Source organism: Heptranchias perlo, chromosome 15 (assembly GCF_035084215.1).
Source record: "Heptranchias perlo isolate sHepPer1 chromosome 15, sHepPer1.hap1, whole genome shotgun sequence".
NCBI classification, from domain to species: Eukaryota; Metazoa; Chordata; class Chondrichthyes; order Hexanchiformes; family Hexanchidae; genus Heptranchias; species Heptranchias perlo.
In genome coordinates, this window is record NC_090339.1 from 51851845 (window position 1) to 52140202 (window position 288358).

At 44.5% G+C, this 288358-nt stretch overlaps 2 protein-coding genes across 3 annotated transcripts; both read left to right on the forward strand.

Moving 5' to 3' along the window:
- The first annotated feature begins 2687 nt into the window (after window positions 1-2687).
- LOC137332813 (arrestin-C-like) lies at window positions 2688-43150 on the forward strand. The gene is made up of 8 exons (XM_067996746.1): window positions 2688-2831; window positions 4156-4246; window positions 13374-13446; window positions 14715-14852; window positions 16020-16103; window positions 17369-17392; window positions 17520-17572; window positions 42891-43150. Exons 1-8 carry the CDS (start codon window positions 2688-2690, stop codon window positions 43148-43150), a joined length of 867 nt encoding a protein of 288 aa, XP_067852847.1.
- Window positions 43151-45143: 1993 nt separating this feature from the next.
- Window positions 45144-159437, forward strand: LOC137333097 (phosphatidylinositol 3,4,5-trisphosphate 5-phosphatase 2-like). 2 transcript variants are annotated; one of them, XM_067997224.1, is made up of 29 exons: window positions 45144-45261; window positions 62254-62432; window positions 86475-86538; window positions 103708-103852; window positions 104698-104824; window positions 107186-107317; window positions 107535-107619; window positions 112330-112422; window positions 113746-113865; window positions 114966-115080; window positions 117441-117547; window positions 125349-125451; window positions 126311-126507; window positions 127903-128020; window positions 128887-128983; window positions 130882-131020; window positions 132163-132262; window positions 134373-134461; window positions 136435-136516; window positions 138824-138913; window positions 140070-140183; window positions 143578-143666; window positions 146449-146536; window positions 148386-148541; window positions 149126-149207; window positions 151378-151524; window positions 153537-154314; window positions 155864-155979; window positions 156918-159437. In XM_067997224.1, the coding sequence occupies exons 2-29, from the start codon at window positions 62290-62292 to the stop codon at window positions 157009-157011; spliced, it is 3810 nt and encodes a 1269-aa protein (XP_067853325.1). In that variant the 5' UTR covers window positions 45144-45261; window positions 62254-62289; the 3' UTR covers window positions 157012-159437. The 2 variants fall into 2 exon arrangements, with proteins under 2 accessions (XP_067853325.1, XP_067853326.1); XM_067997225.1 differs by having other exon boundaries at window positions 153537-154302.
- The last annotated feature ends 128921 nt before the right edge of the window (window positions 159438-288358 follow it).

Here is a 288358-nt window from a genome sequence, read left to right on the forward strand (position 1 = left end):
AAGTCAATGGAAAAATGCAGAAAACCACGCCACCCGGAGGCCACCCTCTGACACGACATGAGCCTTTCTTTCCGAAAGGACATTTCCTTTGGAGCTCTCCTGGTCCTCCTGGCCCCACAAAGGAAAAAAAACACTTACCCTTTACAGCCTTTTCTGGGGCTGATCCTCTTCAGGCCTGAGCCGGCCTGGTGGGAAAGCAGCAGCAGAATCCCCTTCTCTGGCCTGAGTTAAAATTGCAGTCCGGCCCCGATAATGTAATCGGGATCTGACATGTATATGTAAAGAAGGACCCCGTCGACTTTGGGTGGGTCCCCTTGCTGCCTGATCAGAAGAGTAAGTTAAAATCGCAAACGGCGAGATCTGGCAGTTCTAAGGTGGGTAAGTAACGTGAGTCATTTTAACGGTCCACGGACCCAGTTGGGCGGACAGGGTTAAAATCGCCGCTGAGGTTAATTTTTAAGCTTTATAAGTGCATACACCTCTCTTTACTTTTCAACTCCCTTCCAGATCAGACATCTTGGAGGGTGAGGCATTCTGACATGCTCCTTCTTCAGTGATTTTCAAACTTTTCAGTGTGAAGGATCCCCTCGAATTATTGCCACATTTCTGGAGATCCCTCGACCTGATGTCCAATAGATAGTGTCAGCAACCCAAAGGAAGATAGTGCTGTCATTGTAGAAAACATGTTGTACCAGTGTTCAGCAACAGAAATAATGGCCCCAATATTTATGGAGAGTCGGAGAGGGAACGGGGGAGCAGGTGTAGCGGCCAGGAAGCTGCGTCAGAATAATAGGTGAAGAAAGAAAGAAGGAACTTGCTTTTATATAGAACGTTCCAGGGATTCGGGATACTTTACCATTAACGGATTATTTTCACAGTGCAGTCATTATTGTTATATAGGCAAAGTAAGTCAACAAATACAGGAAAAAAATCATAAATCTGATGACTCATGGGCCCCTGTGATCCCTTCAAAGGCAATCCAGGGCCCTTGGAACCCAGTTTGAAAATCTAAGCCCTAGGAACATATGAACAGGTGTAGGCCATTCAGCCCCTCGAGCCCTGTTCCGCCATTCAATTAGATCATGGCAAATCTGTACCTCAACTCCACTTACCTGCCTTGGTTCGCTTGGGGAGTCTAGGATTCGAGGACATAGCCTAAAAATTAGAGCCAGGACTTTCAGGAATTAAGTTAGGAAACACTTCTACACGCAAAGGGTGGTAGAAGTTTGGAACTCTCTTCTGCAAACGACAGTTGATGCTAGTTCAATTGTTAATTTTAAATCTGAGGTTGATAGATTTTTGTTAACCAAAGGTATTAAAGGAATATGGGGCTAAGGTGAGGATATGGAGATAGGTCACAGATCAGCCATGATCTCACTGAATGACAGAACAGGCTGAAGGACAGAACAGGCTGAAGGGGCTAACTGGTCTACTCCTGATCCCATCTTCCTATGTTCCCAATAGCCTTGGCTAGCAAAAATCTAACAATCTCAAGTTTTGAAATTTTCAATTGACCTAGCCTCAACAGCTTTTTGGGGAAGATTTCCAGCATCCTTTGTGTGGTGAAATGCTTCCTGATATCACCGCTGAACGGCCTAGCTCTAGTTTTTAGGTTATGCCCCCTTGTTCTGGACTATCCCACAGAGGAAATAGTTTCTCTCTATCCACCCTATCAAATCCTTTAATCATCTTAAATGCCTCAATTAGATCACTCCTTAATCTTCTATTCTCAAGGGAATACAAGGCTAGTCCAAGCAACCTCTCCTCATAATTTAACCCTTTTAGCACCGGTATTATGATAATGACCAAATAATCTGTTTTTAGGTGTGGGTTGAGGGATAAATATTGGCCAGGACTCTCCTGCTTTTCTTCAAAGTAGTGTCATGGGATCTTATACATCCACCTGAGAGGGCAGATAGGGTCTTGGTTTAATGTCTTATCTGAAAGACAGCACCTCCAACAGTGCAGCACTCCCTCAGTACTGCACTGGAGCGTCAGCCTAGATTTTGTGCTCAAGTCTTTGGAGTGGGGCTTGAACCATGACCTTCTAACTTAGAGGCAAGAGTTCTATCCACTGAGCAACGGCTGACAAAGACATCTGCCACTACGTAGCACAGCTGATGTCGGGGATCCCATGGAATGGGGGAATTAGAACTCCCTGAGTACCTGTTGGTACCCCAGTGCCTCTATCAGTACTAGGTCTGACCATTGTGCTTTGTAACTTGAATAGTTGCAAGCCTCAGGCAGGCTCACTTGCAGACTCAAAATTAATCCAATAGTCCCCACTATTATTGTAATTCTGCCATTCGCTGCCTCCCCCCACCTCACTCTGAAATGGGGAAATTTGTTGCTAGTCCACAAATTCTCAACAATATCAACCTATGTGACCAGGAGTGCCATTGCTCCCTGGTTGATACGAATAGCCATTATATATATTGTAGAATAACATGTCTTAAAACCTACCTCTTTGACCAAGCTTTTGGCCTCCGGATCTAATATCTCTTTATGTGGTTCAGAGACTAATTGTACATGATAATGCTCCTGTGAAGCACCTTGAGATGTTTACTAGTATAACTCCCCTATAAACATAAAATATTCTTAATTCACTAGTTTAAGAAATTCTCTAATTTCATGTTTACGTGATTTTGACGTGTGCATTCCGATATGGACGTGAAGATTTGGACGTCATGGGCCTTAGTTTCCGAAAGGACATTTACTCTGAAGCAATCCAGGTCTATCCACCAGTTCCGGACAACAAAAGGGCACTGACTCAGCTGCAGGAGAGACTGGCCAAAAAATTGGGAGAGAACTGCTACCCTTTCTTCTTTGAGGTAGGGTTGTAATGGTACAAGATGGTCCCTGTTGCTATCAGAGCCAAGGGAAACATCATCTGTGAAAAGAAACTAGCCAGGCTTGAAGAATGGTGTTGTAAGTGTGGATAGACTTTGGGCATTCTGTTTAACAAGCTTTGGGAATCAAGGAGATTAAATAGGCGGCATAGAGTTCATGAGAGGGTAGATTACGCAAGGTCTGTGGAAGGAGCAGACTTCTCAAGCAGCAGATCCCTTCTGGAGTCCATGTATTTCTATGTTCTTACCTCAACTTTGACCTTAAAGCAAACTCTAACCTTTGTTGTTTTATAGGGCTTGATGGCCGGCACAGACACGATGGGCCGAAGGGCCTCTAACTGTGCTGTATAACTCTATGACTCTATGACTCTATATAAGTTTACAGATGTTGATTATGGTTTCAAAATATTTTTATAGTAAAACCATAAAGTTACAAACATCTTTGAACTGAAAGGAATCTGTAACTCTGAAACAGCTGTGATTCTGAAGTATCAATATATATAAACCATTTAAAGCAATGCTATTTCTGTAGAATAACATGTTTTTCAATACAACGAATGTCTAAGTTTAGCAAACAAATTAAAATACAATGTAACAAGCTCTGTACTGAAGTTCAGTCCTGTACATTACTGTGTGAATTTAGGAGGAGTTAACATAGGAAAAGATGAGCAAGAACATTTGGCTCTTTGAGTTCATTATTCCACATTCGATCATATCACAGAGTCTACATCATCCATTTAATCTCCTGGAAAGACTGTATAAATACTCCCTGATTCCAACTGTTATCAAACAAAATCCAGAATATTCACCTGTTTTCATATCTCTACTATTTAACCCTGGCCCACTGTCCTCCATACAAATATTCACGCCTCGCCACAGCATTACAGCAATTATTGTGTCCCATAGAGTATTTGACAGTTTATACCCTATAACCTATTTTAAGCAGCTCATTTTTGAAGGAGTTAATTGCCTCAGCTTCACCTTGCTACGTATCTTTCACTCTGTGAGGGCAAAGTTCCTTGTAACTCTTAGTCTTACTTACGGCCTGTTAATAATCTAAGTAAAATAAGCTGCTTATTACAACATTATCTCTGCCTCTCGGCATTTTAATCTTCTTTTCTCAGATCAAAACAAGTTTAGCTCTGCAAATCTCCCCTTATGGTGCCTCATATGATGTTTTTAAAAAAAATGGTCTTGGTGTCACAAAATGGTGTCAAATAAAATGAGCTATCTATTATCCCAAGAACTGTATTGTTAAGGTTGTATTGTAATTTATTTTGCATTGAAATAATTAACATCGTCACAGATTCCTCCAAACCTGCTCTGTTCAGTCACCCTGCAGCCAGGACCAGAAGACCATGGAAAGGTAAACATGCCTCTTGCGTCACATCACGTCGGTAGATAGATTGCACAGAAGAAGAATTTCCCCCATTGACGATGAAGAAACATGGTGGGGAAGTGGGAGTGGGATGAAGAATGGTATCGATCTTCAACCTCCGCCTGGGACAGGCACGAAGTTCGTGGACTGACCGCACCTCCTGCATCAATGCCAGCATCCGGACGCCCTGAACCATTATCGCTCCAGGCCTCCTTTGACTGCAGGCACCAAACGGACGCTCCGTCGCATCTCGCCGGTCGTGAGAGGGAGGCAAATCGGCCGGATCTCACACTGAGCCGGCTTGCAGGTGGGGTCAGAGGGGTGGGGGGGGGGGGAGACAATCCTGGGCCGAGGCTCCTTCTGGGCCCATAAAAAAAAAATCTAAATTGAAAGTTTCCTGAGTCGTCTTTTGAGCAGCCTCCAGCCGTACCTTTAGGCCGCATGTGACCTTGTGCAAATGAGTGGAGTGTGCGCGGTCCCTAATGGGACCCTCCCCCTCCCCCGGTCGGATTTTTAACCTCTTCCAGGTGAGAAATGGACGGCCAGCAGTTGGAAACTATCCCCCAGTGTCCCCATAAACTAGCTAGACTGGGGAGAAGTGCTCAGTGCAGAAACCATTTTAAAACCGCTCAATGAACAGATTCACCAACAGAGAGCTCCAGTACGTCTCCACAAGAGTCCCAGCTTCTCCACTCGAAATGAGGGAAATTCCTTTCAATTGTCACAATTCTCTGCCACACAAGTGGAAGAATTTGGAGCTAAAGTTATGCCAAGCCTGTGCCCCACAATATTCTCAGTCTAACTACATATTCAGGACTGTTTTTGAGTGGGTCAGTTTTCTTTGAGGGGTCCGTGTCAGATGTTTCAAGTTGTTGATCAGCTTTTGCTAGTTTTCTCGTTTGGAATACATGAAAACTGTGCACAAATGACAAACATTCCCAACATCACTACAGTGCTGTCAATGGGCAAGAGCCATAAACAAAACAAATAACAACAATTGTAATCATAACAACAGTGAGAAACCAATGTTTTTTTTCCTTTTTCCCAATCCAGTTTTCTCCCTCCCTCTCCTGATGATGTGTATTCCTGCTGGGTTACAGTTGTAAGAGCACGGACAAGTCATCAAGTACCTTGTCCGAGTCACCTATGACCTCTGACACCGAGGACTAACTTTCCAGCCTATTCCTGCTGGGCCTCCAGTGGACCTGGGGCATATGGGACCAGAGATGCGCTTAAGGACATCTGCCCCCTTTTTCCGAAGGGCAGTCCCAGTGACGTAAAATGTGTCCATATGTTGGTGAGAGAATGCAAATCACATGAAAATTAGAGAGACATGGCCTCCACCAGCAAAGACCGTAGGAATCTTCCACCTGAGTATAATCCTTTACAGTGAACAGGTCACCAGTTATTCACCAAGAGCAACACCGCCACCTGCTGGTAGTTAAAAATAACAATTCTGTGGCTTATGGGTAACAGAAAAATTGGACCATGCCCCTTTAAAGGGAGTGAACATTAATTCTCTTTTTTTGTTCAGCTGCTGATCTGCCTGCATTGAACTAAAAGTATGTTTGCAATATATATAATACCCAGCAGGGTGTTTTTTGCTGAGATGCCAATAAATGAACTCATTCTGTCTCCCGTTTTGCAAAGTACACCTCGTCATAGAGGAGGTGGGCAGGGACCATATTAACACTGTACTCTGGTGACATTAAAGGTTCCTGCCACAAACAAGGAGCCTATTGGTGGCAAGTATTTAAAATAATTATTTTTGAAAGCAATCGTGCTTGTCTGTCAGAGACATGATCCTCTGCCACCAGCCCTCTTCCCCGAAGCTTCTTTAGAATTCTGTCCAAGTACAAAAATACACCAAACATTATTTTAAATGTGCTCACCGTTATTTGTTAAATGGTGTAAAGCACTGCGGTACAGAATAATCAAAACTGCTGGTGGGAACACAACACATCTTGCATATGATTGCACAATCCCTCAGAAATAACCCTATTCCACACGATACACCATGTATATTGATATCTGTAAACTGGAATAAGGGAGCTTAGGGCATCTGATAATAATTCCAGAATCACAGAAATCTCTGAGTAAAATTCTTTTTTAAAAATAGTCCAAGATAAACATTTACTTTCCATTTTAGTAGCAAGGACAATAGCAAAATCCTCACACGGGTCAAGGTAAAATAAACAAAGGGACATTAAGGTAGATCTTGACGTTGTGGAATAGTGTAAAATGGGTGATGGCAAGTCGCCAGCCTCTCTTACATCTCTCCCGATTTCCACTGAAGTCAGTGGAATTAAAAAAAATCTGCTGCATTCTATTTTCTCCCGTTAGCTGCCTCTGTCTTTAAGGGAGGCAGTACCAATGCAGGCCATCATCCAATATTCAAGGGTTTTCTGCCCTTGATCTGCCCACTACCTTACCTCTGAACAATGTATAACTGGCATATCAGCCCAAGTTAGTGTCATTTCCAGTTCCTCACATTGTCAGGCTCAGGAACCCTCCAAGAATATGCAAAAAGAAAACAGAGACAGAAATAAAAATATCTTTCACCGTTTCATTTTTTTAAATACAGAAACAAAGTATGAAAATAATCCCTTTTAATCCAATCAGTGAAATGGAGGGCAGTGCTGGATGATCCTTTGCTAAATAGTAATCCCTCTGATATTTGCAGACTTTCCCTAGTCGTACAAAGCCAATCCAGGCTGCTGTGAATGCCGTTTAATCTTAAATACATTCAAGCCCTGATGAAAAATGTTACATGAAATGTGAATGTTGTGTGTAAAACAAGGCATTCTGTGTAATGTGCTGTCACTCGATATAGAGACTACATGGCCAGTACATATTGGATACAAGGCTTATTGAGTGGGCAGACTGCTCCCAATGCCACACAATCAGTGCAGATGAGGATGTTTATGATGTTGGGGCTACTCCTTAAAAGGCAATTAGCAACCATGGAGCACCGAAACAGAAAAACAGTCTTTGGAGTTCAGAATAAATTAAATTTAAAAATTCAATGACCAAATTAACAGTAGCAGATTAACAGATTAGTTAATTTGATCTGATGTTAAAAGATGTTATAACACTGAAGAAGTAATATTGTAATATTGAAAAACAAGTACATCAGTGTGTAAAGTCTAGACACGGTTCTTCAGCCCCGTCTAGCTCGTTGTTTGAGTTTAGACTTTTAGGGGGCGATTTTAACTTGGAGCCGGTTTCAGGCGGGCGGGGTGAGCCTGCGATATAAACAGTATTATACAGAGTCGGTGTGATTGTGTGAGCTAAATGTGATTCCTTTACAGATGTTTTATCACGGTGAACCTATTGAAGTCACTGTCTGCATTGTAAGGTGGTGAAGAAGATTAAGTTATCATATGATGCAATCTCCCTATTTGCACAATTGTGTTTGTTTTCGTGTCATGGGAATATTGAGTGAGCAGCAGATTCCCAGGCTGATATTCCACCTCCCCATCCCATGGGTACTGAGATCAATTCTAGTGCTCCAATGGGAAACATAGGAAACATAGGAACAGGAGTAGGCCATTCAGCCCCTCGTGCCTGCTCCGCCATTTGATAAGATCATGGCTGATCTGTGATCTAACTCCATATACCTGCCTTTGGCCCATATCTCTTAATACCTTTGGTTGCCAAAAAGCTATCTATCTCAGATTTAAATTTAGCAATTGAGCTAGTATCAATTGCCGTTTGCGGAAGAGAGTTCCAAACTTCTACAACCCTTTGTGTGTAGAAATGTTTTCTAATCTCGCGCCTGAAAGGTCTGGCTCTAATTTTTAGACTGTGCCCCCTACTCCTAAAATCCCCAACCAGCGGAAATAGTTTCTCTCTATCCACCCTATCTGTTCCCCTTAATATCTTATAAACTTCAATCAGATCACCCCTTAACCTTCGAAACTCTCGAGAATACAACCCCAATTTGTGTAATCTCTCCTCGTAACTTAACCCTTGAAGTCCTGGTATCATTCTAATAAACCTACGCTGCACTCCCTCCAAGGCCAATATGTCCTTCCGAAGGTGCGGTGCCCAGAACTGCTCACAGTACTCCAGGTACGGTCTAACCAGGGTTTTGTATAGCTGCAGCATAACTTCTGCCCCCTTGTACTCTAGTCCTCGAGATATAAAGGCCGACATTCCATTTGCCTTCTTGATTATTGTCTGCACCTGTTCATGACACTTCAATGATCTATGTACATGAACCCTTAAGTCCCTTTGGACATCCACTGTTTTTAACTTTTTACCATTTAGAAAGTACGCTGTTCTATCCTTTTTTGATCCAAAGTGGATGACCTCACATTTGTCTGCATTGAATTCCATTTGCCACAATTTTGCCCATTCACCTAATCTATCAATATCCCTTTGTAATTTTATGTTTCATCTACACTGCTTACAATGCCACCAATCTTTGTGTCATCGGCAAACTTAGATATGAGACTTTCTATGCCTTCATCTAAGTCGTTAATAAATATTGTGAATAATTGAGGCCCCAAGACAGATCCCTGCGGGACTCCACTAGTCACATCCTGCCAATGTGAGTACTTCCCCATTATCCCTACTCTCTGTCGCCTTTCGCTCAGCCAACTTCCTAACCAAGTCCGTACTTTACCCTCGATTCCATGGGCTTCTATCTTAGCTAACAGTCTCTTATGTGGGACCTTATCAAATGCCTTCTGGAAGTCCATATAAATAACATCCATTGACATTCCCCTGTCCACTACTTTAGTCACCTGTTCAAAAAAGTCAATCAAGTTTGTCAGGCACGACCTACCTTTCACAAATCCATGCTGGCTCTCTCTGATTAACTGAAAATTCTCAAGGTGTTCAGTCACCCTATCCTTAATTATAGACTCCAGCATTTTCCCCACAACAGATGTTAGGCTAACTGGTCTATAATTCCCTGGTTTCCCTCTCTCTCCTTTCTTAAAAAGCGGAGTGACATGTGCAATTTTCCAATCAAGAGGGACAGTTCCTGAATCTAGAGAACTTTTAAAGATTATCGTTAGGGCATCTGCAATGTGCTCACCTACTTCCTTTAAAACCCTGGGATGGAAACCATCTGGTCCTGGGGATTTGTCACTCATTCGTGCTATTATTTTCTTCATTACTGTTGCTTTACCTATGTTAATTTTATCGAGTCCCTGTCCCCGATTCAATATTAGTTTTCTTGGGATTTCCGGCATGCTATCCTCTTTCTCCACTGTAAATACTGACGCAAAGTAATTGTTCAACATGTCCGCCATTTCCTCATTGTCAATGACAATATCCCCACTTTCAGTTTTTAAGGGGCCAACATTGCTCCTGACCACCCTCTTTTCCCTAATATAACTATAAAAGTTCTTCGTATTGGTTTTGATATCCCTTGCGAGTTTCTTTTCATACTCTCTTTTTGTAGCTCTTACTATCTGTTTTGTGACCCTTTGTTGATCTTTGTATCTTTCCCATTCACCAGGATCTGTGCCATTTTTTGCCTTTTTGTATGCCCTTTCCTTATGTCTTATACTGTCCCTTACCTCTTTAGTTGTCCATGGTTATTTTTGTTGGCAAGTAGAGTTCTTGCCCCTCAGGGGTATAAACCGATTCTGTATCATGTTAAATGTTTCTTTAAACATTTCCCACTGATCATCAGTCATTTTACCTGTTAACAGATTTGCCCAGTTCACTGTGGACAGTCTCTGTCTCATCCCTTTGAAGTCAGCCTTGCCCAAGTCTAGAATCTTAGTAGCTGACTCACTTTTCTCCCTTTCAAACACTACATTGAACTCGATCATGTTATGATCACTATTGGATAGATGTTCATGCACAGTTAAGCCGTTAACTAAATCTGGTTCATTACTCATTACTAAATCTAGTATGGCTTGCCCCCTTGTTGCCTCTAGGACATACTGCTGCAGAAAACTATCCCGAACACACTCAAGAAATTCACTACCTTTCTGACAGTTGCTGGTCTGCTTTTCCCAATCTATGTGAAGGTTAAAGTCCCCCATTAAGACCACTATGCCTTTCTGACATGCTTGTCTAATCTCTGCATTTATACAATCTAGAACTTCAGAGCTGCTGCCAGGGCTCCTATATACAACTCCCACTATAGTCTGAGATCCTTTCCTATTTCTCAATAAGGTCTCTGTTGGCTGCTTACCTCTCATTATATCCTCCTTTAACATTGAAGTGATTTCATCTCTAATCATTAAGGCTACTCCTCCCTCTCTTCCATTTTCCCTATCTCTCCTGTAGACCTTATAACCCGGTATAATTAGTTCCCAATCCTGACCATCCTGCAGCCAAGTCTCAGTAATAGCTATCATGTCGTACCCTCCAATTTGAATTTGAACCTGTAGTTCATTTAATTTATTCCTTATACTCCGTGCATTTGTATATAGACCTCTTAGTTGGGCCACACACCCTAGCCTGACCTTCAGCTTTGATGCTGGGTTAATCGCTTTACGCCTTCTAGTTTTTATTTTATCTGTCGTGCCTAAAGTACACTTTCTTTCTGCTGCTCTACGCTTTTCCCTTTCACTTGTTCTTGAACAACTGTTTGTACTATTTGTATTGTAGATTTCACCTGGGTCTTCCCCTCTCTTGCTGCTCTCAACTTTATTCCCTTCTGACTCCCCGCTCAGGTTCCCATCCCCCTGCCACTCTAGTTTAAACCCTCCCCAACAGCACTAGCAAACACCCCCGCGAGGACATTGGTCCCGGTCCTGCTCGGGTGTAACCCGTTCCCGCTTGTACAGGTCCCACCATCCCCAGAACCGGTCCCAATGTCCCAGGAATCGAAATCCCTCCCTCCTACACCATCCCTGCAGCCACGCATTCATCCTGTCTATTCTCCTGTTCCAATACTCACTAGCTCGTGGCACTGGTAGTAATCCTGAGATCACTACCTTTGAAGTCCTGCTTTTTAATTTATCTCCTAACTCCTTAAATTCACCTTGCAGGACCTCATCCCTTTTTTTTTACCTATGTCGTTGGTACCAATATGGACCACGACTACTGGCTGTTCACCCTCCCCCTCCAGAATGCCCTGCAGCCGCTCCGTGACATCCTTGACCCCAGCACCAGGGAGGCAACATACCATCCTGGAGTCACGTTTGCAGCCGCAGAAACGCCTAGCTGTTCCCCTTACAATTGAATCCCCTATCACTATAGCCCTGCCACTCTTCTTCCTCCCCTCCTGTGCAGCAGAGCCACCCGTGGTGCCCCGAACTTGGCTCTTGCTGCTTTCCCCTGATAAGCCATCTCCCCCAACAGTATCTAAAGCAGAATATCTGTTTGAGAGGGAGATGGGCCCAGGGGACTCCTGCTCTACCTGCCTAGTCCTTTTACTCTACCTGGCGGTCACCCATTTCCTTTCTGCCTGCGTAATCTTTACCTGTGGTGTGACCACCTCACTGAACATGCTATCCACGATAGTCTCAGCATCGCGGATGCTCCACAGTGAATCCATCCGCAGCTCCAGCTCCGAAATGCGGTTAGCCAGTAGCTGCAGCTGGACACACTTCCTGCACACATGGTCGCCAGGGACACTGGTAGTGTCCATGACTTCCCACATAGTGCAGGAGGAGCATATCACGGAGCTGTGCTGCCATGACTTGCCTTAGACTCTCAGACTCTCCTCCCGCTCTAGGTCTCTCCTTTTATGCTGTGCTCACCTCTCAGACTCTCCTGCCTCACCTGTGACGTCACACAGTAGTTTTCTCTTGTTGCAGGTCTGCTGCTGCTTTTATTCCACAATCTCAGTCTTCTACGCTCAGGTCCACTGCCGCTCTGTGGAAAAAGTTCGGAAAAGCAAGGCAAAGCAGCACCTCCTTCCCCCACTTCACCGAACTCTCACACTTACCAAACTCTCAGCAGTTCACACTGTGTTGTCCGCACACCGTGCTGTCGCACTGACAGGCCCCTGTATTTCTACAGTTTGTGACTCAGATGAGTCAGGCCTGCCCACCTACCGTTGACCTGAGACAGACGAGCGATGGAACCTGCTGCCCTCGTGCTCTGTATCACTCAGATCCACAATGGGCCGCTAATGAGTTGAGCCATTGGGAAGCATCTTCCTTTAAACTGATTCACAGTTCACTGATCCGGGTTTGCTCTGGTCTGCCCGCCTGGTCTGAGAGAGAAAATGGAAATAGCTCAGTTCAGATATTTTCTTCACGAGAACAAGAACATAACACGGTAACTAAAGTGTTGAGAATCAGAGGGTACAATGGTGTTCCCCATTCCCCATTTGGCAACACATATAGCTGCTGTAATGCCACAGACACAGATGAGATATTTACTGAGCCAAAACAACCACTGTCACCCTTGAACACAAGACAGTCAAATATCCCTGCGGAGGTTGACAGTTTTAATCCCTGGATTCTCTGTTCCTCACTGTATTTATTTAGCAGGGGTCAGTAAATAAGCCCCTTAACTGTACTCTTAGCTGGAACATTCAATATTTTATATACTTTAACAGTCCCTTCTTAACCATTTTGTCCCTAAATGTGAGCTTAAAGTTTTTTTTAGTCTTTCCTGCTGATCATCCTAGATACATTTAAAATTATTCACATTGCTCTTTTGCACTCATTTCTACAATGCTTGCACACCTCTCTTGTAATGTGGTGATGAGAACTGTGTACAGTCCCCAGTGAGTGGCCTCTGGCTAATGCATCAAATAACCTCAGTAGGCTTGTATTCCACTATGCTGGCTGTATATCCCAGCACTTGTAAGCTGTTTTAATTGCCTCACCACAATGTCTAGACGTTGTCAGTGATAAGTCCGCTATTACTCCCAGACCCCTTCCTGACTCACCTTGTGCTAATTTTATTCCATCCATTTTGCACTTGTGTTGTACACTATTTTGTTCAACGAGCGACCTTTTGCACTTGTCAGTAAATTACACTCTGTGCTGTAAAACGTTCTTCCAGTCAGTTTAGGGGAATTAGAATATTAGCAGAATCCTACACGTGAAACATTGAGCTAATAAAAGGAGGGGGGTGTGCCACCAGCACATCTGCGGAGGAAGTGTGGTTTTCAACATTTGATTAGTTGTTCCACATCAGAAATGGCATTACTGGCACTGTGCTGTGAGTGTTACCTGTCAGCTACTGTGAATTACATTGTCCTTTTATCCAATCAGTTAATCAGGTCACAGATGTAGTCCTCTATCAACTTGACAAATATGCAAAGACAGTCTGTTCGGAAGAACCAAAGTAAGTTGCGGCTGCAATAGGAAATATATCACTTCAGTGCTGTGTGTGAGCGTGTTTGGATGGGTATGTGTATTTATATATATATGTGTGTCTTTGTACACTGTGGTGTGAGTGAGGCATTGGTGTTGCAGTTAGCTGCCGCAATGTGTGAGATTCCAGTGGTGGTGTGGCACCGACTTGTTTTGCGACTCGCTGCACCACACTGGGCTTTCCCAGTCTTCCTCTGCATTGCTGCGTGGGGAGAGAAGGGCACCAAGTGGAATGCAAATGTTTCCCTGCAGGAAAAGAGTGAGAAGGAGAGTTGTGCTCAGCTGGACTGACACACCATCTAGTAAACGGGGTTTCTGACGCACTTCTGGTGGAGTTATGATGGCGGGAGGGGAGCAGCTCCCAGGAATTTCTCTTTGGGAGATTAAAATAAGAAATTCCTTTTATCTTTTTGAAATAGAGGCCGCTCGAATTTGTCTACCACAAAAGCCTTCATTCATTTGAAGGGTATTATCTTAACATTTTTATCAATGCAACAATCAGGATTTTATGTCTAATTCTTTGAGTTCTGTCATTTGAAAAAAACAAGAGTGGAAAAATACATTTATCAAGAGACTAATAAATTTGATTGTCCAATCTCATTTCTCCAAATGACAGAAGGGCAGATATTGAGTGGCTCCCATCCTTGGCATGTGCTGAAGAGGGGTAGATGTTTTATGTGCATCGGTACAAGTAGCATCATGTTACTTGGTGAATATGTTTGGAACTCTGCGTGTGTGAATGTGTGTGTACACGTGTGTGTACACGTGTGCATGTGTATATTAAGCACCAGCTCTATTTTCCCTGCTGTAAGTCTGATTGTCTGAGTGTCTGTGTACACTTCATATCCCGAAACAATGACTCATGAATTTCAATTGTACCATCATGGGAAAGCACCATGGAAAATAAGTACTCCTTCACAAAGAGAAATGGAGGGAAAATCAGGGGGTCACTTTAGGTTACGTTGTTGTACCTCTCAGCGGCCAGTTATTGAATTGCATTGGCAGCTGACCACTTGCCTGTCCTCTCAGCTGGAGAATGGTGCATGACACATTGGAGAAAATAATAAACAACTTTAAAAAATAAACACTGGAAATCACACTACTGGTGGAATATGAATGTTGGCGTTCCGACTAGTGGACTGAATGTACATCAAGAATATTCCATCCTTCCCCATCCAACTAGACCTGTTTAAAATTGTAAATAGTTTCGATTTGACTGTGTAAATTTTCTGATTCTAGTGACACTGTGGCTGCCAACTCTACCTTCGCTAAAGTTTACAGCCTGACACCTACTTTGGCAAACAGCCGACAGAAACGTTGCCTGGCCTTGGACGGCAAACTCAAACATGAGGACACAATCCTGGCCTCTAGTACCATGTAAGTGCCACGTCTGACAGTTTACCTCTGTTCTACACTCCACAACAAACCACACTACCTCACACAAGAAAGTGGTACAGAAAATTAATGAAGTTTTACAAGTGAAGTGGTAATCTAATCCAGAACAAGTCATGCCGATCAACAGCAGATGGAGATATTTTCTAATGAATTTCAGCAGAAGAAATATATATTTTTTTCATTCACTCATCATGTACAACCTTTTAATAACAATGAAACCTTGCATTAAAATCCTGCCTAGGTCTCTCACATCTCATCCATGCCCATTCTCCTCATCTCAACCCTGCTGTCTCACCTCTACCTCAAGCCTGTCCAGTCTCCCTTATCTCACCCCTACCCAGTGTCTACCCCCATCCATGCCTAATATCTGACCCACCACAATCCTGCCTAGACTCACCTCTATCTCAACCCACCCGCTATCTCCCTCCATCTTAAACTTGCCCTGTTCTTCTGCCCTTCCAAACCCTTGACCTGGGCCTTCACCATCTTAGTCCGACCCAGTCTGTCCTCTCCTCTACTGAAACATTGCCTCATCTCCTCTTACTTGTCTGGATTAAAGTGTGCTATATCTGATGGGATATTGGAAAATGTGATCACACTTTCAAGTAATAATTTTCAATACATCATTAGAAAATTAGGAGCAGGAGTAGGCCATAAGGCCGCTCGAGTCTGCTTCGCCATTCGATAAGATTGTGGCTGATCTTCGACCTCAACTCCACTTTCCCGCCTGATCCCCATATCCCTTCATTCCCCTAGAGTCCAAAAATCTATCTATCTCTGCCTTGAATATACTCAACGACTCAGCATCCACAGCCCTCTAGGGTAGAGAATTCCAAAGATTTACAACCCTCTGAGTGCAGAAATTCCTCCTCATCTCAGTCTTAAATGCCCTTATCCTGAGACTATGCCCCCTAGTTCTGGACTCTCCAGTCCAGGAAAACAACCTCTCAGCATCTATCCTGTCAAGCCCCCTCAGAATCTTACATGTTTCAATGAGATCGAAGGTAGACAGTGACAACAAGTTAGACTGATAGATATTAAACACACAAACATCCTGTATACTGCCTCATTCTGTCCATTCTGTGTTACGTTCCCTTTTCTCCACCACAATCACTTCTCACTTGTGCTTTTGTTTCTGTATGTCTATAGGCTCAGACCAGAGCTGGATAAAGAGGTCCTCGGAATTCTTGTGTCCTACCTGCTAAAAGTGAAGATGATAATCTCCCGGGGAGGGTAGGTAACCTTATTTCAATCAGTATTACCACCTCTTGCCAAGTACAAACCCAGATGGGAGGGACAGGATAGGGATGGGCAGGGGATTTGTATCGTGGCTTTAGTTCTCATGTTTGCTTTGCTGACGATTAAAATTCATTGAAACCCTTAACAGCTACATCAAAGATAGAAGTGGAACAAAATTTCTAGTTTAAAAATCAGGCTATTTTTAATCTGGATTACATTTTCGATATTTCTGGACACAACCTTGAAAGCAGATTGCTGGCAACCCTGATTTTAATAACTACTGCCATCTGATACACAGTATAGATATCCCTTCTAAATTTCGGGGGGAGAAATGGCACTGGGAGTTTTGCCAATTCATCAGAATGGTTTCACAAGCCTCAGAGATGTTCGAGTCGAAACCTTTTTAGTTTGCATTTTTTTCCTCTCTCCAGTTTCAACCACACCTCTTCTCCTGAAGGTACAGACTCATGTTTGGGTACAGCTCCACACCCTTGCTCAAGTAGCCCAGACAGTGAATGCCCGTGATCCATTCAGCCATAGGGGCACTAAGCCAATCCCCATATTGTCCTCATCCTGTCATCCGCGCATCCAAACTTCCCAGCAGTGGTCACTGAGTAGTGATCAGATTTCCCCCTCCATCGCCCAATTGTAGCACTCTTTACCACTGTCCCAGCTGAGATAAGCCATCTCGGCATAGACTAGGCATAGAACCTGAGGCCTTCTTGGTCTCATTGGATGGACTCTTACTGGATTATTGCTTTTCCCAATGAGGACCCAGTAAGGAATTCAGGAGAAACTTCTTTACTTAGAGTGTGGTGAGAATGTGGAATTTGCTACCACATGGAGTGGTTGAGGCGAATAGTATTTAAGGTGATGCTGGATAAGTACATGAGGGAGAAAGGAATGTAAGGATATATTGATAGGGTGAAATGAAGTAAATAGAGTTGGAGGAGGCTCGCATGGAGCATAAACACGGCCCCTTATTTGCATATGCAAAGAGCCCAATGCCTGCTTCAGGTGTGCGTAAAGGACAATCTCTTGTTTGTCCTTATCCAATATGGTGGGTGGTGCACTTCTGACCGGAAATGTACACACGCTTCCTGCCCGCCATATTGGGGCTTTACTAGTCCGAGTAATGCCTGAAAAACAGGGTGCTGCCTGGACTAATTTCTAGGCCCATGTATGTCATGCATTTTAATTATCAGTTTTGTGGTATTTGTGTTCTTACTTCTTCTTCTGTTTTGATTTCCTTTCCTCAGGATCTTGGGAGACCTCACTTCGAGGTAATTGAGAACACTGATCGCCAAATATCAAAGATTTACTAATTCTGAACATTGCTTTCATGGATTATGTTGCAGTCATGAAACATTCTGATTATTATAATAATGCCTTTGGTGTGATACATTTCAGTGAGATGGCTGTGGAGATTCCCTTTTTTCTGATGCACCCCAAATCCTCTGAGGGTAAGTACTGTTTAGGTAGTATTACTTTCAACTGAGCAGGTCCTATTTCTCATTGCAAAGCAAGTTCCAATTCCAGTTTTAGGGCAAATCCTGGTTCTGGTACTGATCCTAATATTAATTCTAGATCTGATCATAGGCCTAGTCCTATCGAAAAGGTACAAAGGTAGAATCTAAAATATAAATTAATTAAAACTGGTCGAACATCCAAGTATATCTGAACTGAGTATATTTGAATTTGGAAATGTATTTGAAATTCCAGTGGAAAGCACCAAGAGAAATGTGTTTTTGCGTTTTTGATAACAAAATTTGCAGAATGACTTGTTAGGATAAAGACATCAGTCATTAATATGCTCTCAAAACAGTCCCAGGTACTTATAAATCTTCAGACTGTTATGAATAAATAGGAAAGGTTGCAGAACTGAACCCAAAGGTATTTATTTGCTGGCCATAAATGCCCAGTTCGATTAATTGGACATTTGGTGCCCTTCACTTTGTATTATTTAGCCAATTTCTTATCCATTTTACTCCTTACTCCTTCGTCCCTGGAGCTTTCACTGTAGCTACAAATCTTCTGTAAAACTCTGGTTTTGCCAAGTTCAAGACCAAGCAGGGTTCAAGACTGTGTGCAGCAATGGCTGGGATTGTGGCTTGAGTTCTGATATTTCACTGACTTAATGCTGACACATTGTAAGACACAGATTTATGGAGGTAAAACACAGATATTTTGGCAATTTCTGCAGGCAATAAACCACTTGTAAAATAAATCATTGATAAATATCATAAATCACTGATGAATATCATATAAACGTGTTAAGTATTCATTCACTACTTTCACTAACAGTATTTCCTATCCTGAGGTTTTCACTTTACATTTACATGATTGATGTCTTTATCTGAAGGCGACTAGGAGAGATAGAAATAACAGCAAAACAGATAGTACAAGCTACAAAAAGGGAGTATGAAACAAAACTTCCAAGGGATAACAAAATCAACACAAACATTTTTTACAATTATATTAGGAAAAAGAGGGTGGTCAAGAGCAATGTGGGCCCCTCAATTCAGGAACCATTCCCTTAGATGGAAAATTGCACATGTCACTCTGCTATTTAAGAAAGATGAGAAAGGGAAACAAAGGAATTATAGACCAATTAGCCTAACATCTGTTGTCAGGAAATTACTAGAGTCTATAATTAAGGATAGAGTGACCGAACACCTTGAAAATTTTCAGCTGATCAGAGAGAGCCAGCATGGATTTGTAAAGGGCAGGTCATGCCTGATGAACCTGATTGAATTTTTTGAAGTGGTGAGTAAAGTAGTGGACAGGGAAATGTCCACGGATGTTATTAACATGGACTTCCAGAAGGCATTCAATAAAATCCCTCATAAGAGACTGTTAGCTAAAGTTGAAGCTCATGGAATTGAGGGAAAATTATTGACCTGGTTAGGAAATTAGCTGAGCAGCAGGAGACAGAGCAGGGATAATAAGCAGGTACTCAAATTGGCAGGATGTGACTAGTGGTGTCCCACAGGGATGTGTTGGGGCCTCAACTATTCACTGTATTTATTAACAACTTAGAGGACGAGATAGAGAGCCACATATCCAAGTTTGCCGAAGACACAAAGATAGGCAGCATTGTAAGCAGTGTAGATGGAAGCATAAAATTACAGAGATACTAATAGATTAAGTGAATGGGAGAAAACTGTGGCAAATGGATTTCAATGAAGGCAAGTGTGAGGTCATCCACATTGGATTTAAAAAGGATAGATCAGAGTACTTTCTAAATGGTGAAAAGTTCAAAACAGTGGAGGTCCAAAGATATTTAGGGGTCCATGTACATAGATCATTAAAATGTCATGGACAGGTACAGAAAATAATCAAAAAGGCTAATGGAATGCTGGCCTTTAAATTCAGAGGATTAGAATACAAGGGGGTAGAAGTTATGCTACAGCTTCACAAAGCCCTGATTAGACCACACCAGGTGTACTGTGTTCAGTTCTGGGCACTGCAGCTTAGGAAGGATATATTGGCCTTGGAAAGAGTGCAGCGTGGATTTTCTAGAATAATACCTGGGCTCAAAGGTTAAATTACAAGGAGAGATTACACAAACTAGGGTTGTATTCCCTGGAATTTAGAAGATTAAGGGGTGATTTGATCAAAGTTTTCAAGATATTAAGGGGAACTGATAATGTAGATAGAGAGAAACTATTTCCGCTGGTTGGGGAGTCTAGGACTAGGGGACATAGCCTAAAAATTAGAACCAAGACTTTCAGGAGTGAAGTTAGGAAACACTTCTACACGCAAAGGGTGGTAGAAGTTTGGAACTCTCTTCTGCAAATGATAGTTGATGCTAGTTCAATTGTTAATTTTAAATCTGAGATTGATAGATTTTTGTTAACCAAAGCTACTAAGGGATATGGGGTTAAGGCGGGTATATGGAGTTAGGTCACAGATCAGCCATGATCTCATTGAAAGGTGGAACATGTTCGAGGGGCTAAATGGCCTACTCCTGTTCCTATGTTCCTATATTTCTGGACAGACACCTTAAAAATCAAACTGTTCAATCTAAAAGGGGAAGGTTGGCACCCTATCAAATACTTTCTGAAAGTCCAGACAGGCAACATCCACCACATTACTTTCATTACCTCTCGTTCCTGGACAGGATATAAGAAAATGCTTGTCATCTGATGGGTGTTCCTTTTCTCATCTCTGGCTTACAACCTCTCTCTAAGGCTGATTTTAACCCTAACTGCCCGGCAGAAACTGGGCAGGTGGGCAGTTAAGAATGCCCAGGTTACTTACCTGCCCTGGAGATGACAGAAGTGATGGTTTGTGATTGTATCCTGCTCAATAGAGCAGGCGGTGAGGACACCCGCCCAAAGACAGCGAGGTCCTTTTTCACATATGCACGTCGGGATCTGATGATATCATCGAGACATGGTTGCAATTTTAACTCAATGGCCTGAGAGCGAAGTTGCAGTGAGTTTCCCATTAGGCCAACCCTATCAGGGAAGTCGATCAGGACCAGAAGAGGCACAAAAAGAATTTTGTAAAAAAATGTTTTACTTTGTGGAGCCAGGAGCAGCCAGAGTGCTCCTCGAGGCCCCACATGGAAAGCTTAGGCCTCTGCTTCTGTGGACTCGCCCCACCCTTTCTGTTGCCAATCCCATGACCCCCGTAAGATGTACCCCGACAACTTGTCCTCGGCACGTGAACTCCAGGCTGCGCGATTTTCCACCACTTTGCGCCGACCTCCCACCCAGTGAGTTTCTCACCCACCCCACTACTCAACCGGCCCAGAAAACTGGCCCAGAGTTACAATCAAACCATCTGTCGAAATGTTCCTTGTCTCTTTCTATTTTGTCAGTACTACTTGAACTTTGAACTTTCACAATCCTATACACTTTCCCTCCTTCCTACATCCCAGACCATTTCCTAATCAGTTTATTCTTTCCCAAAACTACAGAGCTTGTTACGTTCCTCAGTCTTCCCTCCCTCCTACAAACTATAGGCTTTTAAAACTCCAGCTTGGCATCACCTAACCACTACATCTCGATTCATTTTATTTACCCCTTTTATAATTCTTTTTAATCTTGGTGGTGTCTTGATTATGGGCCTTAATCCTTAACCTAGATTTCTCAGTTATTGTATTACATCTGTAAAGAATTCCAATAATTTTGTAATCATGGACTGATCTGCAGTGAAGGGTCTATTTTGGATTTTAGTCAGTCTTCTGGACTCTCAGAAACCTAATAATGGGCCTACGCACAATGCTGAGGAGATCAATTCAGGCCAGAGAGAATAAGAATGTATCTCCTCTCTTTTTTGAAGGTAGTGGGAAGTGGGTCTATGGGTGGCATCAGCCTAGACAGTGAGCGTCAGCCAGTGACTCAACCACGAAGGGCATCACAGTTGAAACTGATTCCGTCTTCACCTTAACATCTGCATATCTGCACATTACCACAGGATTTGCTGGATAATGATCAAAAGCAAATATTGCTCCCCTCCCTGGTCCAGGAAACTGAGGTCAATTGCAATGATCCAGCTCCTTGATGCAGTCGCAGTAATGGTCCAGCAGAATCAACCCACTGGAAATACATTACAGGGTACTCATTATTGTTACTGACTGATGTCTCTGCCTCAGAAATTTTTGGTGTTGAGTGCACGGAGGTGCAAATTTGTACTAATTTATGACAATTATGAAGTGCCTGTAGGCAAAAAGGAACGTGCCTTTTCCCTACATTACAATGTTCGTGACTCCGAGAATTGCAGACACATACACACAATGTCGGGTTAACCATTAACACTTTTATTTGTCTAAATTGAGTTAGATAAATACAATTTTAGCATAAGATGCACAGCGTAAATACCTTAAGGGTTCCCGTTTATGCTACCCAGACTCAAGTGCTGGTCAGGCTTACCTTGCCCTGGGTGCCTCAACTTGGTGGCCCAACCAAGGACTCGTTCTTGACTGTAGTGCCCAGATCTCTCACTACCCTCATATTTATGTCCTGAATTATTGTGGCTGCAACATGGTGATCAATTGTGTGCTAATTTCACTTGATCAGTTTGGTCAGCGGGCCTCATGACCCATCTTCTCGTTAACAGTCAGCCTAGCAACAGTTTCCTAATTTAATATAGTGGCCATTCCATGTGTCAATTCAACACAGTGGCCATCTTATAAATACATTACTGGGTACTCATTATTGTTACTGACTGATGACTCTGCCTCAGGAATTTTTGGTGTTGAGTGCACAAAGGTGCAAATTTGTTCCTAATTTATGACATTTATGAAGTGCCTATCGTTTATTAGCCCACCAATCTCTGCTTTTTCATTTCTTTCACTGCTTCTATTAAATACAGTCAATGCCAGGTAAGTCTGCAATATGTAAGGAGAGTTGTTATTATGGGATATATAGAGGAGTGCTATACCCATTAACGTACAGCTATTGTGTCGTGAATCTGCTCCAGCATTGTCGACGGTAAGTCGGAGGATGTACTGTTTTATAAGAAAAGGAAGATTCTATACACAATATAAATAAGAGTGTTGATATGTGTCCCTTTAAAAAAAAAGAAAGACTTGCATTTATGACCTCAGGACATCCCAATAACCTGTGGGGACAGAGAGTGAGAACACAGATATGGGCATGGCCAATACGTGCCAACCTAGAAATCTTAAAATTTGGAAATAGAATCAGAGAATCATATATCACAGAAGGAGGCCATTCAGCCCAATGAAGTACTTTTGATGTGTAGTCACTGTTGTAATGTAGGAAAGACGGCAGCCAATTTGCCTAAAGCAAGCTCCTACAAACAGCAATGGGATAATGACCAGATAATCTATTCTTTAGTGATGTTGGTTGAGGGATAAATATTGGCCAGGACACCGGGGAGAACTCTCCTGCTTTTCTTCGAATAATGTCATGGGATCTTTTATGTCCTCCTGAGAGGGGCATCGGTTTAACGTCTCATCCGAAAGACGGCACCTCCGACAGTGCAGCGCTCTCTCAGTTCTGCCCTGAAGTGTCAGCCTGGAGTATATGCTTAAGTTATGATGCTACAAATTATAATGCTACAACATGTAATTGCTCTGCGTTTTTGAAATGAAATAGTGATTCAGTTAGATGCCGGGTTGAATGTAAAAATCCTGGATTTGTTTGACTGACAGGTTAATTAACAAGCTGGAGAAATTGTGGAACCATCATGTTCTTGGAAAGAAGGGACTGAAATGTATAACATTTTAAATTGTTTGCATCTGTATTAAGATAGCCAAATGCAGGAGGTAGAAATTGTAAATTATCCCAGAACAATAGAAATTTACAGCACTGAAGGAGGACCTGCGGCCCATCGTGTCTGTGCTAGCCAAAACTAATCCGCTGCCCCACCTCTCCCAATAGTCCTTTTTCTTCCTCTGCTTCAAATATTTATCAAATTTTCCCTGAAAAAATGCAACAGTCTCTGCCTCAACCATTCCCTGTGGAAAAGCATTCCTTGCTCCAGCAAGCCTCTGTGTAAAGAAATTTTCTGCTAATCCTTTATAAATCACTGTTGAGGCCTCAGCTGGAAGGAGGGTGGTTGGATTTAATAGCAGCGTTCAACATTATGAGGCGTTTTGAGAGAGTAAATAAGGAGAAACTATTTCTACTGGCGGAAGGGTTGGAAACCAAATTTAAGATAATTGACAAAAGAACCACAGGAGAAATGAGGAGAATTTTGTTTACATAGCAAGTTGTTCTGATTTGGAATGCATTGCCTGAATGGGTGATAGAAGCAGATTCAATACTAACTTTCAAAGGGAATTGGATATATACTTGAAAAGGAAATATTTGCAGGGTTATGGGGAAAGTGCAAGGGAGTGGGATGAATTGGATAGTTCTTTCAGGCACAATGGGCTGAATGGCCTCCTTCTGTGCTGTATGATTCTATTTCCAGATTTTTAGATTTCTAGGTTGGCACGTATTGGCCATGTCCATATCTGTGTTCTCTCTCTCTGTCCCCGCAGGTTAATCGGCACTCCATACATTGCCTGGTCTGATTTGCTCCATTGCCTGTATAATTATGCTAAATCCTGTGTACGTTATACCCAGGGTTGCCAACTCCAGTTGGACATATTCCTGGAGGTTACATCACATGACCGCCCGCCTCCAACCGCCCCGCCTGGTCACAGAGCTTCTTTCCCCATCTCCAATATTTTTACAACAAATAAACAAAAGTGTTGAAAGAAAATGAAAAAAAACACAATTTTTTTTAATGCCCCCGAGATTTTTCTCCCAGTCTGCTCGCAGCAGTGCCCAGGAGATTAATCTTCAATTCCAGGAGACTCCTGGACAATCCTGGAGAGTTGGCGACACTAGTTATACCACAGACCCTTCTCTCTGTAGCTACTTCATTCCAGTATATTTTTGGTAGTTTTGGCTCTGTGCTTTCATGCCGGCCTGGTTTCTATTTTGTTCCACAACTCCCATCTTTTACTTAGTAGGATAATGAGCACGTGCCAAACCCACATCTGCGCCATCATAATAGTGAATGCTTTTGATTTAATATTTAAAAGATTGTGGATTTGAAGCACATGTCCCTTCAACTGAGTGCACAAGGGGGAAAATATTGATAAATGTGGCTGCGGTTTCTGAGCCTGGTCCTGTACTGGCTCAGTGTAATTCCATCACCACATTGTGAAGCTGCTCTCATGATGAACTCAGCTCACCCAGGCTATGTACAGCTCAGCTCCTGCATACAGTTTGCTTTTATTTGAAACAGATTATCTGTAAGGGTGAAAAGATCTGCTGCAGCCAGACCCACTCTTCACCATGTGGCTTTCTGCTCCTGACTAATTTTCTTGCTCTCTTGGTTGGTCTTGTTTGAATTTCACAGGTTTGATGCTTTGCAAACGTTTGTTCTTTGTTCTGCTCCCTCACTGAAGGCTGTTCAATTCGTATCCGCCATTTCAGAGGGCACTGCTGAGAACAACCCATTCCAAAGCTCCAGGCCCCTGAAATTCAAATAGGAGAATCGGGCAGAGCAAGAACGTACGTGCAAAAATAAAATGTCCACTTCAACACCGCACATTTGTAGTTTAGATTTACAAATTCATTATTTTTTTAAATGCAGATTTTCAACAGGATGCCCGTCCATTTTGCTCTCTCAGTTTTGTGGTATTTGCTGGTTCGTGAACAGTAACTTTGAAAAACTTTGACGGATTTGATTGCTCGTTTTCTGCTGGTTACTCATTCGTCATTGGTACTTTTTGCTATTTTTGATTTGTTTACATTTAATCCATTGGGTATTTGATTGGCAACTTAATGAATAAATGTTAAAATTATCTTCAATTCCTGAATTTAATGAATAAAGTGCGAGGTAGTGCATTTTGGTAGGAAGAATAAGAAGGCCAAATACTGCTTGGATAATAAGAGTCTATACGGGATAGAGGAGCAAAGGGATCTTGGGGTACAGGTACACAAATCACTAAAAGTAGCATCGCAGGTTAATAAGGTCATTAAAAAGGCAAATCAAGCACGAGGGTTCATTTCTAGAGGGATAGAATTGGAAAGCAAAGAAGTTATGTTAAACTTGTATAGAACCTTGGTTAGACCTTACTTGGGGTATTGTACATAGTTCTGGTCTCCATATTATATGTATAAGTATATAGATGCATTAGAGAGGGTGCAAAAAAGATTCACAAGGATGATACCAGAACTGAGAGGATATCCTTATCGGGAAAGGCTGAACAGGCGGGACTGTTTTGTCTAGAAAAGAGAAGGGTGACCTGAGAGAAGTCTTTAAGATGATGATAGGGTTTGATAGGGTAGACGTAGAGAAAATGATTCCACTTGTGGGGGAGCCCAAAACTAGAGGTCATAAACATAAAATAGTCGCTAATAAATCCAATAGGGAATTTAGGAGAAACTTCTATACCCAAAGTGTGGTAAGAATGTGGAAAACCGCTACCATAAGGATTAGTTGAGGCAAATAGCATCGATGCATTTAAGGAGAAGCTAGATAAGCATATGAGGGGGAATGGAATAGTAGGTATTGGGAATATATATATGGTCTTAGGGAGCCCCTGCTCCACTACTCACTTCCCAATTCCAAAAGATTCGAGATGACCCCAATTGGTTAAGGTGGCCCGCACTTTATTATGAAGAACAGTTTAATACACTCAGTATTTAAGCAGTTGTTTACAGAATGGAAACTGGAGATATATTAACCGCTTCCACTCTGGGTAGAACTCGCGCCTTGGCTTCTCGCCTCTCGCGGTCCTCACAACCCCACCCTCTTGGATCCTGCTGATCCTGCCTTCTGCAGACTTCTTTCCTTCTTCTGACATGGGCTTGGGGCTCCTGCCAGCACGTCCACCTTAACAAACTTAGTCTGCCGTTCCTGAGGGATCCTCTACGCTGAGCCTTTGTTTGAGTTGTGTCTTATACACTGTTAGCAGGATGCTGTGATGAGCGGACTAAACATCCTCAGAATAGTTGATGATGCCAGACATAGTCCATCAGCTTGACAAATGAGATCCTGACTGGTTGGCACCTGACCTGACATCATCGACTTGCTGAGACAATGGCAAGACATTTAACCTCATCAAGAGGAGATGGCTACTGATGTTAATGACATGGGACAATGGCAAGGTACTTAATCTCACCAAGAGGAGATGGGCTCTTACCTCTCTGGGGGGGGGGGGAGGCAGCCCGTCCGTTCCCAGTCATCTCAAACAAAGAGTGAGCTGTGGGCCTACAACACACACCTTCCCAGCTAATCACCTTAATGTACTGAGTGTCTGTGGCTATCCCCAGTAAAAGTCCCTGATGTGGACTTATAATTTGTACAATATGTGTGGTCACATACTAAATGTATTTCATGATACATACATTGCGTAAAAACAATTCTTTGATATTTGTTACACTTTTAGCACACACTTGCATAATCTAACAAAGGGTATCCTGATAGGGTTAGATGAAGTAAGGAGGAAGGAGGCTCGTGTGGAGCATAAATGCCGGCATAGACCAGTTGGAGAGGACAAAAACTGCAGTTCATGCTGATCCCCATGAGGTGGCCACAGACTCTCACATTTGTGATGTTCCCTCAAGTGGAATATCACAGTGAAGCTCTTCACAAGAACATCTTCCTGGAAATGAAATACTTTGAAGATTAGTTATCATGAAGTTTTTTTTGTGTATCAGCTGATAATACTAACCAAATAATTAACCAATAAAGAATTTAAAGAAGTTCAGATTAGCCAGGGCTGCATACTGACTGGCTCTGTGTTAGAGAAGTTTATACATCAAAATTTATTACAAATGTTTTGTACCTGTTTGAGGATTTCTCTTTTTTTTAGTTTAAGATGACTAGCGGTTCCTTAGTGGATTGCTTCCATACCTACTCCAGACAAATATCCAGTGATGGTATCTGGCTTTATTTCCCAAATAAAATACTTAATAAGCTGGACTCCAGGACAAGATAAGGGTAAAAAGTTTGTGGTCTGATAATTGACTCTTTTCCCCGCCTCAATCTCCTCTTTCTCAATAGCAACCTTTTGTGCCCTTCTTTATTTTATCAATGTTATGATGGTCATTGCTCCTTCAAACTTTCTGCTTTTATTTGTCCTAAGTTCCAAATATACAATCCTACTCATTCTCGTCCCTGAATCTTCACTGCTGTGAAATCCAGACTCATTGGGCAGCATTTTAGCACCCGCCAGCGGGTGCGTTCCTGGCAGGGGGGCCCCGAAAATCAGGAAATCCCGGAGCGGGACCGGAGCCCGCCTCGAACCCGTGCACTTCCGGGTTCCCCGCTGACGCGCCGGCGTGCGCGCGCAGACAATTAAAGCCAGCGGGACGCCACTTGAAAGTATTGATTTGGCTTGTTCAGGTCATTAACTGACCTGATTAAGGGATTATGTGAGGAGGGGTGGGATTTTACAAACAACTGGGACTCTTTCCCACACTGGGGGAAACACTCCAAGTTGAAATGGACCTGTTGCAGCCATCAGCCTGTGGCAGCTGCAAAGGTCCATTTGACAGGTGGGGGGGAGACCCTCACTCATTGCAGGAGGCCACTCTGTCACTTGGGACAAAGTTTGGCCTCCACCACCCTCCTCCTGACAATCAAAGTCACCAACTTGCACACTTACCCCGGTGTCCAGACACATGTACCTACCTTGCGGACCCCCTCAGATGTACATCTTCTGGATGGGGGCCGCCGTAGCTGCAGTCATGACCTCCTCGGAGGGCGAACAGCATCACCAGCCTCGCCATCCACGCCGTCCACCTCTGACATGTGGAGCTCCACAGCAGAGTGCTGTGACACATCCACCTGCACAGCAGGAGAGAGGGCTACCGCAGAGAGAGATGCGTCGCAGAGGGCACTACCCTCGCCACAGGGTCCACAGACCGAGGCTCAGCTTCCTGGACCTCTCTGAGCAGCAGTGCACACGGAGGCTCAGAGTCACTCGACATGTAGTCGTGGACATCTGCAGCCTCCTTCATGCCAAGCTGCTCCTGGCTGGCCCGAGCACCATCTTCTTACCTGTCGCTGTCAAAGTCACCACTGCTCTCAACAACTTCTCCGCATCCTTCCAGGGTGCAACCGGGGACATCGCCGACGTCTCTCAGTCGTCTGCACAAAAGAGCCCTGCAAATACACCTATACCCACTCGCAGTGACACAATGGGTGGCATCAGTTGTGGGTCTTCATAGTGATCCTCAGGAAAGGGCATTATTGTACAGACCAGACAAGATTCGCGAAGACGTGGCAGTAGTGGTGCCAATATAATATGTGATGTGAGTTGGTCAGAAATTCAATATAAGTAACAACCATGACAAACCCTCAAACACCCTTGTGCATCCCCTTCATGTTCACGACACGTTTGCCTTACGCTGCCTACTGCACATATGTGATGCATGCCCTGTGGCTGCAGCACAGGTAGTGGCAGGTTGAGTGAGGCTGGCCGTGAAAGAGATGCACGAGAGGGTGAGTACGAGATAGAGCCATGAGATTGTATGAGGATTGGGTTGAATGGTAGTGGCGGGATGAGTACTGGTGAGGTGAGTCGGTGCAGGTACGATGAGGATGAGGTTTGAGTGGGTATGAGGGGTGATGTGACAGAGTAGTGTTGGCTGTGCAGAAGGAGATGTGGGGTGGGGGTGGTGATGTGGCAGACGGAGTGTAGGGGAAAGAGTAAGTGTACTCACTTTGGCTGACCTACTGAGGTCATTGGAGTGCCTCCTGCACTGTATGCAGGTGGGCGATATGTTGGTGGTGCTGGTGACCTCCTCTGCCACCTCGAGCCAGGCCTTCCTGGTGGCAGAGGCAGGCCGCTTCCTCCTGCCCACCGGGAGGAAGATCTCTGTCCTCCCCCTCCTCCTCACCCCATGTATTGATACCTGGAGGCATCATTAAACTGGGAGCAGCCTTCCCCCTGGGCTGCTCCATGCTGTGATTTTTTCTGTTTGTTGCAGCATCTGTCAATGGAGGACTGCCCCTTTAAATAGAGCTCCTCCAGCTGACAGATCTTACTGCGCATGCGCAGCCCGCCCGACGCGCAGATCAGCAGTGGGGAACCCGGAGGAGCAGGTAAGTGGATCCAATTAGTGGATTGTATGCTACAATCGCGCGGGAAACTGACTAATTTCACCGGGCGCGTTACCCATGCGCCCGATAGCCCCCCTGCCGAGAACCCGCAGCCCTGGTAACATCGGGCCCATTGACATGGAAATGAAAATCGGGCGGGGTGTATAATGGCCGAACCATCAGCTACTGCCTGTTTTGTGCTCGTGCCAACATTGAATTTTGCCCCATTCTTTCCCACAAGTCCAATCCTGTGGAATTCCTTGCCTCCCTCACCCTCCCCTTTCTTTCCTTTTTTATTTTTGCTCTCAGGATGTGGGCAGCGCCACATTTTTTTGCCCAGTGGGGGGGTTCTTCTTCTTAACTAACGATTGTACAACTGAGTGGCTTGCTGGGCCATTTCAGAGGACATTAAGACTCAACCTCATAATGTGGACCACAGTTGCATGTAGGCCTGGCACCAGGTAAGGCCCCAAACGCATTAGTGAACCTGTTGGGCCTTTATGACAATCTGGCAGGTTTCCTAGTCATTTTTTTCTGGTGCTAGCCCAATCAGGAGTGGTTTAAAATGTATGTCATGGGGGCCGTAATTTGCATTTAGTAATGTGGTTACTGCAGGAGTCCAATGGGAGCCTCACCCATCACCAAAGCCAGTTAAAATCACAGATCAGCAGGAACGGAGCGGGAAATGGAGACGCTCCATTTTAACTGTCTCCCCCCCCCCCCAACCCCTCCCCCACCGTTTCTTTTCTCATCGACCGTGAAAGGTTAAAATTCCCCCTGAAGTGTCACTCACAATAGGAGGAGTCACGTTCACTCATTTGGGTCATTCAGATGGAAAGTGAATTGCCCATTGTGGAACAGAGACATACAAGCCAGGAAAACCTCAGGTTCAATCTCCTGGCCCATCTGAGTTAGCTGATCTCAGCCATGGAGCCAGTGGATGTGCTACAAATTACCTCGAACCCCTGGGTGAGGAAGGGGAAAAGATCCGGCAGGGTTCCCACTCCTGATCACCACCCCAGTAATCGCTGTGAGAAAGCGTATGTGTTTGGATATTGAATGAGGACAAGATTGTGTTTGGCTGCAATGCTGCCACGATTAACTAGTCTGTCCAAGTTTACGTTTGAAAATGGAGACGTGGACAAGTTACCGGAGCCAGTGATCAGTTTGTGGGGAACTATATCCCAGCACCAATTGGAAGCTTCAAGATAAAGAGAGGAGGAAAATTGTGTGCCGATTTTGATCCACGTTATTCTGAAATACAGAGCTCCGCGTATCTTTAAATGGCTTTGCAGTCGTCTTGTTCCTAAGAGCTACAAGTGTCATATTTCCTCAACATTAACAACCTGGAAATGGTGGGTTCGGTCCCCGATGGTAAGAAGCGATATGATATGGGTAATTTGAATATGAATGTGGCTCCACTTATCAGCGCTCCACAAACAGTAAACAATCGTGACCCTGTACTTTAATGCAATAAAAATCTTTTACAAACAACTGAGTCACTGGCAGTGCTATTAGCAATTATGAAATGGAGCTCATAATGAGTAAATTGGAGAAAAAGAGAGGATTCCTGATACATAATACAGGAAATAAAAGGAGTAGAGCACCCTTACACAGTAAGCTCGATAGAATATGCGGTGTAATGGACTAGAGCCAGTGGCCATTAGTGTTAATGTTTTTCAGCTTGATCCACTTCCCTTCACACATTTGAACGATATTCTGCCTCATGGGCTCCTGGACCCTTCCCCTCTGGTTATACAGAGAGTGAGTTAGCTGAAACCAGACCTTGCATTAACACGCTTGATTTGCCTGCTTTTATGCAACATTAGAAACCACTCAGGCTTGTCTGCTGTGATTAAAATCCCCCATGTGCTTAAAAAAAATCTCAAATTCAGATATAAATAAACAACGTCAAGAAAAGGATTCATAATAATTAGCAACGGAGCAGAAACTGGTTAAACGCAACGCACGATTTTATACCCGTCACTGGCACCGACAGAGGTGGTGATTTTACGCACTGCCACGCTAAAAAAAAAATCTTTCATTCAGTAAAATAGTGAACTGATTTCAATCTAAAACCAGATGTAGTGGACATGTTACTGGAGTATTAATCCAGAGGCCTGGACTAGTAATCCAGAGAACGTGAGTACAAATCCCACCAAGGCAGTTTCGAGAATTTGTAAAAGTGACAATGAAGCTATCGGATTGTATTAAAACCCCGACTCATTCCCTAATGTCCTGGCCTGGCCTACATGTAACTCCAGTCCTACACCAACCTGGTTGACTCTTAATTGCCCTCTGAAGTCACCTAGCAATCTGCTACCAGTGGTTTCAGAAGAAGGCTCACCACCACCTTCTCAGGGCAACCAGGAATGGGTAATAAATACCGGCCTCGCCTGTGGTGCCCACATCCTGGGAATGAGTAATATACAAAAGTAGAGAAGCTGGGGGAGAGCAGCCCTGAGGATAAATGCATCTTGACAGTGGTCTCCATTGATCTGGGTTGGATACAGTCAGTGTCAGTTTATACAGTGTACGACATACGATGTTGCTGTTGTTGGGCACCTTCCAAGTTGATAGGAGGCAGGATTTTAAATGAACGTTACAGAAGAGCCCATTTTCCTCTCTGGACACCCAATAGGATACCAGAGTTGCACTGTGCCTGTGAGGAGAAAGATGCCCACAAGTTTCTTGACCCAGGCCATTTGTAGAGCCTTTGACAGGGCCTGGCACGGGGATCATTTGTGGGGGAGAAACAGGAGTCTAGCCTCAGGCCTAAGAGGACTATAGCTGTGTTCATGGCCACTGGCAATGGGGCCACCTGACTGCTCTTGGAGTGGGGGAAATATTTGAAATGACGCTTGCTTTTCTTCAGACTGCCACCAGGATCACCATGGACCCTCTGGTCCGTGGAAAGTCCAAGCAGAAGCCCAACTGCCAGGTTTTATTGGGTGCCCATTTACGCTCGCCGACTCTGATTGGACATATTCCTGGAAGTTTCATCACATGACCTCCTAACTCCAACTGGCCCCACCCCATACTTACGCCATTGGTCACCTGACACATCCTTCCTCACGGTGCCCCGCCTTCCCATGGCCAATTGGAAAGCAAACAGACTCTTCATTACCTGATTGGATGAATCTTCACTGTCAGTCAAACAGTCTGTTTTTCCCCTGTCTCCAATATTTTTAGAACTAATAAGCACTTTTGTTTATTAGTTATAAAAATATAATAGATATGGAAGGAAAATAGGCTGTTTGACTGACTGCCGAGTCATCCGATCGGGTAATGTTGTGTCATTTTGGGGTAAGCCAGGAAATTCTGAGGCCACCTTGTGTGGATGAGGACCAGACCCAATGGGTCTCTACCCCCATTTCCTCTTCACTGCACCTTAAAACTGAGCGTTCGCCAGGCACAAGAAAGAGGAAAATCTCTCTTATGGAATTCTGCGCTAACCCTTGTGTACAACAGGATTTTATGGGGGAAATTTGAAGGGTTTGACAGAACTTTACATCAATATGAGGCTAATGTATACATGCCGTCTATTTAACTGGCAGATAAAGAATTTATCTTTTATTTCCCTCACCGCAAATTGTATTCACACATGGACTTACTATTGGTAATTCGAGACATGCTTCTCACAGTATCAGAGGTGTAGCTAGAAATACTAATTATCTCAGATGAGGTAGCAACTCCAAAATCACCACCAAACCTCCTGCTATGATTGTTGAATGCATGGAGTTTTTTTAAATGAGCAGCCAATGCGAAGCTGAGTTATGAGTTGCACCTGTACCTATAATCACTCTGTGCACAGAGGCCTAGAGATGAACAAGCTGTTAAGAGGGTCGTTTACAAGCTCTTTCTGTTCATTAACCACAGATTCTATTGGCTGGTAAAATGTTCACAAGCAATACTGAAAAATAGCCTGTTGTAACACAGGTTTTGTACTGATCCAGTGCAAGAATCATAGAATGATACAGCACAGAAGGAGGCCATTTGGCCCATTGTGCCTGTGCCAGTTCTTTGAAAGAGCTATCCAATTAGTCCCACTCCCCTGCTTTTCCCCCATAGCCCTGAAAATTTTCCCCCAAAATGATGTAATGCAACAATGATGTAAAATTAGAATACAAGAACTTAAGAATTAGGAGCAGGAGTAGGCCATACGGCCCCTTGAGCCTGCTCCACCATTTAATTCGCCAGACAGGAGGGTTCCCTCCCAGTCGGGGAACACTTCAGCAGTCATGGACATTCATCCACCAACATTCGGGTAAGCATACTCCAAGGCGGCCTTCGAGACACACGACAACGCAAAATCGTCGAGCAGAAATTGATAGCCAAATTCCGCACCCATGAGGATGGCCTCAACCGGGATCTTGGGTTCATGTCACACTACACGTAACCCCACCAGCGAACAAATGTTATCTGTTTTTAATATAACGGGTCAGTTGCTGTCTTTTCTATGTTTCTACCTCTCTATCTCTGTTTTTTTTTTGTTTGTTGTTTTTTTTTGGTGATTTGTATATTCTGAGACCTTGCAGGTAACACCTGTCTGTCTGCACACTGATTGCCTTGGCAACGGGCAGTTGAAAAAACTGTCTGTACTCACCAAGCATTGTTCTGTGAATTATAAATGCGATTTCATTTTGAGGATTTCATTTCGTTCACCTGAGGAAGGAGGAAGCCTCCGAAAGCTTGTGAATTTAAAATAAAATTGCTGGACTATAACTTGGTGTTGTAAAATTGTTTACAATTGTCAACCCCAGTCCATCACCGGCATCTCCACACCATTTAATAAGATCATGGCTGATCTTCAACCTCAAGTCCACTTTCCCACCTGATCCCCATATCCCTTGATTCTGAAATTGATACAGAATCTGCATTATAACAACAGGGATCTCAATGACTTCAGTTTAACAGAAGTGGTGTGAGACAGCTTTGAGGTGATAGTCTCACACACAACTTCAGTTTCACACCAGCTGCAGTGTAACTGGAGCAAAGCAAACTATTTCAATGTTACAGTTAAAGTTTATAAAGTTCCCCGGAACCCCAACGAACTGCTTTGAAGTATTTTTTTGCTGCAAGCTAAGAGCCGACTGTCCTGTCAGCTCTAGACTAGTATTACAAATGTCACCAGCTTTTGGACACCTCAAAATCTATGTGAGGATACGCGCTCGAAGTTCCTGTTGCCCTGACTGGAGTGAGATGTGGTGCGGAGTCAGCAGTCTAACTACGTGCTTCTGGCTTTAAAGCAGCTACTGGAGTTAAACCAGTCCTTGCAGTGATACTGAGACGCATGGATATTTCATAGCTGTTAACAGCGGTACATTGTGCTCCGAGGCAACAAAGTGGGAAGCACTTAAAACAGTACCAAGGGGGTCCATAATTAGCAATGCAAGAGGAAGGGAAAAAGACTAACTGCTGAGATAATTACTGTTGAGAAGGAGCATATGATGACAAGGGAGGAGAATGTATACACTCTAAATGCTTTAATGATGGATCAAGCAGAGATTGCCCTTTACGGAATGAGTCAACATTTTTACAAAGTGTGGTATGGAGTGGGAAAACTGCTTACATATCAATTGGAACAAGAGGAATCAGCAGCATTACACGAGGGATATATACAGGTATGGACAGTCCATCCACAGGAGATTATCAATGTGTTTATCAAATTCCCCTTAAAGACTTGTATAAATCTGAAGAGACAGAGAGAAATGAGACTCAAGAATTTTCTTGGCTAAGGTCAACTTAACAGATTTTCGCGTCTCAGGTATCAATCCTGGACCAATCTTCCAGAAATAATTAGAATGATATCTATATTATTCAGCATAGACCAGTTGGGCCGAATGGCCGCTGTAGACTCGATATAACTCAATGTAAAAAATACAAACACTGCTCCCCATGGCCCTCTGCTTAAAACAACTGCCCAGTGCAGAAATGAGCCAGAGATTTAAGAGAACAGGATCAATATCCAGGCTGCGTTGAGTTAGCTGCACTTAGCGCAGTTAGCAATAGGATTAGTGCTATTGTCCTCAGTGTCCCTAGACTAGGGACAGGAGAAATCAGCCAGTATTCTGCTGATCATTCTTCGATGACTCGTATTGGAAAGTCTGCCAATGTGGACATTGAGCAAGGACATGATGGGGCTTGAGTGTGATGACCACTGTAGTTGAATAGCCTGTCAATACTCACTGTACAGATGCACATGTGAAGAATTGGGTGAGATACTGGAATGCTGTCCATCCCTGTGGAATCATTCTCCAGTACCTTAAGATAATCCCTTCCTTATCCTTTTCAATAACAGATTCGAAAAGCTAGAGACAATAATATGTTTGACAATTAACTTAATTTCTTATTGTTTCAAAACATTCATCTTAAGAGTTCATACAGCGTAATAGACGCAGCCCCATGTCCAAATCTTATGTGTAACAAACTTAGTGAGAATCGTGGGCGTTGCTTATCCAAACCTGTTCACATTACCTCACCTTGAAGGTAGTCAAAATTCCTAAAGAGCTTTGCTTTGTATCTGTCTTACACTTTTTGCCGGGTTCAACTTTACTGGGTGTTTTATGACCCTTAGATCATTGAACAGATTGTTGGACAATGATGGGGGGCCTTAGGTCCTGTTACATTGTACCTTTGCTCCTTATCTTTGCTCTTTCCGAATTATAGGCTTTTTGTACAAGCCTTTGACATTTTATCTCTTGCAACCTCAATAGTAGAAGGAACCTATCAGGAACCTACTGCAGTAATTTCCTTCTTTCAGACTCCCACTGCTGTAATAAAGCCTATCTTTTAAAAGCCTATGTGTTATAACCTAACAACCACTTCGGGCTCGATTTTCGCAATCGGGTGCGTTCCTGGCGGGGGGACTACGAAAATCGGGGATTCCCGGGGCGGGTCCGGAGCCCGGCTCCAACCCGCCCCATTTCCGGGCTCCCCACTGACGCGCTGACGTGCGCGCACAGCCCCCGCATGTGGGACTCCCGCAGGCAATTAAAGCCGGCAGGGTGCCACTTAAGGTATTTATTTTGGTATTTCAGGACGTTTACAGACCTGGTTAACATAACATTTTAGCAGGGATGGGATTTTGCAACTGACTGGGACTGTTTCCCGTACTGGGGGAAACACTCCCAGTTCAAATGGACGTGTTGCAGCCATCAGCCTGTGGCAGCTGCAAAGGTCCATTTGACAGGTGTGGGGGTGGGGGGGAGACCCTCACTCATTGCAGGAGGCCACTCTGTCACTTTGGACAAAGTTTGGCCTCCACCACCCTCCTCCTAACAATCAAATTCACCAACTTGCACACTTACCCCGGGGTCCAGAGACATGTACCTACCTTGCGGACCCCCTTAGATGTACCTCTTCCGGATGGGGGCCGCCGTAGCTGCAGTCATGACCTCCTCGGAGGGTGAACAGCATCACCAGCCTCGCCGGCCACGCCGTCCACCTCTGACACATGGAGCTCCACAACACAGTGCTGTGACAGCAGGAGGGAGGGCAACCGCAGAGAGAGATGCGTCGCAGAGGGCACTACCCTCGCCACAGGGTCCACAGACCGAGGCTCAGCTTCCTGGACCTCTCTAAGCAGCAGTGCACACGGAGGCTCAGAGTCACTCGACATGTAGCCGTGGACATCTGCAGCCTCCTTCATGCCGAGCTGCTCCCGGCTGGCCCGAGCATCATCTTCTTACCTGTCGCTGTCAAAGTCACCACTGCCCTCAACAACTTCTCCTCCGCATCCTTCCAGGGTGCCACCAGGGACATCGCTGACGTCTCTCAGTCGTCTGCACAAAAGAGCCCTGCAAATACACCTACACCCACTCTGCAGTGACACAATGGGTGGCATCAGGTGTGGGTCTTCATTGTGATTCTCAGGAAAGGGCATTATTGCACAAACCAGACAAGATTCGCAAAGATGTGGCAGTAGTGGTGCCAATATAATATGTAATGTGAGTTGATCAGAAATTCAATATAAGTAAAAACCATGACAAACCCTCAAACACCCTTGTGCATCCCCTTCATGCTCACGACATGTTTGCCTTACACTTCCTACTGCACATATGTGATGCATGCCCTGTGGCTGCAGCACAAGTAGTGGCAGGTTGAGTGAGGCTGACCGTGAAAGAGATGCATGAGAGGGTGAGTATGAGATAGAGCCATGAGATTGTATGAGGATTGGGTTGAGTGGTAGTGGCGGAATGAGTACTGGCGAGGTGAGTAAGTGCAGGTACGATGAGGATGAGGTTTGAATGGGTGTGAGGAGTGATGTGACAAAGTAGTGTTGTAGTGTTGGCTGTGCAGAAGGAGATGTGGGGTGGGGGCGGTGATGTGGCAGACGGAGTGTAGGGGGAATGAGTAAAAGTACTCACTTTGGCTGAACTGCTTCGGTCATTGGAGCGCCTCCTGCACTGTATGCAGGTGGGTGATATGTTGGTGGTGCAGGTGATCTCCTCTGCCACCTCGAGCCAGGTCTTCTTGGAGGCAGAGGCAGGCCGCTTCCTCCCGCCCGCTGGGGGGAAGATCTCTGTCCTCCCCCTCCTCCTCACCCCATCCAATAAGAGCTGGAGTGAGGCATCATTAAACCTGGGAGCAGCCTTCCCCCTGGCCTGCTCCATGCTGTAACTTTTCCTATTTCTTGCAGCATCAGTCAGTGGAGGACTGCCCCTTTAAATAGAGCTCCTCCAGCTGACAGACCTTACTGCGCATGCGCAGCCCGCCTGATGCGCAGCTCAGCAGTGGGGAACCCGGAAGAACAGGTAAGTGGATCCAATCAGCCTGCGATTGCGCGCGGGGCAGACTGATTTCACCGGGCGCGTTACTCACGCGCCCAATCGCCCCCCCGCCGCGAACCCGCCACCCTGGTAATATCGGGCCCTTCAGCTCCATATTATATCATTAATGCCAACTAACTTATTTATTTAATAATCTATATGTGTCTATTCTTATAGAGAACAATGTCTTTGGCCCTGAAATTCATCTTTCTCAATGTTATCAGTGTCATTGAGGGGAAAAGATAGGATTTGCGAGCTCACAGTTTAAACCAACTCTGTCTACATTACTGTTCTGCCTTTGTTCTGCATTAGAATAATGTCAAAACATATCTATATTCTTACAACCTTCAGTAGAGAAGGGGGCAAACTGCAGGAGAAAAAAATATCCACAACAAAAACAATTTTTAAAAATACCAAATCTGCACTGCACCTGGTGAGGACAATTGCACATCTAAATTACAAACATCTTGAACAGACTTGAAGCTTAATCTTTTTCTGACAACCATTTGTCTGCTTTCCCGTTTTCCACAAGAATTTCCCTGTTCTGCATCAGAATTGGTAAACCAGCTGGAAAGTATCATTTATCGTTCTATAAGACTGCTAAGTGTTGACAGTGTAAGTATTGCCAAGGCTTTCTTCTCCCAGCTTGAGTGGGTACTTTCAAGCCTAATATATGGTTGGATAGGCTGTTAATAGTGAAAATTGGTGAGTAGTAACCCTGGTGGTTTACACCAGTGTCGTGCCCACCATTCCCCTCCAACACTGACCCCGCTGGAGTCTGCAGAGTAACTGGAGCCTCATTTACATGGGGCTGGTAAGTCTCGCACTACCACAGGCACATCTCCAGCACCCCACCAGCCTTATGCAGCCTGGAAATCTGGTGCCAGCCCATCATTTAGACCCCCTCAGAGACCCCATTGTGACCCTCACCAGCCCCTTTTTTGCAAGGGGGCCAATCTGTTTTTTTTAATAACCTACCTGTTTCCCCTTGGTGGGGCCCACTTGCACTGATCAGGAGTCCTCATCTCTCTCAGAGTACCAGCCTCCAGTAATATGCAGAGTCCCTACTGAGCTGGGGAGGCAGGAAATCGCCAGCGCAGGGAGCCACTGCCCCATCTCTGCCCCAGGGACAATCCCCCTGGTATCATTAGCCTTGTAAAGGGGCAGGTGGAGGTTGTGCTCCTACAAAGCCGATCAGGAAATCCTGGAATTGGTAGTGACCTGGCATAATTAGGTGTCAGCCCTGGCACCATGGTAGCACTCGTTCCTCTGAGTCAGAAGGTCATACGTTCAAATCCCAGTCCAGAGACTTGAGCACATAATCTAGGCTGATACTGCAGTGCAGTACTGAGGGAGTGCTGCACTGTCAGAGGTGTCGTCTTTGGATGAATCTTTAAACCGAGGCCCTGTCTGCCATCTCATGTTATCCCTCGACCAACACTTAAAACAGATGATCTGGTCATTATTTAATTGCTGTTTGTGGGAATAAATGATCTTCTGTTTATTCAGTCTGTAGTAGAAATCACACTGGCTCATTCCCCTACGCTTCAGAAGGATTAACAATAGGATTCAAACTGATTGTTTGTTATTTTATGGAGTATTTTGGGGGAAGTTTCCCCTTGTTTTACTACTTTTTAATCCAATTTACTTCATCTGCCTACCCTGACTCCTGCAGCAAGTGCACATCCACCAATGGCTTCTCTTGCCGACCATCAAATGGGCCCCAGGTATGATTCTCTCTCCTGATTATTCCTTTCCCTGCCAGGCGATGCTTGAAGCCTCTGCTTGGAGCCCACCCACCCTTCATTTGTTGCAGCCCAGACGAAAATTACTTTTAAAAAAACTGTGAGTTTTTGAATTTTGTTCAATGACTTTTATCTATATGTTTGCTAATTTAAAAAAGTCTTCCTGTTTGGTTTGTTTCCCACCCTGCACCATTTCCATGTCACAAAGGGTAGAGGGGCTGACCTGCTCCTGAGGTTTTGGCCATACTACCACTTGGAGGTGACTGACAGCAGCTCGTGCAGATGACGCACCCTTTGATTATCATCCCCATCTCTGAGGGCAGCACCTCTTGCACTTGACCTTGACAACTTGGCTGAGTTTGGGGCCACGCAATACAAAAAGAAAAGAAAGACTTGCATTTATATAGCACCTTTCACGACCTCAGGACATCCCAAAACATTTTACAACCAGTGAAGTACTTTTGAAGTGTAGTCACTGCTGTAATGTAGCAAACGGGCTAGCACAGCAAGAACCCACAAACAGCAATGTGATAATTACCTGATAATTTGTTTTTTAGGTGTGGGTTAAGGGATAAATGTCAGGACAGAACTCTCCTGCTTGTTTTCATAATAATGCCATGGGTTCTTTTACATCCACCTGAGAGGGCAGACAGGGCCTCAGTTTAACATCTCATCTGAAAGGACAGCACCTCCAACAGTGCAGTACTCCCTCAGTACTCCACTGGAGCATCAGCCTCAAGTTTATGTGTTCACGTCCCACAACCTTCTGCATCAGAGGCAAAGAGTGCTACCAACTGAGCCAAGGCTATCACAAATACAGGCAAACATTGTGGGGATTATTTGTCAATGTCAGGAAATGTTTGCATTTTTTCTATCCTGTCTTAACACCAAACACTTGCACATCAAGTATAGCATAGCCAGCTGTAGAGTAAAGCACCTTGTGTTCTGCACAGACAACAGGTCTGTTTGAACAGCGAGGGTTCATTGCACCAATGTGACATTATTAATTACCATAGCAGCCATTGCTGTGGTCTTTCTGAGTGAGATTACCAATTTAGTACCAATTAACAGTGCTTTATGGGGAGTTTTGTGCAGTGGGCCCACTTCCACTTGGGGTTGAAACCTAGGATTTTTACATCCGATAGGAGATTTTCATGCCATCAGTCTGGGCCAGGTCCTGGAGTTGAAAGGCCACCATGTTAACTCACAGTGCCAGGCAGTCCCAGATTGAAAACTACTAGTTACTGTTACCCCCGCCTGGATTATTAAGAGTGGGAGAAACAGCTATTTTGGTTATTTGGAGGATGGCGGCTATTGCCATAAAAACATCCTGAGTTTGTTATTGACAACCAGATGATGTGTGGTATTTCTAACAACTCATGACACGTTCTAAAGGCCCCGATTTTAACTAGGGGCCAGTTTTCGGCAGGTGAGTTTTCATATTAGTTCAAAAATCACCGCTTCCCGAAAAAAGGAGGCCCGGGACATTTTAACTCCTGGGCCTCATTTAAATGCCACTGAACGACTTCCCACCCTATCCGGGGAGTATTGTGCTGTGGGCCCACACCCACTAGGGGTTCCCACGGGGGGATGGTGGGATCGTGGCTGTTGACGCCTAAGATTTGCTCGTGAGGCCCAGAGGAGCTCCTTCTGGCCCCACAAAAAAAATGTTAAAAAAAAAACAATTTTAAATTTACCTTTTCAGGTCTCTCCTAGCGTCCAATCCAGTTTCCAGCTGCTGTAAAGTGTGAGTGTGTAGACTGTGGGTGAAAACAAGATTGGGATGTGATGCCCTCACTGCTGAATAGCCTGCTGACATTCACTGTCAAGGTTCATAGGTGAATAATGGCCATTTGAGCAAGGAAGTGGAGGGCTGCTGGCATTCATGGAACCAAACTGGAGCATGAGTGGGCACCTTTAGGGAAGGGGAGAGGTAGAATAAGAGTAGAGAATTGACAAAAACATCCAAGTCTAGTTTAAAGTTTGGCTCAGCTCCATATTTCCACTTAATTATAATAAAAGCTATTTAAGTAATTTGGGCCCAAACCTGGAAAATCCTGTGTTTTCTTTGTGGACACGCTGAACTCCTCAGGCTTGGACTCATCATGACTAGTTAATGAGATATGGAAATAAATGTGATGACTCTTTAATTAGATTGGCGAAGTGCATTTAGGAAATGAGTTGAGGTAACTCCTTTACATTAATCCTCTTTGCTGCTGTATAAATAGGTGGGCAGTCTATGTTAGTTTAAAAATAAAGATTCTTTTGGTACATTTTTAAATCACTCGACCAGTTACCAAATTTTCTTTTTGCTCATAAAAGCTGAAGGATGTCAGTGTTGAGAAATAGAACACTTTCCTTTTCTGGCAGCACCTGTCAGCATTTTACTCTACTTACTTCAACTCCCACACACTCCTCGACTACTTGCCTTCCCCTTATTTACTCAATCTGCCTCCAGGAGAAATTTGTGCACAATGCCCGTCAGAGGCATGCCACCAGAGTGGGTATGCCCACCGTTAGAGCCCACACGCCATATAAGGAAAAGGTGATGGAGCTTGCATGGTGGCACTCTCTGGTCTTGGCGTGGGTGATGGAGAGGTCCACGACATACTGCCAGCTTTCTGACTGAACACCAACACTGCTGCTCTGGCATCCCTGTGAAGGTCCACACAGACACAAGTTTTCATCACCTTCTCTGTCTCCTTAACCTGAGCTTCTACCCACCTTTGCTGCAGATCCACCACAGCAATGGGAGACACAGGAGGAGGAAGATGTTGATGGTAATGAGGAGGAGGAGGAAGAACAGAAACTTTACCTCCTGGTCAATTACGGTAATGACGAGAAGGATGATGATGAAGAAGGAGATGATCACGGACTGAAGCCCACCCATGATTTCCTGCACAGACCTCCTGATCCCTCTTCATCTGTCCCAACCGCTTCCAACTCAACCCCTATAATCACTTTGTTCTTCACTCCCTTACACCAGCTGAGATAACAGTGGGACATGGGAGGCAACATCAGGCTGCCCAGAAACAACCTCCAGAGACGCGACCAAACATCTGCCAAGTCCTCCATCATCTCCATCTCTCGGTGCACGTGGCGCAGTGGAATGGCCTCTCCCCCACCCCCCCGCCCCACACCCCCACCCTGTGTACACATGCTGATGCTTCCTCAGGTTTGAGAGCTGTGCAAGCTCCTTCTCACGGGCGTTACGTTTGTACAGTCTCTCCCCCGTGTGCTTGCACCATTGCCGGCAGCACTCAGATGAGGCGACCAAGCCTTTGCCACAGATATCGCAGGCGAATGGTTGCTCAGAAGGGACGCGCGTGCCAGTGCGTGACCAAAGCCGCACAATGATGGAAGTTCTCCCCACAGGCGGACGCAGATGTACAGCTGCTCCGCCGCGTGTGCCCACCGGGTTCACCGACTGGGAGAGGGTATTTCCTAGAGACCATGCCGGCGAAAGGGCTGATCCCGAGAGCACGTGCGGGGACACACTCGATAGGTCAGCCGAAGCTATTCCTGTAGGTGGTGCACTGGAGTTCCCCCGCCCTGTGATTCTGAACTCCAGCATGGCAATCCCAGTCCTGCCAAACTGCAGGAACCTCATGCCAGTTTTACCAACTCCCAGGACCATCCCCTCAGTGCTACTAAAACCCAGGATCTTCCCAGTTCTACTAAAACCCAGGAATAACCACCATTGTTACTAAGCCCCAATCCTAACCCCTACTAAACACCAGGTACCTTAACTGGTCTATCTTGCATACAATCTAGTTGTGTATCCTCAACTTTAAAAATGTTACAGGATAAAAATTAAATATACAGATATAGGAATATATATCAAATAATTGTCACTCATTATAATTTTTTTTAATAGAATTTGATCCTCAATGCGCCGGTAAAAAGCTCAGAATACCACGTATTAAAAACAGAACTTGGCTTATTCAGTCCTTGTAAATTAGTGGCCCTGAGTCTATGGGCTTACCTGGTGCAAAAAACCCTACAGTTATAAAATAACATATTCTCCAACTCACCAGGAGCAACGCCACTCGAGATCTGTTAGTAATATTTTAAAAGTCTTGCGTCTTGTGTGTACTTCTTGTTGGTCACACTTCCTGAGTCATGATTTTGTTTGTCATGCTTTTCCATTACTTCTAACTGTAAAGTAGATCCACTGTATACTCACTCTTCTGCTTACCTTTCAGTCCTCCTAACACTAGATGGAGGAGCTGCTCTTCCAAACTCCATCTTACAGGTCCGTTCCTCTAGATAAGTGTTAGTTCAATATTATGTTTATCTTTAACTTCTCTGAGCACATTTTCCTGCAACTAAACTTTAAAAAAAAAATGATTAAACTTTTATTATTTTCTGTCGCCACCAGTTAACTTTGATTTGTTTAACTGGCCGCTGCCTTAGCCACTTGGGCTTCACCACTACCTTGCCCACCATCCCCTAGGGGCTTGTCGTGGGGCCTAGCAACTTAGGCTGCTGGCCTCCCCTCCCTTCCTAGCTGCTTCGTTGACTCTAGCCCACGCCGTTCCCTGTGCTTCACTTCCCTGCTCATTCCTTTCTCACCAGGATCCTCCCCTATATTATATCCCAGGAATACCCCTTACTGTTGCCTAACCTCAGGAGCCCTCTCTTGTGCTATTAAACTTCAGGACCCCAATACCAGGACCACCTGCTATGTATATATAAATATTGTGTATCTATTTTATATATAGTAAAAATCAACATATATTTTATATATACCCATAATTATGTGAAGCTGAGCAGTGCAGATTTAATATTCTTAATTACAGATTACATAACAGGCAACTCAATCTGGGATATGAGGCAGCTTGTGTCTTTCCTCTTTCAAAACACACGTCTGCTTTTATTGGTTTTCTCACAGCGAGGAGGCGATTGCTGATCACTGTCACTGAGGAGTCCCGCCACTGGGGGGCCTGTGCGACACACAGGGCTGTCAGTGAACTGCACGAATTGGAGGCATGCAGAAGGATTCTTGAGTGAAGCTACGGCTCCGACAGACAGACAGGCTTCTCAGAAGCTGAAAGTACAGTGGGATTGTCCAGAGCTTAAGCTCCAAGCAACAGGTCAAAAGGGGTAAGTCTTACGGTTTCATAGAAAAGAGATGGCTCAATAGCGGCATTCTGTAAAATTCTTGTCACATATATTTACTTTTAGAAAAGGGACACGATAGCATAGAAAGTACTATTTATATCCAAACTAGACTTAATGAGGAACACTTCACCAGAACGTTTAACATCTGACGGGTGTGAGATCCACTCTTGCTTTTATATTGGAATGAACTTTTAGAAAAAAAAGATTCTCTGTTTTAAGTAGGTAACATTATAGAGAAACGTCAGACATGCTGCGCTCTCAAAGTAACTGAACTTACCTCCCCCAACCCTCATGTTAGTCAATAAAAACTGTTCATTGTGTGGCAGGTATGCTGCGACTGTTGTGTGAAATACTGTGTTGCAGGTTATGTGTTTTTGGGGAATGATTGTCAGGTTTCTTCACTTTTGTCCCTCATCGTCTTCGCAGAGTGTTCGCTTCAAATCGAGAATGGTTTGACAGGCAGTGGTCAACCTCTGCTGCCCCACCCAAATGGCTATTTGTTGAAAGTGGGATGTACGTGCATTTATGGATTTTCTTTATTACAGTTTGATGATAATACTCGTTTTTAAATTGGCATTATTTTCGTTTCTTTTTAAATGTTGCACCTTTGTAATTCAGATGTTTTTTTTTGATTGGGCTTTGTTTTTGCTTGAATTGGGAGAAGAGGACTTTTTTTTAATGATGATGACTTGTATAAGTGATGTGATGATCGGTTTTAATGCGATTTATGCAATAGTGCAATTCGTTTACAACCCAACAAAAAGCGACTGGGGGCAGAGCTTGACTTTTGAGCGATAGTGTAAAACGGGTGATAGTGAGTCTTCATTAACTTCAATGGAAATGAAAATCAGGAGAGACGTAGAACGGGCTGCCGACTCGCTGTCACGCATCTTTTGCTATCGCACAAAAGTCGAGAGGTTCCCCATTGGGTTTCGCCGATGGTTCCATGAGTTTATCAAGTATGGAACTGAGCTATGCAAACCAGAAAGTTCCACATTCCCGCAACCCCCCCTCTCCCCCGTAGTCTATGCTGAGTTAGTTAGTTGATCTCACTCAGGGCAGTGAGCGGAATACTATAATTGGCCTAGGGCCCCTTGAAGCGGAAGCAAAAAAAAATCTAGCAAGATTCTCGCTTTGATTGTTATCCAGTGACCCCTGCTGAGAATGCACATATATGGAAGTCGGCTGTGATGACCTCTGCAGTCCAGTAACTCTGCGATACTCACTATCTTGAATCAGACATGATGAATGGCTACTTGGATATGTGGACAATACACACACACAACCCTAGCCAGCATCAGTAGGTGCCTTCAGGAGAGGAGAGAATTGCAGAGGGAAAAGTGACTGTACTTCTTAAATCATTTAATAAGGATTATATCATAATTACAATGTCTTTTATTTAATATCTGTAAGATAAAATTTGTAAAGATGAAAGATGTGAATTTGACGTACAGAAATGATATGATGTAACGAATATGTCCTTGTTGGAAGCATTCTGGGATTGGAGAAACAAACCAAAAGAATAGTAGAGATAACAAGAAAAAAATACAAATACAGGGAATCTGAAGTAAAAACAGAAAATGCTGACACAGCAGGTTGATGGATATCTGAATTAATGATTAGGTGTGACCCTCTTACAGACTGGATAAAAAAAACGATGCATGGCAACTTTAAACCAGTGTCTCCAAACCATTGCAGCTTACTCCCTCTCCTGAAGACACCGACCCGGAAATTCATGGGGGACAAAGCAGAGCGCAGCCTGCCCATGCTGGTAGCCTTAGACCCCATCTTAAATCCCGGGGATGGGGTCATTGCCATGGTCATGTTGAGCCTCTGGCGTTGCCAAAGGCACATCAACAGCATCTGCCATGATCTGCATGCTTCAGCCACACCACCTGACGTCCACTGAGGCCTAAGAGAATAGTGCTTATTGTTTTCACTCTTCAGTTCCAAGAGGAGCCATTTACTTTCCAGACAAGATAATTGATCCTTTTGAGATCAATAATCTAAGTCAAATAAAGATGCAGGGCCTTCAAAAGGCGAGTTCTGCTGAGGCCTTTCAAGGGTGGAATTCCCAGGAACTCTCCCCCGCAGCTCCCCCCCCCCCCCACCCCGGCCCGAGATGCCCCCTTGATTTGGTGGAGGATGGATGGGTGGAAGATTCGCTCACAGGCCCCCTAAGGGAATTTAAAGGGCCAGGGCATACAAATGAAATCCCGGTAGAATCAGTTTCCACCCCAAGCTCTGGGCCTCCTCAATGGAAGTCAACTATCTCTACAGTCCTAGGAATTCCAGGGTCAATGACTCTTGCTAGTATACAGTTTCACAAATGACTCGAAGTTGCATTCCATTACTGTCCTAAGTGGCCCTTCTTCATTTGTGAGCCAAGGAAGTGAATATTCCCACACTGACCGCTTTTGACACATGCTACATGTGGACAGTGAGTGGGAACCATGGCTGGGGTTTCTTCCTCCCTAGCCCAGGGCACTGAGGCTAATTGTAGTCCTCCTGCTGAGATCAGCTAACTCAGCACAGGTCAAGGATTGAGTCTAGGATCCTCTTAGACCTTAGGGCTCAGTTCCAGTGCTTTATTTTTTAACCCAGCGCCACTTTTCAATCATCAACATCCCATGACTTACCAAATCCTGCTTGCAGGTGTTAATACATGAACACAGACTGCAACGGTAGCATTTTAACCCTTCTGCCAACAACCAGAAATTTATACAAGTTGAAAACGGCAAACGTGACAGCAAAATGACGGCTCTGGTTGTTATGCTTTCCAAATTCCAAAATGGCTGTCGTGCATTCCACATTCATAGAATCATAGAATCATAGAAGTTTACAACATGGAAACAGGCCCTACGGCCCAACATGTCCATGTCGCCCAGTTTATACCACTAAGCTAGTCCCAATTGCCTGCACTTGGCCCATATCCCTCTATACCCATCTTACCCATGTAACTGTCCAAATGCTTTTTAAAAGACAAAATTGTACCCGCCTCTACTACTGCCTCTGGCAGCTCGTTCCAGACACTCACCACCCTTTGAGTGAAAAAATTGCCCCTCTGGACCCTTTTGTATCTCTTCCCCTCTCACCTTAAATCTATGCCCCCTCGTTATAGACTCCCCTACCTTTGGGAAAAGATTTTGACTATCTACCTTATCTATGCCCCTCATTATTTTATAGACTTCTATAAGATCATCCCTAAACCTCCTACTCTCCAGGGAAAAAAGTCTCAGCCTATCCAACCTCTCCCTATAAGTCAAACCATCAAGTCCCGGTAGCATCCTAGTAAATCTTTTCTGCACTCTTTCTAGTTTAATAATATCCTTTCTATAATAGGGTGACCAGAACTGTACACAGTACTCCAAGTGTGGCCTTACTAATGTCTTGTACAACTTCAACAAGACATCCCAACTCCTGTATTCAATGTTCTGACCAATGAAACCAAGCATGCCGAATGCCTTCTTCACCATCCTATCCACCTGTGACTCCACTTTCAAGGAGCTATGAACCTGTACTCCGAGATCTCTTTGTTCTATAACTCTCCCCAACGCCCTACCATTAACGGAGTAGGTCCTGGCCCGATTCGATCTGCCAAAATGCATCACCTCACATTTATCTAAATTAAACTCCATCTGCCATTCATCGGCCCACTGGCCCAATTTATCAAGATCCCGTTGTAATCCTAGATAAACTTCTTCACTGTCCACAATGCCACCAATCTTGGTGTCATCTGCAACTTACTAACCATGCCTCCTAAATTCTCATCCAAATCATTAATATAAATAACAAATAACAGCGGACCCAGCACCGATCCCTGAGGCACACCGCTGGTCACAGGCCTCCAGTTTGAAAAACAACCCTCTACAACCACCCTCTGTCTTCTGCCGTCAATCCAATTTTATATCCAATTGGCTACCTCACCTTGGGTCCCGTGAGATTTAACCTTATGTAACAACCTACCATGTGGTACCTTGTCAAAGGCTTTGCTGAAGTCCATGTAGACCACGTCTACTGCACAGCCCTCATCTATCTTCTTGGTTACCCCTTCAAAAAACTCAATCAAATTCGTGAGACATGATTTTCCTCTCACAAAACCATGCTGATTGTTCCTAATCAGTCCCTGCCTCTCCAAATGCCTGTCGATCCTTTCTCTCAGAATACCCTCTAACAACTTACCCACTACAGATGTCAGGCTCACCGGTCTGTAGTTCCCAGGCTTTTCCCTGCTGCCCTTCTTAAACAAAGGCACAACATTTGCTACCCTCCAATCTTCAGGCACCTCACCTGTAGCTGTCGATGATTCAAATATCTCTGCTAGGGGACCCGCAATTTCCTCCCTAACCTCCCATAACGTCCTGGGATACATTTCATCAGGTCCCGGAGATTTATCTACCTTGATGCGCGTTAAGACTTCCAGCACCTCCCTCTCTGTAATATGATTTCAAGACATCACTATTTATTTCCCCAAGTTCCCTAACATCCATGCCTTTCTCAACCGTAAATACCGATGCGAAATATTCATTTAGGATCTCACCCATCTCTTGTGGTTCCGCACATAGATGACCTTGTTGATCCTTAAGAGGCCCTACTCTCTCCCTAGTTACTCTTTTGCCCTTATTTCGAGCGTGGTATTGTGAACTGCAGGTGCGACTCAATTCATGTCATGAACTGATTGGCCGGTGTTTTCCACTTCACTCCCCAGCCCGCAATTTTCTGTGCATTAAAATGAACGGATAGAATGCCACGGACTGGCCAGCACAAAAGCAGAAAACCCGACCTATTCAGTGTTTGCGATCCACTCACAACAGCTGGTTTTTACCAATGTGGCAAAATATTGTCACTTCACCACTCTAAACCTTTCTCGGTGTGCTTTCACTTGCTGATACAGTGGAGGGCAAAACACACGGAAAAATGGAAAAGGACTACAGGAAAACTACCAGGGGATGCAAGCACTATGGAAGACTGTGGAAACTCGATCAGTACCCGAGAGCATTGAAATGTGCAGAAAGGGAAATTAATGTATTGATTGTAGGCGAACTGTGGACTAACAGCACAAACCTCTACGTTTATATGGTACAACAATCTGCAGTAGTGCCACTTATGAACAGTGTAAATAGTATTCACGTGAACAGAATGTACCTACTGAAACAGTAGCAGCAACGCATGAGGCAGGAGAGTGAACGGGTTTGAGGTGGCCTTTACAGCAGATCATTTTCTGCCAGCATGAGATTACTGTGGGGAATGTGTGAGGTCATCCAGTTTGGATCCGAGAAAGACAAATCGGAATATTTTCTTAATGGTGAGAGACTAGGAGCTGCAGAAAAACAAAGGGATTTAGGTGTCCATGTGCACTAAACACTAAAAACTAGTGAACATGTAGAAAAAGGCATTGAAAAGGCTAATTGAATGTTGGTCTTTATCTCAATGGGATTGGAATTCAAAAGTGAGGAAGCGGTGCTTCATTTGTACAGAGCCTTAGTCAGATCCCATCTGGAGTACTGCGTACAGTTCTGGGCACCAAACCTCGGGAAAGATATATTGGCCTTGGAGGGGGTACAGCGCAGATTCACCAGAATGATACCAGGACTTAAAGGGTTAAATTAAGAGGGCAGGTTGCATAAACTTGGTTTGTATTCCTGACTTTAGAAGGTTGAGGGGCGATCTAATCGAGGTCTTTAAAATGATTAAAGGATTTGATAGGGTAAATAGAGATAAACTATTTCCTCTGGTGAAGGAATCTAGAATAAGAAGCATAATCTTAAAATTAGAGCCTAGCCATTTAGGAGTGACACCAGGGAGCATTTTTTCAAACAAAGGATAGTGGAAATCTGGAAAATGCTATCCCAAGAGGCTATGGATGCTGGTTCAATTGAAATTATCAAGACTGCGATTGATAGATTTATGTTAGGTAAGGGTGACAAGGGATGTGGAACAAAGGTGGGTAAATGGAGTTGAGGTACAGATCAGCCATAATCTAATTGAATGATGGAACAGGCTCGAGGGGCTGAATGGCCTACTCCTGTTTCGATGTACTGAATGTACACATCAATCACATGAACAAACAAAACGTCTGAGACAAGCCATTTGGTGGATAGATAAACTACTTACAAAAGGATCGATACATTGTGCGGTAGAATTTCCAATCTTCCGCCATAACTTCGGCAGAAGATCAACGAAAACCTGGAGAGAAGTGCTTTAAATAGCTGTGTCTGCAGGGTTTCCATCGATTGTGCTGAAAGGAGAGATCCTGGCAGTGGCTTTCTCTCCCTCTTTTCTGCCCCCACACCTCTTCAGAAGAGTCCAGAGGCTCACGGACAGCCTTGACTGCCAATGCTTTAAAAAAAAAATCGGGGAGCTTCTGCCCCCTTTAAAGTTGTCTTGTCCTCCTTCATGGGATAAAGTGGGTGTCGCACTGCAGCCCCTAAGCATTTCTTTGTCGGCAGTGATGATTCCACTGGGAGCCCACCCTCCGTGTCAAATTTGGCTCAACTGAGGAAAATTGATCGGGTTCACGGTGGAGACAGGGTGGTGGGCAGAGTGTTGGGGAGAGTGGTGGGGAGAATGTCGGGGGAAGTGTCGGGGGGGTGCCAGAGGGAATGGTCGGGGGAAGTGTCGGGGGGAGCGGGGGGGAGTGGCCGGGCGAGTGTCGGGGTAGAGTGGAGGGGTACTGACTGGGGGAGTGGCCAGAGGAGTGGTGGGGAGTGTGTGGCAGGAGGGACTGTGGGGGAAGTGGCGGGGGAAATGGTTGTGGGGGAGAATGATGGGGGGAGTGGTGGAAGAGTGGTGGGGGGAGTGGTGAGGGGAGTGGTGGGAGGAAGTTGTGGGGGGGTCCGTGGTGGGGGGAGTGGTGGGGGGAGTGGCAGGTGAAACTGGTCCAGAGGACGATCCATGCTTTGAAGTCTGCTGTTGAAAACAAAGTCCATTTTTGCTATTTACATATGTGTCCTATGATACATAAATTGTTATTAATATTTTAAATTAATTTAATCTTCCGCAAAGAACCAAGTCCTGACCCCGGCCCTGTCCTGCCTTAAGGATTGACCTAACCTTAGCAATAACCATTATTAACTGTAATTATTTGACGGTCAGACTCTGCTTGAGCAATCTGTTTCTTTTTAGTATCTTTTACAGTGGTACTTTTAGAAAGGTAATTTTTTGGCCCCCTCGCTTGGTATTGCCAAGATGGCTGTTTTACAATCGGACTCCCAGCGCCTAGGTTATCCTATCGTGCCTTTAGTATATGACTATAATCACACACATTTGTTTTCAGGGCATGTTTCATACCATCGCAAAAAATGACTGGAAAATACTGCAGGCAAGCTCCCAAGCAAATTCCCTCAAAGTCTTAGGCGGCATTTAGAAGAGACAGATTGTTTAAACAGGTCTTGTTTAAATGGATTGGATAGCAGACTGCTTAGAGGACATCCCCCCAAATATGAAGCTGATCTAACAATAGGCAAAAATCATACCCCTAATTTTCGTCCCTTCAAAAGTGTCGACTTATGCTGGGGTTTCATTGCTCTAGGTCTGGGCACCCTCCAACCATTGACAAAATGGCCATTCTACATGTATGATTCCAGACAGTGCACGTGGGCAAGCTATTTGACTGTAGGGAATATCACAATCAAGCCCAATCCTACCATTCTTGACAACCACACATTTGTATTTTCAAACAGGTAACGAGGTAGCGATGAGGAGAGGGCACCCTCCCTATCCAGCAGTACTGAGGCCAATTATAGCACTCCTACTAGCCTCCAGGCTGAGACCAGATAGCTCATCGTAGTCCAGGGGATTAAACTAGGGACCTTTCTGTTCTGTATGACTTGGTTGCACACTGGGCAGTGCAATTATCAACTGAATAATCAGGAGAGCACGTTTTGGATTTTAATGCAGAATTGTCGCTGTCTTTAGAGGACTGAGGTCTATTTACTGTGTGTGTTCACAAGCAGTCTGTATTACAGGGTACCCGTGCCCACATGAACAGGTCACCATGTTTAAAAAAGAGCTGGGTGAATTTCAGGTTCGGCCTGAATGTTATGATGATAAATACAGATTGGGATGATCGAATTAAGTGACTGTGAAACATGGTTGCAGGGCTTTTGGGACCATGAAATCTCATGTCAATAAAAGCAGTCAGTCAGGGATGAATCATGTGGGATGTTGAGGTCTGAAGGATGTTCTGAAGTTTTGCCGGATGTACCTTTGGAACAGCAGGCTGACAGATGCAGAAACTTTCCTCTGGAGATTGAATGGTTGGGGTGGAGTCCATGAAAGAGTGAATTGTATATGGTCTGTGGAACAAATGAGCTAGATGGGATGTATATATCTTTCTTGTTCCGTGCTTTCTCGTGCTACTCACACGATACAATGATAATGGAGTTATTGACTAATCGTGGCGATCAATCTCTATCAGTTAGTCTACAACAGACCCAGAAATGATACGAGGAAAACTCACAGCGGTGGAAAGCTTTGGGAACCATAAGTCCAAAATCACCTGTTCCTCCCAAAATTGCTACACTTACTATATCTTTTGTCACAAATTACTCATATAGTGTAACATAAGAACATAAGAAATAGAAGCACAGTAGGTCATATGGCCCCTCGAGCCTGCTCCGCCATTCAATAAGATCATGGCTGATCTTCAACCTCAACTCCACTTTCCTGCCCGATCCCCATATCCCTTGATTCCCTTGGTGTCTAAACATCTGTCGATCTCAGTCTTGAATATACTCAATGACTGAGCATCCATAGACCTCTAGGGGTAGAGAATTCCAAAGATTTACAACCTCTGAGTAAAAAAAATTTTCCTCATCTCAGTCCTAAATGACTGACCCCTTATCCTGAGACTATGCCCCCTAGTTCTAGACTCTCCAGCCAGGGGAAACAGCCTCTCAGCATCTATCCTGTCAAGCTTGCTAAAAATGTTATATGTTTCAATGAGATCACCTCTCATTCTTCTAAATTCCAGAGACTATAGGCCCATTCTATTCAATCTCTCCTCAAAGGTCAACCCTTTCATCCTAGGAATCAATCTAGTGAACCTTCGTTGCGCCTCTTCTAAGCCAATTATATCCTTCCTTAGGTAAGGAGACCAAAATTGTATACAGTACCCCAGGTGTGGTCCCATCAGAGCCCTACATAATTGCAACAAGACCTCCTTACTCTTATATTCCAACCCCCTTGCAATAAAGCCTAACATTCCATTTGCCTTCCTAATTGCTGAACCTGAATGTTAACTTTCTGTGATTCGTATACAAGGATACCCAAATCCCTCTGAATAGCAACATTTGTTAGTCCCTCACCTTTTAAAAATTATTCTGCTTTTATATTCTTCCTACTAAAGTGGATAATTTCACATTTCCCCACATTATACTCCACCTGCCACGTTCTTGCCCATTCATTTAACCTGTCTATATCCCTTTGTACCCTCTTTGCATCCTCCTCTCAGCTTACTATCCCACCCAGCTTGTATCGTTAGCAAACTTGGATATATTTACATTCGGTCCCCTCATCTAAATCATTACTATGGATTGTAAACAGCTGAGGCCCAAGCACTGATCCTTGCGGTACCCCACTAGTTACAACCTGCCATCCGAAAATGACCCATTTATTCCTACTCTCTGTTTTCTGTCCGTTAACCAATCCTCAATCTTTGCTAATATATTACCCGCAATCCCATGAGCCTTAATCTTGTGTAATGACCTCTTGTGTAGCACCTCATTGAATGCTTTTTGAAAATCCAAATGTACTACATCCACTGGTTCCCTCTTATCTACTCTGCTAGTTACACCCTCAAAAAACTGTAATAGTTTTATCAAACATGAATTCCCTTTCATAAAACCATGTTGACTCTGCCTAATCATATTATGATTTTCTGTTGCTATGTCCTAAATAATAGATTCTAGCATTTTCCCTACTACTGATGTCAGACTAGCAGGCCTATAGTTCCCCGTTTTCTCTCTCCCTCCTTTCTCTACCAGCGGGGTAATATTTGCTACCTTCCAATCCACGGGAACCATTCTAGAATCTAGGGAATTCTGGAAGATCAAAACCAATGAATGCACTATCTCTGCAGCCATCTATTTTAAAACCCTAGGATGTAGGCCATCAGGTCCAGGGATTTGTTGGCTTTTAGTCCCATTAATTTCTCCAATACTTTTTCTTTACTAATCTTAATTACTTTAAGTTCCTCACTCTCATTAGACACTTGGTTCCCCATTATTTCTGGTATGTTTTTTTGTGTCTTCTATTGCGAAGACAGATACAAACGTCTCTGCCATTTCCTTATTCCCCATTATAATTTCTCCTGTCTCTGCCTCTAAGAGACCCACATTTACTTTCGCTAATCTCTTCCTTTTATATACTTGTAGAAGCTCTTACAATCTGTTTTTTATATTTCTTGCTCGTTTACTCTCATTTTCAATTTTCTCCCTCTTTATCAATTTCATGGTCTCCTTTGCTGATTTCTAATCCCAATCCTCAGGCTTACTACTCTTTTTGGCAACATTAGAAGCCTCTTCTTTTAATCTAATACCACCCTTAACTTCTCTAGTTAGCCACAATTGGATCAATTTTCCTGTGGAGTTTTTCTTCCTCAAGGGAATGTATATTTGTTGAGAATTATGAATTATTTCTTTAAATGTTTGCCATTGCTACCGTCACATCTTTTAATCTAATTTCTCAATCTACCTTGGCCAACTTACCCCTCATACCTACATAATTGGCTTTGTTTAAATTTAAGACCCACAAACTGAGGCAAAAGGAGTTTCTTAAACCAAAACAGGAAGTATATAAATACATAGAAGTTACAACACGGAAACAGAGCATTCAACGCAACCAGTCTAAGCTGGCACTTACCCTCCACATGAGCAAATAGTCCTAATCACATTTACCTGCCCTGCTTCCATATCTCCTCATCCTTTTTCTTCATGCACCTATTCAACATAATCTTAAATGTTGCCAAAGTTTCTGCTTCAGCGACTAACCTTGGCAATAAATTCCACAGCCTCCTAACTCTTTGTGTAAAAAGGCTTCCCTTGCTCTTTGTTCTAAATCTCTTATATTTAACCTTGTATCTATGACCTCTTGTTCTGGACCCCTTAACTACTGGAAACAATCCGCTTCTATTTTCCCTGTCCTTTTATAATTTTAAACAATAAGTAAATAAAGAAGGAGGTGAACAAACAACACAATGGCTGCAGAGCAAGGCCTGCTCAACTAACAAGCACATCTCACAGTTGTGCAACATTGCAAGCAGGCAATTACCACCAGCACATATCCAACAGTTTTGCAGTAAGATCTGTTGTGACAGTTGTGCATTGCTATTTTCACCAGTAATACATATAAGCATGTAGAAATATTCACTTTTTACGAAAGAAACTAAATTTGAGTTGTGCTGCTGTCTGTGGAAAGGAAAGGAAATGGTTTCATCAACATCACTGTGTCGTGTCGTTTTTTTTCCACTGTGCAAGGCATGACGCCTTTTTATGTCTTTTCTTTGCCAGACTGGGTTTGTTTTTGACAGTTTTAGGTGAATGTTCCACAAGATTGCAAAATACATAAAAATGAAGAAGATCGTTTGGCTCACCTAAATTCATCCATCCAGAAAGATGCAACCGAACTCCCCACTGCAGCATCCCATTGGTTGTTAAACTATTCCAGGGTTTTTCCTTCCACATTCTATCTGGAAATCCATTCTAGGTTTTGATCACTCTTTGCGTGAAGTAGAACTTCCTAATTTAAGTTGTAAATTTGCTTTTCTAGTTTCAACCTGTGCTCCTGTTCTACTCTATCAATTTAGTTTGAAGTAGTTTTCCAGATTTATCTTTTCCATGCCATTTACTATCTTAGATACCTCTGTAAGTTCATCCCCCCGATACCTCCTTTACAGGCTGAATAGCCCAGGTCTCCCCATTCTTTTCTCATAACTCAGACCTCTAACACTAGGAATCAGCCTTGCAGCTTTTCTCTGAACTGCATCCAGCACTTGAATGTTTGCCCTGTGTTTCAATGACCAGAACTAGACATAGTACTCAAGATGTAGTCTGACCAGAGCATTATACAGTTTGAGCATGAATTCCTCTGACTTGTAGTCCACTATTTTGGCTGCCCTTTAATTTCAGGGACCTGGGTTCTAACCCAGATCAGACTGATGGGAAGGGGACCATTCGGCCCATCGTACCTGTGCAGGCACTTTGAAAGAGCTATCCAATTAGTTCCACTCACCTGCTCTTTCCCCATAGCCCTGCAAATTTTTCCTTTTCAAGTATTTATCCATTCCCTTTTGAAAGTTACTATTGAATCTGCTTCCACCATCTTTTCAGGCAGTGCATTCCAGATCAGAACAACTCGCTGCATAAAAACAATTCTCCTCATCTCCCCTTTGGCTCTTTTGCCGATCACCTTAAATCCGTGTCCTCTGGTTACTGACCCTCCTGCTAGTGGAAACAATTTCTCTTTATTTACTGTATCAAAACTGTTCATCATCTTGAACACCTCTATCAAATCTCTGTTCTAAGGAGAACAACCCCAGCTTCTCCTATCTCTCCATATAACTGAAGTCCCTCATCCCTGGTACCATTCTAGTAAATCTCTTCTGCACCCTCTCTAAGGCCTTGACATCCTTCCTAAAGTGTGGTACCCGGAATTGAACACAATACTCCAGCTGAGGCCTAACCAGTGGTTTAGGAAGGTTTAGCATAACTTCCTTGCTTTTATACTCTATGCCTCTAATAATAAAGCCCAGGATCCCGTATGCCCTTTTAATAGTCTTCTCAACTTGTCCTACCACCTTCAAAGATTTGTGTACGTACACCCCTCTGTTCCTGCACCCCCTTTAAAATTGTAACATTTAGTTTATATTGCCTCTCCTCATTCTTCCTACCAAAATCAATCACTTCATACGTTAAATTTCATCTGCCATGTGTCCGCCCATTTTACCAGTCTGTCTATGTCCTCCTGAAGTCTGTTACTATCCTCCACATTGTTTACTACATTTCTGAGTTTTGTGTCATCTGCAAACTTTGAAATTATACCTTGTATATCCTTGTCCAGGTCATTAATATATATCAAAAAGAGCAATGGTCCTAATACTGACCCCTGGGGAACACCACTCTAAACTTCCCTCCAGTCTGAAAAATCGTTCACCACTACTCTCTGATTTCTGCCCCCTTGCCAATTTTATATCCACGCTGCCACTGTCCCTTTAATCCCATCGGCTTCAATTTTGCTAACAAGTCTATTATGTGGTACTTTATCAAATGCCTTTTGAAAGTCCATACACACAATGTCAACCACACTACCCTTATCAACCCATTCTGATACTTCATCAAAGAACTCAATCAAGTTAGTCAAACATGATTTTGCTTTAGCAAATCTGTGCTGACTTTCATTTATTAGCCCATGTCTTTCCAAATGCCAAATAATTTTGTCCTGGATTATTGTCTCTAAAAGTTTTCCCACCATCGACATGAGGCTGACTGGCCTATAATTGCCGGGTTTATCCCTCTCCCCTTTTTTGAACAAGGTTGTACATTTGCAATCCTCCAGTCCTCTGGCACCATCTCCATATCCCCATATCATGCCTGGTATCATTCGAGTAAATCTCTTCTGCACCCTCTCCAAGGCCATGACATCTTTCCTAAAGTGTGGTGCCCAGAATTAGACACACTACTCCAGCTGAGGTTTAACCAGTGATTTGTAAAGATTCAGAATAACTTCCCTGCTTTTGTACTTAATGCCTCTATTTATAAAGCCCAGGATCCCCTATGCTTTTTTGAACAGCCTTCTGAACTTATCCTGTCACCTTCAAAGATTTGTGTACGTAAGACCCCAGATCTCTCTGGTCCTGCTTCCCCTTTAAAATTGTACTATTTAATTTATATTGCCTCTCCTTGTTCTTCCTACCACAATGTATTTGCCACATGTCTGCCCATTTCACCAGTCTGTCCTTTAAAAAAGTTGAGTAGCCCATGTGAAGGCCCAAGGTGCATAGTGTAGGACACCAACATGTTGAGAATAGTAGGAGAAAAGACAAGTTGATCGAGAAATTGGACTTTCGGCCAAAACGGGCGGCAAGACAGTGAAGCGATTGCATTGCACGTTTTGGCCAATTGAAATTGGCCCTCAGGACTTATTCGTATGAAACATGCGTGATGTGGATGTCAGTCGGATGTTCTGATCGGGGCCTGACCAGTTCTGGCCGGCTCCGACGCTGAGCCAGACCCGCAGGTAGGTGCAGGGAAAGAGGCGAAGCAACAGTGGTCCACACACCTGCTCCTCCTGGCTCCACAGATATGTAACTCATTGAAAGTTTTATAGCTGTTTTTTGAGCAGCCTCCAGAGGTCCCTTTTAAGGATCGCTGGTGAAGCCGCTCAAGACCCAGAACAACTGAGCAGAGCACTCGGTGCAATCTCTGCCCATTTGTAGATGAATTTCAAGCAGGGTCTTTACAACTGAGGCCCTGTACACCTAAAAGTCACCGGCTTTCAATTTGGCAGCTGGCGCACTTCCAGGGGAGATCGGGTGTGAGAGATCATGGCCTGAAATTCGTTCCTCTATCAATCATTTTTTGCCCCTAAAGTGGATGAAATGATGTTGAATTTCTCTCCGATGAATCAGGAAGTGATGATCAAGTGACAACAAGCTTTAAAAGCCAACAAATTGTAGAGGAAGGTAAGACTGAGGGAGCTAAGGGGCTTCACGGTTTTGAGTTAAAGTAGAAGATAGTGCTGTGTGTCTTGATTTCTAAACGTGAAACAGTAAGCTCATGTAGGATGGCAGGTACAATGAAAAAGTGAGTAATATTTTTGTCATTTGTAAAAGGTAAATGGATAGGTAAATCGCATTGAACTGCCTCAATCTCTCACTCACAAACAGTATCATTGTGAAAATTGTGGTTCTTCTTCACTCGTAGTGAAATGTTCGCCAAATACTCTTTCATGAAGATGCCGCTGCTTTAATAAAAATTGATTGTTGCTGCTTTGTGATATTTTTATTTCCTTGCTTATATGGTGACACCCAGAAGCCGACCGGAATTTGTGCTGGTGCAGGCCTTGTGCAGCATCACACAATGCTCCCTCTCTCGGACTGGGGCGCCCACCCATTCACAGGTGGTGTCCCCACCCAGATGTGTCCAGCGGTGTGCCTCAGGGATCGGTGCTGGGTCCGCTGTTATTTGTTATTTATATTAATGATTTGGATGAGAATTTAGGAGGCATGGTTAGTACGTTTGCAGATGACACCAAGATTGGTGGCATTGTGGACAGTGAAGAAGGTTATCTAGGATTGCAACGGGATCTTGATAAATTGGGCCAGTGGGCCGATGAATGGCAGATGGAGTTTAATTTAGATAAATGTGAGGTGATGCATTTTGGTAGATCGAATCGGGCCAGGACCTACTCCGTTAATGGTAGGGCGTTGGGGAGAGTTATAGAACAAAGAGATCTGGGAGTACAGATTCATAGCTCCTTGAAAGTGGAGTCACAGGTGGATAGGGTAGTGAAGAAGGCATTCAGCATGCTTGGTTTCATTGGTCAGAACATTGAATGCAGGAGTTGGGATGTCTTGTTGAAGTTGTACAGGGCATTGGTGAGGCCACACTTGGAGTACTGTGTACAGTTCTGGTCACCCTATTATAGAAAGGATATTATTAAACTAGAAAGAGTGCAGAAAAGATTTACTAGGATGCTACCGGGACTTGATGGTTTGACTTACAGGGAGAGGTTAGACAGACTGGGACTTTTTTCCCTGGAGAGCAGGAGGTTAAGGGGTGATCTTATCGAAGTCTATAAAATAATGAGGGGCATAGATAAGGTCGATAGTCAAAATCTTTTCCCAAAGGTAGGGGAGTCTATAACGAGGGGGCATAGATTTAAGGTGAGAGGGGAGAGATACAAAAGGGTCCAGAGGGGCAATTTTTTCACTCAAAGGGTGGTGAGTGTCTGGAACGAGCTGCCAGAGGCAGTAGTAGAGGCGGGTACAATTTTGTCTTTTAAAAAGCATTTGGACAGTTACATGGGTAAGATGGGTATAGAGGGATATGGGCCAAGTGCAGGCAATTGGGACTAGCTTAGTGGTATAAACTGGGCGACATGGACATGTTGGGCCGAAGGGCCTGTTTCCATGTTGTAACTTCTATGATTCTATGATTCTATGAAGAACAGGCCATGCAAATGAGTAGAGCCTGTAAAGTTTCACTGGGGTTGGCGATTAAAATTTCATTGGAGTTGGGTGGCACACTGCCCGACTTACAGTGGGGTGGGAGTGGGAGAGGAAAATCGGGCCCCAAGTGTTTGTAAACAAATGAAAAAAAGTCTGCTGAACACTTTTTCGTGAGGTGGTCCCTCTTTCAATAAGCACAATTTGTTATCTACAGGCAGGGGACAGAACACCCAACAAGTATCTGAAGTCAAATGGAATTCAAAGGAAAGATGATTTAAGCCAGCAAGAAAGAAAGAACTTGCATTTATATAGCACTTTTCATGACCCAAAGCGCATTTACAGCCAAGGAAGTACATTTGAAGTGTAGTCACTGTTGTAATGTAGGAAATGCAGCAGCCAATTTGCACACAGCAAGGTCCCACAAACAGCAATATGGTAGTGACTAGATAATCAGTCTTAGTGGCGTTGGTTGAGGGACAAATATTGGCCAGGACACCAGATAGAACTCCCCTGCTCTTCTTCAAAATAGTGTTATGGCATCTTTCATGTCCAACTGAGAAGGCAGACGGGGCCTCGATTTAACGTCTCATCCAAAAGACGGCACCTCCGACAGTACAGCACTCCCTCGGTATTGCACTGGAGTGTCAGCCTAGATCTCGTGCTCAAGTCTCTGAAGTGGGACTTGAACCTACAGAGGCGAGAGTGCTACCAACTGACCATGGCTGACATGGTGACACTGCACTGGTGTAAATGTTTCTGACACCTTCATCGATTTGTTCCTATTAACGTTTTTCTTTTCCTTACAGGGTTTCATTGATCAGTCTGCATTGGGAGTGGTCAGAATGGCCGCGGCAAGTCCGCTATGGTATCATTTGAACATCAGCCGAGCCCAAGCAGAGGAGCTGTTAGCCAATGCCGGAATGGATGGGAGTTTTTTGGTGAGGGGCAGCGAGTCAGTGGTCGGAGCATATGCGCTTTGCCTACTGTAAGTATCTAATAATGAGTACATTACACATAAGGACCAAGGGTTACATAGGAGACCTCAGACGCAAATATTTTGATACCTTGGGAGCTATTTTGGGGTTTCCTGTTGCTGTTAAAGTTTCTGATGAAGCAGAAAATATTCATAATTGTGGTGAGAGTGGGGCTTGTCAATTCTGACAAATCTTCTTTTGTAGTCTTCAATTTGTAAATATGAGAACAACAAAAGAAAATAGGAAATGCAGGTGGAACATTTTTTACTGAAAGTGTGGTAAGTATGTGGAACAGATTAACGGCACTGGTGGTGGAACAAGAGACCTTTGTGGCTTTCAAGAAGGAACAAAACAGGTTCTTGTCAACAAATGGGTTAATAGAAAAGTACCAAGGGAATACTGTGGATAGGTGGGCTGAAGGTCTCCTGTCTGAATCTGTTTCTTTGGTTACTATGTAGAAATTAGGACTTTTTTTCCACTGGAGCTGAGAAAGTTGAGGGGTGACCTGATAGAAGGTCTTCAAGATTGTGAAGGGTTATGATATGGTACGTTGTGATAGATTGTCTCCATTTTTCAGCAAGACGGGTAACAACAGGGCACAAAGTTAAAATAATCATAAACGGAATTTAAGGTGCGATTAAATAAAATGTCTTTACACAGAGGGTGGTTAGATTGTAGAATTCTCTGCCACAAATCGTTCTTCAAACAAAGCCCATAAATTATTTTTTAAAAGGAATTAAATAGTTGCTCGAATAAGAGGAATATTAAAGGGTATGGGAAGCGAGTTGGAGGGTGGGATTAGACAAGGTGAATTGGATTCTCCTCCAGTGTCCCACCACCGCACCACCTCATTTCCCTTGTTGGTAGTGGTGGGATAATGCCCTTAGCTCACCGTGCACGAGCAATGAGCCATGAGCATAGAAAATGAGCAGGGTCAGAGCATCGGGCAGAAGTCCTGCCTCGACCCTTCTCCCTGAACAATCGCACCCTCGGGGAAAATACCAGAGAAAGAGACTGAAGCTTCTCCTGATAACTGTAATCCTCCAACCCTGGTAATATCCTAATGAGTCTAACAGCACCTTTTCCATTGTTTTTATTCCTACAATGGAGTGCCAAATCAGCACACAATATTCCAACTGTGAGCAAACTAAGGACTTCTACAAGATCACCATTACCATTTTGCTTTTGTATTCTATGCTTCTAGATATAAAACCAAGTATTTTGTTTGCCTCTTTTTATAGGGCGGAACTTTCAAATTAGGCAGGGGACGTAAAATGGGCAATAGCAGATCGACTGCTCGTTATACACCCGCCGATTTTCCCTTCCATTAAAGTCCATAGAGCAACATTGACAGAGGCCCTAAATTAGGTCATTTGCCCTGAGCAGATGAGAGTTAGGAGCCAGCCTGGAGGGAGACAAGGCCTCTACAAGCCCCCTCCCTCCACGGGGGAACCCTAGAGCTATCACTACCACTCTCTGGGGCCTTTCCCATGGCGGCCCTGGGAAGTGACAGTAACGAAGCTGGGAAACTCACTGGGGATCTGGGCTCTGCACCGCTCCCCCATCCCCCACTGCCATTTGCATGCGGGAAAGGAGAAGCCAATGGCAGTCCCAGCAGGAACAGGGAAAGAGAAACAGCGGTTGGGCAGTGATGGGGCAGTAGGCCTCTCCGCCCGCATGTTCCTTCATTCTTCGCTGCTATCCTGCCCAGTTTTGGGTAGAATGGCAGAGGAGAATTCCAGCCATTGTGTACAAGCCGTGCAGTACCTGATGTATGTCAATGATCCATTGTTGGCTCCCGTGACATCTATTTAAATGAAATGTTTGGTGACACTGAAAATGCATTTATCTAGCACCTTTCTGTCAATATCTGTATTTAAATATATGAATATGTCAGTAGGTGTGAATCAACTGTCCTGGAACCATTAAGTTCCGGTTATTGTGAAGTGCAATGTCCAGTTTTTAAAAAAATATTTATAGTCGAGGTAAAATTTCTATTGAGTTCCATTTCATGTATGTTTGTGTGTGTTTCATTAAAAATGTCAATATGAATTCAAAATGCTATTCTTTAACTCTTAAACTACCAACAGAGGCAGGAGAGCTATAGTTTCCACACATAAGCCATTTTTTCAGCTCATGCATTGTGATGCAGAAAGAGTGCTGCTATTACTATAACAAAAGTGCTCTAAATGTTACTGTAATATTAACCCTAAAATGTAAAGAAACACTCAAAACATCAGTTTAACGATAAAAGTGTGAATGCTTCACTTCTCCTCACCCTGTCTGCCCTTCCCTAATCTCGTTTCTCATTTCCCACTCCCCATTCCCTCTTCACCATCGGTAGCCACTCCTTCAATTAGCTTGTCCTTAACCTTCAGAACTCTTGGTCTGAATATCTTCAACTTGTCACCTCCCCTCTTGCCTATGTAAGGTCTTACCTTCTTACTTTTGTATTGCATGCCTCTAGATACAAACCCAAGGGTTCTATTTGCCTTTGTTATGATCTTATCTATGTGCACTGTCATCTTTATTGACCTGCATATCTGCACACTTGAAATCCCTCTAGTCCCTCTGCTCATCTACTCCATTTAGCATCTTATCATTTAAGGAGTATTTCCTTGCCCTATTCTTACTTCCAATGAACAGCATCTGCCCAGGCTGTCCTGTCTACAATCCTCACCACAATTTGCTGTACCCTCCTGCCCTCCCGACTGACTGTCAGCTGCAATTTTGATTATTCTTCCTTCAATTGCTAGGTCCTGACCCTTTGTGTATAAAGGAAATAAGGGTCACACCAGCACAGAACCCTGGGGATCACCACTCAGTACATCTTTCCAGCCTGACAACCTTCCTTGAACCCCAATCCTTAGCTCTCTGCCCTCCAACAAATTTCTCTATCCACCTGGCCACATTCTCTTTAATTCAATGTGTCATTATCTTTGCCACAGGTCTCTGTTGTGGTACTTTATCAAATTATTTTTGAAGAGCCATATAAACCACACCAACTGCATTTCTGTTATCTATCCTTTGTGTTATTTCTTCAAAGGATTTTCAAAGGTTGGTCAAGAATGACCTGCATTTTAGAACTCCACGCTAACTGATTAACTTATGTTTCACCAACCCTGGCTGGTTTCTTCCATCCCTAGCCCAGAGCATTGAGGTCAATTGTAGTGCCAGCTGAGATCAGCTTACTCTGTACGATGCAAAGATTAGATGTAGCTCAGTCCTGGACTGTGTGGTTTAGTTTCACACTGAGTGATGCCTGTACCAAATGGGCTTTTGGGAACCTTAGCTGAAAGAGATTAATATTCACTTGGTTTGATGTTAAAACCTTCTCTGAAAAGGTGCCAGCAAAGGCTGGATTGTTAGAAACAGATTTTTTTTTGTGCAAACCCATTCAAATAAATCAAGGTTTTCTAGTTTCTCAAATTCAGTGAGGCGTGGGGGGGGGGAGTTTTTTTTAAATGCAAGAACCAGTAACTGCCACTGGAGAAATGTGAATTTCAATGAGCCCACTGAAAAATGTTCTTTGGGAAATTGATAACTGAAACTCCACTGTATAACCAGCGCTGTAGTCATGTTTGCCTTGCAGGGCTCTTGTCAGTGGAGGAGGTATTGTGACCTAGTTTTAAACACTTGCTGGCATTTAACATTGACTGTTTTTGGTGTCTAATACTTCCTGTATATAACAAAGATTGTCAGCTCTGATAACACTTTGCATTTCCTCACACATTCATGAGCAACAGCTCCCCATTTGTTGATCACTTCCTTCTCGTGACCATTTTGATTATTCTACGAGCGAGCACACTTTATTCCCCAAAAAACAGTAATCATTTCAACCTTAACACATCCCAAAGTGCTTCATAACCAATGTATTGCTTTTGAGTTGCAATCCACTCTGTTGTGTGGACAAACAAAGCAGCCAATTTGTGCACAGTAAGGTTCCATAGACAGCAAATATATGGATGACATTGAAGTGAGGTACGCATAATCAGCCCATACATTGGGAGAACTCTTTACTCTTCTTAGAATAGTCTTCGGATATTTTAAATCCATAAGACAGGGCTTCAGTTTAACACATCATCTGAAAGACAGCATCTCCAACAATTCTCAGTACTCAGTAAAGGGTAAGTCATGACTAAAGAACCTAATTGAATTTTTTGAGGCAGTAACTAAAGTAATAGGCAGGGGAATATCTATGGATGTAGTTTATATGGACTTCCAGAAGGCATTCGATAAGGTTCCACATAAGAGACTGTTAGCTAAAATTAAAGCTCATGGAATTGAAGGCAAATTATTGTCCCGGTTAGGAGATTGGTTAAGCGGTAGAAAATATTGGGCTCAATTTCAAAATGAAATTGCAGGCGCGTTGAGGGCAGGGGGCTGCGAAAATGGCAAAAATTCTGAACGGGTTCGAAAGCTGCTCCAACCCGCCAACTTCCGGGGTTGCCACAGACCCACCTGTGTGTACGCTACATGAATCTGGAAGTCCCGCCGGCAATTAAAGCCTGTGGAATGATAGTTAAAGAACCAAATGTACCTCATTGATGCACTTAAGGTACTTTATTTCTGACGTAGTAGGTAGTTAAAATGATTTTAAACTTACCTGGGTGGCTTTCCCATGGCTTCCGATTCACGCCTGGTGAAACGCCTGGAGAGAGTTCCACACTTCTACCACCCTTTGCATGAAGAAGTGTTTCCTAACTTCTCTCCTGAATGGCCTGGCTCTGATTTTAAAGTTATGCCCCCCTTGTCCTAGACTCCCCCACCAGCACAAAAGGTTCCTCCATGTTGAACACCAATTGGAGGAAGCACTGAGGGTAGCAAGGGCACAAAATGTACTCAGGGTGGGGGACTTCAATGTCCATCACCAAGAGTGGCTCGGTAGCACCACTACTGACCGAGCTGGCCGAGTCCTGAAGGACATAGCTGCTAGACTGGGCCTGCGGCAGGTGGTGAGCGAACCAACACGAGGGAAAAACTTACTTGACCTCGTCCTCACCAATCTAACTGTCGCAAATGCATCTGTCCATGACAGTATTGGTAGGAGTGACCACCGCACAGTCCTCGTGGAGATGAAATCCCGTCTTCGCACTGAGGACACCATCCAACGTGTTGTGTGGCACTACCACCGTGCTAAATGGGATAGATTCAGAACAGATCTAGCAGCTCAAAACTGGGCATCCATGAGGCGCTGTGGGCCATCAGCAGCAGCAGAATTGTATTCCAGCACAATCTGTAACCTCGTGGCCCGGCATATTCCTCACTCTACCATTACCAACAAGCCAGGGGACCAACCCTGGTTCAATGAGGAGTGTAGAAGAGCATGCCAGGAGCAGCACCAGGCGTACCTAAAAATGAGGTGCCAACCTGGTGAAGCTACAACTCAGGACTACATGCATGCTAAACAGCGGAAGCAACATGCTATAGACAGAGCTAAGCGATTCCACAACCAACGGATCAGATCAAAGCTCTGCAGTCCTGCCACATCCAGTCGTAAATGGTGGTGGACAATTAAACAACTAACGGGAGGAGGAGGCTCTGCAAACATCCCCATTCTCAATGATGGCGGAGTCCAGCACGTGAGTGCAAAAGACAAGGCTGAAGCGTTTGCAACCATCTTCAGCCAGAAGTGCCGAGTGGATAATCCATCTCAGCCTCCTCCCGATATCCCCACCATCACGGAAGCCAGTCTTCGGCCAATTCGATTCACTCCACGTGATATCAAGAAACGGCTGAGTGCACTGGATACAGCAAAGGCTATGGGCCCCGACAACATCCCAGCTGTAGTGCTGAAGACTTGTGCTCCAGAACTAGCTGCGCCTCTAGCCAAGCTGTTCCAGTACAGCTACAACACTGGCATCCACCCGACAATGTGGAAAATTGCCCAGGTATGTCCTGTCCACAAAAAGCAGGACAAATCCAATCCGGCCAATTACCGCCCCATCAGTCTACTCTCAATCATCAGCAAAGTGATGGAAGGTGTCGTCGACAGTGCTATCAAGCGGCACTTACTCACCAATAACCTGCTCACCGATGCTCAGTTTGGGTTCCGCCAGGACCACTCGGCTCCAGACCTCATTACAGCCTTGGTCCAAACATGGACAAAAGAGCTGAATTCCAGAGGTGAGGTGAGAGTGACTGCCCTTGACATCAAGGCAGCATTTGACCGAGTGTGGCACCAAGGAGTCCTAGTAAAATTGAAGTCAATGGGAATCAGGGGGAAAACTCTCCAGTGTCTGGATTCATACCTAACACAAAGGAAGATGGTAGTGGTTGTTGGAGGCCAATCATCTCAGCCCCAGGGCATTGCTGCACGAGTTCCTCAGGGCAGTGTCCTAGGCCCAACCATCTTCAGCTGCTTCATCAATGACCTTCCCTCCATCATAAGGTCAGAAATGGGGATGTTCGCTGATGACTGCACAGTGTTCAGTTCCATTCGCAACCCCTCAGATAATGAAGCAGTCCGAGCCCGCATGCAGCAAGACCTGGACAACATCCAGGCTTGGGCTGATAAGTGGCAAGTAACATTCGCGCCAGATAAGTGCCAGGCAATGACCATCTCCAACAAGAGAGAGTCTAACCACCTCCCCTTGACATTCAACGGCATTACCATCGCCGAATCCCCCACCATCAACATCCTGGGGGTCACCATTGACCAGAAACTTAACTGGACCAGCCATATAAATACTGTGGCTACGAGAGCAGGTCAGAGGCTGGGTATTCTGCGGCGAGTGACTCACCTCCTGACTCCCCAAAGCCTTTCCACCGTCTACAAGGCACAAGTCAGGAGTGTGATGGAATACTCTCCACTTGCCTGGATGAGTGCAGCTCCAACAACACTCAAGAAGCTCGACACCATCCAAGATAAAGCAGCCCGCTTGATTGGCACCCCATCCACCACCCTAAACATTCACTCCCTTCACCACCGGCGCACTGTGGCTGCAGAGTGCACCATCCACAGGATGCACTGCAGCAACTCGCCAAGGCTTCTTCGACAGCACCTCCCAAACCCTCGACCTCTACCACCTAGAAGGACAAGGGCAGCAGGTACATGGGAACAACACCACCTGCACGTTCCCCTCCAAGTCACACACCATCCCGACTTGGAAATATATCGCCGTTCCTTCATTGTCGCTGGGTCAAAATCCTGGAACTCCCTTCCTAACAGCACTGTGGGAGAACCGTCACCACACGGACTGCAGCGGTTCAAGAAGGCGGCTCACCACCACCTTCTCAAGGGCAATTAGGGATGGGCAATAAATGCCGGCCTTGCCAGCGACGCCCACATCCCGTGAGCGAATAAAAAAAAAAAAAATCTACCTATCAATTCCTTTCAAAATCCTAAAAACCTCAATCAATTTACCCCTTAACCTTCTATATTCCAGGGAATACAAGCCTAGTTTATGTAATCTCGTCATAATTCAGATCAGGCAAAAATAAACAAAATAAATTAAATAAAAAAACCATTGAACAAAGTTAAAAAAACAAAACAAACCTACCTTTCCACCCTGCTCCGATGTCCGATGTCTCCCTCTTCGATGTCACCCTCTCCTCCTGATGTCTCCCTCTCCGATGTCCCTCTCAGCCCCCTATGTCTCCCTCTCCAATCTTCCCCTGTCCCCCTCAGATGTCTCCCCCGATCTCCCCCTCTCCCCCCCCAATGTCCCCCCCCTGATCTCCCCTTCTCCACCCGATCGTCCCCTCTCTCCCCCCGATCTTCCCCTCTCCCCCCACCCCCGATCTTCAGCGCCCTCCACTCTATTCCAGCGCCGGATGACGTCTCGCTCTCTCTCTTTCTCTCCCCCCGCCCCCCCACCCACCTTGGTGTTGCAGCTCCTGTCAGTAGCCAGCCTGTTAATCAGGCTGGCTGCCTGGCGCGAAACCCAGAATCAACTTTAATCACCATCGATTACATCGCGATCGCGTCGGTAAAGGTAAGTTTTTTTATTCGGGTTTGCCACACGCACCATCTCCCCCTGCTGCCAACCCACTACCATTTCAAAATTGAGCCCATTGAGTAGGGATAATGGGTATGTACTCGAATTGGAAGGAAGTGACAAGTGGTGTCCCACAAGGATGCTGGGGCCTCAATTATTGACTGTATTTATTAACGACATAGATAACACAATAGAGAGCCATATAGCCAAGTTTGCCGATGATTGGTGGCATAGTAAGTAGTGTAGACAGGAGCACAACATTACAAAGAGACATTGATAGATTAAGTGAGTGAGCAAAACCATGGTAAATGTGAGGTCATCCATTTTGGACCAAAAAAGGATAGATCCGAGTATTTTTTAAATGGTGAAAAGCTCGAAAAAGTGGAGGCCCAAAGAGATTTAGGGGTTCATTTACACAGATCACTAAAATGTAGCCGTCAGGTACAAAAAATAATCAAAAAAGCTAATGGAATGTTAGCCTTTATATCTAGAGGGCTAGAATATAAAAGGGAGGAAGTTTTGCTACAGCTATACAAAGCCCTAGTTAGACCACATCTGGAGTACTATGTACAGTTCTGGGCACCGCACCTTAGAAGACTCAACAGAATGTTACCAGGGCTCCAAGGTTTAAATTATGAAGAGAGATTACATAAACTAGGCTGGTATTCCCTGGAATATAAAAGGTTAAGGGGTAATTTGATTGAGGTTTTTAGGATTTTGAAAGGAATTGATAGGGTAGATAGAGAGAAACTTTCTATGCTGGTGGGGGAGTCTAGGACAAGGAGACATAACATTAAAATCAGAGCCAGGCCATTCAGGAGAGATGTTAGGAAACACTTCTTCATGCAAAGGGTGGTAGAAGTGTGGAACTCTCTCCCACAAAAAGCAGCAGATGCTAGCTCAATTAATAATCTTAAATCTGAGATCGATAGATTTTTGCTAACCAAAGGTGTTAAGGGATATGGAGTCAAAGCGGGTAAATGCAGATAGGGTACAGATCAGCCATGATATCATTGAATGGCAGAACAGGCTTGAGGGGCTGAATGGCCTACTCCTGTCCCTATGTTCCTATGTACTCCTTACCTATATGCTCAATTCTCAACAGTCTCTGAGAGGTGAAAGTGCTGTCATCTAAACTATGCAGGTACTTTACAGTACTAAGGAAATCAAATGAATGTTAGTGTTTTACCCACACTTGGATGGAAAGGATGTGGTCAATTTAAAACGTGTCGAATGTTGCTTCCACTTAACTGTTTCCATGCTGGCTCCCCGAGTTAATATTTCTTTGCACATAGTTTCCATTACTCATGCTATTTGCTAATACTGTCATAAAGTGGTTTACTTTGTAATCATTTTAGATGTGAATTGAAAAAAAAATCTAACAATAGAAACTAAACCACCCTTTTTAGCCACAAACAGTTACAAATGGATTTTAATGCTCAGGTCAATTGATGGGTCATTTGGGCAGCATTGCTGGGAGTTGAGCCATACAGACCAGAGAGGTCGTAGGCTCAATTTCCAGTTTGTTAGAAGAACATAAAAGATTAGTGCGGTGATGTTGACATGTATTGCTTACATAAATTGCGATTAAGCCGCCTAGATCAGAAAAAGGCAAACGAAAAGGCCAAATTGTAACTCAGATCTCTAAGGTGAATGTCACTCCACCTTGAAGCTGAGGCTAGTCAAAAAAATGTGTACGAGACTGAGAACAGTTTTCTAACAGTTTTCTCCTAAGCATTCTCAGCTCATTCAACCCATTGACCACCCCCCTCCCCCACTTCTTGATTGGAGCATGTACTAATTCTCTCCCCTCTCCTTTTTCTCTCTATTTTTTCTAACCTTACTAAAATGCCTGCTTGTCTTTATCTGGTCTTCAGTTCTGAGGAGGGCTATACCTACCTCCAATATATCAAAATCTGTCCTTTTTCTTTACAGATTCTGACTAACCTGCTATGTATTTCCAGCATTTTCTATTTTTATTTCAAGTTTTGTACAAACTGAAGCCTGAATTTTTACTCCCCACTATATTGAGTTAGTATAGCTTAGATCTAACAATCACTCTCAATTACAGTAATAACTCAATCGAGAACACCTAGGATGCCCACTACATCTTCTATCAATTTGAAAAGTGGAAAATATTAACAGTGCGACACCACTTTGTACAGGCTAATCTACTGTCCGCATCTACTTACAAATAAAATGATTTATGACAGCAGAAACATAGGCAAAATACTCTTAGTAATTTGCAATCCGTACTTGTTTAAAAAGTTCATTGTTCATCGAGCTTTACTCGGCAAACTCTTGAAAGGTCATCGGGGTAGATTTTCCTGGGTCTGGACCTGGGCAAATTGGATCCTATAGCTGGCTTAATGGCAGTTTCTGTAAATAGTGCAGGTCTCCATTGGCTCACAGGTGATCTTTTGCATCATCTAATAGTTTTCTATTAAGCAGTTTGCAGCTCATTCAACCCATTAACTCCTTCTCCTTGAGTAGAGTACATCTTGATACTCTACACTCCCCGTCTACCCAACTTTTACTTTATTTTCATGCAAACCATGCCAAAATGCAGCAAATGCAGGAAAATCGGGTGGGGAGGATCGCATGCCTGTAAGGGAGCATGCCCGACTTTCTGTCCATTTAAATTAACAGATGGAAAATGGAGTGGGCTCCCTTATGGACTTGTGGTCCTCACTGCTTCATTTTCCTGTGCCATGATCTTATCAAATGGCGGAGCAGGCACGAGGGGCTGAATGGCCTACTCCTGTTCCTATGTTCCTCTGTTTCCTATCACCTCTCATTTTTCTAAACCCCAGAGAGTATAGGCCCATTCTACTTAATTTCTCCTCATAAGACAACCCTCTCATCCCAGGAATCAATCTAGTGAACCTTCGCTGCACCGCCTCCAAGGAAAGAATATCCTTCCTTAGATAAGGAGACCAAAACTGTATGCAGTACTCCAGGTGTGGTCTCACCAAAGCCCTGTACAATTGTAGCAAGACTTCCTTACTGTTGTCTTCCAACCCTCTTGCAATAAAGGTCAACATGCCATTTGCCTTCCTAATTGCTTGCTGTAACTGCATGCTAACTTCTATGTTTCTTGTACGTGGGCACCCGGATCTCTCTGAACACCAACATTTAATAGTTTCTCACCATTTAAAAAATATTCTGTTTTTCTATTCTTCCTACCAAAGTGGATAACCTCATATTTCCCCAGATTATACTCCGTTATTTGTTTATTATTCGACCATGCGTGAGTCTGATCCTGTCCTCACCTGATGCTCAGTGAGAGCCCCAATTAACTCTCCCCTCCCAAGCCTACAGGTGCTGAGTTCAGTTGTCGCACCACAACTGCCCCCCTGGTGGCGGAGATCGTCTTACTGAGGACAGATAGAGATCAAAGCTGGGGCCTTCCTCGCCTGCACTGCTCAGTTCCACCGCAGGAAGTTCAATTAAAAGAGGTCATACCAGCTGGGCTGAGAAATTTATACATTTAAAAATAAACAGTCAATGATTTGAAAATAAAGATTTGCATTTAAATAACACTTATTTGCATATGCAAATATGGGCCTCACACCTGTTTTGAGGCCCCCTTTCCAAAATTCGTTACTGACTGACTGCAGCATGGTCAGTTTTCTCCTTAAAGGGACCGCTGGAGGCTGCCTCTGGAAAGGTAAGTTTTAATTTTTTTGGCACTTACCTTGCTGTGCAATTCCTGCTCCTCCCGGCTCCACATTAAATTAGTGGACTGCTGCCGGCCACAGCTTGTCCCCTCCCTCCTGAGTGCCTTTCTCCCCACCCTAGACTCTGAATATGATTTAAGCACCAGCTGCCATGCAAACTTCCAGTTGCAGCCTAAAAGCTCCTTAATAAAATGATAAACCCCTTTAAAGGGAGAACTTTTCACAAAGAGGCATTTGACAAAAGGGTGGGTAATTGTGATTAGACCTACTTGCTCACGTGGAGGGTAAACGCCAACACGAATGGCCTGATTCCGGGTTGTAACTTCTATGTATTTATTGTGAAATTTGGTGTATAAATGGTATTTTTGTAAATGCTTTCTGCTCTTTCAAGATAAGAGTGCAATTTTTTTTTTAACTGGCGAAAGCAGTGTAAAGTAGGGGTGAGATGTATACACCAAAGCAATTTCTACATTGTATTTTACAGGCATATCTAGCCTCATTCCTAGCATGTATTTTGCAGAGTGCATTTGGTTCAAATTATAGCTGAGCCTATATTCTAAAACCACAATCATATTCTATTGGAAGAGAAGGAGGTGTAAAATATATCAAACTGATTTCTAACTGGATTAGAAGCACAAGATGAAATCAGTTCCTTGCACGCATGGTGTAGATCGCATTTAACCTTGTAGATGCTGTGATTTTTTTTAAAACTGGATTCGAAGCTGCAGTAAAAGAATGTGGCTCAGTGGGGCTCACTGAACTCGCAGAGCCCACAGCTGACATGTATGGGGGAATAAAGCAGACGATCCCGAAATCCCCGATCCCAAGATAGATGCTTAGACAACCCCATTCTTTATCAACGGAAGGTGTGATCAGCAACACAATGATATAATTTAATCTGCTGCTAGTAAACAATTATTTACAGAATCATAGTTTTAGCCAGAGTTTTTTCAGCACTGTTAAAATGTTTGTCCTATAGCAGCAATGATGGCTACAATAGTGCGAAGGTATTGCGGCCACTAACCTGATGACATGGCAGCTGATCTATTGGAATAGGCTGTCCTGAGAACTGAACCAGGCAGATCCTCCCTTAAAGCTTGCGTATGTTTTTTTCCCTCTGGATTCCGGGTTTGTAGCAAGGTAAGTTGCTAAACTGAAGCAGCTCATTTAGATATTTACTCCCAAGTACGGAGGCATTGAGAGCACAGGCTGAGCTATTATCCATACGTATGTTTAGAGGTAACCCCGCCGTCATGGGAGGCTTGGGGAGCAATGTTGATGCAAATGCTTTAAATAAATCCTGAGACTTTTCAACAATTAAATGAAGCAAAGAGGTAAAACCAAGTCCATCATTAGTGCCATTCGATAACTAGCTGACAGAAGGGTCAGGCCCCCTTCCGAGGGAAACCAAAAGTTTTTTGAGGGAGAGGGAACAAAAAGTGCTTTCTTGTTGGCTTGTGGTGATTATGAGATCTATGGTAGCAGCCACAATACTGCCAGGCTTTCCTAAAGTAATCCAACAGAGACATTTCTTTTCTTGTTCTTTCTAAATCTGCTGTCCTACATGCTCTTCCTGTTCATTGACTCTTCATTGAAATCACGATTCATCTCAAAGGCTCTTACTTGCTACACTGGTGACATTTTTTCCATTTTCCACCCAAGCCATTCCTTAAGACTCTCAGTGTGAGACTGCCATTTACCGAATTAGGGAGAATTTTGTGATGTAACCAAGAAGAACTGCATTGAGACTGCTCAAACTTATTTCACATATATGTAGGACCCTTCCAGCCAATAGACAGAGTACATTTTCAACTCATAAGTCTGGGTTGGATTTGAACCCAGGAGGCAGAGGTGAAAGGCAATCTCTAACTCTAACTCAGTTTGTCCCAGGACCTCAAAAGTTCTTATATCCTTATGTTTTTCCTTCCTCTTGCAATCTACAGGATTTTAAAACCCGAGCTTACTGTCATATGACCATTACTTTTTTATTCACTCATCATCTTTTCTACTCTTTTCAATCTTGTATTGTGCACCTTGGCTCTTTACCTAGGTTTCTCACCAAAAATAATGGGATTTATGTGGTAAAATGTCCTCTCACTGGAAAAGAATCCTCATTAGGCTTGCACAACGCTGTTGTGCGGTGGAACTCTTCCAGGCTTTCCCTTCCCCAGAAACAGTGAGGGTCCCTTTAAACCTAGGGTCCCAGTGAGGCCTCTTATGATTGACATGTTAATCAAATTTATCTGAGTAATTCATTTTATCAGCAGTAGCGAGCACTAATTTGAAGTTAACTAGCTTTAACTTCAATAATACATTAACTGTAGGCAAGGGGCAGCTTCCACATGTATACTGATGATAACCAGCTCTACCTCTCTGCCAGCACCTTGACTCCATGACCACCCATTTTTGTCCCTGCCGACCATGTGTGCGGGAAGTGTGTCCACCTGCAGCTACTGACCGATCGTATCTCGGAGCTGGAGCTGCGGGTGGACTCACTGTGGAGCATCCGCGATGCAGAGAAACTCGTGGATAGCACGATTAGCGAGTTGGTCACACCGCAGGTAAAGGGTATACAGGCAGGAAGTGAATGGGTGACCACCAGGAAGAGTAAGAGATGCAGGCAGGTAGTGCAGGGGTCCCCTGTGTCCATCCCCCTCTCAAACAGATATGCCACTTTGGATGCTGTTGGGGGGGATGACTTATCAGGGGAAGGCAGCAGCAGCCAACTTCCTGGCACCACGGGTAGCTCTGCTGCACAGGCTGGGAGGAAAAAGAGTGGCAGAGCTATAGTGATAGGGGACTCAATTGTAAGGGGAATAGACAGGCGTTTCTGCGGCCGCAACCGAGACTCCAGGATGGTGTGTTGCCTCCCTGGTGCAAGGATCAAGGATGTCTCGGAGCGGCTACAGAACATTTTGGAGGGGGAGGGCGAACAGCCAGCTGTCGTGGTGCACATAGGCACCAACGATATAGGTAAAAAAGGGGATGAGGTCCTAAAAGCAGAATATAGGGAGTTAGGAGGTAAATTAAAAAATAGGACCTCAAAGGTAGTAATCTCAGGATTGCTGCCAGTGCCACGTGCTAGTCAGAGTAGAAATAGGATATTTCAAATGAATACGTGGCTAGAGGAATGGTGCAAGGGGGAGGGATTCAAATTCCTGGGACACTGGAAACGGTTCTGGGGGAGGTGGGACCAGTACAAACCGGACGGTCTGCACCTGGGCAGGGCCGGGACCGCTGTCCTAGGAGGAGTGTTTGCTAGTGCTGTTGGGGAGGGTTTAAACTAAAGTGGCAGGGGGTTGGGAACCTGAGCAGGGAGAGAGAGGAAAGCGTAACAGGAAGGGACAGAAGGTATGGAGTAATAGGTAAAGTGTTAAAAAAGGAAAAAGCAGGAACTAAGCGTCACAAAACAGATTTGAAAGTTCTTTATCTGAATGCACGTAGCATTCGTAATAAAATGGACGAGTTAACGGCACAAATAACTACGTATGGGTATGATCTTGTGGCCATTACAGAAACATGGCTGCAGGGTGACAACGACTGGGAATTAAATATGCCAGGGTATTTAACAATCAGGAAGGACAGGCAGGAAGGAAGGGGAGGTGGGGTGGCTATGTTAATAAAGGAAGGAATCACTGTAATACAGAGAAATGATATTGGGACAAAGCATCAAGATAATGAAACAGTTTGGGTGGAGATAAGGAATAATAAGGGAAAAAAAACATTAGTGGGCGTAGTATATAGGCCTCCTAATAGTTGCAACTCTGCTGGAAGAAGTATTAATCAGGAGATAGTCGGGGCATGTAATAAGGGAACAGCCATAATTATGGGGGATTTTAATTATCATATTAACTGGACAAATCAAATTGGGCAGAGCAGCCTTGAGGACGAGTTCATTGAGTGCATCAGGGATGGATTTCTTGAGCAGTATGTAACTGATCCTACAAGGGGGCAGGCAACCTTGGACCTGGTCCTGTGTAATGAGTCAGGATTAATTAATAATGTCCTAGTTAAGGATCCCCTTGGAACGAGCGACCACAACATGGTTGAATTCCATATCCAATTAGAGGGTGAGAAGGTTGATTCTCAAACAAGCGTACTGAGCTTGAATAAAGGAGACTATGATGGTATGAGAGCGGAATTGATTAGAGTGGACTGGGAAAATAGATTAAAGGGTAAGACGGTACATGAGCAGTGGTGTTCATTTAGGGAGTTATTTTACAACTTTCAAAATAAATATATTCCACTGAGGAAAAAAGGGTGTAAAAGAAATGACAGCCACCCGTGGCTAAGTAAAGAAATCAAGGATAGTATCCGACTAAAAACAAGGACGTATAAGGTAGCCAAACTTAGTGGGAGGATAGAAGATTGGGAATTCTTCAAAAGACAGCAAAAAGTAACTAAAGGATTGATTAAGAAAGGGAAGTTAGATTATGAAAAGAAATTAGCAAAAAATATAAAAACAGATAGCAAGAGTTTCTATAGTTATATAAAAAGAAAAAGGGTGGCTAAGGCAAACATAGGTCCCTTAGAGGATGAGACTGGGAAATTAATGGTGGGAAACATGGAGATGGCAAAAATGCTGAACAAATATTTTGTTTCAGTCTTTACAGTAGAGGACACTAAGAATATCCCAACACTGGACAAACAGGGGACTCTCGGGGGGGAGGAGCTAAATACGATTAAAATCACTCAAGAGATGGTACTCAGTAAAATAATGGGACTCAAGGCGGATAAATCCCCTGGACCTGATGGCTTCCATCCTAGGGTCTTGAGGGAAGTGGCAGTAGGGATTGTGGATGCTTTGGTGATAGTTTTCCAAAATTCCCTGGACTCAGGAGAGGTCCCGGCAGATTGGAAAACTGCTAATGTAACACCGTTATTTAAAAAGGGTAGTAGGCAGAAGGCTGGAAATTATAGGCCAGTTAGCTTAACATCTGTGGTGGGTAAAATTTTGGAGTCTATTATTAAGGAGACAGTAACGGAACATTTAGATAAGCATAATTTAATAGGACAAAGTCAGCATGGCTTTATGAAGGGGAAGTCATGTCTGACAAATTTGCTTGAGTTCTTCGAGGATATAACGTATAGGGTGGATAAAGGGGAACCAGTGGACGTAGTGTATTTAGACTTCCAGAAGGCATTCGACAAGGTGCCACATAAAAGATTATTACTTAAGATAAAAAATCACGGGATTGGGGGTAATATTCTGGCATGGGTGGAGGATTGGTTATCAAATAGGAAGCAGAGAGTTGGGATAAATGGTTCATTTTCGGACTGGCAACCAGTAACCAGTGGTGTTCCACAGGGGTCGGTGCTGGGTCCCCAACTCTTTACAATCTATATTAACGATTTGGAGGAGGGGACCGAGTGCAACATATCAAAATTTGCAGATGATACAAAGATGGGAGGGAAAGTAGAGAGTGAGGAGGACATAAAAAACCTGCAAGGGGATATAGACAGGCTGGGTGAGTGGGCGGAGATTTGGCAGATGCAATATAATATTGGAAAATGTGAGGTTATGCACTTTGGCAGGAAAAATCAGAGAGCAAGTTATTTTCTTAATGGCGAGAGACTGGAAAGTACTGCAGTACAAAGGGATCTGGGGGTCCTAGTGCAAGAAAATCAAAAAGTTGGTATGCAGGTGCAGCAGGTGATCAAGAAAGCCAACGGAATGTTGGCTTTTATTGCTAGGGGGATAGAATATAAAAACAAGGAGGTATTGCTGCAGTTATATAAGGTATTGGTGAGACCGCACCTGGAATACTGCATACAGTTTTGGTGTCCATACTTTAGAAAAGACATACTTGCTCTCGAGGCAGTACAAAGAAGGTTCACTCGGTTAATCCCGGGGATGAGGGGGCGGACATATGAGGAGAGGTTGAGTAGATTGGGACTCTACTCATTGGAGTTCAGAAGAATGAGAGGCGATCTTATTGAAACATATAAGATTGTGAAGGGTCTTGATCGGGTGGATGCAGTAAGGATGTTCCCAAAGATGGGTGAAACTAGAACTAGGGGGCATAATCTTAGAATAAGGGGCTGCTCTTTCAAAACTGAGATGAGGAGAAACTTCTTCACTCAGAGGGTGGTAGGTCTGTGGAATTTGCTGCCCCAGGAAGCTGTGGAAGCTACATCATTAGATAAATTTAAAACAGAAATAGACAGTTTCCTAGAAGTAAAGGGAATTAGGGGTTATGGGGAGCGGGCAGGAAATTGGACATGAAGCTGAGTTCGGATCGGTCAATGCCCTGTGGGTGGCGGAGAGGGCCCAGGGGCTATGTGGCCGGGTCCTGCTCCGACTTCTTGTGTTCTTTAGATTTGTGGTTGGGATCAGATCAGCCATGATCTTATTGAATGGCGGAGCAGGCTCGAGGGGCCGATTGGCCTACTCCTGCTCCAATTTCTTATGTTCTTATGTTCTTATTACACTACAAAAATAGATTTAAAATGAGAAAGATAGCCAGTCACAGGGTGGTTGTGATTTGCAGCCTGAAACTTACAAACACTTTCCAATCTGCAAAGCTACCTGACTACACAACAATTTAACGTTGATTGACATGTTTACTTAGCGACAATTGGATTTTTTTTGGCTTTAGAGGGATGCAGTGAAAAATATGACAAGTTATAACAGACGCCTTAGGATTTGGAATTTTATTTTGTTTTCTGACACTCACCCAAGATTCTTCAATTGCATTCTGAAAATGATTATCCTGTTATTAATAGTAAGACAGGAACTGGATCATCCCAGGCACACAGCTGATCTTGGTCGGGTTGGATTGCTGCCAGCCTCAAAGACTGGACTAAACGACACGGCTCAGAAAAGTGCTGAATCAACTCTGACGTTTAGCATTTTTTTTTTGGTTTGTTGTGGAGACTTCCCCATACTACACACTGCCTCTGGAAGAGACGCAGCTGGGTTAACCAACTCTCAGGTCTCAGCCAGGCCAGCTGAGAGGTACTATAAGAATGTGGCAGCTGAATGAACTGCTGTCAGGTCTCTACTAGTTCAGCTGGGAGGGGTATCGTAAAATGGGTCGAGGAGATTTACTAGAATGGTACCAGGGATGAGGGGTTTCAGTTATCTGGGGAGACTAGAGAATTGTTTTCCTTCGAGCAGAGAAGGTTAAGGGGAGATTTAATAGAGGTGTTCAGAATTATGGAGGGATTTCCAGAGGCAGAAGGGTCGGTAACCAGATGACATAGATTTGAGATAATTGGCAAAAAAGCCAGCGGGGAGATGAGGAATTTTTTTTTTATTCAGCAAGTTGTTGCAATCCGGAATGCACTGCCTGTAAGGGTGGTGGAAGCAGATTCAGTAGTAACTTTCAAAAGGGAATTGGATAAAAATTTAAAAAGGAAAAATTTGCAGGGCTATGAGCAGTGGAGTGGGACTAATTGGTAGCTCTTTCAGAGAACTGGCACAGGCATGATGGGGTGAATGTGCTCAATGATTCTATGATTCTAGGAGATTGTCCTTCTCAACAGAAAGGTAGGGCGATTGGTATCAATGCTTTAGAGGGGTTTTTTTAGACCAACATAGCAATCGCTACAACTTGTTCCTAAAACTCCATTGCAAAGCCACCAACTTGGATGAGCAGCAAGTTCCAACTGCATCTGAAATTTTGCTGGGGACACTGTGAATTTTTAAAATCTGTCTTGGCAGTATTTTTGTGCCAATCTTGCCATCCACACTCCTGTTAGTGTCGGAAGGCAATAATTTTCAGGATGTAAAGCTGTTTTGACATTCAGAAATGCAAATTAGATAGACAATAACATGTTGGATACAGTGTATGAGTAATTCGAGACATGACACGTGGTAAGTGTAGCGTGCTTGGGAGGAAAACGGTGACTTTGGACCGATGGTTCAAAAAAGCTCTCCACCATTGGGGTTTTCCTCGTGTTATTTCTGGACCTGTTGATCTGATTAATTGATAGAGACTGATTGCTATGATTAGTCAACAACTCCATTATCGTTGTATCATGCGAGTACCAGGATGGTAGAAGAGGAACTAGATGGACCTTGGACTTTTTTCATCTGGCAATTCCTATGTTCTTAATGAAAGCGGCTCCACTGTTCCTGATCATGATGGACAGGACCGTTGGTTCTATACTTCATGGGTCAAGAATGTTTGTACATTTCACACACCTACCCTGCCATTCACTCATTGACTTCTCAAGGATCAATACAAAAATTACCAAACACAACTGGGTTACAATGTTCTCTTCTTCTGCTTATTCTTTTAATTTTTTTTCCTATTTTTCCTTTCTGTTTCTTTCTTCTCTCTTAATCTACTCTCTTTCTTTCCCTTTCTTCATTTCTCTTTCTGTATCTAATTTGACTCTGATTCACCCTATTTCCTTCTCCGTCATTCACGTTATTTATTTCTTTCTCGTTTTCTTTCATTGGTTAAGGAGATAGACCATTGGGCACAATGTTCATGAGGTACCAGATGTGAAATTGACATTGCTGTGCTGTTATAGTTTCAACGTTCCAGCAATTTGCAGCGCAATTATGATGCGATGTGACGATGAGGTGAAAAGTCCAATTAATGTCATTCACCACGAGATGCGCCAGTGCAGCAATTTCTGGCCTAATGTTAAGGTCAGAGGGCTGAAAAGTGCCTAGTGGAAAGATAAAGCAGTGTTCCTTGAGCTTCTTTGGAACAGTATAGAAGGGCAAAGACAGAGAGGTTAGAGTGGGAGTGGGACAGGGAATTGAAGTGGTAAGTGACAAAAAGCTCAGGGTCGCACTTACAGACAGAACAAAGGTGCTCGGCAAAGCGGTCATCTCATCTGCATTTGGTCTCTCAGTGTTGTACACATTGCACTGTAAGCAACAAAAACAGTATACTAGGTTGCAGGAAGTATACGTGAATTGCTGTTTCACCCAGAAGGGGTGTTTGGGGCCCTGGACAGTGGTATGGGAGGAATCAAATCAACCTTCTGTAACAGGCTCAGCAATCCGATAACTAAACCAGGCAGGTCTGCAGTACCCCAGAGCACTGTTGATGATTGACAAGCCAGCCTGGCTCACTAACGGAATCTGAGGTTGGGATTACCCACTTGTCTTCATGGATAGGGTGGTCCTTGTCGGATAAGCAGGGGGCAGCTTGCCAACGCTCTACGCTGGTAGTTGGTGCAGTCTTTACTGGTTAAACTCCAACAGAATCCTTGTGCACACTTGGGGGCCTGTATGCCTTGGTTTGGCAATCTGCTCCTAAGATCTGTAGACTTAGGGAAGTGGTCTTTGTCCCTAAGAGAAGAGACTATGCACTCCATATCAGGCAAACGGAACTCTACCCCATGTTTATTTCTCAGTAGCTTGGCTAAACATGATGGCAGGTTTCCACACAGCAAACTTCAGTGTGACCAAAAAAAAAACCTGACAGTCCCTTTAAGCAAATGCAGCAGTGAATGTGACAATGCTGCTCTGAAGGACTGAGCTCATTCACTAGTAAAATGTTCACGACTTCCACAGGAAACCCACAGTTACTGCAAACACTTGCAATTCCTCGCACTAATCTGCAAACTCGTTTTAAAGGCTTGTTGAAAGCCTTAAGTGTAACAAGATTGGAAATGTTACAGAAATTATTATAAACAATTCATATAGCAACGCATTCGCGGAAATCATCAGATAAAGGGAACTGATCAGTGCTCCCAGCTGTTTCCATTCTGGGCTTGAATCAGCTTGTTAACACATTGGTCCATAAGCTGCATAAACTCTGTAAATGGCTGCCAGTCTGGAATGCACAATTCCCCATTAATACATCGAGGCAGTGTGCGAAAGGGCAACTGAGATAATCTGATTTTTCTAACACAGCGACTCTTCCACAGGGCAGTTTCCCAATTTAAGCCATGCAACCACAGAGAGGAGATTGTGTGCTTTAGAAACCTATTTGTGACTAACAGTTGTGTGTGATTCTGAAAGACAACCTCTTATCATCCTTTGTTCCAGTTTGGACTTCAAACTAACAAGGGTCTATTTGGGAGTCCTACATCATGATTTCTTTGGTGAATCTCCGCTTCACCAGGGGATTGAACCAGCTTGTGGCTGTTGGAAAACCTCTGCGAATAGCCAGTCTCATGTGTAACCTTTTTGGTTACTGACGCGAGTTACAAGTTATGCGAATGATCAAAGTTTCAAGATGTTTATTATTTTGAAACAGGTGTAAAGTACTGGTGATCAAACACTCTTTTATACTAGAATCTAATGAAATCTACTGTGTTTGCTGTTGTTTCTGTTTAATTTTACTTAATAAACCTGATTCATAGTTTCTAGGTGTAAGGGCCCAGTGGGGAGCACAGAGGCTGCACAGCCCGTGCTTTTCTGTCCATTAATTTTAATTGACTGCATGACTGCAACTTCCTGCAGTAAACCCTCTGCAAGTGCTGCCCCCTGGTGGGAGCACAGAATTGCCCCTATATGATCAGCATTTAAGGCAACAAGACTTTACATAGACTTACATATAATTTACAGCACAGAAACCTGCCGTTCGGCCCAACTGGTCTATGTCGGTATTTATGCTCCACACGAGCCTCCGCCCACCCTACTTCATCTAACCCTACTAACACATCCTTCTATTCCTTTCTCCTTTATGTACTTATCTAGCTTCCCCTTAAATGCATCTATGCTATTCACCTCAACTGCTTCATGTAGTAGCAAGTTCCACACTCTAATCATTCTCTGAGTAAAGAGGCTTCTCCTGAATTCCTTATTGGATTTTTTGGTGACTATCCTGGCCCTATTTAGGTAATCTGTATTATTTCAAGTGTGCATATTGATGTCAAATGGGCACGCTACCTCCCATATTATTTTGCAGATAAAATCATGTTCTGGTGCCCAGAAAACGTTAACTTGCCTTTGCATTCAACACAAATTGAAATGCCCTGAAACATAACAAATATATTACAGAAATTGGAACTAGATTGCACGCTGGCTCTCGCAACTGTGGTGCATTGCGGAGAGACACAATTGGGAGAAAAGGCTGAAAATAAATTTTAAAAGAGGGCATCTCACCTTCAACTGAAAATAAAACAGAATGAAATGGAAACTGCCATGATGCGGACTGGTATTAAAGTGATACATTCTTAACCAAAAAGTGGTTTTCAAACTTTCTTTGTGAGGCAGGGACCTGTGTCTTTACTTTTGAAAGATTGTGTCTTTTACTCAAAATAACACTGTGCTATAATTTCAGGAAACAGTTATTATTTACAGTAAGAAACAGGAAATAATGTGCTAGCACATCAACAAATACATTAAAAAATATAACAAACTGACTGCAATTGGGATCTCCTAGCAGACCTGATAGCAGATAAGCTAAGGACAACAGAGTCATGGCTAATATTGAAGAGCTGGATGACTAACAATTTAATTAAACTCCTCTTACTTTAGTTAAACGGGTTCATTGACAACTCCAAGAGCAGTAGTATTGTGCATCACAGCTAGTTGTCATTCTGACCACTTCCTGAGTTCAGAGAGATCATGGTTGTTCCCTAACTAGAAACCCAATTTTGTAAAATGTAGTAATGACACATTTATTGAGATAAAGGAATTAGCTCTATTTGCCGTTACAAGTTTGAAATGACGAAAACTGCACTAGACAAAGATGCAGCATCTGTTGTTCTTTGAAATTCCTGTGACTGATTGGGCAGCAATTGGGTGAGATTTCTCAGCAAAGTTATGCCTGATGCCCCTTTAAAGTAATTGCAGTAACATTTGTAAAATATTTTAAGGAGAAATGACCAAGATGAAATAATAGCATAATTCAAAAACGGGCGCAACATATAGTTGGGAATGAGGATTTGAAGCTTAGGTATGGTCAGATGGTCCAAAGTCAACAATGGACTTTCTCTTGTGAATAGCCTCCTCAAAGCCAAAATTTGGTACCATTGGAGTCTGAGACTACACTGAAACAAAATGGGTCATCGACTAGCTTTATGTCTTAGACTTAATGTAATTGATGGAGACACTTGTATTATCAAAGTTATGGAAACCAGGCAATGCAGTATAATTTAACCCCAGTCTCAGTGAGGCACTACTTCCTGCACTGTGACCTTTTCAAATCCTCACACCAGTTATCTTTTTGGTCTCTTAATTCATGACAAATTTTGTGCAAGTTTTTGCTGTAAGTTCATGCCTATGAAGAAATGGGTTGAGAAAACCCCCAAATTCATTCATCTTAACCTTTATACAGAAGAGAAGGGGGAAGAGTGAAAGAAAGAGAGAGAAGCTACATGGAGAGAATGAGGAGGAGACAGAGATAGGAAATTTTGATCCATCAGAGTTGGAGTAAACCTCATATCCCAGAGATGAAAGGATGCACATTGCACCACCAGCCTCGTCCACATGATGATCTTCATCTGTAAAGTGAAGTCTCTTTTGACCACAGCTAATATGCTGAAAAGTAACATCTCTATCCTTTCCATACAGGTATCTAAGACAGGTTTATACATACCGAATCCTGCAAGATGAGGAAGGCTTTCTGGCTGTCCAGGTAAGCAGAATGCCCAAGCACGTTTAAAGTTACATACTTCTGCTTCCAATTATACTATATTTAGTCTTCAGCTCTTCTATTTTGTAATGTTCTGTGCAGGGAGGGGGAATTCAGAGCAGGCCTTTCCCTGTCACAACAACAACAACAACAACAACAGCAACAACAACAGCAGCAACAACAGCTTGCCTTTAACATAGCAAATCATCCCAAGGCATTTCAAAAGAGCGCTATCAGACAAAAGTTGACACTGAGCCACATAAGAAGATATTAGAAATAAAAACAGAAAATGCTGGAAACACTCAGCAGGTCAGGCAGCATCTGTGAAGAGAGAAGCAGAATTAATGTTTCAGTTCGATGACCTTTCATCAAAACTGGTCAGAGGCGGAGAGGTTTAGATAGGGAATTCCAGAGTTTAGGGCCTAAGCAGCCGAAGGCACAGCCGCCAATGGTGAAGCGATGAAAATCAGGAAAGTGCGAGATACCAGAATTGCAGTTACATTACCTAATAGGCCAGAATTGGAATTACATTACCAAATAACACCGGATATATTTGGGTTCCAACAAAGTTGTTTATTGCAAATAAGAATTGCAAATTATTTGAGCAATTGCAGCCCAGGGCACAGAGATGGTAGTGACCAGGAGATTCCATCATAATGGACAGTACTGCATGCTTTCAGCTTCCACTTCAATTATAGTTCAGTAAATATTTGCATTTTATACACAGCCATTACAAATCCACCCCATTGACCTTATGCCCAGAATTCACCAGTGAAAAATCTTGGAATTGTGTTTATCAGTGTTAAATTTCATCTGCAAATTATAGAGTCATAGTATCATATAGCACAAAAGGAGGCCATTCAACCCATCGTGCCTCTGCTGGCTCTTTGAAAAAGCTATCCAATTAGTCCCACTCCTCTGCTCTTTCCCCATAGCCCTGTATAGCCCTGTATAGTATATATCCAATTCCCTTTTGAAAGTTGTCTGCTAATGTTGAACACCACTTGGAGGAAGCACTGAGGATAGCAAGGGCACAGAATGTACTCTGGGTGGGGGACTTCAATGTCCATCACTAAGAGTGGCTCGGTAGCACCACTACTGATCGAGCTGGCCGAGTCTTGAAGGACATAGCTGTCAGACTGGGCCTGCGGCAGGTGGTGAGAGAACCAACACGAGGGAAAAACTTACTTGACCTCGTCCTCACCAATCTACCTGTCGCAAATGCATCTGTCCATGACAGTATTGGTAGGAGTGACCACCGCACAGTCCTCGTGGAGACGAAGTCCCGTCTTCGCACAGAGGACACCATCCAACGTGTTATGTGGCACTACCACCATGCTAAATGGGATAGATTCAGAACAGATCTAGCAGCTCAAAACTGGGCATCCATAAGGCGCTGTGGGCCATCAGCAGCAGCAGAATTGTATTCCTGCACAATCTGTAACCGCAAGGCCCGGCATATTCCTCACTCTACCATTACCAACAAGCCAGGGGACCAACCCTGGTTCAATGAGGAGTGTAGAAGGGCATGCCAGAAGCAACACCAGGCGTACCTAAAAATGAGGTGCCAACCTGGTGAAGCCAAAACTCAGGACTACATGCATGCTAAACAGTGGAAGCAACATGCTATAGACAGAGCTAAGCGATTCCACAACCAACGGATCAGATCAAAGCTCTGCAATCCTGTCACACCCAGTCGTGAATGGTGGTGGACAATTAAACAACTAAAAGGAGGAGGAGGCTCTGTAAACATCCCCATCCTCAATGATGGCGGAGTCCAGCACATGAGTGCAAAAGACAAGGCTGAAGCGTTTGCAACCATCTTCAGCCAGAAGTGCCGAGTGGACGATCCATCTCGGCCTCCTCCCGATATCCTCACCATCACAGAAGCCAGTCTTCATCCAATTTGATTCACTCCAAGTGATATCAAGAAGTGGCTGAGTGCACTGGATACAGCAAAGGCTACAGGCTCTGACAACATCCCAGCTGTAGTGCTGAAGACTTGTGCTCCAGAACTAGCCACGCCTCTAGCCAAGCTGTTCCAGTACAGCTGCAACACTGGCATCTACCCAACAATGTGGAAAATTGCCCAGGAAATTTGTCCAGAAAAAAATGTGGAAATTTGTCCTGTCCACAAAAAGCAGGACAAATCCAATCCGGCCAATTACCGCCCCATCAGTCTACTCTCAATCATCAGCAAAGTGATGGAAGGATTCGGCGACAGTGCAATCAAGTGGCACTTACTCTCCAATAACCTGCTCACCGATGCTCAGTTTGGGTTCCGCCAGGACCACTCAGCTGCAGACCTCATTACAGCCTTGGTCCAAACATGGACAAAAGAGCTGAATTCCAGAGGTGAGGTGAAAGTGACTGCCCTTGACATCAAGGCAGCATTTGACCAAGTGTGGCACCAAGGATCCCTAGTAAAATTGAAGTCAATGGGAATCAGGGGGAAAACTCTCCAGTGGCTGGAGTCATACCTAGCGCAAAGGAAGATGGTCGTGGTTGTTAGAGGCCAATCATCTCAGCCCCAGGACATTGCTGCAGGAGTTCCTCAGGGCAGTGTCCTGGGCCCAACCATCTTCAGCTGCTTCATCAATGACCTTCCCTCCATCATAAGGTCAGAAATGGGGGGATGTTCGCTGATGATTGCACAGTGTTCAGTTCCATTCGCAACCCCTCAGATAATGAAGCAGTCTGAGCCCGCATGCAGCAAGACCTGGACAACATCCAGGCTTGGGCTGATAAGTGGCAAGTAACATTCACGCCAGACAAGTGCCAGGCAATGACCATCTCCAAAAAGAGAGAGTCTAACCACCTCCCCTTGACATTCAACTGCATTACCATCGCCGAATCCCCCACCATCAACATCCTGGGAGTCACCATTGACCAGAAACTTAACTGGACCAGCCATATAAATACTGTGGCTACGAGAGCAGGTCAGAGGCTGGGTATTCTGCAGCGAGTGACTCACCTCCTGACTCCCCAAAGCCTTTCCACCATCTACAAGGCACAAGTCAGGAATGTGATGGAATACTCTCCACTTGCCTGGATAAGTGCAGCTCCAACAACACTCAAGAAGCTCGACACCATCCAGGACAAAGCAGCCCGCTTGATTGGCACCCCATCCAGCACCCTAAAATTCAGTCCCTTCACCACCGGCGCACTGTGGCTGCAGTGTGTACCATCCACAGGATGCACTGCAGCAACTCGCCAAGGCTTCTTCGACAGCACCTCCCAAACCCGCGACCTCTACCACCTAGAAGGACAAGAGCAGCAGGTACATGGGAACAACATCACCTGCACATTCCCCTCCAAGTCACACACCATCTCGACTTGGAAATATATCACTGTTCCTTCATCGTCGCTGGGTCAAAATCCTGGAACTCCCTACCCAACAGCACTGTGGGAGAACCTTCACCACACGGACTGCAGCGGTGCAAGAAGGCGTCTCACCACCATCTTCTCAAGGGCAATTAGGGATGGGCAATAAATGTCGGCCTTGCCAGCGACGCCCACATCCCATGAACGAATAAAAAAAAATAATGGATCTGAATTTTTTGCAGATCTTAAACTGCATCCTGTAACTCTATTGTTCTCCACCTTTTAGTGTCGTCGGTGTCCAGCTCATTTATGTAGATAAGAAACAACAGCAATCCACGCACTGATCCCTGTGACACTCCAGTTAACATTTTTCCCTAGTCTGACATTACACCTGTCATAATTATTTTGTCTGTCCTGGTTTGTTAACCAGGTTCCTATCCGGACCAATGTCCTACCCTGAGTTCCTTTGGTTTTTACATAAAAGATTTCCTCATGTGTAACTTTGTTCAGAGTTTTCTGATGACTATGTGCTATTCATATGGGGCAGGTGCAGGTGCTGCCCTCCTATCCCCCTCATTAACACTGTTGTAACAGGAACATCTCAACCAACATTAATAACATCACATACACATCAAAAAAAATCACACAATTCTGAAAAAAAAGTCAGTAAATTGAAAAGTAAAATGAATTATTTAATGTTTGAAATGTCTTCACATAGATCCGCCCTCCTGACCAGAGCTCGAGTTGAAAATTTCACCTGGGACTGTTGCTGCTAATCTCTAACCGCTGTGGACAAATTCTTTGTGTGGAGAGAAATACAACGGGGGTGAAATTTGTCTTGGGCAGAAGCGCAAAATGGGCAATAGTGACTAGGTGACCCGAGTTACACTCTGCCCGTTGTTTTTTCCAATGTAAGATGGGCTGTCGATTCGCTGTCACTTGTTTTTCGCTAGCACTCAATTTCAACCCCATTGCAAGAGTTGCTGTGTTCATTATGCTCTTGTGGAATTATAGTACCCATAGTGTACTGTCACAACTAGGTGTTACGGGTGACAATTAGTTGGATAGCCAGGCTTTGCCGACAATGCAGAAATGGGCAACCATTTTGATTTCTACCTTAATGCATGAAGAGACATTGAAGAGCCTGAGATTGTTTTTCTGGACGAGAGAAAGCTGAAGAGAGATATTCGTGTTTTCAAAATCCTTAAAATAGATAAATCAACCCCCGATGATATGTTTGAGATTGTCATAAGCTCTCGAACAGGGCATATGGGCTCAAGATTAGAAGGCAAAAGATGTAGGGATGGTTTCGATTTACCTACCCTACGTAGAGGGTGATGATTGTGTGCAATGGAGATGCAGGTGGGTGGAAAAATTTAAGGGAGAATTTGATATCTGAGCGAATGAGTGATTTAGATGGACTGTGGAGTCTTTTCTGTTCTTGTACCTTCCCGTGTTCCATATGGCATAATCAGTGGAAAAAATACACGACAGTGAGCAAAGCCTTCCTGGGCAATGCCACACAAGTTTTTTTTAAAGTCTGGTTCCGAGCCTTCCGAGTTGCTCTTCATATAAATTTGGTCACAGACTATAGACTATACTGCATTAGCGTGACAAGATGCAATGTTTATTCACATTCTTGAAGCCCTGGCTCAACTCACCAAAGTGCTGTTCATCGTGATAAAGCTGAGGCTGAACAAACCACCTCATGGTTTCATGATCTTGCCTATCTTGGCTAAGCAAGGAGTTTTTAATGTTCCTACATACAGTTTTAATAGAACCCATGTGACATCTATTCCACTTAAAAAGCCTCATTTAATGTTCACATCTAACTTTAACTCTTTGCAGGTCAAAACATTCACTGAGTGTCAAGTTTATCTAGCTATGGACAATGTTCAAACTAAATCAATGTCAAACATCCTAGGCCCTAAACAAATCCCCAATAGAGACCGTAAGCTCATGTTGGGTGTTCTAGCACCCAAAAATATTATTTTGAATAACAATTTTGAAGACTACAATGTACATGCAAGATAATGTTTTCTTCTCCTATTTTAAAGCCAAACTGGAAATTCCTCTCTCTCTCTCAGGCCTTTTTTTTTTTAGCTCAGCATAATGCCAGCAACCCCAAAACATGGCACCCCAACCCTTAGTTTGAAATTTAAGGTTTTCTTTTTACTAGAACTTTTTAAAATAAATAAATGCTTGGTCATCACAGCCTTCAATTTACTCCATTCAAGTGCCATTATGGCATTGTCTCCACTGCATTTCTGGATTGGGCCAGGTGCGAGATGGCATATGTAACACAGCTGTACTGAATGGGTTGGGGCCATATAACAAGTGACAGCCCAGTGGCACCATACAGTGAACAAATTAAACACGCTTCATTTATTCTGTGAAGCTCAGTTGACCTTAATTATGGTGATACCTGCCTCCAGAAAACATATGGGCAAGTATTGTATTTCTTTAGTTAGGGAGGGCTTTTACAACTTTAGTTTGATTCGAAACTCTATATTTTGCTCAAATTTATATGGTAATTCATATGATATGTGTGCATGTATATATATATATATATATAAAATGGTGAATGTTATGCTCATTGTGGTGAGGAAAGAAACACTTTTCCACATTTGTACTCTGTGTTGGCTTAAAGCACCCAGGTTAGGTGTGATAAAGACTAGATACAGAGTAAAACTTCTATACTGTGCAGTCAAGTATAGAATTAAATAGAATTTACAGCACAGAAACAGGCCATTCGGCCCAACTGGTCTATGTGGGTGTTAATGCTCCACACAAACCTCCTCCCACCCCTCTTCATCTAACCCTATCAGCATAACCTTCTATTCCTTCTCCCTCGTGTGTTTATCTAGCTTTCCCTTAATTGCATCTAAGTAGTCTCATGTTGAGTGCAGCATTGATTAGAAGCAGAATAATGTTCCCTCTACATCGTTCTACCAGGCACTCCCTGGCACAGCATGAGTTAGGTACTGAGTAATTCTCGTTGTACTCTATTTAATACATCTTGACTTCTACTTCAGAAGAGCACCACCTGCTAAATTAGATTTATGTTTCTATTTCCCCCATCAACCATACTTGTGGTTTTTCTGAATGAGACTGCCAATTTAATACCAGCGTGGGCGATTTTGTGCCTTTACACATGACTACTAGGAACTGCTTAGGACTTTTACAGCCAGTCGAGAGAGGACAGTTTCATCTCATCACCATAGGCCTGATTCAAACCCTGATCCCAGAAGTGTGAAATGATCGAGCTCTAGCTCCTTATCATCTGCCCTTTTCCCTTAAAAATATGTGCATTCATTTTAAATCAAGTCTTCATTTAATGTTTAATCCCCATTGTCTGCCTTTGTTGCAGACTTTTAAGAAAAATTGTTCTGTTTTTTCAGCAATAACAATGCAGCAATTTGAATGATGCATTTCCTCGAGAAGTATCAAGAGCTGTTCTTGTACAGCCGAGTGTTGATGTGCAAAATGGAAGGGCCTGAGCTAAACCCACAGTGCTCGATCTGCTTCCTCCAAGAGCAGACAGAAAACATCAACTGTTTGTTGACTTTAATTAAGATTTATAAAAATAAGTACTAATTTTTACTTAAAGGGGAGGGGAATACTCCTGAAACAATGGCGTCCACCAATGTAAAAGCTATATATAATTATAAAAGTATTTGTTGCTTCTTTAAGGAAAATTTCAAATTTCCTAGCCTAACGAAAACTGCCATTGCAGGTCTCCTTCTCTCCAGGGCCAATCCTGTAATATCACAGATTGGGAAGGGCTGACTCCATCCATTAGTTTTACTGGGATTGCAACCTCAAACTGGCTTTTGGAACTAATCTAAAACCTCAGAGTCCTGAAAAAAGCACTCTATCAACTATGTTTTCCAGGGTCGGGAGGCTTTGATTCAGTTTCCAGAAAGTCTGAAGTTGCAACCCCATTCAAATAAATGGAGCTGTTCCTGGTGGCTTTATGGAATGGACTCTCAGTTGATGTTGTGTTGGTGAACAACAATTTACACTTATATAACTATTGTGCATGTCGAAGAATGTTTCAGAGTTCCTAATGGGGCTCGTGCGGGTGGAATTTGATAGAATGGGGATGAGACAGTTGAAGAGATCAGTTTTAAGGACGCTTTTGAAAACAGGGAGAAAAATAGTGAGGCAAAGTGATTTAGGAAGAGATTTTGAAAGGACAGGGGTGCATAGAAACATAGGAACAGGAGTAGGTCATTTAGCCCCTCGAGCCTGTTCCACCATTCAAGGAGATCATGGCTGATCTGTGACCTAACTCCATATACCCGCCTTAGCCCCATATCCTTTAATACCTTTGGTTAACAAAAGTCTATCAATCTCAGATTTAACTGCCGTTTGCGGAAGAAAGTTCCAAACTTCTACCACCCTTTGCGTGTAGAAGTGTTTCCTAACTTCACTCCTGAAAGCCCTGGCTCTAATTTTTAGGCTATGCCCCCTAGTCCTAGACTCCCCAACCAGCGGAAATAGTTTCTCTCTATTTACCGTATCGGTTCCCCTTAATATCTTGAAAACTTCGATCAAATCACTCCTTAATCTTCTAAATTCCAGGAAATACAACCCTAGTTTGTGTAATCTCTCCTTGTAATTTAACCCTTGGACTCCAGGTATCATTCTAGAAATCTACTCTGCATTCCCTCCAAGGCCAATAAGGTGCGGTGCCCAGAACTGAAGACTGTACTCCAGGTGTGGTCTAACCAGGGCTTTGTATAGCTGTAGCATAAGTTCTACCCTCTTGTATTCTAGTCCTATAGGTATAAAGGCCAGTATTTCATTAGCCTTTTTGATTATTTTCTGTACCTGTCCATGACATTTTAATGATCTATGTACTTGGACCCCTAAGTGCAATGACCCAAAGATTGGTTTCTAATGGTGAAAAGGAGGGTGCAGAGAACAGGCACTTCCCAGAGTTTGAGGAATGGAGGGTAGTAATATTTCCCAGATAGGTCGGAAAGAGACCATGGAAGGATTTGAGAAGAAGGATGAGGATATTAAAATCAATTCACTGGGAAACGGAGCCAGGGGATCTCGTCAAATACGGGAATGATGAGCGTGCAGGACTTTGTTTGGCAGAGAACTCAGCCTGTTCTATTCTAGATTAGCTAACGTTTGTGAAAGATGGGAGTGGAGAGGCTGGTGTGGAGAACACTTCGGAAATCAATCCTTGAGGTGGAAATGGGATTGAGAGTTACAGGATAACTGCGGACAGAGATAATCAATTGCTGTGTGGAATAAGTGGATTCATGAACTTGACCATGAAATGCCATGAGGAGAGGCAGGGAGAAACTTGGTAGAACCTTTCCTTACAATATTAAATTGGTTATATGGATTTGATAGAGTGGATTGTACATGGTCAATGGAAGGGTTGGGCCTATCTGGTTTCATGCTTTCTTGTGTTAAGGAAAAGGCTCTTGTACAATTGTAACAAACATCTGTGGCTGCTTTTGGCTTTTAATAGATGGAGATTTCAATATAATATCATCCAGCCAGGAGATCATCTTGGCACTGCCATATTATTTTTTCCATAAAATACATCCTGTGGATGGATGCTGTTTATGAATAATGGAACGCATGTCAAGAATGCAATACTTTTTACCGATACATATTTTACCAATTATTGTTTTATTTTTAAAAAAAGAAATCACTAAGAACATTTGGGAAGGAAAAGACAAAAGGTCACTTCATGTGTAGGAGTGAAACTGCAGTTTTCTGGCTGAGCAGCGAGTCTGCAGGAAGACTGATTGATAGCTGGGACTCACAGGCCTCCCCATCACTCTAAAGAGCAGCAGAGAGACTAGTGATAGCCATCCACCTTCACTCCCCAAAGCCGAAGCTCCTCAAAGAAGTGGATCCACCATCAGACGTTGAGGGAAAGAAGGCGGTGGCAGGGTCGGAGGGAGAGGAGCTGGCAACAGCCGCTGAGTGTACAGACACGGTGCTGGGGCATGAAAGGACGGGCCCTTTCACTGTTCGCACGATTCGGGAGCCTTGATTTGCTTGTTTCGAGAGGCTAGTGAGGTCAGTGCACACAGGTCAACTTGAGGCTGCAGCAGGTTTTGAGAAAGAAATGGCTTTTTTGGAATGGGGAGTCCTTTACCCAGCATCCATAGCAGCAGAGAAACTGCTCTATCCCCGGGATAGAGCCGTGCAAGCACTCAATCCCAGAGATAGGGCTGGTTCTCTGCCACTATGGATGCTGGGTAAAGAGCTCCCCAGTCCACAAAAGCCGTTTCTTTCACACAACACGCTGCCACCTAGCGCTGACCTGCGTGTCCCGTGTTTTAAGTTGTAAAAGTGCTTGGTGCATTGAAGGCTGTCTGTAGTTTGTAATTTGCGAGTGTCCGTGGTTTCAGAGTGCCTCTTGTATATTTTACCATGAAAGTTATTTGGGTCGCTCAATAAGTGTCCATTTTGGAAGTGTCCATTTTTTGGGTGTGTCCATTTAGACAGATTTCACTGGAGTACCATAGGATGTTTTACATGCACTTAAATGACCAGAACAGGCAGATAGGGCCACAGTTTAATGCCTCCAAAATATAGCACCTCCATAATGCATTAGTGTCAACCTAGATTATGTGGTGAAGTCCTGAGAGATGCCTTGGTAGATGAGTTAGCTGTTGTTTTTCATTCCCTTCCACACAAGAGAATTCACTCAGCCTCCTTTGGATGCCAATCTCATCTTTCCACCCCTCCCCCCACCCCCCATCCCCATCAAAATTTGGGCCAGTTTCTGCGTGATGAATAGTGGCTGCAAACCTGGGAAATTTCCACTGATAACAGTGCATGCAGTGAGCTCTGTTGGTAATCATGGAACCAGAACAATTAGAACGGGGAAGGAGGAAGGAAAGCTCCTTTGCTTTGCTATTCTGCAAATATAAATGGCAGAGACAAGTTTAGGATTTACTTTTGTTTTTTCCTGGCCTCAAGTGCAGAATAGTTTTAGGTTGTATCATGCATGGCTGCACTCAAAAAGCAAATAACTAGCTCAAATAGTTTTGCACTGATCACAAGCGCAATATAAAAGCTAACTGATTGTGGTTTGGTATAATCTCAATCGTCTCCTGCTTTGCCTAGTTGAAACACGGCCTTTCATTCTATTTCTGAGTTGCAGCATTTTGTTTAAGTGGTATTTTTAGTCGAGCAAATTTGCATTTTGCTCAGTTATTTCAGTTTGAGTTGAGCAGTGTCTCAAAGTGCTGTGCCATTTCCTGGTGAGGAATATGTAACACAAGACAGCAACTATTCAGGAATAAGAGCAACTTATTTCAAGTAAACTGAACCTCAGTAATGAAGTCAACCTCTTAATTAAGGGATTATCCATAACTGCCACTATTTTCACGAGAACACAAATATCAGTTCAAAGGTGAAGGATTAAAACTCTATCTATTTTCCTTCAAAAACTATCATTTTTCTATTTTTAAAACTGTTTTTCCCTCTAATTTTCTCCCCTCCTCTTCTAAAATTGTTGACTTCTTGCTCCAAGGTACAGCTGCCCTCTGGTACTTCATGCAACTGGCCATTCTTCATGTGTGAGCTTGGACGGTCTACGTTAGCAGCATTTATTTTATTTTCAGGCTTCTTGCACATCCTCCCCTCTCTTCACTCCAGCATTGGCAGCTATGTCTTTAATTGCCCATGTCTCCCCAAACCTCTCCTCCTCTAAGACTCTCCTTAAAATCCATCGATTTGACCAAACCTTTGGTCACCTCTCGTAATCTCTCTCTTTGGCTCGGTGTTTCTTTTTCACCATTCCTGTATAAGTGTGAATTTAAAATAAAATTGCTGGACTATAACTTGGTGTTGTAAAATTGTTTACAATTGTCAACCCCAGTCCATCACCGGCATCTCCACATCATGTATAAGTGTGAGCACTTTAGAATGTAACCTTATACACTTATTTAAAGGCCTCTCCCCTCCCTCTGTAACCTACTCCAGACCTAGAACCACCCTCGCCCCAAAATCTCTGTTCTTCTGACTCTGGCCTCTTGTGCATCCCTGCCTCTTTTTACCCCACCAGTGGTGGCTGTGCCTTCAGCTGCATAGGCCCCATGCTCTAGAATTCCCTCCCTAAACTCCTCCACCTCTCTCTCTCCTTCTCTAAAATCTTCCTTAAAACCCATGTCATTTGACCAAGCTTTTGGTCACTGCTCCTAATATCTCCTTCTTTGGCTTGACGTCAATTTTTCTGATAACTCCTCTGTGAAGTGCTTTGGGAAGTTTTTCTACATTAAAGATTCTATATAAATGCTGTTGTTTTTTCTTCCTCTTTTTCATTTTTAAGTGAGTTCACTTCTCATCTTATCGGACCTGCCTTAGATCCCTTTTTTATTCTCATCTTCATCCTCCAAATAGCACACAAAGAGATTTGGAATACCCATTCTCAGGTTACAATTGTAGCAACTGGACCAGCCATATAAATACTGTGGCTACAAGAGCAGGTCAGAGGCTGGGTATTCTGCAGCGAGTGACTCACCTCCTGACTCCCCAAAGCCTTTCCAATATCTACAAGGCACAAGTCAGGAGTGTGATGGAATACTCTCCACTTGCCTGGATGAGTGCAGCTCCAACAACACTCAAGAAGCTCGACACCATCCAGGACAAAGCAGCCCGCTTGATTGGCACCCCATCCAGCACCCTAAAAAACATTCACTCCCTTCACCACTGGCGCACTGTGGCTGCAGTGTGTACCATGCACAGGATCCACTGCAGCAACTCGCCAAGGCTTCTTTGACAGCACCTCCTAAACCCGCGACCTCTACCACCTAGAAGGACAAGGGCAGCAGGCACATGGGAACAACACCACCTGCACGTTCCCCTCCAAGTCACACACCATCCCAACTTGGAAATATATCGCCGTTCCTTCATCGTCGCTGGGTCAAAATCCTGGAACTCCCCACCTAACAGCACTGTGGGAGAACCTTCACCACATGGACTGCAGCGGTTCAAGAAGGCGGCTCACCACCACCTTCTCAAGGGCAATTAGGGATGGGCAATAAATGCTGGCCTCGTCAGCGATGCCCACATCCCATGAACGAATATAAAAAAAAATTCTGGCAGCTGAGACCCTTGCAGGAAAAAACCTGACCAGAAAGTAGCACTGAAAATAAGACCTAGCACAAATACAAAGAGCAATCACGCTTTCAGGTATTCTCTTTGCAGAACAGAGGTTTCCCTTTAAGCAGTGACTTCCTGTCAGCCGAGAACCTGCCTGCTCCCAAGGTTCACAATGGGCACAACTCCATTGTTGTTAAGAATCATAGGAAGTTGCTCATGTGGTAACAGGCATGAAATTACAATACATGAACATTTTAAATAAAGCGCTTGCCTATTTTTGGTGAGAGCTCCGAAGGTCGGCCCAGAAATTTATGCACGGCACAGAATGGGCAGAGATCCAATGAAATTTTCCTGCTTTCCGTTCCATTCTGACGCCAATAGTGATTCCCCATATTATGTCATTGCATACCCCTACAAATTCTGTGTAACTAAAGTATAATAAAAACCTCTGGATAAAGGATAGGTGAGGATGTGAGTCTCTCTATTTTTTGCCCCATTCTCCCTGTGTTCCCCAGGTAGCACAGAGACTGGACAAGCAGACTGCCACATGCCCTTGTCAAGTCAGCAATCAGCAGGTGAATGAGGGTGGTCCTTTTCCACTATGGGATGCGTCTAATTTATGTCTCTCTACAGCAGTGGAGCTATGATGAATTCAGCGAAGTGGAGATATTGAATTTGAATGATGCCTATTATCTGTGCCACTGCACCATTTGTTAGATATTTCAGCCTAGAAGTCCAGACTTTCATGTCTGGAATTCAGCATTACTGAATTGTGTTCAAATACTAGACTGTTTATCATCTTACTTGAGGCGAGCCTTCTTCATGTCTCACGTGATTTGCTTGACACTTATTTTATGATCTCGGTAAGGTTTAGAATTGCTTTTTACAGTAACACCCCTTGTGACTCAACAAAGACCACAAGAGATTCAGTCAGCTCGACAAAATTTAGAGTAAAGTTCATCGTTGACAATGACCATATCCTGGCAGGTTCGTCATTCAGCGAGACCTCAAGTAGAATTGGATTGGACAGGTCCGCAAGCTTGGAATAGGCTAAAGCTGTGACTTTAGGAATGGTGGGGGGGGGCGGGTAGATTTTCGTGTATCCGCTTCCATCAGGCGATGGGTCAGGGAGGTCGTTGCGAGTCCATCACCTGGCTGATAGAATCGATACGAGATCTGACCAATTTTCATGCTCGGGCCTCATCAGAATAATCGCGGTGAACTTCCAGCTCTGGCTGAGCACTGAGAGGCAGCTCACCAATGGGGGAGGGGAATGAGAAATCCGGCAGCTCCTCAGCGGAGCCGAGCGGGAAGTGGAATGTTAAAGTGGAGGAGGCAATCCCAGCGGAGGGGATCATGGAGGGACTGGCAGTGGGTGGGAGGATTTTTGTGGGGCCAGGAGGAGCGTTCAGATCCACTGGATGGAGCATGCAGAGTTCCAACCCTTTGGAACACCAAAATTACCCCAGGGGCCTGACACACGGCATATTTAAGTAGGTTCACGCCTGTTTGGGCAGGAGCACCACTGACCTGCTTCCCGGCCCGCTCCAAAATCACGGTGGGCTGGACATGGGTGGGAACAGGACAGTAAGTGCCGTGCCACAATGTTCGACCCCCTACCACCCCCAATGTTCCCACCCAAAAATATGGACGAAAGTCGGGCCCAGTGAGTGAAGCAATCTGAAGGACTCACTACCTCACTATGAAAATAAAGAGGCTGCAAAAAGGCCATTAAGCTCATTCCATCATCCGTTTTCAGGAAAGAATCTGAGCTTTTTTTTATTCAATCCCAGCTCTGTTGCACGTTGTTGCCCAGTAGCTCCTGCCAGCCAGCACCCTGTGATAATGACTGTGGGCTAGAAATCCCTCTCATTTTCTAGCATGAAATTCTTGCAGTCTTGGTGGAACTTGGTTCTGCTGGATCTCCATGCCTTGCTGTTCCCCGATTCAAAATTCTGAAGGTGGACACTTCTTTTGCCCTTAAGTGCTGATGACAGTGGAAGAGTTGGGACTGGCAGGATAATGTCCGGCATCCTAAATTTGGGAATTACAACACATTTCAAATTTTTAAAAGTTTGTATACTTTTATTATTTATTGATAGTAATGTGACTGTTTACTGCCAGCAGCGTTCCAATTGGAGCATAATGAGAGGTGTAGAGGAAGTGAGGGACCTTGGAGTGCATGTCCACAGATCCCTGAAGGTAGCAGGACAGGTAGATAAGGTGGTTAAAAGGCATAGGGGATACTTTCCTTTATTAGCCGAGGCATAGAATATAAGAGAACTGTATAAAACATTGGTTAGGCCACAGCTTGACTACTGCATACAGTTCTGGTCACCACATTACAGGAAAGATGTAATTGCACGAGAGAGGTTGCAGAGGAGATTTCGAGGATGTTGCCAGGGCTGGAGAATTTTAGCTATGAGAAAAGATTGATGGGCTGTGGTTGTTTTCTTTGAAACAAAGGAGGCTGAGGGGAGATTTAATTGAGGTATATAAAATTATGATGGGACTAGATAGAGTGGTTAGGGAGGATCTATTTCCCTTAGCAGAGGGGTCAGTGACCAGGGGGCATAGATTTAAAGTAATTGGTGGAAGGATTAGAGGGGAGCTGAGGAGAATTTTTTTCACCCAGAGGGTGGTGGGGGTCTGGAACTCACTGCCTGAAAGGATGGTAGAGGCAGAAGTCCTCAACTCATTTAAAAAGTACTTGGATGTGCATTTGAATTGCCATAACCTACAGAGCTATGGACTAAGTGCTGGAAAGTGGGATTAAGCTGGCTAGCTCTTTCTCGGCTGGCACGGACATGATGGGCCGAATAACTTTCTACAGGCCAAGGACAGAGAGGTCAGAATGGGATGGAGAATTAATGATTCTATGATTCCTCAGGCCAAATGTTCCTTCAATACTATTATTCTTCTGCAAACACATCTGGACTAAATCACTTAATGTACCTTGCTTGCTTAGTCCTGAAGTCTATCAAATAAAGGTTTACGCAGCGAGTTGTAATGATCTGGAATGCACTGCCTGAAAGGGTGGTGGAAGCAGATTCAATAGCAACTTTCAAAAAGGAATTACATAAATACTTGAAGGGAAAAAAATTACTGGGCTATGGGGAAAGAGCAGGGGAATGGGACTAATTCGATAGTGCGTTCAAAGAGCTAGCACAGGCATGATGGGCCGAATGACCTCCTCCTGTGCTGTACCTACTATGATACTATGAAAGTGACAATGAGCTGGGGTCTTGCACCTGAGGGAATTCAGGAAACTGTCACATTAATCTGATAAACTTGGTTCAACTGTGGGTACCATCCTGTACCCAAATTTTCAGCTTGAAAAGGTACGAAAGACATATCCCAACCACCACGTTTCCAGTTCATCAGTTCTATCTTTTATCACTGCTCATGTGGAGGTGGTTCTTGATGGGCAGAGAGCTTCATGGGTCATTACAAATATCACATATAAGAATTACACTTCAGGTTCAGTACTATCAGCAGATTTCACAAATTTTCTTTTCTGGTTATTTTGTGCCCGAGGAGGGAGCTTGAATTAAAAGCTCTGTAAAAATAGTAACCCTAAGCTTCCAGTCGCTTGCCATTTTAATTCTCCATCCCACTCTGACCTCTCTGCCCTTGGCCTGTTCCAATGAAGCTCAATGGAAGCTCAAGGAACAGCACCTCATCTTTCATTTAGGCACTTTACAGCCTTCCGGCCTCAACACTGATCTCAATAACTTCAGATCATAACCACTGCCCCTATTTTCTCGGACAGCAAGTGCTGGTAATGGTTCTGCTGTTGCCATTTATACCTCCTCTGGACCCATCTTTTCTTTCTTTCTTGTCCCTTTGCCACCCCCATTTTGCCTTGCACCACCATTACTTTAGTCATTTAATCACCCCTGCCCTCCACCCTATCACAGACCTTCCCTTTTGTTCTTTCCTCCTCCCCCCTCCTTTTCCCTGACTCTGTTCTTTCTTAAAAGCTGTTCATCTCTTAACATCTTCCAGTTCTGACGAAAGGTCATCGACATGAACCGTTAACTCTATTTCTCTCTCGACAGAAGTTGCCTGACCTGCTGAACCTTTTCCAACATTTTATGTTTTTATTTCAGATTTCTAGCATCGCAGTATTTTGCTTTAGCCTCTGTAAAAATAATTTGAGCTGCCTTAATATCTGATGTTACTGCTTATCTGTTACTTTTTTTTAAAACGTGATCCGTAGTTTACAGCCTGTTAAAAATGCTTATTCTTTGTTTTCTGAAGTCACAAGAGGGCTGTGTCATATCCAGAAAGCTAAATACAGTAACACGGGTTTCTGCATGACCACAGTCAATTCTACATTGCCAGATATTTTGTGTGTAAATTTGTACTCTAGGTTGTAGGGAGCAAAAGCCTGCTTACGGGAATGGTCTTTGGAGTGCAGCAGGGGTGAAATCTCTAGGTGGAGCTTCAAAATGTATCAATGTCCTTGTAAAGTTAATGGGAACATTTCTGTCCTCCATTGCATGGTGTAATTCATGCTCATGAATGATGTCATCATGACACCTGGCTCTTCAATCTGCAAAAAGGCCATGATTACATCCAGCTTTCGATTTTCAAAGTGAAGGAATTTTATCCGACCGGATTGCTTGAAACCCGTTAGAAATTCCTGCAGAAAATAATGGAAGGTTTTGCAATATCGCTCTTTGATCTCTTTTTTCAGTAAACCAATACATTCAAGTATCCTTAGTGATGTGTTGTAATTGTGCCGTGTTACAGACTGAAAAGGGTGTTCCAGTGAAGCGATTCTCATGTCTCGCCGATCTGATGTTAAACTATCGGCAACCATATCAAGGGTTGGTGACACCACTGCAATATCCTGTGGAGAGAGAAAATGAAAAAGAGATCATAGATGACTTGTCAGGTAATGCTTTGATAAACTTCATTGACGAATGTGTCTGGATTGATTTGTTGATATGAGTGTTTGTCAGTAACATTGTTCCACTTATTTTGCATTCAGCCCAATATCAAGCACACTCAGGTCAGGTTTAATACAGGTAAGATGCAAAGTAAAGCTCCTTCTATACTGCCCAATCAAGCAGTCATTCCTGGGACAGGTATAGCATGGATTAGGTATAGGATAAAGCTACCTCTACACTGTATCATCAGACACAGGAGGGGGACTTGTAACTCCCTCCGCTGGGCGGAACAACAGTTAAGATCCAAGCAGTACAATTACCGCTCGTTCACCACCCTGCGGCCATTTTAATTTTAATTTTGTTCAAATCGAGGGTAAATCCCTTGAGAGACACAGTTTTGAAATCTCAAAGAAGCAACCACCAGACAGATTAATATGGACCAACACTTTGAAATTCCTGAAAGAAAGAATAGATGAATTTGAAAATTATTTTTAAAGAATTAATTTAGTTCTTGGAGCGGTGATCTTTTTATTATTTGATCCACTTGAGGAGTTAGGTGGAAGGCAAATATTTCATTATAATAAAGGACTGTTACTTGTGTGCTTGTTCATCTTTTTTGCAAAATAAATTCACTGGATATTTTTAACTTAAAATGAGGTAAACAGTACAGGGTTAAAAAGGCAAATCATTGTGTTTTTAGAGAGAGAATGGATATGGGGATTACGGTGAGAACGCAGGTAGATATGTTCAGGCTGTTAGAGGCTTAATGACCTTTATCTGTTTCTACGAATTCTTCTATTTACATATATCAGGATTCCCAGAGGTTATACAGCATTCTTCTTATTTGTAGATGGTGAGGATGAGAAACCGGCCTTGCCTCCTCGTCCATTCAATACTTCCATCACTTCTCCTTCAGAAGCAAGAAAAACCTTAACACAACAGCTACAGGAACGTTTACAAGAGGGATCCTTGAAAAGGTACTGTTGCAAGGCATATTGTTCTATGAGATTTTAAATAGCCACTCATTGATTGGGCCAGGGAGGGAGTAAATCAAGAAAAAGGAACGGAATTCCTAAAGTGTGTGCTGGACTCCATCCAAAGCAGTCTGTTCATATGCCTACAAGGGGAGAAGTGTTGCTAAATCTAGATATGAGTAACAAAATAAGGAACCCTTCACTCACCTGACGAAGGAGCAAAGCTCTGAAAGCTTGTGATTTCAAATTAAGCTGTTGGACTATAACCTGGTGTTGTACGACTCCTTACAAAATAAGTTAGGTAGACGAGTTAAATGTGGGTGAGTATCTCAAGAGCAGTGACCATAGTATGATACTATAGTACAACACAAGGGCACCAGATCAAAATAAGGTAGATTTAAGTAACATAGCTGAGGTGAGGTGGAAAGCAAAATTGGCACAGAGGACTGCAGATCAACAATGAAAAAAAAATGGCAAAGATGCAGAATAAATATGTACCACTAAAAATGGAGATCGCTTCAAGTTTCGGAAAGCTGTTGATAAATAAAGAGGTTAGAAACAAACTAAAATTGAAGAAGAGGGCATATGTGGCCTTTGGGAATGCTAAAGATAGTACAAGAAAATAAGGAAGGAGATTAAGAGAGGGATAAGGAAAGCAAAGAGGGAGCATGAGGAGAGAATCTCAAAAATATTAAAAAGAACAGTAAAGTATTCTACAGATATATTAGTAAAAAGAGAATTGTTAAATGTGAGCTGAGACACCTGAAAGGAGAGGATAGGGAGAAGGGGAAATTGATGGGAATAGATGACAAGTACTTTGCATCGATGTTTACAAAAGAGAAAGATATTGGGGAGGAGGCAAATCTCAAATTAGTTGGAAGTGAGATGAGGGATATAATAATAAATAAAAAGAAAGTATTAGAGAAGTTAGTTAAGCTAAAGGAGGACAAAGTGTTGGTACCTGATAAGATACATCCAAGGACCCTGAGATAAATGGGGAAAGAAATAGCAGAGGGCCGAGAAATTATATTTTAGAGTTCTAATGAGAGTGGGTGTGTGTCGGAGGATTGAAGAGTGGCCTATGTCGTACCAATTTTCAAAAAGCGAGACAGAGCTAATCCAGCTAATTACAGGCCGTTAGTTTAACATCTGTAGTGGAGAAAATTTTGCGATCTTTAATTAAAGATGAAATGATTAAATATCTAGATGAAGAGAGAATAATTAGAAGCAGCCAACATGGATTTCAGAAAGGACGACTATGCTTGTCAAACCTGATAGACTTCTTTGAGGAGGTGACAGATTTGGTGGATGGGGGAAATGCAGTGGATGTGGTATTCATGGACTTTCAGAAAGCCTTTGACAAGGTACGACGCAGGAGACTATTGGAGAAAATTAAGCAGTAAGGAATTAGGGAAAGATGGTAGATTGGAATAAAAGCTAGTTAGAAGGGAGGAAACAGAGGGGGTAATTTTAACTTTTATCTTCAGGAGAAAAATGGGTGATAGTGAATCTGCAGCCCATTTTACACATCTCCCGACTTTCTTATCCATTTTGATAGTGGAGCGAAGATAAGATGATGCACAAGAGGCCAGAGTCAGAGGACTGAAGGGGGTGGGAGTCTAGAGGAGATGCAGACATAACGGCGGAGGGGCCGTGGATGGATTTGAAGACAACGATGATGATTTAGAAATTCAAAGTGTGGGGGACAGGGAAACAATGTAGGTCAACAAGCAGGACTTAATACTGGACACTTTTGTACAAGTTGACACTTGTACAGAGGGAGAATGAGAAAGCAGCAAAGAGCACACGGGATTTCAGCAGCAGAGGGGCTGAGGTAGAAACAGAGGTGGACACTGTTTTGGAGGTGGAGGTAAGAAGTCTTGGTGATAGAAAGGATGTGGGGTTTGAAGCTCAGCCCTGGATTGAGCAGGATTTACAGAGTTTTACATGGTCCAGTTCAACTTGAACAAGTGATCAGAAAGGGGGACTGAGCTAGTAGGAAGGGAGGGGAGTATATGGTGAGAGAAGGCTTTGATCCTTCTGATATGTGTAGATGCCTTGGTTACTTCAAGTCCACGTAATTGGTAAATCTGGTCCTTGAAAAATCTGAACAAACCAAAAAAAAACTTACATTGATGCATTTATGTCATCAAAGTGTCTCGAACTGATTCACACACTGAAAAGCATTTGACGTGCAGTGTATCTGAACTTCTGATTGCAATTGCTTGAATAACTGATGTACTTTTGATTGTGACAATATTGAAAAGAATTATTAATCAATCTGAGCTTTGGAGAACATGTGAACCCTTTCTGGATTCTGAATACTGTGTGGTAATATAATCTCCTTATTTACAACCTATCCAGTGATTATGCTACTTTGGCGAATGACTACTTGAAAATGAGTCTGCAAAAGGATCTTGATGCTATTAGTTTGGGGACCACAACTCTGTTACATCTCAACAAGGCCATTGTGAGGTTGTGCAAAGACCTAGACAGGTATGGTTCAGTAGCAAGCCTGGGTGCTATATCTTTTAATATTAATGGAGTAATAAGCATCAAAACAGGATCCTATTGGATTGACGGGACATGTCCAAAAATAAAAACTTTTAAAATGTTCAAATGTCCTATCAATAGATTTAAAGAGCAGCAAATGCTGTAATCCTGAAATAAAGACAGAAATACACAGCAGTTCACTTTCTGCTCTCTTCAACAGGGAGACGGACCTGGTGGTCGCCAACCTGGAGGCGTTAATGCAGGTGTTTGGTGGCAATAACCTTTGCAGCCCACCCAAAAAAGAGGTGAGATATGAATTAAGCTCAAGAACATCCTACAGACCAGAATGATCTGAGATTCAGTTATAAACGTAATTTATCAATATGTGTCGTGTGAGGAGAGGATGAAGAAATTTTCCCATATTTATCAGATCGCTAGAATTTTCTCACTTCCTCTCCCGAAGGCAGTAACCCATGTTGACCTATGATTCCATGGGCACGAGCCACCCCCCCGTACATTCCCCAAATAACTATTGTTCACGTGTGAGTCCAGACACAGAGGTTGCCCAAAATCCCTGGAGTCAGAGTGGGTGCAAAGCCTGATTTACGTTGAGGGGCCAGGAATTTGGGATGGGACCCAATTCTCTGGGGATTCTACCCCTTTAAATTCTGGTAGTGGGGCTGTGGGCAGAGATTCTGCTCGCCAACCGCCCCCCACCTTCATCTAGACAGTGTAACTGCGGGAGGCCCCAGGCTTATCCAGGAAGCTTTACCTTCCACATGCTCTATGCTCCTCATGTGAGTACCACTGTGGCCCCAGTAATCAACCCAGAATCTCTCGAGAAAGGTAATCCAATTCTGGAAGGGGATTGATTACCATTTTTTGAGTGCTGTATTTTGAGTGGGTCCGGTTGGGCCTGAGGAAGTTTGACGCAAAAAGATGAGAACATGGGCACGGAATTTCCTCGGAGCTGCTCCCGCTCCACCGTCGTAACTTAACTTGGAAGTGCGGCAGAATCTCCGTTTCCGCGCGTGAACGGGGTTTCTCCTGCTCTTCCGGCGAAGTTACGGCAGTGGAACAGGAGCAGCTCCAAGGAATTTCCCAGCCATTGCCTCCACTGTGCCTTCCGCATTTGCCCTGCTGGAACTGTCTGTTAGTCTCCAGCAGGCAGTGTTCAAAGGTTAGTGGAGGGGTTCTTAGGACATGAAAAGTATGGCTCTGCACGTGCCCCATCAACAAATTTTAAAATTTTCAGGTAAAAAGTGAAAAAAAGATTGCATGCGTTTCTCCAGCCATCTTTTTCTCCTGCCACAGCAGATCCCCTGAATCATGGGGCTCAATTTTAGCCCCCAAGATCGGGTGATTGGGGGCGGGGAGGCAGACAAAATCGATGTTTTTGGGAGCGGGCAGACATTCCGGCTAGAACCCGTCCATTTTTGCATTAGACTCAGGAAAATCAGGCAAAAACCAAGAAATCCTGCCCCCACCTAAATCTGGCAGGGCGATACTTAGAGGGGCAATGTACCTCATTGAGATACTAAAGGTGCCTTGGGCTCAATTTTAAAACGGAGCTGGAAAGGAGGCGGGGGATCAAATTGAGGTCGGGAAACCCATTAATACGGGTTTCCTGGACATCCTTACGATTTTGACGTAAGGACGTCTTTTCTTTTTCGGTTTCCTATCCCTGGCTGACTGGCTGATCGACAGGCTGGTCTCAGTCGGACAGGAGACCAGCCAGGGAGAGGACGTCTTCAGGTAAGTCTGCAGTTAAGTCTTTGTTTGTATGGATGGGTGGGCAGGGGGGGATGGGCGGGCATGGGGGCATGGGGTGGCATTGATGGGCAAGGGCATGGGTGGGCAAGGGGCATGGGTGGGCACGGGTGGATATAGGTGGGCATGGTGGGCATAGGTGGGCATGGTGGTCGCGAGTCATGAGTGATGGGATCAGGGGTCAGTCACTGCGAGGATGTGAGGATCGGGGGTCATCTCGGGGGTCCGCGATCGTTGAGGGTTGGGTCGGGGGTCGGAGGATTGGAATGGGGGGGGGGAGGATCGGGGTCAAGGGATTGGGGTCGGGGGTCAGAGGGGGAGGATCAGGGTCGGGGGGAGGATCGGGGTTGGTGGATCGGGGTCGGGGGGTCTGCGATCGGGGGTCGGGTTGCCTGCGATCGGAGGTCAGGGGTTCACGACTGGGGGCGGAGGGGGTCCGTGATCGGGGGTCGGGGGTCGGGGGTCTGTGATCATTGAATGGTCGGTGCAGGTAGGCTTGTTGGGCCTGGGGGAAGCACTCCTGCTCCTCCAAGCCCACAAGCTGTGCCTTTCTAGGCACCTATCTATTAGTCTTGGGCTTTCTTGCCTCCTTTCATGAGGCGTAAAACAGAAGGACCGGGAATCCCGGCCCCCCGGGGTTGAAATCGGGAATTGGAGAAAAATGGAGGTCTGAAACCTCCTTAAAGGTTTTAAGGCCCGACAGACCACCTGGGAGCAGGTTGGTTGCCCGTCCCTCGTCCCGCCCTGCTGAAAACCGGAAATGGGCGGGTTGGAGGCGGGTTGGGGAAGGGTCTGAAATGGTGGCAATTTTCAATGCCCCCTGCCCTCAACCCACCCGTTTTTTTACTTTTAAAATTGAACCCCTTATATTTTTAGCACCCCATCCACCACCCTAAACATTCACTCCCTTCACCACCGGCGCACTGTGGCTGCAGTGTGTACCATCCACAGGATGCACTGCAGCAACTCGCCAAGGCTTCTTCGACAGCACCTCCCAAACCCATGACCTTTACCATCTAGAAGGACAAGGGCAGCAAGCACATGGGAACAACACCAGCTGCACATTCCCCTCCAAGTCACACACCATCCGGACTTGGAAATATATCGCCGTTCCTTCATTGTCGCTGGGTCAAAATCCTGGAACTCCCTTCCTAACAGCACCGTGGAAGAACTTTCACCACACGGACTGAAGCGGTTCAAGAAGGCAGCTCACCACCACCTTCTCAAGGGCAATTAAGGATGGGCAATAAATGCTGGCCTTGCCAGCGACGCCCACATCCCATGAACGAATAAAAAAAAAATTTGTGTATTGGACGCTTAAAATTATTTTAATCTTACCTGGTTGGCTTTCTCATCGCTTCTGATTAACGCCTGGTGAAAGCAGGTGGGAAGGGCCGGATCAATAAGAAATACACTAAATAAATTAAATAAAATGACATTTTGCATTGTAAAAAAAGTTAACAAACATATCTTAAAACCAATGCTACCTGGACCCCCCCTCCAACCTGATCTCCGATGTCTCCCCCCTCCCCGATCTCTGAAGCCACCTGGACCCCCCCCACCCCGATCTCCGGTGTCACGTGGATGCCCCCCCCCGCTCCGATCTCTGATGTCTCCCCACCACCTCCCCTGCCCCGATCTCCACGTCTCCCACCGCCCATCTCTCTCCCAATGGCCGATGAGATCTCCCTCTCTCTCTTTCTCCAACCCCCCCCCCCCCAACCCTCAGATGTGTAGCTACTCTCTGCCGGGCACGAAACCTGGAAGAGGCATTGATTGGCCTCATCGATCGCAACTTGCCTATATCCCTTCCAGGTTCGCACCCGAAAATCCCACCCCCACCCGCCGCTGTATTCCCGCCGGCATGACCATGCCCATGATAATGTCATGGGATGGGATGTGAGGGGGAGATTACTGCCTTGAAAGAGCTGTTATTCCTTGACTTTAATTTGTGGCAATCACTGAACCATGAACCCCAATGATTTTGTTGTGATCCCAGGCAACAAACCTGGCAATTCTGTTAAGTCAAAAGCAAGAAATCTTCGGGAGCTACGATTAGAAACTGTGCAACTAGATGTAGATAGTAATGTAATGGAACAAAGATTGCAGCAGCTTCGACAAGCCATGGGGAAGGAAAAACAGGAAAGGGAACAGTGTTGAGGGGGCTGACTTAATAACAGTTGGCATCTCTATTAACCCAAAGTTTGTTTACAGTCAGTTCCCTCACCCCTTCCAACCTGTCTCTCTGATCTTATCAACACTCAAAATTTAAATAAAATTTAAAAAAACAAAATGATAGAAAAAAAATTGAGATGTCAGACTGATCTTATTTCTAGCTGCTTAACTTTGAGAAGGGTTGCTAATTTTGAAACTACCTCTTTTTAGTTATAGTTTTTTTGTATCTGTTCTCAGGATGTGGGCAACACTGTATTTATTGAGCATCCCTAGCAGACCAAAAAAGGCCTTCTTCTAATAGTTTTTACAAATGAGTGGCCTGCTAAGCCACTTCGGAGAGCATTAAGAGTCATCCACAAACTACGGCAGCTGGAGTTCAATAGGTCATCCACTTTGGATCTAAGAATGACAAATCGGAATCATTTTTTCCTAAAGGCGAGAGGCTAGGAACCGTGGAGCGGGAAAGGGATTTGGGTGGCCACGTATACAGATCACTAAAAGCTAGCGTGCAGCTACAAAAAGTATACAAAAAGGCTAATGGAATGTTGGCCTTTATCTCAAGGTGAGGGTGGAATACAAAGGAGAGGAAGTTATGCCTCAGTTGTACAGAGCCTTGGTCATATACCATCTGGGGTATTCCATTCAGTTTTGGGCACCGCACTACAGGAAGGATTTATAGAAATCTGGAATTCTCTCTTCCAAAAGGCCATGGATGCTGGGTCAATTGAAATTGTCAAGACTGAGATCGACAGATTTATTAGTTGAGGTATCAAGGGATATGGATCAAAGGTGGGTAAATGGAGTTGAGGTACAGATCAGCCATGATCTAATTGAATGGTGGAACAGGCTTGAGGGGCTGAATGGCCTATTCCTGTTCTATGTTCCTATCCCTACCCTGAAGGGCATTAGTGAAGCAGTTGGGTTTTTACACCAATTCGGCAGCTTTCACCTCTGGGTTGCTATCCATTACACGGCCATACTGTGTGGTTTATTTAGTTAGAAGAGAACTGTTAGGAACTAATGTTTCATTTTAGTCCAAGCTTTGACAACTGATGTTTCTATTTTCACAGGAGCCCCTCAGTCCGAGCGGTTTTAGTGAGCTCGAAATCCTCGTCAACAAAATTAAAAATCTGGGCAATTTGCTGCCTAGTATGGAGGAAACGGTACAGTTTGTCTTTCTATTTTTGAGCTTGTTCATGTTGGGGCTGGTGAATAGTTGGTGGGTTAGTATACTAAACTTTCACCTCTGCTATCCAACCCAGGCTAATGGGATGAATGTCTCTTCTCCTGAGTTTGAGTAGTCGCAGTCCAGTTCCTGTTGATGCTCATAATATGACAACAACTTGCATGTATATATAGTGCCTTTAATGTAGAAAAATGTTGCAAAGGCCTTCAGAGAGGCATGAGGAAAGTAGATCCCTAGCCAAAGGAGAGATTAGGATGGGTGACCAAAAGCTCGGTCAAACATGTGAGTTTTAAAGGAGGAAAGGAAGGAGAGAGGGAGGTGGAGGGGCTTAGGTAAGGAATTCCAGACAGTACGACCTAGGTGGCTGAAGGCATGGTTGCCATTGATGGGACAAAAGGAATTCTAGAATGCAGTGGCATGGTGGCTAAAGGCTATGCCATTGATATTAGATCAGGGTGGTGGCGGGGGGGGGGGGGCGGGGGGGAATGCAGTCAGCCAGAGTCAGAAGGGCAGAGAATGCAAGTTGCCATATAGCGCTAGAGGAGGTTGTAAAGGTAAAGATGAGTGAGATCAATGAGTACAAAGGTTTTGAAATCTGGACATGGGGGCACAGTGAAGGTTGGCGGTGACAAGAATGGTGAACGAGTGTTAATGTGGGATAAGATGTGAACAGCCAAGTTTTGGACAAGTTGGTGTTTATAAAGGGTGAAGTTCGTGATGAGGGCATTCATGAGGTCAACCCTGGAGAATTTTTTTATTTGTTCTTGGGATATGGGCAACACTGGCAAGGCACTATTTATTGTCCATCTGTAGATACCCTGAGGGCATTAAGAGTCAACCATCTAGTGTGGGACTAGAGTCACATGTAGGCCAAACTGGGTAAGGTCAGCAAGTTCCCTTCCCTGAGGGTCATTTGTGAGTCAGATAATTTTTTACAACAAGACTCCTAGGTCTCTGGGATCATAGCCACTAGGCTACTGCACCCTGTCACTGATGGACTGTATGTAAACAAGGAATAGGAAGGAGTAAAAGATGGAACTGGAGTTATAATGTAGGGTTGGAGGATTGATTTCTGAAATGCTCTTCTTACAGGGCTGCCTGCCTCCACCGTTCACACATTTCAGTTAATCCAGAACCCTTCAAAATGTCCTCCCCTTAGACTTTTCTTCTTTAATGTTGTTAACAAAATAATACAGCTTATATCATCAATGATAAAATACAGAAAGGAAGGGATTACAGGGATGTATTCTGCTAATGGAGCGCAGGTGATCTTTATCCATTGTGTTTTTTTTGTTGACAGGTTTTGAGGGGATTGCAACACATGATGGTCACCCACAGGGTGGAACTACCTGCTCATTTAGCATCTTCTGAAAACAGCGGACAGAATTCATCTAAACCTATCCCAATCCAGAGCTTTGAGGTAAAAAAATAAAGCCTTTCTTTTTTTTTAAAAAAACACAAGTTTTCTTCATGGAAAGGGATTGATGGTGCTGGGAAATGAAACATTTTTGACCTGTCACTGCACCAAGCATGGATCAGATGTTTGGAAAAAGCCGACTTAAAATAAAAGCAGTTTAGAAGGTACAGGTTATTGTTCTCTGTCTCCCACGTTACGCAGTGTTGTTGGCTAATAGGTTAAGGGGTAGGCAGGCTGAGTCTCACCTTCCCCTAACACTACTCTGAACAAGTCTCTGCAAAAACACCCCAGTAATGGCTCGTGCCGACGTTGTCCCTTCCATGGGAAGAGGCACTATAGTCCCTTGCCACATCCCTACTGTAACATGACTGAAATCAGGAACTCAGCAGAGTATGGCATCATGGGCACATATGCTGTGTGCCTTTCAAATTCCCTATTTGTTCAGAGGACGATTTTTTTTCCCCCTTTTCTTCACCTCCTCCCTGAAGGCACGAAATCTTGGTGAGGTACAGTTCCACGAGTTCTGACAGCCCTCTGGTGCCGTGCCCAATTGACTATTTTTGATGTGTGAGCCCCAGACGATGTCTATCAGCAGTCTATCTGACCATGGGGATATCACACTAGAACATTATCCTGACACTCTCACTTGATGCCTATAAAAAACTTTCCAGCAGAGGTCACTGGATGCTGATCAAGACCGGGAACCCTGGCTGATTTTAACCCTTCCTAACCCAATGATGATGTGGAGATGCCGGTGATGGACTGGGGTTGACAATTGTAAACCTCCTGAACATTTACCTGAGGAAGGAGGAAGCCTCCGAAAGCTTGTAGATTTCAAATAAAAATTGTTGGACTATAACTTGGTGTTGTAAAATTGTTTACAATTGTTAACCCAATGATGTCACTGGTAATTGTAAACCTTTATTGCCATTCTGGCTGAGACCAGCTAATTCAGCACAATGCAGCAATCAAACCCGATCCTTCACAGTCTACGTGACCCAGAACCACATTTCTTATATTTTACAAACTCAGCCCATCGGGGCAAAGAAGGATATTTCTGAACATGCTGGTCGTAAAGATTCCAATTTTCTTTTTACCTTTAGGTAAGGTTTGGGAAGACTCAGAAATATTCACTGAGTGTTGATGTGGATGGAGGGAAGCTTCAAATCTCAAAGAAAGCCACCGGTTCACCTGAGGAATCCATCTCATATGATAAAAGTGAGGAGAGTTGGCCATAAATAAAAGCCAGCACATACCCTACTGCTCAGGCTAAGTTGTCGGACGTATATTTTGCACTTTTTATTTAGGATATTTACATATTAAAAAAATTGAAGAAAAAAGACTAAGGAACAAGATCATGAGATAACAATGAATTAGGAAGGCTTAATTTATCCAATCAGAGGAATCCTAACATTCCCCTGTGTAGAATCCAATTGTTTCTTAAATAATTCCAGGGTTTTTGTCACCACTACTCTATTCAGAAGTCTATTCCACACATTGATCATTCTGTGTGAAGAGGAATTTCCTGATATCTGCTCTGAATTTAGCTTTTACTAGTTTGAACCTGCGGCCTCTTGTTTACTTTAAAGTAATATTCTGGGTTAACTTTCTCTAAACCCTTAACAATCTTATATACCTCTACAAGATCATCTCTCAGACACCTCCTTTCTAGGCTGAAGTGACGAAATTCCTCCAGTCATCTCTTATAATTTAGACCTCTGCCTCGTGGCTCTTCTTTGCCCTGCCTCCAGTGCTTGTTTCTTGCCAACCAGAACTGGATGCAGTTTTCAAGGTGTGGTCTGACCAGGGCACGATAACATTTGAGGACTACTTTGACTTATGTCTACTGTTTGGCTATGTTGTTCAACATCCTTGGTTTTGTTCATTGATGCTCTGCATTGGTCAAATATGTTTCGCGTTGAGTCAACTAAGACTCCGAGGTCTCTTTAAGCTTCATCCTTCACTATTTCAATGCCATTTATGAGGCACGCATGTCATCTATTTCTCCTTATGAGTAGCATATCTGCCATTGTTCTGCCCACTCACATATCTTGTCCAACCCTTTCTGCAATTTTTGAACTGCCTCTTCTGATTCCACTGCTAATTTGGTATCATCTATAAACTTGACCATTTTACTATGACTTTCTAAATCCAGGTCATTAATGTAAATTAGAAACAGTCCCAACGCCGAACCCTGAGGCACCCCACTCATTGCTTCCCTCTGCTCTGACAAAATTCTTCTAATGAGTACTTGTTTCCTCTCCCTTCAGCCAGTTTCTTATGCATTCCCAACATTTACCCTGAATCCCCACAGCTTGAGTTTAATTAATAGCATTTTAAGTGGAACTTTATCAAAAGCCTTTTAGAAGTCAAGATACACCATGTCATAGGGATTTCCACTTGGGTTTTCACTCTTCAAAGAAATCGAGGAGGTTGGTCAGGCAGGATCCTCCCCTTCTGGATCCATGTTGACTGTGGTTTACTATTGTACAGGTTGTCTATAAGTTTACTCCTGATTATCAATTCCATTATTTTGCGTGGAATGGAAGTAAGATTAATGGATCTTCAGTTGCCTGTGACTGTTTTGTCACCTTTTTTGAATATGGGCATCATGTTAGCCACATATAAATATATACTTCCAAAAAAGTATTGAAAATAAAGAATTAGATAATTTTTCCAGAGGCATCAGGCTAGTCATCATCAATGCTCACAGTCAAAAGAAGAAAGAAAGAAAGTTTGCATTTATATAGCACCTTTTATGACCTCTGGACACTTTACAGCACTTCAAAGCACTTTACAGCCAATGAGACACTTTTGAAGTGAAATCACTGTTGAAATGTAAGAAATGTGGCAGCCAATTTGCACACAGCAAGGTCCCACAGACTTCAATGAGATAATGAACAGATAATCTGTTTTTTAGTGATTTTGGTTCAGGGATAAATGTTGGCTCATAACTTACCTGTACATTCCCCTGCTCTTCTTCTAAACGGGACCTCGGTTTAATGTCTCATCCAAAAGACAACACTTCCAACAGTGCAACACTCTCTCAGTGATGCACTGGAGCGTCAGCCTAGATTTTGTGCTCAAGTCTCTGGAGTGGGACTTGAACCCGAAGTGAGAGTGCCACCAGTAGAGCCAAGGCTGAGATGAAGGTAGGATGAAGCACCTCGATGTTTGTTCTGTAAGGCCTGGCCAGGGCAGATGTCTGGTAGATCCATGTCATCCTGGATGAAGTCGGAGGAAGGCAGTGGGAGTCAGTCCCTGTTTTCTGTGAGTCATTTCACAAGGGGAGTTTGGAAGGTTTTGGGGTGAGACAAAGAAAAAAAGAAAAAAGGGAGTAAAAAGGGAAAATTACTTCCCCATTTGTTGAGTCACTGGCCAAGGCAGGTCAGGGGATTTTCAGATCCTGTCAGAGGAGTTATGAAGAATAAGATCCTTTGAAGCTTTTCCTCAGCCTATAATTTTGACTGAGTTCAGAGCTGAGCTAGTTTGTGGGGAGGGAGTTGGTGGGAGGGGCAACACTTGCAAGTTGCTGGTAGACATGGTTTATTGACTTGTTTTAACACCTTGTTTTACAGTTTTGCAATTGGTTAAATATCAGAGCACACCAAACACACTACAGATTGTGTCAGACAAAGAAAATCAGAAAAATCAGCAGAGGGATTTCATTTTTGAAAATGCGCGGGTAAGTTATGAGCACTAGAGTTGTTAGAATCTCTCATGCACACCTGCGTACTTTAAAAATATATATTTTTTATAATTATTAAGGTGAAAGATGTCATCGCTGGAGAATTGAACACTTTTTCATTTCAGGCATCTTTTGTCTATGTGGTTGATTTGTGATGGCATTCAAACCGGTGATAAAAATTGTGATATAATTATTGAAGCTTTATCGATAACCAACAGTTACTACAGGCAAATAACAATATTATAGGAACATAACATACTGAAGTTTTCTGTCCCAGTAGCCCACAGTGTGTTATTATGTAAATATATGTACAGAGTGTTCTGCTGAATAACAGAAAGTACATTATTATATCATATTAGCAGATCTCTTGTGGGATTACTCATGGTGGCTTATAAATTGCAATGGGAGTGGTCCTGGGATGCAGGAGTGGTTGATTGGATTTGGCAAGGAGTTGGTGAGGGATGTGCTCAGAGATAGTGAAGTAAGTGAGTTTTGATCGTTTCTTTGGGAAATTTGGACCAGCAGCATTTCCATGGCAACTTCGGAAAACCCGAGGGTTCTGTGGCCTCAGCAGACACCTGTGACGTTCTGAAATAATTCTCACCCTTGCTTTCGGGTAATATATTTAGTGATGGTTTAAAAACCTGCAGTGGCACACTATTTCCCCCCCCCCCCCCCCCCACAAACAGACAAGGTCCCAATCAGAGGCAACACCAGGAGCTTAGCCAGAATACTTGAATTAAGTTGATCCTGAAAAATTCAATGGGGCCAATCCCTATGCCAGTGCCGTTGGGCAGGCAGAATTCCTGGCCCACTGCATTTCCAGCGGTGATTGTGACCCAGAGGAAAATTTGGGCTTGTGTCCATCCAACTCAGAACTCCCGATCAGATAGGTTGAAAAAATCCCTTGGATGTCAATCACATCGGATGTTTGAATTGGATGATCTGTCCCAAGCATTTTGATTAAGCTGCAATTGCTGGAAATTATCACTTTTCCAGCCGGCTATCAGGGACAATCACTTTGGACAGAATAGAGCTAGGGCTATGCATTTAATAGACATCAGCAATTTAATGGCATTGCCATCGCCAAGTCCCCCCACCATCAATATCCTGGGGTCACCATTGACCAGAAAATCAACAGGACCAACCACATAAATGCCTTGGCTACTGGAGCAGATAAGAAGATGGATATTCTGTGACGAGTAGCTCACCACCGACAAGACACAAGTCAGAAGTGTGACGGAATACTCTCCACTTGCCTGAATGAGATTAGCTGCAACATCACTCAAGAAGTTTGATACCATCCAGGACAATGCAGTCTGCTTGATCAGTGCTTCACCCATTAGCCTAAACATCCAACCCCTCTACCATCGGTGTACAGCGGTACTATCTACAGGATGTACTGCAGCAACTTGCCAAGGTTGCTTCGGCAGCACCTCCACCATCCAGAAGGACAAGGGCAGCGAGTGCATGGGAACACCATCACCTCCAAGTTCCCCTCCAAGTCACACACCATTCTGACTTGGACATATATCACCGTTCCTTCATTGTTGCTCGGTCAAAATCCTGGAACTACCCACCTAACAGTATTGTGGGAGCATCCTCACCACACAGACTGCAGCGGTTCAAGAAGAAAGTTCACCACATCCTGTGCTATGTGGGAACTCCAAAACACTTTGTGTGTCCTGGAAAACCACATGTGCAGGAAGTTCCGCCAACTGCTCGAGCTCAGAATTTCTGAGCTTGAGAGGCGACTGGCGTCACTACACTGCATACAGGAAGCTAAGAGTTTTGTGGATAGCATGTTCCTTGAGGTGGTCATCCTGCAGTACAGAGAGTTCAGGAGGAGAGGGAGTGGGTGACCACCAGGCAGACTAGGAGGAACAGGCAGGCAGTGCAGGAATCCCCTGGGAGCATGGGACTCATAAACTGGTATTCAGTGATTCAGTGTTGAATATCAGTGAGGGTAGTGACACCTCAGGGGAATGCAGTCAGGAGAAAGTCCATGGTACCGTGGGAGACTCAGCTGCACAGGGGGGCACAAGAAAGTGTAGAAATGCAGTTATTATAGGTGATTTGATTGTCAGGGGGATAGATACGTGCTTCTGCAACCGCTGACTTGAGTCCCGCATGGTGAGTTGCCTCCCTGGTGCCAGGCTAAAGGACATCACTGAATATTCTGCGAGGGGAAGGGGAACAGTCAGAAGTCCTGGTCCATGTGGGAACCAATGACATAGGAAGGAAAAGGGTTGAGGTCCTGCAGTCAGAGATTCAGGAGCTAGGGAGGAAGTTAAAAAGCAGGACCTCAAAGGTAGTAATCTCTGGATTACGCCCAGCGTCACGCGCTAATGAATATAGGAATAGGAGGATGAGACAGGTAAATGCGCGGCTGGATCAATGGATCAGGTGGGAGGGCTTCAGATTCCTGGGGCATTGGGATCAGTTCTGGGGCAGGAGGCACCTGTACAAGCCAGACGGGTTGCACCTCAACAGAGCTGGGACCAATGTCCTTGGAGGCAGGTTAACTAGTGCAGGGGGATGGGCACCAGGATGAAACATTAGAGAGGAGAAACAAGGTGCACAGAGGACTGGGAGAGAAAATAGCACTAGAGTAAAGAATAGTTCAGAAATAGGAGGGATCAAACAGGGAGCAAATACGAGGCAGTCTAAGATGGGTTTGGAGTGCATGTGTGTAAATGCATGTAGCATGGTAAATAAGGTTGTTGAGCTGCAGGCACAAGTCGCCACATGGGACTATGATATAATGGCAATAACAGGGACCTGGCTCAAAGAAGGGGAGGTTTGGGTACTTAATATTCCTGGCCACAAGTAATTCAGGAAAGATAGGGAAGGAAAAAAGTGTGTGGGGGGGGGGTGGAGCTGGCATTATTGATCAAAGAAACTATTACAGCACTGGAAATGGATGATGTAGTTGAGGGGTCAAAGACAGAATCTATTTGGTTAGAATTAAGGAACAATAGAGGAGTTATTATGCTACTGGGTGTATACTACAGGCCACCAAATAGTGCGTAGGAGATAGCGGAGCAGATTTGCAGGCAAATTGCAGGAAGATTCAAGAACTATAGAGTAGTGATAATCGGGGACTTTAATTATCCCAACATAGACTGGGATAGTAACAATGTTAAGGACAAAGAGGGGGAGGAGTTCCTGCAATGTGTACAGGAGAACTTTCTTGATCATTGTGTTTCCAACCCAATGAGGAAGGAAGCAGTGCAGGATCTAGTTCTGGGAAATGAAGTGGGGCAAGTGGAGCATGTTTCAGTGGCGGAGCATTTGGGGAACAGTGATCATAATATCATTAGATTCAGAATAGTTATGGAAAAGGACAAGGAAAAATTAAGCATAAAAATACTTAACTAGAGGAGGGCTAATTTCAGTGAGTTAAAAAGGAATCTTGCCCTGGTGGATTGAAATCAAAAATTGGTAGGCAAAACTATAATCAAACAATGGGAGGCCTTCAAGGAGGAGATACTTCAGGTACAGAGTAGACACATTCCCACGAGGGAAAGGGAAGGACATCCAAAGCTAGAGCTCCCTGGCTAGTGAAAAATATAGAGATTAAAATGAAATAGAAAAAGGAGGCTTATGACAAGTGTAAGGTTCATGATACAGTAGAGAACCAAACTAAATAGAGAAAGTACAGAGGAGATCTAAAAAAGGGAAAAGAGAGGCTAAGAGTGAGTATGAGAATAAACTAGTGGCTAACATAAAAGGGAACCCAAAAGTCTTTGCTAAACATATAAATAGTAGAAGGGTAGTCAAAGGAAGGGTGGGCCAATTAGGGACAAAAAAGATCATCTTGTGGAGGCAGAGGGTTTGGCTGAGGTATTAAATGAATACTTTGCATTGGTCTTCACTAGAGAAGAGGATGCTGCCATTGTAGCTGTAAAGGAGGAGGTAGGACCGATATTGGATAGGATAAAAATAGATAAAGAGAAGCTACGTAAAAGGTTGGCTGTGCTCAAAGTAGAAAAGTCACCCGGTCCAGATGGGATGCATCCTAGGTTACTGAAGGAAGTAAGGGTGGAAATTGCGGAGGCTCTGGCCACAATCTTCCAATCCTCCTCAGATATGGGGACAGTGCCGGAGGACTGGAGGATTGTAAATATTACACCCCTGTTCAAAAAAGGAGAGAGGAATAAATACAACAATTACAGGCCAGTCAGCCTAATGTCAGTGGTGGGAAACTTATAGAGACAACAATCCGGGACATAATTAAGTGGCACTTGGAAAAGTATGGGCTATTAAATGAAAGTCAGCATAGATTTGTTAAAGGAAAATCGTGTTTGACTAACTTGATTGGATTCTTTGATGAAGTAACATGTTAGACTAACTTGATTGAATTCTTTGATGAGGGTGGTGTGGTTGATGGTGTGTATATGGACTTTCAAAAGGCAATTGATAAAGTACCACATAATAGATCTGTAAGCAAAATTAATGCCCATGGGATTAAAGGGACAGTAGCAGTGTGGATACAAAATTGACTAAGAGACAGAAAGCAGAGAGCAGTGGTAAACAGTTGTTTTTTACACTGGAGGGAAGTATAGAGTGATGTTCCCCAGGGGTCAGTATTAGGACCATTGCTCTTTTTGATATATATTAATGATCTGGACTTGGGTATACAGGGCTTACTTTTCAAGTTTGCGGATGACACGAAATTTGGAAATGTGGTAAACAATGTGGAGGACAGTAACAGACTTCAGGAGGACATAGACAGACTGGTGAATGGCAGATTAAATTTGATGCAGAGAAGTGTAAAGTGATACATTTTGGTAGGAAGAATGAGGAGAGGCAATATAAACTAAATGGTACAATTTTAAAGGGAGTACAGGAACAGAGAGACCTGGGGCTGTATGTACACAAATCTTTGAAAGTGGCAAGACAAGTTGAGAAAGCTGTCAAAAAAGCATATGGAATCCTGGGCTTTATTAATAGAGGCATAGAGACAATAAGCAAGGAAATTATGCTAAACCTTTATAAAACACTGGTTAGGCTTCAGCTGGAGTACTGTGTTCAATTTTGGGCACCACACTTTAGGAAGGATGTCAAGGCCTTGAAGAGGGTGCAGAAGAGATTTGCTAGAATGGTACCAGGGATGAGGGACTTCAGTTATATGACGAGACTGGAGAACCAGGGGTTGTTCTCCTTAGAACATAGACAGTCAAGGGGAGATTTGATAGAGGTGTTCAAAATCATGAATGGTTTTGATAGAGTAAATAAGGAGAAACTGTTACCAGTGGCAAAAGGGTCAGTAACCAGAGGACACAGATTTAAGGTGATCGACAAAAGAGCCAGAGGCGACATGAGGCAACATTTTTTTTGCAGCAAGTTGATCTGGAATGCACTGCATGAAAGGGTGGTGGAAGCAGATTGAATAGTAACTTTCAAAAGTGAATTGGACAAATAAATAGTTGAAAGGAAAAAAAATTACAGGGTTATGGGGAAAGAGCAGGGGAATGGGACTGATTGGATAGCTATTTCAAAGAGCCGGCACAGGCACGATGGGCCGAATGGCCTCCTCTGTACCCACTATAATACCCGACTTGGTTCCTTAACGCCAGTAGGTAATGTTCTTCTGAAATTGGGGTTAAGCCACTTGTTGATGAGGAGTAGAATAAACTTTACCCTCCATCAGTCCATGTTTGATTCTGACATTAGTGCACTGCCAACACTGTTGCTCTGCATCTTGATAAACACAATAATTCACCAAAGAAATTAAAAAATTAATAAATCGAGTTACATCGAAACTACAGCACAGAAGCAGGCCATTCGGCCCAACTGGTCCATGCCTGTGTTTATGCTCCACATGAGCCTCCTCCCTCCCTATTTCATCCAACCCTATCAGGATACCCTTCTATTCCTTTCTTCATTATGTGCTGATCTAGCTTCCCCTTAAATGTATCTATGCTATTTGCCTCAACTACTCCTTGTGGTAGTGCGTTCCACATTCTTACCACTATTTGGGTAAATAAGTTACTCCTGAATTCCCTATTGGATCTATTAGCGACTATTTTATATTTATGACCTCTAGTTTTGGACTCCCCCACGAGTGGAAACATTTTCTCTAAGTCTACCCTATCAAACCCTATCATTATCTTTAAAGACCTCTGTCAGGTAACTCCTCAGCCTTCTCTTTTCCAGAGAAAAGAGTCCCAGCCTGTTCAGCCTTTCCTGATAAGGATATCCTCTCAGTTCTGGTATTATCCTTGTGAATCTTTTTGGTACTCTCTCCAAAGCCTCAATATCCTTACTATAATATGGAAACCAAAACTGTGCACAATACTCCAAGTATGGTCTAACCAAGATTCTATACAAGTTTAACATAACTCTTTTGCTTTGAAATTCTATCCCTCTAGAAATGAACCCCAGTGCTTGGTTTGCCTTTTTTGTGGCCTTATTAACCTGCGTCGCTATTTTTAGTGATTTGTGTATCTGCACCGCTAGATCCCTTTGCTCCTCTGTCCAGTTTAGACTCTTATTATCGGAGCAATATATGGCATCCTTATTCTTCCTAACAAAATGCAACACCTCACACTTATCTATATTGAAATTCATTTGCCAATTACACACCCATTCTGCAAGTTCTTTAATGTCCGCTTGCATTTTGATGCATTCTTCTTTTATATTAACTATATTCCCCAATTTAGTGTCATCCCCAAATTTTGAAATTGTACTTCTGATTCCCGAGTCCAAATCGTTAATGTAAATTGTGAACAACAGTGGTCCCAACACCGATCCCTGTGGAACATCACTTCCCACCTTTTGCTAGTCTGAGTAGCTACCCCTAACACCTACTCTCTGTTTTCCGTTTTGAAGTCAACTTGATATCCATTCTGCTACCTGTCCCCTGACTCCACATGCTCTCACCTTAGCCATGAGTCAACAATGCATAGGAACACAAAAAGATAAAAAATAGGAGCAGGAGTAGACCATACGGCCCCTCAAGCCTGCTCCGCCATTCAATCAGATCATGGCTGATCTTCAACTTCAACTCCGCTTTCCCACCCGATCCCCATATCCCTTGATTCCCTTAGAGTCCAAAAATCTATCAATCTCAGTCTTGAATATACTCAACGACTCAGCATCCACAGCCCTCTGGTGTAGAGAATTCCAAATATTCACGACCCTGAGTGAAGAAATTCCTCCTCATCTCAATCCTAAATGTCTGACCCCTTATCCTGAGACTATGTCCCCTAGTTCTAGATTGTCTAGCCAGGGGTAACATCCTCTCAGCATCTACCCTGTGAAGCCCTCTTAGAATCTTATATATTTCAAAGAGATCATCTCTCATTCTTCTAAACTCCAGAGAGTATAGGCCCATTCTACTCAATGCGGTACCTTATCAAAGGCCTTTTGAAAATCCAAATATATTACATCTATTACATTATCTTTGTCTATTCTTTCTGTTACTTCTTCAAAGAATTCAATGAGGTTGGTCAAGCATGACTTTCCCTTCCAAGATGTCTTTCTATTACATCTTTGTAATGCATTTATAATGTAATGTAAACTGATGTTTGGGAGTATTTTCAAAGCAACAAAGCACTTTCAGGATGTAAAAGACTCTGTAAACCACTTGAGCTTAGCTGTTGTGATTTAATCAATAATCTGAACCTCTTGAGTATGTTATAGTTATTATTATTTTCTACAGCAAGTCTGAAATAGACTTGTACATTATATGATGGTGTTAATCTCTGTTGCAGAACTTGTACATTATATTGAGACTGTCATTATTCTCTACATCAGGACTCATTAACGCTCCCTGATCTTTTCCCTACAGAAACGAGAAGCTTTCTGCCAGCTTCTTCAGCTTATGAAGAACATACACTCTCAGCAGGATGAACCAGATATGATATCCATCTTTATTGGAACCTGGAACGTAGGTAAATTATTAAAGGATTGTGCCTCAACTAGAAAAACATGATACTGGAAAATTATGCAGCATATGTAGTGGATGGCATATATTCTTGGGATCGGGTGCTTCTGGATTGGCTCCCAGGTCCAGTCCTAACCTGTGACCCTGAGTCATGATGCTCTGTCATGAAGGCAGCTCCTCCTTGTCAGTGAGATCACCTGAGTGCGCTGGAGGGAAGAGGACCTGAAATGGCAGTTCTCCCTTAGGGCAGGAAATTGTTCTTTTTAAAAGAAAGTAAGTATTTTCATCATTACATTGGCATAATACTTTGAACAGAAAGTAACTCCTCTTGTCTTTCCTTTCTCTTTGAATAATAATTCAATTAAAATCGTTGTTGGACAAATCCAAGCTGGCTACAACTTGGTGGCAATTTTCGTCTACTGGTATAAGTCAGTTCTAAATGGTTAAGAAATGGTTCTAATCACTGCAAGTTGGCAATGTGCTAATAGGGCTCAAGTTTCATAGTCATTTGTATAATTAATCACAGATTTAGCAACAGATTTGGACAGGTTTAAGGAGAACACTATCAGTGGGACTGGAAAATTGCATGCAAATGAAATCTAAAGGGATGAGGACAATTAAAGAAGAGTCGCAATCAGGTGACAAAAATTCTGAAAGCCTTTAGAAAGACAAAAATGTCATCCCAATCCATTTGCAGCCTTTTCCAAGGAAATACGGATTAAGAAGGGACAGGCAAAAATGAAGGGAATGGAAAGTCAAGGTGCCGACATGAGTCTGCAGGCAAGTGTTTAATAGTCAAGGGGAAATGTGTGAAAAATTAAGGAGAGAAAAATAATTAATGAAAGAACTTTTGAAATCGTTAACAGGCGCCGCTAGTCCTCCAAAAAGCATCGCTTCTTGGCTTATGTCAAAGGGTCTTGGACGCACAAGAGATGAAACGACAGCCACTATTCCTCATGATATCTATGTGATTGGGACCCAGGAGAACTCGTTGGGTGACAAGGAATGGGTGGATTTCCTGCGAGCTGGGATAAAAGATATAACAGAACTGGACTTCAAAGTGGTAGGAATTCAAAATCCTGGGAAACCATCACTGTGATAGCAAAAATGTGGCATTTATTGAATGAGAAGCTACGAGTAATAAAATATTCTACACTCTCACCTATTTACATTACAGGACAATAGATGGTGGCTGTGAAATCCAAGTGAATCACAATGGAATCATGAGATTATAAGATTACATTACTGGCTTTTCTTGGGAATTTTTTTTTAAAAAGAGGAGGGTATTCAAATTCAACTCAGTGTGATAGAATGGAAGTGCTGGACAGTTTCAACTGATTCATAGTGGTCAGGAACCCATACCACATAAACAGTTTACTAGTAGGCACTAAATTAACAATCTACATTCAGAGAGGCCAACACGATGACTAGAATAAGAAATAGTTGTGCCATGTTGACACAGTAAGATGTTGCGTCCGAGATGCATTGCTGGGAGACTAACATGCAATACCTAGCCTGGAAATGCTGAGACCCGATACAAAAATGGATAATGTTGTGTTCCTCAAATCTGACATTGCCCCACCTTGCTGAGGTCAAAATTCAACAAAAATGTAATTTTAAAATCAAATCAATACCAAATCTTCTGACTGGTGCACTCGTAGTTAGATGAAGGTACCTGTTTACAAGGAATACAAGTGAACACATGAATGAGAAGTGTTTGTGGTTTTTGTGCATTTGAGATTGCCTACAAATTGGTCTTTACTGCCTTACCATCCGATTGCTTGACCATTTGCCTTGGCGGATGATTTCTGGCCAATTAGACAGCAGTTTTTTTTTAGTTGCTGTCATTGTACAGTTGGAGCACGAGCAGGAGAAAAAAAAAATAAATGATTTTTTTTAAGATTAGAGACAATATAAAAATGGGTTAGAAGATGTAGCATAGAATTCATGAACAGAAAAGGGTCAAATTAAATTTAAACTGAAAAGGAAAGTAAAATGGGATAATAGGGTAAAGTGAAAAAAGGAGATAAAGGGGTCGATAGATGACTATTTAATTTTCACACTGGGAATTTCCTTGGGGTTTCTCCAGACTGGCTGCTGTGCCTTTGGTTGAAGATTGTCAGAATCCCTGGATGGGCTATGTAAATGGGGTTTCCGCCAACCTTCTGCCAATTAGGAGCATCCCCAAGAACATTCCTGATGATAGTGTATAATTGAGTTATATAGAGTTACTATTAGAGCAATAAAGGTATTCCTGGTGTTTGAATACCTGTAATATTGGTGATATTTTATTGTCACAGTATCTAAGCTGAAAACTTAGAAAACCAGTCAATGCAAAGAGGCAGGAATTTCTCTGGAGCTAAAGATTAAAGTGTGCAGGAGGCTACCTTGACTTCTCGCTGCACCTTGGATTTTCTGGCACATTGCTGTGCCACTCATTAATGTGTCTGTATTATAGGTTGCCACACAGTCATTGTGGAGTATTAAAATTGCAGTGTTGATTAAACCAGATCATGAGAATCGAGTCAGTCACGTCAACATCTCCAGTGTGAAAACTGGAATAGCGAATACATTCGGTAAGTAATTCTGATGTAGAAAATGCTCTGAGCTGGAATTAGGAGTAGTATCAGGAATTAGAATTAGAACCAGGTTCAAATATGGAAAGCTGTTCCGTGGCCCAGGACTGCTGACCCTCGCCTTGATGAGCACAAAAATTCAACAGAAATCCTTTTTCTCAAAATATATTTTAATGTTTAAAGTTAGATGGACGCACCTGCACGCAGCTGTTCTTCTGATCTCCCAATATAACGTTGGTGAAAGATCGGCAGAGAGCCCAAAGAAACAGCCTATTACACCATTTCACTGGTGTTTCTGCCAGTCTTCCGCTGAAGGCACGGCAAGAAATCAGAAGAAGTTCCAGGCGATGGAGGGTACATGATAAGGAGCAATGGAGTCTAATGGAGGTTGGAAGTCACAAAACAAAAGGAGAAGGCCAAAGCCATCAACTATGGGAGTTATCTTTCTTAACTAATACTCTTCAAAAGTCCCAGATTGTTTTCAATGAATCCAGATAAAACTCATTGGGGTAGAAATTAGTCTGGGTCCAGACACGCCCAAACGGAAAGGCCAGAGGCTGGCCCAAAATCGAGCCTTGAGCCTCATCTAAGTTTTCTGGGCGAGTTGTCGCGCCTCCACAGGCAGCTCGCTCTTCAGGTCTTCGGTAGCGAATCGGCAGCCAGTATTACACCGCATTGGATTTTCTTTTGGAAAAGGAAATCGGGCTGGTGTAAAACAGGCTGCTGATTCACTATTGCATGTTCAGCGCTTTTGAAGAAAACCAATTTCACCCCCTGTAGATTTGAACCTTTATATCTGTCTGGCCAAAACCTAGTATTTTTGTCTTATTGGTACATCTGTTTGTGGTTGTCTCTTTTCATTGCAGGAAATAAGGGTGCAGTTGGTGTTTCATTCCTATTTAATGGGACATCCCTGGGTTTTGTCAACTGTCACTTAACATCTGGTAGTGAAAAAGTCCTCAGGTACATGGATTCATTTATTTAAACAACTAATCAAAGTCAGACTATGTTTATACTGATGAAATATAAGGGGGGGATGTTAATTGGGGAGAAGAGATAATTGCATCACACCAGTCTGTGATTTTCTGTCCACTAAAATTAATGGATGGGGAAATCACAGGCAGGGGGTGCGCAATTTCCTGATATGTGCTGCTGACGTGTTGGGAACCACTGAAGTGGAAAATCTCTCCTATAATGATTGACTTCCAGCTGAGTTATATGTCTCAGTGCTAACTGAGTAGGTTGAATGCTGATCATATTGAAGGAGAACATATCCGAAGGCAAGATGGGCCTTGTTGGCAGCAGAGGAGCTGGTCCTCATTTATCCAATTTCTCAGATGGACTAGCCGCATAAACGGCATTCGTTTCCAGTACCAGCAGTGCATGTCTCAGACACCAGTGTGCGATATGGTGTGTACTGTAAATCTATTCTTTCCTGTTCGTGACCTCCACCCCTGCTCAGAATGAAATCTCTCCTAGATCAGTTGTAGCTCAGTTGACCTCCATGTTTAGGAGTTGCACAACACCAGGTTATAGTCCAACAGCTTTATTTGAAATCACAAGTTTTCGGAGCCTTGCTCCTTCGTCAGGTGAAGTGAAGAGATGCATATAGGCACAGCATATATAGTCAGAGAACAATGCCTGGTGATTACAGATAATCTTTCTAACTGCCCTATGCTGTGCCTATATGCATCTCTTCACTTCACCTGATGAAGGAGCAAGGCTCCGAAAGCTTGTGATTTCAAATAAAGCTGTTGGACTATAACCTGGTGTTGTGCAACTCCTTACATTTGTCCACCCCAGTCCATCACCGGCATCTCCACATCATGACCTCCATGTTGTTAGACAATAATTGGCCTTTACTATCAAATTGTTCAGTGTAGGTTTTCAATACAGGTAGGGTTACAAGCTGTGAAGAATGGAGAATGTTCCTCTGTTTTTTTTTCTTCTGATCAGTAAGAGGGGCACATGAACAGGCCCACATGTGAACCTTTGTCCAATTTTCCCTCCCTCCCTATGGGGAAGCACCTGATCTCTGCTTAGTGCTTTCTCCCTGCTGATATCAAACATTTAGTGGAGTGGGAAGAATGAATCCATGATGCAACCTGCATGATCACTCTGGCCCACTCCTCATGAATGTTAGGTCAGGTTTATTGTCAATGTAGCACAGTGCTGGGTAATCAGTATGGAGGAGAAATTCAACTCATGGCTGCCCGTTTGCTGGCTTAAAATTGGCATAAGACCTGCAAATTTCGCTTCGCGATGTGCCGCGCCCGAACTACACCAGAATTGCAAATGACACCATATTGGCTTGGACAGCTTTTAGGCTGGGAAATTCGACACGCACCCAACCTAGATGTGAAATCAGTGGAGCGATGGCTCTGCGTGCAGATCTGTGCCGGTCTGAGGCCCAAGCCAAATTCGACTTCAGGCCTTATTTAAATGCCACCAGTGAGCCGAGGGCGTCGAATTGGCACCCAGCTGCAGCCTGCTGATCGAGGCGAGTGGGAAATCGCCTGATTCCTACACTGAGCCGGCAAGTTGGGTCAAGGTGGTGAGGGGGGGATGGGAAGGACTACAAATAGGTCGCCAGTGGGCCAGGGTTATTTTGTGTGCCCAGGAGGAGTACTCCTGCTTCTCCTGCAGCCATAAAAGTAAAAACTGAAAATTTCCTACGCCATTTTTTGAGTGGAACAGTCACGTTACTGATTTTACATTTGTTTTAGGCACAAAAGTTGAATTTCTCTTCCTATGATTGTGAGACTTCATCCTGAGCAGCATTACCAGATGGAACCTGTAACTTTAAACTGAGCTGCCTACCCTTCCTTGGATGTAAACTTATACTGTTGGTTATGTTTTAGGCGAAACCAGAACTACTTGGACATACTCCGTTTGTCATCACTGGGTGATAAGCAGCTCAGTTCTTTTGACATTGCTCTGCGCTTCACTCATATTTTCTGGTTTGGAGACCTTAACTATCGACTAGATATGGATGTCCAGGTATGCCCCACTTTCTTTCTGCTTTATTGGAATCCTTGTTTTAGGAAAATAGGTTGTTGTAGGAACAGAAAAGGCCAATTCTCCCTTTTTGTTTTCTTACAATTCCACCTTCCTGGCTTCTCACCACATCCCTCAATCCTCTCTTCCTCCAGAAACATATTTACTTGTCTCTTGTGCCGATCCATACTAGTTGGGATAATGGCCTTCCCTGCCAAATTATTCAATGGACCCACCCAAATTTCCACAAGTCTGCACCGCCAGTTTAAGTACAACAGAGTGGATCATCCGCTTGTCCTAGCTCCAGGCTGGAAACCCTGCCCTAAATCTGATGAGATGGTCATTTGCATAGCCAGGGTGGGTAATTCAGGAACGTCTGTTCTGATATGCTGAGAAATATCGTGCGGTTCCAATGGCAGAGAGGAGGTGGTGAAGAAACATCTCCTGTTCTTTTGCTCCCAACGGAACAAGCAGGCCTGTCGTAAAGGATTGGGGCCTTCTTGCAGACTTCAATGGAACTCATGCTTGCTGTCAGCTGTCAGCTGGTGTGAGTTCTGACAGTAGTGGGGGGGGGGGGGGGGCAAGCAGAAGATCCACCCATGACCTCCCCCCCACAAAATGGTGGGATGTAAAACAGGGGCCGGAATCCTAGTGGAACCGGCTTCAGTCCCATTTTCTGTTGCCCGATCTGGAAATCTGCTGGAATTCTCCCTGGTCAGGCTGGGAATTTTGGGGCCCATATGTCTATTACAGACTGTGAAAAATAGTTGGTGCATGGCTGGATGAGACTTGGGGGGTGATTTTAAACCCCAAGAATGGGTGGGTTGGGGGCGGGTGGGAGTTGAAAACAGTTGTTTTTGGGTCGTGACCGCAACCCGATTTTATTTCCGGGTTTAATGCCGGCGCCGAAAAGTACAGGCTTCCCACTGGGAATGCAAAGTCCAACAATTTTGCGGTCACGACCCAAAAAAAAACTATTTTCAACTCCCACCCGCCCCCACCCATCCGTTCTTGGGGTTTAAAATCACCCCCTTGGTGAGAGATAAAATGGTGGTGGAGAGGGAGTGGGAATTAGGGATAAATGTTCTTTTGGGACACTCAACCCTATGAAGAGAAACTTAGAAATTAAATACTTTATCCTTCAGGATATTTTAAGTCATATCAACAAAAAGGAGTTTGAGCCAATGCTGAGTGTTGACCAACTGAACCTGGAGCAAGAGAAAAGAAAGGTGTTCCTGAAATTCTGTAAGTAAATCTCTGATGATTTAAATGTATTAACTCGCCACTTGTTATTTTAAAATATATAAAATACCGCCATGGCGTGAATGGCATTTGTGCCGTTTCTCCAGGTTTTCCACGGATCTTCCGCCAAAGTAACGTCGGACACTCAAGAACACCCCCCCCCCCCCCCTCCACAGAAATTATACCCCTATGTATCTTATTGACGGGCGGTGGTTTCATAGACAAATATGTTGTTGACCAGCAGTGGCCTTTTAAGGACGAGTTCATAGTGGCAGAGGGTGGTTTATGCACTACATAGTAAAATTCATTTTTTTCAGGGAGAAACCTAGATGAAGAACCAAAGCCATTAAAGTTGAAAAAAGTATGGAAAAATGTAGTAAATCAGGAAATTGTGGTTATGTGAAACTCAGCATAGGTTCTAAAAGCCTGTTGATTGTAGGAGGAAGGAAATACTGAGGGAATTGAGACGCTCTACAGTTTTGAGATGCTGGGAAGGAAGAGGTTAGAGCATGGACATTGTGGTTAGTTATTTTCAACACTGTGAGGATGTGGGGGGAAGCCAGCTATAGGATGCTTTATATGAAGCTAGGAAAGAGCCAAAAGGATATTGCAGAGGAGCATGTTAAGTATTGATAAAGTAGAGAGAGATGAGAAGAGTTGTGAGAGAGGCTGGAGATTTTCAGACAAGCTTCTTCTTGTATCCCATCCAGACATGTTAAACAGGTATTAGAAGAGTGCTCTCAGTTATGGGAAAAGTATTCAAGTGCAGAATGGATTTGGGCTTTATAGAGAGAGAGTCTAACCACCTCCCCTTGACATTCAATGGCATTACCATCGCCGAATCCCCCACCGTCAACATCCTGGGGGTCACCATTGACCAGAAACTTAACTGGACCAGCCATATAAATACTGCGGCTACAAGAGCAGGTCAGAGGCTGGGTATTCTGTGGCGAGTGACTCACCTCCTGACTCCCCAAAGCCTTTCCACCATCTACAAGACGCAAGTCAGGAGTGTGATGGAATACTCTCCACTTGCCTGGATGAGTGCAGCTCCAACAACACTCAAGAAGCTCGACACCATTCAGGACAAAGCAGCCTGCTTGATTGGCACCCCATCCACCACCCTAAACATTCACTCCCTTCACCACCGGCCCACTGTGGCTGCAGTGTGTACCATCCACAGGATGCACTGCAGCAACTTGCCAAGGCTTCTTCGACAGCATCTCCCAAACCCACGACCTCTACCACCTAGAAGGACAAGGGCAGCAGGTACATGGGAACAACACCACCTGCACGTTCCCCTCAAAGTCACACACCATCCCAACTTGGAAATACATCGCCGTTCCTTCATCGTCGCTGGATCAAAATCCTGGAACTCCCTTCCTAGCAGCACTGTGGGAGAACCTTCACCACACGGACTGCAGCGGTTCAAGAAGGTGGCTCACCACCACCTTCTCAAGGGCAATTAGTGATGGGCAATAAATGCCGGCCTTGCCAGCGACGCCCACATCCCATGAACGAATAAAAAGAGTTTTGGACAGAGTGATGGAGATTTCTCATTTATTAATCTCATATCTTCAGTGGGTGCAGCAACTTTACAAAGGGCACGTTTTACCAGTACAAATTTTGTTCATCTTCACGTGTGATATGCAACTTTTATATGAATTTAGGACACATGTTGATAATTATATAAACAGACACATTTGCATAACATATACTGTATGTTATTTTACCACGTATATCCCTCAATGCATTGTATACTTTGGACAATGATTATCTTGTACAGTAGAACAATGTTCCCTAATGTTGTTAAACTGGACACCATAATTACATAATGAAATAAAAGGAAAATTACTGCGGATGCTGGAAATCTGCAATAAAAACAGAAAAGGCTGGAAATTCTCAGTGGGTCAGGCAGCATGTGTGGGGAGAGGAAGGTAGGGTTAATTTTTCAGGTCTATGACCCTTCATCAGAATTATGGTAGGGTGAAGATTTCAGGTCCATGATGAAGGGTCATAGACCTGAAACATTAACCCTACCATAGTTACATATTGGACTAAGACTCTGCACTTGCGACATTGTGTTCTCATTCTTCTTTTCCACATCTGACAGATGAGGAAGAAATCACTTTCCCTCCTACCTATCGATATGAACGAAACACCAGAGACATCTACTCATGGCAGAAGCACAAAACCACTGGGGTAAGTGACATCAGGTTGTTTATTTTCCTAATATCCTCTCTTCCATTCTTCTTCCCTGCACAAACACGTCATTCACACAGTTAGTCAAAAAGTGTGAGAAAAAGACCAGCAGGGCAAATGGGCAATGTGGGGGCAGCTACCCAAATAAGAGTTCCATGCAGCATAAGAAATAAAACAAGTGAGTTCGAAGAACAAATTCAGCTTCATGGTTGTGATGTTGTGGCCATTACAGAGACCTGGCTACAAGCTGGGCATGATTGAGAGCTAAATAGTCCATGCTATTGGATCTTTAGAAAGGACAGGGAAATTGGGAAAGGAGGCAGAGTAGCAATATTGATAAAAGACACAATTACAGTGGTAAAAAGAAGGAATTTCAGTAAGGGTGATTAACTTGGGAAACATAGGAACATAGGAACAGGATTAGGCCATTCAGCCCCTCATGCCTGCTCCGCCATTTGATAAGATCATGGCTGATCTGTGATCTAACTCTTTATACCCGCCTTTGGCCCATATCCCGTCAGCAGTGGAACTACTATTAGGTAGAGTTAAGGAACAGGAAAGGATGCAAGACTCTGGTAGGAGTTGTCTACAGACCTCCTGATAGAAGTGATGTAGTCGGGGGTGTATAAATACAGAGATCATAGAAGCATGTAGCAAAAACCATGTGGTTCTAATGGGAGATTTTAATTTTCACATTCAGTGGGAGACGCAGAACAGCTTAAGTAGTAAAGGCAATGAATTTCTAGTATGTATTCGAGACAGTTTTCTGGAACAATATGGGAATAATTTTAACCTAAGCCACCGGTCAGGAAACTGACAGGATCGGGCGCAATGCTGGTTTTACACCCCACCCAATTTTACTCTCCACTGAAGTCAATGTTGTTTCAGAACTGACAAGAGAGCAGGCTGTATTAGATTTAGTGACAAGTAACGAACCAGAATTAATTAACAATCTGATGGTGAGAGCATCTTGCAAATAGTGACCATAATATAATTGAATTTGATATTAGGTTTGAGAGGGGAGAATGGAGAGTCTCAAACCAAGATTTTAAATTTAAGCAAGGCAAACTTTGAAGGGATAAGAAATGAATTGATTGCAGTAAACTGGGCTGAATTGTTAATGGATAAACCTACAGACAAACAGTGGGAAGTATTCAAAGAAGTATTTGGTATGATACAAAACCAGTACATACTCCTAACAGGCAAAGGCTCCACTTGTGTAATTAAGCAACCATGGTCAACAAATGAGGCAAGAGACCGCATTAAGCTAAAAGAAAAGTCTTACACAAATTAGAAATCCAGCAGTCTGTAAAGCAAGAAAGGTATACAAAGAAAGTAATGAGTAGTGCAAAAAGAGAATATAAAAAAAGCTTGCAAAGGATATCAAAGCTAACTTGTAAATATATTAAGAGAAAGAGAGTGGTAAAGGGGACAGTGGGCCTGTTAAAGATAGATGTAGACAAGACCATAATGGACAATATGGAAATGGCAGACTTGTTAAATGAGTACTTTGTATCTGTTTTCACAGTGGAGGAAGAGGACAAACAACCAGCAGTATAAGGGAACCTAAAAATAAGTCAAGGTTAGGAACTATATAGATTTAATATGAGTTTAAAAATAGTAATGGAGAAAATAATGGGACTTAAGGCAGAAAAGACTCCAGGACCTGATGGTTTCCACCCCAGAGCATTAAAGAAAATAGGTGAGATGCCTTAGTCCTAATTTTCCAAAGGTCCCTAGATTCAGGAATTATGCCTTTCAATTGGAAATTGCAAATGTCACTCCATTATTTAAGAAGGGAGGGAGAAACCAGATAACTACAGACCCATCAGTTGTTTTTTTTTTTATTCGTTCGCGGGATGTGGGCGTCGCTGGTGAGGCCAGCATTTATTGCCCATCCCTAATTGCCCTCGAGTTGTGGGGATCTCCAGGCTTATTGCTATTCATACCTTTGCTCTTTGTCTATATTATAGGTAAGAATAAATGTTCCTTCTTGGTGTGATAGGGTCCTGTGGAAATCCTACCCAGAGACATATAATCAATGCACTTCATATGGTGAGTATATCCATTTATTATTGGAGCAACAAGGCAAAGCTAGAAGGAAATTCCCACAGCTACTGGCCATTCCTGCAACTGCTGAACAAAGGCTTGTCACCTACTGAGTTTTGGAAAATGCACTGCATCGACTTTCCAAATTTGAGCAGTGCTGCTTCTCACAGTCTGAGTCCACCCAGCTCAGCTAATACTGAGAAAACCATTTGCCAACTTGACCACATCCAAGATTTAAAATGAACAAACTTTGTAATTAAACACAACTGCTGCTTGTCAGAACTTTTTGCAACTGGCACTGAGGTCAATTAAAGTGAGGCTTGTGAACTGTTTAAATAATTGTGGGTTTTTACCTAGCTTAACTATGCCTTTTTTAGCCCCTTGCTTGTTTTCTTGAGTATTAACAATGTTTCAAATAAATACTCATTTCCACTCATTTTCTCTGAATTTACCTGAGTTTTTTGGGGGTCCAATTTTCTCCCCGATTTTGGTGTAAAAGATAGAATCCGAGAAACTCCCAAAAGATTTCTAAATTGATAATTAAAACAACTTTAATTATACTTTGCATTTAATAACAAGCATTCGAGTCATGGGCTTAAACGAACTAGGAGATCCAATGTTACCATTTTAAAGTGGAGAAACCTAACAATGAGGTAGTATTCACCATATGAAGAGGTACAGTTTGTAAATACCAGTAAATAGGATTTGATTCAGAGCTTGTGCATAACTATTAGATGAAGGAACTGGGATCACTGGAGTTAAATCTTCAAGATGTGAAATACATGGGGATTAATCAGCTCCAAATAAATAGGGGCTAGAAGATTGCTGTCAGCTGACACCATTCAGAATTGGAATACTAGGGGGGAGTTTTAACCCACCCAGCTGGGCAGGAACGGGACGCATGAGGGGTAAAAATCGGGCGGGTGTACTTACCAGCCCATTGCCACTTATTTTGTGCCTGACTCCATTGTAACAGTGGAACATAGGAACAAGAGTAGGCCATTTAGCCCCTCGAGACTGTTCCGTCATTCAGTGAGATCATGGCCGATCTGTGACCTAACTCCATATACCCGCCTTAGCCCCATATCCATTAATACCTTTGGTTAACAAAAATTTATCAATCTCAGATTTAAAATTAATAATTGAGCTAGCATCAACTGCCGTTTGCAGAAGAGAGTTCGAAACTTCTACTACCCTTTGTGTGTAGAAGTGTTTCCTAACTTCACTCCTGGAAGTCCTGGCCCTAATTTTTAGGCCATGTTCTCTAGTCCTAGACTCCCCAACCAGCGGAAATAGTTTCTCTCTATCAACTCTATCAGTTCCCCTTAATATCTTGAAAATTTCGATCAAAGCACCCCTTAATCTTCTAAATTCCAGGGAATACACCAATGCGCACATCCCAGTGGACTAAGGTTTCTGTTAGAGGCAGGTGGAAGCTTCATTAATGGCATTCAAATCGGTTCCAGAGTCAGCAGGCTGCAGGATTTAAAGAGGTCAATTTGGATATTGCTTTTTCGTCATACAATATGCATGTAAGGTTGCATCATCGATGCCTGGCCCAATCCACTGCTAAAAAGCAGAATGGCCTGCCGCTGTCCTGCTAGAAGTTCCCCTGAGGCCTTTCTTGAGACGAAGAAATTTGACAACTTTGCTATTTTCAGGTCCTAAAGGAGCCGTAGGCGCTGTAAATAAAGGCAACTGATCTTCTCCCAGATCAATTACCTTTGTCTGGCAACCTTCTGTGGCCTTCCCAAGCTCCTCAATGCCACCTGCCACCTCTCAGCTGACAAGAGTTCTGTTGAGGCCTTATATCAGCATATTGGACAGAATTTTCAGGGTGGCCCAGCTACTCCTCAGACAGTCCCTTTCAATGTAGTGGGGGGAGATGGCGGAAAATTCTCTTGCTTCCCTTCACCGGAATTTAAAGCAGCATTTTGCATGGGGTGGAATCCCAGTAGCACTGGGTTCCATCCCAAATTTCGTCCGCCGTTAAGAGATTTGCCCACTCTCCGCCCTGGTCCCAGATTGGAATTTTGGAGCCAGTATCATTTTAAACAAACCTTGATTTCGGGATGCGATCAACTCACTGGACGTAGATCTAAGGGAAATTGGTTTAACTTGACAAAATGATTTTGCAGAACCATTTTAGCAACTGTTATAATGAACACAATATTTGCCTCCCATTTGAGACTGGATATTACTCCACCGCACTGTCGTAGGCTAAAAACAGAATTCTGCCACACAGTGTCGAAGGAGAACGTAGAGAGTAACATTTCATTTCCTCGTATTCATGTCTCTTTTACTTTTCTGCAGGCTGCACCGATGACATCATGACCAGTGACCACTCTCCTGTTTTTGCCACATTTGAAATTGGGGTAACATCCCAGTTTGTGTCTAAAAAAGGTAAAAAGAACCAAGTGAGGACATGTTGTGCCCAACAATGGGGTTTCGTCAATAGCTCAACAAATGGAGCTGAACAAATAATTTAAAGAGTGAGGGACTGGGTGGTATTATTGTGGGTACATTAGTATTTCACCTCTTGCATCTGAGTTCAAATCCAGATCAGAGTGATGGGATAAAAGTTTCTTCTGTCTGTGAACTCAGTATGGGGCACTCTCAAAATGGGTGTGAAGGCAGCCAAGTGGGCATGAGTTACAGCAAGAAATTGCTGATAGTTGATTAAAAATTGTCATCGGTACATCAGAGATGTGGGATTATGGAACTGCTACAACGGTGCAATAGGGGAGGCTTTTCTCTGTTTGGCACATTGTTGAGGCAGAGCAGAGGGAGCTTTACCCTTCCAGTACTTAGTTGCATTAAAAAGGGGCAAGTAAGGTAACAGGGTGTATAAGGAGAGGGATAGAGTACAGATCAGAAGAGGTTATATTGCTTAGTACTATGTGACGTTCTCCTCACCAAATTAAAGGTAGGTATTATTGTGCTTGGAAGAGACGAGCAACCAGGTTGATTCCAGATATTGGGTGTCAAAGTTATGAGGAAAGGTTAAAGAAATTAGGTTTGTCCTCTCATAATTGATTTTTTTTTCAAGATAACAAAGGAATTCACAAAGGTGACAGAATTTAAATAAAAGGGGACACAAGTTAAAATTAGGAAGTTAAGAGTGAGAAGGGAAATCAGCAGGGACTCAAATTACCGAGGGCAGCCATTGAAATATACAGCACATAAGTGTTCAAGAGGCTATTATATTTGTTTCTGGAGTGACAAAGGATTGAGTAATATGGTGAGAAAGCGGTGGGGTTAAGATTGATTAAAAAAGGGTTAAGTTTGTTGGGCTAAATAATCTTTTATGTTTACTGATAGTTCTTACGTTCTTTTTATTCTGACCAAGCTTGGCCCAGAAGTACATGATGCTGACACTTCCATTTTCCAACAATGATATTTATCACTTCGATGAGTATGTACACACACAAGAAAAACTGGAGATGTATGTTTTTGAAATTTAGTATGTTTAAGATATGATGATATACCCTTGTATGTTGGTGAGGTTTTTTTTGCAGCCCAATTAATTATATTTATTTCTCCTTCCTGGTGTGTACAGGCCCATGTAATAGTTCCAGTCAGGCCTGCATTGAGTTTGAAATCATAGAGGCCATCGTGAAGACAACATGCAAAACAAAGTTCTTCATTGAATTTCACTCAAGCTGTTTGGAAGGTATGGGAGTGTTTAATACCCATATTTCAGCCAATTTAACTGGACATTGCCACCATCAGGGCTCCATTTTAAAAATAAAAACAATTGTCATTGAGTTTCCCTGGTGGCTCAATGAATAGATACACATTCAGTGTGATAGTGAACCCTACCGATAAGGACAGTCCTAAGTTTCATGCTTGGTTTATGGTAAGCTACTTGATCGCAGCCCAGGTGGCTGTAGATGGACTACAGTTGGCCTCAGTGCCGCTGGTCGAATGAGCGAAATATTTCAATCAGCGTTCTCACGACTGATTACTTCCTATTCCTGATTAGTGTCCAGTGACCCCTGCTGGCAAACATGTGTGGACATTGGGGAAAGACAGGATATGACTTCACCGTGACATTATCAATGGTTGTATAGCTTTTTGGTGCCCACAAATGAGGAATGGCAACTTGGATGAGCAGAAGAAAGTTTTGCACACAGAGGGTTGTGAGGCTGCGGAATAGGAACATAGGAATAGGAGTAGGCCATTTAGCCGCTCGAGCCTGTTCTGCCATTCAATGAGATCATGGCTGATCTGTGACTTGCAGATGACACAAAACTTGGAAGTGTAGTGAACAGTGAGGAGGATATCACTTTTCTGCATTACCTAATACAATTCTATATAAGCTTCTTTCTTATCATTTACATTAGTTTTAATGAGTTATTTTTCCACAGACTGATACAACTCCCCTACTTGGTTACAGTGCCTAACCTTCCAGATCCAAGGTCTTTCTCAGACAGGTCCTTATCTTCATGTAAGGCTAGAAGGCCTTCCTCCTAATAAAAGGAACAAAGGGAGCATTTGTGCATGTTCTGTATCTGTGATTATATCGATAGTTTCACTCTTGTTACTATTCTACCAAGTGACACTTTCAATTATAAATCTGTACCATTCCATACCATTCTCCTGCTTCTGAAAAGGATGATGTATTCCCTTCTGCAGAATTTGTTATCAACTAATTAAAGTTCTCTGCAGTATGCACTAGAATGTCTTTTAATTCCATCGATTGCCTGAACTGACGATTGCTTTAAGGTTCGTCTAAATTCAATAGGTGAGGTGAGGTGAGAGTGACTGCCCTTGACATCAAGGCAGCATTTGACCGAGTGTGGCACCAAGGAGCCCTCGTAAAATTGAAGTCAATGGGAATCAGGGGGAAAACTCTCCAGTGTCTGGAGTCATACCCAGCACAAAGGAAGATGGTAGTGGTTGTTGGAGGCCAATCATCTCAGCCCCAGGGCATTGCTGCAAGAGTTCCTCAGGGCAGTGTCCTAGGCCCAGCCATCTTCAGCTGCTTCATCAATGACCTTCCCTCCATCATAAGGTCAGAAATGGGGATGTTCGCTGATGATTGCACAGTGTTCAGTTCCATTCGCAACCCGTCAAATAATGAAGCAGTCCGAGCCCGCATGCAGCAAGACCTGGACAACATCCAGGCTTGGGCTGATAAGTGGCAAGTAACATTCGCGCCAGACAAGTGCCAGGCAATGACCATCTCCAAAAAGAGAGAGTCTAACCACCTCCCCTTGACATTCAACGGCATTACCATCGCCAAATCCCCCACCATCAACATCCTGGGGGTCACCACTGACCAGAAACTTAACTGGACCAGCCATATAAATACTGTGGCTACGAGAGCAGGTCAGAGGCTGGGTATTCTGCGGCAAGTGACTCACCTCCTGACTCCCCAAAGCCTTTCCACCATCTACAAGGCACAAGTCAGGAGTGTGATGGAATACTCTCCACTTGCCTGGTTGAGTTCAACTCCAACAACACTCAAGAAGCTCGACACCATCCAGGACAAAGCAGCCCGCTTGATTGGCACCCCATCCACCACCCTAAACATTCACTCCCTTCACCACCGGCGCACCGTGGCTGCAGTGTGTACCATCCACAGGATGCACTGCAGCAACTCGCCAAGGCTTCTTCGACAGCACCTCCTAAACCCATGACCTCTACCACCTAGAAGGACAAGGGCAGCAGGCACATGGGAACAACACCACCTGCACGATCCCCTCCAAGTCACACACCATCCCAACTTGGAAATATATCGCCATTCCTTCATCATCGCTGGGTCAAAATCCTGGAACTCCCTTCCTAACAGCACTGTGGGAGAACCTTCACCATACGGACTGCAGCGGTTCAAGAAGGCGGCTCACCACCACCTTCTCAAGGGTAGTTAAGGATGGGCAATAAATACTGGCCTTGCCAGCGACGCCCACATCCCATGAACGAATAAAAAAAATAGTTCAGTGGTCACTGCATTTAAATTGTCTTAGAAAGAGAAATGAATAGCAGTATAACATTAGCGGACTAGACAGTATGATTAACCCTTTCCTTACAATAATCAATAAGTGTTAACACACCTCCATTCATCTCTGCTATTCTGTTGATTTGACAACACGATTGAGTCCTGGATTGAACTCCAATTGAACCAATCAGTGTAGAATCCTTGCAGTGATACTAAAAGGGTAATTTGCTTCATAAAATTTAACTAACAGGTTTAACATCAATATTGTGGTATGCTTTTCTGTCCTAGTGCCTCAATAATTTTTTTCTCCAGCAGTAATGACATTTCCAACTGGACAAAAATCATGCCCAAGATCTTTTCTGAGGTGACTCTGCCCTTAAATGCAGTTATGGCCTGCAGTGACTGAAGTAATGACCTGTACACTATGAATAATTAGCATGTTAACGTGTATGCTTGAGTACTGTGTACAGTTCAGGTCACCGCATTATAGGAAAGATGTGATTGCACTAGAGAGGGTACAGAGGAGATTTACGAGAATGTTGCCAGGACTGGAGAATTTTAGCTATGAGGAAAGATTGGATAGGCTGGGTTTGTTTTCCTTGGAACAGAGGAGGCTGAGGGGTGATTTAAGGTGTACAAAATTATGAGGGGCCCAGATAAAGTGGATAGGAAGGACCTATTTCCCCTAGCAGAGAGGTCAATAAGCAGGGGACATAGATTTAAAGTGACTGGTAGAAGGATTAGAGGGGAGCTGAGGAAAAAGTTTTTTACCCAGAAGGTGGTGGAGGTCTGAAAGGGTGGTAGAGGCAGAAACCCTCAACTCATATAAAAAGTACCTGGATGTGCACCTGAAGTGCTGTAACCTACAAGGCTATGGACCAAGTGCTGGAAAGTGGGATTAGGCTGGGTGACTCATTTTCGGCCGGTGCAGACACGATGGGCCGAATGGCCTCCTCCTGACCATGAATTTTCTATGATTCTACGATTCTCTGATATATGAAATCCCTCTGTCCAGTATTATAACAAAGACATCACATGTTTAATGAGTGCTTGGCCTAACAGAAAAATATGTAAATGTTTTAATAATGCATACTTTTCCAACATTCACTTTTTTTCATCACAGAATTTAAGAAAAGTTTGGATAATGGTACCCAGGTCTGTATTAAACATGGGTTCCTGAGAGTGGAGTGGTCGGCACACCAGCTACCAATGGTAGGTCATGGCTTTAGCCTAGCTGAAAATTATAACACACTGATCAATTACTGTAAACTCAACAAAGTAATTGTGTCATTATGTTGGGATATGATTGTTGTGAAATTGTTTAACCAATGTTTCCAGGACATCCCAACAGCTCAGTAAATGCATCGGGGTGCTGCTAATCAATCCCTGATCTGTGCAAAATGAACTGATCCCAATCGGAGCTGTGCTCGAGGCACCACAAATGGCTTCTGAATCTCGACTGGAGAAGAGTAAAACCAGCCAGGATTCTTACTCCTGATTGATCACCAGTAACCTCTGCCAGAAGCTGGACGTATGTGGATACTGGATAAGGATAGGGTGACTGCCCTTCCATTTTCCAATTCCAATAGCCCAGTTTTGCCTAGTAATTTTGATTCATGAAAAGCGGATGGGAAAAGTTCAATTTTTCAAGTGCTACATTTAAAAATAAGTTGGGCACATGCAAGAGGGATCCCATTTTGCATTTATACCCACAAGCACAGATTCATCTCAGAGTTAGATGTGCCCAAATGTGCATCGTCTTTATTAAAAATAGTCCACTCCATCTAGATTTGGCCTGGGCAGCAGGTCATAGCCCTAGGTGCGTATAATGTTGGCTTGATTAAGGTGAACCTAGAATTGGCATTTTGTTTTAAAATTGTTGTTGGTTGTTGATTAACAGTTTTAATTGTCAATTCATGGGCATTTCTTAAAATATCAGTTTTGGTCTCCATACTTAAGAAAAGACATACTTGCTCTCGAGGCAGTACAAAGAAGGTTCACTCGGTTAATCCCGGGGATGAGGGGGCGGACATATGAGGAGAGGTTGAGTAGATTGGGACTCTACTCATTGGAGTTCAGAAGAATGAGAGGCGATCTTATTGAAACATATAAGATTGTGAAGGGTCTTGATCGGGTGGATGCAGTAAGGATGTTCCCAAAGATGGGTGAAACTAGAACTAGGGGGCATAATCTTAGAATAAGGGGCTGCTCTTTCAAAACTGAGATGAGGAGAAACTTCTTCACTCAGAGGGTGGTAGGTCTGTGGAATTTGCTGCCCCAGGAAGCTGTGGAAGCTACATCATTAGATAAATTTAAAACAGAAATAGACAGTTTCCTAGAAGTAAAGGGAATTAGGGGTCATGGGGAGCGGGCAGGAAATTGGACATGAAGCTGAGTTCGGATCGGTCAATGCCCTGTGGGTGGCGGAGAGGGCCCAGGGGCTGTGTGGCCGGGTCCTGCTCCGACTTCTTGTGTTCTTTAGATTTGTGGTTGGGATCAGATCAGCCATGATCTTATTGAATGGCGGAGCAGGCTCGAGGGGCCGATTGGCCTACTCCTGCTCCAATTTCTTATGTTCTTATGTTCTTATGTTCTTATAATACACTCTACACATTACGGGGCACTGACATCTGAGGGCTCTGGAACGCCCAGGACACACTGCACAATAACCAGTCTCTGAAGATGCTGGGAAGCTTCGAGCCAGCCCTTCAATTGTGCTTTAAGCTCATTAAGGCTCCAACTGTGATGGGAGCTAGAGAAGGTCGCATAACTCACATTAAGTGAAAGAAAGAACTTGCATTTATATTGCGCCTTTCACAACCTCGGGATGTCCTAAAGTGCTTCACAGCCAAATATTAACAATAAACACACAAGAGTATAGCCAATTAAAACTGCCAAACCAGTGGCAGTTTCAATACCATGGTTGGGTTGGAGAGCCTGCCAATGTTCACTTTCCAGGCTTGCATGCAAAGAATAGCCACTTGGCTATGGGAGGGGTATAACTGTTTAAAGCACTGTCCCTCAGCATGAATCACCACCAGAAAGGGAGTGGAGAGAGGAGAAAGTTGGTGGATGGTTGAGAGGGAAGGGTGGGGTGGGGGGGAGAAGGATACTCAACTGGAGGGTCATGGCTTAAAATCTATGCATGCTGTGCAGGTATATACCATCACAGGTACTTAATAATTGATTTTGTCTCTGACCTATGATTATTTTTCTGTAAATCGCATTCCTTTACAACCTCTTCTGTGCAGCCTTGAAAACATTATCTTTTTGACCCCATAAATGCTTTGCATTCACTGGGTCAATCAGATAATTACCTAATATTTGATGGAAAGACATGGGGGAAAAATGGCAAAACTGCAGCAGTGTGTCTGGCCTCTATGAAGCCAGCACTGGGAACTACCTACTTTGTCGAGAGGACTTGCTGAAGGGGATTTTCCTGGCTAATGTTGCTTCCAATATGTCTACAGCAGTGGCCATTCAAGCACTTCTGGGTTAGGTACAGCACGGGTTTGATCCAGAGTAAAGTTCCCACTAAACTGTCCCATCAAGGACACCCAAATCAGGTATTGCACAGGCTAGCTGCAGAGTAAAATTCTTACATTGTTCTGCCAAGTACACCTGGATCAGATGCACCATGGGTTCGATGTAGAGTAAAACTCCCTTGATTCTGTTCCGACAAGTCCATTTCTGTTAACTTAACTTCATTAGAGCTTTGAGTGTCAGAATTATCCTTATCATCCTTTGACTTCAAACCCACTGCAATTCATCTAAGTCGTTTAGAAATTAGAGTGTCCAAAACCATACGCAATTATGACCCTACCAAAAGATAATTTAAACTTTTGTCTTCTAATGAAATGCTGTTGATAGAGATAGGGACTGAGATACAGACCCGAAGCAAAGCGTAATTAAATCCTGGACAATTTATAATTACAATTTTAACCTCACTGGACTCTTTTTCCAGCTACTCACTGTTCACTGTTGTTCTCAATAGTTGTCTCCAATTCTGTCTGATATTGAGTACCTACAAGACCAGCATCTCCTGCTGACCATAAAATCCACAGATGGCTATGAATCCTACGGTAAGTTATAGCTAACTTAGCTTTCCAAAAGCAGAAAAGTTTAGTATAGTTCTATAATATAAATGTGTTATGGGAAAGAACACCAAAGATGGAGAGTTAGCAAAATATAAAGGGATAAAATTGGTTATGGCCTGTTTTCAGGGGCAATTTTACATGATTTTGGTCTCGCTACCGTCCTTTTTTAAGTGTAAACAGGGCAATAGAGTCATCAAAATTGCCCCTTATACCTCTTGTTCTGCTGTATTGAAGTAGTGCTTCAGATTTGCCTTATCTCTACTGCTTAATATTTTGTATACCTTTATATGGTAGTCCTCTCTGTCACCTCATTTCAAGGCTGAAGAGTCCTGGTTTCTCTAGTTTTTCCTCGTCACTCAATCCTGTGATAATAGGTACCAGTCTTGAGGCTCATCTCTGCTTTGTCTCTTGGTTTGAATGTTTGCCCTGTGTCTTAGTTCATAGGGGTACATAAGAACATAAGAAATAGGAGCAGGAGTAGGCTGTATGGCCCCTTGAGTCTGTTCCATCATTCAATAAAATCATGGCTGATCTTCGACCTCAACTCCACTTTCCCACCCAATCCCCACATCCCTTGATTCCCCTAGAGTCCAAAAATCTATCTGTCTCAGCCTTGAATATATTCAATGACTGAGCATCCACAGCCTTCTGGGATAGAGAATTCCAAAGATTCTGCGTGAAGAAATTCCTCCTGAATGGCCGACCCCTCTTCCTGCGACTATGCCTCCCAGTTCTAGACTCTATATCCAGGGGAGACAATCTTTCAGCATCTACCCTGTCAGCCCCCTCATAATCTTATATGTTTTAATGAGATCACCTCTCATTCTTCTAAACTCCAGAGAGTATAGGCCCATTTTACTCAACCTCTCTTCATAGGTCAACCCTCTCATCCCAGGAATTAATCTAGTGAACCTTCGTTGCACTGCCTCCAAGGCAAGTATATCCTTCTTTAGATAAGGAGACCATTTTACAAATCTGCACTGCTGGAAGGGAGCTTTGCTCACCAGGAATCCATGGGGTAGAAATTGGACCTCATTGCAAACATTTTACAGACGTAAAATGGGCGCAATGATGGCCAATGTCAGGGACCAACGTCCTGCGCCCCAAAGACACCTAAAAGATGTCCGACTCGATATTGAGTCGTGCCATTTTTCAGGCGCATGCGGCAGCCTCCTAAAACAGGTGTTAGGCTCCTCATTAGCATAAAAGGGGTCTAACGCCTCTTTTAGGACCCCGCTGGGAAATTGGGCTGCCGTGAGTGGAACAGGCACAGGGCCTGCTCCACTCGGGTTTTCGTGGCGTGGAAGCAGCCTAGCAAGCGGCCTTTACCAAAAAGGTAAGTAACAAGTAAGCTCCACAGCACTCCTGGAGCTGCTGCCAGCCTGCAATCACTCCCCCTCCTGTTGTCCTACCCCCTCAGGACTTAACCTGAGGCATGAGGCAAGTGAGTAGAAATTAGATTCATTGGGAATGTGCGAGTTACCTCAGGAGGCACGACAGTCGCCGGCCGCTTGCCCAAATAATGTTACTGAGGCCCGAGGCCCAATTTCTGGCCAGCCTCAGGCCTCCCGGTTAGGGTATGGGATCAGGTGCACCTTACCCGTGCCTCCCTTTAAAATTGGGGCCAAAGTGTCTGCTGCCAAGATATCTCTAACCAGCAGCTCTAAAGCATAAAAAAGGTAAAAAAGTGACTGAGAAATGCTGATAACTGTACAGAAATCTCCCATAATACCATTTCAGAGTGTGTGACAATTCAGAGGCCGATATTTTCACTTTAATATACTTTCTTACAAGACTGACCTCCGCTGAATCCCCGCTTCCTGTCCTTTTGCAGGTGAGTGCTGCATTGCACTGAAGTCCGTGATTGGAAGCACACCACAGAGGTTTGAGACGGGTCTGTCTCACCTGGGAGATGAGTCAGGATCGATCCGTGGAACGATAAAGGTCGTTGTTCCTGCTGAACGTAAACGAACTCGGGAACGTCTCTACGGTAAGTTCTTCAGATGCCGGAGTTCCCAGTGTTTTGTATCACTGTGAACGTTCACTGGCGTTCTGGTATTTCAGCGAAATAAGAGCCGATGAAATATTTACCCTCATGTCTTTTTATGGTCTCAAAATCCCATGCATCACCTGCACGATAAACAATTATTAGGCAGCTGAACTGCTTGCAATGTTGTTCTGGAGGTGATGTCCCCTCTGATTTTCTTTCCCTCTCTCCCTATGTGGAAGTTCCTGGCCTCCATCTCCCTATAACGGTGTGGTTGCTGAGAATGGCAACTTAGCCTGTGGGGGACTGCAGGCATGAACCCAGCAGTGCTGCATGTTGGTCACTCCAACACAGTCACCCTCAGATGTTTTTTTTTCTTCCAAAAAAGTCATCTCAGACCCCCTTGTCCCCAGTCAGATCAGAACAGATGGATAAAATTGAAAAGGTTTTAGTTTCTCTAGAAATGTTATGGAATAGAAAGTAAATGTAGAAGATTGTTCCAATAAGTTTTTACAGCTCCACAGAAGGCTATTTGTTAGCTACACCATCTACTGATCTGAGATATTTCTTCTTCTCATTTGTAACAGAATGGATCAGTTCAGAAAGAGATGGGACCAGACCCCCAAAAGATAAAGCCGTATCTTCCAAACCAGTGCAGGATTACGCTGGGTAAGCAGCTTGTATTGTGGAATAAGTGTTGGAAACTCTTCGAACTGCCAGTGCTGCATCTTTTCCTTTAATATGCATGCATATTTTTAATTATCTCCTGACTCTATAGGTATTTATTCCCACCAATGTTCTCCTCATTCTCTGTTGAAGGCTCTGACTCAGGCTAGGCAGCTCATCACCACCTTCGCAAGGGCAATTAGGAATGGGCAATAAATGCTGGCCTTGCCAACGACGCCCACATCCCATGAACAAATAAAAAAAAAATTCCGTGAGTGTTGCCACCCTCCAGTACCTTGTCCAAGCGGTCATTCTTCATGTGTGAGGCCGGATACTAAATGATGAAAGGATATTCGACTGTATACGGCATCACTGTTGAGCCAAATCTTGCCCTCACCAGATGTCCATACATATGCACTCTAGGAACAGAAGCCCAGTCCATAGTTCTTGAAGGAAGATAAAAATAAAGCAAACTCCCAAATGCTGGAACTCTTAACTAAACACATCAAATGTTGGAAATGCACAGTAGGCCAGTTAGCATTTGAAAAAGAAAGAGAGGTTAACATTTCAGCTATAACCCTTTATAGGAACTTAGGAATTGCTAGATGAAAAAAGACCAAGGTCAGTCTAGATCGCCTTCTACCATCCTAGTAGTTGAATAATACAATGATGATGGAGTTGTTGACTAATCATGGCAATCAATCTCTATCAATTAGTCTACAACAGATCCAGACATGAGGCGAAGAAAACTCATAGTGGTGGAAAGCTTTGGGAACCATAGGTCCAAAATTACTTGATCCCCCTAAGCATGCTACCATATGTCATGTCTCAAATTACTCATATAGTGTATCCCAGACTATTATTTTCTGAAAGAGATCTGTCTAATTTGCATTTAAATAATCAACACTATCTGCTTCCATTGTCTTCCTGGGGAGTTGGCGGAACTGATATCACTGTTTTATGATGAAAAACCTCAGTGAGCATGAACAACATCTAACTGCTTTTTTTTTCTCACCCTCGACCCTCACAACTCAAGACCACCCAGTGTCTGCCCAAAATGTATTTACAACCATTTCTGTTTTTATATCAGTGTTATCTGGTCCTTCCATGGTGTTTTGAAGTCCTTTTAACCTGACTTACTTGCATGGTCAGTGATGTCAAAGTCTGTTAAAGGAGCAGGAGCATTGAATGCTCTTTTGCGTTTCTGAAGGGAAAAGAGACTGAAGAGCAGTGCATCACAAGTGACACTATGACCTGTATTTGTAAACAAATGATAATGGGAATGCTAAAGACATTTGAATGAAGATGATGCCTTTTAAGAAGAAGAACTTGCGAAACAAGCCAAGGATTAAGACGATCAGATTTGTTGTCATGCACTAACTCATATCTGATGTGCCGCACACAAGTCCCTGATCTCAGCCATTAGAAGGAGGCACAGGACGGAGAAAGGAAGAAAGGGAAATTTACAGTGAATTGTCCCAGGTCATTCTTGTGCATCTCATAGTGTCCAGTTGAAGACTGGACGTGGCAGAGATCTGGTGTGGTTGAGGGCAATGTGATTTGCGAAAATCCTTTTGTTAAAAATGATTTTCTCATCTTTTATTCCCTCGTCTCTTCTGAAGCTGATGACTCATTCTGGGCATTGTTCACTACCAGCAACCCTCTTGTACCATCTGGATGCCACATGACAAAACAGCTATTCTTTGTGACATCCAGATGGTGAGCATCTGCAGGCTATTTGACGATGGGGCCAACTTCAGCCAAGCCCGATTCTATCCTCAACCAATATTCTCACGTGCACACTTTCCAGCATAGACTAGGGACGGGAACCCCAGCTGTTTATTTCTCTCTCCCTTTCCTACCGCAGAGACATTGAGGTCAATTGTAGTAGGCTTACTGCCACTCAGCTGATATCAAACAGCTCTGCAGATTCAAGAGATTAAAGTGAACTTTCACACTAAACCAGATGGGAGCCTATGGGAGAATCTTAAGGGACTGAGAACTCATGAGGGAGTGAGAAGAGTTTTGCCAAGAAATTAAAATGGTTTGAATTGGAAAAAGATCCTTCAAAAAGCATATTTTTAAAACTGTAAAGAACACCACAGTACAAAACTAGCAGCAAAAAGTCTGAATTGTTTTCATGACCTTTGATCATTGATCTGTAACTTCACAGGAGCGGTGGGAAGAAATTTGGTCAGAGCTCAGCTTTCTCTGAAGTCGTCAGTGCGATGTTTTCCAATTGGCCTGATGATGGCACTCATCTTGGGGCGGCTGCGACAGGAATTAAAGGGAAGGGAAGTGAAGAGGCCACTCAGCCGAGGTATGTCAACTATCATCATATATGAGATTGTGTTGAAAGGGGTCTCTTCTCACCTCCTTTCTTGTCTTAGCCTCTCTCTTTTAAAAACTGGAATGTTGGCGGGCTGTATGGTACAGTGGGTTAGCACCCGGTCCTGTCACCTCTGGGAGCTGGGACCAAATCCAGCACACAATAAAGGAACTTAAGTTTTTTTTATGCTGTCTGTAAGAATTCAGTGTGAAATGAGTTTGGGCAATCCGAACCAAGTTCCTAATGGGCATGAGTTCATTGTAGGAAACTGCCAAACATTTGGCACCAAAGTGACCATGATATTACTATTTCCCTTACCAGCCTAGGGGAAATGAAAATATTAATGAGTTTCTGAGAACAAGGCTGAGGTACATTTTTGGAGCAGAGTAAAGTGATCTTTACTGCACTCTACCTGATGTAAGAGTGTTTGCTGATGCTGGGTGCCTGAAGTGGAAAGTGTTCCATTATCCAGAGCTGACATCCTTCACCTCAATGAGCACAGAAATGTCATTTTTTTTTTAAATGGTTAAAGGGTAGACCAACCATCTAAAATAATGACAATGACTGCTTGGTGTTGCCCTCATTGTTCTTCCATAAACTCTGTGCTCATCACAGACAGTGGAAGGAGGGAGGTGGTGAATAAAAGGGCAAAAAAAACTGGGGAACAATCCTAGAGAGGACTCGTTCTGTTTTAGCTTATTATGTGTAATAAAACTACTTGGCCTGTAGCCACAGGAGGTCAATACGTAATCCCTTGTTATACTGATACTGAACAGCAGAAACAGCATTGAGTACTGGTTGAAGGATCTTTTATATGGCACACCTGTGACCTAACTAAACAGGTCTTTGAAAACATTTACAATTTCATTAAAACAAAGCCGCAGGAAGCCTTCCTGCATTTGTTTACCGTGTTGCTACACATAATAATTAGAGGAATTCACCCCCTTTAGGTCCAACATTGTCACCCTGCCAATATCAGATCAATGAAATCATTTTTTCTTAAAAAAACGATCGCAAATTACATTTTTTTTATCCATTCAATTTTCTTCCCTCCTCCCTGAAGGAGCTGACTTGTGTTGGGGTATGGTGCCATTCAGTGCCTCATCCAACCATCCATTCCTTATGTAAGAGCCTAGCCCAGTCAGCAGGCTATCAGGCTATTCAACCATGTAGCCTTTACTTGATGGCCACAGGATTTCCATCAAAAGTAATTGGATACCAATCAAAGATGGGAATCCTGGCAGATTTTATTGCCCCATCCTAGCCCAGGGTGATCAGGGCCAATTGTAATGGCTGTACAGCTACCCTGGCTGTGTGATTAGCTAATTCAGCAGAGACCAAGGTTAGGATGTAGAAAGTTTCCGTTATGTATATCTCATCACCACACTGGGCAAAACAATTTGACAACTGAGCCATCGGAAGCGAAGTTCTTTTTATAGCATTTTATCTTATACAAAGAGTTTAAGCCTTGTGAGGACTTGGTTTCACACAGAGTAAAGGCTGTAAAACATATTTCACAATACTTGCATGTAAATGCAGTGAGGATCTTACGCCCGTTATGTAATTCTATGCATTAAGGTGAGGGATGCTTGATGACAGGGCTGGGGCTATTCTTGGTCAGGGGGTACTGGGGCCTTTCAGGGAAGAGATGAGGTGTGGCAATACGTTACAGCAGCACCAAACCTTTGTTGGCATTGCACATTGTAAGAACCATGTCCTCAGCAAGTAGCCCTGGGGGCTGGTCTGGTTATGGGTCATTGGGAGAGGGGTTGGAAGGAGTGTTTGTTCAGACAGAGTCTCGACATCTGGGCGGTAATTTTGGATTGGTATGCAGCAGAGATTTCCACCGGTGCTAATTGAAAATGGGTTTTTATACAGCTTTAACAGACATAAATTTCTTTCACTTACTCAAAACTAACATGAACTGAGGATAAACAATAAACTTGCACTCCTTAACAACTGCATTCTTCATCTGAATCATATCTTTATTGTTTTGTTTTCAGGATGAAACAAAGCAGCACTGCGGAAGATGATTCCCACTTGAACAGTTACAACAACCCAGCTTATTTTGTACTTGAAGGAGTCCCTTACTCTCAGCCTGGAACAGGCTGTCAGGAAAATGCAGGGATTCCGGTGTCAAAAACTATCCCCAGGAATAAGCCACAACCTCTTCCTCCAACAGGGTTGGAGAAGCCAAGGGACCCCTCCTTCCGACACTTAAACAATGAAGGCGGTTCCTCAGAGCACGAAGGTTTACGTTACAACCATGATCAACCCCAACACTCCTTCCCCAAAATGATGGAAGTTGAAATGCAGAACAACCCTCTTTATGCCAGTTCTGCGGATGTATGGGGTAAACCTCACCAGGCTCCACCAGCTAAAGTCAGCCAAGATTGGCACAAGAATGTGACGTCAACCAGAGACCCCCCAGAGTTCAAAGCCCGCACCACAGCGCCGAGAAGCTTCAACAGGCCCCAGGTGGTGGGGAAAAGTGGGCCTCAGGCTTCACTGATCAATGAGGTCAGAGACAAAATCTGTGAAAGGAAGCCAGATGACCAATCTCTGTCCATCCTCCACATGGCGAAATCTTTGAGCGATAAGGACCGCCAGTCCAACAGATGTGACCTCCCCCTTCCTGTTCGAGAACGGCCAACCAAAAGTCCCCGATTGCCAGCTAGAAACAAAGCGCCAGAGGTTCAGCCTCGCTCCACACGTTTGGATTACGGGCATCAGAGTGTGCCTCCACCATTGCCAGTCAAGAGCAGAACGGTAGACACCGGGGTATGGCATTAAGTAAAACAAAACAAGATCATTCTGATTTAACCCATTGAATAATCAAATCTGTGTTTCACCCACAACTGTGTCATTTGAGAATTTACATCTATAACGCAAATGAAAACCTAGCTCCCCAAATATCTTAGTGGATAAATACACTGCCCAGTATGGTACTGAGCCATACAGGCCAAATGATCTGAGGTTCAATCCCCAATTTGTGATGAGTTGGATGATCTCAACAAGGATAGCAATTAGGACACAACAATTGATCTCAATGACCCTGGGCTTCCGACCACATATCCGCTCCATCACCAAGACCGCCAACTTCCACCTCCATAACATCGCTTGTCTCCGCCCCTTCCTCAGTTCATCTGCTGCTCAAACCTCAATCCATGCCTTTGTTACCTCCAGACTCGACTATTCCAATGCTCTCCTGGCCGGCCTCCCATCGTCCACCGTCCATAAACATGAGCTCATCCAGAACTCTGCTGCCTGTCTCCTAACTCGCACCAAGTCCCGTTCTCCCACCATCCCTGTGCTCGCTGACCTACATTGGCTCCCGGTCTGTCAACGTCTCAATTTTAAAATTCCCATCCTTGTTTTCAAAACCCTCCATGGCCACGCCCCTCCCTATCTCTGTAACCTCCTCCAGCCCTACAACCTTTCAAGATCTCTGTGCTCCTCCAATTCTTGCCTCTTGCGCATCCTCGGTTTTCATTGCCCCACCCATTGGCGGCTGTGCCTTCAGCTGCCTAGGCCCTAAGCTCTGGAATTCCATGCCTAACCTCTCCACCTCACTTCCTTTCTCCTCCTTTAGGTCGCTCCTTAAAACTTACCTCTTTGACCAAGGTTTTGGTCACCTGTCCTAATATCTCCTTATGTGGCTCGGTATCAAATTTTGTTTGATAATGGTCCTGTGAAGTGTCTTGGGACATTTTACTACGTTAAAGGCGCTAGATAAATGCACATTGTTGCTGTTGTTGTTGGGCTAGAGAGAGGAAAGTTAGTCAGTTTTCTCACTCCTGATCACTGTACACGATTCCTGCTACAGAGTCTGTGTGCACAAACTTTGGCGGGGAGTGGCGGGGGGGGGAGATTATTCTAAATGTTAATCAGCCTTTGCATAATGACATGTTTTTCTAGTATGTGTTATAATTTACTTTTTACAAATTTAAATTTATGGGGTTTACCTTATCCTATACCATTTAATACTTTATATACATCAGTGTGGTTCCTGCCTGAACCTTGTCCTTCAAGACGGTAAGCTTCTCTCATCTTTCCTCATAGCTCATGGTCTTTACATTTGAGATCACTGTTGTTGCTTTTCTCCTCTTCAATGCCTGGATGTCCCCATTGATGTGTGGTAACCAAAATTATATACGGTACTCAAAGTATAGCCTGACAGTGCATTAGAAAGCCTCAGCATAACCGTTGTAGACATACTCAAAAAGCAGTCCGAGGTATCTAGAAATGCAATAAAAAAGTAAAGTAGTATATAAAAATCATAATGCTCCTCCATCTCCAAAAAATTAAATAGTGTTCTGCATCTCTTTAGACCTTTGACAATCGTTGCAGCTCTGGTATCGTCTCTGAGTATCTGAAGCAGTTGGGCTTGGAAAAGTATGAAGCTGGTCTGATTGAGAATGGATGGGATAACATGGAATACTGGTGGTAACTACAGCAACAACATGATACATAGTTGATAATAATAATTGCTCGTGTAACAGTATTTACACAAGTGAAGCCTACTGGTTATTATGTTGATGAATAATCTAAAGCAGATGAGAGGTGGGGGGTGCAGCTCTGTGCCTTATTGACTGCCGTATTCTCCTATTGTTCTAGAACCTGAGTTCCAATCCAGTACAGATTGGTGGGATAAGCATCTCCTTGATCTGCTACATGAAACAATCAAGTTCAACTCAGTTCCGATGGGTATAAGTCCATAGCATGAAACTGCCCATAATTCAGCACAAGTTGGAACCAAATTAGCAAATTGGTTAACATACTGTCCTTTTACCTCTGGGATCTGGGTTCAAATCCAGCCCGACTAATGGGATGAAGGTCTCTCCCAGCGGGGGTGCAGGCACATGTTGGGCCCACCCCACCGCCACCCCCCCCCCCCCCCCCCCAATGACTGCAGCAGTTTGTGGGCATTCCCAGGGCTACCCTAGGAATTCTTGCTGATGCCTCCCTCTTATGCCCAACGGTTTCCACACCTGCTGAGAGGAGACATGGGTCCCACTGTGGGCCTAAAGAAAGGCCTTTAGATGTCAATCTACAAAAAGGATCAAGTACCTTTGTGTTGCTGGCCAACAATTTCCTGCAGGGCATCCTCGGCCTTAAAAAAGGGCCTTGGTTCTGCTCCGAGTGTTCGACAGCACGGTGGGCTCAGCATCTTCTGCTGTGCCTCTACAGGCACGGCTTGCCCATCCCAATTATTCAGATAAACACGTCTTTGCAATATCTGTGAAGGCTGTGTGAAAAGTCACGAATTTTGCAGGGGTCGATTTGATGGTCTTACCTGAGGAATGTGATTTCTGTAGTAGACTTAACTGTACAAAAAATAGCTACTGATGGAGGACAATGCCTTTTTTTTCCCTTTGGTTCAGTGACATCACTGAAGAGGATTTGCTGGAAGCCGGTGTCACTGACGCCACCCACAGGATGACTCTCCTGGAGATAAGCTCTCAAAATAAGCCTTGAAGAATACTCCGCCAAAATGGAAAAAGGACTACAGGTTATGCAACGCATGCCTTATTTTTAATCTCATTTTCGGAAATGATTCTTATCTGAACAAAAAAAAACCTTGTGTGAAATATCAAATCAAAGCACATCCTGATAGTCCTTGTTTGGAAGAAACTGTGGGGCTAAAATTCCATGGAGCTTCCCACTGGTCTCCCAGCATAACTCCAGCAGGAGACCAGCAGAACCCCAGCACGATGCCAGAGATCCAATTGTACCAGGTCTCCACCGTTTCCAGGCCTTTCCTCTTTGCCTCGTAAGGGGCAGGCCCTCTGTCTGCCCTTTATAAGGCAAATGATATCTAGAGGCCAGGACCAGGGGCAGGGATTCCCTATTCTGGGAGTCCCCACTCCTGAGCTGGGAAGGGAGCCCAGCGTGGTAGTGGTGGCTGATGTGCCATTTGAGTTGAGGTATACCGTCCTCCACAAGGCCATATGCAGGCCCCACAGGTGGGATATAACATAGGCAAGTAGTCAGGACCCCCATAAGACTTTATGGCCTAGAAGTTTGTAGAATGTAGAAGGTTTACATGCGGCCTATCCAACATTCCTTAGAGTGAACCTTTGCAGGCCGCCACCAAAAAGGTAAATTTTTAAAATATGCTTACTTGAATGTGGAGCAGGGAAGAGCAGGAGTGAGGAAGTTCAGGCGTAAGTGACTTACACCCATATTTATTACCTGAGTTTCCTTGATTTGCTGATTCTGCAAAACCTCCACCGAAATCCTCTGCCACTCATTGATATAGCCCCATCCTCCATGTAAAAGAGCAGTTCACGCAAATTTCCTGCATTTATGGCAATTCTGTATGGGGTGTACCTAAAGTTTTAAGTGCAGCAGGACCCAAAGTCATATTTCTGGTGTCTTATGGCGATTTTAAAAAAAATTCATCACTGAGACCCGCATCTTAAATGCATTTTTATGGTGTCAGAATGCATTACATGAAAAATTGGAAAGCTTCTGTGATTGCATTTTCTTAAACATGCTGTACCTACCATGCATAGATTATGGTTTGATGGCTCCAAACTTTAATTTTCATATAAAAAGAGGAACTTAAAGAAGGAATATGGCGTAAATTCGGTGATTTCCCAATTGATTACACTGATTTTCCCTTGCTTTATGTTCTCGCATTTGCTAATGAGATTCTCAGCATATCTTGGTGTAAGTTGCCAATGGGAAGATCGGCATACATTTTAGTGTAAATTTTGGCGTAACTTGCCGTTCTGTTAAAGATCCCGCCTGGCTTTCATGCCATTGAAATCAATGGAATAAAAATCGGGCGGGTTCTAGAACAGGCCGGCGATCTGCTCTACCAGATTACTGCCCAGGCGGTGAAGGTGAAAATTACCCCCCAGCGTGCCCAATATTTTGACCACGTTTTCTGAGGAAGCTGACAGGCTCAAACTAGACACGTCCACACAGAGGGAGTGAAGACCGTGGGACATGATTCTCATGCATCTGATGTCATCAGACCTCGACTTTTGAGTGTCAATGAGTCCCTCACAAGCTGACCAAAGGTCCACCTTTTAAAAAGGAAGAAGATAGTGAGTGGCATACTGCTTCAATTTTAACCCCCACAGGCCCCCTTTCTTGTTAGGCGGGGGTGGGGGTTAAAATCGGGATTTCAGTCTCTGACAAGGCTTTACTTCATTTTAGCAAAACAACATTGGACATTGAATTTAGGAGAAAAAAAGATTTGTGAAACATTTGCACAATTGCACTGACATCAATGGTAGGAAAGTTATGAACTCAAAGGGGGAATCCCATAGATTTACATTATTGGTCTAAACCTACATCATGTCTTCATAAGGCAATGGAAGCCATAAATTGAGATTACATAAAATTTCTGAGGGGGTGAAATCGAAACACAAGATGTACAGTCATGCTACTTACATTCCTCCTACTACACTGCAGAGGAATGGACTCTTACCATGAACCTGAGAGATGGCATCTTCATCAAATAGCGTTTGACAATTTTATCATGGGAGCATTCCTCTTTTCACCACAACAACGCTATGCACATACGGTATGATGACCCACTTCAGTGTGATTTACTTCAACAGACAAATGAGAAAAAGTTTGCCCAAAGCTCTCGTATGATGATGATATCCCTTTAAAAAAGATAGTCATTATTATGGATTGTTAGGCACTGTACAGCTTTGTTTGAATGTTTGATTTTTATATATATATAATATATATATATTTTTTATATATATATATTTTATATATACGTATGGATTAAAAACTTATTGGAGAATTGTTATTAATAGCAGTCCACTGTTAAGTTTAACTTTGCCATTTCTCTGGGCTTTTTTAATGAATATATCGCTTGCAGTTCTGAAGAGTGTATGAATGAATTCAGAATAAAAATTATTTTTTTTGAGAAAATATTTCTTCCACTTCTCTGTGTTTAAATATGTTACAAGATCAAATCACAAAGGAGTTGGGGCTGAGTTGATTATCTCCTTCAACAAGGAGCTGACAAATGTAGGGTTAAGGACACAATTGGAATTTATCAGACTTATGTATAGACTGAGATCAAAACAGATTATCATTTATCCCATTGCTATTTGTGGGATCTTACTGCATGCAGATTGGTTGTCACGTTTCCTACATTACAACAGTGACTACACTTCATAAGTACTTTGTTGACTGTAAAGTGCTTTGGGGTGCCCCAAGATTGGGAAAGGTGCTACATAAATGCTCAGTCCAGCAACAGTAAAGAGAAAAGATGGAGTATGATGCTTTATGTGTGTACCTTTCAACAGAACTGAAGACTGCAAGATAAACAGGCATTTTAGCAGGAATGGAAAACGGGAAGAGGTAGAGAATCAGCGGATGCAACAATCATTTAGTGGAATAACTGACCTGCAAACTGTTAGATGATGTAAAAGACCATCAGTGACATGATGGAGAGATAATAAAAGGACAGAAGAATATGCAAATTGTGGAGCGAAAGGTTGAAGAGAAACAGAGAGGACCAAACAAAGAAAAATGTGAAAAAATAAAGGAGAAAAAAAGCAAGGTACAAATGCAGCAGATGTAAAATTAAAACAGAAAATGCACCAATCACAAGAAGAGAAAAGAATGCAGGTCCACATCGCGGGCTCAGATCTAAATTTATAAGCCTAATTTGATGTAGCCTAATCGGTAACCCCATAGAAATTGATGGCATTTTTCCCCACATTAAAAATCTTTCAACTCTGAAGTACAAAAAGTGATCTAAAAAGTAATCTAAGATTAACCAGAAAACAACACTTTTAAAATAAAGTTCAAAATCTTCTAGAAGAGCAATGCCCTAGATTTCAAATTCCCATGGTACATACAAGGTAATATGAGTCAGGTAGAGTGGTGCCATTTGGAATAAGTATGTACCATTTTAAATTTGTTGCCTACATTCTTGCTTACTGCCTTCTGAATTAAGCCAAGAGTTTCGACTTTGGCTGTTTTCTGGTTTTGATGGTAAGGCCTGTAATTACAGATTTACATTCACCAACACTGGTATTCAGGTACTTTAATGCTTAAAAAATCTAAACTACAAGTGGGAAGGGTTGGTAAAGACAACGGAGTAGAAATTCGGGCGTGCCCACTTTTGAGTGAGCGCGCAGGGGTGGGGCACAGGGTACTACGAATGAATGGTGCGACCCGAGCCTCCCCAGATATCGGGCCTTGGGCCTCATTTCCATAAAGCTGGCAACCGCGATGATCCTGCCGGTGAAGAGTCAATGAAGATCAGGCTGCTACCACAGTAGCACCTGAGCACCAGCATTTCAGACATGGGTACTGGCCAACGAATATGTCCTTTCCCAATATGGCGTGCGGCGCACTTCGATTGGGAATATATATATACGGTCTTAGGGAGCCCCTGCTCCGCTACTCACTTCCCAATTCCAAAAGATTCGAGTCGACCCCAATTGGTTAAGGTGGCCCGCACTTTATTATGAAGAACAGTTTAATACACTCAGTATTTAAGCAGCAGTTTACAGGATGGAAACTGGAGATATATTACCTGCTTCCATTCTGGGTAGAGCTCGCGCCTTGGCCTCTCGCTTCTCACGGCCCCACCCTCTCGGATCCAGCAGATCCTGCCTTCTGCAGACTTCTTTCCTTCTGACACGGGCGTGAGCTCCTGCCAGCACGTCTGCCTAGTCTGCTGTCTCTGGAGGGATCCCCTAAGCTGAGCCCTTGTTTGAGCTGTGTTTTATACACTGTTTAGCAGGAAGTCCTGTGATGGGCTGACTGAACATCCTCAGCACAGATGATGATGCCAGACGTAGTACATCAGCTTGGCAAAAGAGACCCCGACAGTCCGGCACCTGACCTGACATCATTGACTTTCTGAGGCAATGGCAAGACATTTCCCCTCATCAATATACAGAAAAAGACAGTTTCCTAGAAGTGAAGGGAATTAGGCGTTACGGGGAGCGGGCAGGAAATTGGACATGAATTTAGATTTGAGGTTAGGATCAGATCAGCCATGATCTTATTGAATGGCGGAGCAGGCTCGAGGGGCCGATTGGCCTACTCCTGCTCCTATTTCTTATGTTCTTATGTTCTAATATGGATGGATCAGTGATGCTGTCTTGCTGAAGACTTAGGGCACGAAATTGGGCCCAGTAGCGCCCGTTGTTTCAGCGCAACACGGCCTCTCCAACATTCAAGATGGCGTCTTGGATGCACACGCACGTTTCCTGCGTGACGTACGCCAGATGCCATCTTGGTATAGGAGTTTGCGCAGGCGCAGATAACGAACGCCGGAATCATGTAAAGTAGGGATAAAATGGCTTCAATCAGTGTGCAACGCTGATTTAAAGTGATAGACACCATTTTGGCACTTAACGCTCAACTCAACAAACAGTCCTAACCCTGACCATCTGAACATGTATTAGAGTGCCTGAAGGCCCCTCCCCCCCCCCCCGACACTGGCGCAATTTAAAGGGACCATGCAGGATTTACAGGTTAGTGGCTGGATTATTGCTTCTGGCTGTTGAGACATTTGTAACTGTTTTTGGAGGTCTCCTAGACTTCAATACTAGGATGCGGGGACATAGCCTAACATTTAGAGCCAGGACGTGCAGGAGTGAAGTTAGGAAATGCTTCTACACGCAAAGGGTGGAAGACGTTTGCAATGCCCTTATGCAGACGGCAATTGATGCTAGCTCACTTGTGAATGTTAAATCTGAGATTGATGGATCTCTTTGAACCAAAAGTATTAAGGGATATGGGGTTAAGACAGGTCCCCCATGATCTCATTGAATGGTGGAACAGGTTCAAGTGGCTAAATGCCACGGCCATTTGCTGCCTCTTGATATGCGCCAACTTCTCCTGCAAGAAAGTGGGACATGTGCCTGGGTGATGTGCCTGTCATGGTTGAATAGCTGCCAGTTTGTGTGGCCTGTGAGTTGTGGGTGGGTGGCTTGAAACAGTGGTAATGTGTAAGGGTGAGAGGAAGCATCTGATTGGAAGAGTTGAGTACTGATGGAAAGAGTTTGTTGGTATGTGGGGGGATGGGGGGTGTAGTGCATGGTACAGTTGGTAGGAGATGCCACTTGACAGTTGACCTCACTCACCTTGACCACCCATGTCAAAGCATTGAACTTCTTCCTGCACTGCATCTATGTTCATGATGCTGTGCGCCTGGCGTTGACTTTGTCCCCCCGCTGCCTCCCACTGTCTTTTGGATATATGTCTGGAGGGCCTCTTGCCCCCACCCCCCGCGGCTATAGGATGTCCCTCCTTCTGACCACCTCTTGCACCCAAGGGCTCTAGTACATCAGCAGAGAACCTCGGTGCACGGACTCTCGCAGGCCTCGTACCAACTCAGATCGGCAGATTGGTGAGGTCTGGCGTGCAGATTGGAGGATGTGGGATTTAGTAGTGCACAACCTTTATTCAGTGTTTTAACATAACTCATCAGCGTGTAAATAAGGGATGGGATCTGTATCTGTGTTCTACGTGTGCAATGTCTGATCTCTGTTCAGACTCCATGCAGACAGTAGACTGTTACTTTCAGCAAATAACAGGTACCAGCTACCTTTAAGAGATTTCTAAGAAACATCCTCCCTTTAAGAGATCGAGCTCCCTCTGGTGGTGGAAAGTGAATTGCATTGATTCTTCGTGCATGGCCTGGAAAGGAATGCTGATTGCAGGTAAGTGCTCTCTTGGGTCCAAACTTGCGATTTGCCTGCCCAGGGTCCGTCGGGCGTGGGGTGGTAGCGCGCTACCGTGGCCCAGAATGGTCCCTTATCCAACTTTTCCCCCTTAATCTCTCTGGGAGCTGAGACAATGGCAAGGCCCTTTCCCAGTCGTCTCAAACAAAGGGCCTGATATTAGGAGGGAGGCAGGTTGTCAGCAGTGGGTAGACTGGGCACGTGGGTAACCCGCCCAGTAAAATCACTGGGTTCCCCACGCGATCGCAAGTAAATTGAAGCCACATACCTTGGTTTGCGGGTTTCGCGCTGGAAAGCTGCGCAGCGGGCGGACTGCGCACCCGCATCATAGGCTGTCAGCTGGAGGAGCCCTATTTAAAGGGGCAGTCCTCCACTGACTGATGCTGCAGAAAGGAGCCAAAATTACAGCATGGGGCAGCTCAGGGGGAAGGCTGCTCCCAGGTTTAATGATGCCTCATTCCAAGTCCTACTGGATGGGGTGAAGAGTAGGGGGAGGAGGAGGAGGAGGGGGAAGACAGAGATCTTCTCCCCAGCGGACGGAAGGAAGTGGCCTGCCTCTGCCACCACGAAGGCCTGGCTCGAGGTGGCAGAGGAGGTCACCTGCACCACCAACATATCACGCACCTGCATACAGTGCAGGAGGCGCTTCAATGACCTAAGTAGGTCAGCCGAAGTGAGTAGTCTTACTCATTCCCCTACACTCCTTCTGCCACATCACCACCCCCACCCCACATCTCCTTCTGCACTGCCAACACTACTCTATCACATCACCCCTCACACCCACTCAAAGCTCATCCTCATCTTACCTGCACTTACTCACCTCACCAATACTCATCCCACCACTATCACTCCATCCAATCCTCATATAATCTCATGGCTCTATCTCATACTCACCCTCTCATGCATCTCTTTCATGGTCACCCTCACCCAATCTGCCACTACCTATGCTGCAGCCACAGGGCATGCATCACATATGTGCAGTAGGAAGCGTAAGGAAAACGTGTTGTGAGCATGATGGGGATGCACAAGGGTGTTTGAGGGTTTGTCATGGTTTTTACTTATATTTGATTTCTGATCAACTCATATTACATATTATATTGTCACCACTACTGCCACGTCTTGGCCATTCTTGACTGGCTTGTGCAATAATGCCCTTTCCTGAGGATCACCTTGAAGACCCACACCTGATGCCACCCATTGTGTCACTGCAGAGTGGGTGTGGGTGTATTTGCAGGGCTCTTTTGTGCAGACGACTGAGAGACGCCGGCGATGTCCCCGGTGGCACCCTGGAAGGATCCGGAGGAGAAGTTGTTGAGGGCAGTGGTGACTTTGACAGTGATAGGTAAGAAGGTGGTGCTCGGGCCAGCCGGGAGCAGCTCGACATCAAGGAGGCTGCAGATGTCCATGACTGCATGTCGAGTGACTCTGAGCCTCCGTGTGCACTGCTCCTCAGAGAGGTCCAGGAAGCTGAGCCTCAGTCTGTAGACCTGTGGCGAGGGTAGTGCCTTCTGCGATGCATCTCTCTCTGTGGTTGCCCTCCCTCCTGCTGTGCAGGTGGATGTGTCACAGCACTGTGTTGTGGAGCTCCACGTGTCAGAGGTGGACGGCGTGGCCGGCGAGGCTGGTGATGCTGTTCGTCCTCCGAGGAGGTCATGACTGCAGCTATGGCGGCCCCCATCCGGAAGATGTATGTTTGAGGGGGTCCGCAAGGTAGGTAAATGTGTCTACACACCAGGGTTGAGGTTGCAAGTTGGTGAATTTTTGTGTTAGGAGGAGGGTGGTGCAGGCCAAACTTTGTCCAAAGTGACAGAGTGGCCTCCTGCAATGAGTGAGGGTCTCCTCCCCACCTGTCAAATGGACCTTTGCAGCTGCCACAGGCTGGTGGCTGCAACACATCTATTTCAACTGGGAGTGTTTCCCCCAGTATGGGAAACATGCTCAGTTTGGATGAAAATCCCACCCCTCCTAAAATATCCTCCCAATCAGGTCTGCTAACGACCTGAAGTATCAAAATAATTGGTTTAATTGAGATCCCGCCGGCTTTAATTGCCGATGGGAGTCCCGCATGCGGGGGCTGCGCGCGCACCGATTCGCGTCATTGGGGAACCCGGAAGTGGGCGGGTCGGAGCCAGGCTCCGGAACCGCCCTGGGAATCCCCAATTTTCGGAGCCCCCCCGCCACGAACGCACCCGCTCGGCCATCCTAAAATCGGCCCCTGGGAGTCTGTGGATATCTGCAGTAAGAGTCCCTGGTACAGACTAAGAATTTGTGCAAGATGTATGGTCACATATTAAATGTTTTTCATGATCCATACATTGCGTAAAAACAATTCTTTGGTATTTGTTACACTTTCAGCACACACCTGCATAATTTAACACTTCCGGCTGAAAATATGCACACACTTCCTGGCTACCATACCAGGGGCTTAATAGGCTGGTTTGCACCTTAAAAACCGGCACTGAAGGCTGAATTTATCGGCCAACCACTCCAGAAGGTAAGTGTGGCTAAATGGGTTTATACTTTGAAAATAAAATCTCATTGTTAGTTGTTGGGAATCGGCATGGCTGGTATTCCTGTTGCACTGAGGTGAAGACTCTGACTAATTACGGGGATATATATTTAAAATTACATTGGGTTAAGAGGGTATTAAGGACAGGTTGGAGTTGCCCACATCAGGGCTTGTATGGAGCATAAACCTGCATGGGCCTGTTGGGCCAAATGGCCTGTTCCTGTGCTGTATATTCTATGTAACTTCATTGCTCCAGCATCAGCAATGGAAAATCAGGCACAATGGGTAATCACTGCCAACTTAATCAAAATAATGGCTCCAACAATTCACTCCCCTGGTCCCCCGCTGTAACTGTGCACCAGGAGTTCCCACCCATCAATCACCTTCTAGCCTGATTCTTATCAGATTTTCTGGATTTGGGCGAATTGCACAATTTTTGGTGGTGGGCCCCACAGCAATGCTGCCCTGGATACCCGCAGGGTGGGTGGGGGGTGCATGCGGAAAATGTAGGACTGGCAAGCTGTTGAGTGTGAAGCCAGTGGATCCAGTTGTAATCAGCAGCAAAACACTCATAAATGGACCCTTTATAAGAGGGCCAATTTCACTGTAGGCAGTAGTTCGGTTTTAGAGAGTGGCAGGCCATGAACTCGGTCTCAAGCACTCCTGTTGCCCCCACTTCCACTGTACAAATGTACTGTATGGCTGTATCTTGCTCGGCATACAGTACGTTGGGGGCACATGAGGTGCGATAAGTGGGGATTCCAGTTAGTGACTCCACCCTGCTGGTCCCACTTCCTTTCACCTGCACGGGGGCAGACGCAACTACCCCCTATCACTGTCCCCATAGGAAATCCCAGCATCCGTTTTTTCAGCCCATCCTAGATATGTCGACAGTGCATCCTGAATCCTAAGGAAATTCGGGGCCAGTGGTGATAAAATAGCCATAGCTTCCACGAGCCATCAGCACCCCTGTCGGTTCACAGATTGGAAATTGAGCGGAGAGCCAGTAGAGCCATTTGAGGACAAGCCAGTGAGCAAACTAATGACAAAAATTCTCTCTGCTTTTTTGATTTTGACTTCTGCCGTTTTTTTAGTTCAGGGGAGTGATTGGCTTGGAAGACCATTGAGTGCAAGGCTCCAGCTTCACACTGTAGAAGAGCACCGAGTCCTGCATTTGGCAAAGTTTCTGCCTAACTGATTGTGAAATAAGTCCTGCTGTTGTTATTCAAAACTTGCCACTGATGGCTTTAGCCATTCATTTGAAATGAACCCAAGGATGAACCAGTTCACCATTGATATGAGACAGAAATTTGCTCTTACAATTGTTCAACAGGAAATAGTATTGTTGGGCCACAAGAGGGCCCTCTGATACTAACTAGAATTCTAGGAACTGTGTTCGATTGAGATTTCACAAGTTACCCTCGTTAACAGGTGATTTTGATGTAAACATAAAAGCTTAATTCAAGTCAACGGGACCGGGTGGTGCAGTTCAGTGCACTGTCTTTTCTACTCTGGAACTTGGCTTTGAATCCAGTCTAGACGAATTGAGTAAACGGAGTGAATATCGACACCACTGTGTCAGCCAATGAGTTGGAGGCAGGGCGGGACTTGTGGTTTTAATTTACTGGAGTCTCCAAACTCATGACCGAAACTACCAGAAACAGAGGGCACTAAATTGGGCTCGTTGTTTTGGCGCTACACGGCCTCTCTGACATCCAAGATAGCATCTTGGATGCGCATGCACATTTCCAGCGTGATGTTCGCCAGACGCCATCTTGGTATAGGAGTCAGCGCAGGCGCAGATAACGAACGCCTGAATCATGTAAAGTAGGGAGAAAATGGCTTCAATCAGTGTGCAATGCTGATTCAAAGTGATAGACACCATTTTGGGACTTAACGCTCAGCTCAACGCACAGTCTTAATCCCGACCATCTGAACGTGTCTTGGAGTGCCCGGAGGACCCCCCACTGGTGCTATTTAAAGGGACCATGCAGGATTTGCAGGTTAGTGGCTGGATTATTGCTTCAGGCTGCTGAGACATTTGTAACTGTTTTTGGAGGTCTCCTACACTTTAATAATTTTTTATTCGTTCATGCAATGTGGGCATCGCTGATGAGGCCAGCTTTTATTGCCCATCCCTATTTGCCCTTGAGAAGGTGGTGGTGAGCCGCCTTCTTAGACCGCTGCAGTCCATGTGGTGAAGGTTCTCCCACAGTGCTGATGGGAAGGGAGTTCCAGGATTTTAACCCAGTGACGATGAAGGAACGGCGATATATTTCTAAGTCAGGATGGTGTGTGACTTGGAGGGGAACGTGCAGGTGGAGTTGTTCCCATGTGCCTGCTGCCCTTGTCCTTCTAGGTGGTAGAGGTCGCGGGTTTGGGAGGTTCTGTCGAAGAAGTCTTGATGAGTTGCTTCAGTGCATCCTGTGGATGGTACACACTGCAGCCACGGTGCGCCAGTGGTGAAGGGAGTGAATCTTTAGGTGGTGGGTGGGGTGCCAATCAAGCGGGCTGCTAGGACGCGGGGACATAGCCTAACATTTAGAGCCAGGACGTGCAGGAGTGAAGTTAGAAAATGCTTCTACACGCAAAGGGTGGGAGAAGTTTGGAACGCTCTTCTGCAAACGGCAGTTAACGCTAGCTCATTTGTGAAAGTTAAATCTAAGATTGATAGATTTCTGTGAACCAAGGGTATTAAGGGATATGGGGCTAAGACAGGTATATGGAGTTAGGTCACAGGTCCACCATGATCTCATTGAATGGTGGAACAGGCTCAATGAACTAAATACCGCTGCCTCTTGCTGCCTCTTGATATGTGCTACCTTCTCCTGCAAGAAAGCGGGACGTGTATCTGGGTGATGTGCCTGTCATGGTTGAATAGCTGCCAGTGTGTGTGACCTGTGAGTTTTGGGTGGGTGGCTTGAAACAGTGGTAATGTATAAGGGTGAGAGGAAACATCTGATTGGAAGAGTTGAGTATTGATGGAAAGAGTTTATTGGTATGTGGGTGATGGGGGTGTAGTGCATGGTGCAGTTGGTAGGAGACGCCACTTGACAGTTGACCTCACTCACCTTGCCCACTCATGTCAAAGCATTGAACTTCTTCCTGCACTGCACCCATGTTCATGATGCTGTGCGCCTGGCATTGACTTCATCCCCCGCTGCCACCCACTGTATTTTGAGTATATGTCTGGAGGGCCTCTTGCCCCCCCACCCCCCCGTGGATATAGGATGTCCCTCCTTCTGTTCACCTCTTGCACCAACGTCTCTATTGCATCAGTAGAGAATCTTGGTGCACGGACTCTCGCAGGCCGGGTACCGACACAGATCGACAGATTGGTGAGGTCTGGCGTGCAGATTGGAGGATGTGGGATTTAGTAGTGCGCAACCTTTATTCAATGTTTTAACATAACTCATCAGTGTGTAATCATAGGGATGGGACCTGCATCTGTGTTTTAAGTGTGCAATGTCTGATCTCCGTTTAGACTCTGTGCAGACAGCAGCCTGTTATTTTCAGCAAATAACAGGTACCAGCTACCTTTAAGAGATTTCTAAGAAACATCCTCCCTTTAAGTGATTGAGCTCCCTCTGGTGGTGGAAAGTGCAAATTGTATTGATTCTACGTGCAAGGCCTGGAATGGATCGCTAATTGCAGGTGAGTCCTCAGGTGGGCTGAAACTTGGGTCCTGCCTGTGTGCGGGTCATTGAGCGCGGGGTAATAGCACATCACGCTACCTGCGCCCAAAAGCAGCCCCTATCCAATTTTTTTTCCCCCAGCGTCTCCTGAGCACAGCAGGATTATATCTCCAGGAAAAAAGCACTGAGTGGAGGATAGTTACTTAATATAAATTATGCGCGTAAAATCAATCCCAGTTACTTACACTAGTGCTAGCTCCAGTCGTGATTGATGGGGGACTGCACAAAATCAAAAGATAATAACAGACGAGGAAGTGCATTCAGCCCATCTTAATTCAACCATTCAGAGAGATCCGAACATCCCCCATTGTAGCATCTAATTGTTTCTTAAATCATTTCATGGATTTTGCCTCTATTGCTCTTATCTGGCCTGCATGGCCTCACCCTTCCCTATCTCTGTAACCTCCTCCAGCCTTACAACCCTCTGAGATCTCTGCACTCCTCCAATTCTGGCCTCTTGCGCATCCCCAATTTTTATCACTCTACCATTGGCGGCTGTGCTTTCAGCTGCCTGGGCCCTAAGCTCTGGAATTCCCTCCCTAAGCCTCTCCGTCTCTCTACCTCACCTCTTTTAAGAGGCTTCTTAATACCTACGTCTTCGACCAAGCTTTTGGTCACCTGTCCTAATATCTCCTTATATGGTTTGGTGTCAAATTTTGTTTGATAACGCTCTTGTGAAGCACCTAGGGACGTTTTACTACCATAAAGGTGCTATATAAATGCAAGTTGTTGTTGTTGCACCAGCTTGGTGTAACAGTGCTGCCATCCTGTGATCTAATAGCTGTGCCGAGGTAATTAAAGAGCATGATGGTATGTGGGCAGACAGAGAATAGCTAAAGCCAGCTGTAGATCAGGGGTGATTCACTACTTGTCGAGCGCAGGAGGCTGGCAATCCCTCAAAGTAATTATCACGTCTTATTATACCTCTTTTTGGTGTGCCTACTGAAATAAATCATTCCACCACATTCATTATCTCAACCTTTGCTAATCACTGTAATCTTTTCTATATTTTAAGTAGCACTTAGGCCTTGTAATAAATTAATGCCTCTTGCCGTATCTATCATCAGTAAACACAGAAAAAAATATTGTAATATCCAGTCAGGGAATTTAATATATATAAGCTGTTACTTCTGTTCCTTGTAGTCAGATCAAATCGGTAAGAGATTGTTCCCATGCAGTTTTCAATAATAATTACATTTTAATTAAAATAGAAGACAGATTTTATAAAAACTAAGAATGAATATAAGAACATAAGTTTTAATTTAAAATCCTTAAAATAACTTTAGAGAATCAAATGGGAGAAATACGCAGAAAAGCACAGCTTAAGAAAGAACAGCCAGAATTAATTTAGAAAGGTCGGTCCATGCTTAACTAACTTGCTGGAGTTCCTTAAAGTTGTTGCTGCTATAGTGGATAAGAGAAATGAAGAGTTTTAGCTCAAGCTGTAAGTGCGGCATGATAGGAAGGGGGTGAACATGGTAGGGCCCAGGCCATTTTAACCCCTGGGTCTCATCTGCATCCTGGAGCCTAGTCTCCCGCCCGAACCCAGAAATGAAAATCGGGAATGGATATCGCCCAAAGTTAAAATTACCGACACTGAGACTTATGAATCTACATTACAAGGAGATGTGCTTGTTCAGGTTGCAAAAGAGAAAACTTCAAGATCACCTGATAGAACTTTACAATACTATGAAAGGAACTAACCAAGTTAAAACAGACAAATTGTTCACCTTGATTAAAGATTCAGAAATTAGAGTGCATAATTTAAAAATTAGGATTAAATAAGAACATAAGAAATAGGAGCAGGAGTAGGCCAATCGGCCCCTCGAGCCTGCTCCGCCATTCAATAAGATCATGGCTGATCTGATCCTAACCTCAAATCTAAATTCATGTCCAATTTCCTGCCCGCTCCCCATAACCCCTAATTTCCTTTACTTCTAGGAAACTGTCTATTTCTGTTTTAAATTTATCTAATGATGTAGCTTCCACAGCTTCCTGGGGCAGCAAATTCCACAGACCTACTACCCTCTGAGTGAAGAAGTTTCTCCTCATCTCAGTTTTGAAAGAGCAGCCCCTTATTCTAAGATTATGCCCCCTAGTTCTAGTTTCACCCATCCTTGGGAACATCCTTACCGCATCCACCCGATCAAGCCCCTTCACAATCTAATATGTTTCAATAAGATCGCCTCTCATTTTTCTGAACTCCAATGAGTAGAGTCCCAATCTACTCAACCTCTCCTCATATGTCCACCCCCTCATCCCCGAGATTAACCGAGTGAACCTTCTTTGTACTGCCTCGAGAGCAAGTATGTCTTTTCTTAAGTATGGAGACCAAAACTGTATGCAGTATTCCAGGTGCGGTCTCACCAATACCTTATATAACTGCAGCAATACCTCCCTGTTTTTATATTCTATCCCCCTAGCAATAAAAGCCAACATTCCGTTGGCCTTCTTGATCACCTGCTGCACCTGCATACTAACTTTTTGATTTTCTTGCACTAGGGCCCCCAGATCCCTTTGTACTGCAGTACTTTCCAGTTTCTCGCCATTAAGATAATAACTTGCTCTCTGATTTTTCCTGCCATGGAGAATGGAGGCAGAATTATTTAACATAAGTGGTAATAGACTTATACCAAGGAAAGTTACTGAAGCAAGTGATATAAGATATGTTTCTGGAGAAACTCAGAATTGAGTCCGACAGTGAGAAAGGTTAAAGGTAGAACTGAAACCAATCAAAATGCTTGTTGGCCCAAGTTATATTTTCCTGTTTGTAAAAAATTCCCAAGTTTCCAAAAGCCATTTCGTCAGTCCAGCCCACTCCTTTCAACAAACCATGTCTTATCCTCATCTTCACTCTTCATAAATTATTTAATCTCCTCTGGGAAACTTCTCTGTTGTACACCCTGACTTCTTCTTGAAGGCAATTGAGTGGAAACTCAAGGATATAAAACTAATGTTATGACATATTTCTCAGTAAAGACTGTCAGACATACCATTTTGCAAAATAATTTGCAATGAAATATTAAAATATCCAGCATAAAAATGAGAAGGCCCAAGAATACATCAGTCAAATCTCGATACATATTTAACTAATTTGCCAAGAAATGTTGGGCCAGGATTTTGATAAAGTACAGATAAAAGAGGCATCTTCATAACATTCACAATCTAATCTGAACAAAGACTTCACAAAAAAACTTTCAAGCTAACTGTTATTAGGCCTCCCTTCCATCCATCCACTTATGTACCTAAGGGCTCAGTTGGTAGCACTCTTGTCTCTGAGTCAGAAGGTTGTAAATTCAAGTCCTGCTCTAGAGACTTGAGTACAAAATCCAGGCTGTTGCTCCATTGCAGTACTGAGGGAGTGATGCACTGTTGGAGGTGTGAGATGAGGCCCTGTCTCCCCTCTCAGGAGGATGTAAAAGACCCTGTGGCACTATTTCAAAGGAGAGTTCTCCCTGGTGTCCTGGTCAATATTTATCCACAACCAGCGTCACTAAAACAGATTATCTGGTCATTATCACATTGCTGTTTGTGGAAGCTTGCTGTATGCAATTTGGTTGCTGCATTTCCGACATCACAACAGTGTCTACACTTCAAAAGTACTTCATTGGCTATAAAGCCCTTTGTGACATCCTGGGGTTGTTAAAGGTGCTATATAAATGTAATTTTTTTTCTTTTACGTATCCTTCCATCTATCATTAATGTATTTCATTTCTCATATCTATTAGAGCTGTAACTCCGTAAATAAAATTCAGTTCCTGATTGGCTGAAAATGAGTTCTGAATGTTCGTTTCCCACACAATCATGAGGATGGACATTAATGCTAAGCTGTTCATTGGAGTGACTGAATCAAACCCTGCCAAGTGTGGGAATTCTTCTTACTGTTTTATGTAGATTTTAGGATTGAATGTTGTCTGTAAATCTGAATGTGAAATCCTTGATCTTCATACTTGGATAAAATCCCAATTTCCAGTCTGGTTGCCATTCTGACCCAATTGTTCTTCCACTTTGCCTTTAGTTTATTATAACCTGCCAAAAACAAAATTGGAGAGTCTATTGACCAGAACCGAGTGGTACCTGATCCTGTCTTCACCTGATGTCCACCTACACATTCTAGTAGAGTGATTATGAGATTGAATGGTAGCCAATTTTTCCCTTTTCTAGCCCATGAGGCCAACTATACTGTTGAGATCAGATTACTCAGCACAGACCATGGTCTGAACTTGCATTTATATAGCACCTTTCATGACCTCAGGACTGCCCACTGAGGGCAAGACTCCAGCCATTGATAGGGGAGGGGAGTGGTTTTTTTTCATTTAAAAAAACTACAGGGCAGTGTTAATCCAACTTTGCCCTTAACGGAAGATTGTCTAGCAACCTTTACGTAATTGTCTAAAAATAGCCACACATCTCTACAGCTCTTATGAACACATTTCAAAAAAACCTACGACCATCTGAAAATGGGGTAACATACAAAAATACGTAGCATAGTAGAGGTATGAGTGAATCGGCAATAGGTGACTCATCGATAAATGCAGGCTCTCACAAAAGGGGAGGAAGAAAACAATTGAGGCCTTCACGTATCACAGAGATTTATAACCACATCAAAACTTAGACAGCTTCACATTACCAGAGCTATAAGCCATCATAACAGCTTTCCCATTAGCACTTTGGCCCAACTTGCCAAAGATTTCCAATGTGGTTGCATTGCATTCTTGACTTTCAATTTTACCTCTGTTATTTGTGATGGTTTCCTGGTGACAACATAATCCTATCTCAAATTGGTGATCATATTAAGCCCAGAAACAAACTTCTTAAAGCAGAAATGCATATCTATTGTGCAGTAAGAGTATTCATACAAAGATTGAGAAAGAAAAATATTACATTTCTCAACTAGCAATAGTCCACAACAGTGTATCACCACTGAAGCTCAAATTAAAGATACTTTGCATCTTGATAACCCATAGCACTGATGTTCAGTAACCATCCCGTAAGCTTTAACTTTTTTTGGACGCTAAAGACAATCACAAAAAAAATCCTTTCAGCACGATAACAGAAAGAGAGTTGTCAGAGAAGAGGTGAAAACCTTAAAAGATGCAAATGGCTTTGAAACTAAGGATGAAAAAAAAATATTCTAAATGTCTACTTCCTTCAAGTATTCACAAGGGAAGGCCTGAGCAACATGCCCTACACAGAGATAACCTCAGTAAAATCAATCACTTTGATATATTTGATATATCTGAGACAGCCTAAAAGGGTTCAAGACAAATATATTCCCAGAGATAAGTAATTATCCCAGAGCGTTGACAGAGAGATTTCTGAGGCACTGACAATAACTGATCATTATTATAAGGGAATCGCTGGACACTAGAAAGGTACCACTAGACCAGAAACAGTCGAATATGATGATTACATAATACTTAAACTGTTCCAAAAACAATAAAAAGTCCAAAATCTTTAAAATTCTTTCAACAATCTTGTCAACAGGCTGTTATGGACATTACATTCACTTAAGTGCCTAAAACATTCAAAGCAGAACAGTCATCTGAATGTATGGCCCATACCATGACCAAATAAACCATTGTCATGGTTGCCCATATCCTTATATCAGGGCCCACAACTAAAGCAGCATTTCTCCCCAACTATCTTAATCCGTCCCATCCCAAATATATTCTCACGACACATTAGAGTTCCATTCATGCCAAATGTTATTTATTCTAACAGTATGTGGTGCGGATGTGTTATTAAAGGATTTGTTAGAGGAGTTATGGTTTGATAAACCGAGTGAGGGGCTCCAGGGATCGATATTGGGACTATTACTCTTTCTCATTTACATCAATGACCAATTATTTAAGAAACAATTGGATGCCAAAAGTGGGGAGGGGATTTGGATTTGGAAATTCAATGCAAGTCGGTCAAATCTGCAAATGATACCATGGATATCATCCGGATGGATGAAATAAGATGAGAAAATGATCTTCCTGATCTATATTTATGTTGTGATCTTGTTTTCCGTGTATTTTACTTTGTGACAGTGTACGGTGCATGCCTTCTACTCTACCCTCGCTCCTTCTAAGTATTTTCCTAGTAAGGGGAGGAAGTGATTGCTGCTACATATCAGTGACTGCCTTCAGGGGTGGAGATAGTCCAGAACCTTGTGCTGGATCAATAGATGGCCCTGCAACCACAGGCACCATGGATATTTATACAGTGGTTGCCTGGGCCAGTACACTATCTGACACATCTGTTGTCATTTGAGTCAGACAATATTACACATATGGCATCACCTAGAAAGACATCTTCATCATTCGTGCCAATTTCAGTCAGGCCCCTGCTGCTGGGCTGTCGCTCAGTATGGCCAGAAATCTGTGTAGAAGCAGATGTCTGGGCAACAATGAGGGTGTTGACGTCTTGCATTATGGCTGTCACGATCTGATTCCCCAACACGGAGTGAATCCAGACAAGATAGAAAGCCTTATAAATGGTGTTCATGGTGAAGTCATGCCTGACCTCCGGACCTCGGCCAAGGGTGGGGCTGCTCCAGAAGGCCCTGATGTGGCCGTCTCCTCCATGCTGGTCTGCAGTTCGGTCAAATGGTCATGCAGTGCTACACTGATGCAGGGTGTGGACTCCAACTGAGAGGCTTCAAACTGTACAGGCTACTTGGTTCTCACTGGCCAAGAATGCCGTTACATCGTGTAAATGAGCTGACCTCAAACGAAAATGTGTAGGGCAGATGCCCGGAGCACCCGAAGACCAGAGGTGTCAGTCCCACTGGGCACGATTTCAACATTGAAAAACGGGTGGATTGGGGACGGGGGGGCATTGAATATCACACCCATTTCAGACACGCCCCCAACCCGCCTCCAACCCGCCCATTTCTGGTTTTCACCGAGGCGGGAGAAGGGGTAGGCGACCAACTCGCTCCCAGGAGGCGGGTTGGTGACTGAAACCTTTCAAGGAGGCTGCGGGCCTTCACTTTTACAGATTTTGCGATTTCAACCCCTGGGGGCCGGGATTCCCGGGCCTTCTCCTTCACAGCACACAAAAGGTGGCGAGAAGGCCGGAAACTGCAGGTAAGTGCCTTTCTGGCGTAGCTTGTGGGCCTGGAAGAGCAGGAATGTTTTCCCCAGGCCCAACAAGCCTGCCTGCAGTGACCCCCTTACAATTACAGACCCCACTCCCGCCAATGATCACAGACCTCCCCAACGATCGCGGACCCCCGCAATGACCCCCGAACACCCCAACAATCGCGGACCTCCTCAACGATCACGGACCCCCGCAATGACCCCCGAATGCCCCAACCATCATGGACCTCCACGATGATCCTCAATCCCCCCAACTATTGCGGACCCCCCCCAACGATCGCGGACCCCCCCAACGATCGCGGAACACCACGATGATCCCCGATCCTGACATCCTGCCCCATGACTGACCCCCAAGCCCTCCACCCATGACTGACTCCGCGCCCGTGACCCCCATGCCCACCCATGCCCCTGTGCCCACCCATGCCTCCCTGCCCACCCATACTCCCCCCATCCATACAATCAAAGACTTACCTGTTCACGTCCTCTCTCTGGCTGCTCTCCTGTCCGACTGAGACCAGCCTGTCATTCAGGCTGGCCAGTCGGACGGCAAACTGACATAAAAAAAAACGTCCTTACGTCAAAGTCGTTAGGACGTCCGGAAAACCCGTACTACTGGGTTTCCGGTCCGCAATTTGACCCCCCCACCCCCTTCCCGGCTCGGGGTCAAATCATGCCCACTGTGCCCAAACCACATTAGTGGTCCTTATGTCTCAGCCACTACTAACTGCTCAATTGTAACCAACATTATCCTGCCTGTTCTAAAATCATAATAAAAAAATAGATAAAATAGAAATGTTCCTGTTTAAGGCCTGATGGAGCTCCTGATTCCATCACAAAGACAACTTGCTGCCTGAAAGAGTGATTCAGCCCTCCCACCCACGAATTCCACTTGCGGTTTTAAAAACTGGGATCGTACCAAATTTTTTTCTACAAAAACATATTTAACTTTCTTGGCTTCACTTCAAAGCTCATTAAAATAGTGCTAAGTGATTTTTTGCTTGACCTACTTTGAACCCTTTCCAGTACATCTGCAACCATGAGATTGGACTGTATTCTAGACAGTAACCCGGCAATGGGGACAGATGGTGTGTTAAACTATGAATGTCAAATTCAAGCAATTTCATGAACACTATTTGAATACTACTGCCTCATCTACGTGGTACTTTGGAATATATATAATAAATAAATATATGTGTGTGTGTGTGTGTATGGCCAAACTCTAGGATAGGATCAGTCAGAATGGGCTCGATTTTAGCAGGCCTGCGGGTTCCCAGCGGGTGGTCCTCCCGGAGCGTGGAAAACGCGGACGGCTAATTGCGTGCGTCCCCCGCGCGATCGCGGGATAATTGAACTGGTTAAGCCCTGCTTCCGGGTTCTCCGCTCCCCAGCTGCGTGCCGGCCGGCTGCGCATGCGCAGTACCGTCGACGCGATGTAGGAGCTCCACTTAAAGGGGCAGTCTCCCAAAGCCCCTCCTGCTGCAATCAGTAGGCTACAGATGATGGCTCACCCGAGGGGAAAGGCTGCGCCACGTTTTTCAGACCTTGCGCTGCAGCTGATGCTGGAGGGCGTGAGGAGGAGGAGGGACACGCTCCTCCCCGCGGATGGACGCAAGTGCCCTGCCGCCGCCACCAGGAAGGCATGGGCAGAGGTGGCGGCGGAGGTCAGCAGCAGGGCCAACACCCCAAGGACATGGGAGCAGTGCCGCAAGCGCTTCAATGACCTCACTAGGTCTGGCAAGGTGAGTACACCAATGCACCCTCCCACAGCCCGTCCCCACCATCACGCCAAACAGATCACAACCCCTCCTGCAGAGCCACCACAGTGCTCCCGCAGCAATCCTCACAGCCACTCACTCACCATCCTCGCCGTGCCCGCAAGCACCCACCGTCCCTGTCCCCACCCGAACACTACCACACACCCCAATCCCTATGCAATGGGATGGGCATGTGGCACACGCATCCTCCCATCCATCTGCCCCACGCTCAACCCACCCACACCGATGCTCGATGCATCTCACTATGCAATACGCACCCACTCACGCATCTGTGTTTTGCCTTGACAGGAGAAGAGGAGCAAGAACAATAGGGAAAGGGCACGCACCGGAGGTGGCCCGTCGCACGTGGTAGACCTCACCGACGCAGAGGTGGAGGCGCTCGACCTCGCCCGCAAGCCACATTGCCTGTCGGTGGCTGATGGCGAGTCTGTCGCTGCAGAAACGGCCGGTAAGGGAAAGCTGACACTCAACACCCATGATCGCGAGTGACCGTATCATCACCTGCCATCAGGCGCACCGTAAAGTTGGTGCACATGCCTCATAGTGCCCTCTGTTCTCTTTCAGGGCCGTCTGCGAGCGATGCGATTGAGGAGGGCGATTCCTCAGAGGACATGGCGGTCTCTGAGGGTGCATCGTCACATCTGAGCCAACCATCCACCAGCGCAGAGACACGCACCTCGGTGGGTCCCCCTCGCCAACTAGTTGGGGTAGCACTTGGTGATTCACCGCGCACGAGTGAGCATGAGCAGACCCTGGTGGCAGGGGCAGCCGCGGAGGGTCCGCGTCGGTGGGAGCACTCATCTCCAGGCTCTGCTCAGCCGGACCCAGATGCTGAACCCAGGGGGCCACCAGTGAAAAGGAGAGTCGTCGAGGGGCACCAGCTAATTGCCGAGGTACTGGGAGAGGTGCCGCGCGCATTGTCCACAATTGCGCAGGCGATGGAGGAGTCCAACTCCTGCATGCGGGCATTGGTGGCGCAGGCACAGGAGGGTACCGGCGACACAGTGTCGCGGGTAGGTGCGGGAATGTCTGCGGTGGAGGACAGGCTGGCCTCCCTCAAGCGTCACGCACAGCTCCACATCGAGTCCGTGCAGGCCCTGACAACGGCTGTACGGATTCAGGGTGAGCAACATTCCGCCGCCATAAGCAGGCTGACGGATACACTAGGGGTGGCCTTGCAAGGCCTCACACATGCCATCCAAACTGCCGTCCAGCAGGGTGGAAGGGGTGATGTGGGCCGAGGCCACGAGAGGGATGATGGTGACCGGGGACATGGAAGCAGGGACGCTTCTCAAGGCGCCCCCACGTCCCACCCGTTGCCCACCTCTCAACCAGTACCCGCAATGGTGCCTCCTCTCCAGGTGGCCGAGTCTGCCTCTGCCCCGGTGCAGGAGGAGCAGTCTGTGGAGGTGCCCTCACGGGCACCGAAACCCAGGGGCCGTCCGCCAAAAGCATCTACCCGGTCAAGGCGAGAACAGGAGCAACCTGCCACTACCTCTGCTGGAGCCACAGGGGTAGAACCATGTACCCGGAAAAGAAATCCAAAGGCGTTATAAGCACAAAGGGAATGCACCAGGGTGTCTATTAATTTGTACACTTTTTTTTTATATTATGTCACATTGTACATATTAAATACTATATTCTCACCACTCCTGCCACCTCTCGTCCATTCTTCCGCGGCCTGTGCAATAGGTGCGTTCCGTGCAGGCCATCATGACGGCGAACACCTGCTGCCGCCCATTGGGCACACTGCTGTGGGTGCGGGATTACTGGCATCAGTCTTCAGTGGAGGGGGCTGGTATGGCCCCTCGCATGTGCAGGTGAGGAGATGCGAGCGCCTCGCACTGTCTGACTCTAGGAGAACCGTTGACGTATGAGTGCCTCCCTGGCCCGGCGACCATCCCGGTGAGTCGTGGTTCGGCGCATGGGTCGTCCACCATCCTCTGGCGCGTCCTCCTCCTCCTCCTCCTCCTCCTCCTCATCGCCGTCCTCAATGTGGGTGGCGGGTGTGGATGGGGCCTCCTCCAGCGGCACCCCTCTCTGTTGGGCCATGTTGTGCAGGGCACAGCAGACAACTATGATTCGTCCCACTCTGAATAGTGTGTATTGCAGCGCTCCCCCAGAACGATCAAGGCACCTGAAGCGCATCTTGAGCAGCCCTATGGTCTGCTCAATTGTAGACCTGGTAGCAGTGTGGCTGTCATTGTACCGACGCTCCGGCTCGGTGATGGGGTTCCTCAGAGGCGTCATGAGCCACGTGTGCAGGGGATACCCCTTGTCGCCGAGGAGCCAGGCGTTGCCGGCGTTGGGTGCCTGGAGGATGGGCGGGACGGTGGACTCCCTGAGGACGAAGGCATCGTGGCAGCTGCCGGGGTATCTGGCGCACACGTGTAGGAATCTCTGGCGGTGGTCACAGATGAGCTGGGCGTTCATGGAGTGATATCCCTTCCTGTTGATGAACAGCCCTGGCTCATGCAGAGGTGCCCGTATTGCGATGTGGGTGCAGTCGATTACACCCTGTACCCGTGGGAAGCCAGCCATGGCATGGAATCCAACCGCCCTCTCCATCTGGCTGCGCTCGTCCATGACGAAGTTGATGTAGTGCGAGGCCCTGTGGAACAAACCATCGGTGACCTGCCTTATGCACTTGTGTGCAGACGACTGACAGACCCCGGTGATGTCCCCGGTGGCACCCTGGAAGGAACCGGATGCGAAGAAGTTGAGGGCAGTGGTGACTTTGACGGCGACAGGTAAGAAGATGCTGCTTGGTCCATCAGGGAGCAGCTCGTCGTTAAGGAGGCTGCAGATGTCGGCGACTACCTGGCGATTGACTCTGAGCCAACGTATGCACTGCTCCTCGGAGAGGTCCATGAAGCTGAGCCTCGGTCTGTACACCCTGTGCGGAGGGTAGTGCCTCCTGCGACGCATCTCTCTCTGCGGTTGCCCTCCCTCCTGCTGTGCAGGTGGGTGTGCCACAGCACCGTGTTGGGGGGCTCCACGTCTCCGAGGCGGACGGCGTGGACTGCGAGGCTGCTGGGGCTGGTCATGCTGTTCGTCCTCCAAGGATGTCAACGCACCACCCATCTGGCAGGTGTTGGTCTGAGGGGTTGTGCAGGGTAGGTAGGTGGTTTCTCGCTCTAGGGCTGCGGTTTCACGTCGGTCTGTCCTCTGGCTTGGCGGGGGGTGGTGGAGGGCAGGGGTTGTCCTACGTGACGCGGTGGCCTCCTGCGTGGGTGAGGGCTCTCCCACCCGCTGTGGAGTGCACCTTGGCAGCTGCCACAGGCTGCTGGCTGGAACACGACCGGTTGAAGGAAGACTGTTTCCCCCAGTGTGTGAAACTCACTGCCTTGAAGCTAAAATCCCACACTTCCTGTTTTGACAGCTGCTTCAGCTCATTTAATGACCTCAACAAGCAAGGTAAGTACACTCAAGTGGAACCCCGCTGGCTTTAATTGCCTGCGGGATTCCCACCAGCGGGGCCTGCGCACGCAGCCCCGCACGTCAGCGCGGCACCCGGAAGTGGCCGGGATCTCGGCGCGATCCGGTCACGTGACCGGATATCGGGATTTTCGAGGCCCCCCTGCTGGAAACCCACAGGAAACCCGACGCAAAAATCGAGCCCAATATCTTTGTAGTTATCCTTTCTTGGGGTATATTTTGTTCTATTATATGTCCAAACTTCATGTGTGGGCCTTCCTAAATTTGAATCTCTTCCTAGATTGGTGCCACAGCAAGGGTATCGAGTGTTGGTATCTGATGGGTCATGGTTCAAGACTGCAGTCTCTTCCCTTTCCCCAATTTCTTTGACTAATCTCTTCTTAATCTCACTTTTCTGACAATTTCCCAGCAAGAAGGAGGGAGGATAAATTGAGTCATTTCTCCTGTCTCCCATCTCCACCCAGCCTGGAACAAGCCATTGCCCAACTTCTAGCCCAGAGATGGTGCCTGGTGTGATTGGAAATTTTGTACCAATTATTGCCAGTCCTCCCATAATTAGACTTCTTACTCTTACTGAAGACCATATGAGAGGTTGCAACCCCACTGCTGCCCAATCATTGTAAAATGGAAACTTACTGTGTGTGTATGTGGGGCTGCAATGCTTTCAACATGAGATGTTCCTTCTTGAAAGATTGTAGTTGTTTACCTTCTCCACGGGAGGATAAATTCCCACCTGTTCCAACTAAAAAACATCCTTGGCTGGAAAAAAAACAAAGCCATCCTTTGAAGAACAAAAAACAAACAGTGTCAGCTGTGGCTCAGTGGGTAACAATCTCACCTTGGAGTCAGAAAATTGTGGATTCCAGTCACACTCTAGAGACCTAAGCACAAAATCTAGGCTGACACTTCAGTGCAGTACTGAGGGAATGCTGTACTGTCGGAGATGCTGTCTTTCAGATGAGACGTTAAACCAAGGCCTTGTCTGCCCTCTCAGATGGGTGTAAAAGATCCCATAGCACTATTTTGAAGAAGAGCTGGGAAGTTCTCCCTGGTATCCTGGCCAATATTTATCCCTCAACCGACACCTAAAAAACAGATTATCTGGTCATTATCACATTGCTGTCTGTGGGACCTTGCTGTGCGCAAACTGGCTGCTGCATTTCCTACATTACAACAGTGATGACATTTCAAAAGTACTTCATTAGCTGTAAAAAGCTTTGGGCCGTCCTGAGGTCATAAAAGGGACGTCCTGAGGTCGTAAAAGGAGCTAAATAAATGCAAGTTTTTCTTTCTTTCTTTCTCCAGGAACAGGAAGGGCCCACACTCACCTCAATGGTAGTCACTCTGAGATAGAACGAGTGTCAACTATAAAACCTGTTCCTTCCACAGACCATTTATAGCTACCCTGTCATGGACTCTACACCACACATAAAGTCTCCTGAGGGAGAGTATGTATAAATAGTCCCTGGACCCTCAAGATAATCAAACAAATCTCCAGAATATTCATTCATTGTCACATCGGCACCATTCAACCCTGGTCTACTGCCCATCAGATGACATTTCTTGTCCTCCTGTCAGCAGCACTGGGTCCTGAATTTTGTTTAATGTCAGTCTTTATAACCACCAATTTCATTTCCAGTCAAATATTGCTGGAAATATTTTCCTACATTACAACAGTGACTACACTTCAAAAGGACTTCACTGGTTGTAAAGTGCTTCAGGACGTCCTGAGGTCATGAAAGGTGCAAGTCCTTTCTTTCTTTTCTATTTTATCAGCTCCTTCTTGACAGAGCCACTTAACCCAGCCTCAACACCTTTTTGCTGGGAGCCTGTCTCTTTTAAACTGCCCAGTCTCTTAAATTAACATGGGTTATAAGGGATCATTCTCCAGTGCCCATCAGAAAATTGTGGGGTGGGCTACTTGTGATTTTCCACCCATTAATTTCAGTGATTTTTCGATATATGAGGGTGCTCCCATCAGGGCACGCTCGGAAAATCACCCCCAAAATCTCCGTGGGTATAAGATTTGTAAATTGTGTTTGCGAACACTGGCAAGAGCATTGGAGAATATTCAAGAATCTTTTCTGTCAGCTTAGCTTTGGAATTCAAACTTATGGCTCTCAGTTGTGCAATAAGTTGCTGAGTGGGAACATGCAGTGTGTCTTGTTATTACCGTCCATTTTGAAAATGTTAGAAGAAGCATTTAATTATATTTGGAGCTTCAAATCAATTAAATAGTTTGACAAGTATGAGTGGTTGTATGTCTCCCGATAGTTCCCCCCTTCCCATAAACTGTAATTTGAATTGCATTTTCTTTTATTTCCCCAAATTTCTGTACTTTTTTAACTTCAACCCTATTCCTCTTATGTAACTGTCTTCCAAATCCCAACCCCTTCATGTAATACAAAGGGGAGGCTCATGACCTATCCTCTGTTCAGCTTCTGGCTTCACCAATGAGTCAGCTGCTTAAAGGGACATTGTCAATGGGCAGTTTCATTTCATGTCTTTGTTAGCTTACTTCATGATTTCATATATCGCTGCACGATGCTTTTTCTTTAAAAAAACTGAGATAAATAGGAGAAGGACGAAGACCCATAGTGCAGGACCTTTAAAAGATTGAATAGATTAGGAAAGATGTTAAAGAAATCAAGAAAATACTGGCTAGCTAAGGAAAGGATGCTTGAGAGGGGTTAGGAGTTTGTAAGTTTTGGGGGGGAAAATTGATTAGGGTAGGGAGGTGATGCGTTGGAACAATTTTTGCTTGAAAAATGTTCAGCCGGCAGGTGAAACTCAAAGTTGGGGGAGCACTTCAGTTGACCCATGGATGACAAGGCCCTCCTAATGCAATTTTCAGACGGGCCTGTAAATGAACGAGCTGCACACCCACCTGTTTCCAGCTGGCGGCTGCCTAAATATGCAATTCGGGGTCCTAAGTCCATATGTACCAGGAGGGTTGAGCAGCCTAACTAGCGGTCCTTAAAGGGCCAAGAAATGTCTCAAAATATTTTTTGGGAGAAGTTTTCTAGATGCAGGAGGAGCAGGAGTATTCCCATTCCATGCTGGGCCCCCTCCAGTATTAGCTCACTTTCACGCCCCTACCACCCCCTAACCCCCCACACAAAGTCCGACCTACCGGCTGGTTCAGCGTGGGAGACAGCCCATTTCCTGCCCTCCCAATACTATTGTGCCCCATTTGGCACCTGTAGCTCATCGGTGACATTCAAATGAGGCCAGAATCCAAAAATGGTTCCAGCCTCTTGACGCCGGCTTTGGGCACCGAATTCGTAGCAGTTTCGGGTGGACGTCTCACAAATCACCCCCAATCAGTCTCGATTTCAGTAAGAATAGAAGAAGAAGGAAGGAGAGGTTCTGGGGCCTCAGTATATATTAATGATTTAGATGAAGGGACCGAGTGTAATGTATCCAAGTTTGCTGACAGTACAAAGCTAGGTGGGAAAGTAAGCTGTGAGGAGGACACAAAGAGTCTGCAAAGGGATATTGACAGGTTAAGTGAGTGGGCAAGAAGCTGGCAGATGGAGTATAAAGTGGAGAAATGTGAGGTTATTCACTTTGGTAGGAAGAATAGAAAAACAGAATATTTTTTAAATGGTGAGAAACTATTGAATGTTGGTGTTCAGAGGGATTTCGGTGTCCTTGTACAAGAAATACAGAAAGTTAACCTGCAGTTACAGCAAGCAACTAGGAAGGCAAATGGTATGTTGGCCTTTATTGCAAGGGGGTTGGAGTACAAGAGTAAGGAAGTCTTGCTGCAATTGTACAGGACTTTGGTGAGACCACACCTGGAGTAATGCGTATAGTCTTGGTCTCCATACCTAAGGAAGGATATACTTGCCTTGGAGGTGGTGCAACGAAGGTTCACTAGATTGATTCCTGGGATGAGAGAGAGATTGAGTAAAATGGGCCTATGCTCTTTGGAGTTTAGAAGAATGAGAGGTGATCTCATTGAAACATACAAGATTCTGAGAGGGCTTGACACGGTAGATGCTGAGAGGCTGTTTCCTCTGGCTGGAGAGTCTAGAACGAGGGGTCATAGTCTCAGGATAAGGGGTCAGCCATTTAGAACTGAGATGAGAAGAAATTTCTTCACTCAGAGGGTTGTGAATCTTTGGAATTCTCTATCCCAAAGGGCTGTGGATGCTCAGTAACTGCGTATATTCAACGCTGTGATCGATAGATTTTTGGACTCTAAAGGAGTCAAGGGATATGAGGATCAAGCGAACACAAAGTGGAGTTGAGGTCGAAGATCAGCCATGATCTTATTGAATGGCGGAGCAAGCTCGAGGGGCTATATGACCTACTCCTGCTCCCATTTCTTATTTTCTTATGTTCTTAAGAGAGTGCAGGTGAGTATATTTGAAATTTAGGAAGATTTATGAGAGAAAAAGTCTAAAGAGTGATTACTGTAATAGTATCAATAAAGTATAATTTACCAGTGAAAAAATTCCAGCAATTTCTCATTGGAACCATAAACAACCATTTGGGATGCTACAAATATTGTACAAATATGTGTAAATATCCCTTTGAAACAAAATGTGACCAGTGTAAGATCAGTCAGAATATCTTTGTTGTTGTCCTTTCTTAGGGTATATTTTGTTCTATTAGTAAGAAAACATTTTTATTACGATTTGTTTCCCAGATTTAAACTCCCGTCATTTAAAGCTGCCGGCTATTTTTTAGCAGATGAATTTGCGAAACATGAATCATCTAAATTGCCCATTAATCTTTACAATTACCTAAATTGCCTGCTAATCTATATAAATGCCCAGAAGTTGTTCAGCCAGCTAATGGAGTACACAGGAGGGAGCAAAGTGTCATCTTTATGGCTGCCTATTTGCTTTGTAAAGCCTGATATACAGATTGAGACACAGAGGTGATTTTTAAGGGAAAATTCGATAAATATTTGAAGTAGAAGAAGATACAGGGTTATTCAGGGAGAGCGCGGCAGTTGGATTAGTTTTGGAGTGCTCTAGCAAAACGCCAACATAGACACAATGGGGGTGATTTTAAACCCCAGGAATGGGTGGGTTGGGGGTGGGTGGGAGTTGAAAATAGTTGTTCATTGGGTTTCAACCCCAAAATTTTCGGACTTTGCATTCCCAGTGGGAAGCCTGTACTTTTACGCGCCAACGTTAAACCCGGAAATAAAGCCGGGTTGTGGTCGCGACCCAAAAAACAACTCCCACCCGCCCCCAACCCACCCGTTCTTGGTGTTTAAAATCACCCCCAATGACCCTCCTTCTTTGCTATAAACTTCGATGGTTCTACCAGATTGCATCACAGAAACACTACTGACAAATGAATGAATTTCCGTGATTGATTAATGACTCTCGTGTCTGCAGCTGGTCTGAAGACACAAGAGGCCCTTCTGGTTATTTAAAAACTTTCCTTTGTGGAACCACAAAGAAAGTCGTGGCCTCCCCTGCCCCGGGCACCTCGCCCCTTTCTTCCCCGGGCACCTCGCCCCTTTCTTCCCCGGGCACCTCGCCCCTTTCTTCCCGCGAGACCCTCCTGAAATCCACTCCCGTCACTTATCTGGAATCTGATGAGCGGCCAAGGGGGCACCCGATGTTCACGTGCCGGCAGTCGCCCTGCACCCTTCATGCCTGTTCCAGGCGGGAAATGTACCAATGGCATTTATAAGAGGCGCGGGAGTTAAAATAGGCCGGGCTTGAAATTTAGGTCAGCACGTGAATCATAGAATCATACAGCACAGAAGGAGGCCATTCTGGCCATCGTGCCTGTGCAGGCTCTTTGAAAGAACTATTTAATTAGTCCCACTCCCCTGCTCTTTCCCCATAACCCTGCAAATATTTCCTTTTCAAGTATGTATCCAATTCCTTTTTAAAGTTACTGCTGAATCTGCTTCCACCACAGTTTCAGGCAGTGCATTCCAGATCATAATGACTCGTTGCGTAAAAAAAATTCTCCTCCTCTCCCCTCTGGTTCTTTTGTCAATTATCTTAAATTTATGTCTTCTGGTTATTGACCCTCCTGCCAATGGAAACAGTTTCTCCTTATTTATTCTATCAAAACCCTTCACTTGCTCCACCCCTGCCTGCCTGAAACACGTTAGAATTGACCCCAAGGTCTTCACATGCGTTAACAAGCTGTTAGCATTTAAATTTGAATATGCTTGCAGTGTAAACAAATACTGTCCACATGCCAGATTTTTTCCTATTCTCCTACATGTGTCACTTCATAAGTAGTGACAGAGCCCCAGACAAGCACACATGCACCAGAAAGGGTCATTTAAATTCACAGAGGAAAGTTACATTTTTATGTACTCTTCTCTCTGACACCCAGGCAAGACAACTGACAGTCGAAATTGGATGGGGTCAGCAAGGGATAATGGCGAGAGAGCCAGATCACACACAGCGATAGCAAAGGAAACTTGGTAATCAGGTTTGTGCAAGGCAGCTCATCGTGACATAAAATAAAGATTTTATATACTGCTCCATTTTCACCATATAAAAAGAAGGAAGATACAGTGAGCTGTAACTATAATAAATAAAATGCTACCAGTCCAGAGAGTTGAAAGAGAAATCAGCATCTGTGTGCCAGGTGGCAGGGATAACGTATGGAGTACAACAATTGACTTGAGATCAGCAGAATCAGGGTCATTCTTACTTCCCTCGTGATTCATCCTGGAGTATGGTTCGACGGGTGCTGGCTGTCCTCTGCTAACCTGCCTGAATGATTATTCTTCATTTGTGAACCTACACAGTAAATGTTAACCATTGGAGTATCACAGCCAAGCCTCATCTTGTCCTCACCCAACTTCTGCACTTGTGTGCTGTCCAGAAGGGGTCAATGGTAAGTGATTAGGAGTAGGAACCCTAGCTTTTCTCCATGCCTCTTCCTTAGCCCTGGGGCGGTGAGGCCCATTGTAGTGTCTCCACTGTTGCTCTGCTGATCAGCTAATTCAACACAGACCAGGTATCGAACCTTGTACCTGCCTGTTGTATTTGGTTTAGTGTTACACAGTGGACTAATCCACTGAGCCATGAGAGGAACCCTAAACAGAGCCCTTTATGTATCTCGCTGGTCACGCTATATTAATTCTTTATCTGTGGAAAATGAGCAGTATAGTGGTTAGAGCACTGTCTTTTCCCTGTAGGACCACTGATTTGAATCTAACCCAGACGCATGGGGGAGATCTTGACTTTGTGCGATAGTGCAAACATAGAAACAAAGAAAATAGGAGCAAGAGTAGGCCATTCGGCCCTTCAGGCCTGCTCCGCCATTCACAATGATCATGGCTGATCATCTAACTCAGTACCCTGTTCCCGCTTTTTTCCCATATCCCTTGATCCCTTTAGCATTAAGAAATATATCTATCTCCTTCTTGAATACATCTAATGACTTGGCCTCCACTTCCTTCTGTGGTAGAGAATTCCACAGGTTCACCACCCTCTGAGTGAAGAAATTTCTCCTCATCTCGATTCTAAATGGCATACCCCATATCCTGAGACTGTGACCCCTGGTTCTGGACTCCCCAGCCATCAGGAAGATCCTCCCTGCATCTAGTCTGTCTAGTCCTGTTAGAATTTTAAATGTTTCGATGAGATCACCTCTCATTCTTCTAAACTCTAGTGAATATAGGTCCAGTCGACCCAATCTCTCCTCATACGTCAGTCTTGCCATCCCAGGAATCCGTCTGGTAAACTTTTGTTGCACTCCCTCCATGGCAAGGACATCCTTCCTCAGATAAGGAGGCCAAAACTGCACACAATAATCCAAATGTGGTCTCACCAAGGCCCTGTATAACTGCAGTAAGACATCCCTGCTCCTGTACTCAAATCCTCTTGCAATGAAGGCCAACATACCATTCGCCTTCCTAATTGCTTGCTGCACCTGAATGCTCGCTTTCAGCGACTGGTGTACAAGGACACCCAGGTCTCGTTGAACCTCCCCTTATCCCAATCTATCACCATTCAGATAATAATCTGTCTTTCTGTTTTTACAACCAAAGTGGATAACCTCACATTTATCCACGTTATACTGCATCTGCCATGTTCTTGCCCACTCACCCAACTTGTCTAAATCACATTGGAGCCTCTTTGCATCCTCCTCACAGCTCACATTCCACCCCAGCTTTGTGTCATCTGCAAACTTGGAAATGTTACATTTAGTTCCCTCATCCAAGTCATTGATATATATTGTGAATAGCTGGGGCCCAAGCACTGATCCCTGCGGTACCCCACTAGTCACTGCCTGCCACCCGGAAAAAGACCCGTTTATTCCTACTCTCTGTTTCCTGTCTGTCAACCAATTCTCAATCCATGCCAGTATATTCCCCCCAATCCCATGTGCTTTAATTTTGCACACTAACCTCTTGTGTGGGACCTTATCAAAAGCCTTCTGAAAATCCAAGTACACCACATCTACTGGTTCTCCCCTATCTATACTAGTTACATCCTCAAAAAACGCCAGTAGATTTATTAAGCATGATTTCCCTTTCATAAACTCATGCTGACTTTGCCCAATCCCTTTAATGCCCTCCAAGTGTTTGTTATCACATCTTTTATAATTGAATCTAGCATTTTCCCCACGACTGATGTTAGACTGGAGTTAGGGAATTGGCAGCCCGTTTTACATATCTCACGATTTTTATTTCCATTGACTTGAACAGAAATCGGGAGAGATGTAAAATGGGCTGCCGACTCGCTATCACCCGTTTTACACTATCACACAAAGTCAAGATCTCCCCCATGGAGTGAAAATTTCTCTGTCAGTCTTTGAAAGTCCTAAGTCTTGAAATGAAAATAAAAACAGAAAAAGCTGGAAATACTCAGCAGATCAGGTAGCCCTGAGGAAGGGTATTACTAAATATTAGCCAGTAAGATTAAAGAAAACCCAAAGATGTTTTATCAGTACATTAAGAACAAGGGGATAGCTAAGGAAAAGGTGGGGCCTATCAGGGATGATAAGAGTAACTTGTGTGTAGAAGCCGAGGATGTGGGAAGGGTTTTAAATGAATATTTTGTTTCCATATTCACAAAGGAAAGGGATGACTGACAGAGAAATTTTCACTCCATGGGGGCGATCTTGACTTTGTGTGATAGTGTAAAACGGGTGATAGCGAGTCGGCAGCCCATTTTACATCTCTCCCGATTTCCGTTCAAGTCAATGGAAATAAAAATCGAGAGATATGTAAAACGGACTGCCAATTCCCTACAAATTTTCGTAGTAGTTAAAGAGGAGAGATGTGGAATATTGGATAAGGTAAACATTACGAGAGAGGAAGTACTAGAGGGACTGGAATCCTTGAAAGTTGATAAGTCACCAGGGCCGGCTGGATTGTTTCCTAGGCTATTGAAGGAAGCCAAGGAGGAAATAGCGGATGCTCTGAGGATCATTTTCCAATCCTCATTAGATACAGGGGAGGTACCGGAGGACTGGAAGACTGCAAACGTAGTACCATTGTTTAAAAAGGGTACGAGGGAAAGGCGGAACAATTATAGGCTGGTCAGTCTTACCTCGGTGGTGGGCAAACTATTAGAATCAATACTGAGAGATAGGATAAACTGTCACTTGGAAAGGCATGGTTTAATCAGGGATAGTCAGCATGGATTTGTTCAGGGAAGGTCATGCCTTACAAATCTGATTACATTCTTTAAGGAAGTGACAAGGAGGATTGATAAGGGTAGTCACAGATGCATCTGTCCATGACAGTATTGGTAGAAGTGACCACTGCACAGTCCTCGTGGAGAAGAAGTCCCACCTTCGCACCGAGGACAACATCCACCGTGTTATGTGACACTATCACCGTGCTAAATGGGATAGATTCGGAACAGATCTAGCAGCTCAAAACTGGAAATCCACGAGGCACAGTGGGCCATCAGCAGCAGCAGAATTGTATTCCCGCACAATCTGTAAACTCATGGCCCGGCATATTCCTCACTCTACCATTACCAACAAGCCAGGGGATCAACCCTGGTTCAATGAGGAGTGTAGAAGAGCATGCCAGGAGCAGCACCAGGCGTACCTAAAAATGAGGTGCCAACTTGGTGAAGCTACAACTCAGGACTACATGCATGCTAAACAGCGGAAGCAACAAGCTATAGACAGAGCTAAGCGATTCCACAACCAACGGATCAGATCAAAGCTCTGCAGTCCTGCAACATACAGTTGTGAATGGTGGTGGACAAATAAACAACTAACGGGAGGCGAAGGCTCTGTAAACATCCCCATCCTCAATGATGGCAGAGCCCAGCACGTGAGTGCAAAAGACAAGGCTGAAGCATTTGCAACCATCTTCAGCTAGAAGTGCCGAGTGGATGATCCATCTCGGCCTCCTCTTAATATCCCCACCATCACAAAAGCCGGTCTTCAGCCAACTCAATTCACTCCACGTGATATCAAGAAACGGCTGAGTGCACTGGATACAGCAAAGGCTATGGGCCCCGAAAACATCCCGGCTGTAGTGCTGAAGACTTGTGCTCCAGAACTAGTCGTGCCTCTAGCCAAACTGTTCCAGTACAGCTACGACACTGGCATCCACCCAACAATATGGGAAATTGCCCAGGTATGTCCTGTCCACAAAAAGCAGGACAAATCCAATCCGGCCAATTACCGCCCCATCAGTCTACTCTCAATCATCAGCAAAGTGATGGAAGGTGTCATCGACAGTGCTATCAAGTGGCACTTACTCACCAATAACCTGCTCACCGATGCTCAGTTTGGGTTCCGCCAGGACCACTCAGCTCCAGACCTCATTACAGCCTTGGTCCAAACATGGACAAAGGAGCTGAATTCCAGAGATGAAGTGAGAGTGACTGCCCTTGACATCAAGGCAGCATTTGACCAAGCGTGGCATCAAAGAGCCCTAGTAAAATTGAAGGCAATGGGAATCAGGGGGAAAACTCTCCAGTGGCTGGAGTCATACCTAGCATAAAGGAAGATGGTAATGGTTGTTGGAGGCCAATCATCTCAGCCCCAGGACATTGCTGCAGGAGTTCCTCAGGGCAGTGTCCCAGGCCCAACCATCTTCAGCTGCTTCATCAATGACCTTCCCTCCATCATAAGGTCAGAAATGGGGATGTTCGCTGATGATTGCACAGTATTCAGTTCCATTCGCAACCCCACAGATAATGAAGCAGTCCGAGCCCGCATGCAGCAAGACCTGCACAACATCCAGGCTTGGGCTGATAAGTGGCAAGTTACATTCGCGCCAGACAAGTGCCAAGCGATGACCATATCCAACAAGAGAGAGTCTAACCACCTCCCCTTGACATTCAGCGGCATTACCATCGCCGAACCCCCACCATCAACATCCTGGCGGTCACCATTGACCAGAAGCTTAACTGGACCAGCCATATAAATACTGTGGCTACAAGAGCAGGTCAGAGGCTGGGTATTCTGCGGTGAGTGACTCACCTCCTGACTCCCCAAATCCTTTCCATTATCTACAAGGCACAAATCAAGAGTGTGATGGAATACTCTCCACTTGCCTGGATAAGGGTGCAGCTCCAACAACACTCAAGAAGCTCGACACCATCCAGGACAAAGCAGCTCGCTTGATTGGCACCCCATCCACCATCCTAAGCATTCACTCCCTTCACCATCAGCGCACTGTGGCTGCAGTGTGTACCATCCACAGGACGCACTGCAGCAACTCGCCAAGGCTTCTTCGACAGCACCTCCCAAACCCGCGACCTCTACCACCTAGAAGGACAAGGGCAGCAGGCACATGGGAACAACACCACCTGCACGTTCCCCTCCAAGTCACACACCATCCCGACTTGGAAATATATCGCCGTTCCTTCATCGTCGCTGGGTCAAAATCCTGGAACTCCTTTCCTAACAGCATTGTGGGAGAACCTTCACCACACAGACTGCAGCGGTTCAAGAAGGCGGCTCACCACCACCTTCCGAAGGGTAATTAGGGATGGGCAATAAATGCTGGCCTCGCCATCGACGCCCACATCCCATGAACGAATAAAAAAAAATACAGTGGATGTTGTCTACATTGATTTTAGTAAAGCATTTACAAGGTCCCACATGGCAGACTGGTCAGAAAGGTAAAAGCCCATGGGATACAGGGAAATGTGGCGAATTGGATCCAAAATTGGCTCAGTAACAGGAAACAAAGGGTAAAAGTCGATGGATGTCTTTGCGAATGGAAATCCATTTCCAGTGGTGTGCCACAGGGCTCAGTGTTGGGTCCCTTGCTGTTTGTGGTATATATTAATGATTTGGACTTGAATGTAGGGGGCATGATTGGCAAATTTGCAGATGACACAAAAATTGGCCGTGTAGTTGATAGTGAAGAGGATAGCTGTGGACTCCAAGAAGATAGCAATGGGTTGGTGGAGTGGGCGGAAAAGTGGCAATTGGAGTTCAACCCGGAGAAGTGCGAGGTAATGCACTTAGGGAGGGCAAACAGTAAAAGGGAAGGCACAGTAAACGGGAATATATTGAGAGGGGGAGAGGAAGTGAGAGACCTTGGAGTGCATGTGCACAGGTCCCTGAAGGTGGCAGTACAGGTAGATAAGGTTGTGAAGAAGGCATATGGAGTGCTTTCCGTTATTAGCTGAGGTATAGAATACAAAAGCAGAGATGTAATGATGGAACTGTATAAAACGCTGGTAAGGCCACAGCTGGAGTATTGTGCGCAGTTCTGGTCACCACATTACAGGAAGGACGTAATTGCTCTGGAGAGAATGCAGAGAAGATTTACAAGAATGTTGCCAGGGCTTGAAAATTGCAGCTACGAGGATAGATTGGATTGGCTGGGGTTGTTTTCCCTGGAGCAGAGGATGCCGAGGGGTGACTTGATTGAGGTGTACAAAATTATGAGGGGCCCAGATAGAGTAAACAGGAATTACTTGTTTCCCCTAGTGGAGAGTTCAAGAACTAGAGGACATAGATTTAAGCGGATTGGCGGAAGGATTAGAGGGGACATGAGGAAAACCTTCTTTACCCAGAGGGTGGTGGGTGTATGGAATTTGCTGCCCGAATTGGTGGTTGAGGCAGGGACCCTCAACTCTTTTAAAAAGTACCTGGACCTGCACCTAAAGTGCTATAAGCTGCAGGGCTGCGGATCGGGTGCTGGAAGGTGGGATTAGAATGGGCACCTGGTTGTTTTTCGAGCCGGTGCGGACATGATGGGCCGAATGGCCCCCTTCTGTGCTGTATCTTTTCTATGGTTCTATGGTTCTTTAGACCTAAAACAGCGACTGATTGACTTCTGTCTCTCCACCAATGCTGTCTGACTTGTTGAGTATTCCCAGCTTTTTTCTTCTTTTGTTTTCAGATTTCTAATATTTGCAGTATTTTGCTTTTTGTTTCTCAGTGGGTTTGGAATGGCAATAATTAGGTCAACTGGTTTACTAATTAGCTGTTCACAGAAGAGTTAAGGACAGCGATAGATAAGAGGCATAAGCATAACATTTTATTTCTGTATTAGGAGTCCAATTAACTCCTAACTTAAACATTAAGAAAGAAAGACTTGCATTTATATGGTGCCTTTCACGGCCTCAGGGCATCCCAAAGCACTTTACAGTTAATGAGGTGATTTTTTTTTGAAGTGTAGTCACTGTTGCAATGTGGGAAAGGCAGCAGCCAATTTTGCGCACTGCCAGGTAATGACCAGATAATGGCCCAGAAATTGTGCTGAGCAGCGAACGAACAGTGCCCTCCACTCGTTAGATTAAAACTCACCCACAAACTATCTGCAAGCTTTTGGGCGCCAACTTGCTGCAAGGTGGAGCCGCAAAATGTACAGCGTCCTCTCCCAGGCCTCCGTGAGCTATGAGAGCGGGGAAAGGATCGCTTTCTCCCCTCAACCAATCAGCTTGAAGCATCCATGGCAAGCCGGGCAGAGTCAGAACCAGGAAGTGCGGGCTGCAACTGTAAATTCAATGTAAAATCAAGTTAGAGAAAGTGAAATAAAGAGAGGGAAAGAAATATCGAATTAAAAGACAGAGATGAAAGCGACAGACAGAAAATTTTTTAAAAATAAATGTTTTTTAAATGTCCAACAACAATTAAAATCAGAAGTAATGAGACTCCAGATTTTTAAAAGTTAACTTTCAGTGCCTGAGAGGTTGTTTGGCAGACATTAAGACTAACCACACCATTAAAAGTTAGTTTAAACCTAAAAATACTCATGTACCTTTTTCTGTAGAGATTAGTTTGCTTCCAGCTAGGCAGGAGAGCAAGTTCATGCTGGTCCTTTCATTCAGCCAGCAAGTTGTCCTTCCCGCCCATCTTTTAGAGAAGGCTTGCATCTGGTAGAGCAATTTCCAGATTTCCACATTTAACTCTGCATGTACACTCGCTGGAACTTGCTCTTCCATTTCGCCCTAAAATAACCGTGAGCCCTAATAGGATCACAGTTATTTTCAGAGCAATTTCTGGGCCAATGTGTTTTAATGATGTTGGTTGAGGGATAACTATTGGCTAGAACACCAGGGAGAACTCCCCTGCTCTTCTTCAAATAGTGGCGTGGGATCTCTCTACCTGAGAGAGCGACTGTCAGAAACGCCCAGGGAAATGGCGGGAACCGACATTTCTGCTGTTGCCCTCGGGGGTTCCACGTGTCTCCTGCTGGAGTTATGGTGGGAAACGGTAGAACCCCTGCTGAATCTCAGCTCCTAATTTTATAGAAACAAAAAGGTATCTAAAATTCAGCAACTTCACTACAGAATTCTCACAATGACATTTGCCTGCAGTAATTTTAACAAGTAGCTTTTGAATAGTCTGTGGGATAAGAATGAGATAATAGATGTTACATGGACAATACAAATCGCAGTTCATCCACAGATTTTGGGGCCCCCACCAGAACTAAAGGCTATGGGAGAATTGCCGAGTACTTATTTAATCTAAGGGGCTCTGAAGTCAGAGCTGTCAATCGTCCATGATCAAAGACACAACTGTAGGAATTATTAGAATGTTAATAAGCATATGTGATCTGGATTCCTGTTAGTGTTGATGTCTTGACTGACGCACACCTAGAAAAAAGCCCCGTGGCAGATTTCTGGATCAATCACCTAGCCTTGTCCCATGGACAATTCATTTCCCATTCTTCATTTTGAAATTTGGTAAGAGAAGATAGCTCCCATTTTAAGCATAGGTGCTTCAAAACTATGAAATAAAGACAAAATATCCCAGTTGTCACATAGTGTGTGGGGGTGTGGGGGCGGAGGGGGGTGGGGCTTGGGGGGTGTGGTGGGGGCGGGGATGGTGATTGGCCCATCCTGGTCCAATAATCTAAATAAAATTTGTTTCTTGAACTTGAGAATTCAGAGCTTGCTCAAACAACAGCTAGGCATATCTGATACTGGTTCGCTTATTTCATTTTTACTTTGCTGTGATACTAATTAAGAGAACAGACAGGAGTGGGCATTGACTGTAAGTGAATTTACATTTGAAAACAGCTGAAATAAATCAGGAATATGTAAAATAATCTGGCTTTCTCTGTTTCAGAGACATGTTGATTCTGGTTAATTTTTACAGCTTTGAAAATCTCTCTTTGAACAGTAACGATTTCTGATTTTTATGGCATTCTGTCTAACTAATAGGCATTGCTCTTCACCACACTTGCTCCAACTGTTCCCTCAGAAACCGTTCACTGTCTGATTTGTCATCAAGATGTGCCAAAATAACTGGTTCAGATGCATGACATGCATGACGTAATTTGCCCTACAATTTTGGCATTTGAGTGTCAATATCTCCCACAAAACCCAGTGTACAAGTAGCATTAAACCCATTGTCAGTAAAACTATAAATAGTTCCCCAGAGTATCTTGAGTTCATAAGAGTATGTGTGAACGTTGCCTGTTCACTTCCACTCTTGTTCCTTCACATGACACACTGGCTGAGATCAGCAATTCAGTGTGTGGGGGTTGTGTCAAAAAACTTATTGTGCATTTGCATATCCCAAGAAAAATCATTAAAAAAAGATTCTTATAAAAGTGTTTTTTTTTACTTTTAATTAATGACATATTTGGGACCCAAAAATGCATATGTAAAGAAGGACCCTGCCAGCTTATGGTCGGTCTCCTTAACACGTGCTCAGTACAGCAGGTTAAAATTCACGGTGAGCTTCTGGCATTTTTCCAGCTGGTGAGAAACCTGGCCGATTTTCACAGCCCACCTGCCCGGTCTCCACTAGGTGGGTGGGATTAAAATCATCCCCTATGTAAATAGGATAATGTGCTATCTTATAAAATGTTAATAGGAGATCTGATAGAGGTGTTCAAAATTATGAAGGGTTTTGATGATGGAAATAGGGTTTAAGATCATCAATAGAAGAATGGTGAAAGATTAGAAGAATGTAGGATGGCCTAACAGAAACAGTGGTAGTAGCAGAATCCATATTAGTTTTTAAAACAGAAGTGAATAAATATTTGAAAAAGAAAAAAAGTGGATATCTCTTTTATAGTGTTGGCACAGGCCAATTCTGTTTGATTATCTAGCAGAAAAGCATGGGTTTCGTCAGGAATATTTGGACACCCTGTTCCGATATGCTAAATTCCAGTATAAGTGTGGCAATTATTCAGGTGCAGCAGAATACCTCGACTTTTTCAGAGTTCTGGTTCCTTCCACTGACAGGAATGCCCTAAGTTCACTCTGGGGGAAACTCACATCAGAGATTCTGATGCAGAACTGGGAAGCTTTTGTTCTGTAAAATGCTGTGATTCTTCTATCCTGTTGGAAATCAAAACCAGCATGGATAATTCAAGAAATAAAAACAGAAAATGCTGGAAACACTCAGCAGGCCAGGCAGCATCAGTGGAGAGAGAAACAGAGTTAACGTTTCAGGTTGATGACCTTTCAACAGAACTTTCATAATCCAAGATTCTCTTGGGAGTTTTGTAAAGTATATATTGCATATCTGACCACTGCCTATGATGATCATTGTATTGTGTGTAGCACTGCACACCTCCTTCCAGTAATATAAAATCTGTTAATGGAACATTAAATCCTTTTGCTACTCCTTTGTGGAACTCATTTGATGGACCTTAACTTACTGTTACAATTGTTCTGTCTTGTTTTTTTTAGTATGTCCTGACTTGCCACTGTCAGACCCATAAAAAGGTTCCCCCAGGCTGACCATACCATTTCCAGTGTAATGTCACACCCAAAATGTTAACACTTCTTTCCCTTTAAGTTTCTGATCAAACCCCTTCTGCATTTTTCCATTTCCTGTTTTTATTTCACCATCCTTTTAAAGTTCAGCTACTCAGATAGTGACACCTGGTGGCAGGAAATCAGTGTTGGCGATGACTTTACACTGTTCGTGCAATACCCCAACAGCTAGACACAGTTATAGAAACCTAATTACTCTGGATTTACACAAATCTTTTGCCAAAGTCATAGCAGATGATCGGAAGAACCCTTTGGAAATTCGCTGCCAATGAATACATTGAGCATAAGTTAATTTTCATAGCGGTCAAACCAAATAGATTAAAATAGAAGAACATTCATAGGAACATAGGAACAAGAGTAAACCATTAAGCCTCTCAAGTCTGCTCTGCCATTCAATTAGATCATGTGATCTGTACCTCAACTCCATCTACCCATTCTAGCTCCATATCCCTTGATACCCTGAGCTAACATTCACTTTTCATTTCCTTACTACCTCTGGTTAGTTATCTTTCCAAATTAGTTTTGTGTGTGTGTGTGTATTATGCAATTTCCCTTCAATATGAATATCCATAATTACCCATCACATAAAATTCATTCCATCAATCCCACTGTGTGCCAGAAAACAAATGGAGTAATCTGAAGAGGATTAGTTCATTCATTCAGGCTTCTCATGCAAACCACCCTGGCAGCTATGCTCAAAAGAAAAATACTGTGGATGCTGGAAATCTGAACTAAAAACAGCAAATGCTGGAAAAGCTCAGCAAGTGAGGCAGCATCTGTGGAGAAAGAAACAGGGTTAAGTTTCCATCAGTCTACTCTCAATCATCAGCAAAGTGATGGAAGGTGCTGTCGACAGTGCTATCAACTGGCACTTACTCACCAATAACCTGTTCACCAATGCTCAGTTTGGGTTCCGCCAGGACCACTAGGCTCCAGACCTCATTACAGCCTTGGTCCAAACATGGACAAAAGATCTGAACTCCAGAGGTAAGGTGAGAGTGACTGCCCTTGACATCAAGGCAGCATTTGACCGAGTGGGGCACCAAGGAGCCCCAGTAAAATTGAAGTCAATGGGAATCAGGGGGAAAACTCTCCAGTGGCTGAAGTCATACCTAGCACAAAGGAAGATGGTAGTGGTTGTTAGAGGCCAATCATCTTAGCCACAGGACAATGCTGCAGGAGTTCCTCAGGGCAGTGTCCCAGGCCCAACCATCTGCAGCTGCTTCATCAATGACCTTCCCTCCATCATAAGGTCACAAATGGGGATGTTCGCTGATGATTGCACAGTGTTCAGTTCCATTTGCAACCCCTCAGATAATGAAGCAGTCCGTGCCCGCATGCAGCAAGACCTGGACAACATCTCGGCTTGGGCTGATAAGTGGCAAGTAACATTCATGCCAGACAAATGCCAGGCAATGACCATCTCCAACAAGAGAGAGTCTAACCACCTCCCCTTGACATTCAGCAGCATTACCATCGCCGAATCCCCCACCATCAACATCCTGGGGGTCACCATTGACCAGAAACTTAACTGGACCAGCCATATAAATACTGTGGCTACAAGAGCAGGTCAGAGGCTGGGTATTCTGTGACGAGTGACTCACCTCCTGACTCCCCAAAACCTTTCCACCATCTACAAGGCACAAGTCAGGAGTGTGATGGAATACTCTCCACTTGCCTGGATGAGTGCAGCTCCAACAACACTCAAGAAGCTCGACACCATCCAGGACAAAGCAGCCTGCTTGATTGGCACCCCATCCACCACACTAAACATTCACTCCCTTCACCGTGGCTGCAGTGTGTACCATCTACAGGATGCACTGCAGCAACTCGCCAAGGCTTCTTCGACAGCACCTCCTAAACCCGCGACCTCTACCACCTAGAAGGACAAGGGCAGCAGGCACATGGGAACAACACCACCTGCACGTTCCCCTCCAAGTCACACACCATCCCGACTTGGAAATATATCGCCGTTCCTTCATCGTCGCTGGGTCAAAATCCTGGAACTCCCTTCCGAACAGCACTGTCGGAGAACCTTCACCACACAGACTGCAGCGGTTCAAGAAGGCGGCTCACCACCACCTTCTCAAGGGCAATTAGGGATGGGCAATAAATGCCGGCCTTGCCAGCGACGCCCACATCCCATGAACGAATTAAAAATAACGTTTCAGGTTGAAGATCTTTCGTCAGAACAGTTCTGACGAAAGGTCTTCGACCTGAAACGTTGGGCCCGATTTTACCAGGGGTGCGGGTTCCCGGCGGGTGGGCCAGCGGGCGCGTTTTCAACGCACCTGGTGAAATGAGTGGGTTGCCCGCGCGATCGCAGCAGGCAACCCACTAATTGGAGCCACTTACCTGCTCCTCCGGGGTCCGCGCTGCTGATCTGCGCGTCGGGCGGGCTGCGCATGCGCAGTAAGATCTGTCAGCTGGAGGCGCTCTATTTAAAGGGGCAGTCCTCCACTGACAGATGCTGCCACAAACAGAAAAAATTACAGCATGGAGCAGCCCAGGGGGAAAGCTGCTCCCAGTTTAATGATGCCTCACCCCAGGTATCATCAGATGGGGTGAGGAGGAGGGGGAGGACAGAGATCTTCCCCCCGGCGGCCGGGAGGAAGCGGCCTGCCTCTGCCACCAAGAAGGCCTGGCTCGAGGTGGCAGAGGGAGTCAGCTGCGCCACCAACATATCGCCCACCTGCATACAGTGCAGGAGGCGCACCAATGACCTCAGTAGGTCAGCCACAGTGAGAACACGTAGTCTTTCCCCTACACTCCGCCTGCCACAACACTGCCCCCACCCCACATCTCCTTCGGCACTGCCAACACTACTCTGTCACATGACCCCTCATACCCACTCAAACCTCATCCTCATCTTACCTGCACCTACTCACCTCGCGAGTACTCATCCCGCCACTACCACGCAACCCAATCCTCATACAATCTCATGGCTCTATCCCATACTCACCCTCTCGTGCATCTCTCTCACGGCCAGCCTCACTCAACCTGCCACCACCTGTGCTGCAGCCACAGGGCATGCATCACATATGTGCAGTAGGCAGCGTAAGGCAAACGTGTCGTGAGCATGAAGGGGATGCACAAGGGTTTTTGAGGGTTTGTCATGGTTCTTACTTCTATTGAATTAAAGAACAACTCACATCACACATTATATTGGCACCACTACTGCCATGTCTTCGCGAATCCTGTCCGGTTTGTGCAATAATGCCCGCTCCTGGGTATCCCTATGCGGACCCACCACTGATGCCACCCAGTGTGTCACTGCAGAGTGGGTGTAGGTGTATTTGCAGGGCTCATCTGCGCAGACGACTGAGAGACACCGGGGATGTCCCCGGTTGCAGCCTGGAAGGCTGTGGAGGTGCCCTCACGGGCACCGAAACCCAGGGTGCGTCGGCCCAAAGCATCTACCAGGTCAGGCCACGAACAGGAGCAACCTGCCACCACCTCTGCTGGAGCCACAGGGGTAGCACCACGTTGGGGTACCAGGAAACGAAAACCCAAAGTTCAGTGAGCACACTGGGATTGCACCAGGGTGTTTGTCTATTTGTTATCTTTTTATTTCCAGTCTTTGAATGGCAACACGAAATAAGCTCACTTTTCTCACCAATGCTGCCACCTCTTGTCCATAATTCTGCGGCTTGTGCAATATGTCCCTTCCGTGCGCCTCATCATGACGACGACCACCCCGTCCCACCCATTGGGCATAATACAGTGGGTGCAGGTGTACAGGCACCACTCTTCTGTGGAGGGAGCCAGTATGGACCCTCGTCTGTGCACGTTATGACATGTGAACGCCTCACGCAGTGTGATGTTAGGAGAACCGTTGGCATATGAGTGCCTCCCCGGCCTGACGAGCACGCAGGTGAGCCGGTGTTCGGGCCATGGGTCGTTCCTCCTCCTCTCGCTCGTACTCCTCCTCTTCCTCCTCCTCCTCCTCCTCCTCCTCCTCATTGTCGTCCTCAATGTGGGTGGCGGGTGTGCATGGGGCCTCCTCCAGCGGCACCCCTCTCTGTAGTGCCATGTTATGCAGGGCACAGCAGACAACTATAATTCGTCCCACTCTGAGTGGCGCGTATTGGAGCGCTCCCCCAGAATGATCAAGGCACCTGAAGCGCATCTTGAGCAGCCCTATAGCCTGCTCAATTGTAGACCTGGTAGCAATGTGGCTGTCATTATATCGACGCTGCGGCTCGGTAATGGGGTTCCTCAGAGGTGTCATAAGCCACGTGTGCAGGGGATATCCCTTGTCGCCGAGGAGCCAGCCGTTGCCGGTGTTGGGTGCGTGGAAGAGGGGCGGGACGGTGGACTCCCTGAGGACGAAGGCATCGTGGCAGCTGCCAGGGTATCTGGCGCACACGTGTAGGAATCTCTGGTCACAAATGAGCTGGGCGTTCATGGAGTGATACCCTTTCCTGTTGATGAACAGCCCTGGCTCATGTGGAGGTGCCCGTATTGCTATGTGGGCGCAATCGATTACACCCTGCACCCGTGGGAAGCCAGCCACATCATGGAATCCAACCGCCCTCTCCGTCTGGCTGCGCTCATCCATGGCGAAGTTGATGTAGGTCGAGGCCCTGCGGAACAACCCATCGGTGACCTGCCTTATGCACTTGTGTGCAGACGACTGACAGACCCCGGTGATGTCCCCGGTGGCACCCTGGAAGGATCCGGATGCGAAGAAGTTGAGGGCAGTGGTGACTTTGACGGCGACGGGTAAGAAGATGCTGCTTGGTCCATCCGGGAGCAGCTCGTCATTAAGGAGGCTGCAGATGTCGGCGACTACCTGGCGAGTGACTCTGAGCCTACGTATGCACTGCTGCTCAGAGAGGTCCATGAAGCTGAGCCTCGGTCTGTAGACCCTGTGCGGAGGGTAGTGCCTCCTGCGACGCATCTCTCTCTGCGGTTGCCCTCCATCCTGCTGTGCAGGTGGATGTGCCACAGCACCGTGTTGTGGGGCTCCACGTGTCTGAGGCGGACGGCGTGGACTGCGAGGCTGCTGAGGCTGGTCATGCTGTTCGTCCTCCGAGGATGTCAACGCAGCACCCATCTGGCAGGTGTAGGTCTGCGGGGTTGTGCACGGTAGAAAAGTGTGTCCTCGCACAGGGGTTGCACTTACACGCCGGTGAATCTTCTTGCTTGGAGGAGGGTGGTGGAGGGCAGGCGTTGCCCAATGTTACGGAGTGTCCTCCTGCGTTGGTGAAGGCTCTCCCCCCCCACCTGTGAAATGCACCTTGGCAGCTGCCACAGGCTGCTGGCTGCAACACGTCCGTTGGGAGTGAGAGTGTTTCCCCCAGTATGGGAAACCGTCTCATTTCACCGTAAAATCCCACACTTGTTAAATAAACAGCTCAATCAGGTCATTTAATGACCTGAACTAGCTCGATAAATACACTCAAGTGGAAGCCCGCTGGCTTTAATTGCCTGCGGGATTCCCACCAGCGGGGGCTGCGCACGCACCCCCGCACGTCAGCGTGGAACCCGGAAGTGGGCGGGATCGAGGCGCGATCCGGTCCCGCTCCTCAATTTCTGGATTTTAGAGGCCCCCCCGCCGAGAACGCACCCGAGACCGGGTGCTAAAATTGGGCCCGTTAACTCTGTTTCTTTCTCCACAGATGCTGCCTGACTTGCTGAGCTTTTCCAGCATTTTCTTTTTTTATTGGCAGCTATGCTGTTGATTATCAAAACAAGCAAAATAAAATAGAATTCTGGGTTACAGTTCACGGGAGAAAGTGCAAGCTGTACATTTTCCTGATATTAAAAAAGCCCTGCTTCTGAACCAGATTTAATAAATCAGATTTAATAACCAGCAACTGCAATTTTACGTTTCAGTTCAAAAGTTAAATCCTTCTCAGTGTTTTTAAGTGCTCACAACTTTGTAAAGACTCTCAAAATAGCTGAGGAAATGCTGATCGTTGGATTGGGTTGATTGGATTAGCGACAGAAATAGTTTTGGGGTGAAATTGGTCTTCGTCAGTAACACAAAAGGCATTCATTGAAGTCAATGGAAAAGAAAGCACAGTGTAAAAACAGGTTGCCAATTCACTGAGTGCGTTTTGCACGACTGGCAAAGACCCTTTGTCTTTATTTTCTCCTTCCACTTTTCTCCTCTCCTGCGACACATGCTGCAGTGCAGTTCCAATATTGCTGGCACTCCTCCATTAGTTCAACCAATTGGGAATTCTTCATGTGTCAGCTTACACAGTTAGTGATGCTCTTTTGATGGACCATTGGGCAAAGGCATCATCCAGTGAATTATTAAGATCAGAAGGTTCCAGGTTCAAATCTTGATCAATGTTGAGTTTGCTGATCTCAGCCAGGATAGTGTTGGGACTATGCAACTGTCATCATTGCCTATAGCCTCCAGAAGGGTAAAATCAGCAAACTCCTCACTGTTCATGGCCAACCAGCTTGCCGATACTCGCTGCTTAGACTCATGCATGGTCAACACCAAATTTTGGACGTAAGTTGTGTGAGAGAGACAGACCTGAAAATTGACTATATGTAATTCATATGAGATCTTCTGTAGTATCAAATGAGGATAATACTTAGTGGAGCTTGAAATAAAAAATACATAACCATTCCATGATTGGTCTAAAGTGCCTGAATGCATCACTGAGCGACTATGTGCCAACTAAACCTCCTCAGTTTCTTACCTGCTCTCGAAGATGCTGAGTATTGCTGGGATATGGTGCTATTTGGTGGCATTCACCCTCCAGTGCCGAGCCCAAGCATCCATTATTTATGTGTGAGCCTTGACAGTCAGTGTTGGCAGGCTTTTTTGACAGTAGGGATTGCACAATCCTCACTCCAATAGGTGACAGTATATGGAGACAGGAACAAGAAACTCTGCTTTTTTTTAATTCCTTCCTTTACTCTAACCAAATGTAGTCATCTACCATTGCCCCCACTGAGATCAGATAACTCAGCACAGGCTCGGGATCAGCCGTCCGTTATACACCTCTCCCAACTTTCAAAATCGGGAGAGATGTATAACGAGCGGCCGATCCGATATCACCCATTTTACACTATTACCGAAAGTTAAAATTACCCCTCACCACCCCCCCACCCCCCACCTCGGTGTATATTTCCTGCATTTTCTGTTTTATATCAAACTTCCAACACCTACAGCTTTTTTTGAATCAATACTCCATCCTAATGTTGTGTAGTTCAAACGCTCTCTTCAAGTTCGGAAGGATAGTATCTTTCATTGTGCTGTTAGGTGTGTTTCACAACTCAAGTGGGCTCAGTATGAAACTTTGACTCACCCAACATAATATATTACTGGATTCCTTGTGAAAAACAGGACGCGCAATGTAGCCGCAGTGACATTTAAATGTTCAGTAGCATCTGTAAGGAGAAAAGACAGGCTAACGGAGTGGATAGTAACCTTTCTGTTTAGCTCTGTAAAAAGGCTTGCGTAACATGACGTTTCCAGTTTTGACAAAAGATGGGGAGGTATATATTCATGTCTTACATGATTCAGTCCTGAATAACTCCTGCAAATTTAGGCAGTGAGGTAATGTGTCATCATTACGGTTTATTGAATACAAGTAACAACGTTGAACGCTATTAAAGTCTTCCTGTTTCATTGCAACATATAGAAGGTGTGATATTTCCTTGTACCAGTCAGTCAGCTAGATCCTGGTATCATGGTTTCTGAAATCACATGGTAAAATGTTGATGCTCGTTAAATCATATGTTCCATTTGCCAGCACTGACATCTCTACCACAAAAAAAATTGCCTAAAATACGAAAATTATGAAAAGCACAGAAGTTATGTTAAACTTGTATAGAAAAGCAGTGAAGTTATGGTAGACGTATCAAACCTTGGTTAGACCACACTTAGAGTATTGCGCACAGTTCTGGTCTGCATATTATAAAAAGGATATAGAGGGATTGGAGAAGGTGCAAAAAAGATTCACAAGGATGATACCAGAACTGAGAGATTATGCCTATCAGGAAAGGCTGAACAGGCTCGGGCTCTTTTCATTGTCCTGATAAGAGGTTGTTAAGATTATGAAGGGGTTTGATAGGGTTGATGTTGAGAAGATGTTTCCACTTGTGGGGAGACCAAAACTAGAGGCCATAAATATAAGACAGTCACTAATAAATCCAATAGGAAATTCAGGAGAAACTTCCTAATCCAGAGAGTGGTTAGAATGTGGAACTTGCTACCACACGGAGTAGTTGAGGCGAATAGCATAGATGCATTTAAGCGGAAGCTAAATAAACACATGAGGGAGAAAGGAATAGAAGGTTATGCTGATAGGGTTAGATGAAGAGTGGTGGGAGGAGGCTTGTGTGGAGCATAAACACCGGCATGGACCAGTTGGGCTGAATGGCCTGTTTCTGTGCTGTACATTCTATGTAATTCTATGTAAGATGTCAATTGCTGATTGAACAGTTGCTCAAATTTGAGTTGAACACATCTGTTCTTCACTCCTAATAGATCTTTCCTTTCAGAAACACAGCAGGTCATAGCCTGAGTTATACCAAAGAAAGAAACTGTAAGCAGCCCACTCCCCATCGTCTCCTGACATGTCTGACCATCATACAGAACATAAAACTCCTTCGTATTACTGCTATTGGGAGAGGGCAAGATACAAGCCTAACCCACAGTGGGCCAAACACTCCATCAGTGGATTGAAACATGCACTACAAGGTGGGCCAAGTCCAACCAGGGTTGGCAGCATACGGAAAACCTTGCTTTATTTCCCTCAACAGAATGGATGAGTTCTGATGAAGGGACATAATGAAAATGTTAATCTATCTCTTTCACTAACCTGCTGTGCGTTTCTAACATTCTGTTTTTATCTCCAAATTTTCAGCATTCCCAGTTTTTCTTGTTTACTATGAATACATTCTTACTTCAGAATCATTCAAAATTTTATATATTATCATTCCAGCAAACCAAACCAATAAAAAGAATAATAATAATTTTGAAACATTTCCTAGCTCTCAAGGTGACCTAGTAAATGAATGCACCATGTGGTGTGGCACTGAAGCATACATACATGCAACGTCCCAAGTTTAACCTCTGGTCTGCTCTCAGTGAGGTAATCAATAGCCAGGGCAGGAATGCTGGTATTACAACTGGCTTTAACTCCTCTGGATGAGGGAGAGAAAGAAATCAGCTCTTGATCACTATCCAAAGACTCTTACTGAAAAGCGCACATATGGACTTGGGCTGAGGATAGGATGGACGAGGCTGTTATACCTCTCATGGTCCAAATGGCCTGCCAAAATTTGCCGACTAGGGTTACACGAAGAATGGCCGGACAGGTGAGGTATCAGAGGGCTCCCGGCACCAGTGAAACACAATTCCGCATGAATTGGGATCTTCAGGAAAAAAAAATGGGAATGGAAAGGAGAGAAAATTGGGGAGAAAGTCCAAAAAAGTGACGAGAACTAGAGTGACAGAAGTTTGCTGATGACACCCAGATCAACCTCACCACTACCTATCTCCACCCCTCTGATTTGTCAAGCTGCTTGTCCGATATCCACTAATGGATGAGCAGAAATTTCTTCCAACTAAACATTGGGAAGACCAAAGCAGTTGTCTTCGGTCCCCGCCGCAAACTCTATTCCGTAGCCACGGACTCCATCCCTCTCCCTGGCCACTTTCTGAGGTTGAATCAGACCATTCACAACCTTGGACCGGGATTTTTGAAGCCGCGAAGAGAGCGGGGTCGGGGGGGAGGTTTATCGGTCGCAAAACCCGGAAGTGCAGTCGGAATCAATCTGCGATCGCTCCTTATTTGAAGGATAAAAATTTTACTTCCGGGCTTCGTGCCTGGCAGCCAGCCAGATTGACAGACTGGAGGCCTGTCGGGCAGGAAAGCAGCCGGGGAGAGATCAGGGGTTTGTATGGGGGAGGTCGGGGAGAGATCAGGATCTTTGGGGGTTGGATGGGGGGCGGTGAAAGCGAGAAATCGGCCATCATTGGGGAGGTGTGCAGTGGGACATCGGGGGGGGTGTCTCGGACATGACGGGGGTCTTGGACATCGTTGGGGGGTAGGGGTTGGCTGATCGAGGGGGTCCGATCATGGCAGGTAAGCTTGTTGGGCTTGGAGGAAACATTCCGGTTCCTACTAGCCCACAAGCTGTGCAATAAAAGCACTTAGCTTACGATCCGGCCCTTCTCATCTCCGTTTTACTGGCGAGATTCATGTGCCCTGGGAGACCCGCACTGGAGGCTTTAAATTTAAAGGTCAGTAAAATTCAATTTAAAAAAATCTAACTAAGGTCTCACAAGGACATTAATTGATGCTATAAATACCCGCCCACCTGCACTAATTAGGGTCCCGACTGCGGCAAGCAGGTTATTCGCACAGATCTAAATGCACCTCCGTTAAACCCGGGAGTGGGCGCGTTGGAGTCGGGTAGCAGTCGCGCTCCAAAAATCAATTATTTTAATTACCCACCTGCCACCAACCCACCCATTCTTGGGGGTTAAAACTCCCCCCTTGGAATCCTATTTGACCCTGAGATGCGCTTCCAAATCCATATCTGCTCCATCACCAAGACCGCCTACTTCCACCTCCATAATATTGCCCATCTCCGTTCCTGCCTCAGCTCATCTGCCACTGACTCCCCTCATCCAGGCCTTTATTATCTCTAGACTTGACTATTCCAATGTTCTCCTGGCCGGCCTCCCATCTCCCACCCTCCATAAACTTGAGCTCATCCAAAACTCTGCTGCCTGTATCCTAATTCGCACCAAGTCCCGTTCACCCATCGTCCCTGTGCTCGCTGACCTACATTGACTCCCGGTCCGGGAATGCCTTGATTTTAAAATTCTCATCCTTGTTTTCAAATCCCTGCAAGGCCTCGCCCCTCCTTATCTCTGTTACCTCCTCCAGCGCTACAACCCTCCGAGATCTCTGCATTCCTCCGATTCTTGGCGCTTGCACATCCCTGATTTTAATCGCTCCACCAACGGCGGCCGTGCCTTCAGCTGCCTAGGCCCTAAGCTCTGGAATTCCCTCCCTAAACCACTCCACCTCTCTACCTCTCTCTCCTTCTTTAAGAAGCTCCTTAAAACCTACCTCTTTAACCAAGCTTTTGGTCACCTTTCCTAATATCTCCTCATGTGGCTTGGTGTCAAATTTTGTTCGATAATCGCTCCTGTGAAGCCCTTTGGGACGTTTTATTACGTTAAAGGAGCTAGATAAATGTAGGTGGTTGTTGTTGTTAAATACTACAGAAAGAGAAATGAGTGACAGGTCTACTGTCGTAGTGATTCCAATCTATTTCATATCTTACTCTGCTCTGTAAAGCATTATCACTGAGAAATGTATTAATCATCCAGGTGCAGGAAAGGCTAGCTTATGGTAATTTCCTCAATATCCAGCTTAATCCGGTTGAAACACATTCTGAAGAATATCAGCCCATCTGAAGAATATGAAGAGTCATGAATATTGGTTTTCTATTTTAAATTTCTATTAATCATCAGGATATTAAACCAAGGGGATCACATTGCTTTTATGAAGTTGTTAGCTGCCTAAGAAATTGCATTACTTTTTCAGCAATAAAATACCATTCCTTGAGCGCATCAACAAAAAAGCCTCGATATTGTGAGACTCCACTCCTTGATACAGTGACAGGAGCGCAAATCGTAGAATTGGGCGTGGAAGTCAGCAATGGAGATGAGGTACAGATCAGCCATGGTCTAAGTGAATGACAGAACAGGGCTCGAGGGGCTGAATGGCCTAGTCCTGTTCCTGTGTTCTTAAGAGATCGGAGGATGAATTCCACCCAGTTTCTGTTGCAATTAATAACAATTCATAAAAATATACAGGGAACAACTTTGTAACCTCAAGCATTATTCCAGCAACAAATGCTGGTGCTGCCAATCCGGGCTCTGCAAATGGAACTTCCAATGCTTTGAAAATCCAGAGAAACTGGATAACATAGTACGCTGGGACCTGATTATAAATGATATAGAATTACGCTGAACTTACAGCTCAGAAACAAGCCATTCGGCCCAACTGATCTATGCTGGTGTTTATGCTCCACACGAACCTCCTCCCACCCTACTTCATCTAACCCTATCAGCATAACTTTCTATTCCTTTCTCCAACATGTACTTACCTACTTCCCTTTAAATGAATCCATGCTATTCACCTCAACTACTCCATGTGGTAGCAAGTTCCACATTCTAACCACTCTCTGGGTGAGAAAATAGTTTCTCCTGAATTCCTTATTGGATTTATTAGTGACTATCTTATATTTATGACCTCTAGTTTTGGATTCCCCCACAAGCAGAAACATTTTCTCCATGTCTACCCTATCAAACCCCTTCATAATTTTGAAGACCTCTATTAGGTCACCCCACAGCCTTCTCTTTTCTAGTGAAAAGAGCCCCAGCCTGTTCAGTCTTTCCTGATAGGTACAACCTCTTAGTTCTGGTATTATCCTTGTAAATCTATTTCGCACTTTCTTCACTGCCTCTATATCCTTTTTGTAATATGGAGACCAGAACTGTGCTCAGTGCTCCAAGTAGCTTATACTAATGAGATGAAAGTCTGCTCTCTTTGCTGGTTATAAGGGTAGTATTAACCCATTGTCAGCATGGCTCTGAGCACTAAGCAGCTGCTAATTTGGCACTAGTTGGTATTTAGTTGGCAATCTCACTAGACAAGATGGAAGAACGGTTGATGTGGTAATTGAAAAGGAGGGAGGGGGGACAGAAGGGGATCACAGTGCTCTTCTGAGATTGGGTCTAAGGGTCATTGGTGAGGCAGACTAGAATCAGATTTACTTTTTATCTAGTCTGACACCCGATCTAGGGTGATTGGTGCTGGGTGGACTGTATTGATTTAGTTCCCCAGTGCCACTAATGCTTACACACCAATTAAAATTAAATTAACTGACAGGGCTGGAATTGTTTTAAATTAATTGCATTTTTTAACATGTTACATTTGTGCTTTCTCTAAGTTTCCCTATGCTAAACACAACGGGGATAGGTGGGTAATACCTCTCAGGCCTCCATCAGGGCCTTCATGCAGTTTGTTTCGAGGTTTGGAAGGTGAGTTTGACTCACCTTTCTCTTTGTGAGAAGCATGTCGTCCCTTCTCAGTGCCTCTCTCTGATAACAGTTCATGTGTGGAAACCATCTGTCTTTATTTCTCTCACCCTTTCCAGTGAGGTCTGAATAGAGACTATGAGGAGATATTTTGCACTGTGGTCCCTAATTTAAGAACTTCATTTTATAGGAATATAGGAACAGGAGTAGGCCATTCAGCCCCTCGAGCCTGCTCCGCCATTTGATAAGATCATGGGTGATCTGTGATCTAACTCCATATACCTGCCTTTGGCCCATATCCCTTAATACCTTTGGTTGGCAAAAAGCTATCTATCTTAGATTTAAAATTAGCAATTGAGCTAGTATCAATTGCCGTTATAGGAACAGGAAAATGCCAACCAACCTGTTAATTTTTCAATAGATCCTAATCCAACCTACCCCTTTTCTTATAAGATCCCTCAAACCATTTTTTTCTCTAGAAAATAGGTCCAGTTGTCTCTTGAATCATTTTATATTGTCCCTTGAATGGCCTTCACTTGTAACTTACTCCACTTGACTTCCCTTCTGAATCCTATCTTCTTAACTTGTCTCCCCCAGATTTGAACCCTTCAGCATAGTCGGTAGTACTTTTATTTTCTCTACATTTATTGATATTTCTCCTCATCACCCCTTCCCTTACCTGGATGAAGCTACTATCAGTCACCAGTCACTCTTCACTCTCAAGCAGATAGAGAATGGCAGTGTCAGTGTGGACTGCAGGCTTTTCCTATTTTACAACAGAGACTAACACTTTAAAAGTACTTGCTGGAAATATCCAGCAGGTCAGGCAGCATCTATGGAGACAGAAACAGAGCTAACGTTTCAGGTCGATGACTTTTTGTCAGAACTGGAAGAAGTTAGAGATTTAACAGTTTTTAAGCAAGTACAGAGGTGTTCAGCAAAGCAATCACTCAATCTGCGTTTGGTCTCCCCAATGTAGAGGAGACCGCATCGTGAGCAGCGAATACAATATACTAAATTGGGGAGACCAAACGCAGATTGGGTGATCACTTTGCTGAACATCTCTGTTCAGTCTGCAAGCGTGACCCTGAACTTCCGGTCACTTGCCATTTTAACTCTACATCCCACTCCCACTCTGACCTCTCTGTCCTCAGCCTCCTATATTGTTCCAATGAAGCTCAATGTAAGCTCGAGGAACAGCACCTCATCTTTCGTTTAGGCACTTTACAACCTTCCAGACTCAACATTGATTTCAGTAACTTCAGATCAATACCATTGCTTCCATTTTTTTAGGCATTAGGTGCTGGTAATGGTTCTGATGTTGTCATTTACAGCTCCTCTGGACCCATCTTTTGTTTCTTTACTTGTCCCATTATCATCCTCTTTTGCCTTGCACCATCATCCCTTTTGTCATTTAATCACTTCTTGCCCTCTACCCTATCACAGACCTTCCCTTTTGTTCTTTCCTCCTCTTCCCTTCCTCCCCCCACTCCTTTCTCTGACTCTGTACTTGCTTGTAAACTGTTAAATCTCTAACTTCTTCCAGTTCTGATGAAAGGTCATCAACCTGAAACGTTAACTCTGTTTCTCTCTCCACAGATGCTGCCTGAACTGCTGAGTATTTCCAGCATTTTCTGTTTTCATTTCAGGTTTCCAGCATCCACAATATTTTGCCTTTGTTTCAGAAGTACTTCATTGGCTGTAAAGCGCTTTGGGATGTCCTGAGGTTGTGAAAGGCACTATATAAATGCAATTCTTTCTTTTCAACTTGTATACACATTGCTTCATATTTATGCAGTGGGAGGCACGATTAAAGTAACAGGGGCTGGATTTCATGTATTTTTTTCCCATGCCACATACATGCTGCCTGTTACACACTGTGCACTATCAGGCCACTATTTGTAGTTGGGTATGATTCAGTACAGCAGGTGATGCATTTAGCAACTGGGCTATAGGGGGAGCTGATTGTTTTTATTATGCATCATTATGCTCCAAGGTTGTACAGATGCTCTGCTCCCCAGACACGTTTAATGCTCCCCGTTATCTGGCTACCAGGAAGTGCACAATAGCAATTTGGGTTGCTTCAGTGTCCATTTTGTTTCTCACTTCTTCATGGAAAACTGCCATCCCCACCCCTCACTTGCTGCAAGCCTATAACCTCACAGCCAAGGCTGTGGAATTTTATTGGTGCTACTGCATTATAATTCATGTCACATCAGAATATTTTCAGACCTCTCTGAAAAGCTGGAATCAAGCAGAGGTCACCTGTACTCAGCAGTAGTGCATACCTTAATTTTGCAATCAATTTATTTCTTCATTTTGTACCCTAATTTAAATTCCATTCAAAGTTTGCACTTAGCATCTAATCAGTGCTAATACTTTGAGAACTGTGTGACCTACTGTATGTGGATTTTAGTGCCAATTTCATGTCACAATTATAAAGGAGGCACTAAAGTTTGGTTGTACATGCACACTAAGCAACAAAATGGTCATTTATGCTTTAGTAGCAAGAATTAAAGGGGACACTGTCTTTGTACTAAACTTATTTTCACCCGTTTCAAATGTAAAACATGGTGACATAAATTGCATCAGAATGTGTCATCACTTGGTCTTGCTTGTGTCAAATATGGAGAATAGCTTTTCTGGCTCTTAAATTTAGAAAAGAAACAGAGCCTATTTTCATGAAATCAGTGTCCCGTTGATAATTAAATTTTACATCTTACGTTATTCATCCTTGACCTGCATGGCATACCCATGGGGACAGCAATTCAGAAATTTTTATGACATTGAATCATCTCTTTCTGAACTATCCCATTGCCGACCAGCTGTTCCTCTAGTTCTTTATTAAAGATTGTAACCAACTGCTTTAGTTGATAGCCAGAAACCCACGATTCTATTTTAATCTAATCTCAAGTCTTGCTTTCTCCCCTTCAACCCCCAGTCTAGCAATTTACAAAGTAGTGAACCTCACTCTCAAGGGGGATTAGGGTGAGTGAGGTGAAAGTCAAGGGAATGTGGGGAAAGTCACATGACCTGGAATTAAGCGAGGGCTAGAAGGCAGAAGCACTACAACCTATACTGTTAGCTGCTCTTGATGACAATTTACAACCCCAGCAGTTTTGCTCAGTCCAGTGTTAACACAAACATCATCTTACACTGCACGTGGTGTGAAAATTAATCTCCACATTGACCAGAGCAGACAGCAGCCTGTCACATTTCGGTAAGTAATAGCAGATAGCACAGTAATCTTCTCTCCAAGGAGAGTGACTATACATTAACCCTAGAATGTTCCTGATATTTTACAGGATACAAAACCTCATAATAGATTCCGATATTATCATGACTGAAAGGATACTATAAATTTGGGTCAAAAATGGAATAGGACCACATAACACATTAACCTGGAAATTACTGTTGGTGATATTAGCAGATGAACACTTAACACATTCGTATCATTCTCCTCTGTCCACTATTTTATTGGAGGTGGTAATCTGTTTAAAATAAATGAATTGGTGTCCCTGTGAAAGCAACAGACAGAGAACTGTTGCAGGTACTCACTAAACATAATATTTGCCAGCAGTCACCACTAAACTTACAGGTTTTAGTAGGCCAATGAGTCAATTACCTAGTCCAGTAAAACTTTACTTTAGCCAAAATGTTTTCTGGGGTACAAAAATACATCAGTCATATAGGAGTTCAGATAAATAAAAGATATAACACAGATTGTATTGCTCACAGCAGGAAACTGGGCCAAAAGATCTAGAGGTCATCAAAATGGCTCAATAGATGCTGTAGAGACTGTCATATTTTCATCCACTATTGATAGCTGCCTTCCCCCGTGACACTGCTTGAAGTGATCCAGCCACAGTCACTAGTTGTGAACGACACATTACCATTCAAACTTGGTGGAACTGCAGTGTTTTCCGCTTCAAGATCAGCCTTAAAATTGACATACCCTTACAACGACTTTGCATGGACCATGTAAATACTCTTGGCCGGTGTTTCATGGCAAGTGACTGGTAGGTCCACACTGCACTTGGGATCTGGGCTCTGAAGGTTCAGACCAATGAAGAGCGAGTGTTTGGGGGGGGGGGGCGGACTTGTGGACATCATGCCAATGGGAGGATTACAAATCAGCAGAAAATGGACAAAATTAAAATGGGAGGGTAGGAAGAGGTACAATTGGGACAGTGCTTGGGTCAGTGTCAGGATTACAAATACCAGATCTGAATCTTTTATAGGACAATTATGTTATACTTTACATACTTTGTTTACCAGGGATAGAAAAAAATATAAAATTATTCAGAAACCCTTGTCTTATGATGTGACAAAAAGCCTATGGGTTATGCAGAATCTAATATTTGTAATTCTGACCCTGGCTGTTCCAGTTGCATCTTTTCCTACCCTCAAATATTTTTCATATTTTCTGTTGATTTTGATACTCCCATAGACACAATGTCCACAAGTTTGGAATGTTTTATAATGTAACCTTTGAATGAATCAGATTTATAGCCACATACTATATGTAAGGGGTTTTGCATAATTTCATTATATGTGTGCTGTAAATCTGATTCATTCAAAGGTTACATTGTAAAAGATTCCATTGTGGTGATGACTACATAGCAGTTTCCATCCACTTCAGCTACTTACACTTGCTTTACGCAATGACTGCTCCAACGGGTATGCAAATAAAATGACCCAGGAAACCCTCATATAGCTTCCCCTACAGGTTACCGATGCCGCAAAACATTTTTCAATGGTGGAATAGCATTCTATCTCACTTTGCGAAAACTCAGCCCATTATTTATTTGAAATAGTACAGGTTTGTTCAACTTATAACAGAGAGATAAACAGAGGAGTGATTCTAGTATTTGTTTGATACAAGAGTTACGAGTTTTTACAATGATTAGTAACAGAACTATATAGATTTTTAATTTTTAAAAAACAAATTTATCAGCATTCTTAGCAGGTGGATAGAATGGATGAGCCAGCTTACTATTTTGTATATGTGGGGGATGATGAAGAAAGTCCAAGGAAGCATTTTATGATGCAGAATTATGGGTCTGTGTGAATGGCTGTGAAGGAGAAGAGAGAGCATTGTTTGGCCCAGCTCAGTGATGCCATCACTAATGAAATCGCATCCTAATTGCTCCCAAAGTAACTGCTTCCAGCATGGAAGAGAACATTTGTTTTAAAGGATTCAAAGGCCTAGACGTCTGTCCCAGATGAGGGCTGTATTTCTACATGATTATGCCCAGGGGGGCAGTAAGTTTGAGTGATGTGATTTTCAGTTGGTTATCCTTGAAGTATTTTATTTATTCCTGGCAGCTCTCTGCTAATCTCCAATGTCTCCATAGTGTTCTGCAAATAACAGGCATTTCATTCCTCAATCAGGAACAGCATAAAGTTACCTCAGACAATTCATTTCCTTTAGTCATCTGTTCAGTATTCCCATCCCCACTTATTAGATGTTGCAATTACTTTTCTGTTTCCTTTTTTTTTGATTACCCACATTTGGCCACCAGATACACACAGTTCAGTTGTGAATGTCGAGCTGTCCTAACCTGTCATTTGCAATATGTCACAGAAATACAGAAATATTTCAGTGCGTCATACATTTCTGAACAGCCTAGAGGAAATTCTATGAATGATTTATATTGGTTACAAAGGGAAGAACTGGATCTCGTCATAATGACAAGATAACAAGCCCATTTTGGGCTGGTTTCTGGTGCTACGCAAAGTTCTCCCTGCTATCATCCAGGCTCACACAGAACGATTGGCCACTGATAGAAAGTACCAGAGAGAGGATTGGCATTAAGTGCATGGTGGCGATTGTTGTGTGCCTACTATCCTGTTTGTGCTTAAAAAGTTGGCGGTAACGGGACCAAAATAGCGCACAGGACGGAAGCGACGGCTTATGCCAAGTTTTCATCGGTCCCGAGTTTCCAGGGTCCTTGATCCAGGTGACCACAGCTTCTGCCTGGAACAGGAAGGAGCCTCATGCATAATATGCTAATCAGGGTTCGATGATGCAGTTAAAACCCACAACACCATTTTTGGCTCTGGCTGCGTTGCTAGCGCTAGTTCCTGCCCATCAACCATGGGTAGTACAAACCATTGCCAGTGCAGATTAAAGGGATGCTCAGCTGCAGTCAGGCAAAGCTGGATGGAGGCTTGCTTTCCCATGTCCCTTATTCTTCCTTCAAAAGTGTAGTGGAGCATGTATTCAGAACACCTGCATTTTATTTTTGGAGTCTAAGGTACAGTAGTCGGGATTTCTGCTCCAATGGAAGCCCTGGATGGGAAGGGCTTTGTGTGCGTCCCATGGCTGTGTGGCTAGTCCTGGTCAATTTTTCAATTTTTTCAGCAGGGTCTTGGTGGGATTCTCATCTTCTTTGGGGAGCCATCCTCAGTGGGGGAGGGAGCGAAGTTGGGGGGGGTGGTGGGATTGGGGCACAGAATGATTGTGGCGGGTCTCAGGCACCAGCCGCAGTGTAATTTGGTGGGCAGCCTCTGGGCAGCGTAGCATGTGGCATAAATGTCAGGTGTATGTCATATGATGCATTCCTGTCATTCCTGTATCCTCTGAAGATGCCCGACCACATTAGTGCATTTGTATTCTATGTCCCTGTCACTTCCTTTGCAAAATGCCAGAAGTGACAGGAGCTTATCAGGAGCTGCCTGATTTTTTTTTTGCCCCTACTACTGGTAGTTCATTGCCTTTGCAAGTTACATGCCCCTACATATTTGGGGGAGGGGAAAGTTTGGTCAGGCGTTTGCAATTTTCTGTGCTGTCACTGCCAATATTGTCTGCCCAGGTAACTTCACCACTGGAAGTGATTTCACTGGGTGACCACTCTCTTGTGGGTGGGTTCCAGGACCTGAAACAAGTCCCAGAATTTACTAGCAGCGAGGATATGGGAGGGGAACGGCTCAGCCTGGGATCAGGTCACAGGTGCTAAAATCACAACAATCCCAAATATTTCTAGGCAAGTGGGGTCCTTATCGGAGGCACTACTGCTTATCATTTCCACATCCAGGCCATTGATTCCTGCTTATTATTCATCTCACAACACAGGTAATCTGGATATCAGCATTCAGAACACCCATAGCAAAGAGAGTTCAAATAATTTTCTCTTTAATCAAAGAGGTCTTTCTTTTCGCAAATAACGGTTAAAAGATAAATGAAAATGTTTTGTGACAAACATTTGAAAAAAACTCTATAAGAGTCTGAATCACTGCCTCAGACTAATTAAACAGATTATTATTGATAGGACTCATCTTCAGGAAGTTTCTGCCGCAATAACATAAATGGTGAATTTTTATAACTATCTTACCGTTCCCTCTTTTTCGAAGTGCTTCTGGCTAAATTCAATGAAGATTTAATGCTATTTTCAGATGCTTAGTGTTACCACTTTTAGCCAAGTCCAAATCTCCACAGGGAAACAACATCACAAGATAATTACAGACGAAGAAGGCCATTCAGCCCATCTTAATTCGTCCAGCCTTTGAAGATCCCATGTCCCCCATTGTAGCATCCAATTGTTTCTTAAATTATTCCAGGGTTTTTGTCTCCATTATCTTATCTTGAAGTTTATTCCACATGTTCATCATTCTTCATTTGAAGACAATTTCCCTGATATCCTTTTAGTCCTAAAATTACCTTTTAATAGTTTGAACCTGTGTCCCCTTGTCCTATGTTCTCCAATCTACTGGTAGCCCCCCAGTGTCTAATGACTCTGTCAGAATGGTTGTCAGTGCCTCACAAATGTCCTTAAGTCTCTCTCAGCACTTTGGGATAAATATCAACTATCCTTGGGGAATTATTTGTTTTGAGCCCTTTCAGCTGTTAGAGGACTTCCATCTCATTTATAACTAAGTCATCGATGTTACTTGGGATGTCTTTGTTTGGGGAGAACTTGTTGCTCATGTCTTCCTTTGTGAATTCAGAATATTTATTATTTTGTGTTCACCCTCAAATTCAAAACATAGAAACATAGAAACAGGAGTAGGCCATTCGGCCCTTCGAGCCTACTCTGCCATTCAATATGAACATGGCTGATCCTCTGTCTCAATACCATATTCCCGCTCTCTCCCCATACCCCTTGATGCCTTTTGTGTCTAGAAATCTATCTAGCTCCATCTTAAATATATTCAGTGACTTGGCCTCCACAGCTTTCTGTTTAACCACCCTCTGAGTGAAGAAATTTCTCCTCATCTCAGTCCTAAATGTCCTACCCCGTATCCTGAGACTGTGACCCCTCGTTCTGGACCCCCCAGCCAGGGGAAACATCCTCCCTGCATCCAGTCTGTCTGGCCCTGTCAGAATTTTATATGTTTCAATGAAATCCCCTCTCATTCTTCTAAACTCGAGTGCATATAGGCCGAGTCGACCCAATCTCTCCTCATTCGACAGTCCTACCATCCCAGGAATCAGTCTGGTGAACCTTCGCTGCACTCCCTCTATGGCAAGTATATCCTTTCTTAGGTAAGGAGTCCAAAACTGCACACTATACTCCAGGTGTGGTCTCACCAAGGCCCTGTATAACTGCAGTAAGACATCCTTGCTCCTATACTCAAATCCTCTTGCAATGAAGACTAACATACCATTTGCCTTCCTAACTGCTTGCTGCACCTGCATATTTGCTTTCAGTGACTGGTGAACAAGGACACCCAGGTCCCTTTGTACATCAACATTTCCCAATCTATCACCATTTAAATAATACTCTGCCTTTCTGTTTTTCCTTCCAAAGTGGATCATTTCACATTTATCCACATTATACTGCATCTGCCATGTATTTGCCCACTCACTCAACTTGTCTAAATCGCCTTGAAGCCTTTTTGCATCCTCCTCACAACTCACAATCCCACCTAGTTTTGTGTCGGTAGCAAACTTGGAAATATCACATTTGGTTCCCTCATCCAAATCATTGATATATATTGTGAATAGCTGGGGCCCAAGCACCAATCCCTGCGGTACCCCACTAGTTACTGCCTACCACCCCGAAAAAGACCCATTTATTCCTACTCTCTGTTTCCTGTCTGTTAACCAAATTTCAATCCATGCCAGTATATTACCCCCAATTCCATGTGCTTTAATTTTGCACACTAACCTCTTATGTGGGACTTTATCAAAGGCCTTCTGAAAGTCCAAATAAACCACATCCACTGGTTCTCCCTTATCTAGTCTAACAGTAACATCCTCAAAAAACTCGAGTAGGTTTGTCAAACGTGATTTGCCTTTCATAAATCCATGTTGACTTTGTCTAATCCCGTTGATATTTTCTAAATATCCTTTTATCACATCCTTTATAATAGACTCTAACATTTTCCCTACTACTGATGTTAGGCTAACCGGTCTGTAGTTCCCTGTTTTCTCTCCCTCCGTTTTTAAATAGTGGGGTTACATTTGCCACCCTCCAATCTGCAGGAACTGTTCCATAATCTATAGAATTTTGGAAGATGACAACTAATGCATCCACTATTTACATGGCTACCTCTTTTAGTACTCTGGGATGCAGATGATCAGGCCCTGGAGATTTATCGGCTTTCAGTCCCATTAATTTCTCCAGCACTATTTTTTTACTAATACTAATTTCCTTTAATTCCTCCTTTCACTAGTCCCTTGGGTCCCTAGCATTTCTGGGAAGTTATTTGTGTCCTCTTCCGTGAAGACAGAGCCAAAGTATTTGTTTAATTGCTTTTACAGTCCACTTTTATGTTCCTTGCAAGTTTACTTTTATACTCTATTTTTCCCCTCTTAATCAATATCTTAGCCCTTTTTTGCTGAATTCTAAACTGCTCCCAATCCTCAGGCTTGCTACTTTTTCTAGCAACTTTATATGACTCCTCTTTGGATCTAATACTATCCTTAATTTCTTTTGTTAGCCATGGTTGGGCCGCTTTCCCTTTTGTGTTTTTGCGCCAGAAAGGAATGTATAAGTGTTGCAATTCGTGCATTCGTTCCTTAAATGTTAACCATTGCCTATCCACCATCATGCCTTTTAATGAAGCTTCCCAATCTATCATAGCCAACTCACTACTCATACCTTCGTAGTTTCCTTTGTTTAGATTTAGGACCCTAGTTTCGAATTGGACTACTTCACTTTCCATCTTAATGAAGAATTCTATCATGTTATGGTCACTCTTCCCTAAAAGACCCCGCACAACAAGTTTATTAATTAACCCCTTTGCAGTTTGCATCTTTTATGGTTTTCAGCACTTTTCTTACTGTCCTCTTGCTGTTGTGGCATTATTATTATTATTATTTAGCATATGCAGAGTCAGCACATAATTGCAGTCACCTTAGAACATTGTTATCATCAGCTTACAAAGCTCATGGCCCACCAGGTAGTTTAGTTAGCCTGATTCAACGACTTGGGATATGGTTTATATTTGTCCACAAGAACATTGGTTGTCGTTATTAAAGCCCCAAATAAGATGATTTGAGGCACACAGTTCAAAAGTGGGCGAGACGCACCCAATTGCAAAGTGGGCAGTTGAATCCTGGTGACAGTCTGTAGAGTCAGAGTTGATCTGGTGAAGCATCTGTTGTCCACTCGTCACGCCAATGAGTTGGTAAGGAATAGTCAAGGAAGGTTGAGCTTATTGGGCTTCTTGAAGACAGCAAGAATATCATGGACATGATGGTAGATAGAACCAATCAGAGTGAATTGGCAATGTAATTTTGTTGCAAAATCTATTCACCAATTTTGCTACTGCTTCAGGACGACAAAGATGAGGAGGAGCTATGTTGCAGAGGTATGATAACCATGGGAGGGGAGTACGTTACAATGTGCCTGACACAAGACACGTATTAGCATGCAGTTGGGTATCCATCGGCTTAGTGTGCATTGAGCAAGCCCAGACTGGAGCACAATATTCCACAACCGAGCAGCAAAGTGCGAAAGCAGATGAGCGTAAGGTGGAAGCATATGCTCCCCAGGTACAGCCGACAAATTTGGTGATTAGGTTATTCCGGGTTTTGACTTTCTCAGCAGTTTTCAGTACAGTAGATGGTCTTTATAAGTTAGTGACCAGTCAAAGATGACACCCAAGTAGACCAGGTGAGTATCATGTTTGAGGAGTTGACCATTTAAGATGGTAGTGAGTTCTCGAGAGTTTTTTTTATTTGTTCATGGGATGTGGGCGTCGCTGGCGAGGCCAGCATTTATTGTCCATCCATAATTGCCCTTGAGAAGGTGGCAGTGAGCCGCCTTCTTGAACCATGTGGTGAAAGTTCTCCCTCCAATTAGGTAGGGAGTTCCAGGATTTTGACCCAGCGACGATGAAGGAACGGTGATATATTTCCAAGTCGGGATGGTAAGAGACTTGGAGGGGAACGTGCAGGTAGTGTTGTTCCCATGCGCCTGCTGCTCTTGTCCTTCAAGGTGGTAGAGGTCGTGGGTTTAGGAGGTGCTGTCGAAGAAGCCTTGTCGAGTTGCTGCAGTGTACCCTGTGGATGGTACACACTGCAGCCACAGTGCGCCGGTGGTGAAGGGAGTGAATGTTTAGGGTGGTGGATGGGTGCCAATCAAGAGGGCTGCTTTGTCCTGGATGGTGTCGAGCTTCTTGAGTGTTGTTGGAGCTGCACTCATCCAGGCAAGTGGAGAGTATTCCATCACACTCCTGACTTGTGCCTTGTAGATGTGGAAAGGCTTTGGGGAGTCAGGAGGTGAGTCACTCGCCGCAGAATACCCAGCCTTTGACCTGCTCTTGTAGCCACAGTATTTATATGGCTGGTCCAGTTAAGTTTCTGGTCAATGGTGACCCCCAGGATCTTGATGGTGGGGGATTCAAGGATGGTAATGTCATTGAATGTCAAGAGGAGGTGGTTAGACTCTCTCTTGTTGGAGATGGTCATTGCCTGGCATTTGTCTGGCGCGAATGTTACTTGCCACTTATCAGCCCGAGCCTGGATGTTGTCCAGGTCTTGCTGCATGCGGGCATGGACTGCTTCATTATCTGAGGGGTTGCGAATGGAACTGAACACTGTGCAATCATCAGCGAACATCCCCATTTCTGACCTTATGATGGAGGGAAGGTCATTGATAAAGCAGCTGAAGATGGTTGGGCCTAGCACACTGCCCTGAGGAACTCCTGCAGTAATGTCCTGGGGCTGAGATGATTGGCCTCCAACAATCACTACCATCTTCCTTTGTGCTAGGTTCGACTCCAGCCACTGGGGAGTTTTCCCCCTGATTCCTATTGGCTTCAATTTTACTGGGGCTCCTTGGTGCCACACTCGGTCAAATGCTGCCTTGATGTCAAGGGCAGTCACTCTCACCTCACCTCTGGAATTCAGCTCTTTTGTCCATGTTTGGCCAAGTCTGTAATGAGGTCTGGAGCCGAGTGGTCTTGGCGGAACCCTGAGCATCAGTGAGCAGGTTATTGGTGAGTAAGTGCTGCTTGATAGCACTGTTGACGACACCTTCCATCACTTTGCTGATGATCGAGAGTAGACTGATGGGGTGGTAATTGACCGGATTGGATTTGTCCTGCTTTTTGTGGACAGGGCATACCTGGGCAATTTTCCACATTGTCGGGTACTAGCATTGTGCAAGTGAAAGATGAAGGAGACAATCTTTATGGTCCTTGGTTGAAGACGCCATTTCTGGCAGTAGTCCGCCATAAGTTTCACATCATTAATTGGTGTGATTTCCAGGGTGGAGCCTTTCTTCCTCTTCAATTTTCTCCAGATTTTGTGCCAACTAATGGTGAATGTAATCATGCCCACTGGGAACTGGATTGAGACTGCCTAAACTCGCTTTCAACTTCCATTGTAAATTAATTTGTCAAGTTCAAGAGCATAATATTTAAAAATGTAATATTCAGAAGAAGAGATAAGCAATTAGAAAATAATATGAAGTGCAGTACACTGACATGAAGTGGGTTCCAGTTCTCTGCAGTTGCAATTAAAGTATGAAGTCAAATTGTGTTGCTTTAATAGATAGTGATTAGTCAATTTGTGAAATGCCAGGTATACATGATTGGAATCTCAAATAATATGAATAATGTAATGGTTGCATTAATTTTCCTCCTCACAGCAACAATGGGAGTCGATTTTAACTTTTCCCACCGGGTGGGAAATGGCGACAGTGGATTGACTTCAGTGGAAAGGAAAATCGGGGTGAGGGGGAAATGGGCGGCCGATTCGCCACTGCCTGCTTCCCGCCTGGTGCGGATAATTAAATTCGACCCCAATGTGCCTGTCACCGTGCCGTGCTGTCGGTCCTGTGTGATCCTTGAGGGTGAACATTAGCAAGTTATTTAACCACTGAGGGAATCACAGCCAAATGCAATCCTGTCCTCACGTAACATCCACATCCATTCCACTGAATTTTCAGTCCTGGCTGGCAGAAAGCGGGCATTAGCCCTGTGAGTCCACCCCATTGTCATTGCCTACCTCTCCATTCCCATGGTCGGTGTGGCATCGGCAATGTTCATCGCCCCGTGCTCACAGCACCTCGTCCCCCGAGTCAGGCGATATGCTCATTTAAAATGCTGATCGGGGCCCTATGACGTACATAAGGCCCCGATTGCCATTTCTCAACCAGTATCAGCTGGAGGCCCAGATGAAGGGGTCCCGTAAAGGTAAGGGTTTCACATATTTTTGTGGGGCCGGGAGAAGCAGGAGTGCTCCTCTGGGCCCCACAAAGATACTGAGGGCCTCTGCCGGCCCAGCCTCGTATCCCTCGACTTTGCCGAGTATCTCCCAAACCTGTGACCTCTGCTACCTAAAATGACTATTGTAAACAATTTTACAACACCAAGTTATAGTCCAGCAATTTTATTTTAAATTCACAAGCTTTCGGAGACTTCCTCCTTCCTCAGGTAAATGTTCAGGAGCTCCTCGAAGCCTACGCATTTATACATATAGAACAATACATGGTGTTTACAGACTGCCCCTGCAACTGCCCGTTGCCAAGGCAATCACCGTGTTCAGACAGAGAGGTGTCACCTGCAGAACCCCCGAATACACATTCAACAAAAAAACAAACAGGAAAAAAAACAGAGAGAGGCAGAAACATCCGGAAGGCAGAGAAAGCCAGCAAATGACCCATTATATTAAAAACAGATAACATTTGTTCGCTGGTGGGGTAACGTGTAGCGTGACATGAACCCAAGATCCCGGTTGAGGCCGTCCTCATGGGTGCGGAACTTGGCTATCAATTTCTGCTCGACGATTTTGCGTTGTCGTGTGTCTCGAAGGCCGCCTTGGAGTACGCTTACCCGAAGGTCGGTGGATGAATGTCCATGACTGCTGAAGTGTTCCCCGACTGGGAGGGAACCCTCCTGTTTGGCGATTGTTGCGCGGTGTCCGTTCATCCGTTGTCGCAGCGTCTACATGGTCTCGCCAATGTACCATGCTCTGGGGCATCCTTTCCTGCAACGTATGAGGTAGACAACGTTGGCCGAGTCACAGGAGTATGAACCATGCACCTGGTGGGTGGTGTCCTCTCGTGTGATGGTGGTATCTGTGTCGATGATCTGGCATGTCTTGCAGAGGTTACCGTGGCAGGGTTGTGTGGTGTCGTGGACGCTGTTCTCTTGAAAGCTAGGTAATTTGCTGCGAACGATGGTCTGTTTGAGGTTGGGTGGCTGTTTAAAGGCGAGTAGTGGAGGTGTGGGGATGGCCATAGCGAGGTGTTTGTCCTCATTGATGACATGTTGAAGGCTGCGGAGAACATGGCGTAGTTTCTCCGCTCCGGGGAAGTACTGGACGACAAAGGGTACTCTGTTGGTTGCGTCCCGTGTTAGTCTCCTGAGGAGGTCTATGCGATTTTTTGCTGTGGCCCGTCGGAACTGTCGATCGATGAGTCGAGCGTCATATCCCGTTCTTACTAGGGCGTCTTTCAGCGTCTGTAGGTGTCCATCGCGTTCCTCCTCGTCTGAGCAGACCCTGTGTATTCGCAGGGCCTGTCCATAGGGGATGGCCTCTTTGACGTGGTTAGGGTGGAAGCTGGAAAAGTGGAGCATCGTGAGGTTGTCCGTGGGCTTGCGGTAGAGTGAGGTGCTGAGGTGCCCGTCTTTGATGGAGATTCGTGTGTCCAAGAAAGAAACTGATTCTGAGGAGTAGTCCATGGTGAGCTTGATGGTGGGATGGAACTTGTTGATGTTATCGTGTAGTCTCTTTAGTGATTCCTTGCCGTGGGTCCATAGAAAGAAAATGTCATCGATGTATCTGGTGTATAGTGTTGGTTGGAGGTCTTGTGCAGTGAAGAAGTCCTGCTCGAACTTGTGCATGAAAATGTTGGCGTATTGGGGTGCGAATTTGGTCCCCATGGCTGTTCCGTGTGTTTGGGTAAAGAACTGGTTATCGAAGGTGAAGACATTGTGATCCAGGATGAAGCGGATGAGTTGTAGGATGGCTTCCGGAGATTGGCTGTTGTTGGTGTTGAGTATTGATGCTGTCGCAGCGATGCCGTCATCGTGGGGGATACTGGTGTATAGTGCCGAGACGTCCATCGTGGTGAGAAGTGTTCCTGGTTCAACTGGTCCGTGGGTACTGAGTTTTTGTACGAAGTCTGTAGTGTCGCGACAGAAGCTGGGGGTTCCCTGTACGATGGGTTTCAGGATGCCCTCGATGTATCCAGAGAGGTTCTCACACAGGGTTCCGTTGCCTGATACGATGGGACGTCCGGGTGTGTTGGCTTTGTGTATCTTTGGGAGGCAGTAGAAGTCTCCCACGCGGGGATTACGTGGGATGAGAGTGCGTAGGATGCTTTGAAGGTCTGGATCGAAGGTCTTGATCAGTTTGTTGAGCTGGTGGGTGTGTTCTTTGGTCGGATCTGTGGGTAACCGTCTGTAGTGTTCCTGGTTGTCCAGTTGTCGGTATGCTTCTTTGCAATAGTCTGTTCTGTTCTGTATGACTATGGCTCCTCCTTTGTCCGCTGGTTTGATGACGATGTTGCGGTTGGTCTTGAGAGCGTTGATGGCGTTGCGTTGTGCTCGGGTGACATTCTGGACTGTCTTCTGAGTGCGGCTGATGAATCTGGCATTGACGCATTTCCTGACAGCTTGAGCATACATGTCCAGCTGAGGGCAGCGACCCTCCGGAGGAGTCCAGTTTGACTCTTTCCTCTTCGGTTGCTGTACCGCGGATCCCTCTGTCTGCTGTTCCGGATCGTCGATTGTCTCATTGGGTTCGCTGCTGAAATCTTGGGGTTTGTGGTAGAATTCCCGGAGCCTCATTCTCCTGATGAATTCCTCTGTGTCCGCCGCGAGACTAGTGGGGTCCATTTTGGTAGTGGGGCAGAAATTGAGCCCTCGGCTGAGAACTTCGATTTCGTCTGGTTGAAGGGTGTGGTCGGATAAATTGACAATAGACTTCCCTGTGGTTGCAACCTTGGTACCAGGGGAAGCTTGGTCGTTGCTGGTGGTGATGCCGAGTTTCTCAAGCTTCCTGCTCTTGGTTTTCATGTAGGCAGCGTAGTTCCGTTGCCTCGTCTGTTTGGCGGTATAACGTAGCTGGTCTGCTGTGTCCTGAGTACAGGTTGAGAGTATGGACTCTATCTTAGTTTCGAGGTTGTGGCGTCTGCTGTAGAGTTGGTGTATGAGATGGTTGCGGAGTGTGCGAGAGGTACGGCGGCAGAGTCTCTCAGCATAATCCGAGTTGTATGTGGACTTGAGTGGGTTCGTGATCTGGAGTCCTTTCGGGATCTTGTCTGCTTTCTTGCAGCTCTGTAAAAACTTGATGTCTGTGTCTAAATGCGCGATCTTCTTGGATATCCTTTCCACTGTGAGCCGGCAGTTTGTGGTGTCGATGGTAGTCATGATGTGGAGATGCCGGTGATGGACTGGGGTTGACAATTGTAAACAATTTTACAACACCAAGTTATAGTCCAGCAATTTTATTTTAAATTCACAAGCTTTCGGAGACTTCCTCCTTCCTCAGGTAAATGTTCAGGAGCTCCTTGAAGCCTACGCATTTATACATATAGAACAATACATGGTGTTTACAGAATGCCCCTGCAACTGCCCGTTGCCAAGGCAATCTAAAATGACAAGGGCAGTAGGTGCATGGGAAAGCCATCACCTTCAAATTTCCCTCAGTCTATAATTCAAGCCATTTTTTCCATTGGAAATGGCAATTCAGTGACCTTAGTATTCAGGAGCAGGTACCCTGGCTAATTATTCCTCCTTTTAGCCCAGGAGCCCTGAGATCAATCGTAGCTCCCCTGTTGCCTCCGCAGTTATTTCATCAGAAACTGGAGATTAAACTGAGAACAGCCCTGGTCGGTACAACTCAGTACCAAATGAGTTGCTTTTTAAAAATTAATCCTCAGGATGTAAATGTCACTGGCAGGGCCGGCATTTATTGCCCATCCCCGAGTTGCCCTTGAGAAGCCTTCCTGAACCGCTGCAGTCCATGTGGCGAAGGTGCTCCCATGTTGCTGTCAGGTAGTTAGCCCCTAGTTGCCCCTGAGTGGCTTGGTAGACCACTTCAGAAGGCAGTTAAGAGTCAACATTGTTGGTGTGGGACTGGAGTCATATATACGGCCAGAACAGGCAGGGACGGCAGGTTTCCTTCTCTAAAGGACATTGATGAATCAGTTGGGTTTTTACGACAATCCAACAGCTTCATGGTCACTTTTACTGATAGCAGCTTTTTATTTCCAGATTTTTTAAACTGACTTGCATTTATATAGCACCTTTCACAACCTCAGGATGTCCCAAAGCGCTTTACAACCAATGAAGTACTTTTTTTTTTAGGTGTAATCACTGTTGTAACGTAGGAAAACATTATTGATGGGTGAAAAATCCTGTGGGACCCACTGACCTTTATGCCTGAATTTCCAATATGCCTTCCTAGTGTGTGAAGCTCCATGTTGGGACTACAAATTTGTAAAATCTATCTTTATGTGTCTTCCTTTCTATCAGTCCAGTTAGTTAAATAAAATAAAATCATGCGGCCTCAATCCTTACTGACTGTTAGACAATTTGATTCCAGTTCCTTTAGTTGGTTTAAACCTTGCTGTGCTGCTGTGTGAAGATTGGAATCACTGAGCTGTTTGTTACTCTTTGTCTTCACAAGCTGCTTTTGCTCTACTCCAGCCAGCCTGATTAAGAGAAGGGGTCTGGCCCTGCTCTACAAAAGCTAATCAAAGAAGCTGGGGTCATTGTTATAGGGTGTTTATTTCAGCCCATTGAGCACTCCTGTAGCCATTTTGTTGCACATAGCTGCCTGTATGGGCAATGTGTCACTCCTTCGATCACCCTGTATGTCCCAGGGTTCCTCATCTTGGTTGGTTGTAACGTCTCAATATAAAAATTCTCATCCTTGTTTCCAAATCCCTCTATGGCCTCGCCCCCTCCCTATACCTGTAACCCCCTCCAGCCTTACAACCCTCCGAGATCTCAGCGCTCCTTCAATTCTTGCCTCTTGCGCATCCTCGATTTTCGGCGGGTCACCATTGGTGGCTGTGCTTTCAGCTGCCTAGGCCCTAAGCTCTGGAATTCACTCCCTAAACCTCTCTGCCTCTCCACCTCTCTCTCCTCCTTTAAGATGCTCCTTAAAACCTACCTCTTTGTCACCTGTCTAAATATTTCCTTATGTGGCTCGTTGTCAAATTTTGTCTGATAATCGCTCCTGTGAAGTGCCTTGGGATGTTTTACTACATTAAAGGCGCTATAGAGATGCAAGTTGTTGTTGTTGTTGTTGTTGTTGCACAGGGATCAAGATCGTTCCGCACTAGGAAGAAAGTCATCATCGGATCCCTCATGCAACTCCCAGCATCCAGTTCAAAGCAACGTTGGCAAAATCTCTCAGTTATAATTGAGGTATGAACAGAATATAATGAGAAAATAGCAGTTTTGCCCACCACCCCCGCCATGAATTATAAATGTCACAGGGATGTGGGCACAAGTTAGACCATTTATAAGAAGGAATGATGTCTTATCAGTTTCACTAAAATAAACAGGCCATTAGGAAAGGACTCCCATCCTTTTGTTCATTTCTTTTTCCATCAATCTTCTCCTCTACTCTCATGAAAGCACTGGGGCTGATTTTGGTCTTTTTCCACCCCGTTTGCACCAGGAAATGGAATGGGTTTTAGCCCCTCCCACTTAGTGCCAGTTTCAGGGATCATTGAATTTTCGAGAGGGTGAGGGGTGGGTTTTGTGGTGAACCGAGCTCCCACCTGTCTCCTTTGCTTATCAAAAGTCGGGGGTAGTGGGGGAGGGAAGGCCCATGCAACTTTTTCCAGTCCTCAGGAATGGGGCAACTCTGGTCCCCAGCCTGGCCATGGAAACCTGGTAGGAAGGAAGACCTTCTTGCAGGCTTATGGCAGTGCTGACTTAAGGGATGGTGCTATGGAGTGGCACAAAGCTGCAAACAGGAGAGCCTTTAAAAGGGCCCAGAGACTTTAAAGGTAAATGTTTTTTAGGCTTTATAAGGGCCTTTTTTGAATGTTTCTCTTGGATTTTTTTTAACTGCTGGGTCTTAGACTTCCATGAGCTTTTGTGCCAGTTGTCATTTATTTATTTCTCCCTTGGCTTCTTTTATTGACACCAAAGGGTTTACCAATAGGAATTCTCTGAGCTGAAGTTCTTGGAGGATCTATGGAGGGATGCCAAGCAAGTCAGGCTGCCCAAGACATGCTGCCGGCCCAGCACACCTGCAGCGAGAGGTGACGTGCCTCACTTCAGCAAATATGCTGTTCGGGGCTCCTCTTCACAAAGGAGACTGTGCCGACAGACCCTCGACGGGTCATCGCTGTGAGATGTGATTGCCTGGATAATCGTTATTCTGGAAGGTGCTTAAGAAACACTTTAATGCTTTACATGTCGCTGCATGAAAGACGGCATGCCACGATGATCAGTAATTAGTGTTGCCTGTTTGGCCACATCTATCAAGATGTCAGCAAATATATCTGTGGGCCTTGGAAAACCCACCTGCGAATAACCTGTGATAAAAAAAGGAGGGGGGGTAGCATTATTGGTTAAAGAATCTATTTCAGTTGTGAGAAGGGAAGATATGCTAAATGGATCATCAATCGAGACCATATGGGTTGAGCTAAGAAATAAAAAAGGGGAAGTCACACTACGAGGAGTGTACTATAGACCCCGAATAGCGAAAGGGAGATAGAAGAACAAATATGTAGGCACATTTCTGTGTGCAAAAATAAGATGGCAATGATACTAGGGGACTTGAACTATCCTAACATCAACTGGGATTCAAACAGTGTGAGGGGCACAGACGGCACAAAATTCCTAATCGGTGTCCAGGAGAACTTTTTTAGCCAGTACGTGACAAGCCCAACAAGAGGGGGTGCAATTCTAGATTTAGTCCTGGGAAATGCAGATGGGCAAGTGGGTGAAGTGACAGTGGGTGACCATATTGGGGATAGTGACCACAATTCAGTTAGTTTTAGCATTATTATGGAAAAGGAGAGAGTTAAATCAGGAGTAAACTGGGGGAAGGCAAATTTTACAGAACTAGGAGGTGATTTGGCAGAAGTGGACTAGACACAACTACTTGAGGAGAAATCAGTGGCAAGCCAGTGGAAGGCACGAAATAGTGAAATTCTACAGGGACAATGCAGACACGTCTCCTAAAGAAAAAGGGTGGCACTGCCAAATTTACAGCCCCCTGATTGTCTTGAAGTATACGGGGCAAGATAAAGCAGAAAAAGAAAGCTTATGACTGTCACAGAAAACTAAATACTGCAGAAAGCCTACAGGAGTATAGAAAGTACAGGGATGACGTAAAAAAGGAAATAAGGAAAGCAAAGAGAGGGCATGTAAAAATATTAGCTAGTAACATTAAAGAAAACCCAAAGATGTTTTATCAGTACATTAAGAACAAGAGGATAGCTAAGGAAAAGGTGGGATCTATCAGGGATGATAAGGGTAACTTGTATGTAGAAGCAGAGGATGTGGGGAGGGTTTTAAATGAATATTTTGTCTCCGTATTCACAAAGGAAAGGGATGATCCGGACGGAGTAGTTAAAGAGGAGAGGTGTGAAATATTGGATAAGGTAAACATAACGAGAGAGGAAGTACTAGAGGGACTGGAATCCTTGAAAGTTGATGAGTCACCAGGGCCGGATGGATTGTTTCTTAGGCTATTGAAGGAAGCCAAGGAGGAAATAACGGATGCTCTGAGGATCATTTTCCAATCCTCATTAGATACAGGGGAGGTACCGGAGGACTGGAAGACTGCAAACGTAGTACCATTGTTTAAAAAGGGTATGATGGAAAGGCCGAACAATTATAGGCTGGTCAGTCTTACCTCGGTGGTGGGCAAACTATTAGAATCAATACTGAGAGATAGGATAAGCTGTCACTTGGAAAGGCATGGTTTATTCAGGGATAGTCAGCATGGATTTGTTCAGGGACGGTCATGCCTTACAAATCTGATTAAATTCTTTGAGGAAGTGACAAGGAGGATTGATGAGGGCAGTGCAGTGGGTGTTGTCTACATGGATTTTAGTAAGGCATTTGACAAGGTCCCACATGGCAGACTGGTCAGCAAGGTAAAAGCCCATGGGATACAGGGAAATGTGGTGAATTGGATCCAAAATTGGCTCAGTAACAGGAAACAAAGGGTAAAAGTTGATGGATGTCTTTGCGAATGGAAATCCGTTTCCAGTGGTGTGCCACAGGGCTCAGTGTTGGGTCCCTTAGTGTTTGTGGTATATATTAATGATTTGGACTTGAATGTAGGGGTCATGATTGGCAAATTTGCAGATGACACAAAAATTGGCCATGTAGTTGATAGTGAAGAGGATAGCTGTAGACTCCAAGAAGATATCAATGGGTTGGTGGAGTGGAGTGAAAAGTGGCAAATGGAGTTCAACCTGGAGAAGTGTGAGGTAATGCATTTAGGGAGAGCAAACAGTAAAAGGGAATACGCAGTAAACGGGAATATATTGAGAGGGGTAGAGGAAGTGAGAGACCTTGGAGTGCATGTGCACAGCTCCCTGAAGATAGCAGTCCAGGTAGATAAGGTTGTGAAGAAGGCATACGGAATGCTCTCTGTTATTAGCCGAGGTACAGAATACAAAAGCAGGGATGTAATGATGGAACTGTATAAAATGCTGGTAAGGCCACAGCTGGAGTATTGTGCGCAGTTCTGGTCACCACATTACAGGAAGGTGAAGCTACAACTCAGGACTACATGCATGCTAAACAGCAGAAGAAGCATGCTATAGACAGAGCTAAGCGATTCCACAACCAACGGATCAGATCAAAGCTCTGAAATCCTGCCACATCCAGTCGTGAATGGTGGTGGACAATTAAACAACTAACGGGAGGAGGAGGCTCTGTAAACATCCCCATCCTCAACGATGGCGGAGTCCAGCACGTGAGTGCAAAAGACAAGGCTGAAGCGTTTGCAACCGTCTTCAGCCAGAAGTGCCGAGTGGATGATCCATCTCAGCCTCCTCCCGAAATCCCCCCCATCACAGAAGCCAGTCTTCAGCCAATTTGATTCACTCCACGTGATATCAAGAAACGGCTGAGTGCACTGGATACAGCAAAGGCTATGGGCCCCGACAACATCCCAGCTGTAGTGCTGAAGACTTGTGCTCCTGAACTAGCTGCCCCTCTAGCCAAGCTGTTCCAGTATAGCTACAATACTGGCATCTACCCGACAATGTGGAAAATTGCCCAGGTATGTCCTGTCCACAAAAAGCAGGACAAATCCAATCCGGCCAATTACCGCCCTATCAGTCCACTCTCAATCATCAGCAAAGTGATGGAAGGTGTCATCGACAGTGCTATCAAGCGGCACTTACTCACCAATAATCTGCTCACCGATGCTCAGTTTGGGTTCCACCAGGACCACTCGGCTCCAGACCTCATTACAGCCTTGGTCCAAACATGGACAAAAGAGCTGAATTCCAGAGGTGAGGTGAGAGTGACTGCCCTTGACATCAGGGCAGCATTTGACCGAATGTGGCATCAAGGAGCCCTAGTAAAATTGAAGTCAATGGGAATCAGGGGGAAAACTCTCCAGTGGCTGGAGTCATGCCTAGCGCAAAGGAAGATGGTAGTAGTTGTTGGAGGCCAATCATCTCAGCCCCAGGGCATTGCTGCAGGAGTTCCTCAGGGCAGTGTCCTAGGCCCAACCATCTTCAGCTGCTTCATCAATCACCTTCCCTCCATCATAAGGTCAGAAATGGGGATGTTCGCTGATGATTGCACAGTGTTCAGTTCCATTCACAACCCCTCAGATAATGAAGCAGTCCGAGCCTGCATGCAGCAAGACCTGGACAACATCCAGCCTTGGGCTCATAAGTGGCAAGTAACATTCGGGCCAGATAAGTGCCAGGCAATGACCATCTCCAACAAGAGAGAGTCTAACCACCTCCCCTTGACATTCAATGGCATTACCATTGCTGAATCCCCCACCATCAACATCCTGGGGGTCACCGTTGACCAGAAACTTAACTGGACCAGCCATATAAATACTGTGGCTACGAGAGCAGGTCAGAGGCTGGGTATTCTGCGGCGAGTGACTCACCTCCTGACTCCCCAAAGCCTTTCCACCATCTACAAGGCACAAGTCATGAGTGTGATGGAATACTCTCCACTTGCCTGGATGAGTGCAGCTCCAACACTCAAGAAGCTCGACACCATTCAAGATAAAGCAGCCTGCTTGATTGGCACCCCATCCACTACCCTAAACATTCACTCCCTTCACCACCGGCGCACAGTGGCTGCAGTGTGTACCATTCACAGGATGCACTGCAGCAACTCGCCATGGCTTCTTCGATAGCACCTCCCAAACCCGCGACCTCTACCACCTAGAAGGACAAGAGCAGCAGACACATGGGAACATCACCACCTGCACGTTCCCCTCCAAGTCACACACCATCCCGACTTGGAAATATATCGCCGTTCCTTCATCGTCGTTGGGTCAAAATCCTGGAACTCCCTTCCTAACAGCACAGTGGGAGAACCATCACCACACGGACTGCAGTGGTTCAAGAAGGCGGCTCACCACCTTCTCAAGGGCAATTATGGATGGGCAATAAATGCCGGCCTCGCCAGCGACGCCCACATCCCATGAACGAAAAAAAAAATTGCTCTGGAGTGAGTGCAGAGAAGATTTACAAGAATGTTGCCTGGGCTTGAAAATTGCTGCTATGAGGAGAGATTGGATAGGCTGGGTTTGTTTTCCTTGGAGCAGAGGAGGCTGAGGGGAGACTTGATTGAGGTATACAAAATTATGAGTGGCCTAGATAGAGTAGACAGGAAGTACCTGTTTCCCCTAGCGGAGAGTTCAAGAACTAGAGGACATAGATTTAACCTGATTGACGGAAGGATTAGAGGAGACATGAGGAAAAACTTTTTTACCCAGAGGGTGGTGGGTGTATGGAATTCGCTGCCCGAATTGGTGGTCGAGGCAGGGACCCTCAACTCTTTTAAAAAGTACCTGGACCTGCATCTAAAGTGCTGTAAGCTGCAGGGCAATGGACTGGGTGCTGGAAGGTGGGATTAGAATGTTTTTCGAGCCAGCGCAGACACGATGGGCCGAATGGCCCCCCTCTGTGCTGCATCTTTTCTATGGTTCTATGGTTCTAACCATGGGAACCTGCTTTGGGTCAGCAGAAGGGCAGCTGTCAAGCTGTGCTGTCTGCTGTAAGGACACCTGTGGCTACTATGCAGAGTTAACAGTTTACTGAGGCCTGAGACTTGGCTGCACCTTCTTGCAGGCTTATGGCAGTGCTGACTTAAGGGATGGTGCTATGGAATGGCACAGAGGACAAGCTGCCTCGCAACAACCTCATGCATGCAGCACTTCAGCAGCTATCAAAGAAGAAGCCGGGTAATGAGATGTAAGTCATTTGTCTGCAGAGCTGTACCTGCACCTGAAGGTCCCTTTCCTTTCATCTTAGCCTGCCGTGTCTTAATTGCTTGCCCCTTCTGCCTTGGAAAAGGCTGCTGATGGGTTGAAGTGCGTTTAATGCTTTCTGGAAGCTTTCTAAATCTCTGTCCGCTCCTTGAGGCACTCCTCCTTAATTGCTTCTCATCCCTTTAAATTTAACTGACATGCAATTTTTCTTTTCTACCAGTGATTTCGTCCCGAGGCCCATTTGAGTTTGCACTTGGAGTTGTGAAAAATTATGCCAATGAGCTTAGATCAGAAAATTGAGTGCTTTTTGTACTTGAGATCTAGGTGGATCTTAAAGCAGTGCAAACCAAATTAGAACTGACTTACACCTGAGGACGAAAATCAGCCTACTGACTTTCAGTGGAGTAAAGTTTCACAGGTATCAGCTCCTGGCCTCATCCAAAGTGGACACATGGCCCCTTTTATCAGGGGTCCCTGGATAGTCATCAGGAAAAGGAATAGGAACAGGAACCATAGCTGACTCCCCACCAACCCACCCACTAGACCAGGGGTACTGAAACCATGAGCCCGATGTTAGCAGGCCTGCGGGTTCCCGGCGGGGGGGCTATCGGGCGCGTGGGTAATGCGCACAGTGAAATGAGTGCGTCCCCTGCGCGATCACAGGATAATTGAAGTCATTTACCTGTGGTTACGGGTTTTCCGCTGCTCAGCTGCGGGCCGGCGGCCTGCACATGCGCAGTGACGTCTGAGTGATGGTGGAGCTCTATTTAAAGGGGCAGTCCACCAATGCTCCTCCTGCTGCAAACAAGAAGTAGCACACCATGGAGCACCCCAGGGGTAAGGCTGCCCCACGATTTTCTGACCACTCACTCCAGCTGCTGCTGGACGGGGTAAGGAGGAGGAGGGAGACGTTGTTCCCCAGCGACGGAAGGAAGTGCCCTGCCTCCACCACCAGGAAGGCATGGGCGGAGGTGGCCGCGGAGGTTAGCAGCAGGGGCAACACCACAAGAACATGGATCCAGTGTCGCAAGAGATTCAATGATCTCACTAGGTCCGGCAAAGTGAGTACACTAACGCATTCTCCCACACTCCGTCTTCCACATCACCTCAAACACCTCACAACCCCTTCTGCACTGCCACCACAGCGCTCCCGCATCAATCCTCACAGCCACTCAACTATCATCCTCACCGTGCCTGCACGTACCCACCGTCCCTGTCCCCATTCGAAGACTACCACACACCCCAATCCCCATACAATGGGATGGGCATGTGGCACACGCATCCTCCCATCCATCTCCCACACGCTCAACCCACCCACACCAATGCTTGAAGTGTCTCACAATGCAATCATCACTCAATCACGCATCTGTGTTTTGCCTTGACAGGAGAAGAGATGCAAGAACGCCCGGGAAAGGGCACGCACCGGAGGGGGCCCGCCACAAGAGGTGGTTCTAACGCACACAGAGCTGGACGCCTTGGAGATCAGCCACACGCTGCATTGCCTGTCCGTGGCGGATGGCGAGGCTGGGGCTGCAGAAACGTCCGGTAACGGAAAGCTGACACTCAGCACTCATGATCGCGAATGATCTTAGCATCACTTGGCATCTGCCGCACCTCAACATTTGTCCACATCCCTGATATTGCCCTTTGTTCTCTTGCAGGGCCGTCTGCGAGCGCCTTGTCTGTGGAGGGCGATTCCTCAGAGGACATGCCGGTCTCTGATGGTCCATCGTCACATATGAGCCAAGCATCCACCAGCGCAGATACACACACCTCGGTGGGTCCCCCTCCTCAATTAGTTGGGATTGCACATGGTGAGTCACCGCGCACATGTGAGCATGAGCAGACCCTGGTGGCAGGGGCAGCCGCGGAGGGTCCGCGTCGGTGGGAGCACTCTTCTCCAGGCTCTGCTCAGCCGGACCCAGATGCTGAACCCAGGGGGCCACCAGTCAAAAGGAGAGTCGTCGAGGGGCACCAGCACATTTCCGAGGTACTGGGAGAGGTGCCACGTGCATTGTCCACAATCGCGCAGGTGATGGAGGAGTCCAACTCCTGCATGAGGGCAATGGTGGCACAAGTACTGGAGGGTATCCGCGAGATAGTGTCGCGGGTAGGTGCGGGAACGTCTGCGGTGGAGGAAAGGCTAGCCTCCCTCGAGCGTCACGCACAGCTCAACATTGAGTCCATCCAGGCCCTGACAACGGCTGTTCGGATTCAGGGTGAGCAACATTCTGCCGCCATAAACAGGCTGACAGATACATTAGAGGTGGCCTTGCAAGGTCTCACACAGGTCATCCAAACTGCCGTCCAGCAGGGTGGAAGGAGTGATGTGGGCCTAGGCCATGAGAGGGAAGATGGTGAATGGGGACATGGAAGTGGGGACGCTACTCAAAGTGCCCCCACGTCTCACCCGTTGCCCCCCTCTCAACCAGTACCCGCAATGGTGCCTCCTCTCCAGGTGGCCGAGTCTGCCCCTGCACAGGTGCAGGAGGAGCAGTCTGTGGAGGTGCCCTCACGGGCACCGAAACCCAGGGGGCGTCGGCCCAAAGCATCTACCGGTCAGGGCACGAACAAGAGCAACCTGCCACTACCTCTGCTGGAGCCACAGGGGTAGCACCACGTAGGGGTTCCCGCAAACGTAAAGCTAGGGTGTTATGAACACAAAGGGAATGCACCAGGGTGTATGACAATTTGTTATGTTTTTATTTATAGTCGTTTACTGCACATACGCAATAAACACAATTGTTCTCACCACTACTGCCACATCTTGTCCATTCTTGAGCGGCTTGTGCAATAGGTCCCTTTCATGGGGCTCATCATGACGACGAACACCTGGTCCCACCCATTGGGTCACACTACAGTGGGTGCAGGAGTACTGGCACCACTCTTCTGTGGAGAGGGCTGGTATGGCCGCTCCTCTGTGCACGTGATGAGGTCTGGACGCCTCAGACAGTCTGATGTTAGGAGAACCGTTGACATATGAGTGCCTCCCTGGCCTGACGAGCATCCAGGTGAGCCAGTGTTCGGCCCATGGGTCCTTCCTCCTCCTCTTGGTCCTCCTCCTCCTCCTCCTCATCATCGTCCTCAATGTGGGTGGCGGATGTGCATGGGGCCTCCTCCAGCGGCACCCCTCTCTGTTGTGCCATATTGTGCAGGGCACAGCAGACAACTATAATTCGTCCCACTCTGAGTGGCGTGTATTGGAGCGCTCCCCCTGAATGACCAAGGCACCTGAAGCGCATCTTGAGCACCCCTATAGCCTGCTCAACTGTAGACCTGGTAGCGATGTGGCTGTCATTATATCGACGCTGCGGCTCGGTGATGGGGTTCCTCAGAGGTGTCATAAGCCACGTGTGCAGGGGATATCCCTTGTCGCCGAGGAGCCAGCCATTGCCGGTGTTGGGTGAGTGGAAGAGGGGCAGGACGGTGGACTCCCTGAGGACGAAGGCATTGTGGCAGCTGCCGGGGTATCTGGCGCACACGTGTAGGAATCTCTGGCGGTGGTCACAGATGAGCTGGGCGTTCATGGAGTGATACCCCTTCCTGTTGATGAACAGTCCTGGCTCATGTGGAGGTGCCCGTATTGCGATGTGGGTGCAGTCGATTACACCCTGCACCCGTGGGAAGCCAGCCACAGCATGGAATCCAACCGCCCTCTCCATCTGGCTGCGGTCATCCATGGCGAAGTTGATGTAGTGCGAGGCCCTGTGGAACAACCCATCGGTAACCTGCCTTATGCACTTGTGTACAGATGACTGACAGACCCCGGTGATGTCCCCGGTGGCACCCTGGAAGGATCCAGAGGCGAAGAAGTTGAGGGCAGTGGTGACTTTGACAGCGACGGGTAAGAAGATGCTGCTTGGTCCATCCGGGTGCAGCTCGTCATTAAGGAGGCTGCAGATGTCGGCGACTACCTGGCGACTGACTCTGAGCCTACGTGTGCACTGCTCCTCAGAGAGGTCCAGGAAGCTGAGCTTCGGTCTGTAGACCCTGTGCCGAGGGTAGTGCCTCCTGCGACGCATCTCTCTCTGTGGTTGCCCTCCCTCCTGCTGTGCAGGTGGATGTGCCACAGCACCGTGTTGTGGGGCTCCACGTGTCTGAGGCAGACGGCGTGGCCTGCGAGGCTGCTGAGGCTGGTGATGCTGTTCGTCCTCCGAGGAGGTCAAGGCGGCCCCCATCTGGAAGGTGTAGGTCTGAGGGGTTCTGCAAGGTAGGTAAGTGTGTCCTCGCACTGGGGCTGCGGTTCCACGTTGGTGAATCTTCTTGCTCGGAGGAGGGTGGTGGAGGGCAGGCGTTGCCCTATGTGACAGAGTGGCCTCCTGCGTTGGTGAAGGGTCTCCCCCCTCCCCATCTGTGGAATGCACCTTGGCAGCTGCCACAGGCTGCTGGCTGCAACACGTCCGTTTGAAGTGAGAGTGTTTCTCCCAGTATGGGAAACAGTCTCAGTTCAAGGTAAAATCCCTCCCTTCCTAATAAAACAGCTCAATCAGGCCTGTAAACGACCTGAACGAGCAAGATAAATACTTACAAGTGGCATCCCGCTGGCTTTAATTGCCTGCGGGATTCCCACCTGCGGGGTCTGCGCGCGCGCGCCGGCGCGTCCGTGGGGAACCCGGAAGTGGGCGGGATCGAGACGGGATCCGGTCCCGCTCCGGGATTCACCGATTTTCGGGGCCCCCCCGCCGAGAACGCACCCAATAGCGGGTGGTAAAAATCAAGCCCCATACTTCCACCCCGCCTTAGATCAACAAGAAAGGGACTGAATCTAGGACATTCCTGTTTCTTATGACTTAATCCTACCCTGGACAGTGCAGCTACCAACTGAACCATTGCGTTACCTGGGACCTCTGTCCTTAATTGGCATTGACGCTATTTTGTTTTGTATTCTTTTGATATCCAAATGTACCTTTGCAGGACCTTCCCCCTCCCTCCAAATATGACAGGCACAGTTTGTAAGTATGCCAGAGGTCCATGAGTGTTGTCAAATTCAATTATTGAAGTAACAGTAAAGTAAAAAAAAAATTGTCTCCATTGCAAATGATCACCAGGGGAAATATATCAGAGGAAAAATATGAATCATTGCATCATCAGGCAAAGGAAATGGTTTTAACACATTTGTTAAATGAGGTGCCTACTAAATGCATTAAAATAATCATTTAGAGATAGGTATTGCAATGGATTCTCACTACTGTGCTTTGAGCTCAAGGTTTGAATTTAATTCCAGCTCAAACTAACAAGGCATAGCAGGGTTTAAGTGCAGAATAAAGCTCTCACTACTCTGTCTCGACAGTGTTTATAATCCCAGTTTAACAGTACCTCTCCCACCCCAAAACTACATTTAAATTCAACATTTCTATTTCTTACACCAGTGTTTTCCAATACGTTATCCACCAGCCAAATGTGGCTAATTACGAATCCCGATGTGGCTAATTGTATTTTTGATTTGTAAATAAAAAATGAGTAATAGACACCGTTGTTGGGCACATGATCTCAATACTCAAATTTGCGTGGCATATACATGTATACTTTATCCTATTTGTGTGTTTGTTGGTAAAATGAGAAGACAAATGGTAAAATGAGTAATCTGAGACAAGGGGCTTCATTTTAGCACCCGCTATCGGGTGCGTTCCTGGCGGGGGGGCTCCGAAAATCGGGAAATCCCGGAGCGGGTCGGGAGCCCGGCTCCAACCCGCCCACTTCCGGGTTCCCCACAGACGCTCCGACGTGCGCGCGCAGCCCCCGCATGTGGGACTCCCGCAGGCAATTAAAGCCGGCAGGGTGCCACTTAAGACTATTTACATTGCTATTTCAGGTCATTAACAGACGTGATTAAGGGAAAATGTGAGGAGGGGTGGGACTTTAGAGACAACTGGGACTGTTTCCCATACTGGTGAAAACACTCCCAGTTGAAATGGACGTGTTGCAGCTGCCATTTGACAGGTGGGGGGGGGGGGTGGGGGGAGACTCTCACTCATTGCAGGAGGCCACTCTGTCACTTGGGACAAAGTTTGGCCTCCACCACCCTCCTCCTGACAAGAAAATTCACCAACTTGCACACTTACCCCGGGGTCCAGAGACATGTACCTACCTTGCGGACCCCCTCAGATGTACATCTTGCGGATGGGCGCCGCCGTAGCTGCAGTCATGACCTCCTCGGAGGGCGAACAGCATCACCAGCCTCACCAGCCTCGCCGGCCACACCGTCCACCTCTGACACGTGGAGCTCCACAACAGAGTGCTGTGACACATCCACCTGCACAGCAGGAGGGAGGGCAACCGCAGAGAGAGATGCGTCGCAGAGGGCACTACCCTCGCCACAGGGTCCACAGACCGAGGCTCAGCTTCCTGGACCTCTCTGAGCAGCAGTACACACGGAGGCTCAGAGTCACTCGACATGTAGTCGTGGACATCTGCAGCCTCCTTCATGCTTCGCTGTCAAAGTCACCACTGCCCTCAACAACTTCTCCTCCGCATCCTTCCAGGGTGCCACCGGGGACATCACCGACGTCTCTCAGTCGTCTGCACAAAAGAGCCCTGCAAATACACCTACACCCACTCTGCAGTGACACAATGGGTGTCATCAGTTGTGGGTCTTCATTGTGATCCTCAGGAAAGGGCATTATTGCACAAACCAGACAAGATTCGCAAAGACGTGGCAGCAGTGGTGCCAGTATAATATGTAATGTGAGTTGGTCAGAAATTAAATATAAGTAAAAACCATGACAAACCCTCAAACACCCTTGTGCATCCACTTCATGCTCATGACACGTTTGCCTTACGCTGCCTACTGCACATATGTGATGCATGCCCTGTGGCTGCAGCATAGGTAGTGGCAGGTTGAGTGAGGCTGACCGTGAAAGAGATGCATGAGAGGGTGAGTGTGAGATAGAGCCATGAGATTGTATGAGGATTGGGTTGAGTGGTAGTGGTGGGATGAGTACTGGCGAGGTGAGTAAGTGCAGGTAAGATGAGGATGAGGTTTGAGTGGGTGTGAGGGGTGATGTGACAGAGTAGTGTTGGCAGTGCAGAAGGAGATGTGGGGTGGGGGCGGTGATGTGGCAGACGGAGTGTAGGGGAATGAGTAAGTGTACTCACTTTGGCTGACCTACTTAGGTCATTGGAGCGCCTCCTGCACTGTATGCAGGTGGGTGATATGTTGGTGGTGCAGGTGACCTCCTCTGCCACCTCGAGCCAGGCCTTCCTGGTGGCAGAGGCAGGCCGCTTCCTCCCGCCCGCCGGGGGGAAGATCTCTGTCCTCCCCCTCCTCCTCACCCCATCTAATGATACCTGGAGTGAGGCATCATTAACCTGGGAGCAGCCTTCCCCCTGGGCTGCTCCATGCTGTGATTTTTTCTGTTTGTTGCAGCATCTGTCAGTGGAGGACTGCCCCTTTAAATAGAGCTCCTCCAGCTGACAGAGCTTACTGCGCATGCGCAGCCCGCCCGACGCGCAGATCAGCAGTGGGGAACCCGGAAGACCAGGTAAGTGGATCCAATTAGGCTGCGATCGCGCGGGGGGCAGACTGATTTTGCCGGGCGCGTTACCCACGCGCCCAATAGCCCCCCCGCCACGAACCCACAGCCCTGCTAACATCGAGCCCAAGATATATGCCAAGAACAGCATGCTTTAGAGGAACAGGTAACTTTGGACCTATGGTTCCAAAATCTCTCCACCACTGGGATTTTCCTCATGTTATATCTGGGTCTGTTGTAGCCTAATTGACAGAGATTGGTTGCTATGATTAGTCAACAACTCCATTATCAGTTTATCATGTGACTACCAGGATGGTATCAGATGAACTAAATGGTCTTTTTTCTTTTAGCAATTCCTATGTTCCTACGAAAAGCAAAGTGTGCAAGTATTTTTTGATCGTTGTGTGTGCTTTATTTTCTTGGTTACTGCTTTTTGGTTATCTACTAAAATGGTGTGCAACATGAGTGAAAACACCAGACTTCAGCATCATGGAAATACCAGAAGCATTGAATGAAAAGGGGACCTGTTATCGTGGTCAGAAATAACTACCCCAGGCCAGCAGAAGAAAGCAAGCCCAACCAATGATAAGCAGCTCCAACATGGCAAAGGACAAGTAGCATCCAACCGTGTTCTGGAGGGAAAGTAAGGGCCGGGTCTGGATCAAGAATGGGGGCGGGTCTGAATGGAGACCGGAGGCTGGGGCTGCACGGAGGGCGGGGGCTGGGGCTGCACGGAGGGCGGGGGCTGGGGCTGCACGGAGGGCGGGGGCTGGGGCTGCACGGAGGGCGGGGGCTGGGGCTGCACGGAGAGCGGGGGCTGGGGCTGCACGGAGGGCTGGGGCTGCACGGAGAGCGGGGGCTGGGGCTGCACGGAGGGCTGGGGCTGCACGGAGAGCGGGGGCTGGGGCTGCACGGAGGGCTGGGGCTGCACGGAGGGCGGGGGCTGGGGCTGCACGGAGGGCGGGGGCTGGGACTGCACGGAGAGCGGGGGCTGGGACTGCACGGAGAGCGGGGGCTGGGGCTGCATGGAGGGCGGGGGCTGGGGCTGCACGGAGAGAGGGGGCTGTGTCTGGACGGAGGGCGGGGGCAGGTCTGGACGGAGGGCGGGGGCGGGTCTGGACGGAGGGCAGGGGCGGGTCTGGATGGAAGGAGGGGGCGGGTCTGGTGCGCCTCATTCTGCGAGTCAACATTCTCAGCAATCACTCTAATGATGTTAAAGTCCTGCTTGCAACTGCTGGACAAAAACCTAGAAGCTGCATTAAGATGTGGTGTGACTGATAAATTCATGCCAGAATTCCAAACTTTGGTGAAATGTTCGCATTGAATGGTGATAGATGTTTGTTAAGTAAATATACACATGAAGCACATTTATCCGTCTTGTGTGTAAAGTGTTTTCTACTAAAATTAATTCAACATGCCTGTGGCTAGTCAGCCATATTTACTGGACAACATTATCCTATGCCAGCTAGTCTTACAGCTTGTTAGAGTGAGATTGAAAATTAATGCCAAACAAGGGACAGTTTTATGCTCTGGACCTATCTTGGCTTGGAGTTAAACTGAGATTGTCCATAAAACCCTTCGAGCCAGCAAAGAGAGAGGACTTTCATCCAAGGGTTAAAATGGGCCAGAATGCTCCAGTTCTTGCTTCACTGACAAGCTAGAAATAGGCCTACAGTATAGAAACAAGTGCCTGTGCTGATATGTTAAGGCAAACACGCACAGACAGAATTGTCAGCTGACGTCATGATCTTGAGAAGAGGCCCATAGGATCACTTCCACAGCTCTTGGCAGGAATATTGTTCTGCAAACACTGGCTGCCATTCAGCTCTGGAGTGTAGCATGTGGTGCAGCACAGGCTTTAATTTCTTAGATAATTATTATTTTTAAATTTGGAATATTTTCCTACTCTATCTCTTGTCTTTCCTGTACCTCCTTGGTCTTTTACTCTGTATTTTCCTGATTTCAGCAATCTTTTTTTCCCTACTTTTTGACTTTTTGCTGGTCGTAGAGTAGATCATTTTGCCTCCCCCTCCCACCCACACCCACACCCACACCCCCAGCATGGTATTCGTTTCTCCAGCACTGTGCTCCTTTTGCCCTTTTCAGGTAGTGCGTTCATCATTAGCTCTGTCTAATTTGATCTTTAGTGCACCAGAGACACATTTTATGGTCTGATTCTACCTACCATTAGGGGTATTTTTAAGGGAAAATACAGTCTTATTTCATTTGGATCATTTAAAAAAAAAATCTTTATGAAAATCATACAAATCTTCTCTGCGTTCTAAAATAAGAGTATAATAGGCTTCTGATTTGGGAGGGAGCAGGTGTTCAGAGAAGCATTAAAACTAGGAAGAGAAAACAACAAAAAATAAACTGTACAGCTGAAAATGAAAGCTCGAGGTAACTGCAGCCCTGTTGCGAGCATTAGATTTATGCTGTGAAGGCCACCTGTGGGGTTTAAATGGGTTCAGACTAGTGCACAGAGCCAGAAAGCAGAGCCCTGCTGTTCAGCAGAGGCTTGCGAGCAGGTCACTTGGCTGCATCCTCACTCAATAAACACGTGAAAAATATAAATAAGCTGTATTCTCTTGATCTCCTGTTCTATCTTGTCTCTACCGTCTATATTTTGCTCTCTCTCTCCTTCTTCAGTTTCTTGCATCCCTGCAGTGCTTGGTTTTAAATTATTGGTGCAGTTAATGAATTGGTGCCACTGAGTGGCCTGTGTGTTTGGAAAATACATTCCCATCACACTCTTCTTGTCTCATGCTCTTGATGACTGAGATTGTGGGGAATATATTTATTCACGGACCAATTCATTTAAAACTGGGGAAGCTTTATTTTATTTCATTGATATGTATTCATCGGTTTAAATTAGGAAAAGCTTATGGGGCTGGCCAAAGGTCAAATGTTACAGGAGTGGGGTCAAAAATAGTGTAGGATGAAGGATAAATTTCACTTTCACCATTATTTTCATCCCACCAGATTGGAATGGATTCAGAGACAGGTTCCACTGAAAGGATAGTGTGCTGACCCAGAGGCTTTCAAACTATTCTGTTAGGAGGACTCCCTCTCAATATTGACACACTCCTGGGGACTCCCTGTTTTGATTTCATAGAATAGCAGAAATCTGTGGACCTTGCAGGTCCCATTAAATCTCCTCCTACACCCCACCCACCGCCCCCACCTCTCCAAGCGCCAGGGACCCCAGTTTGAAAGTCTCTGTGCTAAGCCACTGCTCTATTCAGTCCCCATTACAAATTGATTTTTTTTCTATTCGTTCATGGGATGTGGGCATTTATTGCCCATCCCTAATAGCCTTTGGTGGTGGTGAGCCGCCTTCTTGGACCGCTGTAGTTGGTGTAATTTTTTGGGGGAGCACTAATTTGAAATATCTACATATTTATGCCTAATATAAATGGAATAGGTTTAATTTGTGAAGTGATTTTAAAAATAGAATGGTTCACAAAGAGCAGAATCATTCCAACCAAAACCTGGTATGTGATTTCAGCCCATAATTAGCTAGCGGGTCAAGAACGATTCAGTGGTGTAAATGCACTGGTGTCAAAGGCTTGTTTCACCTTGATCAGGATTGGACAGCACGCAAGCTCCATGATGCAGTGTGGCAGGACCCAAGCCTGAAGCCTACCTCGTGATGAAAAGCAATCATTTCGAATCTATGCTGAATTGTAGGAACACCTGGCCCAGTTGGCTTTGGTTCCTATAAATATGAAAAGACATTAATTAATTCATTAATTAAGATATTAATTCAGCACACGCCTACCAATAATTGTTTTCTGGTGTAAGGACAATCACAGTAGTCACCAACGTCCATTTTTCCCCAATTTTCTCACCCTTTTTTTCTGTGGGCTGTTTCTGCTGTATGGTATCATGAATTCTGGCAGTTCTCTGGTATTTTGCCCATTCTTCAGTTATGAGTCTGGACAGTAATTAACCTCGATGAATCTTCAACTGGGGGAACAGGGAGCCCCATTAAAATACTGCTAGACTCTGAGACCGCATCCCATCACTGCCAGACCCTGGGCCCCCCTTCCCGGTGCTCCCAGATCCCAGAGCCACCCCAAAAAAACCATTTCGAAACTAGAAGTATAATTTCAAAATTTGTGGACCACACCAAATTGGGGGGTGTAGTTAATACAGAGGAAAAATGTGACAAAATACAAGAAGACATTAATAAATTTGCAGAATGAGTGTGTAATTGGCAAATAAGTGCAAGGTGGTGCATTTTGGTAGGAAGAATATGGAGGCCACATACTGCTTGGATAATAAGAGTCTAAATGGGATGGAGGAGCAAAGGGATCCGGGGATACAGATACACAAATCACTAAAAATAGCGATGCAGGTTAATTTTAAGGCCATAAAAAAGGCAAACCAAGCACTGGGGTTCATTTCTAGAGGGATAGAATTAAAAAGCAGAGAAGTTATGTTAAACTTGTATAGAATCTTGGCTGGACCACGGTTGGAATACTGTGCACAGTTCTGGTCTTTATGTTACAAAAAAAATATAGAGGCATTGGAGAAGGTACAAAGATTGACAAGGATGATACCAGAACTGAGAGGATTTCCTTATCAGGAAAGACTGAACAGTCTGGGGCTCTTTTCTCTGGAAAGGAGAAGGCTGAGGGGTGACCTGATAGAGGTCTTTAAGATAATGAAAAGGTTTGATAGGGTAGACTTGGAGAAAATGTTTCCAATTGTGGCGGAGTACAAAAATAGAGGACATAAATATAAGATAATTACTAATAAATGTAAAGGTGATTCAGGAGAAACTTCTTTACCCAAAGGGTGGTTAGAATGTGGAACGCGCTACCACAAGGACTAGTTGAGGCAAATAGCATAGATGCATTTAAGGGGAAGTTAGATAAACACACAAGGGAGAAAGGAATAGAAGGGTATGCTGATAGGGCTAGATGAAGAGGGATGGGAGGAGGCTCGTGTGGAGCATAAATGCCGGCATAGACCAGTTAGGCCGAATGACCTGCTTCTGTGCCGTAGACTCGATGTAACGTTGATAAGCCAGTGTCCCTAGTAATACTACTTGGCCGACTCACCTGAGCAATACCAGGGGAGATCTGCTAGTATCCATTGATTTTACGACAGAATCAATTTCTGTCAGCGAAATAAGTAGTAGAACAAGAAATTCTGAAGAGCCATTTTGTGGATTGGACGCAGTTGGAAAAGATCAAATCCATTTTTCAATAGGATGTTGACACACAAGTGCCAAAATGATATGTTTGTGTTGCAATGAGGTTTTCAGATTTCAAATTATATTACCATATGTTGTGTTTGTAAACATGATGGAAAAGATTTCCCCACCGTGTTAGAGGTGACAATACCCCTTTAAAATAATTAGAAGAGAAACTTACACATCCAATCCCACAACCTGTTCAATTCACCCTGACAACAGATACAAAGATATCTCACTTTTGGTATGCTAATGACCCACGACAATGTATAATTATATGCAGTTTATGACAAAGCCTGAACCTTGGGTTGTCAAGCCCTCAAGCTTATTCTGCTCTCTATTTATGAATCTCTACTATGGGATTATTTGAGGGGTACTTTCATTTACTTAATTGCATTTTTATTTTGCAGCCAATCCAGGCTGAGCTGATAAACTTGTCTACATCATATTATTGACCTCTCACAGTGCAACAATGGTCTTTTGCACAATTCCTTGAAAAAATATTTTTAAAATCTTTGTTCACATCACATTGACGTAGATTATATTGCTATTATGCAGCATACAGGGTGTAATACACAGTGAGTGGACATTACTGAGTAACGGATTGTGGATGACCGTGGGGTAGTAGCAGACAGACTGTATTATTGTAGCTGCTGATGGCCTTAATGCCTGATGGATTTTGTTGCACCACTGTGAATTTGACAAGGCAAATTTACCAAAAGCCATTTTTGTTTGGGGAGATTAAAGGGCCAGGAGAACCCACAGTCATATGCAACACAATCAGGTCACTCATAGGAACATGAGTAGGCCATTCAGCCCCTCGAGCCTGTTCTGCCATTCAATTAGATCATGGCTGATCTGCATCTTAACTTCATCTATCTGCCTTGGTTCAGTAACCCTTAATACCCTTGCCTAACAAAAATCTATCAATCTCAGTTTTGAAATTTTCACTGGCCCCCCAGCCTCAACACGGGGTTGAGCTTTGGGGGAGAGAGTTCAAGATTTCCACTACCCTTTGTATGAAGAAGTGCTTCCTGATGCCACCCCTGAATGGTCTAGATCTAATTTAAAATTATGCCCCCTTATTCTAGACTCCCCTATCAGAGGAAATAGTTTCTCCCTATCTAGCGTATCAAATCCTTTAATCATCTTAAACACCTCAAGCTGTTTTCATTAAGGGAGTGGCATTTCCCGACACAAATTACACCACTTTGTTGCATACCAATGATACAGAAGAAAAGTACACCAATGACTTTTCATTGATGAGGATGGTTTGATCAAAGTTGTCTCCCCAAAATGCACATTTTTATTTGTTGTTCTCTCACTCTTTTTCGGCCCTTCCACATCACACATCATACCCTGGAACTTCTTACTGCAGAGGAGATACATGAGGCTTTTAAAAAACATCAAGAAATATTGTTGATATTGGGAGCATTTTGAATAAAATATGCTCCCCTGACACCTTACTTCCCCTTCAAGAGACTGTTCCCATTAATATAATTGGATCAAAAGGTGCCGCAGATGGCTCAGTTGGTAAGTGTACCAGGTGGTGTGTTATTGAGCTGAGCTATACAGACCAGGAATGATCTGAGTCTCCATCCCTGTTCTGAGTTAGCTAATCTCAGTTCTGTTAGAATGTGCTGCAATAGGATTGCCAACTCTAGTTGGACGTATTCCTGGAGGTTTCATCACATGACCTCTCACCTCCAATCGACCTGCCCAGTCAAATGACCTTTTTCTCCCATCTCCAATATTTTTATAACTAATGAATAAAAGTGTTCCAAGAAAATGAAAATATAAACAATTTTTTAATGCCCATATGATTTTTCTCCTGGGTTGCTCTTAGGAGTGACCAGGAGATTAATTTTACATTCCTGGGGACCCCAGGACAATCCCGGAGACTTGCCGACCCTAATTGGCCTAAATGGCCCTGGATTAAGGAAAGTTAACATCAACCAGATTTCATGCTTCTGAAAGCTATTCAGCGACACTCTCTTAGGACAGCATTCAGGTTTGATTGTGATGGCTCCATGTTGGAATAACCTGCCAAAACTCACTCTCTAGCTTTACATATAAAGGTAGCTACTTGGATGTGGTAGTGGAGTGCTGCTGCCACCTGATTAATTTTATCCCCGCACCAGCCGTTACACCTAAGAGGAGAGGAGAGAGGGGGGAGAAAGGTAGAAAAATAAATGCTGTGTCAATATTAGTGTAACCTTGCATCCATAGTTATGGAAGTTTGCTGACCGTTTCCTCCGACCTGGAAACCTTTGCATGATGGACAGAAGCATGCTGTGTACTAAAATGGCTGATGAATACAAACCACCTTTTGAAGCTCTGCAGTCTTTTTTTTTTGGTTTGTTATTAATTGAACTTAATAATAAACATCACAAAAGGTACCGATGTTCGAAAGTGTAAAGGCCCTGGTTAACAGCAAGAATGCTCCAGTAATGTATTCAGCTCACAGCAGGATTATTAATGAGAACTAGAGAACTGGAGGAGTATGTGTTCAGATCAAAAATGAAACACGTACAATTCTGCAGTGAAAAGTAGCAAGAGACGAGCTCAAAGTCGACAACTACTTTCGGCTGGTGTGCTTTTTCTCCTTTGAAATGTATGTAATCTGCTGTAAGGAAAGTCACAGTAATTATCTTTTGCACAGTTCCAGCTGAACATGAACTCAGTTATTCCTCATTATTTTCCCCATACTATATGCTAGGTGGGCAAGAAAGGCTTTATTTTGGAAATGGAGATAATGCATCAGCTTCAGTTGAAGGTGAGTAGGGAAGATCAGCGACTGAGGATTTTAGATAGGAATTGGTATCTGGGAGATGTTGTAAAGCCAGTCCAGGTATGACTTCACAGACAGCAAAATGGACCCGGGACACAGTTTGTTGGAGTCTGTGACTGGAACTGGTCCTCAGGCAGAACTTTGACAGAAAATGCATTAATGCTGAGCCGTTCATGGACAGAAGTCATAGACTTCCTGCTCCTCAATCCCAAATATACTGCCCTGCACTGCTCCTGCTCCCTGCAAGAATTATCGGCCTGATTTTAACTTGGGGCATGAGTGCGGTATGCGGGGGGTGGGGGACGAACGGTAAGCTCGCATCACGGCGCTACGTGAGGCCCAGAGTGATTTTAACTCCCGGGCCTCATTTCCACGTGGAAATTCGGAGTCCTGCCCAAACCCATTGGGAATCACTAGCTGGCTACCAGGTGGGAGTGGGATTTCGGGTGGACAGAAGCCTGGGACCTGAGGGAATGTTCCTGGGCATAAGGTGAGTGGTGGGAGGGGGCAGGAAGCCCGGGGCAGGGGAGGCTCGAGGTTTCCTTGTGGAGCCCCAGTGCAGCAGTCCTGCATCTTTTGGTCCTAAAGGAAACCATAGAAAATTTTTTAAAATATTTACCTTCCTGGGCCTCTCCTGGCCCCGCTCCTGCTTGATGGCAAGTTTCACTAGTGGATCTGACACTATACAGGACTGCCACGATCTCCAGTTAAAATCGTGTTGGGGTCCTAATTGCGTCATCGGACCCATTATTTACATATTAATGAGGCCTCTGCCCACCTGTGGCAGGTGTCTTTTCCGAGACCGAAAACACCGCGGTTAAAATGGCGACTGGTGTGAGCGTGCCTAAAAGGCGGCGCAAAGCGTGCAACTGCTATTTTAATCACCCGCCCACCTCATTCCTGCCAGACGGGCAGGGTTAAAATCAGGCCTTAACACTCAGTGCTGTAACTCCTGTTTTAACTCATTCATTCCCAGGACCTCGACACTGTAGAACTCATTACAATCCTGCTACAATTTACAGGCTCTTAAAACCCAGGCTTGATGCCATCTGCTCATGACTTCTTGATTTATCTTCATTTACTTTGCTCAACCATGCTGGTGTCCATTCTCATGGATTACTTAATTTAAAATATGATACAATAAAAGTGCAGGATAGTGCAAGGCTTGGTAAATGTTCATATGAAATGCAATGTAGCTATAAACAGCTTCCACATTGCACTAACAGAATAACACCCAGTGCCTGCGTATGTTGAAGGGATAGAGGCAGAACACCATGGCATCAAGAAAGAAGAAAAACTGACTTATCCTGGAATTAGGCATGGCTAGTTTTAAACTCAGAAGGAAAGATTTTGAATTCTTAACTATATCGATGCACTCTGGTATTTTTAACGCAGTGACACACACACTCCCCTCATCTCAACATTGGCAGTTGTGCCTTCAGCCACCTACGTCCCACACTCTGGAATTCCTTAGCTAAATCCCTCCGCCTCTCCACCGCCCTCTCCTCCTTTAAGACCCTCCTTAAAAACCACCTCTTTGGCATTATCGTATTTTTGTTTTCTTCCATCAGTTTATGTTAATTTTTGGAGACAACCTATTTCAATAATGCACACTCCACAACACCATTAATGAATTTACTTATTGAGCTTGTGCCAAATGTTTGGTCCAAGGGTTGCGTCAGTCACATGACCAAGTCACTCCAGTCACATGACCAAGCAAGTCATGGAAGGTCTGAGATTTGATAGGTTGAAACATTCCTTTTGAAACCAATTGTCAGCCGATCACAGACCAAATTATATAAACATGGGTCCTAGTTCAGAAGTGGAGGATTGGTTGATTGAGACACAGAAAAATAATAAGACTTATATGTAAGAGTTTAAAAGTGAGAAATTAATTCTAATAAAAGCTAAGATAGATAGAATAGGTAAGAAATTGTGTAAAATAAATATTAAATTACAATAAGTAAGAAATAATATAGCATTAAAGTTAAAAATTACGTACAAAATGAGGCCAGTGATGGTAGAGGTGAAGAAGGAATAAGGTTTAAAAAGTTGATTTTTAATATTACTTTAATTTTTCAAGTGTTTATTTTGGTAATAGAAGTTAATTTTGCAAGAATAAATCCACTCCTAACATTTGACAGCATTACTATGATAATATTAGAAAAAAAATTGAGAAATTAATAATAATAAAAGATGATTTTATTATTACCATGATTAATGAGTTTTTCTTAATTTCAGATTCTTTTAAATATAATTTCTCTGGATTTTTCTTGTTGCTGATTTAGCTCCCTCACATCATTGGCTCAGTAACTCGTTCCAAATCAATACCTTTTCAATTATTTAATTGTTACTTATTACTTAAAACAAAAATATTCAATAATTGACCAAAAAGTTATGTTTAAGTCAATCGGAATTCTTTTAAAAGTTTGACATTTAAAGGAGTCGTGATGTCTTGAAGTTATGGCTTTAGATCTTGAATGTTGTCTATTGTCCTAGGAGTTGCAGCATTAAAGGAAATTACGATAGGCTCGAAAATGAGTCAAGCAGGTTTTTATCAAAGCCGTACATATATACACAAGATACTGGCACTGCAGATCAAAGTAACAATGTGTAACATTACTGTTGGCATGCAGATTTGTTCCTGATACCATTGAGTTCTTGATCTCAACTGTGGGAAGGAAATAAGGTCCCCCAGGGAGACACGTTGACTGTGCCAGAGGGAGCAGGTGACTTCTTCCTATGCTTTTGGCAAAGTTGTTGACAACAGCTGCGCCTGCACCTCCTGCTGTGGCCTCCAGGAGGCTATCACTCACCCATGCTTCCTCGATCTGAAGTTGAGTTGACAGTCATTCCCTGAACAAAAGGCTATTCACCTCCATTTCTGCTGTTACCAATTTTACCATCACACCCAGGCCACTGGCAAATGCCATAATGCCTATAATCCCCATAGAAAAAATAGTTTAAACCACCATTATGTCATTGCCTCAAGAATTAAAGATGTATTGGATTATAATTCCAAAAACAGCACTATCTATTGTGTAGAATTTTGTGATCTATCGTATATTAATTATAGATGAGTAAACTGCCTTAGAGTCTACTAATGAGGATAATACCTGGTGTGGACATTATTCAAAAAGGCTAATAGGATGTTGGTCTTTATCTCAAGGGGGTTGGAATGCAAAAGTAAGGAAGTGATGCTTCAGTTGTACAGAACCTTGGTCATATTCCATCTGGAGTACTGCATTCAGTTTTGGGCACCAAACCTCAGGAAAGATATACTGACCCTGGAAGAGGTGCAGCGCAGATTCACCAGGATGATACCAGGGCTTAAAGGGTTCAACTAGGAGGACAGGTTGCTTGTATTCCCTTGAGCTTAGAAGGTTGTGGGGTGAACAAATTGAGGTGTTTAAAATGATAAAATGATTCGACAGAGAAGCTATTTCCCCTGGTGGGGTAATTCCAAGCAAGGGAGCACAATCTTAAAATTAGACCTAGGCCATTCAGGAGTAAAATCAGGAAACAGATTTTCACACAAAGGGTAGTGGAAACCTGGAATTGTCTCCCCTAAAAGGTATAAGCTTTTATCCCCTTTCCAACCCAGGTCCAAAACCGAACCTTTCAAAGTCCTGGTGCTAGACAGCTTTAAATGATAGAGTTTATGCCAAGATCCTAATTAGGGTGCCTCTTAAGGACATCCATATGTTCTTCCATGTGTCTTTGAGTCTCAATTTATAGTTTGCTGACTCTGGACTTTTGCTGGAACTGTGATTTTAGAGAGAGACAGTGTTTTAAAAAACAAGTGTAGAAGGGCATGCCAGGAGCAGCACCAGGCGTACCTAAAAATGAGGTGCCAACCTGGTGAAGCTACAGCTCAGGACTACATGCATGGTAAACAGCGGAAGGAACATACTACAGACAGAGCTAAGCGATTCCACAACCAACGGATCAGATCAAAGTTCTGCAGTCCTGCCACATCCAGTCGTGAATGGTAGTGGACAATTAAACAACTAACGGGAGGAGGAGGAACATCCACACCCTCAATGATGGCAGAGTCCAGCACCTGAGTGCAAAAGACAAGGCTGAAGCATTTGCAACCATCTTCAGCCAGAAGTGCCGAGTGGATGATCCATCTCGGCCACCTCCCGATATCCAAACCATCATAGAAGCCAGTCTTCAGCCAATTCAATTCACTCCACGTGATCTCAAGAAACGGCTGAGTGCACTGGATACAGCAAAGGCTATGGGCCTCAACAACATCCCGGCTGTAGTGCTGAAAACTTGTGCTCCAGAACTAGCCGCACCCCTAGCCAAGCTGTTCCAGTACAGCTACGACATTGTTCTCTACCCGACAATGTGGAAAATTGCCCAGGTATGTCCTGTCCACAAAAAGCAGGACAAATCCAATCTGGCCAATTACCCCCCATCAGTCTACTCTCAATCATCAGCAAAGTGATGGAAGGTGTCATCGACAGTGCTATCAAGTGGCACTTACTCACCAATAACCTGCTCACCGATGCTCAGTTTGGGTTCCGCCAGAACCACTCATCTCCAGACCTCATTACAGCCTTGGTCCAAACATGGACAAAAGAGCTGAATTCCAGAGGTGAGGTGAGAGTGACTGCCCTTGACATCAAGGCAGCATTTGACCGAGTGTAGCACCAAGGAGCACTTGTAAAATTGAAGTCAATGGGAATCGGGGAAAACTCTCCAGTGGCTGGAGTCATACCTAGCACAAAGGAAGATGGTAGTGGTTGTTGGAGGCCAATCATCTCAGCCCCAGAACATTGCTGCAGGAGTTCCTCAGGGCAGTGTCCTAGGCCCAACCATCTTCAGCTGCGTCATCAATAACCTACCCTGCATCATAAGGTCAGAAATGGGGATGTTCGCTGATGATTGCACAGTGTTCAGTTCCATTCACAACCCCATAGATAATGAAGCACTCCGTGCCTGCATGCAGCAAGACCTGGACAACATCCAGGCTTGGGCTCATAAGTGGCAAGTAACATTCGCGCCAGACAAGTGCCAGGCAATGACCATCTCCAACAAGAGAGAGTCTAACCACCTCCCCTTGATGTTCAATGGCATTACCATCGCGGAATCCCCCACCATCAACATCCTGGGGGTCACCATTGACAAGAAACTTAACTGGACCAGCCACATAAATACTGTGGCTACAAGAGCAGGTCAGAGGCTCGGTATTCTGCGACGAGTGACTCACCTCCTGACTCCCCAACGCCTTTCCACCATCTACAAGGCACAAGTCAGGAGTGTGAAGGAATACTCTCCACTTGCCTGGATGAGTGCAGCTCCAACAACACTCAAGAAGCTTGACACCATCCAGGACAAAGCAGCCCGCTTGATTGGCACCCCATCCACCACCCTAAACATTCATTCCCTTCAACACTGGCGCACTGTGGCTGCAGTGTGTACCATTCACAGGATGCACTGCAGCAACTCGCCAAGGCTTCTTCAACGGCACCTCCCAAACCCGCGACCTCTACCACTTAGAAGGACAAGGACAGCCAGCACATAGGAACAACACCACCTGCACGTTCTCCTCCAAGTCACACACCATCCCGACTTGGAAATATATCGCCATTCCTTCATCGTCGCTGGGTCAAAATCCTGGAACTCCCTACTGAACAGCACTGTTGGAGAAGCTTCACCACACAAACTGCAGTGGTTCAAGAAGGCAGCTCACCACCACCTTCTCAAGGGCGATTAGCGATGGGCGATAAATGCTGGCCTTGCCAGTGACGCCCATATCCCATGAACGAATAATAAAAAACATTAAGCTACTTTATGGTGGGCCTATGAGAGTGCCCTTGTATTATCGTTTTGTAACACACTCACACATGTTTTATATTCATAGGCCCTCATGCTTATTTTATTCATCAATTAACAGTAGGATTTTTGCGTCTGCTATAATTGTCACTGGCAAATTTTATTCTAGGGAAAGAGTGTAATGAATGTTAAGATCCAGTTCTGACAAAAGGTCTTCGACCTGAAACGTTAACTCTGTTTCTTTCTCCGCAGATGCCGCCTGACTTGTGAGCTTCTGCAGCATTTTCTGTTTTCATTTAAGATCTACTTTCTTGTTTAGAGGTTCTAATGTTCTTATCAAAATCTTAGTAGGTCTGAAGTAGACCAACCACTACTGCTGTCATGCCCAAATGAGGCCCTAGTGTGACACACTGGGACATGGAGGCTATGATATGATTTGAAATATATCTGAAAGAGCCCTACCTTCTACCAGTTTACTTTTATCCGTTGCCTTGCTATTCTCCTAGCTCCTGGAAAGGCTTGTCCACAAGTGTTCTTCAAGACTCTCCGGCTGTCTCTTGTCAATATCATTTTACTAATTTGTTGGTCTACATCCTCTTCATGACCTGTTTATTCTTTTGGACATGATCCCAGTACTGTTCTACACCACCCACTCCGCCTAGAACAATGTTCATTTTGCACAAAATTAGGTCTTGTCAGAATAGCTATGAGTGTTTTTTCAAACAATTTCACCTCCTTGGTCGAAACAAGGCATTCATGCAAAGAACCATTGGGTGATTCATGATAATATCTCAACCTCTCAAAGTAAGCCCTCATAGCATGTTGCGGACTGAGTGGTATCCTATCAAAAAACCATCTCAATCTCTCAATGTGTCGATGTCTTTTAACACTCTGCAGACCATGGGGTTGAAAATCTGTGTTGCTGTTTGTGCCGCAATATCACTGGCAGGGCAGAACTTCCGCCCACCAATGAATTGCACCACTGACCCTGCTGGAATCTACGGCTCTTTTAAAAATTGGGTCAATAGTGCAACTTCCATGTAATACATAAGTAAATTGCTGGAGGGAAGTAAAGTTGTTGTAGGATTTAAATGCCTGGTCACAGATTCTTGGACCCGCAGCAGGTATGTGGTGTCTTTTCTCGCCCAGCTTTTGTCAAAATGTTTATTGGAGCAATTTCTTACCAAAGGATAAGAATAGCATCATAGAATGACACTGCATCGAACGAGGCCATTCAGCCCGTTGTGCCTACGCCGACTCTTTGAAAGACCTATCCAATTAGTCCCACTCCCTTGCTCTTTCCCCATAGCCATGCAAATTTTTCCTTTTCAAGTACATGTACAATTTTCCTTTGAAATTTACTATTGAATCTGCATCCACCACTCTTTTAAGCAATGCAATCCGGATCATAACAACTCACTACGTAAAACAAATTCTCCTCATCTCCCCTCTGGTTCTTTAGCCAATTACTTTAAATCTGTGTTCTCTGGTTACCGACCCTCCTGCCAGTGGACACAGATTCTTCTGTGATTTCTCAAGACTCAGTCATGGCTTCAACTTCATACATTGGTGGATAACAAGGAAGACCTCAGGCAACTGGAGCCAGAAGGAGGTGAGCCCAGAATTTTTCAGTTGCTATCCTATAGCACCTCCTGGAAGGATATATTGGCCTTGGAGGGGGTGCAGCTCAGATTCACCAGAATGATACCAGGGCTAAAAGGGTTAAATTATGACTGGGCTTGTATTCCCTTGAATATAGAAGATTAAGGGGTGATCTAATTGAAGTGTTTAAGATGAGTAAATGATTTGATAGGGTAGATAGAGAGAAACTGTTTCCTCTGGTGGGAGAGTCCCTAAAAAGGGGGCATAACCTTAAAATTAAAGTTAGGCCGTTCAGGGGTGCTGTCAGAAAGCTCTTCTTCACACAAAAGGTGGGGAAATCTGGAACTTTCTCCCCCAAAAAGCTGTTGAGGCTGGGGGTCAAATGAAAATTTCATAACTGAGATTGATAGATTTTTGTTAGGTAATGGTATTAAAGGAACCAAGACAGGCAGATGGAGTTAAGATACAGATCAACCATGATTTTAATTGAATAGCGGTACAGGCTCGAGGGGCTGAATGGCCGACTCCTGTCCCTATATTCCTATGTTCTCGGATAAGATCCTCCAGAGGAGAGACTGCCTGTTGCTCATACAGGGGAGGAGGCATCCAAAAGAAGTTACTAGAGCCATGTGGAGGGAAGTGGCAGTGGTACTGAGTGCTACCTCACTCACACCATGACAGCAGAACAGTGCTGCAAAACAAGTTTAAGGATCTGACAAGGCCAGCCAAAAAAAAAAGAACTGCAATTTCTTACTGGAGTTTATTTCCCTCTTCAAGTTATCTTCGGATTCAATGTTTACTTCCCTTATGCCCTTGGTGAGTGTGTAGGGTGTGCGTCATCTAGTGCACCTTCTAAGTGCCACCTCAGCGGAAGGAACAACTGCCCACCTGCTGACTCAGAATTCCCTGCAAAAGTGGAAATGCACAGCGAACATATTTAATTGAGCTGACCTTGAGGTCAGCTCCCCTACACTGCCAGTGCCAATCTGTCACCCATGCATTGTAATCTCAGGGTCATTTACCCTGGGATCAAGATATGAACCCTTTATTTAATCTACACTCCCCCCCACCCCCAACTTCCATATCAATGAACTAAATAACAAAATAGTCATTGGTCTAAACTTGATATTATCTGCAGCATTCACAAAGCCATTCAGGTTATAATTGTTGTCAACAATCGCATACGTGGTCTAGTTATGGTGTAATTGTACTGATTCAGTGACCCCTATGCCCAAGTATGAATGAAGCATAGGTTTATTCAACTCTATTTCAGTGAGTCACTCCAGCAAAACAAAGTCTTTTTTCTCCCATGCCTAATTATGTTAGTTTGCTTAATTTCTGGTACTGAAACATTCATAAGTTTAAAATCTAATGCTGTTTAAAGGACCTCTGTCCTTACTAAAATGTGCTTGACAAACCTTGTTCCTTTGGCTGTGAAACAATGTGATAAAAGACTGACCAAAACAACAACTTTTAACTCTCTATGAAGTTCAATTCTACCCAAAACCTGAACACTCTTCCCATATCTGGTTAGGTTCATCAATCATCTCTGCCTGAATGGGAGGTAGATGGGCATCTAACAGGTGACACTTTTCTCACCTTTAGCCTCCAACCTCTCTCTCTCTCTCTCTCCATCATAACCTTTCTTGCCTTTCTCTACTTTATCAAAACTGTCATAATAATTGCTCCTAGGGACAGTCTTCTCTTGTTCCTCCTAAGTTCCAAACAGATCATTCTACTGATTTTTCCTTCTCAGTATGTTGAAATCAAGTCTCGTCACAACCTTTATTCTAACTCACTCTTTCCAGGACCTCAAAACTGTTGAACTCTTAGTCTCCCTTGGTCTTTCTTTCCTTCTACAATCTACTAGTTTTGAAAATGAAAACTTGGTGTCACCTAATCACTGCTCATAGATTTAGTTTGTCTTATCTCCTACTTTTTTGAAATTTGGTGGTGTCCAGCACTCCAAGCCTTGGGTCTTTACCTACTTTTTCCAATAGGGAACATGTTTAGGCCTCACGATTTCTTCCCACTACTATAAATTCATATGTTTTTTTAAAGACAGACTTACATTTCTATAATGCCTTTCATGACCTCAGGACGTCCCAAAGCACTTTACAACCAATGAAATACTTTTGAAGTGTAGTCACTGTTGTAATGCAGGAAACGCTGCAGCCAATTTGCGCCAAGCAAGGTCCCACAAACAGCAATGAGATAACAACCAGATGATCTGTTTTAGTGATTTTGGTTGAGGGATAAATATTGGCCAGGAGAACTCCCCTGCTCTTTGAATAGTGCCAATGGATCTTTTACATCCACCTGAGAGGGCAGATGGGACCTCACTTTAATGTCTCATCTGAAAGACGGCACCTCTGACAGTGCAGCACTCCCTCAATACTGCACACTGAAATGCCTGCCTAAACTTTGTGCTCAAATCTCTGGAGTGGGACTCCGAACCCACAACCTTCTGACCCAGAGGTGAGAGAGCTACCACTGAACCAAGGCTGACCCCTAAATAACAATGCAATTTTTAAATCAGCAAATTGTGAAAGGCTGTTACATTGGTGCTATCTTGTACCTGTTCCACTCCTCAGTCTAAAACCAGGGAGGGTCTGTTGAAGGAGAGGTAGGATAGTGTTGCTTACCTAGTCCAATCGAGCATTTATCATGCCATAAAAGAAAGGAAATCTACCTTTCCAGACACTATCTTCTGCTATTAGGAAAACGACGTGTTACTGACGTGAAATGACACATTGGTGACATTTGTAAAACACAGTAACTGTACAGAAATCAATGTTGAATTCGTCATCAGTTGAGTGATGTGAAAACCAAAGTGTTCAAAGAAACATGTCTACATAACATTTACCATGAAAAATCAAGTGAGAACATTTGGATCGGTACATGATTATGAGTAAGACGATCTTTGAAGAATAAGAGTAGAATCCATCATTTTTCAAATGATTAACTTCAAGGTGAGTACCAGTTGCTATAGCTTAGTGATTGGTTGAACCAAATAAGGTCAAAGGGACTCTTGTCATTGGACATTTTGCATAATTTCTTTTTTCTTTACATATAGTCTCCCCATGCTATGTACTTTCCTCAGTCGAGAATGCAAGCTGCAAACCCAGCCTAGGGCCTTCATAGTCGATGCTCTGAAGCCAGCCTCTGAGTGTGGCCTGAACTGGCAAAACTCATAACAAGTGAGTCTGACATGCCTGAGGGTCAGAAAAGTAGAGGAACTTGAAGCTGAGTGTACAGGGATGTGAAAGAAGCATCTTAATGACTTTACTGGTTTTTTTCACATTCATCTTTTGTCTTTAGGGGGCCTGAGTTTGAACATAACCCAAACAGGATGAGTTCAATGTCTCCCTCTCTGCTGGTTGTAAAGGTCTTAAGTGAAATGAATTTGCCTCAGGCTCAACTCAGTTACTGCTGGGCTTAAATCAGGGCCCTCAACCCTCCATGATTCTGTGGCAGCAGAAATACCCATGAAATTTGTCCCCCGTCACAGAACTGGATTAGAAGAGATATGTTTCAATCTAAAGGTTGTTGCCATTACACTTTTTTTACGACATAATTATGTGGTGACCGTTTGGTAATGTACCACAGAATCCATATTCTCTTGCTGCAAAATTTATTTGGGTTTGCCGCAGAAATTGGCTTTTAGCCTGGTTTACACACGGTACAAAACTACTCACGATTTGTGAGAAAATGCACCAAAATGTCAATCTCACTCAGAAAGGCTAAAAGGATGACGAGTGTGGAAAGTGTAAATGTCACACTGATTCAATAGAAGGAACTATTTAGAGGCTGAGAAGTGTTGTTGGGGCAGTTTAAAGTCAGCTACTAACCAATACAATACCTGACCACTTGATGCCAACACTGGATGCCCAAAATAAAAAGTAACATGAAAGGACTTAAGTGAAAAGTAAATTGATTACATATTGTTCATAAAAATATATTTACTGAAGGAGTGCTAAATGTTTGCTGGCACGGGCATGATGGGCCGAATGGCCTCCTGTGCCATAACTTTCTATGATTCTATGATCAACGAATACGAAGCTTAAGAAAAAAAACTAAGGAGGTAGATGTTACAGCTCCTCAGAGAGCTTCAGATGATTCGTTTATTCCCATGCGTGATGATCCAACCACCTCCCAGGACGTTGTTCATGCTCCTGATTCTGGTGTGACCTTTCCAAAATAGTCTCTGAAGAAAGTTATAAAAGCTGACGGTGTTGCAACTGAACCTGAGAGGTTACCATCTACTGCTCCTGTCATTAGTCCCAGCTCACCCATTATCAAACCTACTCAAAGATATCCTCAAAGGTCAAGGAAACCTCTGAATCATTTGGATTTGTAGATAGTTATGAGTGCAGTAGTTTTCATTATAGTTCTAGTGTTGGCATAACCCATCTTTCCTGCATATTACTATGATTTTTTTAATCACTTTATTGTATGATGTAATTGCTGAATTTATTAACTTAATGTTTTTTACCTGATGACCAGGCTTATTCTTGGAGATGGTTATTGTCACCTCAAATTTCTGAGGGGGAAAAGTGATATGTGTATTGTAAATTGAATACTTGAGGGCCCCCTAATGTAAACAAGCACCCTGCAGCAATTACACTCCAGGGTCTCCTCTTATATTGTTTGTTATATCTAAAGAGAATGTTCCAGAGAGTTTGAAATAAAAACAGGCCTTACATCACTGCACGAATTAATAGTGAGCACAGGAATTTTCTGCACCTATCTGCAATCTAAGGTTAACACATTCAGTGTTGCTATTTTTGTTAAATCAGGTTACTCCATTGTAATTCATTGCCTGTGAAGCACTTCGGCATGTCCTGAGGATCCGAAAGGTGCTATATAAATGCAAGCTTAGGGGTCAGCCTTGGCTCAGCACTCTTGCCTCTGAGTCAGAGGATTATGAATTGAAGCCCCACTCCAGAGAAATAATCTTGGCTGACAGTTCAATGCAGTACTGAGGGAGTGCTGCACTGTTAGAGGTGCTGTCCTTTGGATGAGATGTTAAACTGCCCCCTCAGATTGATATAAAAGATCCCATGCACTATTTGATAAAGAGTGGAGGATTTGTCCTGGCCAATATTTATCCCTCAACCAATACCACAAAACCCTGTGTCATTAATCTCTAGTGTATCTCGTAGAATATCTGGTGCAAACCCCTCAAAAACATAACATTATTTTGATACATCACTTTACTTGTTTGTCATTAATCTGAGTGATGCTACCTCATTGCATAACAATTAAATACAATGGCATTGAATTTTTCTTCTATCATTTTGGATTTTTCTGAAAGGACATTATAATTGACAATCAACTGTACTGCCCTCAGAGATTCAGGATAGGTTGGTTGACCATAACCCTCATTTGATTAACAAAGACTCTTCTGGATTATAGGAAACAAATGGATCACATACATTTTGCAGTACTAGTCAACAAGCTTTTTCTCAACTCGTATTGAGCAGTACAGTTAAAACCACCTCTTGTTCTTATCTCCTGTGGCTGAGACCTATTAAAGTATTGACAAAGTGCTCAATCTTGCTGTGAAGCTCTTAATCGTTTCTGCTCTGCCAGCAACAAGAGCTAATCTTTTGCTGTTTGCTATAGATCATTGGAAAACTGCAATCATCCCTGAAGACTGCTTTTGCCTGGCTTTCGAATAAAAGTAAGTTAGAAATTATGAGAGCCCTTTATTAAATTTAAAGCAAAGGCATCAGCCTAGAAAATGAATCACGACTGACTTTGGACACCTAAAGTTTGCCGGCAGCAGGACCATGGGAAATTGGTCCGTCGGCCTCATTTGTATATTACCTGGCAAGCTGTGCTCACCAGAGGCAGCTCCTCGGTCACGGTGAGTGGGGGGGTGGGGTGGGGGTGGAGGGGACGCGAGATCAGCAGGTTGGCACCCCAGCCGAGTATAGCAGGTAAACCCGGGGTGTGGCAATCGGGAGGGGTGGCAAACGCGGGCCATCAGCGGCCCTCAGCTTTAATGTGGAGCCAGGAGGAGCACTCGAGGATGATCCCCAATCTGTGCTGAGTCAGCTAATGTCATCCAGGATAGCAGCAAGACAACTGTGACTGCTATCAACCCTCTCAGGTTAGGGCTGGCGAATCTTGGTCAGAATTCCCGCTACTCATCCAGCTTGCAACCCCCGCTGAAAATATTTTTGTCTGGAGATAAAGGGGGTGAATTTCAACTTCCACGGGGCGGCAGGGGGGTGGGGGTGGGGGGTGGTGGTGGTAATGGATCTGACTTCCCGAAAGGAAGATCGGGTGGGATGTATAACAGGCAGCCAATCTGCTACCGTCCATTTTGCACCCTGCCAAAGTTGAATTTCTCCCCCGTAAGTGACATGCTTAGCAGCATTTCAAACTCCATTAGCAAATAAATACAACTCAGTTGAAAATAGCCTAGTTTAAAAACTAAAATTAATCTATTTCACTGCAGGAAAATGCTTGCTTGTGTCTTTTGTTTTGTGGTGATCTTAGATTTTTTTTCTGCACGAGATAGACATTTTATCCGATGCGTTCACCTCATTCCAGGTCAGCAGCATTGAGCCCCTTATCATCCTCTAATGAGCCCACTGAAGCATTAAACATGAAACTGTGCGAGCACATGCCTGACAGAATGTCGGAGATTGCTGGAAACGCTGGCCACATAATGACCTGAAACGTTTAGCTGTTGTGAGGTTATGAGCTTTTTCTGCCTACGCTTAAAATCTGGATAATTTATTATTAATGAGAGAGAAAAAAGAATTCGAATTGAAAGGAAAACTCAGTAAGAGGGTGGATACTCACTAGAGTTTTGGCAAGCACCACAACTCTGAGCAGTGAACTCTCTCTACCTTTCTCTCTTTTCTAAGCACAAGCATCATTCCTCTGGTACTTTGCCCCAGTGATTGCTCCTCAGCTGTATGTCTCAACACTGCGGCCCCAAAATTCAGATAGGCTGGTCGGGTATAAACTAACAGATCTAACTGGGGGGGGGGGGTGGGGGGAGGTTGAAATTTGGAGAGGAGAGGAGCTGCTCGTTTCATGCTCTGCAGTGGATCTAGTCGGTCCCCCCGGTCAGGTTAACAACCTGTCCACATTAAAAAAAAGGGGTCTTCATTACGAAAATAACCCTGAGCATGATCTACTGGATGTAAAAGCAGTGGAAGAAATGGGTTGCCTCATGTGCCACTAGGCATGGACGTGAAGAAGAACAGGCTGATGGGAGCTTGGTTTAACATCTCAGCTGAAAGATGAAGAATACTTATCAGTCTGTCTGGGAAATTTGCTTCTCTCTTCTTATTTAACCCTGTTGGAGCCATGTCTTCACCTTCCTGCATGCTGTTTCTGCTTTAAGAGCAGTTCAGCTTTAAATACTGCAGCTGCGCCCTCAGAATGACTTCTTCCACCCCTCCCCTTGTATTCTCCAGGCCTCCACCAATGGCTGGTGGGGCTCATGCCTGTACACCAAGTGTGCACAAGGCTTAAGGCCCTATTCGCAATGCAGATGAGGTGTGCTGCTGACAAAACAGCTGGGTGCCTGAGAGGCACAACAGTTACTCAGCATCCATTGCAAATGACGCTGCAAGGAAACTGCAGGAAAATGGGAGAAGTCGTTCCTGGGTAGGCCTGACCTTCGACCAATCGTTACAGCTTACACACTCCTGTGCAGTTTGGCTTCAAAGGCCAATATGCCAACTTTGTCTTCGCGTCCCTCCCGCTACCCATCTGCAAAAAAAAACAGCCCAGTCCAAGCACTAGCAGTCCTTTGTGAGCTGCTGGAAATCCCACCACTCTCCCCACAAACTTAAGCATCTCTAAGTGCTTCAGGAACAACATTGTAATATTATAATAAGCGGACCTTGCATTATTGTGCAAGGTTAGCTCATTTATGGGCAGGCACATACAGTTTCTCTGGTCCTCTGGTCCTAGTGCTGAGTTTTAATATTGACACAGCACACAATATGTTAAAAATGTTATTACAGATGTAAAACAGTTCAGAAAAACACCTTTAACATGCTAAATGTACGTGTTCCTCTCCTCGCCCATGCCATTAACAATAATCACAATTGATTGTTTCTGCAGTGAATGCCTTGAGCTAACTGGTATATGCGTGGGCAGTGCTGTATCATAGTAACTGAAATGAGACTACCTGCATACTCTTGAGTTACTAATGATTCGTCTTGGGAATTGGACCACAGGACTTATCTGAATGCCTGTGGAACCTGAATATTGCAAATGAATTTGCATGCTGTGGGAAATATTAAAGGGGATTTGCTGGGAAGCTTATGGCATAGTGATTTGGTATAGTGGTGGAGTGTACCTTACCCGTTGGGATCATTTTTGTCACCACATTGTGTATTCCCAATTTCGACCAGGCCTGAAAATCAATGGGACAGGAGCAAGTGAACAGATATGAGATGCTTCTTTGGAGTGGCTGCTAATTGAAAAGTACTAGAGGACATTGCAAACCTGCTACATTCATACAGCCCTTATAAGAAGCAGGTTGTCTGCCTGTACTTAGCCAAAAGGTGGTCTGTGCATCTGAGGCACCTGAGAAGAAGCAGAGTAAAATGATTTAGAAAAAAAGAATAAATTCAAGATATCTCTCTCTCTGTAAAAGCAAAAATATGGTCCTAGTAATGCATGTCATGAAAAAGATTTGACCTGGGTTCTAGCCATCTGAATTACAACTAATATCTAATGTGAAATGTTAAGTAACTTCATACGAGATTGAGTTGCTTTGATGCTTAGCCCAATTGCACTCCTACCATAACTCAAAGAGAAATAGTAATTTTTGTGGCAAGGAGTTACAGGAGTTAATTTAATGGAGGTAGAGCTATTACATTTTTGAAAACCAGTATCCGATCAAACCGTTAATACAGCTGGTATCCCGCACCAAATATCGCTGTCCTTGCTCACCTACACTCCTGGTCCTCCAATGCCTCAAATTTAAAATTCTCATCCTTGTATTTAAATCCTTCATGGCCATGCCCATCCCTATCTCTGTAACCTCCTCCAACCACCACGCCCCCCCCCCCACCACCCCCAATTCCAAACCAGGACTCTTTGTTCCTCCCAATTTAGCCTCTTGTGCACCCGCTCCTCCCATGGCCCCATCCTTGGCAGCAGTGCTTTCAGCAGTCTAGGCCCATGCTCTGGAATTCCCTCCTTGAACCCCTCCACCGCTCCACCTCACTTTCCTCCTATAAGGCCCTCTTTTAAACCCAACTCTTTGACCACCCTCCAAATATCTACTTCTTTGCCTTGGCATCCATTTTTGTCTGATTACGCCTCGGTGAAGTGCCTTGGGATGTTTTTCTACTTTAAAGGTATATAAATGCAAGGTGTTGTTGTTGTTAAACTATATACCTTCAAATACAATAAGGTATTAATCCCTCTGGTTGAGAAGCATGAAAAAAACAACAAATTAAGCATTCAGACATAATTTACCTCCCTAGTGCTGTCATTCCAAAAAGAAATCTTAAGATCCACAATTTGAGGCTTGGAAGGCATTTGAACATTTTGAAAAGCACTTTGCAATCAAGAGAGCAGGGCAGAATTGAAATTCACCTGAAAAACCAAGATGTAAACTGTGCTGCACAGCATATCAGCAAGGGACTATCTGTCATGAAATCAACAACAGCCTGTGTCAGGAAATGCTACCATTTTCTCAGTGGAGATGTGTCTGAACAGTTTCAAAAATCAATCTGGATCTATTTTGGTAACTGCTCACATTTTCACATCTGTGTGGATAGCTTAGAGGACGCTATTACTTTGCAAAAGCAAAATACTGCAGATGCTGGAAGTCTGAAATAAAAACATAAAATGCTGGAAACTCTCAGCAGGTCAGGCAGCATCTATTATTTTGCCTCTCGGGCCTGGACTTGAATCCAGCCATTGTGATGAAAAGCTTCCTTCTCTGGCAGATTAAAGGGTCTAACGTGAAATTCATGTGAAGTAGCCTGAGCTCAACTGCTGCAACATCCCAAAAATACCCGTGGTTCGGTACTAATTGACACTAAACTGTCACTCTCATTTAGAGGACAACTTGTGTGGGACATGGAAATGTCACATTAGTGCGATAGGATGTACTGTTTTGAGAATGAGTTAAGACAGCGTCGATGGAGCTTTATTCAGAATCTAACCTGTGCGCGACCTCCCCTGGGGGTGCTTGATGCCGACACTGTGTGCTTGAAATAAAAAGATATTTATTCCTCAGCACTGATACTCTTCACCTCAATGAGCACAGACAAAATTACCCAACAAATATAAATTCAGAAACATTCTTTTCGTACATTCTTACTGCAAATATTTTTTAGAACATTCTGTGATTCGTGAAACAGCGAGTAAAATATCCTCGCCTGGGATTTTGGTGGATGTTCTCCAGAGGGTGATCAGCAGAACCCCTGCAGAAACGACGTAGATGGCAACAAAATGGCCATTCACGCCTTTTCTCCAGAATTTAGGCCGATCTTCCGCCAAACTTGTGGCAGAAAATCAGGAGAAGCCTGAGGAAAGTTTCCTCCGCTGTTTTTTCCAAAAGTTGCCCTTTAACCTACCGCCTGCTCACTTCCAGACCCCTCCCACACAGGAGGGATTGTACTGTATGAAAGGCAAATAAATAAATTAAGGGCTAACACTACTGGCAGGCCCAGGAAATTCCTGGCTTCTGAAATCAGCCACACCGCCTTGAAAGGGAAGGGCTGGAGCCACTTTTAAATGTCCCTTCACAATCTGGTTTTAGGGTGGCATTGCTAGATGCATGACAGTAGGTTGGTAAAAGGCACACAGAGAGACCAGGAAAAGCAGATGGAAGGGGCGGGAGGGAGAAGAGGGTCATACCTTAACCAAAAGTAAATGCCATCGAAAGATTACCACAAATGTAATTTAAAATAGATCTAAGTTTAGAACTTAAAATAAAATGGAATGAGAAAGGCCATTTGGTACAACATATTTTCCACAGACCATGTACAATCCACACAACACATTTAAAAGTCTCTGAAAAGTTTTGCCCTAAGCCTAAATGGCAAATCAAGCAATATTCAAGAATATTTGACAATCTCTTACTGTGCATATTTTTGTAACCCACAATCATGTTCCAGACATTCATTCATTGTTTTTTTAAAGTGCTAATTACCACAGTTTTAAATGAGAGTCTGTTCCAGAGAGCCACAACTCTATAAGTCAGCTTGGTTGTAGGTTTTAGCCCCATACCTGAAGTTCGGACTCGTAATCTAGACTGATAGTTCAATTGTTGAACATGTTCTTCAAATGAAATATTACCCTGAGGCTCAGGTAAATGTGAAAAATAAAAGCATGGAGTTCTCCAGTATCTTAGCCAACATTCCTATCTCAACATTTTAATTTCACTGGGCTCAATTTTAAAAGTGAAAAACGGGTGGTTGAGAGCGGGTGGGAATTGAAAATTGCCACCATTTCAGACCCGCCCATTTTTGGTTTACACGGTTTCCGGCGGGAAGAGGGGCGGGCGACCAACCCGCTCCCAGGAAGCGGGTCGGGCCTTAAAACCTTTCAAGGAGGCTTTGGGCCTCCATTTATCTGGACTTTCCAATTTCAACCCAGAGGGCCGGGATTCCCAGGCCTTCTGTTTTATGCTTCGTGAAAGAAGGCGAGAAGGCCCGAGACTAACAGGTAGGTGCCCAGAAAGGCACAGCTTGTGGGCCCGGAGGAGCAGGAGTGCTTCCCCCAGGCCCAACAAGCCTACCTGCGCCAACCCCCGATCGCGGACCTCCCCCCCGGCCCCCGACCCTGATCCTCCCACCAACTCCGATGCTTCGACCCCCGACCCCGATCCTCCCCCTCAATGACCGCGGGCCCCCGTGATGACCCCCACTCTGTGACTGACTCCCGATCCCGCCCCATGACTCATGACCCCTGTGCCAACCTATGCCCACCCATGCAAACCTATGCCCACCCATGCCCCCATGCCCTCCCATGCCACTCCCATCCATACAAACAAAGATTTACCTGCAGACTTACCTGAAGATATTTTCTCCCTGAATGGCCTCCCGTCTGACTGAGACCAGCCTATCACTCAGGCCGGTCAGTCGGATGGGAAACAGACAAAAAAAATAAAAGATATCCTTACGTCAAAATCGTAAGGAAGTCTGGGTTTCCCGGCCTCAGTTTGACCCCTCGCCCCCTTCCCAGCTCGGTTTTAAAATCGAGCCCATTGTTGTCCGTGAGATATAAGTATGCAAATAATGATTGTTATGTAATTTATTGCATGTGAAGTGCTTGGAAATTTCCTGAGAGATTTGCTAAGGTGCTACAAATGTAGATCCTACTTGAGGCTTATTCATTTTACATTCATGTTCTCTCGTTAAGTATCTTACTTCCATTCGCATAATTTGCATTATCTGTTCCAAGAGCAATAATTTTATATTGGGGCCAGAGGGAATATTTATGAGGCGCTTTGATGCTTGCCTCAGATATGATGCCTTGAGTCAGTCAGCTAAACCAGACAATGAAGAATAACACCTGTTTAGGTACTGTTTATTGGAGACTCAGCATTGGGAAATTATTACAAGTAAAATTTGGCTATCTTATTTATGGATAGCGTGAATAGCAGGGGACACAAAACAGGAGTGCCTAAATAACTTCATTACTGGTCCCCAGACAGAACTTTTTCCATTTATTATTATCCGACAAATTAAATCTTGCATTTGCCCTTCCATTATAAATTCCTATGTTCACATTTTAAAAATGCAAACTCCCTATGTAAACTTGTCACACTGTAATTTCACCCTCACACCAGTGGTGGCCCTGTTACACCTCAGTTTTGTGTCTCCCAACTCTTCAGCCTTTACTGCAAAGAAACTTTTATGCTCTGACCAACCTTACTTCTCTGCTTCCTAAACTGCTGTACATTTTGCTATTTAACTATAAATAATATCTAGTGATAATATTGGGCCGGAACTTGGTCCAACCAGCGTGGCAAGGCTGTCCGCACATCCTGCGGACAAAGACAACGAAAATACTGACCTCGTGGTCTCCGATGTCCATTTGCTCCACTTTAAGTTTTTTCTCAGTTCAGCGCTGTGATTTCAGTGCATCTTCCTTCGAACCAATAGACTCTGTAGGAATGGAAGCCCCGCCCACAGAATCTGTCAAGAAGAGAAGTCGCACCCACAAGCAGGCAAGTAAAACTCATTCATTTAAAGTGAACTTGTCTCTGGTAGTGTAATAAAAATTTATCATACCTTATTATGAAAAACCAAGCAAATTATTTAATTTAATGAAATTTACAGAAGTTAAAAGTTTAAAAAAAAAATTTTTAATTTTCAAAAAAATGTTAAAATAAGAGTAATTTGACATTCCACTTTCTTAAAGTTTAATTTTTTGTTGTTTCATCGTCTATGACAATCACCGCGCTTTTAAAAAGTAGTGTAGGGCTGGTATTTTCCAGCGCACCTTTTGGTGGCGTAAGTATCCTCGTTCCAGCTGAGCAGATGAGTGAGTTTACAAATGTTTCCTGATTTTATTGATTCTGGCATAAGTGGCCCTTTAATTCGTAACTGTTAAACCACCGGCGAAGTGATGAGAGCAAGTTTGCGATTTCGGGGTTTTACTGCGCATGTGCGCATTCGCGAACTTGCATAATCGATTCGCCAACTTGGCGAAGGCGCCATTATGGAGCGGCGTCCTCAGGTGAGTAGTTTCTGACCCATTATATAAAAAAGGACAGAACGGGGTCAATTTTAGGATGGCCGAGTGGGTGCGTTCGTGGCGGGGGGTTTCCTAAAATTGGGGAATCCCGGAGTGAGTCCGGAGCCCGGCTCCAACCCGCCCACTTCCGGGTTCCCCAATGACGCGAATCAGTGCGTCCGCAGCCCTCGCATGCGGGACTCCCATCGGTAATTAAAGCCGGCGGGATGACAGTTTAGATAGTTAGGGAGGTATTTGAGGTCGTTGACAGACCTCATTGGGAAGAAATTTTAGCAGGAATCTGATTTTGAACTCTCCTCAGCGTGGTTCCCATGCTGTGGGAAACACTTCCTGTTGTTGCAGACGTGTTTCAGTCAGCAGCCATTGGGAGATGCAGAGGATTCCTTGACAGTTGGGGGGAATACCTTATTCATTGCAGCAGGGCACTCTGTCACCTCAGACAGAGTTTTGCCTGCCACACCGTTGTCTCCACACTCAAAATTATTACATCTACCCTAAACTCTGCTGTCCAAACACATTACTCTGCGGACCCCCTCACACTCACACCGTAAGGATGGTGGGTGGGGGGGGGGTTTCATTGCTGCATTCATCACTCCATTGGAGGACGAGCAACATCACCAGCCTCGCCAGGCACGCCGTCCACCTCCGCCACGTGGAGCTACACAACACAGTGCTGTGCAACAGGCACCTGCACAAAGTAGTCGTGCAACTACACATACACCCATTGTCGGGTGACCCAATGGGTGGCATCAAGGGTGTTCATGGAGAACCTCATGAAAAGGCCTTATTCCACAAGCCAGTCAAGAATGGCCAATACGTGGCAGTAGTAATGACAATATATGTAATGTGAGTTGATCAGAAATCAAATATAAGTAAAAACCATGACAAATCCTCAAACACCCTTGTGCATCCACTTCATGCTCACGACACGTTTGCCTTATGCTTCCTACTACACATACGTGATGCATACCCTGTGGCTGCAGCACAGGTAGTGGCAGGTTGAGTGAGGTTGACCGTGAAAGAGATGCATGAGAGGGTGAGTATGAGACAGAGCCATGAGATTGTATGAGGATTGGGTTGAGTGGTAGTGGCGGGATGAATACTGGCGAGGTGAGTAAGTGCAGGTAAGATGAGGATGAGCTTTGAGTGGGTGTGAGGAGTGATGTGACAGAGTAGTGTTGGCAGTGCAGAAGGAGATGTGGGGTGGGGGCGGTGATGTGTCAGACGGAGTGTAGGGGAATGATTAATAGTACTCACTTCGGCTGACCTGGTTAGGTCATTGAAGCGCCTCCTGCATTGTATGCAGGTGCGCGATATGTTGGTGGTGCAGGTGACCTCCTCTGCCGCCTCGAGCCAGGCCTTCGTGGTGGCAGAGGTAGGCCACTTCCTCCCGTCCGCCAGGTGGAAGATCTCCCTCCTCCTCCTCACCCCATCCTGGAGTGAGGCATCATTAAATCTGGGAGCAGCCTTCCCCCTGGGCTGCTCCATGCTGTAATATTGCCTATTTTCTGCAGCATCAGTCAGTGGAGGACTGCCCCTTTAAATAGGGCTCCTCCAGCTGACAGCCTATGATGCGGGTGCGCAGTCCGCCCGCTGCGCAGCTTTCCAGCGCGAAACCCGGAAGCCAAGGTAAGTGGCTTCAATTTACTTACGATTTCACTGGGCACGTTACCCACGTGCCCAGTGAAATCGTAAATTCCAACCACATGCTCTGGTCAAATTATACCCCACACTCTAACCCCACTTCATCTGAAGACGACATCTGGTCTTCACTCCCCATGTGCACCGTAACAGGAGGTCGACTAGTAGTTAATAATAAATTACTAGCAGTGATGGGTTAATTAGGAAAAGTAAGTGCTTTTTTCTGGGTTTTGAGTTGATGCAGTGGTGAGTTTGGGCCTATAGTCTATAGTCAGTTTCATTTTGATACTGTTTTAATTCAGATTCCTGGAGACTGGCATCCATGAGTTGGCGTCTCAGCACTTTACACCAGTTCACAGTGACCTATGTCAAATAGTTGTACTCAGTCAGCCCATTTTAAAAAGAAAGAAAGAACTTGCATTCATATAGTACCTTTCACAACCTCAGGACATCCCAATGAAGTACTTTTGAAGTGTGGTCACTGTTTTAATGTAGGAAACACAGCAACCAATTTGCACACATGTAATAATGACCAGATAATCTGTTTTAGTGGTGTTGGTTGAGGCATAAATATTGACCAGGACACCAAGGAGAGGCCCCCTGCTCTTCTTCGAAATAGTGCCATGGGATCTTTTATGTCCACCTGAGAGGGCAGACGGGGCCTTGCTTTAACGTCTCATCCAACAGACGGCACCTCCAGCAGTGCAGCACTCCTTCATTACTGCACTGAAGTGGCAACCTAGCTTATGTGTTCAAGTCTCTGGAGTCGGACTAGGAAGCCACGACCTTCTAACTCAGAGGCGAGAGTGCTACCAATTGAGCCACAGCTGACACTGTAAGAGACGCTGTTAGGAAAGTGAGAGAGGCTGTAGGAAACTAAAACTTAGTCATGAGGAGTTCAATACTCAAAGATAAAGAGCTCTGTTTATTTGTTCATCCGGAGCTTGTAGTCAATAGCAGTTGCCAATTAAATTATTGTTTTCTTGGATTCAGAAAACTACCAGATCAATCCATACACTGTGGAATTAGGACAAAGCACCTAATTCTTTTCCAGAAACATTGCTGATGAATTGAAAGATATAACCAAAATGTGATTTTTTTTTTAATGGGACAGCTGTATCTCAGTAAACACTTGTTGACTAGCTTAGATATCATTGAATCTCTAAGAAGTATAGCATCCTATCGATTACCCCACCCCACTTTCATTCTGTAATTACGGGATATTCAGAAAATTCATTTCAAATGCTCCTGACATTTAAACATTTTGACGGATGCAAAGGACGTGCTATGAATAACATTTTCTAAACAAAAGTTCCATTCCCAAGTGTGTCAGTTGTTTGTACTGGTTACATATTTTAACCCAAATCACTTCATATCCTTCCCACTTTTACAAACCTCAGGCTATAGCTGGCAGGATGAGTATATCAAGCCACTGACCTCACCACATGTGGCTTTGTGAGCAGGATTGTCTATTTGCCAAGTACAAAAGTAGGCAGAGGGTAGGTTTTGGAATAGGACAGGGGAGAATGTTTAAAGTCCTTTCTCCGTCCAATTTTCTATCCTCCTCTTGTTAAAGTAGCAACTCACACTGCACTGCTGTTTTATAGATGCCGACTGTAGTCTGGCACTTCATCCAAGTGATTCTTTTTCATGTTTGAACCTAGATCATGAGTGTTGGCAGACTATTTGACTGCAGGAACACCACGGCAGGACCAATTTTATCCTTACCCAACAGCCATATATAGGAACATAGGACTTAGGAACATAGGAAAAAGGAGAAGGCCATTCAGCTCCTCGAGCCTGTTCCATCATTCAGTTAGATCATGGCTGATCTATATCATAACTCCATTTACCCGCCATGGTTCCATATCTCTTAATACCCTTGCCTAACAAAAATCTATCAATCTCAGTTTTGAAATGTTTAATTGACTCCCAGCCTCAACAGCTTTTTGGGGAAGAGAGTTCCAGATTTCCGCCACCCTTTGTGTGGTGAAATGTTCCCTGACATCACCCCCAAACGGCCTAGCTCTAATTTTAAGGTTATGCCCCGTGTTCTGGATTCTCCCACCAGAGAAAATAGTTTCTCTCTATCTACCCTGTCAACTGCTTTAATCATCTTAAACACCTCAATTAGATCACCCTTAATCTTCCATACTCAGGGGAATACAAGCCCAATCTATGCAACGTGTCCTCATAATTTAATCCTTTTAGCCCAGGTACCATTCTGGTGAATCTGTGCTGCATCCCCTCCAAGGCCAATATATCTTTCCTGAGGTGCAGTGCCCAGAACTGAACATGGTACTCTAAATACACATGCACTTTCCAACAAGTTTTATTGGATACAGACGTGGAGCAGCAACCTTGGTCAATTTTTCTCTTCCCTCGACCAGGATAATGAGGGTAGTTGTAATGGATCTACTGCTGCCATAGCTGAGCTTAGCTGGGGATCAAACTTGAGGTCTATATGGCTCAATTCAACAGTGGACAGTGAATTTATCAATAGAGATAGAGTGAGTCACATTCAAAGGCTCGGGCTCTGATTTTAATTCTAGGCGGGTTTTCGGCGGTTGGGTAATAAGTTGAGTTGGAAACTCACCCGCTGCTCCAGAAATGAGGCCCAGCCTATTTTAACTCCCTCGCCTCATTTAAATCCCATTGCCAAACTTCCCACCTGGAATGAGCGGGAAGCAGCAGAAATCGCTTGGCCTGGAGGCTGCCCAAGGAGGGTGGTTGGATTGGCTTCTGGGCGTGTCTTGTGGGGGTTTCACTTTCAGGAAAGGGGAAGGTTTCCAGGACAGGAGAGTCCAAAGCTTTCCTTGCAGAGCCCAGAGGAGCTCTACTATTTCTCTTGGATCCACAATACTGTCCAAATAGCACTGTGGGGAGTACCTTTACCACATGGACTGCAGCGGTACAAGGAGACAGCTCATTACCACCTCCTCAAGGGCAACTAGGGATGGGCAATAAATGCTGGCCTTGCTAGTGTCGCCCACATGTCAAGAATGAATTTTAAAAAGTGGAAAGGAGAAAAAAATACCTTTTTGGCCTGTTCTTCTTCCGGTAAGTCCTGGCTGGCTTTCATCTGGTGGGAAAGCTGGGGTGGCTACCCCACTCAGGCCTCAGTTAAAATTGCAGTTGGGTCCCAATGACATCATCTGAGGTCGACATGCACATATAAAGAAGGACCCCACCGGATTTGAGTGAGTGTCCCTGCCACCTGCTCAATGGAGCAGGTTAAAATCCGGAATAGTGGGATCCTGGCTGCTTTTTGGCGGGCCAGTAACCTGGGTGATTTTAACTGCTCACCCGCCCAGTTTCCATCAAGCGAGCAGGGTTAAAATCACCCTTTCAATTGCTAACTCTTCTATATTATTGGACAAAGAAGTACAAGGAAAGAAAATAACTACTTTAAAACTCAGAGTCTAGGGGGGTCATGTTTAAAAATTTCCAGATTGCCAGCTCAATAATTAAACTGTCCAACCAAAGGTGGAAGAACGGCATCCTATCTGTCCAGCCAGCTGAAAACTGTGGCTGGGATGCCAATTGCCAAGACAACACTTGATCCAAATCTTCTTTGCTGTTGTAACAGTAGTTCGTTTTGCAGATAACAGATGCCATGACCCAATTAAAATGACATCATTATTTTGAATCACCACTTAAGTATGAGTTTTGTGCATACTCTAATGAAAGGGCTATATTTGCTAAGAAAATCAAAAAATATTGCAAGAAAGGAACAATTATTTACAAATTACTAGGCAACCCCCTGCCTTTGTTTTAAGGCTTGTTGCTCCAGTACTCTATTATTAAATGTCTAATTTATTTTCTTTAAATAGGTTTATTTGCGTGTTTTAAAATAGTAAATGGAACGAGATGAAGCCATTCTCATCTGCCTGTTTGTTGGGGGCGGACAGAAATGCTGAACATATACACAGAAATACATAGAGGTTACAACACAGAAATAGGCCAGTTTACCCTCCACATGTTAGCAAATCGTCCCAATCACATTTACCCACCCTCTTCCCATATCCGTTTATCCCATTTTCCTTCATTCACTTATCCAATCTAATCTTGAATGTTGACGTAGTTTCTGCCTCAACCCATAGGCTCACAATTCTCTGAGTAAAGAAGATTCTCTCAATCTGATCTATGTCTTACATTTAATTATGGCCCTTTGCTCTAGACCCATCAACTACTGCAAACAGTCAACTTCTAACCATCCCACCATTTCATAATTTTAAACACTTTTATCATCTCGACTTGTAATCTGCATTGTACTAATGAAAAAAAAAGCCCCAATTTTTCAAGTCTTTCTTCATATTTATATTTCTTCATTTCAGGCAATATCCTAGAAAATCTCTGTTGTACCCTCTTGGAGGCCTCAACATACTTCCTTGAAACCTAGAATTCCGTTAGTATTTTAATAGCCTTATCAGCCTGAGGTGCTGTCTTTAATGTCCTGTAAACCTGTACCCCAAGTCCCTCTGCTTCTCCACAGCACTGAGCCTACTTCCATTCAGAGTACAATTGCTGCTGTTAATGTTATTAACATGTTTATTGATATTGAATTCTGTCTGCCATTTTATAGCCAATTCCCTCATCTTTTCAATATCCCTTTGCAGCTTCCTCTGGTCTTCTAAAGAATCAATTATACTTCCTCTTGATTTACATCCGAATCGTTCATATACACAGTTGGGGTCGGGGGTCATCGGGGGGTCAGGAGTCATTAGGGGGTCGGGGTCATCAGGGCCATCGGGGGTCATCGGGTTCAGTCATCGGGGGAGTTGGTCATTGGAGTAGTCATCAAGGTCAGCGGCCATTGGGGGGGGTCATCACGGGCTCAGTCATGGGGGGTCGGATATCGGAGGGGAGGTCCGAGATCGTGGAGGAGTTGGAGATCGTGGGGGGGTCAGAAATAGTAGGGGGGCTTGGAGATTGTGGGGGGGGGTCGTAGATCATGGGGGGGGTCATAGATCGTGGGGGGGGGGGTCGTAGATCGTGGGGGGGGGTTCGGACATGGGCGATGGGGGGTCGGCCGATCGCGTATGTGGGATCGTGGCAGGTAAGCTTGTTGGGCTTGGAAGAAACACTCCTGTTCCTCACTTCCCACAAGCAGTGCAACAAAGGCACTTACCTGCTGACCAGGCCTTCCTGCCTCCTCTTATGTGGCAGGAAGCAGAAGGCCCGTGAATCCCAGCCCCCAGGAGTTAAACATAAAAAACCTGTCAAAATGGAGGCCCGCAGCCTCCTTAAAAACTTTCACTGACCAACCCGCCTCCTAAGAGCGGGTTGGTCGCCCGCCTCTTGCTTCCGTTAAAACCGGAAGTGGGCGGGTTGGGGTCGAGCTTTACATGTTTACAATTTTTACCTTCCCACCCGTCCCCAACCCACCTGTTCGTGGGGTTAAAATTTACCCCCTAATGTCTGCTTTTTCCCTTCTAACCAATGCTTAATCCAGTTTGCTATCCTCCGCCTAATTTCATACCCCCTAATTTTCTCCAATAATCTCCTGTGTGATACCTTGTCAAAGGCTTTTCCTGAAGTCCATGTACACTGAAGCCACTGCATTTCCCCCATCTACTATGCCTGGTATCTCCCAAAAAAATTCTATGAGGTTTATGAAGCACAACTGTTCCTTTTGAAATCTGTGCAGGTTACTTATATAGGAACATAGGAACAGGAGTAGGCCATTCAGCCCCTTGTGCCTGCTCTGCCATTTGATAAGATCATGGCTAATCTGTGATCTGACTCCATATACCTGCCTTTGGCCCATATCCCTTAATACCTTTGATTGCCAAAAAGCTATCTATCTCAGATTCAAATTTAGCAATTTAGCTAGTATCAATTGCCATTTGCGGAAGAGAGTTCCAAACTTCTACCACCCTTTGTGTGTAGAAATGTTTTCTAATCTCGCTCCTGAAAGGTCTGGCTCTAATTTTTAGACTGTGTCCCCTACTCCTAGAATCCCCAACCAGCGGAAATAGTTTCTCTCTATCCACCCTATCCGTTCCCCTTATTATCTTATAAACTTCAATCAGATCACCCCTTAACCTTCGAAACTCCAGAGAATACAACCCCAATTTGTGTAATCTCTCCTCGTAACTTAACCCTTGAAGTCCGGGTATCATTCTAGTAAACCTACGCTGCACTCCCTCCAAGGCCAATATGTCCTTCCGAAGGTGCGGTGCCCAGAACTGCTCACAGTACTCCAGGTGCGGACTAACCAGGGTTTAGTATAGCTGCAGCATAACTTCTGCCCCCTTGTACTGTAGTCCTCTAGATATAAAGGCCAGCATTCCATCAGCCTTATTGATTATTTTCTGCACCTGTTCATGACACTTCAATGATCTATGTACATGAACCCCTAAGTCCCTTTGGACATCCACTGTTTTTAACTTTTTACCATTTAGAAAGTACGCTGTTCTATCCTTTTTTGATCCAAAGTGGATGACCTCACATTTGTCTACATTGAATTCCATTTGCCACAGTTTTGCCCATTCACCTAATCTATCAATATCGCTTTGTAATTTTATGTTTTCATCTACACTGCTTACAATGCCACCAATCTTTGTGTCATCGGCAAACTTAGATATGAGACTTTCTATGCCTTCATCTGAGTCATTAATAAATATTGTGAATAATTGAGACCCCAAGACAGATCCCTGCGGGACTCCACTAGTCACATCCTGCCAATGTGAGTACCTACCCATTATCCCTACTGTCTGTCGCCTTTCGCTCAGCCAACTTCCTAACCAAGTCCATACTTTTCCCTCGATTGCATGGGCTTCTATCTTAGCTAACAGTCTCTTATGTGGGACCTTATCAAATGCCTTCTGGAAGTCCATATAAATAACATCCATTGACATTCCCCTGTCCACTACTTTAGTCACCTCTTCAAAAAATTCAATCAGGTTTGTCAGGCACGACCTACCTTTCACAAATCCATGCTGGCTCTCTCTGATAACTATTTTCTCTTCATTTAGATACATGTTAATTTCATCCTTAATTAGAGACTCTAATTTTCCCTGTCACTAACTGACCTGTAATTTCCCAGTTCATCTCTGGCTCTCTTTTAAAAAGAATTCGTACTGCATTGGTCACTCTGCAATCCTGCAGCACACATCCACACTCTGTATAAAGCTCTGAAATGTGATACAAACATGAACAAGGAAATTGTAACTGTTAACAACTGAAATTGGACACATAACTCATACAGATGAGAAAGCTTTGCCACCTTTCACTTAGTGCTACCTTCCTGTAGGAGCAGTACATAAACATTTCAGATGCGCTAAAGCCATTGAACACAATTTTTGAACAATTTCCCAAAATCATTTAATTCCCTGAGAAAGATGGGGGAAAAAAAGTACAAACTCACAATTGCCAAGGTCAGGCCATTGCTTAAAATGAAATTTCAGGAGAAAAAGAGTGAGTCAGACTGAAAATCCATTGAAATGCATCAACTGTCCTCTAAGTTTTAGAGTGAGTCAAATGACAAGCTCATTGAATTGAACTGTGGGTGTTGTTTTTGTTAACAATTTGACGTAAAGAAACAGACTGGAACTTTTTCACAAAAATCAGTGAATCTCAATTGAAATTTGTGCACCTTGACAGGGTTGTGAATTAGTCATGTAACACAAACTAACAGAACTTTGTTGTGGAAAAGAAATTACTACTTTCACTAATCATAACATTGGGGAAAAAAAGAAGCACATCCCTTTTTTGATGAATCCACTGAGCCATCGCGTGTAATTGCCATTCTGTGTAAGTGTAGGCCTCTTCATTCATGGACTTCTGTCTCTTCTCAATCACCTGGAAATATTGTTTAACTGAGTGAACCAAAGATGGGCAGCAATTTCAGGATCTTTTTGTCAGATGAAACCTTTTATATCACAGTGCTAACTTTGAAGTGATGGCTTCCCTGCCAGGATACCACTTATAGGACAACTGTTGTATATAATGGCTCTGGATCTTTCTCACAATGGACACCTTGCATACATTGCATGATGAATTAATCAAATCAGTTTTGTCCTGTTAGGGGTGTGTCTACAAGTCACGGGGTCTACCCCTACCAAAACAGAACGGTACCGTCTTTAGAAGGTGACAACTGTACTCCAGACAGGTTCTGTACATCTGCCCCCAGCTCCTCCCCCCCACCCCATGAGCACAAAAATATAACATATGTTATTAATATGCAATGCGTCTATATAATATAATCGTGCTGCCATGGGCTCTCAAATGAAAAGACCAAAGAAAACTTAATAGAATAGTAGTCATGGATTCCATTTTAAAAATACCATGGCTCTGGCCTCACTACAACTTAAAGGAAAGGAAATAGCATACAAATTGTATTGCTTGAAGCAAGACAAATCCCCATTTCTGTCACATCCACCACTCTTCCCACTTACGAAAGACAAGCTCTATCCAGTATCTTCTGTAGGCAAAGGGTTTTATACCACTTAAATAAACTGTTCCAACAGTAAATCGTCATTAACAAGCATTGTCTTTATTTTATGTTAAAAAGAAATTTCTTTTCACTCTGTGCCTTTTTCCCTGAACCTTTTCTTCTGCCTAGAGTTCATTAATTTAGAAGTGTCTCCATTAGTTGCACTCAGTATTGTAATCTAGTTATGTTGAAGCCCTTTGATCTTCACTTTGTAATGAGATACTCTAATCTAGAATACAATTTACCATTTTCAAATTTAAAAATGCTTACCTGCAAATATGCAGACTTGATGAATGTTAATTCTACAGAGAATTCTATCAGAATCAATGGGAGAAGATGAAAATCCCAAATGTCCAATGCCTAGAATGCAAATATTGACCTATAAAGCTCTGGATCATCCCACATCATCACTGATGAGCTTGCACCACATAGTGCAATACTGAGCCATATCAAACATGAACCAAGTTCAATCCCTGCTCTGTGCTGAGTGAACTCACCTCAGCCAGGGTGAAGTAATGGGTGCAATACAATTATGCTTAATGTCTCCAGGATGGGGAAAGAAACATTTGCTAAGGTTACTGCTCTTGATTGCTGTCCAACAAATCCCAAGTATATATATATATATATACGTGTGTGAGTGTGTGTGTGTATGAGAGAGAGACATGAGGCACGGACAGTGTGAAGCCATGATGCCCCTGTGTTTTGTAGCCCACCAACACTCACTGTCCAAGAACATATAGTCACTTGGAGGAGTTATCAGTTGGGTCTAGAACCTATAGAATGTGCCAGCTTGAGTCAATGTCGTCAGGTGAAAGTGGGGTAAGGGGGAATGCTGAGCCTACAGATCTCAAAATCCTGTGTGCTGTATTGGGCTCCACACTATAAGAAGGATATTGAGGCTTTATAGAGGTACAACACGGATTCACTGGGTTGCTGCCTGGTATGAGGAAATATAATGCAAAGAAACACTTGAAAAATTGGATCTTTTATTGTTAGATCAACACAGATTATGGGGCGATATGACAGAAGTGTTTAAACTTATGAAAGGATAGGACAGGATAGATAAAAGCAGACTGTTTCCATAGTTGATGGGTCAAGGATGAGGGGCCATAGATACAAGATTAAATGTAAGTGATTTAGAACAGTGTGCAGGAGAGACATCTGCACACACACAGTTGTGAGGCTGTGGAATTCACTTCCAGTGTTAGTGGTTGAGGCAGAAATCATGTCAATGTTGAAGATTAGATTGGATAGGTGGATAAAGGAAAAGGGGGTATGGGCAGCTAATTATGATTGGGACTATTTGCTCACGTGGTGGGTAAACGCCAACATAGACTGGTTGGGCCGAATGGTCTGTTTCCGTGTTGTAACTTCTATGTACTTCTCTATTCTATGTATGCCCATGTCTGCCAAACAAGGCCCAACGTGCATGGAAACAGCTATTTGCATATTAAGGGCAGGTATCCTGTGCCAGAAAGGTCATATCAGCAGTGTCCAGTGTGTCTGGCAGTGGCCAACAGCAACTCAGTAAAGGAGCCTGAGGCCTTTCCAAGGCCAAAGACAAAAGGCCAAAGGGAGTCATTAGTTTTAAAATTGCAATCCCCTCCAGGAATAATTATCTTTCCCTCCTGAAGTTCTGGAGCCTTTCCTGGGTCCTCAGCAGAACTCATGCCAGCTGTCAGCTGTGGACTATTGAAGGGAATTCCTGGGATAACCCGTGAACTCTCCCAGACAAGTCTCCTTAAGGTGGTGAGAGGGGTGGAGTGGACAGTTCACACTCTCCCCATCCCCCCACTGTTTTTCAATGCAGTTCAAACTAAGCAGAATCCTGATGGAATAGGGTCCCCATTTTCTGGTCCCTACTGGGTAATTTCACCCGATTTGTGCCCAGGGCCTGATTGGAATTTTAGGCCCCACCACTTTATTCTCCTCTGATTGTTTTCTTGGCTAACTGGAGATACACCAAGTAAAGCCTGGAAGCAATGATATGTCTCTCACCAACCAGACAAGAAATATAATTGTGGGTTAGGACAGGATCAAACTCGGCTGAGACTGGACACGTAGGGGCTGATAATGTGACCCACTGGCTTGCACCTGGCATCAGTTCAGATTTCCTGAGCTCCATAAAATTGGGCACTCGCTAATGGTCCCTCTCTTTCTGCCTGTTCTCCCAGACAACATGAAAGACAGAAACCCTTCCTCCCTTAAATGATAAATTCCAAAATATGAAAACCGTCAGGTTGATCCCAGTCCTAAATATGGCTCTGCTGTTTAGGGAAAACCTTTTCGATCTGGAAACTTGGGATCAGATTTTCCTCTTTGGCGCCTGGACGCTAAAACAGTATCTGAGCGTAGCGTAGAATGGAAGATCTGGCGGCGAGGATTGCCGGCCAGTAATAGGATTGTTCGAAGGAAAATCCGGCGGGTTCGGTAAGCGGTATGTGGACATCCCCGCCACATTTCTCTTTTCGCGCTCCGCTCAGGCGATCCTTAAAGCCCAGGGCGTAAAGACGAAAATGTATCCTTCACACAGTAACACAGAATGTATCACTCAGCATCCTGTGTCCAACCTAACAACCGTCATGAACTATTTGTTGGACTGCAGTAAGATAAGGTGGGATCATGAGAATAAGTTTTTAATTTGATTTTACGATAAGTCAGTCTTTCATTTGAAATGTAATTTTAAGTATCAGATTTAGAGTTCATATTTTCAAAATAACATTGCATGGAACGTTGGCAAAATGAGTCATATTGCCTTAGCAATTGAGAGCAATCATGACAAGAACATAAAATTCAGATAATTAAATCCTTTGTTTACAGAAGGTAATAATAGTCACACAAAAGCAAAATACCGCGGATGCCGGATTTTCTGGAATATTTAATAATACTAGTGAGACGGGCCACTGTAATTTGTAATCAGTTGGGTGATTGATCCGGCAGAGATTTAAAAAGGCAAAGTGTGAAAAAAGCAAACAAGTGATTAATAATAGTTATTATATGTGTCGATTCTGGACTGTTTACTAGAAAGTCAAAAACATATCTCTGAAATTTTCTTAAAATGTGAATGCTTATATTGATATATATATATTGTAAAGTATGACAATTGAAACAAATCATTATGTAGCTCATGTTAACTTAGAAATCAAATCAATATTGTTGGTTATTAGGCAGTGGATATTTACTTTAGCATTCTTTCAATATTTGAATTTCGTGTCCAAATTCCATTTAAATTTTACACCTGATTTGAAGTCTGCGGGGAGGGGGTAATTTTGACATTGGGTGATAGTGTAAAACGAGCGATGTCGATTCAGCCGCCCGTTATACACCTCTCCTGATTTTCATTTTAGGAGAGATATATAAGGGGCGGCTATTGCCCCTTCTACACTATGGCCTAAAGTCAAAACTACCCCCTGCTCGTGAACAGGATCCAACTTCTGAAAGCTCCCCATCTGCAAGCTGAAAAAATGTAAGCAGCGGAGAGGCTATTTACATTCTAGATATGCGAAACAGCCTTTTAACATCAGGTAGAACGCAGTGGGAACCCAGAACCCTGGTGATTGAAAACAACATTACTGAGTAAAATTACTTAGGTGTAATTCAGCTTTGATATATTTGAAAATGAATACTGTATTGATGGATAACTTTCATCGTGTGCAGTATATTAGCTGGTCATCCTTTCCATTCAGAGCAGTAAGTCCCTTAACACTGTCGTTAAAAATAAAATGGCTCACATTTTTTTTCACAGTTTGCTGTCCTCCTAAAGCCCATTTATCAAGGAAACATTAAGAATGCCATATTCCTGGAGTTAAAATCAAAGAGTCTGCTTTCTAAAACTCTCAAAGCTAACCTCATTAGTACACTCTTGTCTCAGTTTTGTTATAATATTGAAAGCATTCGGTAAACAAATATCTTCAAAAGACATTGCAGTCTTTCATGAGAAATCTACCTCCATCTTTAAAATGTCTCTGAATGCATAAGAAGAATTGGCTTCTAAACAATAATTCAGGTGCTTTGAGCAGCCGAGTGTAAGACTAAAAAGGATACTTGATATAGCTAATGAAAAATTGAAATACTCTCAGGGGAGAGGTATACTCATCAGAATTTCTCATGTCCTTAGATGTTAAAAAGGGAGATTTTTGTATACTTGACGGTGTCTCTGAAACTGCCACCTCCAGAATTAATTTTGTTCCCTTCCTCTGTAGACAAAGCTGGATGCCAGGCTGCCATCTTGTTGTGGCTGCGGGTGAACTCAGCTCTCATTGGTGAAGACCAGTGGCCAGGAACCTAAAGCTGTCAGGATGACTTTGATTACGCATGGTGTGTGTTTGTGAATAACTGTACATGTGGGCTAACCTTGTGCAAGCGCAATTGTTCCAATGTTGCTGCCAGTGCTCCACACCTGCCTTGCAGTGCAAATTGGGCAAATTGGGAACCCAAGCAGCACTGACATATTGTGGGAGCACATTGTGGAGAACTGAAAGCAGATCTCCAGCATTAATGGGGTTTTAGTCTTCTTTGTTTCCACATTTTAAAATTGCTAGTTAAATAGTTCCTGAATATTATTTTACCCAACCTGAAAACACCCCAGTAACATTTGAGGATAGGAGCAGATTGGAAAATATCAAAAGCTCAGACATGACTCAGGCCCAAGGCAAAAAGCATAGCTGGTGTCACACAAGTCTCCACTTTGCACCAGACTGCCTTGAACTGTCCAATCCATATATATCAATCTAAATTTAATTTGACAAAAATGATACATTTAACATTCATTTCTTATCCATCATAATTGAAGTGTCACTACAAATTTCTGTGACACACTTTAAAAGAGTATAAATAATAAAAGCAGTCATTTGGAATGTACAAAGTCCCCCATAATTGAAATATCTTAATTGACATGGGAGCCAAAATGTCTGTACCCATAACTTGCTTTCCCAATTAAGTATTTTTAAAAAAAAGAAACCTGGGATTCACCCAGAACAGGGTGGTCTGACAATTTTTCATTGTCACACCTGTTCTTTGATTTAGAATGTGAAAT

Coding starts and splice junctions, on each gene's coding strand:
- LOC137332813 (XM_067996746.1), top strand. CDS start 2,688: ATGGGCCTTAGTTTCCGAAAGGACATTTACTCTGAAGCAATCCAGGTC. Junction 14,853..16,019: donor ATCCTGGCCTCTAGTACCAT/GTAAGTGCCACG, acceptor GTATGTCTATAG/GCTCAGACCAGAGCTGGATA. Junction 17,393..17,519: donor TTGGGAGACCTCACTTCGAG/GTAATTGAGAAC, acceptor GATACATTTCAG/TGAGATGGCTGTGGAGATTC.
- LOC137333097 (XM_067997224.1), top strand. CDS start 62,290: ATGGCCGCGGCAAGTCCGCTATGGTATCATTTGAACATCAGCCGAGCC. Junction 112,423..113,745: donor TGCCTAGTATGGAGGAAACG/GTACAGTTTGTC, acceptor TTTTGTTGACAG/GTTTTGAGGGGATTGCAACA. Junction 131,021..132,162: donor GACTAGATATGGATGTCCAG/GTATGCCCCACT, acceptor TTTATCCTTCAG/GATATTTTAAGTCATATCAA.